The following is a 224,528-nucleotide window of genomic DNA, read 5'->3' as shown; positions in this document are numbered from 1 at the left end:
GTATAAATACCTCAGTATAAATGGATTTTTGTACATCTAGATCAGAGTTGGGGAGGGTTGGGCTTCGGAGATGTTCTCAAAAGGAATGGAAGAAAATCTACAGTTTTTAATCCTTTGCATATTCAGTCTCTTTCTTAGACCCTGAGTCAAGCTTAAGAGAAGACCTTTAGTCTCGAAGGGTTGAGGGCGGGGCTACTGTCCGGGGAGGCCCGGGTCGGACACGGGCCTGTGGAGTCCCAACGTTCCTGAGCTGCTGGGGACGTCGGGTAGAGAAGCTTGCCGCGGTGGCTGTTGGGGAGGCGGCTTTGCTGAGTCGCTGCCGTCGGCCGCGTGTCTCCGCTCGCCGTCGGAGTCGCTCTCCAGCAGCTCTACAAAGCTCCCGTCTGGAAGAGTCTGTGTGCGGAGGAGAACTGCAGAGGTTTCTTTGGATTTCGTAGGAGAGCTCTCCGAGTCAGGGCCCTGAGGAACGCACAGCAGAGGGATTTATACACTTTTTAATGCGGTTGGCATAGAAAACAAGACTTACCGAGAGTACCAGTGTGGAAGCATAACTTCCAATAAATCATTTCTTTTTTTCTTAACGTTACCCTCTCCTGTTTGGGCAAATAGCGATGTCTCGGCAATTCAATCCAAAAAGCAACAATCACAGGTCAAACGTTAAACACCTAAATAATGACCAGCCGCCTTGACCTTTTCCAGCCAGGTTTCCGTGCTCACCACAGTACAGAGACCGTCCTTGTCAAGGTGTTTAATGATATCCATATAAATGCAGACTGCAGAAGAACCACAGTGCAGCATTCGATATCGTTGATCACTTCATTCTGTTAGAGCAACTAGAAAACTGGGTCACCTGAAGAACATTTCCAGGATTAAAGAACTAATGTCTCAGCAGGATCTGGAAAAAATGAATCCATGCGTTTTATCTTCAATATAATCGATTACTGCAACGGTGTTTTCACAGGTCTGCCTAAAAAGTGGATCAGACAGCTGCAGCTGATCCAGAACGCTGCTGCCCGCGTCCTCACTAAGACTAAGAAAGTAGAGAACATCACCCCAGTTCTAAAGTCCTTACACTGGCTCCCTGTATCTCAGAGAATAGACTTTAAAATACTTCTAGTCAGTCTATATATATCCCTGTATGGCTTAGCACCTAAATACATCAGTGTATCAACCCTCCAGACCACTCAGGTCTTCTGGCTCAAATCTACTCTGCATAACCAGAACCAAACACAGAGAAGCAGCATTTAGTTCCTATGCTCCATTGATCTGGAACAAACTCCCAGAGGACTGTAAAGGTGCTGAAAGCCTGATTTCTGCTAAATCAAGATTAAAAACCTATTTGTTTAGAGTTTCCTTTAACTGTTATAGTTTTTCTTATACATCAGACCTGCTGCAACAATTCTAATACAATGTGCTTTCTTCTGCAATGTTCCTGTATCTGCAATGCTTTTCTTTCCCTTTTGTTCACGTACAGCACTTTGAATCGTCTTGTTACTGAAAAGTTTTATAAATAAATTTGCCTTGCCATAATTCCTGTTAATGTGGGCTAGGATTTTACAAATAACTGATGGTTATAGAAATTGTGTTTTTGCTATACAGTCATGGGAAAGACTACAGACTTGACTGTTGTCCAGCAGCCACTGGCACACAAATGATGCAGAAGAAGCCGATTGTTAATAGCAGGCTCCATCCAAGCAAATTAGTGGAAAGTTGAGTGGAGGGAAAAGCTGTGGTTGAAAATAAAAGGTGCATGAGCAAGAAGGAAAGCCACAGTGTTGAGATGTCAACCAGAACCCAGAACTCCTTTATCTCACGCTGCACTGAAGCCCTAATTCATGATAAAGGAGTTTGGTGCATATGCTGTAACCCTCCTCTTTATTTCTGGTGTTTTTACTGGGTCCTAGGCCAAGCTAAAAGCTAACACATCACAGCAACATTTAGGGATTTAAGGTTTTGAACACTTTATTTCCATTTAAACACTGATGGGGCGATTGCGTTTTTTATATAGTCATCGTTAGTTTTGTATGTTTTGTATAGGATTGTTCAAAAAGTACATGGTCATCCTTTTCAGTAGGCCCCCGTTCATGTGTTAAAGATCATTCTTATGTCTTATGGGATCAAATTGTCGGAGAAACTGAAAGCTGGGTTTTCAGCAGCTGTAAGCAACAATGGAAATAACTGCTTAAGATATGTCACTGTGTGAAATCAAGCTTTATGAGCTTCTCTGTTTAAATTACTGAAGTAAATGAACTTTCAGGATTTGAATTGATTGAGACGCATCTCTCTACCAGTTCAGCAGATCACCAAAGACCTGAATCCTCCACGCTTCTCCGCAAACACAAAATGTCAAGTTTAAATGTCTTGTAATTTAAGATGTGATCAATCAAGAAACCTGAGTTTAAGATTTAAGTTCTCAAAGCTCATTTCTTTCCTGTGGCTCCAGCGACGGCTACCCCACACCTGGAATTTCCTTCCCGATACACGTTTGATGGATTGAATGTCTGCTCATAAAACGTTCCCCCTAACTGCTTACGGGAGCTGATTCAGCAGCGGGAGATGTACCTGCGGCGGAGGTGGAGCCGGGTCAGGGCTGAGATCTGTCTGGATGGAGGCCGCCGGCTGGACCCTGATGGTTGGGCTGTGGTACTCGGGGCTGGAAGTGACGGTGCTGTAGGCGGGGGGACCCACCGCAGTTTGCCTTTGGAGGAGCTGCAGGATGGCGTGGATGTCTGCCGTCATCTGGGACTCCAATCTGAAAGACGGGTAGAAAACATTTCTAAAAACCCCTCAGGTTCAATCTGTTTTCTGGGAGAAAGTCCATAAGCCTTAGAGGGTCAACCTGGATGACAAAACCAATGAACACATCTGGCCCCCTAAAACCAGCCGTCTGGTTGCCATTACTCTCTGGTGCGGCAACAGTTTGCCGACAATTAAACTCCTAAATGAAGCCAAACATTACGGGAGACGATGGCAAGCGCTCCCATTAGGTCCGTGGGCTGTAGCTGTGATCTTATCAGAGCAGATTATTTATTTGCTTCTCTTTATTGCTCAGCTGCGCCTGTGCTGCTCCGGGAGTTTCCAGCTCATTGCCTGCAGCGGCGATCCTCGTTTATAGACCGTTTGCTCGCCGTAAGTATGCGAAAACAAAAGTTAAGAAATGATGCATGTATCTGACGTGCTGGAATACAACACGGCAGGGCGGTGATACGAGACGGGTGTCAATCCTGCCTTTAAACACTAGAGGGAGACTCTGAACTTCAAACTGTATACATCATCCTGCATCGGTACCTTTGGTCTCATTACAGCCTTAAACTTTATGGCATTTTATTACAATTCTATGTGAAAGACAAACGCAAAGTAGTTTTCACTTTGATGTAGAACCACCTTTTGCTGCAGTTAGACCCATAACAGCATCTCGACAGATGATGCAAAGCCCTCCCATTGCAGCTCTGGCTCTATGTCCAGGGCTGTTGTCTGCCTAAAAAAGACGGGCAGATGTGCTTACAGTCACCGTTTTCTTGTGTTGGCAACTGTGGTTCCATCATCACCTAAAGTCAAAAATAGCCTGCCGTGTGAGAAAGCCGCAGCTAAAAATATTCCAGCCGAAAGAACAGTTTCCAGGATCGCGAGAGGTTCAGCTGCAGCGAAGAAAGCCTTCCAACATCCACGCGGACCGTCTCCTGATGTCCGTCTCCAGTATCGTGCTGCTTTTAGACTGGCAGCACACAGATGTTGATGCATCTGGACACAAGAGGCTTTGGCTCTTTTGGCCGACTCTGAACCTTCCCTTCCTTAACACGAGTCATCATAAGCAGCCACTTTTGAAGTGCTTTAAGTATTCATTTTTTATAGAGGTTTTACAACCCAAAGTTTTTACACTCCCTTAGTTCTGACTCGCATCATCAGTTTGGCTGCTGACACTTTGACTCTTCAAAGGAGACGAGGGCTCTTTCCATTGGTACCTAGAAATGGACAGGTGGGTATCGGGTAATAGGAGGACATTCTGTTCCTAAGGCTGACGTGTTAAAGGCAGAAAGAAAAGATGATCAAGGCCTAAAGAGGCAGGAAAAAACTACGATGGCTAACAGCCTACAGCTGCAGCTCCTGTGGGATGTAGCTGGTCTGGACCAACTAAAACTGGCCCCTGATAGCCACTTGGAATGTAATGAGATGACCAGAAGGGGGAGTATCTGTTATCACTACACAGCATTAATATAGTCTGTTAACAAAACAAGGCTTTTTTTATTCAAACCCATGACTACTAACAATAACGATTGTTGTGACTTGATTGTGATCTGAGTGCAGCTCGTTCTGACCACAAACTTTAGACCTGTCCATGATTAAAGTTAAAACATGGTCTTCATGTCGAGTGACAAGACTTAATTAATTTAGCATTAATTTGTCTTATGGAGCAGCCGTACTAGATTACACTCTGATGGACTCTATCCACTGATTATGGAACCCTAACCCTTAGCTAACTGATTGCGCTGGATTATATTTCGGGGTACGATAGTAAAGGGGGTTGAACACAAATAGTTATGCGCTACTTTGTGCCAGTTTATCACATGAAGTAAATTGAAGTTTATGGTTATAATCGGGTGGAATTAGGAGTCTGAATACTTTTTCGAGGCTGGAACACTGAGCTTTTGGCTGAATAGACGACGTTGTGAAGATCATTTCCCAAACTCTGCTTCCTGAACAGCGTCACGGTGACGTAAAAGTCTGCGCCTTGTAGCAGCGTTCTATAAATAGAGAGCCACCGACCGGCTGCCTCCCCCCCCCCCTCATCTGGATGAGCGCAGCAGCCAGGAACCAGACGAGCCGCTCACGCGGTTCCCCCCCCCCCCTCTGCATTAGCACGGCTGCAGCGGGCGTCTGGTTCAGAGGAGTTTTTAGCCAATTATAGGCGGAATTATGGGCCTCGCTCTCTGAGCTGTGAAGGATAGTGATGAAAAATCAAAGGCCTATTACAGGAAATGGAGCCAAAACGCATAACTCAGCCGGCTTTACTCCAGTGCGGGTCGAGAGCCCGACGGCCAAAAGGAACGCGTTTTGTATGCATGGAGAGGAAAAACGCTGAAGGCTGGATACAAACTTCTCCATCCTCCAGGTCCCCACCTGTTAAGGTGCTGCTGCAGCAGGTCCAGCCGTTGCTCCACCTCTCCGTAGGTGAGGTCCGTGTCGCTGTCGTCCTCCACAGCGGGCATCTCACGGCTCTGAGCCAGCTCCTCGGCCGCCTCGCCAGGACGCTTGACACACCCAGTCTTCTGCATGGAGCTCTAGAAGCACAGATGTGGGAAACGTGTAAAAAAAAAACAAAAAAAAAAACACGAGGACAGCTTTGTGCTCTTAGCGCTTCATCTCACTGCGACTCAGCGTTTAGCGTTACCACAGTGCCTTGCTGAGCGGTTTAAATCCATGAAACCTTTTCACGGTTTGTCATGGTAGAACTGCAAACCTCAATGTGTTTTAGACCAACACAAAATGGAGCAGAAACGTCGGTGGAAAGAAAAGGATCCACGTCCCCCCCCCCCCCCTCCCAAAAAAAAAAAAAAAAATCATAAAAAGTTTAAAAACTGGCATGAAAGGATCATGAAACATGAAAGTTCTGGCGGTACGTTTAGGGTTCCCGTCCTGCAGAGAGGTGAAGGTCAAGTCTTTTGAAGCTTCCCGGTCCCTGCTGATACCCTCGGCATGACGTAGACAATTTCACACCACGCTTTTAAGACAAAAAAATAGAAATAAAAACATGATTTCTTTTTTCTCCTTTCACTTTATGTGTTGAGCGGTTACGTAAAAGCTCATGAAAAAGCTCAAGAAGCTGAAGGGGTAGAAATACTTTGCCCAGCACTGAAAAATCTAGATAAGCTAGCATCCTTCTGGATCTTGATGCCCCCGCAACAAACCACGCCTGATCCCGCCCGGCAACCTGGGTCTCCCTGGGATCTTTCTTCTCCTCGTTCCAGAAAGGAACGGCTGGAGATTAAATTGACATTCCTCATATATTCCCTCCTCGGGCTGTAATCAATATCACTGCTCTCTACTTTGCCGGTAATCCTCTTACAGCGGTAACAGCTGAATTATGGGATATTACTATCAAATCAACGCACCGACACCGCTTCCTTATCTCGCATGCCGCGGGTTACAGCGTGTGGGCAGGCAGCTTTACTCACAGAGAGCTTTCTGAGGGGGGGGGGGGGGTCAGGAGAGGAAGCTGCAGACACAATCTAGTGACTGCTTCACAGCAGTGGAAGCTGATCTGAGGTGCGACTACTGGCTCCCATAGGTTTATCTGTATAAGTTATCTGTATAAATTTTACAAACGCTTCAAAAACCAATCAGCTCTCTGCTGTGGAAAAAAAAACTCTTGCTGGATATCCATAGTGAGATGGAGGTAACAGAAAGATGCTGATGTGAAGTCACAGAGAAAGCTGAAAAACTGATGCAGCAGACTAGTCCAGTTTGCTGAAATGTTGGCGGTCAGTTTGTACTACTGACTACTCACAAATAACCAATTTGACTTTGGAATCCAACGCTTGCATTGTGTAAAAATAACCAGACCAGCAGTATGTGCAAGAGATTTTTATTTTTTTTTAAACTGCTCTCAACTGTGAAAATATTAGTTTGGTCACAGACTTTCTCACTGGAGGTCACTTTGTACGGCTCTGGCAGCACTCATCCTGTTCCTCCGTGACAAAGAAGCAGATACCGGTCCTGCCGATGGGTTAAGGACCGCCGACAGCGCTGTCGTGCGCCTGTTTGATTTTATTAACACCAGGACAGTCGGCACTATTTAACAACCCTCTCTACTACTGAACTGACCAGGTCAGGGTTCCAGAAATTTAGCTGACTTAATGTTATACTCTGATTAAAAAGTGTTTCTTTCATTCTCTGAGCAGTGTATTTTAGCTCGACTGATCAACGGTGTTCAGTGATGCAGTTTTTAGTACAATTGACCGGTTAATGTAGAAAACAAAAAAACTAAAAAGAAAGAGTGCAATGATTTCTTACCAGAATATCAACCGTTTTTGTAACCTTAAAGTGCTTTAGAGATAAATGGGGTAAAAAAAAAGCAGATCTCTGGTCACTGTATTTCCTGAAAAACCAGCATTGTTGTTGATGTTTTTCTACCGTATCTAATCTGGTCCTTTTCTTTTTCCGGCCCAGTGTGTTTTGCCACCCTCTGACTACTAAGCAATATTGCTCCTGTCTTCACACGCTGTCAGCGCAATCGCTGAAAACTAGACAGGAGGTGGACATCTGTGGAGAGTCCTAATGGACCCTGCTGAACGGTACAGATGGTGAAATTTGCGTCACACGGGGGGTTTGTGGCTGAGTGGACGCGGAATTTGACTGGGAGGTATAACTTGGGCATCAACAAAAAAGCAATTAAAACGCACGTCAGGCATGTCACTGGTGTTTTCTTCCTCCGTTGCTGCACTGCAACATCGGGAACAGATGTCACAGTGTATAAGGGGTAAATAAATGTATCATTACACCTATAGTATTCTTTGACGAGAGGCAATTAAAAGAGAGTTGTAGAGCTGCACAAATACCCTGCTGGTGAACAGAAACAGCTGATTTTTTTTTTGGCTCTGCTGAATACAAGAAAACCCTGCAAAGAGTTTTAAGGATCGCAGAAAATATCATTGGTCCTCCTCTTCCTGCCCAGGCTGACATTTAAAAAGCCTGATGTATCAGAAAGGCAGCAAACATAGTGCAGGACCCCTCCAACCACTTTTTTTGTAAGCAAAGTTCAAAAGAAGGTAGCTCACCTCCATATGCTGAAACTATGACACAGTAGAAGCGGAAATAAGCTCAATCTGAAGGCTGGGTTGCCAGATATTGCGAGACAAACAAGCGACCAGCTCTATGAAGCGACCCACCACAGGCGGTCGGGCGGTGGGGTGGGTGGGTTATACGTTATATATGTAGACGTTTAAAGGACTGGACGTTCCAAGTCGTTTGCTCAACTAAAAGAAATCTTAACTCTTCAAATTTTTTACACGGTTTGGATTGAAATGGTACGGCATTTTAATAAATGTGTAAATAAATGCATGTTTTCATGCTGAACTACTTTGTTTTAGGCTCTTAAAGATACATATGGTATTGCATACTAATGTATAAATGAACACGTTTTATATTTTTATAAAGAAGCTTGATTGCTTATTTAAATTAATTTCTCTCTCACACACATCCAATCCTGAGCCTTCTGTACACTCCAACAGCAATAATTTCTATATATTTTCTGCATACACAGTTTTTTAAGGCCTTTTTTAAAGTGTTCTTTAAAATTTCCAGGTCTTCCCAGTGTCTTACGGTGTGCTTGTAACTAGGGCTGGAGATTAAGACCCTTGAAAAATAACTGTTTTGAACAGCTTCTTGTATATGCTGGCAGTTGGTAACTCTAGGGTACTTAATTTGGCAACTTGATTTAACGTTAGTTTAATCAAGTTAAGTTAACAAGCATTAAATTATAGTCCATGGGTCGGGTTTCTGCAATATTCTTGCCACATTAAAACTAATTTTCAGAACCAATCTCAGCCCAAAATGGTGATTTGCACCGCGTGATCTACTTTCAGTAGTTATCCCCGGTTATTGCAACCGTAAGCAGCAGAAATTAACGGAAAAGTTGCTCTCTCTGCGATTACTCCCGTCGGCTACTATGCCAGCCTAGAGTAGGAGAGACATCAAATATGACGGCGACGCAGGATGTGCTCCAGCATGTAATGAGACATCTGCATATGTAATGTCTATGGGTAGGAGTATGAGGGTGTTCGGAGGGGTGGAGTGAGATTTCAGTTCACGCTGTCTGTAGGCTCTTTAGAACTATTTATCGTTGCTTATTTCAGAGCCAAAATAAGCGACTTGACTCTCAGAAACAATGTCAAAAACTACAAAATTACAGAATACAGAAAAAAATTACAGAATTTAAAAGCAACTTTAGAAAAAAACAAGCCCAAAGTTGCTTATAATAAGCAGACTTGGCAACAGTGTCTTAAGGGCCGGTTGGAAACTATAACATCCAGTCTTTGATCAGTGAATGTTGAAAGTTAGAGGAAGGACAACAGCTATTTAGAAGTTATTTAACAGAACACCCCTTTCTACCGAGGTATGAGACATGTAGGCAACAGAAAGCTAGATTTTGCTAAGTGCTGGTCATTTCGCTCCTTTGCCAGCTTCGTATCAACTATTTCAGGTATAAAAAGCAGCCATCAGCATTGGGGAATTTCCCTGAATTGGCAAAAAACATAAAAAATAAGGATTCTGCACAGAGCAGACATCTGGAAGGCTCAACACATTACCACAAATTTGAAGGGTAATCTTTAGGGATTATACATGGAGGCTGCTTTTTGCAGCTAGTAATGCTAACCATGCTAATTTTGCTGATTGCTAATATGGGACGCTAAAGATTGTTTATATTTTGACAGTGTTTAATAGGTGAAACCCTATTTTTACATTTACTGCTTTTTCCACACACTTTGACGTTGCTGCCGCTCATATAAATAAATAGTGCTCTCTGCAGGAAGCCTGGATTTTTTTTTTACATTGTTAATTATAGATCTTAAAGATAAGTGGAAATCAGAAATTGTCCACAAAGCTCTGAGCGGTGCATTTCTAAAAATAATTTCAACTCCTGCTGTCTGCACTGAAAGGAATTCAAGCAATCCGAGTCGAAATAATTTATTCAAGATGTCTTCTCGTCTATCTTTTAATCTGATGTTGTGAAGCTAACAGCTTGTCTTGACCTACGGTGCAAAGAGCTGACCACACACTCGTTGCAGGATGCATTCCTCTGACATTTTATTCCAGAGAGGATTCAAGGTGCAAGCATAACGACAAATGATCTGCATTTAGATGTGAAATTAGAAAAAAACAAGATTTTTTTGGGGGGACTATTTTGGGGGAAAGTATTGTGACTAGAACCAAAAGAGTCCTATGAAGCCCCGATTTCTTTAAACCTTAAAGTGACTTTTTATGATTTAGAATGAATCTCAATGAAAAAACAAAGACAAACTGATTGAATCACCTTTATATTCCTGGTTCTGTGTGTTGTCTCCAGCCTGTGCCTCAGGAGCACTGCTCAGCCCAAGAACCAGGGTGTGGTCCCTAACCACCGGGTAGCCTAGCACACCAGAACACAAGGGCCTCTGTTCCTCTTCCTCCTCCCTACCCTCCTCCTCTTCCTCCTCCTCATCCTCCTCGCCCTCCTCAGCAGACTCTCTCCTCTCCTCGGCTGGTGATGAGGCGTAGATGTTCCTGCCCTGCTTGGTGTCGCGGTGCGGGGTCGCCGGCTCCTTGTTGTTCGAGCCTGTGGGGAGAAATGGTAATCAGGAAATCTGCTGAGGGAACAGCGACTTCTCTGCTCAGACTTCCTTTGGGGATGTCAGGGTTGCCTTATTATCTCTGACAACAGGAAGCGACAGCTTTGCTTTGGGGGTTAAACTGAGGACAAACTGTTTTTCAGAGGAATGGACCCGTAAGACCTTTTAGATTGAAAAGTATATTAAATGAGTCTATAACCCAGGTACAGAATATGTGATGATAAAGCTTAACGTGCATAACAAAAATATTCATACATTGCACTTTTTTACATTAGAACCCCCAACTGTATTGATTATTGAGATTTTAAAGCAGGGTTAGGGTAATATCCTAGGTTTTGAACATCTCACAGAGCACTGTTCAGTCAATCTGGAACCCATAAAGAAAACAAAAACAAAACAAAAAACAATTGCAGACTTAACATGATGGTCCACCTAAACCGAAAAGCGAGGCCATTAGTTGAAGACGAAGCGCAGAATACCTCAGAAGGAGCTGCACAGATCCACAATTTGGACAGCATTTACTCCTGGACTACACCGATCTGGCTTTAGTAGAAGAGTGGCACAAAGAAATTCATAGCTATACAAAAAAAAGTACTCAGAAGTCCCGTTTAAAGCAGTCTAAGTTTTGACCAAAATACTAGCTAAATTTCAGCTGTATTAAATTATTTCTCAGGTCAATATACAGCATTTGGCATGTACAGATGCTCAGTGCAAGCTGCCCTTCTCGAAATCTTGCCTATGTAACTGGAGAGGTGTGGATCCATGTGACCGAGAACGTCGCTTTATGGCAGTCTCAGCTCCCATAACACGAGAGCTAACCTTACATGCTTTTACTTTTCTCATCCTTGATCAAAGTTTGTCATGGCCATGGTTATTAAAAATGTTTATATTGTTCACAATCCGGCATGTTAGCTTTTCTCCTCTGCTGAAGTTCCTACAGCCTTTCATAATCAAATGATTGAGCCTGTTGTCTACCCCGTCCTTCTCTTCCATGGCTCCTGGAGCTCCCCCTCCCTCTCCCTCTCCCTCTCCCCTTGGCTCTGCCACGTTCTCTCCTTCTCCATTTTAATGGGAAACTGAGAACAATCTAGAGGGGTGATTGTGGCCATGTCTTTACTTGTAACTCAATGACTTCTCAAGCAGCTGGTCCAAACTGGTCTGCTATCAGATTCCAAAACACAGAGGGAGACTGTTTAAAGCCACACTAACATTTTTACCTTAACATATCCTCTTCTAAGTCCCTGTGATGCTAATCTAAGTGTTTATGAGACGATTGAGGGGTCTGTCATCTCCCTGTAGTGTGTCTGGCCAAAAAAACACACATGCAACTTTCCGTGCGCAGACCCGGGGGCAATCTTGCAGCTCTGTTCTTGTGGTAAGACATACAGCTTTACGGCAGGCCAATGTAAGACCACTGGCATCAACAGTAGTGTTACCAAGTATGCTTATTGTAAGCGACATCTGACTTTTTTCCCCATCCCTTGCAAATCTTGTGAGTTGCATTTTGTGGTTTGTAGGGCTTGTTTTTGACCGTGAAGTCTCTTATTTGGGCAACAAACTAAGCGACTATTTCAAAAGCTATAAGTAGACCGGTTTGCCCTGCGCTACAGACAGCTAACCAATGACACCGGCTACTATCTGACCATATACAAACATCTCTCTCTCTAGCTGCTTTGAGAGTGACAGTGTGCTGTAGCTGTAGGGTGCAGGGCACGTAGAGGGGACCAAGTGTTTACAACAGTGCTATTTTCAAAAGGTCCTGTCGGGGGAGTGCCACTCGAAAATTACTTAATGAGGCTTTAATCTTGCGACAGTGCACTGTTGCCAGTGGCCTTCAGGAGTGTTAAATCTGAAAGTTATGGGTCTAGTGTCCCCTAGTGGCTAAAATATACATGGTGCTACTTTAAAGTTTGCCACAAGCCACACAGGGGGCATAGCAAACATGGAGAAGACGATGCCCTGGTTATATTGGACCTAAGTTGGACCTTTTGGCCAATATGTGCAAAACACTAAGCATGACATAAAACTATACACATCTCCTTCAACACTCCGTCGTCATCATTCAACATGGTTGTGGAAGCATAATTCCTTGGGGGGAAGGGGGGGTAGTGGGGGGGCTTTTCCTATACAGTTAGAAAGAAGCTGGTCCGAGTTGTTGGGAAGAAACCTGGAGCTACATACAAGCCAATCTTGGAAGAAAGCCAGTTAGAGGCTGCAGAAGTCTTAAGGGGGGTGGAGGGAAACTCTAGTAGGACAATGACTCTAGACATGTACCCAGTGCTACAATAAAATGGTTTAGCTCAAAGTACTTGTGTTAAAAAGGCCCACTCAAAGCCAAGGTCTTAATCTTATTGAGAATCTGTGGCAAGAATTAAAAAATCATGATCACAGATGCTCCCAATCCAATATGACTGAGCTTGAGCTAATTCGGAAAGAGGAATTGTTCTAAATTTAGAAAGGAACCGTTTTGTTAAACATTGCCAAAAACACATATTTTCATTCCACATTATAATTATGCACCACTGTGTTGGTCTATCAAAGAAAATCACCCCAGAAATTCATAGATGTTTGAGGTTTTAATGTTAAACAATGTGAACAATTTTGTAAGGCACTGTAAACCTCCCTGGGTATGCTGGTTATAAAACGATCAGTTTGATCATTCTGTACTCTCTGTGGTGGTAAATTCAGATAGCGACTGTACTCAGACAGCTTGTAGCCATGGTTACCAATTAAATTATTCTGAATCTAACCAAATGCTGAGTGCTGCTTTGTGGACGTGACTTTGTATACAAGTCAAATTACAGCAGCTTCTGTCTTGGGGCTTTCTCTCACCCAAATATACTTTATGCTGTACTGCAGTCTAAGGGCAGGGAGGTGGCTCCTATTCCTTGCACTGTAAGAGATAAGGAATGATTGGCTAAAGTGCACAGGTCCTGAGAGAGCTGGCAGAGAAGAAACAAGGTTGAAAAGTTGAGCACATCCAAGAAATCCCTTTGACTTTAATCCTGGGACTCTTTCCTGTCCTACGAGGGAAAGCAGAAGGGACTGATTTGATACAGTTAGTGGTGTGGACACATCAATGTCATTCAAGAATTCAGAATCTTTTTAAAGAGCAATTCGGTGCATAGGGAAAACTGCTGGGTTGTTTGAAGCCAAATCCTCCACTAAGACACTACAAGGAGCGTCCTCATTCTTCACAGGCAGCCAGTTTGAAATACAATAACTTGATGAAACTTTACTGAACCTCTTCCACAGGGTGAAATAAATAATGGGCAAAATGATCATGCATAATACAATTCATATCAATAGTTATATTAATGACTTTATGAAGAACTCTTTAGTTAAACTGTGAATGCTAAACATAGCTAGCACTAGCCTGCGCTAGCTTATCAGCTAAAAAGCTAATGTTATTTTAGGTGAACAAACTTGCTCTCTACTGTGAACTAAAGTGAAGAAGGATGGGAAATATTCCAAATACTTTAATATATTAAATTAGAATTTGTTATCCAAACAGAGTTTGATGTCAGCTAGACTTACTAAACGTTATACGCTTTATTTTGTTTTCATACTTTTTTGAGTGGTGTTGAATCACAATTTAAGAGACCTCTAGTTGCAAGTCGGAGAACTGGGGGATCTGCTATATTTTTGGTGTTTACAACAATGAGCAAAACATGCTGATAACAAATTTATCTCCATTTTATGCCAAAATAAAACAAAGTTCACAAGTAAATATTTTACAGCATTATAGGTGTCAATTGTAGCAAACTATCAGAAGTGCAAATATAAATAGTTGAGTCTGGCAACTACATTCAGTATGCACTGCGGCCATGTTGGATACTGAGCTCAGGGCTGCCCAGCATGCTCCAACTTTACTAGTCAGAATTTTTCAAATTAAGCGTAGAGAGACGGTACAAGTTGAGTTAGTCAACTGACCAATTCCGAAAAATGGACAATGTCTGCTTGCTGTGTACTTTTCAACTGAGCCTTATTTTTAAAAAAAAACTTCCAGGAAAGTAGGAGTTTTTTGCGGCTTTGCATGAACGTCATAAATCCCTACCACCCGATGTTTCTGTTTCTGGCCTGCAACGCTGCTGTGGGGTGCGCTCAACTCTATTACTGGCAATGTTAGCATTGTTTTTCTTTACTTTTTGTGACACATTAGACAAGGAACTGAGTTGTTTTTATGAGCGACAGAAAGAAGAGAGAGAGAGTTTAGCCATAACTTATGGCTGTATTTTTTTCACAACTGAATTATAGTGCACCGCGTAATTAAACCTGGAAAAATAAATAATTTTGGTATATTATAAAATACAACCTACTAATGTATGATATTTTGTATTGAATTAGAAAAACAGATGACAAAAGTAAGCCTTTTATTAATTGTTGAACTGACATGTAACAAAAAAGGGTTCCGTTTAGCTAAATAGAAAGAAAAACAGGAAATTTAAGTAAAGCATAGTAAAATGGTTACAATGTATTTCTAATACAGGAATGTTGAATTAGCTGGAATCCTTTTACAAAAGGAAATGATTCAATAAATAAATACACTGGCAGAGAAGAAAACCCCTCAGTGTAGACCCAAATTGCTCCTTGCCCATCACAGATAGAAGTCACAATGCAAATGGAGGGGCTGGCTGCCTGGTCAGACAGCAGCATGCCGATCACCCACTTAATTTAAAAAATCTTCCATTATGGCAGATTAAAATGAACTATTCTGATCTAGTGAGCCTTGTATGTATAATGACAAGGCTCAGGTAGTGCCCTTGCCCTCAGAGAGGGCAAGGGCACTACCAGCAGATGCAGTATTAAACCAAAGCATATAAATCAAGGTGTCTCTGACCGAACACAAGCCTGGTTACAGAAAACTAAACAGTGGTGATGAAGAGTCAAATTAGTAATTTTGGTCTTACCTTGCTCTCCTGTACTCCACTACACAGTTATGACACAATTATTAGCTGCAAAGCTTTACTTTCACCAAGGATTTCTCCTTTCTCCTAGAGTAAGAATAATACTTACCAGTGTGAAAATTATAACTGGAAAAATCCCCAGCTTGTTTTGTCTCTGTTTTAGTTCAGGAAAGTCTACAATAATAAAAAGTCTACATGATGCTTGTGTTCAGCCAGCCTTAGCTCATGTTGCAGCTCTGACCTGCTAACGGGGGAGGTGAGCAGTGTGCTTCAGGCCTTGGTGTACTGTACCATTTTTAGGCCCACAGAGGAAAGTCTTTTTTTAAATCTGCTCCACCTGTTCTCGATGCACAGGTGGAGGGAAATGTCCTTATTACAACAGATGTCTCAGTAATCAACACATGCATGCGGCCACAAAGACTTAGACTGATGTATATAACACTCGTGTGGACTCGATATGAATTATCTTTATGTTGGTTTCTCCAAAAGTAAAGTTTCACATAGCAAGTGCGGCTCAGATTTGATGAAAACGGCCGTTCAATAGAAGGTCACAAACAGTATGTATGAGATTTAAAAATATGAGTCTGACCTACTATCTATGTAGTCTTGATATTTCGAATGAGTTGAGTCAGCAGAGAAGTTGTTTAGACAGAGCCTGCAGGGAACCTACATCCAATTAGAGCTCAAGAGACGAGGGGAGTGAGGTGTTAAAGGGGAAAAACTAAGAAAATAACCCCAACAATCAGACCCTGTTTGAGTTCCAGAGGACGGTACAAATTACACTAACATCAATGCCAGAGCTATAGTGCCTTGAAAAAGTTTTCAACCCCCCCTGTGCCACAAAGTTCAATGTTCTTTTTGTGGGATTGTATTCTATTTTTGGATTCTAGAGCTCAACACAAAGTAGTGCATATTTTAAAAGCAGAGATAGTTTTTAAAACGTTGTGACTTGCATAAGTTTTCAGTACCCTTTACACAGATGCCCTTAAGCCAACACACATAAAGCGACATATTTTAGACTTGATCATCACTAAGGGTCTAAACATTTCCACGGTCAATGTAACTGATGCTGTCCTATCTGACCATTTTTATGTTATCTTTGAAAGCATTATTTCCAATGACTCAGTCAGCCAAAGGAACATAATAAGAAATCGCATCTTTAAGGACGATGCCATGATGTCTACTTCAACATTGTGCTGTAACTCAGTAGATGAACTAGTAGACAACTTTCAGTCAAAAGTTTCACATCATAGACTGATAGATAGAAAATAAATGTCCATTTGAAGTGAAAAAAGGAGTGTCTAAAAATTTAACACAGGTGGAGAAAGACTAGACTCCAGGTTCACTATGACATCTATACAGAGAGGTCTTACAGATATAACTTACATCTGAAAAATGCAAGGGAATCTTATCTGAGATCATCAGCAAGAACATTACTTTGGCCTTATTTGCCACGGTCAACAGGTTAACAAACCTTCCTGTGTCCATGGCTTCTGAACTCCACTCCACCAGGGCCTGTAATGTATTTGATAACTTCTTTACTGAGAAAATCTAAAAGATTAGAGGAGCAGGCTGTACATCCATATCAAGTTCAGTACCAAAGTTGTCTCCAACTAGAACTTATCTTGACAAAATGTTCCAATTCAGCCAAATAAACTACAAAAGCTTAGAAGAAATCGTTCACCAGCTAAGTTCCTCCTCCTGATGCCTCGATGTTCCACCCACAGTTTTTTTTCAAAGAAAGTTTTAACTGTCATAGCATCTGATTTGACTCAGATAACACGTCCCTTCTGTCAGGTGTTTACCCCCAGTCTCTAAAAACAGTAATTATCTAACCACTGTTTAAAAAGAACCGTTTGGATAAATTACTACTACAGAACTGTAGGCCCATCTCAAACCTCCCCTTTATCGGTAAGATTATTGAAAAAGCTGTGTTTCAACAACTAAACACCTTCTTAACAATGACCAGTCACTTTGATGTGTTCCAGTCAGGTTTCTGTGCTCACCACAGTACAAACACCACCCTTATCAAGGTGTTTAATGATATCCATATAAATGCAGACTGTGGAAGAACCACAGTGCTGGTATTACTGGACTTCAGTGCAGCATGCGATACTGTCAATCACTCCATTCTGTTAGAGCACCTGAAAAACTGGGTCAGCCTTTCTGGCACAGCACTCGTCTGGTTTAAATCCTACTTAAAGGACAGTGACATTTTTGTGTCAGTAGGTAACTTTACGGCAGAGGCGACAAAAATCACATGTGGGGTTCCCCAATGGTCCATCTTGGGTCCCCTCCTATTCAATATCTATATGCTCCCTCTAGCTCAGATCATAAAAAAACAACATCAGCTACCATGACTATGCAGACGACACACAGCTCTACATCACCATGTCACCAGGTGACTATGAACCAGTTCAAGCACTGAGTAAATGCCTAGAAGAAATCAATGCATGGATGTGCCAAAATTTTCTTCAGTTGATAAAAACAAATCTAAAGTGATAATTTCTTAAGCAATAGAGGAGTGATCAAGAGTTCATGCACAGCTTCAGATGCTTTAGCTAGTAACCACTGAACAGGCCCGAAATCTGGGTATAGTGATGAACTCAGACCTGAATCTTTAAAATCATCTAAACACAATTACAAGGTGTGTTTTCACAGTTCCGCCAAAAACGTTTCACAGACAACTGCAGCTGATCCAGAACGCTCCTGCCCGCGTCCTCCCCAATACTAAGAAAGTAGAGCACATCACCCCAGTTCTAAAGTCCTTACATTGGCTCCCTGTATCTCAGAGAATAGACTTTAAAATACTTTGGTTAGTCTATAAATCCCTGAATGGTTTAGCACCTAAACACATGACAGACTTGTTATCAGTGTATCAACCCTCCAGACCACTCAGGTCTTCTGGCTCAAATCTACTCTACATACCCAGAACCAAACATGGAGAAGCAGCATTCATTTTTTATGCTCCATTTATCTGGAACAAACTCCCAGAAGACTGTAAATGTGCTAAAACCCTGATTTCTGCTAAGTCAAGGTTAAAACCTATTTGTTTAGAGTTCCCTTTAAATATCAATGTTTTAACTTGTATTCCAACTTGTCATACATCTTGACCTACTGTTACTATTCCCCTGGAATGTACATTCCTCTGTACGTTTCCTTTTATTTACTTTGAATTGTCTTTTTTTACTAAAATGTGCTATACAAATAAACTTGCCTTGCCTTAACGTCCACTGCCATAAACTCCTTCCAGAATTCCCTTAATCAATAAACAGACACCTCCGAGCTATATAACAAAAGAGGTGTGAATACTTTTAGTTGAATGAGTACTGCTGCAAAAACATAATTTCCTTTAAAAAAACATCACTGTATAAATCTAATCAGATCAATGTTTAAATAACAGAATGAATCAGTGTTTTTGGATACAGTCTCTACAGGGTGAATTAGCATTTATTTTTTTACTAAGGATATTAATTAATATTCTATCAATCTATAGATTTAAACTCCTCTCCTGTGGAACCAACTCCCAGTTTTGGTCCGTGAGGCAGACACCCTGTCTACTTTTAAGACTAGGCTTAAAACTTTTCTTTTTGACAAAAATTATAACTAGTGACTCATGTTACTCTCAGCTACCTTTATAGTTTTACTGCTATAGGCTTAGGTTACTGGAGTATATCAGGATCTAATTTTCTCACTATATTGAGTTCTACTGTTCTTCAATTATGCATTATGTGTTGTCATTTCTGCTTTAACTTTCTGTTCTCTCTCTTTTCTCTTCATAGTAGGTACACCTGGTCTGGCGTTCTGTTAACTGTGACATCATCCAGAGAAGACGGCTCACCCGCTACTACCATCTAATGTAGAACAGATTACTGGATCAATGTGTGCTTCTGTGCTTTTTTGTCTCTCTTGTTGTGTCTCTGTTCTGTCTTCTGTAACCCCAGTCGGTCGAGGCAGATGACCGTTCATACTGAGCCCGGTTCTGCCGGAGGTTTTTTTTTTCCCCGTTAATGGGTGGTTTTTCTTCCCACTGTCGCTTTATGCTTGCTCAGTATGAGGGATTGCAGCAAAGCCATGTACAATGCAGATGACTCTTCCTGTGGCTCTACGGTTCCCCAGGAGTGAATGCTGCTTGTCGGGACTTTGATGCAATCAACTGGTTTCCTTATATAGGACATTTTTGACCAATCTGTATAATCTGACCCAATCTGTATAATATGATTGAACTTGACTTTGTAAAGTGCCTTGAGATGACATGTTTCATGATTTGGCGCTATATAAATAAAATTGAATTGAATTGAATTGAACACCCGTACTAGCAGTGCTGTGGAGTCTCAGGTTTACCTGTGGAGGATTTTCTCTTATACGAAATCCTTCTTCGACACTTCACATCAACCATGTTAGAGTCACTTTGGTAGGTTGTCTGCAAAGGGGGGAATATATGAGCAGATTAGAATACGCCTTGAACTTTTTCAAAATAATTCATCAAACAACCAAACAATCAACATACTGTACTGGGAATTTATGTGACTGATAGACCAAAGCAAAGTACTGCATGCAATTCACGTGGAAAGATAACATTTCCCGGTAGTATATAGATTTCTTTCCAGCAAAATCTCTGCTAATGATACCATGCCTTCTTGCTTTTTAGAACCACTTTTTGTTGCAGTAGGTGAGGGACGTGCACCTCCACATGCGGCGAGCAATTTTAGGTGGACAAATCTCCAAACAATGTCTCAATAGTCCGTAGACATCTAGACTTTACTAAAAGTTTTTTGAACATCTAAAATTAATTCCCATAGTTTTTTTGGAAACATAAACAAAACTATCGATTACTAAATTAGCGTCTTTATTAGATAATCTATATGTCGGCACACCTTATAAATAAGGGATAATGCCCAACGAGGTGTCCATAATCAGAAATTAATGGGCGACGCGGTTGCTTCTGTGAAGCTAACGTTTGAGCCCAGCACAATAATTTAGAACAATCAGACTATTTGACCTCAACTTTTTTATAGGTGTCCTGTAACATTTTTAATGGACACCCTGCAGCCAATCAAAATGGAGTATTCACCCAGACCACGGTGTAAAGCAAAAATAATAAATAGGTCTAAGAGTTTCCATGTGACGACTCACCTACTGTTTCATTGTTGTGAGATAACTATTACTTTATTTTGAAAAACACAAGTTAAATCTTGTTACCAACTCGTCTAAACGAGAAATCACACAGGTCTAACTCACCAGACCCATGTCTAAATTAGGTCAACAAGTAGCCCTAACGTTGAAATCAGGCTCATTGCCTGATCTCATGGTTATTGCAAGGCAAAGAGTTGGGCTAAATTTTATTCAGAAGTATTAGAGTAAAGTAGGCTGAACACGAAAGTACACTACATTTTTCAGAATTTCCATTGTTAAAGATTTTCAAAACAGTCAATAAAACACACTGAGTTTGTTGTTGTAACGTGACTAAATGTTCAAAGAATACTTTTGCAAAGCTCTTTCCAGTAATTAACAGAGAAAGGTTGCGACTGTCCCCTTTGTTTTTTAACTAACGCAAACTACTGCTGGTGTTGTTAGGGAACCGTGTCTCGTGTTTTCACCGTAATCTTACCATGTTTCTCACGTGTCTAATCTCCTCTGAGAGCTGCCCTATCTAAATAACTGAAGACTACCACAACCTGCATCCCAGCTCTCTCTTTTTAAAAAGATAAAACGACAGCATAAGGCTGAATTATGATCACATTACGCCACTGTTACACTCCATTTTTCATGCTTACTTGGTACATGCCCCCCTCCCCTCTAATGCCCGCCTCTATGCCTGACCAATGCTTATTTTGTCTTCCATTAAAGGACGGCTGAAAAGGAAATGTCTAACCGAGCAATAATGTCTTAGTCCTATAAAGCTGGATTAGTAGAGTGACTGACTTAAGTACATAAGGACAAAGCAGAATTAATTAAGAGATGCTTTAATTGAAGTTAATGATCTTTTAGGTAAAGCAGAATCAGTGGTTTTACTTGAAAGCCCTCAATCCACTTCAGGACCTCTTTGATCAGACAATCTCAGGGCCAAGTTGGTGGTTTCACCTTCATGCTCATTACCTTTGCGTTTTCATCCCGAAGATCAAAGGTCAACTCCAGGTTGGTGAAGAAGTGGTCAGCAAACTCGGGGTACATGTCAAGCACCTCCAGGATTTCCTCCCTCTGAATGGTGTGGAGGTCGCAGTAGCTCAGAGCTCGTACGTCTGCGCAGGATTTCCCAGGCTTGGCAAACAGGTGGATCATCTCACCAAAGATGTCGTTTTTACCTAGGAAAAAAAGTGAGTGACTGATATGTGAAATCTGACTTGGTGAAGATAAATAAAGCCAGATTTTTTCATGTTTATTTACAGACTAAAGGCTAAAATCTCTCTACAGAGATTTAGAGAGCAAAGTAACGTTCAAAGTAACGTTCTTGAATGCGTGTCTGCAATACACTTTGCATCCTTTTGCTGTCCACATCCGACAGATCAAACGTTATTTGGCCTTTTGGATGCAAATACGGACATACTTGTTTTTATTTTTAAATCAAGGTCACTCCTGCTGTTGATTAAGTGTGAAGGGTTGATGTGGTCAAAGCTCTGCACAGAAACACCCATACCTGCCCACATTCCATCATGCTGCTAACTGCGCTGATACTGATGGTGGAGGCCCAAAAAGTACAGGAACATTCTGCTGATCATGACACTTACATGTAAACAACTAACCTGACTTTCGCCAGACGTATGTTGCTCCGCCTGGTTTCACTCACATACATCTGGGACCTCTCCCATAGAGAGTGATTTCTCCAACCAATTTTATTGTCTGGCCAATCAGGACGCAGGGCGGGTGTTTCATGGATGTGACGTAGTGGAGAAGCCACCGTGAGATTCCAACAACAATGGCGGCTCGCATCAAGGAAGCAAGCATTAACATTGATGCTGATATTTCTTCCGTGTTGTCCAATCTACCTAATATTGTTTCATTAAAAGAACATTAGAGAACGGCTCTGAAGGCTTTTGTTGGTGGAAATGTTGATGTTTTCGCCCTTCTCCCGACCGGATTTGGCAAGTTTTGTTTTCCGGGGCGCGTCCACAGCGGACGCGGGCGCGCCCCGGAGCGGTTAGCGGTTAGCGCTAACCATGTTAGGAGGCCTTTAGTCCTCAATGCGGTCGGCCCGGGATCGACTCCGACCCGCGGCGCTTTGCCGCCTGTCTTCCCCCCTCTTCCTGTCAGCTCACTGTCAATAAAACGCGTGCCACTAGAGCCGCAAACACTAAGGTGACCAGATTTCTAAAATCAAATCTGGGGACATTTCTTGCTCGTGGATAAAAATCAATACATCTAATCAAGATGAAATTAGGAAACGGGGACAGTAATGGTTTCATTTATTTTTACATGTTTATTAATATTTAAACAATACAAATCAAGTGTAAAAGACAGGAATGTGCCTCTCCAGACCTTTAGTGCATCCTAAGATTAATAAAATCAATAAATAGTGTTATTAATAGAAACTAGAACTGTGTCTCTAGGTTCGGGCAAAGTGGTGGGGGTGGGAGTGGAGGGGTCCAGAGTGGTTAGCAGGGTTTTCCAATTTTGTGGGACTCTGCCACCCCCTAAGGGGAAAGTGACATGAGGAAAAGAAAAACCAGTAAATACAAACATTTAGCCTGTGGCTGTCTGTGGAGACAGAGTTCCCCCAAATTTCAAAAAACTGCAACAAATACTCATTCTGTTCACGTCTACATACCTATGAGAAATAGGTTTTACTGCGTTAACATCAAAAAGTAGTAGTCAAGCCCGCTGGTAAAGGATGATACATGTTTCTTACTGTCAACTGACCACATAAGGGTTCTGTGCATCACAAAGCAGATTCATTTCTCCCATAATGGGCTATAAGCACATAGAGCACATAGTGCATAGAGCCTGTTTGGGACAAGACATTGTCCAATGGATTGTGGTGATGTGAGGTGAAACAAAGGCACAGACTTGGAAAACCCCTTGACATGAATGCAAGTGATTTTGTGTGTAGTGCAGCATGAGCATGTATAAACTTACATAAAGTGTGTATAACTACATTATGTGTATGTGTATGGTAGTAGCTGATGTTTGAGTATATTGTTTGCTCCTTTAAGGTGAGTTAACTCCGGTCAGTGAGTCAGCTGACATGAGATCATCTCTGGTTTCTTCAAGGCGTTCTGTGTCTGAAGAGCCATCAGCCACGGTATCCAAAGGTCTGGATAAAATAAGAGGAGAAGAGGATATATTATGTGCAGAACTGAAATTTTTAGAACACAAGAAAAAAAACAAAACTAAACTGCCTCTTTATTGTGCCACAGCTAGGGAAGTGCAGTGAAACTCATGTTCAGTGCAGAGAGTCAGAAAGAGGTTATATCCTCAGACAATTGGGCTTCTCAGCTCAAACCTGAGTATATCATGTCAGAGCTTTATCACTTGAACTTTATTAATACTCTAAGTAAATATTTCTCCCTTCTCGTCAATCATTCTTTACATCAATATTCCTATTTTCCTCCACTCTCATTTAATCTCCTTTCTGTCTTCCTATCTTCTTCCTCTCTCCTCTTGTATCAATCTTACATTATTCTAAAACAGAGACATTATATATTTAAAATCACTTCCAAAAACATTAGATTGTACAACATGAAAACGTCCTCTTATTATTATTATTATTATTTCCTCTGATTAAATACAAAAAATGCTAATTACCACAATACTAGGAGCTACAGGCAAAAACAACATAATAAATGAACCTTAAACAGGCAGTTATCTCTTCCTCCATCATTCTCAGATCATGTAAATATTTTCTCATTGAGTTCTCCTGTTACTGACTCCCATTTTTTCATGAGGAACTTTCATAAATCCAAACAGTAGCAGTAGAAAAGCTAAACCTAAGCCTGGAAGTCTATGCTCATAAATCCCAACCATAAATCAGCAAAACAACTTGTAATAACTCTACTAATAACTAACTATCTGAAATATAAACTAAAGGCCACCAATCAGTTCTAAAACATCTTTAGACGAACCCTTGTTGATCCCTGGAGAACCAGCGTACCAGATTAGCGCTTTACAAAGAGTTTTCAATCATTCTGTTACATTTTATCTGAGTGTCTTTTACTGATGTAAGCAGCAACTCGTGGTCTTGTCTTACTTTTTATTGATTATTTTTTTTAACCTGGAAAAAAAACAAACATTTCTCACAGGATCAGCTTGATCCAAATAAGATGAATCGATTAACACGCTTACCATAATAACACAGCAGCTCCCCATCAGTTGGCACCAGTTGACGACTTTTCACTTCTTCTTCTTCTGTTTTAAAAGTGGTGCGCTCTTCTTCCTCCTCTTCGTGTTTTAATGGTATCTGACATCCAAAAGGATCATTACCGCCATCTAGTGGTGCGCTCTGTTCCTCGTCTTTATATTATCAGCAGCGCAACCAGCTACCGCAACACATTTTCCCCTTCGGTAAAATCGGGGACATTTCCGGGGACAGCTTTAGCCGGGGACAGGTGGTCCAAAACGGGGACAGTCCCCGGAAAACGGGGACGTCTGGTCACCCTAGCAAACACATTAAAACTATTTTTTTTTTCCTGCGTCGCTCTCATCAGCGTCACGGGTTAGCTTCGGTGTGAGTGGTTGAAATAGCACGTCGATAAAGATGACAGACAAGTGGCTTATCCAATCATATGCAAGGATTTTTGATAAGGCCCAGCCTTCAATAAAGGCAATTCCTATGGAGAGGTCCCAGATGTATGTGAGTGGAGCTAGGCGGAGCTAAAGTCCCTTAAATGATTTAAGGGACTTTAGGCGGAGCGACATACGTCTGGCGAGAGTCAGGTTAGTAAACAACAACCAGCACAGAAGATATTGTGCACCCTGATGTAGTCTGAGAATTTTGGCAGGGCGGGGCCAGGTTTGTGGTTTGAATATGGATGTACAAGATGAACAGGATCTTCATGGAAACGTGTTGCTGACATATAGCACTGTAAAAGGGTGATCTGGTCACATCGATTAAAATATGTCCTCTGGTTTCTACTGGATGTTTGAGTTCAGTTGAGCTGATCCTCATTGAATAGACAAAGAAAAGCCACTATTTCTCTGCTGTCTATAAAACAAGAGACACACCTTCAAATAGATGAAAATACCTCTAAATACTAAATAAAACTAAACAAATGTTAGGTTAGTCTAAAAAGAAAACAAAAACAAAGATGTCCAATTATATGCAGTTAAAACAGCGTTTTTAAGTATCAGATCATTCTTAAACTGCACTGAGCATAATGTAACATTTTCACACAAACCGTGGTGCTAATCAGACTATTCAGGTTATAGATCTGTGCTTTTTAAGCGCTAAATTAGAGGGACCAAAAGTGAAACTTTGAAATTTAAGCATAGTGTTGGTTTCTGAAAACACAGTCAAGAACTGGGGCCAGGACAGAACTGTTTTTCTTTTTCTTTCAATACTTCGGTGTGAAAGCAGAACCACTGTACACTGACTCCCGTTTGGGCACCGGCACCACACCGAAAATCCTCAGAGACATTTCATTAGAGCTTCAAAATAGGACAACATTTTGGAGAAAAAAAAAAAAAAAAGGATACAATGCAACTCCTTGAAAAGACAAAGTCGAAAACACCTGCTGGTTTTATGAGACGAGGGAAAAGGAGAGCAAGTGGAATATAACCTAATTATATCTGTAAGATGTCGATAAGCATTTATGCTTCAGCTGCGGCTGTGGTCATGCTTGGCATCACAACACAGAGACAACCACACAAAGAGTCTCTCCAACCCTTTCATCTTCAGTCATTTTACTTTCTCTCATCATTGTTTTCTCTTCATACCTTCTATTTTTACCTATCTGCAGCCCTGCTCTCCTTTTTTTCCCATTAGCAAACACATTGTATCCTCTGCTACTTTCAATCCATTATGTATCCGCCCCCCGTCTTCTCTATTCTTCACTGCATCTTTGGGAACGGCAGCGAACCCAGTCATATCAGCACAGTATAGCCATCTGTACTTAGTACTAAAGGATGGGAGTTCAAAGCTAATCAGGCTGCACTGATGGGACCATCAATTGTGCTGCTCCGTGCTTCTTTTGATGTGTCACAGTGACTCATTAACAGGGCTAATTAGAAATCATATACAGCTCTACTTTACTTTTTTGCATTATGAGTGTGTGGGTGACTCCTCCCTCTGCAGCAGAGCTCTCAACAAGGTCTCGTTCAGTGGCCAAGTGGGTGACAGAAGCTCCTAAACATGAATTAAAAGTCTTTTTTTTTTTTAGCAGTAATAATTCTGTCACAGCAACTGCGCTTTATAACTTTTTACAGAGTCACCACAGAGAAACAAAGGTGCGAAAAGGAGAGAGATAAAGAAATGGTAGGAATAAAACCCCCAGCATTACTGCCATGAACTTGTAATAAATTCACAGTTTCCACTGTGAAACTGTTATAACTGTGTTGTAACATTCACAGATTCTCAATAATAAAGCCAGAGAGATGTTTCCTAAAGCAACATAAACTACAGTCACAAGGCAGCAGCACCAGCTCATGAAAAAAATCTATAGATAGTGGTTCTTATTTGTGCATCAGACCATAAATCATTTAAAGCCTTTAAATAGTCCTTTCATTGAAGGATTTACTCCCTCTTCCCCACAGATGGTTGTAGACAGACATGGATTAAGACAAATTATGCTAAACTAGCCTGGTTTCTGTATTGGAAACTGACCTTAACATCTAAATGCTGCTACATTAAAATGTGAATAGTGTTTCAAAATTAGGCAACTTTTAAAAGGTAACTGGGTGCACAGGATTTCATTTATTGGTGCACAAGTATAGAGGACTAAATAATCATGCTTCAATTTTCAAAAATTAATGTAAATTATGTTAATTTTCCTTTCATGTCATAATTATGCACTACTGTTTGTTTGTTTGTCACATAAATCCCAAAAAAATTAAGTATTAACATGAAAAAATGAGTAGTTTGCTTAATTTAAGGCAGGAAAATCAATCATGAAAAGCAATGTTGGTAATTAAATTGAGCTACTAGGGTTTAGAAATAGGGCACCGACTCACCTAGGATGGCCACCACAATGTCATCTTTAAGGATCTCAATGGAACCCCGCGACACAAAGTATAGCGCCGTGAGCACGTCTCCGCTGTGCACCAATGTGTCTCCAGGGGGTGCATGGGTGGTCTTGAACCTCATGGCCAGGGCCCGGAGGCAGCCCTTAGTTGCTCCATGAAACGCCTTACACCCCTGGAGGAGGCTCTTGTTAAGGTGGAGGCAAATATCCGCCTGCAGGCACTCTGGGAAACCCTTCAGGACCTGAGAATGAATTAAAGGTCAAAAAGCACATGAGCTGGCGTGGAAGTATTTTCCAACTGGAACTGTCAGCATACTTTCACAGTTTTAGTTTAGGTTGCGTCTCAACCCGAAAGGTTTTTCCAGAGAAATGTACTACAATTGCCACTTGTGTTCTTCCCTTCTTCTCAAAACCTAAACCACAAAAAAAAAAAAAAAAAAACACGAGCTTTTTCACAGAGATACAACTTTGAGCTTTTTAGACAACCTTTGAGCAGCTTTTACGAAAAGACAAGACAGAACATTCACAGACCGAAAATCCTCAGCTGAATGACGGCAAAAATTAGGAGCACAGGTTGGATGTTCACCTTCTCTCTGTATATAGAAGTTCAATCTTCTTATACAGTGCCTTGAAAAGTAATATCGCCCTTGAACTTTTTCACTTTTGTCATGTTACTGCCACAAACATTAATGTATTTTATTGGGATTTCATAAGACAGATCAACACAAAGCAACACATACTTATTAGGAGGTTCAATTTCTTTTTCTAAAAGACCACACCAAACCTTTCTCAAAGGTTTAGTGTGGCTGGTCAGAGTTGATGGGAAAATACAGACCAATCCTTCCAGTTATTTTTTTAAAGAATGGGTTAAATATTTCAGTCTCTAGATGTGCGAAGCTGGCAGAGTCATGTTCCAGAGGACTTGCAGCTGTATTTGCAGCAAAAATTGCTTCTACAAAGTGCTTTAGGATAATGCCAGGCTCACATTGAATGCAGTGTAGGTTGCAGTTCTGGTTTTCCGCAAACCCCGATTCACACTGGCCCTGGGCCAGCTGCGACTCAGGTTGCGGAAACATCACTGGCGAGAACAGAAGTTCATGTGATCCTTTCTGTTGGTATCCCTCATATAAAACAGTCATGGTTTTTAACTTTTAGGGCAAAAGCCCCTCTGTCTCCTTGAGTTTCTGTGTCACTGTTTTGTTTACACTGGTCAAGCCAGTTAAGTTGGTGCGGTGATTTTATTCTGAAATTCACCCGAATTTTATCCTGTATAGCACCTGGCATTTCCTGTTTAACTCGTGAAATTCAAGAGCTTGATCCAGTAACCACTCCAGTGTCCGGTCAAACTTCCTTCTGCCACGGCCTCGGTAAACGGACCTGCAACCGTATGCAACTGATGTGAGTGGACATACTGATTATTTGGGTTCCTTGTAGTGCCGCAACCGTATCTGCACCGTATTCAATGTGAGACCGGAGTCACGTTGCCTGCACGCTGAATTCTCGTGGTATTTGTGCATTCACAAACACATGAGAATCCATCGTGTCCCACTCCCGCCTAAACAGTTTGAGACCAAACCCAAAAAGGTTTGGCCAGTCACACTGCAGTATTATAGTTTAGGTGGGACATACAGTTGTGACCAAACCAAAAGCTACTAAGCCCACAGCCGAACCAAAACAAACACGGCAGTGCAGGAGTACGCATACGTAGCTGCTGCTATCACATCTGTTTGGTCAGAATCCACAATTGTCATGAGTGTTACTTTCCAGGTAAGCACACCTTGATTAGCTTAGCCTTTGTCATGGCTCCTGCTGCTTACGACATTTTCATTTGATACCGTGATTGGCCAAAACCAACCTTTGGTAGGCTGGCACTAGGTGTCACTTTGCACAATCACTTCAAAAAGTTCTGCGGAATGTCCTTCCTTTTCCCCTAACGGGTTTGATGGAAGCAGACCCAGATTGACAATATGCAGAACGGAGAGTGCTACATAATCAATCTGGTTTACTAGGTTAGAATAAAGGATCTATTGTAGAGATGCTTACTTTGTGTTGATGTAGTACAAAAATCCAAGCAACATACAATAAAGTTGAGGTTGCAGTGTGATAAAATATGAAAAAGTTTAAGGAGTACGCAAAAAACTACAAGGCATTAAAAACTATTCTTGGAGATAGTCTGGAAATACAGCGGTTCTACTTGGAATGACAGGATTTGGACTATTTTATGGTGGCCGAGAGGTGCAAACTCACTGCAAGTACATAAATGCACTGCAAACACAAAAAGTACTCTAAACACATTACTGAGGCTAACACACATAACACACGCAAATGGAAAAATGTAGCAAAAGAGAAATGCTGCAATCACAGAAATTAGTCACATAAAGTGCAAACATGCTGCAAACACAAATGTTGCTGACACATGCAAAGGCAAAATGCAGCAAGTAGCAAAAACCGCTATTAGTTTGAAAAAAGCTGCAGACTAGCTCCACATGACGGAAGTGCTCCAGACCACTAGGGGGAGTCGACCACCAACGGATTCATATGGGACCAGACCCGGCAGCCTTAGTAAACATTAACAGGATGCCCAAAGGAAACTTGGATAAAAGAAAGAAAAAGTAATTTTTCCTTCATGTTTACAATATTATAGAACAGCAGTATATATACATCCTGTTTGAGACTTTAATTCATAGTAATTTGCATTTCTGATGTGTCGATCACTGCAGTCGGACAGATATAACAGATGCTTTTGCTCTGTGAGATCCACGGTTAATTGAGTTTGATTTATAGATTATTTTACAGACAATCCATCAGAGATGGCAGCATAAATGGGAATATTATTAGTAAAGAAAGTATTAACTATGAAGATGAGTTATTACTTAATATTTTTTAGTTAAGCACACAAGGCTGACTTCAATGAACTGGTGAAGCATGTTACACAGGATCGCCATCGCCAAGGTAACAAGATGCCATTTTCTGTCCCCCCAAATAAGAGCAAAATCAAGATGTTTGAACAACAGTTTAACTCTATAGCAGACACAAAGTTGGTATTTACTGCAGGACATTAAATGCATTTGTTTTATACTATTTTATAATTTTAATAAAGCTGGTTATTTTTCTTTGCACATCATGACATGAAAGGATGCTTTCTGACAGACTTGCTTCTTTCTCTAGTATCTGTGGCATTTGAGAGCTCGCTGATTGATGCACTGGATGTTGTTTGGAAAAGCTCCTCAGTTTTCTGAACCAGACTGAAGGCTTCATCTGATGCTCAACATTCTGTCAACATTTTTCCAGCCTTTTATTTGGTCCTGCTGGGTGTCTGATGTAACGATGAGCCAACGTGTACGTGACAGTTGGATATACAGTATATTTTGTTGTGGTCCACTGCAAAAGCCGGCGCATTGCTAGATTTGGACTTCCCATGTCAGTGTGGATGTTTACCACAAAAAGTCCTATGGAAGCTGCTCTCTCTATTATTTCTAGGATGATTAGCTTGACATTTGCCCAATTAATGGAATTGCCTATGAAATGGTTTGTTTTTGTACAACTGACATGCCTATTATCACCTAGTATGGTTTTAACCACAAACTGTTTAAATTAGCATTTTAATGAATTACTATTATAGAATATGAACAATCAACTGGATTATACTTACATGCAATAATTATGTCTTCCACAGAAAATTATCCTTGGTCAATTAAAACATCTACAGCCCCACATTGTCCTCCAAGTCATTTTTAACTTCTTTAAAATGTAGATCAACTCTACCATTCAGCTTATTCAACTCATCCCATGCAATACCGCATAAAACAAAATAACTAATCACATCTACTACACATTTTATTTTTGGAAAGTCCTGAAAACAGTGATATTCATGCTTTGTTGAAGGATGTAGATCTGAAGGTTAGCTGGAGCAGGGCAAAGCTGGAGGACAAGGTCTAGCATTACCACGTTAGCAAAATTACTCCTGTTTGGTTTGCTTTACGTGCAAAACTTTATAATAAACCATTGTAGACATTTTCTATTGATCAGTGTATTGAATAAAAAAATATTTTTATCAAATGCGCTCTGTAATTCCAACGTATTCTACAACGTGTGGGGGATAAAATTTTTCACTGTAATATTTAGAACAGATAAAAGTCCATGCTAGGCTAGCTGCAGTCTGAAGTCTGTAGGCAATATGAATTGGTTGGTGGTCGACTCCCCCTAGTGGTCTGGAGCACTTCCGTCATGCGGAGCTAGTTTGAAGCTTTTTGTAGCTCACAGCAGTTTTTGCTACTTGCAACATTTGCCTTTGCACGTGTTGTGTGTGTTTGTGTGTCAGCATCATTTGTGTTTGCAGCATGGTTGCACTTTGTGTGACAAATTTCTGTGATTGTAGCGTTTCTCTTTTGCTGCATTTTTCCATTGCGTGTGTTTTGTGTGTTAGCCACTGTTTTGTGTTTGGAGTACTTTTTGTGTTTGCGGCGCATTTATATACGTGCAATGCGTTTGAACCTCTTGGCCACTGTACTATTTGATGCTAAGAAGCAATAACTTATAATACACTTACCATTTAAAGACAAAACTTAAATTGAACACAAAAGCACTAATGTTCCTCTGACAGCTTGAACCGTAAATAAGCACCACATTATCAGACGGTGTTCTGGGGACACGTAAGTGACAGTTCAAATGACTTAACAACCCGTCTTTAAAATTCAATGTGGTAAGAGGAGCAGCGCGAGGGAAATGTTGCCTGAACTGATTTTCAGGCTCCGACAACCCTTTTGTTGCTTATTACCAAACAATAAATAAATAAATTAGCTTTAGATTTGAAAAAGAAAGACTGAACCACATTTGGCAAGCGCAGGTGCCACCGCAGTGTGCACAGCCAAGTCTCCCACAGTGGGAGGGAAACCTGGCAGTGGACGGCGAGGCAATGCCCACTCTAATGGGCATGACTCACTCTGTCTCTGGTACCCAATGAATATCATGGGCTTTTGTATGGATACACAGATTTCATGCAAAACGCACCTCCTTCAGGCCACATGCAAGCCTATAAGTGATAGACTTTTTAGCTGGCCTATTTAAAACAGTTGATGCTGTGCATTTTTTAACAGAAACATGCATTAACTGGATGCTGTATAGAGTAAATTTACAGTGAAAGCTGTGTTTCGACTGTTTTCTACCCAGAACCTTTCTACTTCCTGTAGAACATTCCTGAAAATCCTGCAGCTTTAATCAGCTGAAAAGACGGATCTCTCAACCAGCTCTAAAATAAGGCAAAACAGTCAAATAAGACTAGTACTGCAATAATCTCAAACATAATTAAAATGGTTCCACACGTTGTTGAACTATATAACAGAGTCTTTGGGGATGCTATCTATGTCAGACATTTGATGTTTTTTAACTGTTTTTTGTTTATATTTATTTACTTTTTCCAGGTCTCCCTTAAAAAAAGAGATAATTAATCTCAACGGTGACTTTCCCGGTTAATAAAGGTTTAGAATGACAATAAAAAGCTGTTTTACAGCAATTAACTAGAACTAATGGTTCTTTAATGGTGGCTACCCTCTAACATGTGTGAAATCATTTATGTAAATCAGACTTAATTCATTTTACAGACATTAACTTATGCCCTTCCACAAATTAATGTGTGTTTCTATGTAAAGACAAACACTTTCTTTTACAGAAACTGTTGTTAATAGTCATTCCTAAGTGGATTGAGAAGACTATCTGTTTCCTAAAGTATGTGAAACAAGCTGTTATTTATGGTTTAATACCTTAAAGCAGCACCATGTAAATTTTGACCCAATATTGTCCTAATTTGAGATTAAATGCCTATATTAAATGATTTCTCAGGTCAATACAACCCTTTCACATGGGTGCCCTCCTCAAAAAGTCATCTATGTAAGTTGGGAGAGTCAGATCCATTTCTTAATCTGTCATGTGACCTAGAGCACCACTTTACGGCAGTCTGAGCTCCCCTTAAACATGAGAGCTAACCTTGCAAGCTTCTACTTTTCTCATCCTCGAGACAAAGTTTGTCATGGCTGAGGCAAGCAAAAAGAGAAAGCGAGACACGTATCGCTTCAGAGGAAAAATAAGACTGGATCTTGCAAAAGATTTTGCACATTGGTGTTTGATGAAAGAGCAACCAGGATGATAGACCCATTCTCTTTTTTCATTGTTATTAGAATAGACAGACAGAATATGTCCGAATCTATATTTTTCATTTTTGTAGGCACCAAATGCTAAGCTACCAGGGTAAAAGTTGTTGTTAGGCAACAAAACAGATATGATGCCTACATGATTAGAGATATTTTTGGTTCTCTGATGTAGGATTTAACCTAGAGGGGTGACTGTGGCCTTGTCTTTACAAGTAAATCTGTGGCTTCTTAGTCTGCTGGTCCAAACTGGTCTGCTATCAGATTCCAAAACACGGAAGGAGACTGTTTAATTTTGTGACAGTGTAATGTTGCCTGTGGCCTTCAGGGGTGCTAAACCTGGAAATTACAGGTCTAGCACCCCTAGTGGCTAAAATTTACATGGTGCTGCTAAAATAAGATAAGATAAGATAAGCTTTATTGATCTCACAATGGATAAATTCACTTGTCCCATCGGCTCAATAGTCAAGTCAGAAGAGGGTGCCAAGTAGGTAAGTAGAATCAGTTAGATACAGTTATACAGCTATATACAATTCTATACACTTCTATGTATAAATAGGTTATTGCACATATGTTATTATACACTTTGTACAGGATTATTGCACAGGATTATTGCACCTTGTTTAAATACAGCTTGGGTCAATCTGAAACTGTATTTTCCTTCCTCCTTTAATTTGTAGTAGAAATGCATTATATATTTATTATCCGTATAAATTATTCTTACTACTTGTCAGAATGTAATCCCTGTAACTGTGTTCCAGGTTATGCCAACGACCCTAGTTGTTTCTGAATTGAACTCCACCCTAAAAGTTCAGGGTAGCATCAAAAGCCCTGCCTATCCACCACAAGGGCTATTTCATCAGGAAAATGTCTACCCTGGTCATCTATTTGGTTCCAGGAAAAATGGCAAGATTCCAGAAAAAGGTACTTGCAGTCGAAACGCACCTTAAGTTATGTGACACAAATACGACTTTCTGTAACATGCAAATCTGTGGCCATGATAAAAAATACACCAAATAAAGCACATGTTGGTTATTTTTTTATACACCAAAACATAAAAAAAAATACTCGAAGCATTCCACTATAACTGTGAGACACAGCTAGATGAAGTTCTACCACTCAGGGACATTGAGAAGAACATTAGGTGAGTTAGCACGTGTACCTCCTGCTCTTACCAGAGTGGCGGGGGTCATTCCATTTGACATGGCAGACATGGAAAAGACAAACTTATATAAGTACAGTGAGCATCATCATGATAAGCAAAGCCCAGTTACTGCCTTCATCCAAAGTAACTGTGGCTTTTGTTTCAACAGTGGCTATTGCTGAACAATGCGCTGTATAACGGATGAACAAATTATACTATGCCAAAGACATGGCAAGCAGCTTCACACTGATCTGTTGCGAGCATTGTTCATGACAGGATAGTTGACATTCAGCAAAAATGGTGTTCATAACATCCAACTCACAAATTAAACTGCAGGAGGGAGAGGAAAGGGACAGCAGGAGGCAAAAACAAACTCAGTTCTCTTTATGTATTAAACATACAACAACAAAAAAAAGCCCAAAAACACTCCAACTCCTACCATATTCATGTCGATGCCGTTGGTGTACGTCCACGCATGTTGGAAATACTCCTCCAGCCTCTGTCTGAGTGGGTTGGGGATCTGATGGAAGCGGATGAATTCTTTGACTCGCAGCATCTGGAGGTGATACCTGGCTGTGCTTGAGTACAACCTCTGGATGATGGCGGAGACATTTCCAAAGATGCTGGCGTACATTAGAGCTAGTGAAGGAACCAGAGTTCTACGTGAAATACAGGTCGGTGTGCACATTGAAGGCTGAATATCTAAATAAAGGAATTTTTTTTTTTTTTTTAGGAAGAAGCATCGTCACTTACATCCAATGAGCATGACACAGATGGAAAAGATCTTCTCAGAGTTGGTATTTGGGGAGACGTTCCCAAAGCCCACACTAGTCAGACTACTGAAGGTGAAGTAAAGGGCCGTGACGTACTTATCTTTGATGGAAGGGCCTGAGCTGGGGTCACTGTAGTTGTATTTCTTTCCTTGTGGGAAAAAATGAGAAGACACTTTATTGTGTGTTGTTACTATGTTACTATGTGTGGCGAAATTAGTATGATCAGGAAGTACCTATTGACACGCCGAGATTGTCCAGCCAGCCGATCTTATGCTCCAGATAAGGCTTCTCCACATTACCAATTGCATACCAGATGCAGGCTAACCAGTGGGCGATTAGGGCAAATATACACATGAGCAGCATGAGAACGGCAGCACCGTACTCTGAGTAGCGGTCCAGCTTACGAGCGACTCGCACCAGGCGTAGCAGGCGGGCCGTCTTCAGCAGGCCAATCAGGGTGGTGGTCTGGAAAAGTACACAGACAAGACTTAGATACCTTAAAGTTGATTCATGCCCTTTGGATTTTGAAATATGATTAGAATTCAATATTTTAGGAGGATTTAGCTCTTAGTTCTAACATGTTTTTCATTTAATTTTAAGCTTAAAAAAAGACTTCCTTAAAAAAGCCACATCCTGCAAACTGAGTTTGACTCCTCTCTGCCTTAATTTGAACCAGATAGTATGCCACTGGCCACTTATTGTCACAAACTATCGCACCTCTCAACAAACGACTTTCGTACAGAGATATTTCTGGTAGGACATTTGTTCCCCATTCTGGATGTTGAGCTGTAAGAACTTGCCACATCCTTCAAACTCAGCTTCCTTTGGGTCTTCTAGGATTTAATCTCGGGATCTCTTGAATCTCAGAGAGATTCAGGACACAGTCAGTCAGGCGGTTTAAAACTCAGTCACCAATAAGTTTTAAACCCACATCTTCTTAATCAAAACACAATCATGAGCTCTTCAAGCCAACAGTATAATGTCCTACATATTGAAGCTTTAGATCACTTGTGAAGGTTCACAGGAAGTAAAATTATCTTAATTATTGGCAGGAATTGAACTTGGAACCCTTTGCAGACACTTTAGCTTTTCATCTTTGCGCCTTAACGTTCTTTTAATAGTTGGCTGTAAGATATCAATCATCTTTGTCACTGCCTGGAATCAGACTCAGAGCGGCTTTCACACATTTAATTGATTTATTTTATCTTTGAGTTTGCACTCACAAATGTGTCTGAAGTACTAAAACTGACACCAGGTCTTTTCATTTATAGAACTCAAAATGATCTCAAAATTTGAATGCTGTAATACAGAAAACAGAACCCGACTAAAGCTGCCTGCTCCATCTTCTTCAAATCTAACAAAAATTGGTGCCAACATTTGTGGGTGGGAAGCTGGAGTCAAGGAATCAATGAGGGAGAGGCAGGGTAAGAGAAAGTCGGCCATTATGAAATTCTGTGTGTGCTCAGCTGCTTAGTCTCAATATTACAGATAAACACACCTAGGTGTTGAACTGTGATCATGAAGTCATAACATGGACTAACAAGTCCACCACTGAAATAAGATGGCTGCTTTATATTTGAAAAACACCTTTTTTTGCTATATAGACCCCACGAATGGATCAGAAACAGATACAATATGTAATAGAATTAAAATTTAATTAAGTTACAGATCTATAGATTTTTATTCAATCAAGAAACAGGAAGGAAGAAAGGCAGGTAGACTTCAAAATCTAACAAAGTATAAAGATATGTGATACAGAGAGAAACATATAAAGAGACAGAAAAATGGATAAATAAGAAAAAGATTGGAAGAGACAGAAGATGGCTGCTCATATAAAGCTGTATTCTGTTGATATTAATGGAAATCTAAGTGGAAAAAAATCTTTGTAACCGGCCCAAAAACAAGCAGCACTGTGTTGATTGTTAGTTTTACTCTGGAAGGCCCCAATCTGAGGCCGTTTTCTCTGAGTGAATTGCCATTCACTTCAAGAAGAGAAATTAATATCCCATATACACAGTCCGCCAGGCTTTACTCCACTCCTCAGAGCCACAATACCAAGAGGCAACCACGACACCTACCGCTAGAATTTTACTGCTAGTTAAATATAGCTAAATATAGGTATTCAGCATTATCTGGGAGCCTAAACACAAACTTTCTTAATAACGTTTGTCTTCTAAACCATGAATGACACCAAGAGTAATGTTTCGTACTTCCTTCGGTTTAAGCCCCCAGAAATACGACAATCTTAGTTGACATAAATTACAGCTCTGGGTGTAACAAAAATGACTGGTTGAGCGTAGTGTCCGTCAAATAGACTTTTTACAGTTGGCGAATATTCTATCTGCCTTTTCAGCAGATATCTGCCGAACTGTAAATTAGCTGAACGACTGTATGCGATGGACAACTAGTCTCTTTAGCTCCTAGCATACACGCAAAAACTATGGTTTCTAAAGCCAGCAAAATAAAACCTTTAGCAGCTCAAATGTAACATAATCGATCGACACAAATGTAGTTTGATGTGGCTAAATGGGGGTAGAAGGTCCTGCTCTTTAACCCTGCGAGTCAGAATTTCTGTTGCCTGGTGAAATGACAGATAACGTGAACAAAGTGGATTTGGTTTGGGGGACATACAGTACAGTTACGACACTCGTCCCAATCCATTAGTGTCATGCAGTTGCAAATACAAAAAGAAAGAGAGAGCTAATTGGTCCTACCACTCCTCATCACGCCTGACAATTACCCTAATATCCTGGGGGAAATCAGTAATCCAGAGTCTCCGGCAGTAGCAGTGCTTCTTCACATCTATGCGTGTTTAATTACTCCTCCTTTACCACGCAGAAGTAAATATAACAGATTATTGCAACTTTGATTTTATTTTAAGATGGCTAATAATTCAGATGGGTGAGTGAATTCCTGTTGGTTAGCAGGGAGCGGTGTTCTGGTGGATCCTTTTACAGAACCTGCATCCTCCCAATCTCCCCCTGAAATCACCTCCATTATTCACTGCATTGACTTCTGTCTGCAGAATCTGCCCTTGACGCTGACAACTCACCGAACAGTGAATGAGTCATATAGAAACAGATGAAGCCTAAACTATCTAGTGCACATTTTCTGTGAGCATGCACAGCCTTAGGACCAGCACAGCGGACTGAGGGACCTGGACAGAAGACACAACGCGCATTGACTACATAAAAAAACATTCTTCAGTTTAAGCGCATCAGTATTTCCTGGATCAGTTGTTCCCTTAGTGAGACAATTGACAGATTGTCATAGCATTGGCTGCCTGTGATCCAACTTCCTCCAATTACGGTACTTCTGTGCATTTCTGCTTTAAAATAATGAATGTGTGTATCATCCCGATGCTCCCACCGTTGTGCTTTAACATGAGAATGGTGTGACCAGGGTGATGTCAACCTCACTGGTCCGCTTCTGAAGAACTGGAGGTTATTTTGGGACATCAGAATAAAGGAAACTCAAAATTATGTTTTTTCTTTTTTCTTTTTGTAAAACACTTTTAAAACAAAGCATCCCTTTTCTTCTACTTGATGATTAACTACTTTGTGTAGGTCTATCAGATTACATCCCGACCAAATACATTCATAACTGATGCACCTTTTCCTACTTTTGACACCTTCTTCTGACTATTGATTGACTATTGAGCCGATGTGACAAGTGAATTTCTCCAACTTGAGATCAATAAAGTCTATCTTATCTTATCTTGTTTAAGATTGCGGTTGTTACATGACAACAGATGAAAAAAACCTTGCTTTTGCAAAGCATAGCTAATAAATTACACATCTCTGCATGGTTTGTTTTGCTAAATTCAGACGGAGCTGAAGTAAATGTTTCAGGTCTCTAAAACAACCTCAGAAAACCAGCGCTGGCATGTTAAACAGAATGGCGATACAGGCCAGAGGGTTCCACTCAACATCAGCTTAAATGTCTCAGTAACGAGGTAGAAGGTGCTTAAGGTTTTAAAATGTGCTGACAGGCCTTGAAGACCAACTTCTGGTCAAGCATGGTAGTGGCAGTATCTTGCTATGGGTTGGTTTCACTGCACATTGTAATAGTGCCTTGCTCAAAGCGGGTATAATATTGGAAGAACACTGTCCGTATGGGTCAACCTCAACAGCTAGATGGGTTTCTCAACGGAACAAGGATTGTGAACACACATTAACAGCAAACGTTAAGCTTCTGGAACCCCATTTCTGAGGCGCTGACCTCAACCCTATTGAAATATTCATTTAAAGGTCAGGTGTTTGCCAGGAAACAGTCATCTCGTATCAAACTCTACCAATATTGCTAAGGACAGTGGTCGCTCGTTTTTAAAAATCATTGAAGATATACGGTATGTTGTATGTCACATAATCATTCCAAAGTGCGGATGCCGAGTACACAGAACTCTACCCGGACATGCAGTTTTACTGGAAGGGACCTCAATTATTTTAACTTTTATATTACAGCTTCATGTAACAGCAGAAATGGAAATTAGGCTCCCTCTTCTTCCTCATTTAATGCTGTTAATGACCAGGCTCCATCTTATCTTGGAGACATCATAATACCATCATAGCCCAGCAGAGCACATCGCTCTCAGGGAGTGAGCCTAATTTAGTTTCCTCTCAATTTCTAAAGGTGGAGACGTAGCAACCTGATCTGCCAATAAAACTTGTAATAACTACTTTGGTCCACAGCCGGAAATGATGCACTTCCACATCGTCTATAATCATACCTCTACTCAGAGACTGCGTGTGTCTTGCTTTGTTATGACCTTTGATGTTTTGATGATAACGGTGCTTAGTTTTAGCTTGTCAGAGAGAGGCCAAGACAAAAGGGGACTTCTGCAAGACAAGAATAACTTGATCCATCTGAAAATTAAATTTCTATGCCAGTAACCAACTGGGTGCAATGGTTTTTAAACAGTGCTTTGGAATAGGATTTGGACATTTTGAGCTTGTTGAAGGAAAGAAAAAACATCTTATCTATTGGAATCACATGGTTGGCTGAAGGATGTTCTTAATCAAGCATACCATATTCAGAATTTTTGGTAACTCTGACATATGCGTACACTCATTTTGAAGATGGGGGAAATTAACGACGGAGACGCCTGATGATTCCTCTCAGATGTTCAATTTCACTCCATATCAGACTTTAATCATAAATCTACATTATCTTAAGCAAATGTCTTCACAACATTTCATCAGGGTTTCCTACCATCACTTTCTTCTCCCCCGACGATCACCAGGGTGACGTGTACCACAGAATAACAGATAAACTGTGATGAGATGTGAGCCAATTACTTTAATAGCTGTAAACAGTCAACTACACAGCATATGTGCTTTTACCTTTAATCCACACGTTTCATAAACTACACTGACATGTTTTCAGTTTCTTTGCATTTTCTCCATGATTGCCATTTCACCATGAAAACCCCCAACAATGATCAGCTGACTGATTTAAATAAACATTCATGGGGTGCTTAGCATTGACCATTTATGGTACAGCTGTGATCTATAAAGGTACTTTGTGTGCTGGTGTGTGTGTACAAGGTTTTATAAATATATATTTTTTTCTTTTAGCCATATGGCATTTTAATTTTTTTGTTATACGTACACATTTAGTACGGGTTCTACACAATGTTTATAAATGAGACTCCCGGTGCTTTCTGTGAACGTACAGATACATCTTAAATAACTGAAGCTTCCTGTGACAAAACAATAAATGGCATCAACTTATTAAAGTTGCTCAGCACCAGCAACAAGAAATTAAATGATCAAAGTCTAGGTATTGCTCTAACATTGAAGTACGCAAAACTATAATTGAGAAAAGCACAAAAATATTATTTTATTTCCCCCTTGCCAACTGGTCACTTCCTGTGACATCACCACAACGCAGGAAGTAAAACATAATAAACAGCACTCCTGTTTGCTCCATTATTATTTAATAAAATGCAAAAAAATAAATAAAAATAATTAAGCCTAAAAATACCTCTGTGTTAATTCAAACCAAGATGGTATTGTAAATCAACGGTAAAAATGGAATGTTAAAATCTCAAATATTTGCAGACTGCTGAATAAGTATGTGCTCTGGCTAAATCAATAAATCTGTAGACTGAAATTAACTAAACACTTTGGGGAAATGGTTTTAACCATTATGACCCAAAAGTTAAGATGTGCATATTTAAGGTTTACTCAGATTTCTTTTTCTAAGTATGAACAACTATTTCAAAAGGTCGTGATTCATTTCAAAACAAACCGCTTCTGTGGTGGAAAATTACAAGCACTGTATGTCCAAGTTCAAAAACACTTCAACCAGATTCACTGAGACTCAAAGGGATTAAAGGACACCGTTTAAACTATGGTTTGGGTTTAATTGTTCATCTCAAATATGTTTTTTTTTGTAACAGCACTCCTCAGGGTACCAATGATCATTTATTCAGCCTGGATTGTGGTGACTTGGTCATTTTTGTTCTGCTGGATCTTTGTTCAGCCTTTGACACTGTTGACAACGGCATTCTCCATGATCACTTGTAAATAAAAGGGGAATCCCATGTGTTGCTGTCCCGTCAGCAACACATGAAAGTTTTTATTTAACCTACTGACTCCTCCCCAGCACCCCAACCTCAGGGGTCAATGCTTGGACCTGTTCCCTTCTCCCTGTAAATGCTTCCTTTTGGGTCAACTCGTACAAATATTCATCTGTGTGTGTGATGACGCACAGATTTACACACCCTTAAATCCAGATGATCAAACCAGTCCCAACCTGCTAAATCAACGCTTCGCAGAGATTAGAGTAAATTGAAGACATCATTATCTCTCACTAAATCATGACAGATGTGCTTATTTCCCAACAATATGGTCCAATCTATTAGGGCCTTAGGTAGGAGACTATCAAATCAGCATGTACTCATCCTTGACCACTAAAATCTAAAAAAACAGATTACAGCTGTTGCTACTTTCATCTAAGAAGTAGCGTTAAATACCCCCTCTGTTCCATGTTCCCATTATGCCAGTTCTCATGGACTTTCACAGGCTGCCAGTTAAATTCACTAAATAATCTATCTCTAAACAACACTGACTCTGTTGGCCACTACGAATCCCTCTAGAGATCTACCTCTTCTCCAATTGTTTTTTTTCTTCTGTTTAACTGAACATATTGCAGTTTGTTTTTCTTTGTGTGTATTTTTGGATGCATCCTGTGATGCTCTTATCTCTGCTTCATTTTATCTTTGTTTTATTGTGCACTTTATGTAAAGTGCTTTGTAACACGCATTTTGAAAACTGCGTCATAAATAAAGCTTTTACTTACTTTCGGTTTTGCAGTTACTGCAACAGCGTGTGCAATTCAGTATGGAAATAAGCCCAACTGATCAGGAGGTAGCATTGGTAGGTAAATAAAGGATGGGTTCTGATGACTCCTGTAGGTAAATTCATCACCACAAAGATTTCTTTTCCATCAGGCAGTCTGTGATATTAAAAGCTTTTTTCTGACTGACAGGGTGATAATCTTACAAGATGTTATCAAACAATACTTTCATAGTTGAGTAATAAACCCATGAGTCACATGATGTCGGGCGCTGTTTCCAGGCAACAAAGGTGCTTGAAATAATGTCTAAATATATTCCAAGCCGCTGTATAAAAAGCTGAAAAATAACCCTAAAACTCTTCATGGATGTGCTATTTTTAGTTCCTGCGGATGATTGGAGGAGCTAAAAATACATCTCTCTTTGTCGCTCTCTTCATCTTGAGAGTGTGCTTGTAGCAGAAGTTGTAACGGGAACACGCATTCTGTCACTCCACAAGTCATCCAGCGGTATGATAAGGACATACATCACGGCCGTGGCTTCACACAACTGTCTCTTCTTTTTTCTGCACCTTTCACTCACTCCAGCCCCGTCATAGTGGACCACCACCAAGGAACACACAGCTAACCGTAAATTACCACTGAACAACAAAGTTGACATTTTCTCCTATATGCAGCAGTTGCAATGCGCGTGCCAAAATATGTATAATAGAATCTGGCCTAATAATTAAATGGCTTAACTGCATAGTTTTAGCCTTGATTTGAAAATATGCGAGGCTGGACAACATGTGTGTATCAAACGAGTTTGGAGGATGAAGCACATGCACTGTTTGAAAAGACAAAACTGCAGTTAGCCATGAACTTTCAAGGCTAATTAGCCAAGCGAATTAAAACGTGATCTTATGCAGTGAAGCCTGCCTTCCTCGGGTGTGAGCTTTAATCTACTTTGAATGCTTTTCTCCAGGTCACTTCAATATGTCCTCAGAGCACCACAGGTTTAATCAAAACAACAACTTATTCCTGCAGGTGGGGGTCTGGACCTTGCTGGGTTGTTATGCTCAAAGAGGTTTTGTCCAAAGTGCCTCTCAAATGACGACATTGATCTTTAAAAAAGTATTTTAAAACTATAGTAGAATCTATTTTTTTAATGAATATATAATAATGTGCCTACGTTACCCAAAGTATGACTCTTAGCTGAGACAACAGGTCCATCATACTGTGTTGGCTGAGTCTGGAGCGTTAACCAGAAGAAGCCAGTACCCTCTGCCATTCTCAGTTTGTCCAGTGTCCAAGCATGTCCTCTCAGCCAAGAGACTGGTGTGTAAAAACCTTACAACAAAAGGCCCAACCTGCTTATTTATGAGACGTGTCAGAATATCCCGTATCAAACCAAAGTAAGGCACTATTTCTTTGTCTCTGTTGAGCTAGTTCTGGTGCTGAAAGCTTATTGATCAAGGCTGCCATCATAATGCACATGCCTTCTAATTAAAACTCAGAATTAAATTTTATTTCTTAAACAATGACAAATAATACACAATTGTGATAAGTTAAAGGAGACATATTATGCCAAATCCACCTTTTTATCCCTTAAATACATCTTGTTGCGTACTTGGAGTCTCTAGTTATGCAGATATTTTTAATTTAGTCTCTCTTGGCAGAGAGTAGATATCTATATTATTTTGGGTCATATTTTCCAAGCTGTTCAGCTCTCTCTCTATTACATTTTCTTTTAATTACATTTACATTAATTATTTGCCGCAGAACTGCTTAACAAGGTCATGTACTCTCTGCTTATTGTCCAAGCTGAAGGATACCAAAACTACAAGTGGATAAAAGAAAAAGTGTGGTTGATCATTACACCGTCCCCCAGCATTCTACAAAAATGGCCGAACGGCATGAAGTGGAATGCTCTGCAACTTGGAGAGGGGGCAGGGTATGAAGTGCCTTTCTCTAGATTTAAAGAGACAGCGCCAAAACGGGTTGCTCTAAGACACACCTCGGAACATGGGTAAAAGAGGGGCTGTTGGGGCAACAATAATGAGGAATTCAGACCAAAGCACTGCAGTTCCACTTTGATATAGACAACTGAATGACTTCAATGTGAAGAGGAAGAGCTAAAAAGCAGGATTTGTTCCCTTTAAATAAAATGTTGACGTTATAATTTTCAGGTTAAGTGGCTCAAAACACAATGCATTCAGGCCTTTTCCAGTTATGTCAGAGCTGTAAAACTGCTCTCTCTGACAGTCAGATTACTTGCTAAACTAATCTCCATCAGACGTTCGTGAACAGAATAGTTTCTCTGCTGCAGAGTTGTCAGCAGAAGGTTGAAACATTTTAACTGATTTGCTTGAGGCGCTGCTGTCTGGCTCTTGAAAACATATCAGAAGGAAGCAGGTTTGACAGCTGAGTGTCAGATTGATTTAGGAGGGTAACTATTTAAGATTACAGCTCAGAACTATCAATGCCACAACTATCACATTACGAATCGGGATTTATGGACATGTAGTCATCAGTGGTCATCAGTTTAGGCCTGAGATGAATGTAGCCATAGCACAGTGTCCCAAAATATGGAGGGAAAAAAAAAAAACTTTGCCTGACATCTTTGGTGGATGGCTTCGTCTTTGCGGTTCATAATGCAGCTTTTTCATTCGATCCATTTTTTTTTAAGATCATTCTATCCATTTGTAAGTGTATACTAAGGTTAATTTACTTATATAGATCCCAGTAAAGTAAGTTAAGGTCATAAAGTGTCAGAATGTGAAAAATGTTCCAGGAGTTTAAGAATACTTTCACGGAAGATAAAGTTACTTGGTCAAGGAAACTATAGCAAAATTAAATAAAGGTCCACTAAAGTACTATATGCTGCTGAAATGATTTAATTACTACAAACCCTGGCCTGTAAAGATCATGCGTATTTATCTGGGCAGTGTTCTCCTAGGCTATGATGAACAATGGGCCAATAATTTATTTTGATGAGATTCTAAATTATGATGCAAGGCAGACCAATTAGAATTTAAGTTTATTTGCTGCTTCAAATACATGAATAAGAAACTGAATTTCTACTCAGGAGTTTTTATGGATGTGAACTTGTTACCGAAAGCGAACGAGGCGGTCTGAACGGGGGATTTACTTAGGATGGTGGTTGTTCTAAAGTGAGATAAAACTATGTTAAGAGACAGTGTAAAAGCATTATTGACTCAGGCAGGGGAAAACTACATACATTCTTGCCGCCTACACACGAGTAGAAAGGCAGGCATCAGGTGCTTACAACCACATTGGCTTCATTAATCCATCATTAGCAAATTTGAGCGTCATAGTGAAAGCAAGGGGTTAGCAGTTTGCTGTTGTGGATCTTACAGGTTTGTGTTACCACAATGTCAAAGTGGAAATAAATCAGCAATTACCTTTGAAGAAGCTACTGGTACTGCTCATTAATCTCAGAAAGGTTATGAGGACATTTCCAGAATGTTTGTACCACATTCTACAGAAAGGGCAATTATTCACTAAGAGCAAAACAACAACGCATAAATCAGAACAATTCATAATAAGCACAAGGGTGGAGAGATGATGGTTTTGGTTCCTGTTGGAGCCCCAGAACCATCTGTCCAACGGATGACCTTATTTGACATTGAGGCATCAACAAGATAAAGATACCTAGCAGAACAGCAAATCTAGAAGAAAATGGTTTTAATTTCACATAATTTTACTCTATGAAAAAAAAACTGGTGGCAATCTGCTTCAACAAATTGGCTTATCTGATGTGAGTTTAACCTTGAAGCCACATTTGTGAAACATTTTTGAGGCACCAACTTCCATTGCCAGAAAGAAAACCGTATGACAGTAGCTTTAGATAAGATTATGACAAGCTGCCTCTTAATAAGCATTAGTTGTGCGGCAGATGGCTACTCAAACTGGGCCAGGTTCTGGTTCTGCTGGAGCTTTTATTCTGTTAAAGGAGAAGTCCTCTCTGCTGTTAGTACCGGTACACACACCCTCAGTATGAGGGATTGCTGCACAGTTAATGGCACCATGCAATTTATTTTTTTCCAATTGTAATACACTGCACTTGACTGCACTGTTATATAACTAGGATTGAATTGGAACGAATATAATTCAATTAAATCTGAATTATTGGATTGTATGGACTATAATACATTTTTTGTATAGTCATCAGTTTGAAAAGATTCAGAAAATAAATAAAAATCGGTTGTTAAAATGAAGCGTATTTTGACTCTGGATGAATTTACTCAATTTCAGGTTAGATTTTCAAAAATGTTTAATCTATTAAAATATTTAATCCTTTTTGGCACCACTGGTACCAATACTTATCGGTATAATATGATTGAACTTGACTTTGTAAAGTGCCTTGAGATGACATGTTTCATGAATTGGCGCTATATAAATAAAATTGAATTGAATTGAACTTGTAGAGGCTGATAACAAGGTTTGACAGTCCAGTCGGACAGTTTTTACATGTCCATGTAAAAAACAACAACAAATCAGCAAAATCACTGGTTATTTGCTAACCTCCCTTTCTCTGTCCTCACCTCATCGGATCCTGAGCCAAAGATGAGCAGGTCGAATGGGATGGCCGCCACCATGTCTATGAGGAACCAGCCTTTAAAGTAATGGATGGCAATCTTGGCCGGATGGCTGACCACTTCCTCGTTGGAGTTGACGTAAGTGGTTCGGAAGTTTATTAGGATGTCCACGATGAACATAATGTCCACTATTAGATCTACCACATTTAGCGGGGAACACGAGTAGCCGCACACCCGTCTTTTCTGCTCCTCAAGGTCATTGAGGAGAAAGGCCGCAGAGTAGGGAGTGAAAATGGCGGTGTAGATGACCAGCAGCAGGATGAGCCAGTCCCACACTGCTTTGAAGGGGCTATAATGGAGGATGGTCCACTTGTCTATACGTGGAGTCTGCAGTTTATACTCGGGCAGCACATCTGCACCCAGGGAAAGAACCTGAGGAAAAAAATAAAGAAGAAATGTTATTTATCCATTTACTGTAATGATATTTTATTAAAATAAAATGATTTCATCGGAATTTCCGCAAATCTAACAAAATAAAACTTCATGACAAGTACCTGCAAGAGAAACTGACTGAAGATTAGTTTGGATAAAAAAACAAAAAACAAAAAAAACCCTAAAAGGTTAAGGCATATCTTGTGGATTATGTGGCATGAACATAGTATGCAGCTTTGATGCAAATTAACATATCTGGCAAGACAAAGATAATCTAATGTAGCACACTCTGAATGATTTCCCTTATACATCTCCTTCATCTGTTTAGTAAAGGTTTAAAAATGCTTTGAGTGTGACTGCAGCTGAAATTTGAATAGCATTTCAAACAGCCTATTTCTGAGTCAGCTACTTCAAAGTAAGTTACATAAGCATCTTGTCTTTGGATTTCCAGATGTGTAACATGCATTGCCTTGCAGAAGTATTTATACCACTTAAACTTTTTCACACGTCACAATACAACCACAAATACATATTTTATTGGACTTTTATGTGAAAGATCAACACAAAGTGGTATACAAATATGAAGTAGATTTTTTTTTTTATATATACAAGATTGAATTTTTTTTCCCACACCTAAAAACTGAACAGGGGATTGTGCAAAAGTATTCAGCCCCCCTGAGTCAATACTTTGTGGAACCACCTTTTGCTGCAATTCCAGCTGCAAGTCCTTTAGGGTGTGTCTCTACCAGCTCTTCACATCTAGTGACTGAAATTTAGTCCATTCCTCTTTTCAAAACAGCTCAAACTCAGTCAGACTAGATGGAGAGCGTTTGTGAACAGCAGTTTTCTTGCCACAGTGTCTCAATTGGGTTCAGGTCTGGACTTTGACTGGGCCGTTCTAACACATGAATATGTTTTGTTTTAAACCATCCCATTATAACCCTGGCTTTATGTTTAGGGTCGTTGTCGTTCCCTGTCTCTGCTGAAGAAAAGCACCCTCAGAGCATGATGCTGCCACCACCACCATATTTAACAGTGGGGATGGTGTGTTCAGAGTGATCTGCAGTGTTAGTTCTCCACCACACATAGCGGTTTGCATTTTGACCAAAAAGTTTAATTTTGGACTCGTCTGACCAAAGCACCTTCTTCCACATGTTTGCTGCGTCTGACAAACTGCAAACGAGACTTCTTGTGTTTTTTTTTTAACAATAGTTTTGTTGTTGGCACACTTCCATGAAGACCACATTGCTGCAGTGCACAAGCAATAGTTGTCCTGTGGACAGATTCCCCCATCTGCATCTCTGATCAGTGCTCTCCTTGTTCTGTAAGTTTATGTGGATGGCATCATCTTAGTGGGTTTACGGCTGTGCCATACTCTCTCCATTTCCAGATGATGGATTGAATTTTTTTTTTTAAATCATGTATAATTTACTTTTATACCACTTTGTGTTGGTCTTTCACATAATATTCCAATAAAATATATTTATGCTTGTGGTTGTAAAGTGACAAAACGTGGAAAGGTTCAAGGGATATGAATACTTTTGCAAGCCACTGTATACCGTTTCAACTTTTTCCACATTTACTCCAGTTTCAAAGGCAAACTTTAGTGTAATTAACTGGGTTTTATGAGAAACAACTGCATAGCTGTCAAGCGGAAGAGAGAGGACAGATGGTTTAAAGCAAGTTTACAAAGAAAAAAAAATCTTTGTTATGCTCCCTCTTACGCTGATGAAACTTTTGGAAGAATTTGCTCTGATCAGATGAGACCAACAGTGGACTTGTTGATGTTTGGCAGAAAACTAAAACTCATAATGACACTGAACACACCATCCCTACCGGGAGACATTGTGGTTTCAGCATCATGCTGTGGGAAGGCTTTTCTTCAGCAGGGATCAGGAAAGCTGGTCAGCCCATTGACCCTAAAGCTTGCTACATGCTCAATGAGAACCAAGACATTTGCTTTTGCACCCAGCATAGTACAGTGGATTTTGGTAGCTGGGCTTCTTGTGAAGTATGAATAGACAGAGCCAAAACAAACTTTATGTTGTTGCTATCCCGAAAATAACAACATTTTTGTGGAGTATATAGCAAGGTTAAATTGGAGCTACAATGGTATGATTAAAGTATAATACGTTAGAACGGCGTAGTCAAAGTGTAATTGGAAATCTGGGGCAATACCAAGATTGAATTACACACAGGTTGACTTTTTTTGGTATTTAGGTGACTTCTAAATTCAGTTGTTTACACTGTTTTTTTTTTTTTTTCCAGAAGTCTCAGACTAAAGGAAACTGAATGCAAAACTGTGATGCACCACTCCATCGTGGTGTAATGCATACAATCCCAATAAAATGTGTGAACTGACAAAATGCGAGAAAGTTCAATGGATATGAATACGGTTGCAAGGTTCTGTATGTGGACTGGTGTCCAGAATTCCGAGTCAGAGCAGAAATAAAACGAGAAAAAGAAAAAGATTATAAGAAAAGCAAACAAAGTTTTGCGTGAAAGATGAAGGTGTAATTATCACACAATATCATCATCACTGTAATTGCAGATACTATTTTTACCCTAGTAGCCTTTAACATTAATTCATTTCACACAAGATTAATTTTGTTGGAGGTAATAATTTGCACAGGTAGGGGATACAGCTGTGTTTTCCAAGGAATCCTCAGGCATCGACTCCTTCAGTGGTAGTAATGGAAGTCCAAAGAAGGACCACATAGAGAGAGGATGGGGACATATGCAGACTGGAAGGACAGAAACACAGTTACTATGAGTGATAAAGCCGGGAATTGAAACAGAGTATATTTGGCATTCATCATCTTTGGATGTTTCCTTATCTCATCCCTGGTCACCTTTATAATCTCAGTGATTATAAAGGCAGAAAGGTCGATGGAGAGGAGGGATGATGTATGGCACCAGGACGGTTGCAGTGTTATTAAATGAAATGGCCATTAGAAAGTTCTCCATCTTGAGCGCTGGACAGGGTCAAAAGCTATTACCCTCAGTCTGGAATAACCTTTGAAATCAATCAGAAACTAAAGGACAGACAAAGTGAATGTGTTCTATTATTTATCAAACTTCCACTTTATTAAAGATTGGAGTGTAAAATGCCTATTTTGATTTGGTCTAACCCAATGTTTAGCTGCAGGAAAATCTATGGTCAAAAGAAAGCACACCATTTTCCATGTGCACAATCCCACGAATGAGAACATCATTGAAATAATTTGGCCGGTCCCCAAGTACTAAAACTATTTAAATCCGCAATAAAGTGACTAATGAAAAACTGTGGAAGTTCACCCCACAATTGAAAAGCTTGTAGGGCAAATAAACTTGAAGCAGTTAGTTTTCTATCTGATTATATTCGTTTCTACAAATCTTTTTTTGTTTGTTTTCAATGAGTAGTGGCATAATTGGCTGGCCTGAATGTTTGAGGTTGCATCCTGATAGAACAATCTAAGATAAATGAAAAAGTCTTAGGCTGCTGGTCTTGATGCTCAATTCCGATTTCTTGCTTAAATCAGCTTTTTTTTTTTGCCTTAATCATTCATACTACCAATTAAATGCGTCCCCCATAAGATTTCTGTCTGAACGGTTCAAGACCCCAAAGTGGCCCGCATGCGCAAATAATAGAAGAAGACATCACACAGCAGGACGCTGTTTACGGAAGTAATGGCGGATGTGATTGTTACCAGAAGTACTCAATAAAACTTAATTTACAAAAAGGAAACAGTGGGTACTGGTGTCTGTGGTATTATGAAATTGTTGAGCAATGAAAGAAAACAATGCTAAGACCACATCATAAGACGAAGGTGAGGGGGAAAAAAAACAGAATAGCTAGTAATGATCTTTTGTGGAGCTGTGACCGCTACTGCTTTAGAGAAGTCTGAGTGGATGTTTAATAACAGCTAGGACATCCATCCATCCATTGTCTTTCGCTTATCCGAGACCAGATAAGCAGAAAGGTCTGGTGGGATGTCTGGGAGAGAAACCCAGATATCCCTCTACCCAGAAACATCCTCCACCTCCTTCTGGTGGACCCCAAGGCATTCCCAGGCCAGATGGGATATATATCCTCTCCAGCGAGTTCTGGGTTTTCCTCGGGGTCTCCTACTAGAGGGAAGTGCCCAGAAAACCACCAAAGGGAGGCACCCAGGGGGTATCCTGATCAGATGTCCGAAATACCTCAACTCCTTTCGATGTGGAGAAGCAGCGGGTCTGCCTTGAGCTCCCTACACCATCTCTAACGCTGAGCCCTGGCTACCCTCCAGGGGAAGCTACTTTCGGCTGTCAAGATCCATACCTCATGACCATAGGTGAGGATTTGGAACGTAGACAGGCCGGTACATCAAGAGCATTGCTTTTTGGCTCAGGTCTTTCTCCACCACAACAGACCAGAGCTGCTTGTATATGTAATTTATGTATAACTGACATATACATAATATGTCCGTTTTTGGCTATAGCAGAAATATTATTATGGGATATTGATATCGGCCCAAATTTGCATATCGGTGTATCCCAATTTATTGGGATAAATACAACAATTTCTTCTCCAAGAGAGTTGATAGCCTTTTTATTTTTGGCATTATAGAAAACACCCCTACCCTTGGGTCCAATGGGAAGCCAAAACTGCTTCTTTTAAAAAGTGGTCCCACTTGCTAATTAAATTTTAGAGTCTGGTAAAAATGTAGACAAGTTTTATGCTCTCCTATAATAAATCAAGGAATGAATGTCTTCAAACCACTAAGCAAACACTCATTCAAGTCAAATCATGTTAGTAATGAACAACATCGATGATACAGACAATAGTTGAGTGATACTCCATCATCCATCAGCATATATAGATACATTATCCCTTTGCCTGGTATAAACCCTGGGAGGAGTCAGTTGGTTGGCAGAAGGACAGCTCTAGATTAGTGTGTTGTAGCCAATCTGTGTCTAAATAAAGTATCTCATTAATTTTTTATTGTACCTAGTTTAGCTATGCGCAAACTATCCTGTGGGATAATGGAAAGCTTCTGTGTTTCCATTAAATTCAACTAAAAATGCAAATGAGTATGAGCTTTCCTCCTTTTTTTTGGTCATATTTGGGCTCCCCTGTGAGAAAGAAAGTAGGATTCTTAGGATTTGAATGTTTCATCTTGTGGTGTCTATCATTAATGATTCAGCTTCAGATAATTTAAACTTGGACATAAATGGAGAGTCGTGGGCATCTGAGACTCATGTGGGCATAAAACATGGGAACGGAAATGTAACAAGCACGGGGGCCACAAGAGGGCTTGCTGTCTTTGCTGACTAGCTTCCTGGGTTAACCCTCCATCTGCCTGTGATAAACAGCGAGGTGGCCAAGGCCAGCAGAGAGCATGTCGGTCCAGAACCTTAACAGCTTCAGATGAACACAGGAGTCCAGAGCTGGATTCAAGACATCTGGTATCTATTTGTATTCTGCACTGCAAGGACTCTTGAGAACTGATTACAGACTTAAACTCAAGAAGTTGGGAACACCGTACCATCTCCTAATTCCTAAACAGAGTCCACATGTGTAATGAATCTAATCTCCTAAGCATAGCTGTTCAGTTAGGATTTCATAGTTTGTTTTTAAAAAAAAAACATTAGCGGACAAACATCACCATCTGCACGGCTAACATGGTGGCCTGGTGATGCTGCCGCCACTACGGGATGCTTCTTTTTCAGCAGAGCTGGTGGTCAATGTTGAGGGGATGGTGGAGCAAACCAAATATAGGGCAATCCTAATAAAATATCGGTATATTGATACACAAAGGAGGAACAGACATACTACAAAGTACTTGAAACTGGAAAAAAAAGACAACCTCTTGATAATTTTCATTCACAACTTTGAAATAAAGGCTCCAGCGGCAGTGTCAGTGACGTGCTAAAACCCAAATTGATTTTCCCTGAAACAAATAAGTATTCCCACAGCAACATGCTTCTGGTCCTTTAGTTCACCACATACTCCATTAGTCCATTGCACACATTAGGGAGCCTCCCTGCTGGGTTTACTATGACAGAGTGTTAACTATAACACTCAGAGTGATCCGCTGTGGGCTGGTCTCTGTATGCTGCTGGCTGCTGGCTGAGGCCTCCAGCAGGGACAGTCTTTGAGTGCAGATAAGGGGCCACCATCTGTGTCCGCTTTCTGTTACACTGGTAATGGCTAAAATGCTAAACTGAGCCGGGATCTGTGGTTTTTACGGAAGCTCTGACCTAACCCTGGGACTACATTACTTTACAGTGCCCGACTTGGTGTTTGGTCTCAACCCCACCAGGAACGGAGGTGATGACCTCCATGCCTGACCGTAACTCTAGTAATCTGCCTGGCAGCTGTAAGAGTATCCCAACGTGTCCACCGCAAGTGAAAGATACCTCTGTGGTTTTTACATATTAGACCCCTTAAGTTTCAATTAAGTATCCTCAGACTCAAAGAGGACAGATGAGACTGTGGATTCAATCTGCCCACATCATGTTACTCACTTTGACTCCTTCAACGTGCTCCAACTTCTTCAATGTATCTATTGCTCCTTTTTATGCTTGTGGAGCTTTATGAGGTTTTAGGCGATAGTAATTTGTCAGAGTGAACAACCTTTCTTACCTTTTGTAAGAACTTCTGCCAGACAGGTATGAATGTTGTAAATATAATTTCATGCCACCACCGATAGTGCTAAAATTATATTTTAACAATGGTGGGGAATTTAGTTTACTGAAGTGACAAAACAGCCAGTGTGTTAGCAGAAATTGAAATAATGAACCACAGAACAACTGTTGAGTAGAAAGAAAAGATCCAAACTTTCAAAACTTTTTCATTGATTAACATTAGGAAGAACGGCATGTTTCTGTATTCAGCTCCTAAAGTTAATTGTTTTTTAGAACCACCATATTCTGGATTAACAGCTCATATGTCTCAGCATCTAAAGACTAAAAACATGCAGCCATTCTTTTTTCCCCTGAGATTTTACAGTACCAGTGGCCATTAGGGAGAGTAATCAGAGAAAATGGAAGAGAGAGAAAAGAGGAAGACATGCAAGACAGGTCTCAAGGTTAATATCTACATGCTCCCCCTAGCTCAGATAATAAAAAAACAACACCAGCTACCATAACTATGCAGACGACACACAGCTCTACATCACCATGTCACCATGTGACTATGAACCAGTTCAGGCACTGAGTAAATGCCTAGAAGAAATCAATACGTGGATGTGCCAAAATTTTCTTCAGTTGAATAAAAACAAAACAGAAGTAATAATTTTTGGACCAATAGAGGAGAGATCAAAAGTTAGCACACAGCTTAATTCACTTCAGCTAAAAACCACTAATCAGGCCCGAAACCTGGGAGTAGTGATGGACTCAGACCTGAACCTTCAAAAGCATCTAAAGACAATTACAAGGTCGGCTTTCTATCACCTGAGGAACATTTCCAGGATTAAAGGACTAATGTCTCAGCAGGATCTGGAAAAACTAATCCATGCGTTTATTTTTAGTCAAATTGATTACCGCAACGGTGTTTTCACAGGTCTGCCTAAAATGTGGATCAGACAGCTGCAGCTGATCCAGAACGCTGCTGGCGTCCTCACTAAGACTAAGAAAGTAGAGCACATCACCCCAGTTCTAAAGTCCTTACACTGGCTCCCTGTATCTCAGAGAATAGACTTTAAAATACTTCTGTTAGTCTATAAATCCCTGAATGGCTAAGCACCTAAATACATCACAGACTTGTTATCAGTGTATAAACCCTCCAGACCACTCAGGTCTTCTGGCTCCAGCCTGCTCTGCATACCTAGAACACGAACCAAACACGGAGAAGCAGCATTTAGTTCCTATGCTCCACTTATCTGGAACAAACTTCCAGAAAACTGTAAAAGTGCTGAAAGCCCGAGTTCCTTTAAATCGAGATTAAAAACACATTTGTTTAAAATTGCCTTTGAATGTTCAAGTTAAACTGTTTTACTGTTTTTAAATGTTCTTTTTTTGTTTCTACATTCTATCCCTACTTGCTTTTATTCCTATATTTTAATCATGTAAAGCACTTTGCATTGTCTCTGTACTGAATTGTGCTATATAAATAAACTTGCCTTGCCTTGCCTAATTGTAATTGACCCCAGATACCTCCATCAAGAACTAAAAGCCACCCTATTTGAGGTGTCCGTTCTACCACGACACCACATCTTTTTTCAAAATGGCTCTGGAGAGTATTTAAATCCTGACTTTGATTGGACTGTTCCCAACATGATTTCTAAAGGACATTAGCCAATGATACTCATCACTTCCATACTTGTTATATCATTATGTCATCATTATTGCTGGCCTAGCTCAGATAACTAATGAAGAGGAACCGTGACACACTTTTTTTAAGCTTACCTGTGTAACTTTGTCTGTGACGTTATGTGTGCGGTCTTTAACCTTCGGGGCAATGATGGTCTTCTCTGAAGAGGGAGGGGAGGGGCACTTCTTTTCATTGTTGGCTTCAGAGAAGTTGAGGGTGATGAGGGGGATCTTGTTAATTGTGCTGTACCTGTTGAGGTTGGAGTCGGAGGTGGAGCCGAGGAGGCTGGACTTGATGTGGCTGAGTGGCCCTGGAAGAGAAAGCGATAAGGCGAGGATGGCACCAACAAACAGGGACCCAGGCTTTTTTTATTAGGATTGTTAAACTGTGGACGTCGGAAACAGTCTGGAGGTCATTTGCGTCGTGACACAGGGAGTGAGAATGGAGAGGCCCCGTACTGTTGGTGTATGTTGAACCACAACACAACACTGATATTACAACAGACACTGAAATACAAACTCTACACCCTCTGACTGACCCATCTCAAATTAACAGGCTGTTCGACGGTCCTCATTAAAAGATAATGTAAACTCTCTGGCTGAAAGTAATGAATCAGGGCAAAAACAAAAATCAAAGAATGCAACTCAACACTGAAAATAATTTAAAGCTTGAGGATCCAGTTGCCGTCAGAAGTTTACACAGACACATCAAGGGCATAGATGCTTTCATAATTTAAATTTTTAATTGACTTATTTACAACAGATTCTGTTCTAGGAAGGAGTGAGATAAAACTACAACGATCTTCAGAATAAGATCTAGGTTTCTACAAGTTTGAAAGTCGGACTGGTGGAATGTCAAGGGTGTACAACAAAGTGTTAAAAACACTGAAAATCAGAGACTAATGGTCAATTTCAAATCTGTTTTATTTAAAGTTTTTAAAGAGCCAAAACGAGTTTTAGCTGTTTCCAATTTTTCTTTGATAATAAACACAAACCATTTATTTAGCCTCCATGCCAGGCACAGTCACTAATAATTCAAACTGGGAGAGCACTTGCTGTAAAAACAGTAATCCAACATGAAAACAAAATGGCCTGGATTTAGGATTTTAAACTTTTTAGCATGCTTTATCAGCATGATGAGCTCAGTTAACATTGCCATCCTTAAGCACCAGTCTGTGTTTTTCCCTCCCAAAACGGTTCTACATTTTCAGGGTTCCAACATGTTCCACAGCAGATAGAGGTTGGAAGTGTAAAAGGATAAAACACAGCAGCTTTGCTGTGATATGTTTAGGCTGAAAATATGCTTTTGCCAATTTGATTAAACTTCTCGGTACAAACTGATTCCTTGTGTTGGACTAATTTTTTTTTTACCTGAAAAGGTCAAACATACATCAACAAAAACTGGCTAAGTGCAAAATGACGAAGGAGCAGCATCTCCAGCAAATCATCTTTGGGGCTTGAATAAACAGCCAATGTGGCTCTATGGAAAACACAGATTCCATTCTAACCCTTTTGAGCTTCATTTTGAAACACCTCACTGAAACTAGCTTCTTTTGGGACTCCTCAGAAACAATTGACAATTCACACTGAGGAGTGTTGTTTGCTCCGCCTGTTAGGGCTTAGGTGGATTTTTTTAATTTACGACCGGCTAGTCATGGTCAGGGCCAGTGAAGCTGAAAATCAGCCAATCCTGATCCCGGGACAGTTTATCTATGCATCTTTGGGTGAAACGTCAGAATATTGTAAAGTTATGTACATTAATTAAAGTTTCTTGGAAATGTCTCTCCTTCAGCTGATTGAATTGGACTTTCCAATTCTTCTCTGCATCATTCAGTTCAAATACTTTTAATGTATTCAAAGAGAAAGTACCAGCTACAGAAAACAATATCACTTATTAAAAGATTTAGGTGCATGTATGTACATATTTGATCCTGTGAGGAGTAAAGAAGTCTAAAGATTCAAACTTGGTTGCTTTTAAAATTCATAAATAATTAAATATTGTATAATCTTCCTCCTGAAAGAAAAAAAAAAAAATCATTAAAGGTCAAAATGAATGACCATCCAAGCCAAAGATGTACGTATGTAAACTTCTGACCAGACACAACTACCCAAACCAGTGCTTTCTTATTGAAACTGGATTATGCTTTCCAGGGTCTCACAGCATTTAAAAAAAAAACTGACTTAGACATTAACTTCCTGGCTTCCCGCAAAAGCATACAACTCTTCAAGAACGTGACACCATCATACACGCACGTACACTGACATGTGGCCCAGTGAGAATGATCGAAAGTGATAAACAGAATTGCTGATTCAGTTGTGTGAGCCAGCAAAGGAAGGTTACGCTGCTTTACCTCCCTTTCACCAAGAACGTTACAGTGATTGAGAGTCAAGGACAGGGAAACAGACAGCTGAGGATGAGAGATTGCATGCGCAGCTTCAATACATGCCACAGTCGGGGTACATCACAGCAGTCATAAAGATTAACTTAAAAGAAAAAAAAAAGCTGAAGCCATACCCCCAGCCATCCAGGAGCGCGATACTAGCAGACCAGGGGAGAGAAGAAATAGGAGGTAGAGGGGGGGGGGAAAGTGGGATTATGGAGGGCTGCTTGGATTGTAGGGTCAGGGGTGTAAACAACATCAACATTGTGCCATTATCAGACAATCACTTTGGCAGCTAAGGGAACAAATTGTGAGAGAATTGAAAAAAAGGATTCTGCGATGGTGAGATTAGAGAGCTGATGCTGCCAGGTCCACTTTTCTGACTCAATCTTAAATGAAAATAATGCATTAAGGCCTCTGATTTTTTTTTCCCCCCTACATTTTGTCACGCCACAACCACAAGCTTTAATGTATTATAATGGGATTCTGATTGACAGACAGGAGCAGTGCATAAACCGTAAAACTCAAGTAGCAGGATGCATGGTTTTCAACCTAGATCCATCTGTTCCGTAAAAAGGCCTTGGAGGAGACATACGCTGACTTTTTCGACCAATAAACCAAATGCTGGTGGAAAACTGGCACTGCATGTCACCCTGCGCGCGACATCTAGAAGATTTGGGTCTGTGGATGTCCAAAGCTAAAAATTGCAACGAGATGCGGCTGCATAAAAGTATGGAGTGAGCGAGCATGTGGATGCCACACTTTTTAAATTTTGTTCATTTGGAATGAACAAAATTTCAGCCCTTTGTGCTGGTCTATCATATACAACACTAACGCATGCATTGAAGTTTGTAGCTGTGGCGTGACAACGTGAAACCATTCAGGGGGTGTCCAAAAACTTTTACTGCTCAATTAAAACCGCCATACAGGACTGTCTCAGAAAATTAGAATATTGTGATAAAGTTCTTTATTTTCTGTAATGCAATTAAAAAACATGAAATGTCATACATTCTGGATTCATTCCAAATCAACTGAAATATCGCAAGCCTTTTATTGTTTTAATATTGCTGATTATGGCTTACAGCTTAAGAAACCCAAATATCCTATCTCAAAATATTAGAATATCGTGAAAAAGTATACTAGTAGGCTATTCAACTAATCACTTGAATCGTCTAATTAACTCGAAACACTGCAGGGTTTCCTGAGCCTTGAAAAACACTCAGCTTGGTTCAGTAAACTAAATCACAAGTATGGTAGTGGTTAAGAGACGACATAAGATTCTCACAGTAACTGGTGTACTGACCATGGCATTACTGTCCTTGATTGGCCTGCCAATTCCCCTGACCTGAACCCCATAGAGAATTTGTGGGTTATTGTGAAGAAGAAGCTGAAAGACACCAGAGCCAACAATGCAAATGAGCTAAAGGCCGCTATTGAAGCATCCTGGGCATCCATAACACCTCAGCAATGCCACAGGCTGATTGCCTCCATGCCACGCCGCATTGATGCAGTAATCTGTGCAAAAGGATTCCCAACCAAGTACTGAGTGCATCAATGGACATTTTCAAATGTTTGATTTTGTTTTGCTGTTATATACTTTTTTTTTACTTGGTCTGAGGAAATATTCTAATATTTTGAGATAGCATTTTTGAGTTTTCTTCAGCTGTACGCCATAATCAGCGATATTAAAACAATAAAAGGCTTGCGATATTTCAGTTGATTTGTAATGAATCCAGAATGTATGACATTTCATGTTTTTTAATTGCATTACAGAAAATAAAGAACTTTATCACAATATTCTAATTTTCTGAGACAGTCCTGTATATATATAGGTGAGGAGGAAGTCACAGGTCATAGAATATAGAATAAGCACTGCATTTGTGAGGTCTTAATGGTTTGGTAATGAGGAGGGTGTATATAAACGTTTAATTGATACACATCCAGGTTTCTAATCATTTAGATGTTGCAGCATAGAGTTAAGGGTGCACATAAAAAAAACAAGAGGTTAGAGACAGCGGGAGGTATCACCGTGGAAAGCTTGATCGATTTTCGTCAGCAGACAGCGAGCAGGAGAGAGACAGAAAGTGTTGCTTCATACATGCGCGTGCACAGTTCTCTTTACCGAGCCCTCCCTGAGCCACCGGCGAGGGTCAGGCGGGTCGCGTACACTCACGCCGCGTCAATTAGCGCCGCGCCAGTCTTTTGAGCACTCACAAACACACCGTCAGTCATCCACAAAGGCATTCGCATCCAACACAAACCCTCTGTGTTGGAGAGATTCATGCAAAGAAGCAGGCTTTTTGCGCATTTATACACGTCTTATCCAACAGGCGTGCCAAAAGAAGCATAAGTCCAGGATGCAGCAAGCTGCTGTTGGTTACCTTTGATATTGCGACCATTGTCTGTGAGGAGGAAAAAGACAGGGGGAACTGCAGGTGAGTGAAGAAATTTGGTTTTCAGACATGATAAATGAGTCAAACCTACTACTGCACCCTATGGAGAGACATAATAGTGTTTCAGCCACTCTCAGACATTACAATGACAACCGTATTTAAAGGGTGAAGTAGTAGTAGATATCATCAGCTAGAGAGAAAACATCATAGTGACAGGAATATAAAAAACAGAGTCACGCAGTTTTTATTATATATGACCCAAATAAAATAATTGCTACACATTTCATTTAAAAACTTTCTATGTCTTTCAGACGCTTCCTTCAGGGGGTCGCCTCAGTCAATCATTGGCCTCCATCTCATTCCACCAACACCATCCTCCTCTATCCCACTAACCCTGTGCCTACCTTAAGGAGTAATTCTAATTCAGTACAAAGTTTAGTTTTAGCAATGAATCATCAATCCGTTGCTATTTTAATGCACTCCAGTCTTAAAATGTTCTATTCTAAACATTTGATGAGCATTTGCTGGAGTTGGCTTTCCTTGGTCTGCTGCTACCACAAGAGGAGACATATAGAAATCAAAGAGGAGAAATAATTTATTAGGCGGCAAAGTCCCAGAAATGAAAAGATTTATTGTTCTGCAACAATCAGAAGCTTTTGTTTTATTAAGGTACAGATGATTTTACTCTGAAACGTGAGAGCAAACATGACCTACCACTTTACATCACCATTCACTACATCCATTAACCTTTTCTCATCCTTCCTGGAATCCATATTCAACATCCTTCGACAGTATACGAACCATTTTTCCTCTTCACTTGTCAAAAACCATCTCGGCCCAGCCTATTTAAAAGGGATTTAAACCTGTTCAATCTGAATCCTTCCTTTGACATTCCCATTTCTAATCCAAGATCCCCACAATATGAATCTTCTCTTCAGCCCCTCCCCTTCTATATTTTTTAATTAATGCCACCCCAAAAACCAAAAATAGCAGATCAAACTAAATCTAAGACTATTTTTAAAAGCTATCCTTCTTTACGTGACACTATATTTCTTTATCTACCTCTTACACGTTTCTTTTTCCCACTCCATGCTGCTTGAACTTTCGTCTTTTCGTCTTAGGCACTCGTACATGTCTCCCACAAACATTAATTCCTTATACTCTCCAGTGAATTCAGGATTACTTTCAACCCGTCTTTTATGCTTACCTCACACTCCACCACTGCCCAACTGTCTTTGTACACGTCTTTCACCCACTCACAAACTTCTCTGATCAGACTTCTGAATACACACTGCAAAAACAGAACTTACAAACAGAACGTAAAATGTTCTTAAAATTAATGCATTTGTCCTTGATTTGAGCAGGTAAATAAGGTAATTTGCCAATGGAATAAGATTTTTGCACTTAAAATAGGAACAACTCGTCTCCATCATCTTATTTCAAGTGCAGGATGTCTAATTATCTTATATTAGGGGTCAAAATACTCATTCCATTGGCAAATAATCTTATTTACCTGCTCAAATCAAGGACAAATACTCTAACTTTAAGAACATTTTACTTATTTTTAGATCCGTTTTTGCAGTGCAAGACCTCCTCTCCTGGCACCGTTCTCCCAATCCACCAAGACAATTGCAGCTGCTTCTGGCCTTCTTTATACTTCTACAACACCCATAGAAGCAAACATGGTATCTTTTTTCCAGGGCTTAATCAACTACAACCACATCCATCCTGTTCCCAACAACCTTTGAGGAGATAAGAATGATGTCCATGAAGAATACTGCTCTTCATTAAAATATGTATTCATCCAACCAGAACAAAGCTATTGCAGACGACCTTGTTCTCACGGAGAAAACATCTCCCCTTTACTCTTTATCATTCTAAATCTCTTGGGGGTGACTTATACCAGCAGATAATTTGATCGTGACTGGGCTGGTTACTTATTCAGGCATACAAACCCAGCTCATACTAAGATTTAAGGTGATAAGTGAAAAAGAAAACAGCCTTCATACATACATCTCTCCGCAAACTACAGTAGCTTACTCAGTAGATAATATATAGTGTATATAGTTAGTGTAGGTAAACCTACCTTCACTTGCATGCCTGTCCCTGAATGTAGTCTTGGACTTGCAGCCAAAGCCTTCAATGTCATGTACAGAGGAAGCTCTGCGAATACTGCACACGCTCTCTCTGGAGGCAGTTGGAGTAAGGCCCGGGATTGACGGCGCTGCAGTAAGAGTGTCCTCTTGGCTCTGGTGTTGGGTCTGGGCAACGGCCTGGCCCTGGTACATCCGACCCCAGGGGCCCTTGGGGGACGAGTGGTCCAAGGGGCCCGACACTGGGGTTGAGCAGTGGCTGGGGCCGATGAGAGCTGCCGTGTCATTGGCGTAGGAGGGGCTGCAGCTTTCGCGCGTGGTGGGAAGCTGGTAGTCACGTGTGGCCACCGAGCAGTCGCTGTGTCGCGGGGAATCCACCATGACAGCGTCAGGGTCCTCTTGGGGAAGGGACTGCTTGCTGATGCCCAGGAGAGGTAAGGCTGGGAAACGGAAGCGGAAGAATCTCCCTCTACCTGATGGGGGGAAAAGTAGAAGAGCAATACTGTCAGGATCCTTCATGTTCTAGCACAGGGGTGTCAAACATACGGCCCGCGGGCTGGTTCCGGCCCACCAAACAATTTAGTCCGGCCTGCTGGCTAAATTGATTATCATTATTCAAAAAAAAAAATAAAAAATAAATATTTATTAATTTTTTTTTCTTCCAGTGTCCTGTCTGGCAATGTGGCAATACGAATTGTTGTCTTAATACCAAAAAGAATTCATCAGAGTTGACTTTCACAAGTGGAGCAGTACTGCTTTTGCCATGGTGCTCCGCTTGATTTATGAATGTGAATAGTTTTATTATGATTCATGCGGGGAATATCTCAAATGATATGGACACTACACTGGAAAAGTAGGAGAGGAAAGGAAGAACAAGAAGAAAAAAAGAAAAGGTGAAAGAGGAGATAAAACGAAAAAGAATGATAAAACAATTATTGAAAAAAAAACATGTGCTTTGTTTATTGAAAATCTGCAGTTCCTATATTGTCCAGGAGGGGCGCTGTGTTTTAATCAGCAGATGGTAGCACTGAGCTTCAGATGTGGAAAACTGATTTTAAATCATTTCTTAATTTTTATCTGTTTGATGTATTTTGTCATGCAGGACAGTGTTTTTAAGTTCCAAAAAATGTGAATAAATGTTTTTCAACATTGTACAATCACTGTGATCAGTTCTTATGCATAATGCACAAGTAAATGTTTAACTGAGTAAAAGTATTGTTGAAATTGCACATACTTTTCTTAAAAACACTGAGGTTATTCATAATATATTGTGTAAAAGTATAATTAATTTATTAGTTTGACACCCCTATTAGAGTAGGGGTGTCAAACTCATGTATTAAACCAAAATGAGTTTGACACCCCTGTTCTAGGATATAATCTCTTGCCAACACCGGATTTGTTCAGACTTTAGGACTAAGGATGAAAAGTCTCAGGGCTACTGCATATAAACATGAAATACCTTGCTAAAAATACCAAATTCTATAAACCTGGGAGATGAAACTTCAAGCAGCAGATCATTGTTGACATGAGGGTTTCTGGGAGAGAAGGGATAGAGTGTGTTATGCAGTGCTCCTGACAGTAGAAGTGCTATAATTTGGGCAATTGTGAATGTTTCAGTTTATATTCATTTGACAGAAATTATTATCTGTGAATAGTTATTTTTTTAAGTATTAATTATATAGAGTATTCAGACAAGCCTAGTATCTAGATGTGTAAAGCTGGTAGAGAAATACTCTAAGTAATCTCCAGATGGAACTACAGGAAAGTGTGGTTCAGAAAATGTTGACTGGGAATTGAATAAAAAGGATTTATAAAAGAATGTATAATTTTCCTTTTATTTCATCATTAATTACTTTGTGTTGGTCCATCACAAAAAAAATCTAAAATGTAATAATGTAGTAACGTGGGGTAAATATTTTGCAAGGCACTTGACGTTTGTAGACAATGTAGGGAAGAAGTAACAGTAATTCTGAGCACTATTTTACTGTTGAAGTAACAGGGTTGTGGGGTTATCAATTACCCCTTTGACCTTGCGCTGTGTTTTCCCAGTGGGCTTACAATGGAACATGAATAAACTTCCCAGATCTGATATTTCAGATATTCGCTAATGGCACCGAAAAGCCTAGTGACGCCGCAATCTGTAAAAAACTCCAGCAGATCAAAACAAATGCATATTGTGCCTCAGGCTCAAGTTCAATCTTCAATTTCCTTTTAATTATTCATAGGGGAGAATGTTTGCTGAAATGTTATAATGCAGTGGTACACTGAGATGGGGATCCTTTAAAGGATTATGTTCAGTGTTTTAATGAGTGACTGATAGCCTCTGGAGAGATAAAGCCCGATGTAACAAAGTCATAGAGGATAATTGTAAGAAAACACTGTAGTCAGGAACAGTTATGAAGCATGACACTGACTGTAGTATAAATACTGAGCTGCCTATACGCTGACCAGTATTCACAAATACTTTGTTTTGTTTTAGATTATGTTTAGAAGTGTTTACGACAGAAATGCTTAAGGATTCTAACATATGGACAAGAAATCGCGGCCTCAGTCTAGTGAATCATTTAGCCACATGAGCATATGGCAAACATATTTCATTTCTCTTTCAGCTCCCAAACAAGTCTTGCTGCCCTGAAGAAAAACAGAAAGAAAGAAAAAAGAGGATAAATGTAATATTCTGCCTTACACAATTCTTGTGAAGGAGAAAAAAACAAATGCACCGTTTGCATTCAAATGTGTACAGGCCTTTATCCTCAGTAGAAATGGCATAGAGCAGGGGTGTCAAACATACGGCCCGCGGGCCGGATCCGGCCCGCCGAACAATTTAGTCCGGCTCTGGGGCTAAATGCATTATCATTATTAAAACATTTTTTTTTTTTTTTTTTTTTTTCAGTGTCCTGTCTAGCAATGTGGCAATAAGATGCCACAAAAAGCTCATCAGATTTGACTTTCACAAGTGGACAAGATAAAAGGAAGAGAATGATAAAACAATTATTGAAAAAAACATGTACTTTGTTTAATTTAAAATATGCAGTTCCTATATTGTCCACGAGGGGCACTGTGTTTTAATTAGCAGATTAAGCTTCAGGTGTGGAAAAATTCAAATAATTTCTTAATTTTTATCTGTTTGATGTATTTTGTCATGCAGGACAGTGTTTTTAAGTTCCAAAAAATGTGAGTAAATGTTTTTCAACATTGTACAATCACTGTGATCAGTTCTTATGCATAATGCACTTAAGTAAATGTTTAACTGAATAAAAGTATTGTTGAAATTGCACATACTTTTCTTAAAAACCCTGAGGTTATTCATAATATATTGTGTAAAAGTGAAAATAACTTAATATAAAAATCAACAACAAGTCCACATTTATTAGTTCTATTTAATCTTGCAATGAGTTTACTCGTGTGGCCCTCTTGAGATCAGATTAAGCTGTATGCGGCCCCTCAACCAAAATGAGATTGACACCCCTGCCATAGAGTGAAGAGAGTGGTTTATTTAACAAATGATTTTATAGTAAAGATGATGACCTGCTCATCCTTTTTCTTTAGGTTGAGCTTTGTGGCGTTGTGCTTTGTTCTGTGGCCAGTCCTGAAGTGTGGCACTAAGACGAGCTGGCCATTGCCCATACACCTACTGACCAAACGTTGGTTCCCAACAACAGATACCTTGTGGAGGAACCTGGGAGACCCCCTGGGACGGGGCCTGTCTACCCTAAGCCATGTCAGTGGTGTGAGATGGAATTATCCGAATGTTTATCAGGAATATCAAATTTCCAGTCCGTGTTCCTAATGGAGGAAATCGAGTTAACGGTTGCACACACGTTGCTATAAAAGCATCAACACAGGATGAATGTTTATGTGAAAAGTGAGCATTTTCATTCAATATACAAATTATACACGATGGGCAATTATAAGCAGATAACCGACATTGTTTGCGAGGTAGCCTTGTTCAACCCACGCTACATTTCTCCTAATAAACAGCCTGGGAGGGAATGGAGTACAAGCTGCCGTCCTTAGTGGGTAGATGTGACTCCTTCTGAGTAAATTTCTTTAATTGTTCCAACAATGATCCTACTAATGCACATCAAACCTATGCATCCAACGTCCTGTCTTCACTGCGCCAGTCTTCCATTGCGAAACAAAAACAGCCAATTTGAACCTTGCAGGAACAGCTACCCTCTCAGTACATTTCCTGGGTTTTCAGTGAGTGTGTCTCTTCCCTCTTTTGCCCTCTCATCCTTTCCCTTCTCCACCAGGCAGCTTTTTACACAACCAGTGGACACGGAGTTGCCCTTGTTGCTATGATACCAGAGTAATATTTGCATTGAATATTAATTGAGCCCTGAGATCCCCCCGTTGGGGAGAGAAATGTCCTTCTGTAACGCGAGCATGATACAGACGACAGGGGAGAAGCCCAGAAAGGAAAGAAAAGCTCCCACTGATGGTAAAAAAAAGGGGCAAAAACAAGCTGATGTCCTTCTGTGTCTGCCTCTGGTTCCGAGTTCTGCTGACATTAGACACAACTAAAGCAGTTGTGCAGTCAATGTGCTTAAATGATTTGCATGACGCATTATTTTACCTAAAGGAGTGTTTACCTGAGCTCCCAGTCCTCCAATTACAGAGATTACTCTGCCGCATCCCTACTTTGCGGCGTACTCATTTAGAGAGAAAATAAGGGTGTTATTGCACTGAGCCTGAGGTAATGGAAGTTAATTTTAAGTTTTCTTCTTTGATTATACAGTTTTACAAGGCGGGAAAATGCAAATGGGGATAAAGATAGGGCACTAAGATGTGATAAAGCTATCTGATGTGAAATTAACATAAATATTAAAAAGTTGCTTATATATAGATTGTAGAAAAAGACCCTTTTCTCCTCGTTGTCGGGCTATCAAATCGCACCAGACGTTTCCTGTTTTTTTGATCATTAAGGATTTTCAAACCTTTTTTTCTTTGCTAAATGCTTGAATAATAGGTCAGATTTAAAACATTTTCTGTACGCTATCTTCAAATTCTGAAGTTGCCTTAGTATTTGGTAGAATTGCCTTTAAACTGACTTGGGTCAGACATGTGGGTGTCCTTCCACAAGTTCCTCATAATTGTTTGCTGAAATTTGGGTCCGCTGCTCCTGACAGAACTGGTATAACTAAACCAGGCCTGTAGACCGCTTTTGCCAGCACCCATCATTTCAGCCAGACCTCTCAACTTTTATCAAAAGTCAAGGGTGAGATTATGCTAATTTGGGGGCGGGGCTTGTTTGGGGGCGGGGCTAACCGGACCCTGGAAGAGCCGGTGGAGTCAACTCCATCTCATTTTTATCCCACCAGACAATGAAGTAGACATGTATTACTTGTGTTAAAAAGAGAAAGAGACGTATTAATACTTTATTGTTCAGTTAATGGATTAAGACATAAAAAAATACACAATTGTTCAAATAATACTGAATACAATTAAATAGTTTTAAGTTATTGACCGAATTATTACACTGTTACACATTAATCTATGGGTTGTTTATCATTGTAGATCTATAACCTGATTGGTGAATCAGGCTGAGTTTCATCAAGCCTTTATGGTCAACAATTTCCCCTCAGCAGCAACACTGAATCACACAGAGGTTCCCGCTGCGTCTTTACGCACGATCCAGCTGCTGATGTCTCCCTCCTTTCAGCTCAATGCACTTCTAGACTGTTACAGTTTATAACATTCTCATCACCTTTCACAGCGACAGGTTTCTCAGTCAGTCGCCGCGCTGATCAGGCGAATTTCTATTGCTCTCGTCAGTGCGCTCTGGGCGGTGAGGTGGGCGGATTTTACCTCCGTGCGCTGCGTGCGACGGATAAACAGTGGGGAAAATGCATAACTAAAGGCTGTAAAGGGCTTCTATAAAGGGAACAGGGGTACTGACAGGTCTAAGATGAAGCCCCTGATGTTACAAGTTCTTTAAAATGACCCTTAAAAGTGCGCACCTGAATTAAAGCGCGAGGCAGCACGCCCACCGAAGCGCCACTGATTCTATGTTGTTAAAAATAAAATAGCATGAAATACAGCTAATAACTCTCCTATTGACTTTAACTGGCACACGTTGCTACCGATGTGAGGACATTAAACGGATTGAACGGACTGGAGCAGTTTTGAATGGTGAACAGTGATAAAAGCACCTGCTCCGAGGGAAAGGAGGGGGGAGAGGAGCAAGCGCGGAGGCACAGAAATACGGTGCATGTAGTTAAAAAAATGCAGAATTAATAAAAACGAAACTTATAAACAGACCAAATGGCGTTTTGAACTGCATCTGGTTAGCAGAACTGTTTTATGATCCAGCGTGCAGCCATGACTGGTTCTGAATGAACCGGTCATCTGGCTGCAGCTCCACCCCCGCCCCCTCCCCTCCTGTGTACGCGGTACAGGACCTTACCGGCTCACTTTCACCACTGTTAAGACTAAAATTATTCATAACTCTGATCACTCTTCCTGCTGCTCTGTTAACACGCACTGCAGCAGGAATTACTGATGGCCACAAGCTGTGAAAGAAGCCGAAACAGCTCAGCAGAAGGCGGAGTTTTGTCGTCCGCTGCCCAGATGGGCTTTGTGATTTTTATGCGTGAGAAATTACATGTTTGCGTGTGAAATGTCATGTGTTGCGTGTGAGCGTGTGAAATCAGTGAAATGCGTGTGTCACACGGTCAATGCGTGAGAGTTGATAGCTATGATTTCAGCTAACAAGTTTTCTATGAACCCGAGATCAGGGCATTGTGATGGCCATTCTGAAACCTTAACGCTATTATCCTTAAGCCCCATTGTAACTAATTTGGTGGTATGTTTAGAGCCATTTATATGGTGGCTGCAAGGTACAACCGCACTGCAAGTACATAAATTCACTGTAACGACAAAAAGTACTCCAAACACAAAACTGAGGCTAACATACAAAACACACAAAATGGGAAAATCCAGCAAAAGAAAAATGCTGCAATCACAGAAATTAGTCACACAAAGTGCAAACATGCTGCAAACACAAATGATGCTGACACACAAACACATGCAAAGGCAAAATGCAGCAAGTAGCAAAAACCGCTATAAGCTAAAAAAAAAAGCTAACTAGCTCCACATGACGGAAGTGCTCCAGATCACTAGGGGCAGGCGACCAGACCCAGCAGGCCATAGTAAACATTAACGGGATGCCCGAAGGAAACTTGAATAGAAAAAAGAAAAAGTATGTTTTCCTTCATGTTTACAATATTATAGAACAGCTGTATAATAAACTGTTGAAGCATGTAACACAGGATAGCCAAGGTAACAAGATGCCCTCTTCTGTCCTCCAAAATAAGAGTAAAATCACGATGTTTGAACAACTGTTTAACTCTATAGCAGACACAAAGTTGGTATTTACTGCAGGACATTAAATGCATTTGTTTTATACTATTTTATAATTTTAATAAAGCTGGTTATTTTTCTTTGCACATTCTGTCATGAAGGGATGCTTTTTATATAAGTTCAGTCCATTTACCGTTTACCATTTTCTGACAGACTTGCTTCTTTCTCTAGTATCCGTGGCATTTGAGAGCTCACTGATTGATGCACTGGACCTTGTTTGGAAAAGCTTTTCAGCTTTCTGGACCAGACTGAAAGCTTCATGCTCAACATTTTATGAAAATTTTTTCCAGCCGTTTATTTGGTCCTGCTGGGTGTTGGATATACAGTATATTTTGTTGTGGCCCACTGCAAAAGCCGCCGCATAGCTAGACATGGACTTCCCATGTCAGTGGTGCTGTTGCCTTGAGATTTGCCCAATTAACGGATTTGCCACTGAAATGGTAAGGCACCACTTGCTTCCATCTTGTTGTTCTTCCTGCTGACATAAAAACACATGCATGTGTTGCTGCTCTTCTCTATTCCCAGGCAATGTCACATCCAAAAAGCTTCATCGTTCCTGGGTGCAGCTCCATGCTTGGTGTGATTGCCATTTCCTCCAGAGGTAAGATGCCTGGTTCCAACTTAATGTGCTGCAGTTCTTTGCTGGTTTCTGATGTCATGGAGGAGATGATAGTATGGTTTTAAACAGAAACTATTTTATTTAAATTAGCATTTTATTGAATTACTATTACACAATATGAACAATCAGCTTAGTTAAAAATACTTGTAGCACTCCGCTCACATGACAATCAAAAATGAAATATACAATAATTATGTTTTCCACAGAAAATTATCCTGGGCCATCAGTCAAAACATCTACAGCCCCGTAGTTTCCTAAAGTCATTTAAAACTTCTTTAAAATGTAGATGATTTCAACCATTTTGCTCATTTACCATCTGATACCAGATAAAACAAAAGGACTAAATCACATCTGCTACACGTTTTTTTTTTTAAATATAAGAATAAGCCCTGAAAACAGTGATATTCATGCTTTGTTGAAGGATGTAGATCTGAAGGTAAGCTGGAGCAGGACGAAACTGGAGGACAAGGTCTAGCATTTTCTCGTCAGCATGCAGAGAACAACCGAAATAAGTTTTAAACTGGTAATATTACTCCTGTTTGGTTTGCTTTATGTTCAAAACTTTATTGTTAACCACTGTAGACAGTTTATATTGATCAATGTATTGCATAAACACCTATTTTTATCAAATATGATCGGTAGCCCACATGTATTGTACAAAGTGTGGGGAATAATGTTTCCACTCTGATATTTATAAACACAAAAAAATGTCCCCATCACTCTTAAAAAAACACTTTAATAAAATGCAGTCAGTGAAGTAATCATGTCATGTCTGGACTATTGTAATTCTCTTTTAATTGGTGTCAGCGAGGCCACTCGTTCGCAGCTACAGCTGGTACAGAATGCTGCAGGAAGATTTTTAACAGGAAAAAATAAAATGTGAGCACATAACTCCAGTTTTAGTATCAATACACTGGCTCCCTGTTAAGTTTCCAATCCATTTAAAAATTATTTTATTTACTTTTAAGTGCCAAAATGGGCTGGCCCCGTCCAATTTATCTGAACTGCTCCACCCCCATATACCTGTGCGTGTTCTTAGATCTACACCCACTGAAGGTCGTGTTTGTGACAAACCATTGAAAATGTTCTGAGTGTCGATACTTTTCAAGACTGGAGAGAATTCTGCCAAGATCCTCTTTTACAAACTAGTGCAGACGGTAACCTTATTTTCTGAAAAAATGCTTTTTTTAAAAAAATATTAAGCTTCTATTGTTTTGTTGAAAGAGGTAGAGAGATCAGTGGAAAAGATGGGTCTAGGGGCAGCAGATGTTCCTTTCAAATCCTTACTTCACCTGTCAACCTTTGGTCGGGTCACTGAGGTTACAGTTCATAGGAGGAAAACAGAGACTCCTTTCTTCAACCACACCTTTCATCCTGGGGGATCCTGATTCATTCTCAGACCAGGAAAACCTCTGAGTTCTGATTAGATCCTAATTCTAATCAGTTTTAGCACATTTTAGTTCAAAGATTGTCTTTTAATGTAAGGAATATCTTTTATATGTGGATCGTCAAGTATCACCGTTAAATGTCTAAACTTTCCAAAACTGCTTTCAAACAGTTATAACATCACTCATTTTATATGGTTTCCTCTGTACTTGTGTAAGTGGATTATTTTCTAGCATTGAGGAAGTGGTCCTGCTATTCCACATTAAAGTATAAGGTCAGAATCTATGGAGGTTGCAGCATGGATACAAAAATCAATGAATGCACCTAATGCTCTGACAAAAATGAGATATTGTAGCACCTTGATCATTATTGAAGCTGTCCAATAAAATTGTCAGACTTATTAAAAAATAAATCACTTTACCTCTGAAGAAGCTTATTTGATATCTACCTAGTGAATTCCTTTTATCTGTGACTAACAAAAGAGATGACCATGAGAAACACCTACAGTTTTTTGTTGTTTGCAGAATAGCAGTCTGATCTCCATGCCACGCTGCACTGATGCAGTAATTCAAAAGGAGCCCAAACAAGTATTGAGGACATTGAAATTGAATTGAATACTTTTCAGAAGCCTAAAATCTCTGTTTAAAATGTCCTTTTTATGAATTTTAATGCTATTCTAATTTTCTAAGACATTCATTTTCTTGTTTCTCATTATCTGTCACCCATAATCATCAAAATGACAACAAATAAAGGCTTGCAATATTTCACAAGTTTTACTTTCTGAAATGAGAAAAATATTGACTTCCTTTTACCACATTACATTTTTGTAGATGCACCTGTAATTACAAGGACTTACATTCCTAATACCAAGGCTGCACATTGGTGTGTGCGTGTATATACATATATATACATATATATACACACACACACACACAACAGTGCACACTCGAATAACAGCAAAAACTACAACATCAAACAACACTGCCTGTTCTTCACACCAACCCCCCATGAGGCAGTGCAGCTTTTTAAGAGCCTTGTCCAATTACAGTCATTCCGAGGTGACCTACGTTGCTCCTCACTGCCGCTCTATATATCAAAGACGGAGAGTAGAAAAGGAGTTGGACTTTAGAGGAGACGGAGGAGGAGTGAACCTCTGGGGAAAGGCATTGTACACTTTTACACCACACCGACTCTCACAGCTCTCCTCAAGTAGTTCATCAGGCCTTCCTGGCAGGGTATGAGCTATAATTGGGCCAGACCTTTGCAATGATAGCAGGCAAACATCAGAATCTGCTAAAAGGGTGGCGTCAACATGCCAACGGAGCGGCCAAGCAATGATTACCAGCAGCTCCACATGAAATGTACAAGCTGCGCAGCACTAAGGCTCCGATTTATTAACAATCAAGATATGCAGAATCAGCTAAAAACAAAGATAAAAATAAACTTCATAATGCACCCTTAAATGACTGTCTAATGATCATCCTCTACAATGCTTTAAAATATTTGTTACCACCAAATATCACATGAGGTCCCTGTAGCTCAGAGAATAGACTGTTTGTTTATAAATCATTGAACAGCTTGGCACTTAAATACATTAAAGACCTGTTGTTGCTATATCAACCCTCCAGATCACTCAGGTCTTCTGGTTCTGGCCTACTCTGCATACCCAGAACCAGAACCAAAAACGGAGAAGCAGCATTTAGTTCCTATGCGCCACAAATCTGGAACAAACTTTCAGAAAACTGCAAAAGAGCGGAAACACTGAGTTCCTTTGAATCAAGGCTGAAAACCCACCTGTTAGCTTTCAACCCATAACAGGAACACTGACCAACACATTTTGATGTGTATTGATGTTTTCACCTGATACCATTCAATGTTTGTTACTGGTCTCACAACCAGTGCCTATGTGTGTGTTTGATGTTTTCATAATAAAAAGCACTTTGAACCACCTTGCTGCTGTACTGCAAAAATGAAACTAAAAATAAGTTGAATTTTCTTAAAATGAATGTATGTGTCCTTGATTTGAGCATGCAAATAAGATGATTTGCCAATGGAATAAGATTTTTGCACATAAAATAGGAACAACTCATCTCCATCATCTTACTTCAAGTGCAGTATATCTAATTATCTTATTTTAGGGGTCAAAATACTCATTCCATTGGCAGATAATCTTATTTACCTGCTCAAATCAAGGACAAATACACTAAATTCAAGAAAATCTGACTTATTTTTAGTTCCGTTTCTGCAGTGTGAAATCTGCTACACTAATAAACTTGAGTTATCTATCGCCAACTTGCTCCCCGCTGAGCCTTTTCTGCCTCTACTCACGTTGGTCAGCTTTGGAGGGAGACGTGTGGTTGAGTCTCTCCAGCGAGTCGCAGCTGACGTCGTCCTGGATGTAGTCGAAGTTCAGGATGAACATCATGACCACGCCCTCCTCGTTCTTTACCGGGATGATGTGAGTGGTGCAGGGGAATTTCGAACCTAACAGAAGGATTTAAAAAAAAAGACTTAATTAATGAATACAAGCGTAAATCATTTCACATTTACGCACTTCTCTCTGTTGGTGCAATAAATATAATAATGTTTGCGACTGCAGTGTGCAAAGAGGGTTTCCAGGGGTATGAATACTATTCTGAGGCTCTGTGTACACTGTAAAAACATACAACGTACGTAAGGCCAAGTTTGAAATTTAAAACCATTTCAAAAAAACAGCTGAGTTCAAACTGATTCAGCACTCCAAGTACAATCTGACCCTGGAGCTTTCCATTAACACTCTTTGACATTCAAATATGCTCCTCGTGAAAGCTGGTCGCTGAAAGGCCTGGCAGAAAAATCAGGGTCAAACAGTCACGAGGTCCGTGAATGAAATCCTCCTCGAGCTGAATATTTAATGAGCCAATTTGGCCTGAGTTCGCCTGTACAGCTGGGTGGAGTTATACACATGGAAACAAAGTTATGTCACGTGACATTAAAGAACAGGACAGAGACGACAGACCGGATGGGAACACGCATGGATCCCGACTCTGGTCCTAGTTATTCAGGTTTGTGATTGGTTTGTGGTTTTAGCAACAAAATGCCCCCGTTTGCTGCTAAATCTTTAAATCATATTGATCAGAGAGACGCTTGACGGGTTCTTACAGGTTTATCTTATAGCGACCCTGTCTACCATGTCACCAACCTGTTTCAAAGATGGAGTCCTGTCAGTTGTCCACCATAGTGTTTTGCATGTACAGGACTGTCTCAGAAAATTAGAATATTGTGATAAAGTTCTTTATTTTCTGTAATGCAATTAAAAAACATGAAATGTCATACATTCTGGATTCATTACAAATCAACTGAAATATCGCAAGCCTTTTATTGTTTTAATATCGCTGATTATGGCTTACAGCTGAAGAAACCCAAATATCCTATCTCAAAATAAAAAGTATACTAGTAGGCTGTTCAACTAATCACTTGAATCGTCTAATTAACTGGAAACACTGCAGGGTTTCCTGAGCCTTGAAAAACACTCAGCTTGGTTCAGTAAACTAAATCACAAGTATGGTAGTGGTTAAGAGACAGCATAAGATTCTCACAGTAACTGGTGTACTGACCATGGCATTACTGTCCTTGATTGGCCTGCCAATTCCCCTGACCTGAACCCCATAGAGAATTTGTGGGCTATTGTGAAGAAGAAGCTGAAAGACACCAGAGCCAACAATGCAAATGAGCTAAAGGCCGCTATTGAAGCATCCTGGGCATCCATAACACCTCAGCAATGCCACAGGCTGATTGCCTCCATGCCACGCCGCATTGATGCAGTAATCTGTGCAAAAGGATTCCCAACCAAGTACTGAGTGCATTAATGGACATTTTCAAATGTTTGATTTTGTTTTACTGTTATAATTGTTTTTTTTACTTGGTCTGAGGAAATATTCTAATATTTTGAGATAGGATATTTGGGTTTCTTAAGCTGTAAACCATAATCAGCAATATTAAAACAATAAAAGGCTTGCGATATTTCAGTTGATTTGTAATTAATCCAGAATGTATGACATTTCATGTTTTTTAATTGCATTACAGAAAATAAAGAACTTTATCACAATATTCTAATTTTCTGAGACAGTCCTGTATGCCAAACATTTAAAATTTTGTCTCAACTTCTTCCACATTTGTCATGTGCACCGATTTCTGGAGTCCCCAATTAATACTTCTTGTGTGAGGAAATGATCCCACACGAGCTACGGATATCTGCAGCTCCTCCTGAGTAACCAAGACCTCTTGGCTGCTAATCTGATAAATGCAACCCTGACTCGGCCGGACACTTCTCAAAAGTAAAAAGGAGTGTGAATGCAAATCCAGATTTTTGGTTGCAAAAAATGCAGGAAAGCAAGCCTCATTTTCCTCCAGCTTCATAATTGGGCATCATGTTATTCAAAATAAGCAGCAAAACATATTGAAGAATGTGGTTCCTGACAAATGGGGTGAATATAGAGGCTTGAAAAAGTATTTTTCCTGTTTAGTTTCATCACACCCTCGAATTACAGTGGACTGTTTGAGAGTTAAATTTTGGATTTAACTGACCAGAGCACCTTCATTCGTTAAATAAAGCCCAGTTATATGGAGTGTACAGCGTATTGTGGTCCTGTGGACACATCCTTCGGTCTCTGTGGAGCTCTGCAGCCATTTCGGAGTTAACTTTGATCTCTGTGCTGCTTCTCTGATTAACGCCCTCTCCTGGCATTATGTTGTGGTATCATGTGCTTTCCATTTAAAGATAAGGAATCTGATGGTGCTCCAGGGGATCTTCAAGGATTTGGATCTATTTCTTTATAAGCCCACCCTGACTTGTACTTCCCAACAACTTCGTCCCTGACTTGTTTGCAGAGCTCCTTGGTCTCCATGGCTTCCATGCCTCTTGCTTCAAGATTAAAAAAACTTTTAAATACAGTTTGGAATGTAACCAAAAATATGTAAAAAGCATGAGTGGTGTGTGTGTGTGTGTGTGTGTTTGTGAGGGGGCTGCCTGCGTACCTTTGAATAGCACTGTATTTTAACAATGGACTGTGAGTCATTAAGGGCTGCAAGAATCCATTCAACTTGTGAGAAAAGGAAAGAAGTAGTAGCCCTTTGTTGCTTGTGCAGGTGCTTCAGCCAGGTTTTTAGCCAACAGAAAAATATATGCCAGGTTAAAAAAAAAAACCTACATGGACATTTCTGGAAGATGCTCCTTCTTGCATTAGGCTCTCAGTCTTGCTGTCACCACAGTGCTATTTATAGCTCACCCAGCAGGCACCCAGCCCACTGCCATTCTTTACTTGGGGGGGGGGGGGACACAGACAAACCGCTGCATACACAACTACATCCCTACGATCTTCTGACACACTGTGTGTGTGTGTGTGTGTGTGAGTGCACAAAAGCAGACGTGACAAACACACAGACTAATTGTAGAAACCCAGTCTTATGTGATTTTCTTGTATTCCACTGGTCCAGAGTCTCGTTTTAGGATGCGCCCTAAAGCAACAGTTTCACCAGGCCGGGGTTTGATTTATGTTTCGGGGAGCTGCACTTCTGCTGGGCTAAGCAGCTTGTTGGCCCTAATAGTAAATCATTGCCGCCATGAATGGATCCAGCCATTATTTTCGGTCGAGAGTGGGAGGGGGGGGGGGGGGGGGGGGGGGGGGTAGGTGTTAACACAGCTCATCTCATTTGTGCAAAAAGGAGCCGAAAGCCAAAGGATCTTCTCTTTGCTGATATAGTTTGTCAGGAACAGTAAGAGTCCCCGATATGCTGAATGAAAACCTTCCAACCACAGTGCACACAGCTTTAGCTTAATAAACTGTTCACATTTTGACACATTGCATCCAAACATTTTCTTTTACTGCAATTTTAGAAAACAAAAAGCAGCATAAGTGGAAAGAACATGATTCACTGTTGGTATTCACCTTACTTTGCTATAATACTCCAAAATGAAAATAAGTAAAGCAAAATTTTCTTCAGACGCCACCAATAAGTAGACATTTAATCCCAGAATTGACAGCTCCAATGTGAAAGCCTCAGAGGTGTGTGGCGGTGGAAGCATCATGCTGTGGGGATGCTTTCCTTCAGCACCAACAGGGAAGCTGCTCTGAGTTGTTGGAAACATATGAAACCAAGAACACTGCTTGATCCACCCGTCTTGATATTATTTATCCCAATATCCGTCCAAGCAGATACCCTAATATCATAACCTAACCATTTTCAGAGCACGATGAATTGGCAGCAATTGGAAAGACTAATACAATGACCGTTTTAGAGATTTTACAATATGTTCATGGATTTAGTGGAAACCACTCAGCACAGCTGGAAGCCGCGGACTGAACTACGTGAACTCTGAAATTAAAAGCTCTATTTTCATTTGAAAGATCAAGAACTAAATAACACTCCAGAGTTTTAAACAAACTGGGGCAAAGTGTGAAAAAGTTTAAGGAGGGTTCAATACGGCAACTCCTTCAACATTTCATCATTTGAGTCACATTGTTTGCAAATTAAACTGATGACCATCTCCATGGAAACAAGAACGGGCTCAGGGGAGAAGCCAATGTTCTCATTTGTTGCATTCGGTACCACCTCCAAGAAAACAAAATAAGATCTCTATCCGGTATCAAATCACCAACAAGCATGACAACTGGTTCAGAGAACCCAGAAAAGCATCAAACCGAGAAAATTCACAAGAGTCAGCACTTTGTGTAAATACCAACCTGCAGAGGCTATCCCCACTGTCCAATATTATTGTTTGAGGGCACGTACAATCCCACATTTGCATTGACATGCCTGTCCAAACAAATACAAATCTTATTCTTTCAACCTGACATTTGCAAACACAGACGTCTTTGTAAAAGCATGCACTTCAGTTGCAGGCCTACGAACAACAAAGCACCGTCGGAAAAGTGGCTCCTTGAAGTGCATTCTGTTTTATGCTAAAAGGGCATCAGACAGTGAATATGTCACACACTACTGCAAAAATCTGGACCATATATGCAGGATACAGCGTCAATGGATCAGGTAATGGCAATCCCTCATACTGAGCAAGCATGAAGCGACAGTGGGAAGAAAAACTCCCCATTAACGGGAAGGAAAACTTCCAGCAGAACCGGGCTCAGTATGAACGGTCATCTGCCTCGACCGACTGGGGGTTACAGAAGACAGAGCATAGACACAACAATGTTATTGCTAAAAATCACGGTTCTATAGGTGAGTGAAGAAAACATTCTGGGGTGCTTTAAATGTGGTTAAAAAGATTTGTACAGCAACTACTGTCCATATGCTGCGGTACCTAAAACTTATAGGTTTTATGGGTTTCTTTCAATAACGTCTTCCTTCTTGCAACTCTTCTGTGAAGACCAGATTTGTGGCAGAGTGGCAGCCTGTGGGATTCAAACCAGGGAACTTGCACCCTGCTCTAATCACTAGGACAACACCCCCTTTCAAAACAAAGATGTAAACTTTTAAAAGTAATCTGAGTTTGTGGGCCCATGCATAGGAACACGCCATCTTTAAATAGAATGACTGGAATCAATCCACATTTATAATTCATAAGCGCTTGGCATTACATTCAATAAAACATAAGGGTTGATCTTCTGTAGACAATATAGGGATTAGAGACATTATAGGGATGAGAGGATCAGTGCTGTGTTTCCCTTCATATCATGTTCAGCTGTTTTATGCTATAAACAGTTGGTTTAGTGTCAGTTAAAACAGTCCCATGAGAAATTGTATTATTTGAGGTTTGTGTGATTATATCAGCAGAGCAGCTACGATAAAAATGTGAAGTATGAATCAAGTTTGACCGAATTCGTTTTGAATAAAGTTTCATGCTTTCTGGTTATTACTCCGAGAAGCAAATCTTTCATTTTGAGCTTCAAAGGGTTGATCTGCCTGAAAGGCCAGAAGAGAAGCAAATAGAAGCATTACAAAGATGGAAAATGTGGAAAGGCAGAGCTTGGCAATATTTTTACCTCTTGACCTGTTTCACATTTTGTTGCAAAAACCAGAGCCTATAATGTCGAAGACCAGATCTTGTCGAGAATCTGGGGCAAGACTATTGTGCACAAAAGCTATCCAAGCAGTCCGGCTGAGCTCAAGCTATTTTGCAAAACTGATGTTTCTGTTTTGCCAAATAGAAATGCAGGCCACACTTTTCAGATTTGCTGAAAAGTGGCTCTAATGTGAGAAACAAAAATGTTGTATTATGAATACTTTTTATAGGCACTGCAAAGGGGAGGGGAAATCAAATAGGTTGAATAAAGTTAACTCATTTATAAAACAGAAAAAAAAGAAACAAGTTGTTAAAACTTCCGCTCCAAACGACAACGAGCTCCTCACATCTGAACAGAGGAACTTTGGAGTAAAACTTAGATTGCTAATGTAAATTATTTTGATATATTTCCCCGTTTCCTTCTCGTTTTCCATCATTTCTCTGCATCCAAACTTCCTTCTGATTCAATCCTCAAGTTACAAGCTTTCTTCGTCTCCATATCGCAGGCTGTCTATTATATTCCCCTGTTAAGTTACCCTTGTCTGCACTTGTTTTATTTATCTGTTGTTATTCTACTCACTTCCCCCCGTTTCCCCCCCGGCGGCCCTAATCTGCCTCCCCTTCATCCTGTATCCGAGAAATAAAATAGCCGCTCAGGTTCTCTGCAGGAAGACGGCCTGACGCGTTAAAACCGCACAGATCAAACAGCTCCCCGGCGCTGCTGCTCCCCATGCAAATTTCTTCCTGCCTGCTCGTCTGCATATCCTGCCCCGGGAAAGGGTCGGGGCCACACACACACACGTGCGCGCGGAGATCCTCATGCAAACGCGTTTACGTCGCTCGCCCGCACGCGGCCTGCCAGCAGCCTTAATTAGCAGAATGTTCCCTGTCCAAGTGAATCTAATATGCAGGCGATGGAGCTGGTTTACATGCTGCGGTGTAATGAGAGAAAGCGCCTCTGAACGGCACTAAAACAACTTCGGGCCGGGGGCCGTCTCCGGCTGGAACGTTTCCAGGGAGATGCCGTGGTTTAATGACGTGTCGGGTGACAATGTACCTCTTTAATGACGTCAAAAATTAAGAGGAAGTGGTGGATGGGATGGGATGGGGGCATTCTTCTGCACACTCAATCCTGCAGTCATGGATGGAAGAACAATAACAACAATATTTTCTGCCGTCTAAGCCTCAGCGGATGGCAGGAAGTGCTGAGTGGAGGTTCCTTCATGGAGCGGAGAGAAGTCAAACTTTTAGCAAGGTGAAAGTCGGCTGATAAACACGGAGCTGCCAATCTTTACACCGTCCCGGGCGAGGAACAGAAAGGAATCCCACATAATGTTTCTGCATTGCTGCTACGTTGCTGTAGTCACCTGGCGCGTCAAGGTCAGGCTTTAAGCCCCGGGAAAGGAAACGCAGGACTTATCGATTGAAACCTTTTCCGCTCGGCTTCGCTTTCCTTGCTGATGCAGTGCTTCCTACCCGGATTAACAGGGCTACCTGGTAATCTGTCGCCACGCAGATGGCTCAGCAGGATGACGGCGCAGCGTGTTATCAAGTGCGAACACTAAATATGCCAAATCACAGCGGGTTAAGGAGCTCTTTGATGTTTTCGGAGCAAAGCAGAGCCGAGGGTCGCCTCTTTGGAATCCATTATTATCAGGCACTTAGGTGACTTAGTTGTTATCCTTCTAAACAAAAGATTATTGGCTTCACCCTCGCTAGATGCAACTTGTGTACAAAATGCCATCAACACACAGACCCCATGCTGAAATGTGGCGGGGGCAGCGTCCTGCGGAGGGGAGGAATTTCTTTAGCAGGGACAGGGAAGCTCGTCAGTGTTGATGGGAAGATAGACGGACCTATAAATTGAAAGAAAGCTGGTTGGAGAGTCAGCTGGAGTGAATGTCCACCTTCAAGCAGGACAACAACCCTAAACATACACCCTGAGCTGCAGTGGAAGAGTTTAAATCAGGGGTGTCAAACATACGGCCCGCGGGCCGGATCCGGCCCGCCGAACACTTTAGTCCGGCCCTGTGGCTATATGCATTATCATTATATATATATATATATAAAAAAAAAAACAGTGTCCTGTCTGGCAATGTGGCAATAATAATTGTTGTCTTAATGCCAAAAAGAGCTCATCAGATTTGACTTTCACAAGTGGAGCAGTATAGTGCTCCGCTTGATTTATGAATGTGAATAGTTTTATTATGATTCATGTGGGGAATATCTCAAATTATATGGACACTACAATGGGAAAGTAGGAGAGGAAAGGAAGAACAAGAAGAAAAAAAAACAAAAGGTAAAAGAAAGAGGAGATAAAAGGAAGAGAATGATAAAACAATTATTTAAAAAAACATGTACTTCGTTTAATTGAAAATATGCAGTTCCTGTATTGTCCACGAGGGGCGCTGTGTTTTAATTAGCAGATTAAGCTTCAGGTGTTTAAAAATGTAAATCATTTCTTAATTTTTATCTGTTTAATGTATTTTGTCATGCAGGACAGTGTTTTTAAGTTCCAAAAATGTGAATAAATGTTTTTCAACATTGTATAATCACTGTGATCAGTTCTTATGCATAATGCACAAGTAAATGTTTAACTGAGTAAAAGTATTGTTGAAATTGCACATACTTTTCTTAAAAACGCTGAGGTTATTTATAATATATTGTGTAAAAGTGAAATTAATTTAATATAAAAATCAACAAGTCCACATTTATTAGTTCTATTTAATCTTGCAATGAGTTTAGTCGTGTGGCCCTCTTGAGATCAGATAAAGCTGTATGCGGCCCCTCAACCAAAATGAGTTTGACACCCCTAGGCTTAAATCAAAGTATATTCAGGTGATAGAAGGTGCCCAGTCAAAGTTCAAAGCTAAATCCTGTAAGAATTGGTAGCAAGACTTAGTTTTAATGCTCACAGATGCCCTTCATGCAGTATAACTGAGTTTTACCAGTTTTGCAAATCAAAGTATATATCCACATCACTCTAGATGTAAAAAGATGAAAGATGGCTCTCCAAAGTACACCAAAGGCTTATGCATCCTAGGTGACGAGGCTTATTGAGCCCCCTGAAGTCGCACGTGTTCATTTAGACAGAACCAATGACAGTTGATGCAGAACTGACTTCTTGAGGGTGCATCTCGCTTTGTAACAGAATACGTCAACCTGTCACACGTCGATGTGCCCCTGGGCAAGGCACTTAACCCCCCGTTGCCTACTGAGCTGCGTATCGGTGTATGAATGTGTGCGCGTGTACAGCGCTTTATATGGTCAGTATGACCGGAAAACCACTATATAAGTTCAGTCCATTTACCATTTAACAAATACTGTTAAATGGTAAATGGTAGAAGGCGGTGACGGTAGGGAATAGGGCTTCAGCATTTTTTTTAAGGGTCTAATTGAACTGAGTTCTAAGAAGCAGCAATTGTTCTTGCAGCTTCCCATTACATGGCCCAGTATCACCTTGGAGTGAGGATTAGCAGGCGTACAACTGTTGGAGCAGGGGACAAAGTTCAGATGAGGACGCCGTTACCTCAGCAGCCAACTGTTCCCACTGAGCTGCTTCTTAATTACAGCTCAGGCAACACAAACAAAAAAAAAAGGAGCAAAACCCACGACCATAAACTCCCCTCCCCGATTACCTCAGCTCCATGGTACATTTTTCCCACTTTCTACGCAGAATCATCGATGCAAAGCTATTTACTATGTATTGCTGGTTAAAACCTAACAGTACTTTTTTAAAAACATCAATATATAAGAGCTAAACAGAATCTCTAATGATTTAGAAAATTGAAATTCTAAATAATTAGAACATACTACTCCAAAATGAATTTGTTAAATAAACTCAAACATGGAAAAATGAGTCAACATAATCTAGAAGAGATAATTCGAACTGTTTATTAGCAGTGGGTGTGTTAGACGTTCATTGTGTTTGCTCAGCTCGTAAATACGTGCTGTTGAGAACTGCCGGGTTTGTTTGAATCTCCGCTGCATCAGTGGAGCAAAATTAAATCTTGCCGTATGAACAAACAGGTTATCTCTGCCGCCTGTGTCGGGGGGGGTGATGAATTAGTGAAAGCCTTCGCTGGAGCAACAAAAGTGTTTCAGGGAAATGTGGCAGGCCCGGTTACTGCTCATTTAGCTAATAACGCTGGAGTGAGCTCAGCCAGCTCAGTTGTATTGACCAAGACCTAAATAATAGATTTAACCAAACTAAACAGTTTTAAAAAGCAAAAATATCTCAGATGGGCAATCCATTTGCTTTTTTTTCCCCTCAGTGTGTGATAACTGCAAAATAAACAAAAATATAACCAGAAACCTGATATCTTGGTTTCACTTTTTAAAGTTGCACGTAGTTCTAGACAAATTATGAATGTGTTCAAGTAGCAGTTTAATGCATTGGGTGATTTGATATATAGATTTATATGTGTCCATAATCAGATAAGCGGCGATCAGAATAGCTGCATAACAATTGTTTAGTGGTTCCAGCACACATCGAGTTTTTCCAATATATAAGCCACAGTTCTACACTGGATCATTTTGAACGCCGAGCAAACTTGAAATAACTGAGGCGATATGACTTATTGACTATTACAGTGCGTGCTCAGATAGCATGGCGAGTGGAGCTCGGCTTTCAAGATCCTGGAAATGTCACCGGATTTTTTTATTTGCACAATCAACGACCGCCACGGAGCCCGACTCGGGTTCGTTTATTGTAGCAGAGCAACTGCAACGCAACGATGACCCACCGTCACGTCCGTCGCGTTGGTTCCTTTTCTCTCACACCCTCGGTCACACGCGGAGACGAGTGCAACATTTGCCGACAGAACAAAGATGTAGCACTTTGGGGCGTTATAGTGACATCTCTCACCTTATTTCCCTATCCGTCACTCTCTCTCTCTCTCTCTCTCTTTGCCTGTGAAACATTCCGCATCCTCAGCTCGCTGAGGTTAATTGTCGTCAAATACGTTCTTGAGCTCGCTCTCTGACCCGGTGTCAGCATGTGGCTGAGTCAGTCACTTCTGCTGACAGAGGGTGAGAAGCTACTTCAGTTTATGAGTAATCGGACCTAGCAGCGCTCTGGAAATGGAAACTGCGAGAAGCTCATAGAAAATAGCTAACAGGTCACAGAGTCTCTGTGCAAACCTAAAAGAAATGATTCCTTCACAAATAATAGATAATTAGGCTGTGGTACCTAAGCTAAATCTGAGATATATATTTTTTAAAGTAAACTGACTAGTCTATATTTCTCAGTTTAGAAGAAGAGGATTAGAGATGAACCAAGAAATCGGCTAGGGACCAGAATCTGCCGGCTTCATCCCATCCCTAGTCATCCATCCTCTCCAATGCAATCTATTTTTTTTTTATCAATATATGCACTACACCATAGCGCCACAGAGTCATTACTTAGCCATTTTCAATACCAGTGAGATGTTTGACATGGAAGTCAGAAGCAGAACATGGGCGTAAGAAGTGATTTACAGGGAAGTGGTAGTTTTTTTAATGGAGGCGTGTTTGCTTTTTATGAGGTTTCTACAACAGGTAGCCTGACACTCACAGGTGCTCATTTCCCATTTTGTAATTTTGCAGTAGCGGTTGCTTTGTACATAACGTTCTGATGGCAAAAAGAAGTCACAGGACACTAATTTGTATCCACCTTTTGGGGACATCTGGCTGACAAAACTGAACACAACAAAGTTGCTTTGTTTTCTGTTTTTATTATTCAACTGCTGTCATAAAACCCACTGGATGTGGAAATGTTGGCAGACATTTTGAAATCTCAGAAAACAAAGTAAGTACTAGGGAATACACACAGTGATATTTGTAATTAGCATCAGTAACCATGATCTTAAAATGTCAAGTTCAACTAATTTTTGTTTTAAAAACAGTAAAACCCTGTTTTACAGACTTTTTTCCTATATGCACAGTTGTTTAGCGAAAAGGGAATTATGATGTAGACCCTTCTTGGGTATAGGAGAAAACGGTGGTCAGAACAGGAGAAGAAATGAAATCAGCTCAGGGGCGGTTCTAGACAGTGGCTAACAGGGGCCAGTGCCCCTGTACTAAACACACAATATTAAATAAATGTCTTACAATGATATATGCTGACAAAGCTACCGTAACTGATTGTAGTTTTTACCTTTACAGTTTTACGCCAACAATAATTTACAAATTAAGCTGTTTCACTTTTAGCTCCAGCCATATTGAGATAAAATCAGGGGTCTGCAACCTGCTGTTCCAGAGCCACAATTGGCTCTTTGGCTCACTTAATATATCAAACGATGAAATATTGACCTGTTTAGTTTATTCCCCCAATCTTTTCTTCTGTGTCCTCATGAAAAAAACATTGGCTCCACCCTGGTCCCCTCTGCTAAATTTGGTGTAGAAGTTTGTTAAACGTGGTCATTCAGCAATGTGGTGAATTTCAGATTTGTACACGACATTAGAAGGAATCTACCATAGGGTTGCCAACTGTCCTGAATTAGCTGGGATGTCCCGTACTTTCCTGTATGGGACACTCTTTAGGTACGTTCAAATATCGATATGAAAAGATGCGTTCAAGTACGAATTAACGCTCCATGATGTGAACGACACGTTTCGAGCAATTCGCACGGCACGAATCGGGCTAATAAAGCGGAGCAAAACTGTGAATAGAGCGAAGCAAAATGTGAACTTTTCTGTCAATTCACGTTGCGTTAAGGGTGCTCTTTGTCCATTGAAGCTCAAAAAATGTTTTATGTGGTGAATATTTAGACAGTGCAATTAGGCTATATTTCTGTTGAGCAACGATGCATTTAATGACCAAAGACACCTGTCCTTTGTGTCCAGGCGAGGGAATCTATTTTTGGAGGTCAACGTTTTTGAACAAGGTTCCATTTAAGGGCAATTTTCCCACCCTCTAGCTCAGATTATATAGCATTACAGCATATCCCATACTAATGACAACCTTGTATTATTATGGCATGAATAATAATTAATCATTGTTTCTATAATACCAATAAGAGAAATTGTTCAGAAATTCCTCGGATTTGATGAAGAAATTACTAGTCATGAATTTTGTTCTAAAATTCCATGTTTTAAACTCAAGCAGGCTAAAGACTACAGACCATGCAGGGAATCAGACTTGAATTTCAACAAACACTTAATGTACTTTACTAAACCTAGATACAACGCTCTTAACATTGCCACAGTAAAGAATTTCCTGCCAAAAGAAACAAATCGGCATAGGTTACACAATGGTGTGTTCACTGGTCTCTGTAAAAAAAAAAAAAAAAAAAAAAAAAGGCTTTCGATGTATGTCTTATTTATCATATCTTATTTAACAGTTTGAAATGTGGATTTGAAAGTTTTTGTTTTTGGTAATTGTTTTTTTTTTTAACCTTTTTTCCCCCCTGTAAAGCACTTTAGATTACCGATTGAAACTATTGAAACAATTTCCCTTAAAAAAATAAGGGGGAAACCTCCAAAATCTGCATATCAGTCTCATAAAAAGTCAACAAACTGAAGAATATTTTAACATTTCTACATAATAATTGTATAATCTAAAGATAAGCTTGGACCATCATGGTCCAGTGCCTTTACAATGTGACAATGTTCTTTTTTGCTGGTTGTAATCTCTTTTTATGACAGACCAGCGGCAGTCTTTTCTCACTCTGAGCGCTTGTTGATTCGGTCTCCATCAAAGTGTTGCCTCTGGCGCAACAGAGCGCTGATCTTGGCCTGGCATTTAGCAGACGGTAACTCTAGAGGGCCCAGTTTCTAAGCGTAGGATTTCCCATGATGTTTGATTCATTTGATTCAAACAGTCAAACAGACTAGTAGGCAGCAGCAATCCTGAAATAACATCAAAATATCCAGGGCTGTGAAAAAGTATTAGCCGCCATACAGCTTCCTTCTGTTATTGCTCTTTGTCACAGATTATCAAAAAAATGTTGCACACACAGAAACTGCATAAATACAAGAAGGTTTTTCACAGCACTGTGTGAGGTTGCAAAATCCAATATACAATTACTAATATAAAATGAAGGGAAACAATCAGAGCAGGGTTTAATCTGACCAATGAATGAGTCCGATGGGCCGAAGATGTTAAAACCTGTTCGTCCAGTTATGCTTTTTTTTCATATCTAAAATGAATGAGTACCACAGAAATTCACGGTAGTCACATCACACAAAGGGATGAATGTTAAACATGCACCAAAGGCATGGTGTCTGATTTGCATGGAGCCGCTGGTGTATTGCTCTGAATGGTGGGTGGGTTACTGAGCTCCTCCTTCAGTTTGGAAATTGAACCAGAGCAGGTTGGAGGAGGGGGCTGTCAGACTGTTTACCCTCTAGTTGGTGTAATATCATCAGATAATGGCAGCGTGTGAGAGTTTAATCCATAGACGCAACTTCAGAGTGGCCTACATTATTCACAGGCGCAGCTAAGCTGCAGCTGTCAAAGATCTTATCGCAACAAGCCGAGGTTAAAACAGTGAGCTGACGGGTGGCATAGTTCAGACGGGGAGGAAATACTTCACATTACACCGTTATAGCATGTAAACATAAAAGTCTCGTTTTGAACTTGTCTAGCCTTGTTTTTGTGAGTAAAAAGCTGAAGTACAAGAACCAACAAAACTCCTTCAAATTAATGTCAATATATTCAGCTGCTGGACAGCTACTTAAGAAACTACTTAACTTTTACCCGTTTTTGTCACGTTACAATCACAAACTTCTGAGTAAAATCCCAACAGAATACTCTGTTGGGATTTTAGTGCTAGACCAACACAAGGTTAAGCAGGGCTGTGAAGTGGAAGGAGAAGGATCCTTTTCAGAACGAGGACAACAATTGTTAGGGTGTAGAATGTGTTGTATTCAAGTCTGTTTACTCCAATACCCCTAAATAAACAATTGCCTCCAGGAGTTACCTCATTCCAAAGTAATCTTTCACATTAACTCTCCATAAATAACAAAGAAGTCTATCGTTCTGTGACTAATGTGAAAAAAGTACATTTGCAAGGCATTAATAAGTATATTGTCTGTCTTCATTGTTACGGCCCCTGGCCTATGGAGGCTGTGCAGGAGGCTTGTTTGTAAATGCAAATCCACTGTGACGTAACATCTACCTGATTGGCTGTAAGGAGGCTGCAGAGAAGCTGCAACCTCATTGGACCAGCAGAGGACTACCATGCCAATCTGACTGCTGATGAGACCCACCTGCAGCAGTATAAAAGACTCCAGCACTCATTCCTTCTTTGGGGACAGCTAGTAGGAAGTGGCTTTTGTTAAGCTGTTCCCCCACCTTTGGTGTTTGTGATTGTTTTGGGCTCATTTTGAATTAGTTGTGCTTCCTAGTTTGGTTAAACATGTAGTAATTTAATTTACCCTAAGCACTGTTAAGATTATGTGACCTTTATTTTGTGTTAAACTGGGTTGTATTGTTTTGTGTTTGTTAAAACCCATTCTTTTTGTAATAAATCACCATTTTTATTATACTACTTTTCTCTGGACACTTTTATGTTACCTCCCCTGAACCCCTAGACCTTTGGGGTCGTAACATAAGTGGGGGCTCGTCCGGGAGCAGCCTCGTTATGAGGATCCCTTTGTCCAGAGTTAAAGGAGGAACATTTTGGGTTGTCGGTATCCAACAACCATGTCAGTTTCTGGTTTTTGATTCTGGTGCACGACAAGTAGGAAGAATTACTCAATCCCTCGAATATTCAATATAGTAACTCATTAATACAATATTTGTAATAAATATCTGCAGAATGATCAATATCAATAGAAAATTGAACTTTTAGACAAAGGTTTATATAAATTAGGTGAAATGTATGCATGAGAATGATCACTCCACTATATTTAAATCTTCTAGCTGCAGCTTTAAGAGCATCTCAATGATCCAGTTGTTAAAATCTGGAAGTTTGTCTGTTTTCCACAGAAGAAAATTCAAGTTTTCTTTATTAAAACAGGACATTGTTCTGCTCTCCTTATTTAAGCCTGAATGGTAGCAAATTGAGGGGAGGGGGGGGGGGGGGGGGATGTTAGAGCTCCAAAGATGCACCAGAGCTCCTGCAACGGTTGCCAGGACAACACTATGCTGGACTGCACAGAAAGACTTTCTGCAAGGATTGAGAAGTGATGGTGTGACAGACAGGGAGGTGTTCCTTAGCAGCAAATGAAGCAAGCACAGTTTATGAGCTTACACATCCACATCCCCTGACTGCTTTCAGAACTGCTCTGGTTTGCCCAATGATACATCATTTTATAAAGATTCAAATATTTATAAAATCGGAAGCTTTTACGTTGTATTTCAGGCACAGGGAAAGCAACCGAACAGACTGATTGCACTCAAGAGACACAGAGAAAATCAAAGCAGTTTCGATAACGCGGATACATCTCTGAGCGAGGCCCTTTATGCCACCTTTTCTCCGGCTCATAAGAACTGGCGACAGTCACATTTGTCTTCCAAACATCTCCTTAAAAAGTAATAAATAACCTGCTTAATTTTCATCCTAAAGACACACAGTAATCATTCTTATCTGTGGGTTTAAAACAGGTGACAGCTCCCATAAACAAGCAGCTCTCTTTATAACACAGGGGGGGAAACAAATCAACAGCTGTACCTGGCTTCCATCTTTTTTCTCACCTCACATTAATCTGCACATTTTATTCCTCAAACACACATTTAAAAGGTTAATGCTCACTTTATTCCCACTTTCCTTCTGCTCACTCATGTACCCAGCTCTGCCCCTCCCCCACTGGATCTGCTCTTCAATCTTCCTTTATCTTCTTGTAGACATATTTCACAAGAGTAAATTCAATCAAACCTAAACAACTTTAACCAGACAGTCTACACTGGAGAGTTAAAAAGGAAAAAACATTAGATAAGATACAAATAATGACTTGTTTCGATGAGTGCAAAACACCAAAATTCAATTACAATGCAAAATGCAAGGGTGACTTCATTGTGTAAGTGTAATAGCAGCAGCTTTTGAACGGAAGGCATAATGTAATTGTATAGCACCGTCCATATCCTGGGAAATTCAGTTTATACAGGAAAAAATGCAGACTCAGAGGTTTACATTAAAACTAAAACTGAACTGTTAAAATGAATGCCCCCTTAAAAGTTTGTTTCTTTCTTCTTTGTCACTATAATGTTTCAGATCAAAACTAATTTTAATATCAGACAAAAATATCTTGAGTTGTTCCAATCAACCTGTCCCCATGTTAAAATATTATTACAGGCTTGTTAAATCATGAATTAACTGTAATTATCAGATATTTCAGTTTCACATGCTCCACTCAGCCCTGATTGCTGACTTGTAGAAAAAGGAATACCTGACGACATTAAGTGAGGTAGAACATTTCAAAAAGCATTACATTATGCTCTGGTCTGAAGAAATTCCATTCAGAGCCATCGTCCATATAGAGTAAACACAGAACAGTGGAGAATCTTTCTAGAAAATGTCAGCTTCCCAGAATAACTACAAGAGTATATCGGCAACTCATCCAGGAAGTCACACAAGAGTTCACGATTCAACAATTAGAAAGAGACAGACTGAGGGAAGACAACTAAAAGGTCGGTCTCACATTTCATCAAAACATCTTGATTCCAAGAATCTCCTGTTGACTGAGACAAAAACTGAACTTATTGCAAGGCATGACATCTGGGGTTTTCTACAAAAGTGCATTTGTAGAAAAAAAACGTGGTGGTGGTAGTGTGACAGTCTGGGGCTGCTTTGCATGTTCAGGACATGAAGGACTTGAATTGCTGGAACAATGAGTCCTCTCTGCGTTAGGGTGAGGCATATATTAGCACAGATCAAATCCTGTCTTGTCTATGAATCGTGTTTAGTGAGATAAAAGCTGTACACAGTCTTGTTTTAGGCTTATTTTTTTCATATTATAAAGGTTCAATTGCCCATCTGAAGATGGAAGTTAAGTTCTCTTGAGTTCCCCCAAGTTGGTCATAATAATGAATCAGAATGTATGTCAGGTTTTTCTCAGCTGAAACCACACCAAGGATTCACTATACCAAGGTTAATTTTGACTAGTGCAGACAGAGCTACTGCATAAGATAACATGAGATTAAGATAAGTTTTGATTGTGTCATTATTGAGACACCTGATTAGCATTAGCATTAGCAACAGCTGTATAGGCATATGTATACTATAAATAAATATTTGACATGTACAGTTTGGCTTAGCTTCATTTGAAAATTCTTATAGCATAGTATCAGATGTGCAGGAAGGTAATTGTTTACCTAAACAATCACAAAAAGATTTTTAATTGTGTGAGGAGGGTTATGCTGGTAACCAATGTGACACTGTATAAAAAAAAAGGACACTGCAAGTAAATCTAAAAAAACTGGTTTAAATGATCAAGTTTTCCATTTTGGAGCCATACAAACCCAAACTACTTCAGGCAAACAACCTGAGCTGCTTCATCACTCACCACTGGGTCTGGCTTCCTGTGTGGAACATTCTAGTAGTAACAAACTACTCTAGAGCAAGTCACCAAGTACATGAAATGATATCATACGAGCACAGCAATAAGCAGAACGGCTCTCCAAGTCTGAGATCGTGACATTATCAAAGTGCGTCAGAAAATGAGCCCAAACAAATGAGATCTTTTCTCTGCTGTCAAACAAATGTCGTGTCCTGTACTGAAGATTAACCGACAGAAAGTAATGGGTAACAGGTGATTCTATTTTAAAACCTGCTTCCTAGTTAGCACCTTGTTAACACGTCTACATGATGTCGCTGGTAGGAGGACAACGTGTGAAATACAATCAGTACCAGGGCGATGCATGTCCACTGTGAAACTTTAAAGAAGCAATGACCGCTCCGGGCTAAGGTTCAGTGCTGAAACTGACCTTGGAGAAGGTAAACGCACACACAAAAAAAAACCGGGGGTTTAGTGAGTCTGAATTTTGAGCAGAATAAACTTTAAAACACAAGGTCTGGTAATTTGTACAGAGAGAAACTTTTTTGAACACTTTGATCATGGCATCATGTGCAGTTTATTTTAGCTCAACATTAGATTATCAGTATGTAGCCCCACTTTGGAAAAGCAGCCCAATAAGTGAGCTTGTCTTGGCTAGTTTAGCTTCGATTTACCGACGAGTCCGCCCAAGTCAGACTGAACCAAAACTTTAACTTGAAAACTAACAGTGTATGCACCACTGTCATCGTGAAAGGTGGGGGAAGCATCATGATGTGGAGATGGTCAGAGATGATGGGAAGATACATGGAGATTTCCAGTGAAAACCTTTTAGACGCTGCCAAAGTCTTGTCTAGTTTGGATGGTTTACATCAAAACATGTTCATGTAATTAAAAGGCCCAATCAAAATCCAGATATAAATGCATGAATACTATGCAAGAAAGTGCAGTTGGTAATATTCAACTCTGAAAAACTGAGATAATTGTTCTATATGTTGGCCCTGTAGTATCTACTAAACAGGGAATAGGGTAATAGAAATTTGTAGGGCATGACTCATTAACCAAAATCATATTAAGGTCCACAAATAACGAAAATAATAAACCTCGTCTGTCAGACAGCAAAACTCGTATCATAGTCATTACACACAGTGAATTGTTTCAAGCCTTTTTATTTCTTGTAATTTTGATGATTATGGCTGACAGATAATGAAACTCCAAAATTCAGGGTCTCAGGATATTGTGAAAATTTTACTCATTGGAAAGTCATGGCGTTGCACCTCAATAAGCTTGTTAAACAGCAGCAAAGGTCTGCTGAGCCTCTACATGGTCTCAGTGTGGGTCAGTAGGCGACACAATCATGGAGAAGACCGCTGGCTGGACAGATGTTCAGAAGAGTCCCTTCACACCCTTCACAAGGAATGGAAGACACAAAAGCTCACTGCTGAAGAAGCTGGTTGTTCACAGAATGCTGTGTCCAAGCATATTCATAGACAGTTGAATAGAAGGAAAAGGTGCACCATCAACAGGGAGAACTGCAGCCTTAAGAGGATTATTAGGTGCAATCCATTCCAGAATCTGGGGGAGCTTCAGTCGGCACGGCAAGAGCCACGCACACAGAGGAATCCTACACATGGGATGGAAATGTTGCATTCCTCATGTCAAGCTACACCTGAACCAGGGACAGCATCAGGAGCGTTTTACCTGGGCAAAGGAGAAAAAGAACTGGACTGTTGCACAGTGGTCCAAAGTCCTGTTTTCAGGTTCCCAGAGTATGGAGGAACAGTGGAGAGGCACAGATGCACGTTGCTTTAAATCCAGTGTGAAGTTTTCGCAGTCAGTGTTGATTTGGGGGTGCCATGTCATCTGCTGGTTCTGGTCCACTGGGTTTTCTGAAGTCCACAATCAATGCCGCCATCTACCAGGAAGTCTCAGAGCACTTTATGCTTCCCTCTGCAAACAAGCTGTATAGAGATGCTGATTTCATTTTTCAGGCGGGCTTGGTACCGGCCCAGAATGTCAAAGGTACCAAAAACTGGTCCAATGACCAGGGTGTTACTGGGCTTGATTGCCCGTCAAATTGGCCAGACCTGAACTCTATAGAGAATCTATGGCGTATTGTCAAGAGGAGTATGAGAGACACCAGACCCAACAAGGCAGACCAAAGCAACGTGGGCCTGCTGAACACCTCTGAAGAACCACATGCTGGTTGTCTCCATGCCACGCCACATTGGTGCAGGAATTCATGCAAAAGGAGCCCAAACCATGTACTAAAGACATAGAAAGGACCATACATTTTTGTTTTTGGTTGAATTTATATAATATTCTAGTTTTCTGAGAGGCTGAATTTAGTTTTCCATGCATGCTTGAAACGTTAAGTCTGTGTGGCATGAACGTTTCTAACATGAGTTTCACTTTCTCAAATGACCTTTTTTTTTACTCTGTACCTGTAGAAATAAACTACTCATACCATTAGGTTTCGGCAAACTGAACGTTTTTGACATCATTTATGAGTAAACACGACGGCTCTGAGAGTGAAACCATCCTGTTTATCTTCTGAATAAAAGGATTGTTTCCTGCTTCCGAATACTCATCAGCGTCTGAGACGGAAACATTTTGTCCGACACGTTTCAAACGCGATGCAAAAACAAAGTCTCTAATCTCAGCGAGGATCAGCGAGTCTCAAGCAACTGTAATCTATTTATAGTGTGACATTTTCAGTAATATTTTCTATTTGCAGCTGAGAGCTTTTACCATGTGTCAGACCTATGGATCACTGTTAGACCAAAGACTGAAAGAGCACCTTTAGGTAGAAAAGAGCAAACAATGGAAATTTTACTCAGATAATTAAAATATATATAATGGAACAAGTGCTGGCAACTAAATATCTGGAGCTTTGTTTAAATAATCCCAATTAAACACACAATTTTAACATACGTTATGTAGTGTTGGGCTTATTTGCAACCTTTAAAGAAATAGAAGCTTATAAACAAATGGACAGTGACAACACATTTTGTAGGTAATTCCTAGAATCTGCTGCTGAATAATAATCAGGGATTTCCAAACATTTTAAAGCTTCTACAGTTAATTACCCTCAGATGAATCTTTTACTCAACTTAGGTCTCTGCTTTTTTCTCTCTCTCTCTCTTTCTAGCAAAACACCAAAACAACATTTTTCCCTAATTTATCAAATATAAATGGAAAAAAAATATATCCATTTACCCAACCATTAAGACCATTTGTTATGACAGTAACAGATGAGCTCCAATGCATTTATTAGTGCAGCACTTTACAAATTAGGCTTTTATGGTAGAGTGGCTGAAAAGAAGACACACTTTTTATATGAAAAACATAGCGGGCCGGTTTTATAAATGTAGCTATAATGTCCAGGAGATGGACAGATGCAGAAGAATGGAATTATTTCCATAGAAACAGAAAAAGCTAACCATCATCAATCTGGACATCAGCATGTGGAAAGTATGGTTGGGTTGCAAAACGGTGAAATTCCCCTTATCATTACCCCTAAAACTAGGGACGCACCAATATTAAAAATTTGGGCCGATATCGATATCCGATATTAATATTGCTGTTGTGTCTGATAACCGATATGTACCGATGTGTGTGTGCACACGTTTACGCTTCAGTGACAGTCAAATTGTGCACAGTTTTGTATTGATTAATAACTATGCTAGCTGAATTTTTAAATGTGAGTTATAATCTAGACTTACACGCTCCTTTTTGTATGTTTTCTTTCGACACCGTGAAAAATTACCACACTGCTGACATTGCATCTTAGTTTCATTTAAAAACTCCACAATCCTGGCTGCTATGCATCAGTGTCACATGACCAAACTAAAACCACATGACCAACCCCCTCCCTTCCCTCTCTTGAAAAATTGCCCAAAGGGCAACTAGATGGAAATAATCATAGGTTGTTAATATCGGCCCAGTTTTACTTATCGGACCGATAACAATATGTAAAAAAAACCACTAACATTGCCTGATGCCGATGTCAGTGCTGATATATCTTGCATCCCTACCCAAAACAATAACATATAACTTGGGATTTCCCTAAAACCACCATATGTGATTTGAAAAAAAAAAGCGATGAGGAAATTATTTAACCAAAATGATCCTAATCTTTACTGTGTTGCTCAACACAGCTGACAAAAAAAAAGGTCTGTAAAGAGTTATTTAGAGTAATTGAATTCCCCCAAATGTAATAAATTGTTGCAGGAATTACTAAATTAAACTGATTATGTTAAACATTTGGCAGAATAACATTTAAACTTTATTACGAGTGATTGTATTTTCGTTAAAGGTGGAGCTTTCGCAACCATATCAAACAGATGTTTTAATTAGTTCCTGACATTCATTAGACCACCAGGCTAATGTTTGGTGACTACTTGGGTTTCAGATTGCCTTATGGTTTAAAAGCAGAAGAACTGTACAGTACCTTGGAAAAATATTCACACCCCTTGAACTTTTGTCACATTTTGTCACATCACAACCACAACGTGGCAATCGTTTTCTTTAAAAAAAAACAAAAAAGGCCGATGTGTTGCGATGCGCTAGAGGACAGAAACACATTTAAGAAGCGCACACTGACGAAGATGATGTCGGATCGCCTAAACGTCAAATCTTCGGCTTTAACGACAGCTCCGTCTACTGCGGGGGTCATACGGACTGGAGCGTGCAAACACGAGGGCTTCGGCGAAGGTGCGAATCGTGAAGCGTTCAGAATGTGCCCGAGATTGTGCCGACGAGCAGGATCTCCTTGAGGGGCATCAAAGGACAGCGGGGAAAGGGCTCTGCGGAACTTGAGTCAGGGGATTAAGAAGAAAAGCACATTGCTTCACAGAGAGTCCCGCGGTTCACGGTGAGGAGAGGAGTCAGCATGCTGCACACAATCTCCTACTGTAAAAAAAAATGGAGCCGACAGACGCAGGGAGGGGGTGAGAGCGCTGTGCGTTAGAATCTGCAACACCTTTAAACAAATGCTGCTGTGCTGCGTTGATGTTTTCTACAGTTCTAATCCTGGGGAGACTACACTGATCATATCAAGACATTGTGCTTTGGTCTTGTCCTTTGACGTTCCAGTTTATCTGATTTTTAGTTTTCTCATTTGTTTTTTTTAAAGCATGAATGGATTGGAAGAGCTGTGTAGAGGAGCTGTGGATCAGGTACAAGGATAGCGATGAGGTAATTGGGGGCGCAGGAACAGGAATGACAAAGAAATGTTTTCCCCCGTGGCAAGGTCTGACAGTCGGAGGCGATCCAGCTCTTCATCCAAGTTCCCTGTAGACCAGCCACCCTGTCCAGTGCAACTGTGCTCAAGATTTATGCAACACCAGGGTATCTGTGTCCTCATTATTACCGTTTGTTCAGCAGATTGACTCGGGCTGAACTTTTTGCTCAAACACAGGATTGCCGTACAACAGGGGGCCAAAACCGGCTAAAGTTAGATCAAACGCACTAATCTGCTCTGATGGTCCTGTAATATCAAAAAGACGAAGAAAACTGGGGTAGAGGAAAAGTGCACAACCTTCACCCATCGCTGGATTTTGCTGATATTTTCAACCATCTTTAGCATTTCATGTTTGCATTTAGCACCGCTAACATTAGTGAATCCAAACAGGAGTTTTTTTTTGGGTGTATTCTGTGCGGAGAATGGAGACGCTTGACTGGAGCTGTAAATTTCACTATGAGGATCACCTGTGGGAGTACAAAGATTTGGGCCATGTGAGAAGATTTTTAAGCCTGCATCAACAAAACCCTAAAAGGCATAAAATGCACCATTACATGTTGCTCCTTTTTGTTGTTGTTGTAGTTTTGATAGAGATTTGGAGATGCGGCTAAATTTCTGGCAGAGGAATGCAAATTGTGCCCAAGATACTTGACGGTCAGAAGTTTATCAAAGACATTAAACAAGACCTCAGCTGTACCGTAACCCCTCGGAAAGGGTTCAGGCTAAAGCGCGTCATTCTGAAGTGAAAGCAAGCCTAGAGCTCACAGCCCCCCCCCCCCCCCCCCAAGCATTTCTGTGACTTTATCTGATTCTCTCAACCTTTGACCACTGGCTATGTCTCTGAGGATGCCATCATTCGGAGCAGTTCTGTAAAGCCATCTGGAACCTAACCTCGCTTTCACGCTCTGGGTTCTAATAAGCCAGCCGGAGAACTGCACTCGCTTACAGATAAAAACATATCCATCTTTCACCAAAGTAGGATTTGAGTCATTAAAACCGCTGTAATGCTAAATAAGCATGGATATCAACATATAGCAAGGTTGAATGACCTGATAGCAGCAGGTCATTCATTCCTGCTGCTATCAGACTATACAATGCTGCACTATAACTGTAACCATATTACCATAACTGTAAATAAGTAATGTGCAACAACTAATGTGCAATAATCTATTTAATACACTGTACTACAACCCGTGCAATAATCCTATATATATATATATATATATTATATATATATATATATATATATATATATATATATATATATATATATATATACACGTGTAGGTACGTATGTATGTAAGCGTATATATATATATATATATATATATATATATATATATATACGTGTAGGTACGTATGTATGTAAGCGTATATATATATATATATATATATATATATATATATATATATATATATATATATATATATATATATATATATATATATATATATATATATATATGTTTATATATAAATAGACACTATGAATGTAAATAAGACATCATATGCCCATTCCTATTTCTTTTTGTATTTTTTTGGTATTCTTTTGATCCATGTGACTAGTGAATTTCTTCATTGTGAGATCAATAAAGACTATCTTATCTTATCTTATCTTATCTATCTTATTAAATTAGAATTAAACCATTAATAAAGCCATTTGTTCTTGACGGATCATCTGAGGGGAACCTTTTGCTCTCATGGTGTTATTTATTTATTTATTTATTCGAACATGATACAAATATAAAAATAAAATAGTGCACAGTAACAAGAAGTGCATAAGAAAGAAGAGAAAATACAGATTTTTGTTTCAGTTAACATATCATGCTCAAAACGGGGTAGGAAGAAGTGAGAACTTATAAACTTATATGGTGTCTGAAAGCTACTGCAGTATTAGTCTGGTATTTAAAGGAGGGCATTGTTAACATGGAAAAGCAGAAATATTGTCAATCCCTCTTCTCCCAGGAGTTCAGCACTTGAGTGTTTCCATGAATTATGACATATCATTGTCAGAATAATGTTTTTCCTCTTACCACCGTGAGTAAACCCGGTTCTAACTTATTCCTGAGTGTGGACCCGTCTTCATTAAAGCAGAGCTTTTGAGGTTTTAGAGCTGCCGCTGTTTGTGAAAAGGATCAGAGACGCTAGATTGTAGTTTGCAGTGTACCCAAAGCTCTGTTTTTCATGAAATCCTTCAGCTTTGGGTCTGTATGGAATGACTGCAAAGCCGAAAGGCCCGTGATTACGCTGGAGAAGCAGCAGAGTTCTACAGGCCCGGTTAGATCATCTGTAAACAGGACAACATATTTTCTGTGTTGTCTACAAACCTGGTCTTTATGAAATTATGGAGGAATGGCCAAAAGAAACTCATTGTTGAAAGAAAGCAAAGAAGGCCTGTATAGTGGTTGCCATTAGCCAGGTAGGGGTGCAAACAGGGTGCCCTGGTTAGATGAGACCAAAATGATCCAAAACGCTGCATGTCAGACAAATGACACGTAAACATCCCCATAGTGATGTGGAGGTGGAAGCGTCATGCTGTGGGGATTCTCTTAGTGCAGGGGAGCGAGGCTGATTAAACATTTACACCACAGCTTATTAAGGTCAGGGGCGGTTCTAGACAGGGGCCAACAGGGGCCCATGCCCCAGTAGAAATGGTCCTGGCCCCTGTCATGGCCCCTGTACTAAAGACATAACATTAAATACACTTCTTCTAATTATTTGCAATGGCAAAGAAACCATAACTGATCGGTCACTTTGACCCATTTTATTTTTTACCTATACAGTTTTACTCCAAGAAGAATTTAAAAATTAAGATGTTTCACGTTTAGCTTTATACACTGCAAAAAGGGAACTTAAAGTAAACACAATTTTCTTGAAACGAGTGTGTTTTTCCTTGATTTGAATAGCTAAACAAGACTATTTGCCAATGGAATGAGTATTTTTACCCCTGAAATAAGATAATTAGATATGCTCCACTTAAAATAAGATGATGGAGATGAAGTATTTTAAGATTTTAAGTGCAAAAATCTTGTTCCATTGGCAAATAGTCTTATTTACCTGCTCAAATCAAGGAAAAATACACAAAATTTAATTTTTTTTTACTTACTTTGTGTTCCCTTTTTGCAGTGTAGCCGTATTGAGCTGGGGGCAAAGTTTTCATCTGCTTGATCAGGGGTCTAAAACCTGCAGTTCCAGAGCCACAAGTGGCTCACTTAATATTATTACACTGTTAAATATTGCCATTTTATTGTTTAATTTTTTTTGTCCTGTCCCCCTGTGAAAAAACACTGGCCCCACCTTGGCCCCCCTGGTAAATTTGGTCTAGAACCGCCCCTGATTAATGTGTTAGAATGGTCCAGTCAGACCCAGATCCTATTCAAAGAAAAGAGAAAGTGACGTTCATGAGTGAAAAATGCATGCCACAGAACTGTATTAGTTTAAAAAAATCATATTTCATGATCACGCACTACTTTTTTTTTTTTTTTTTTTGGAGATGTTATTGCGGCTCTAATGACTCGCTTTTTTAACACAGTTCATAGAAGATGAACACTTCTGCACGTTATTAAAAATGACCTGGTGACCGAAGATATCAGTATGTAATTTGGAGCAGTGGCCGGGAGCATGATGCAGCTACTGGACTGAGCCTTGGTAAGGGCAAATTCCAAAAATGTAACTGCCTTGGACAGCTTTCTGTCTCTAACCATGGCTGCCACTGAGGGAAATTCTTGAGGCTGATGATGTTGGACAAAAACATACTTCTGCAGCAGTAATAAACTTGCTAAATGGAACAAATCATTGCCCTAAGACAACGTTTCTAACTGCTTTCTAACTTTAATATATATATATATATATATATATATATATATATATAATAAATAGATCTACAATGTGTGATTCACAGTTAAACCCTGCTGACATCAAATCTCAAAGTACTAAAAAGATTCAGGCTCACTTTGAGTGTATTGTAGCCAGAACTCCAACACTCCCTGTATTGATGATCATCAGTAAAAACACCACAAAAACTAATTGCCTGTTTTACAACTTCCCCGCATGCAGCACTAAAGGAGTGACAACTTCAGCGTGGTACTCAAATCATCCCTTTAACCTGCGATAGGACTCTTATTAACTTCTTTGTTGCTGCCTTGGCTGAAACCTCCGCGCTGTAAAACAGTGACGCCACCAACGTCTTACACGAGGAGGGTCAATTATCAGAACACAGGTGCCATTGCTCCAGGTCACACGCCACCCCTGAACCAGCTCAGATGATGCCGCCGGTGTAAACTCTCGCTCTGGAACTTGCCCCGTCACACGCTGGAACAGCAAGTCATGGTCTGCCATATGCACGTCAGATGATCTAAAAGTGTGGCGACGACGACCTCCGGCTGCGCCCACGACCTCTGAGAACTTACTCCCGAGATGAAATGCTTTACAGCAGAGAACGATGGGCGGCACGGCGAGTTACACGATACATCTGTGCTGCTCAGAAAGCTGTGTGGAAATGTGGAGATTATTAGATCACAGGCGGAGACAAACCGCCTCAGCGCGCTGAGGCACCGGTCTGTGGGGAAGCGAGCAGCCTCCTTTCTGAAAGCGTCCCATCGTGACGGAGATAATGAGCGGCCTTCCCTGTCCGCGCGGCCACTGCATCAGAGCCGAGCTGGACTTCACGACGAAGAAGAACCTGCTCTCCCATCCTCGGGGGTTCGAAGTGGCCAGGCTTTGTTGGTTTCAGCGGCAAAGAAGTGCTTCTGATGAAGCTGACGAAAGGCGACCAGCTGCGAACTTCGGCGGTGACTGAGTGCTTCAAGGGGAAATTATGCTCATGTTTCCTGCGGTCTTGCTAAAGCGCCAAAATGCAGCAGGACTTCTAACGCGTTGAATCCTATCGCAGTAAATGCAGTGGATTGGCGTAAATTACATCAAGGTGGATTGTATGTATGGTGCCTTTTCCATAGTTTGTCACGTTACAACCACTAGCCCCAAACAGGCTGACATTTTATGGGACAAACCAACAGAAAGTAGTGAAATGATGCATATGGGTTCTATTGTTTTTTTTTTTTTTTTTTTTTTTTTACACAAATGAAAATCCACATTCAGCATCCCCGCGCCCATGATGATGTCAGCTCCATGTGTCGCCATGGAGATGGTGCATTTAAGTTTGGTTTCCATCACAGTGGAGTTTCTCATGGAGGCCAGACGGCATCGTTTTAGGCTCATCTCACCGGAGCGCCGCCTTCAATATAATAACGGCAGCAATTATACATAAATTAAATGACGTAAAAACACAATAATGTCTAAGTTTAGCTGATTTGGATCTTGACCATCTAGAATATCCCAAAACAAAACGAGAGGTTTATCACCCTCGGATAGCCTTTTTTGCACCACCTGCTTATTTTCATTTACACCTAAATCAACTCAAAGACTGCCTTTGCAACTTTTTTTTTTTTATTATTTTCTTAAATCTAATGATCAATCAACCAAAAGCACCCCTTGGATGCTTTTGGTTGAGGCAGATGACCGTTCATACTGAGCCCGGTTCTGCCGGAGGTTTTTTTTCCCGTTAATGGGTGGTTTTTCTTCCCACTGTCGCTTCATGCTTGCTCAGTATGAGGGATTGCAGCAAAGCCATGTACAATGCAGATGACTCTTCCTGTGGCTCTACGCTTCTCCAGGAGTGAATGCTGCTTGTCGGGACTTTGATGCAATCAACTGGTTTCCTTATATAGGACATTTTTGACCAATCTGTATAATCTGACCCAATCTGTATAATATGATTGAACTTGACTTTGTAAAGTGCCTTGAGATGACATGTTTCATGATTTGGCGCTATATAAATAAAATTGAATTGAAATTGAATTGAATTGGAACAGGAACACCAAAACCACCCCGGATATCTTTCAAAAACAAACTCCTGCCCCGGCACACTCACCATCCTTGCGGTGGTAGGTGATCTCCACCTTGCGCTCCTCGGAGCCCAGCAGGGCCTGGGCCACCTGGGCCACCGCGTGCCGGCTGGTGAACTGGCCGTGCAGGAAGTCGCACGTGCACGGCTTCTGCATGACGTCCGGCCTGGAGAAGCCCGTCATCTCGCAGAAGCCGTCGTTGCAGTAGATGATCGCGCAGTTCTGCACGCGGGCATTGGCTATGATGAATTTCTTATCTGGAAGAGAGAGCGTGGAGTCGGATTAATAGAGTCCTCGGCGTTCCGGTTATTAAGCAGCAAATACTAAAACAGCAGGAGTAAGCATTTGTGTAAAAGCGGAGACCATTTGCTGTACACCAGCGGTTCCCCCCCACGGGGGAAGCTGGGAGGACAATCGGCTTTTATTGGCTTGTTAGTTTGAAGCATCCTTAATATTTTCATGCAAATATTGAAAATTCTTTCTCAGAGTCTGCATCAGGTCTTGTTGCACAATGAAAATACCTAAAAAAATCCATTTTATTCCATTAATAAAAGTAGGGATAAAGCTACTTTAACTCCCACAACTAGATTTGCTATGTAATGTTCACACAATTATCCATTTATAACATTGGTTTAACTCTTTTTATGCATTACCTTTTGTCACTTTTAAGTTCCAATTCACGATATAGGGTTCAAAAACTCCTTACATTTGCTTCTTTCCCTCTTTTTTTTAATACATTTTGGTTTGGGAATCCATCCCCTGAGGATATTTGATGCCCCTCATCTAGCTGTCCCCGCTTTATGGCAAACGTTAAATTGCTTCCTCATTTATAGGAGTTCATTTGTTTAATGTATAAATGTATCCAGCAAAAACATGAAGAAAAGTTTTCCTTTACCCTAACTTCAAATTTATTTATGCCACATTTTTATCTTTTAAGGCTAAATTTAGGACAGAGCCACTGACTGCTAAGCAAGAAATCTGATGTGTGCAATAATAAAAAAAAAAGATTTGTCTTAAGAAGAAAAGCACAAGAAGCATTGTGGATTTACAGACACGTCTGGGTTGTTTTTCTTGTTGATAATGAAGATTCTTAGACATAACAGACAACTTGAAGAGATGGGAATCCAAATTGCTGAAATCAGTTATATTTTCATAAAGTATAACAATTTCACTGAATTTTAGACAAAATTCAACACTGAATCTGAGCACATTTATTCAGTGAGGGGAGAAAATGTCCTATGTTCGGCAAAAAGAAAAAGAAAACATTTCCAACATCATCACAGATGGCACACTTACTGGCACCCTGACAGCCCCTGCAAAATAAACGTAAGCGAAGCGGTTTTTGTTCATACTTTACTGTTTAAAGTGGATCTGTGTGTCTAATAAACTTCATCGGACATTCCACGACTCTGTTTTGCTATGGTGTAGATATAATTTGACCCAGCTGGGACACTTCCAAGCTACTGTTCAAAATGGGAAATGGAGGAGAACATGTGTGTTTACCCTGATTTATTTATGTCTAAACTTGGTCATGGCTACATTAAGAGCGATAATTACTAAGGTGAGTAAAACTGGCGTTGCAACAAAACAAGGCAAACAAATTCAGCCAAAAATCAAAATGCCATGATCATAGGTGTGGGTTGGAACATAGGTGCCATGACGGACTGAAGCAGAGCACAAATCACTTAAGATGTGGTTCTTTGTCACTGTATGACACTACTTGGGAACAGCTTTTTCTAACCACAGTTCTATACCTCTGACCAAAGAGATTATAGAGTCAAAGATAGCCAAAGTAAATCCAAAATGCAGTTTCTAGCTATTGGTTTAATTTATTACATAAACCAGAGACCGCCTATAATCTTTGGGGACATTTTTTTCCCTTAGATCTAGGTTTTAGGGGGACCTAAAGGTGGTCAGACAGAGCCCTTTATAATGTTTTGGATGGAGAGCAAAAATCAGAGCGCAAGCCATCTAGGTCCTGAAGCTGCATCCGGCCCCGGATGATCACGCCACCAGAATCCTGTTCGACTGTCTGGATGGTGTTTTCTCAAACACTTCTAATTTTAGACCCGATGTAGCTGGACACACATCTATCTAGAGTTTCAGTTTGGGCAAATAAGAAACTGACTTTTTTATTGTTGGTCAGCAGTGAAAGAAATCTCCTATAGATGGCATTTACCCCCCAGTCTCTTAGTTATTGTTGAATCATAAATGCTGTTCTTAGTGCAGCCAGCGGTGTTTAAGATGATGGTCCTGGTTCTTTTGTGATCTCCTGGTTAATCAGTTGATGCACTCAAGGAGTCATTTTGATAGTCGGCCTCCACGGCAAAGTTTTACAAATGTTTAATCATTTCTCTAGTCGTATGATTCTCCCTGTGGTTCTTTGGAGTCCCAAAACCTTAGAAATGTATTTTTAACCCTTTGCCGACTGATGTGTCATCTATTTTGGTAGCTCTTCAGACTGAAAGCATGAGTGTGCATTTTTGTTTTTAGCTCTTTTAGCCTACTTCATGCTGTCACACAGGGTCCATTGAAGTGATTTCCTTGTAAAGGTTTGGTAGTAATCAGGCTTGGGTGTGGCTGGTCATTTTTTTTTTTTCCTCTAAATTTTTTTTTAAATATCAACCGATTTGGAGAGTACTTTATTACTACACATGGGGCCCAGGTTGGCTTGGATCTACTTCATAAACACAATCTTCAAATATGCTTTTTGTCCCCTTATTTGCCTGATATTGACAGTTTTGGGCCCATCTGAAACATTTAAGTGTAACAAAAAACAAGCAAAAACATAGGAAATCTTGCATTGCATTGTAGTTAACGTAATAAAAGCTGTTCTATTGGGTAAAGGTGGTTGTACAAAGTAGCAATGTGCTAAAAACATTTTTTTTCTTTACATTGGATTTTCCTATTAGAGCTTTGCTTATTCCAAATGTTACCTGAGATAATACTACAAAACGATGGGAGGCTTATATACATTTTATCTAAATATACAGAATAAGCAGGGACTTTCATATAAAACATTATAAACAGGCTTTTAAACGGTTTCCTGTAAAGAATAGCTCTCACAGACACAAAAGGAAGCATCAGTACTCCATTGGACAGGTACTCACTTTGTCCTTCGAATTTCCGAATAATCACTCCTAGAAATGTGTTTTGTGGCGCAACATGACCTCTCCGAACAGGCATGGTTCTCTTTCCCCCCCCTCCACAAAAAAAATTGTTTATTTAAAAAAAAATAATTAATAAAATCTTTGGCCAAGCTTTATGCGCGTGCCTTGTTAAGTTCGCAGGTGTAAAAAACCGAAGCCAGAGGGGCTACCCCGGTTTTCTTTGTCAGCACTCAGTCATCCTCGCAAAGGAAAAAAATAAATAAATAAAAGAGATATCCACCCCCCGACCGAATTCCCCCTTCTTTTATTCCAGCTCCCCGGCTGAGCGCATAGCAGAGGCTTCCCTCCGTGCGCTCCTCTCCGAGGCGAAGCCCGAAAGCAAGGAAGAGCCGGCGGGTCGCGGCGGAACCAACATCTCACCGCTGCTCCTCGTTGCGAGAGCTGCGAGCGTTTGTGGCGGCGCGTGAGAACGGCTGGTGCGCGTGGGGCGGGGAGGGCGGAGAGGGAGAGGGAGAGGGAGGGGGGGAAGCTGTCGTGATGGGAAGACTGATGGTCTTTTAGCCCAATGGCTTGACGCTGGCACTGACACTGCAAGAGAGAAGAGGGAAGGAGGCAAACTACGGTGGCGCCGTGACGTTGCAGTCAATTTGCCCTTATTTCAGTATTAAACTACACAAACACTACATTATGACAAAGAGTACGGGGGAGCGAAATGCTAGCTAATTACTAATTAGTTTGGTTTTCGCGGTGAGATGCAAAAACAACGCGCACCTGTCACGAGCACATCACGTGCCAAACAATCGAACGGGGTGGGGGAGTGACGTCACTCAGGTGTGTGTCATTAACGTTAGACAGACGCTCCTGTGTAGCAAAAACAAAAAAAAAAAAAAAAAAAAAAAAAAAATGGCGACTCATGTTTTCTCTAGTCTACTCGCTGTGTGAGGATCCAGAACACCGAGGAGGCGCTGGCCATGGTGCTGCCGGCGCGGTTTACTTTTCCCGTCTGGTATCCGTGAATAAACAGCCACGCGTGTGTTTCTCTTTGTCTCTCTATACTCCTGAGATACTGCTGCAGCACTACGTTTAAGTTAAAGCTTTACCTTTTACAGAACACTTATTTACCTCGTGGATCTCAGTTGCTTTGGAGTCCTCTCCAGTGGTTTGCAAAAGTATTCAGAATACCCAAACCACAATTTTATATTTTATTGGGATTAGACCAATACAGATTAGAGCATATTTTTTTGAAGAGGAAGGAATTTATTTCCCCCCAAAAACAAAGACAAAACAAAAAATCTGCATTCACAAACTGGATTTCTGTCAAGATTAGCTTGTATTTGGCTCCTTTCTTCTCCCCCATCAACTCTAACCAGATGGAAGGCATCCCCCAATTGTGATACTACCGCTACCATGTTTAACTAGAGGGATGGTGAGTTCAGGGTCACCAGAGCATCCTTTTAAAAAAATTGCTTTCTTTTTCTTCCACTTCATATTTCTACACTATTTCCTGTTGGTCGATAACATTGAATCCCAATAAAATCTCTGAAGTTTGAGGTTTTAATGTGAGAAAATGAAAAGATAAGAATAAAAAAGTAAGTAGTAGGAACAAGACCTTTTTAAGGATCACATAGTGTTTTTAAAAAGATAATTACATAAATATTGCACAGCTCAATAGCGATAGTTTAGATGATGTTAATGGTGATTATCTTTCTATCCCTTAGTTTAACTGGCAATTAATTTCATTTATACTATTGTTTTTTTAACACCAATGGTTAAAAAAAGTACCCCCTCTTTAAGTTTAAGATTTCTCATATCAAATCATGTTTAATGACAACAACAATGATCTGATTTTGATTGCGGCTCATATAAAGCCACCTTTAGCAGCAATGAATTGAAGACTTTATCTGCATCACTTTACTACACTGCTTTAGTTCATTAAAGTATGCAGACATTTATTTCTGTATGTTCTCTGGACTTTGGCTAGGCCAAAGGCCTCATTTCACTCACAGCATCACCACTCCACCACCATGCTCTACTGCAAGACATAACAACTCAACACGTGCTACCATCGTATTTTTTATTTAATTTTATTTTTTTAGAGAAGAGGCTTTCACAAGGCAGCCCTCCCAAAGAAGCTAAGCTGGTTCAGTCTTTTTCCCTATTATCTAGTTTTTAACGTTAGGATCTAACCTGCTAATGAAGGCTGTAGGGTACGAGTCGGAGCTCCATGGTATTTCCAGTTTCTGGTGACCTGAATCCTCTCCATAAACTAGCAGGCTGAAGGAGGCTTTGAATTATTTTGCATGCACACGGTGGAAGTACCGTGCTAAAAACAGTAGCAGAAGGCTTTAATACACTCACATCTTTTGAGTTAATTTTCTTCACTCGCACCACTTTACTCGGGCATTCAATTCATTTCCTTCTCGGTCACATGGGCTCTCTCAGACACGCACGGGCAAATGAACTCTCCCAGGGTCTTGTGAAACATCTGTCCTGTGCTTACAGTGGCTCCCCTCCATCTGGTCCTCTGAGAAAACGGCTCACAACACACAGACGTGCTGGAAGGTCAGCTGACACGCTGGTTTTATGAGCTTTTTATTTGATCTATGCCAATCGTGGATTCTGCTTTGGGAACTTTGCTTCTTTTGATATTTACCACCTTTTATAAGAGTGAGACTGTTGCCAAAAGTAATGATGGAACAGTTGCTCAATAGTGTTTATCGATACTCGGCTGAAAAATCTAGATCATTCCAAATTGCTGTAATGTTGACAGATTTTATTAAAGAAAAGTTAAATCATTATTTTAAATTGTTTATTTTCCCTCCATACTGCAGAACAAGCACCACTCACAGCAGTAGAGCAGTAAAGGGTAGCCCTACCTATGTGTCATGTTTACATTGGAGATGGGGAGAGTGTTCCTTAATCGTAACTTTAACTCCTTACCTGCTCCCTGAACGGAGGGACATCTTTGAAACTTGTATAATAATAAAATTTCTGTTCTCAGACATAGAAACATATTAATTATTGCTTCATATATTGCAGAATATTACAAATCTAAAATCGTTTTACATAATTCTGAAAAGGGTGGCATGGGGTTGCAGTCAGACCACTTTTCACCGCGACTTTGGAGCTGTGCCATAGCCATTCCATTTTTCCATGAACGTCATCTTCCTGTGTTCCTTGGTCTTCATTATGCTGTTTGTTCACTAATGTTCTCTAATTAACCTCTGAGATATTTGCAGAACAGATTAAGTGACACACAGGTGGACTGTAATTACAAATTAGTTGACTTCTGATGGCTCTTGGATGCACTGGGTTATTAGAGCAAAGGGGACTGAATACAAATTTACAATTTATATTTTTGTATTCTTATTTTTTATTTTGGGGAAGGGGGGGGGAAAGCTAAAAGCCACATATCAGTTTACTCCCACCTTGTAATCATTCACTAAATGATTCCGCTGAATGTGTCCGTCACATAAGATAAGATGCTTTTATTTGTCATTATACATACAACGACATTTCATAGATCAGATGGAAGGATGGAGGGTTAGCCTGAGCCGGTGCAACTGAGTGCGGCACCACTAATGGCCGACCTGACCAGCATGTCTTTAGTGGGAGGGGTAACTGGAGTGCCCCTAGGAAACCTACACAGACACGGGGAGAACATCCAAACTCCACACAGAGAGGCACCTGCCAAGCCCAGGACTCAAACCCGGAACCTTCTTGCTGTGTGGCAAGAGTGCTGACCACTGTTCCACCATAACATTGTTTATTGTGCCACTAAAAAGGTGTTTTCCTCTCAAACAGATCCAGTGGCAGCCTGAAGACAAGATGAGCGAAGATATCCCATTTTGAAAGCCATCTAAACACTAAGTCCTCCATCCCGGACTGTGTTATTTCATCACACAACACAAAGGCTCTGGGAACCTGGGGGAAACATTCACGTTATTGCTATGGGACCCAGGCCTACAACCTTTATAAAAGGTACACAGCCTGCATTCAAGCCCAGCACACAACTCTGCGAAACGAATCAATTACCTGACTGGGCGTTTTAGCTGTTTTACTTCATTCCTTGAGTCAAATCAATAGAAGCAGGTATTACCCTTGAACCTCCTTGAGAAGTAGCCAGATCTTTCAGGTTCCACAAATAATGAAACAACACAATTCTAACACTGGATTTTGGGTGTGTGGTTTAGCACCAGTTCTCTTCTTTGTGGCATCCTGTCAAACTTAAAACAGCTCTATCCTGTCCACTGTCCCAACTGACATATAGAGATTGTTTAAAGCACAGGTTATGAACTGTAGTAGCCTAACATTGCAACATATGGTATATTTGTTATAAACCAAAGGTCCAATTCAATCTAAATTAAAGTAGTCTAAAAAACTACTTTGAATGAATATTCAGTCAGTAAATAAAAAACGAAAATACTGATGGATAAACTGATAAAATCAAGATGTGTTTTGACAAATCAAACTATTGTGTAAACCACTTTATAAATTCAGCTTAATTAGGTTTTTGACCTTGCCGATGCTCAATTTTCTTCTTCCCATACATGTCCAGATCTGGAAAATAAACACAAAAAGCATACTGACTGTGTAAAGAACCTGTATTTAGTATTTGTTTGCACTCCTAAATTAAAATCAAGGAACTCCACCACGAGTAAAAATGAACACAGGCAGATGAAGCTACGGTTAAATTTCTGCCACTGAACAAGGATCAGAATCATTATGCCATTGTGTTTTAAGAGAATTGATATTTAAGGTTTTGACTCTAGTGCAGGCAACAATTACGAACACAGTGAGACAGTTTAACAGATTCATTCAACACAAAAAGCTGGAAGGTAACTCTTCAGGGTTCTGGACAACATTCAGGAGAAACACTTGGGAAAACTATAGTCTAAACATTATAGCAATTATTGTGAGATGAAAGGAAGAGTGAGATGAGTCCTCACTGATTAAGGGAGGAAAAGGTCCAGGTGAGGAGATCCACAGAGACAGAGTTTGGCAGGTGGTGGAGAACAACAAAGGCATTGGAGGGTGGAAGGGCAAGCAAGCCCGGGGCAAGCAACAGCATTGTGTGAATGGCTGGTACCAGAAACACAGTCAGAGAAACAGCCGAGGTGAATTTTGAGAGGATTCCTCGAGTCGAAGGAGTGAGAAAAGAGGAAGGAGAGCACTGGAGCTTGAGAACTGGAAAAACTGGAATGCATAGTTTTCCTGAAAAAGGAACTTGAGAACAAGATTAACAGTGTTTATGTTTACGTGGGAACATTTGTCTTGATGGAGTTGAAATATATTCGGACTGAAAAAGAAATAAAAATGATCCGAGTACACCGTTTATGCGGACATAAAATCAATTAACTCGATCGTACATTTACATGTGCCAGACTTAATTCAGAATAAAAGCACTTTGACATAAGCAGTTGGCCAATTTCCCTAAAAACCCCACAGAAAAAGAAATTGTACTTCAGTCTGTGCTTAAAAAACGCAAGTGGGTTATAATTAAACTTTATTGAGTAATCACAAGAAAATAAACACGGAAAATGAACAACAAATCTATCTATCTATCTATCTATCTATCTATCTATCTATCTATCTATCTATCTATCTATCTATCTATCTATCTATCTATCTATCTATCTATGTACATATATATCTATATATCTATATATATATCTATATATATATATATATATATATATATATATATATATATATATATATATATATATATATATATATATATATATATATATATATATAAACAAACGTCGAAATGCGTTTCTGTGTACCCCAGGTTCCACGAATGACTGAGAATAACTTTGGATTAATGATCGGCATAAGCCAATTGTATCGTTCACAATTCAATTTAATTCCGATTGAGCTTGAATTGAACAATTTTCTTATTGACGTCTTTACATGACACATTTTTTATTCCGAATGGCCCTTTATTCCGAATCACTTATGTAAACGTAGCTAGTGAGAAGGTGGGCCTTATTGTGTCAACAAACAATCTGGTGGTGTCCGCTAAATACTGCATTTCCTCTAGCATTGCCCGGCATTTACCTCCATCCAGTTTCCCATAGACTAGTAAAGAACGCTGAAGACAAATATGGACACCACATTAAAAGTCTTAAACCACGGCTGATTTTAACATGTGGAAAAGTTTATCGGTTGGAGAACTTCTGCAAGGCGCAGTATACTTGCCTATTTACAGCTTCCCTGTTATGTACTCTCCAGTTTTCCACTCTCTCAAAGGTCAGCGCTGTCAAGGCGGTTCGCCATTGGTCAGCGTTGAAAATTAGTGTCAAAGTTCACAAGCATCAAACTTGGGAGTCACTCTCCCCGTGGCAATGCAGTCTGTTAAAATTAACTCACACTGGAGCAAAATCGTTTTAAGCTTCTTGAGGGTAGCCCAATGACGTGTTTCCCAAGCAAAGACTTAGATTAAAAGATGTTATTTTTGGGGTGTTTGTAGAATATGCTAAAATTAAAACCCATATGGCTGAAAATAAAGAGCGTAAACCATGCATGGATGGTATCCTTGCCTTGGGCCCTGCTCATTAATTAACAGCAAACGTCCAGATTGTTACAGGCTGTCTTTCCTGCAGTACAGAGGTCCAGATTTGGTCCTAAGAGAGTCCCTTGACAGCAAATATATACGTCCTCCTGAAATATAAGAGCAAGAACTAAATGACTTCTTCTGGGACTTTTAGCAATTGCAAACATTTACTGATGAACCAATAGAAAAACCTAAATTTCCCCATTGGATGTCAGCTTCAAATCCTTAGAAACAGCCTTTGACAAGCAGGGTTTAGAGAAGCTGCAAGGCAGGCTGTATCCGCATTATGTGACAACAGATTTACAGATTTAGGCCGACAAGGGCTTTATTTCTTCATTTTGTTATTGTAAGAAAGCTGACATGGTTAATTACATAGGCTAACAGCAAACCAGCATTTATTTCCCATGGTGGTTGTAAAGGATCTCTATTACTAGGATTCACTTTCCCCCCCCCCCTTCTCCTCAACTTATGCGAGAGGCTTAGCTTGTGCAGCAGTCATTAAATTAAGTCTGTCCATCCTAATCCACTCAACTTCAACTCATTCATGACTACAGAGAGAACAGAATATGCTCATTGAGTGTTTAAATGAGTCAGGTTAAACCTTATTCTATCAACTCATTCCCCAGTATGAATCCGGCCTAAGTCATACTATTCCAGGGGTCTCGACAAAGACATTTAAAACCAACCCATAACTCAATTCAAAGCCCTGATTGTCATTGTACATGTGCACAATGAAAGTCAATAACTCTATATAGACTATATAGACTAAACCACAATTATTTGCTTGATTTGCACATTTTGTACGAAAATATATTCATCTCTGGGACACAGAACCCATTTCCTTTCTAATCAGTGTGATGGCTGGAGATTCCCACGGTGTTTATATTTTCAAGCGCTTGATTTGAGAGATTAACAAAGCAGTTCCCAGCATCTGGAGGTCAACAGTTTTGCTTTCTGATGCCTTAGCTGCTTTCCCTATGTTGTCACACAAGGCTATAGTGGCGTTGAGTTGTTACCTTAAAATACATCCATAGCTGGGTGTCTGATTACTCTAGTGTTATGAATTAACCTATCTGAAGCTAATATTTACAGATGAAAACAGGTAAAAAACAAAGCTGGTCAAAGTTGACATGATAAATTGATGTAATTAAAAGCAAGACGCTGTTAGAGGCTGCAAAAGACTGGAGACTGATGTGGAGGTTTCCCCTCAAGCAGGACAAAAAAGGCTGGTATGTGCCTGACACATCTGCCAAGTCCGCACAGCCATATTACATCATCTTGGCCAAAAGTTTCTACGCCGCACACCTTGGAAAATTTCTGACTACATGGACAGTACCGTGCAGACAAACATGGCAGACGAGCAAGAACTTGTTATGGGAGAGGTTCATAAATATATATATATCATTATGATTCGACCCATAAAAATCACAATGATCAATAAATTGCTAATGATTCCTGGATGGAAATAGCCGTCACTCTAAGGAAAAAGTAAGAGGCTTTGCAATGTTTTCTACTTCTACAGTAGTACGCTTGGCGCAGTACGCCTGGCGTAGAAGCACAACGCTGCCCTCTAGAGTCTAGGAGAATGGTGCTACTGCGGAGGACAAGCCGCACGGAGCATAAATGCTGCAGACGTGTCTGCACTTCTCATTTCCGCGCGAAACGTACGTGCGTCAAGCATAAACCAGCCTTAACCCTAAACATACAGTCAGACATACAATGGAATGGATTAGGTCAGGGATCACCAACATGGTGCCCATGGGCACCAGGCCCACATGCGCTGCCCTCAAGCCTGTTCTAAAACTAGCACAATGTTATTTTAGTCAGTTGTTCTACTTTTGTAATCACACTAGCATTTATGTAAAGATTTAAAAATTACAATATCTAAAATGAAAAAAGAGCATTGCAAATATGTTTATTGGTGAACGCTGACTCTTCCAGTTGAAAGGTAGCCCTTTGTGTGACACAGTAATGATGAAGTAGCTCTCAGTTTCAAAAAGGTTACGACCCCTGGATTAGATCAATGCACAATTATGTGCATTGAGCCCAGACTTAAATTCAATTGGAAATCCGAGACAAGACATGAACATAGATGTTTCTAGATTCTCTGCATCCAAATTTGAATGTCAGTCTCTACATTTAAAAAGCTGTTAGAGACATACTGCAAAGGACCTGCAGCTTTAGTTGTGGCAGTTAAGGGGCGTTGGGTACATGTAAGCCCAAAACACTTTTCAGTTTTTCATTTGTAAACACGTCTTATGTGCTACTTTATGTCAGTTTATCTTGTGAAAGTCTAATAAAATACATTGAATGTGTGACTGTAACAGGGTGAAGACTTGCAGGGGTCTGTATGTTGATAGCGACAGGACGTGCAATAATGATGATGCTAAATATAGCTGTAATGAAGGCATGATGGATACAGTTATGGGTGTGTTCCTGTGTGAGAAAATACCGCCTTCTCTAAGGTATTCTATTTATCTCACCAGCCTTTAGTGCTCTTGCTACGGCTGCTGTGGAACTATTGGGTGGGAGAATATCTCCCCCCCATAAGCCTGACTATCAGCTCAGTTGGCCTCTTCATTTTTAGCTCAATCTGTTCAGTACGTGGAGCAATTTAGATTGGGCATCCAGGCCTTGGCCCATAATCCCCAGATCACTCCAGGGCAAATGGCTACCCACACTGAAGAATGGCGCTATCAGCCTCTCCATCCGCCGAGTTTATTTCTGCTCCTTGTTGCTTCTCTTCTACCTCGTTCCCGCAAAGATCCGAGCCGAATGCATTCAGACAGCGCTGAGAATGAGGGACGACTGATGAAGACTGACAAGACAGTGATCCAGTGTATCCAGATTTTTTTCCACAGCTGGGCCCATCCGAAGATAGCAGCCTCATGCATCCTCATCTGCCGTCTCGCTATCTTTTTTGGAACTCTGGAGCCTGAGCTCTGTGATTCATGGAAAATGCGTGCCAAGGACGCGGAGTTGGTGTGACAATGATAACCCCCCGTGCCACACCAAGATACCGTCGGCGGCTCTTCGTTTGACTGCAGCTTTGCCTTCTGTCAGCGTCGCCGTCACAGCTAAACGCCTGTGACTGCGCAACTCATCGCCAAAGAGAGGTGTCATCCAAGAGATGAATGACCCCGTATATGTCCCTGTCTCTTTGCTCGTCCACTTGAGGTGCCAAAGTGGAACGACTCTGACTCACAGTTGTGTGTGTACATTTCTTTGAGAGTCTATCTGTGTGGGGTTGTCCTTCAAATTAGTGAATTAAAGGATCAGCCCATTGGATGAAGACAGTTTCGAAAAAAAAAAAAAAAAAAAAGGAAGTTATTGCTACAGCCAGATTGCATTGCTTTGGCGCCTCAAAGCAGCCATTTTGGCATCAGGACCCGAGCTAGAGAAATACACAAAAAGATTAGAAACAACGTCATGGACATCTGTATCAATCTTGAGGTCTCGCAATAAATTCAATGTTAATGATTCAACCCCAAGAAAGAGGCAGGGTAAATGTGGAATCCATTGGGAGAGTTTCAAGACCAAAATCACTGCTGACCAAAAAGAACGTAAAGCCCTGTCTCAGAAAAAAAAGAACCATGGATAGGGAAACATGGCGGCTGTAGTGTGACGATCTGGAGCTGTTTTTGCTGCTTCAGCACCTGAACAACGAGCTGCAATTGACAAAATCATGTACTTTACTCTGTACCAAATAATCCTCAATAAGAATTTGGCCATCACTTTGCGAACTTAATATCAAAAATAGTTGAATTATCAATCAGGACAAAGATCTAAACCCCAACTGCAAGTCCACCTCGAAATGGCTCAAAATGGCAAACCAAAGCTTTTTGAGTGTCCTTCTCGTCTCGGGATTTAAATCCAATAGGGCAGGGGTGTCAAACATACGGCCCGAGGGCCGGTTCCGGCCCGCTGAACAATTTAGTCCGGCCCGGTGTCTAAATGCATTATCATTATTAAAATATATATATATATATATGGCAATAAGAATTGTTGTTTTAATGCCAAAAAGAGCTAATCAAATTTGAATTTCACAAGTGAAGCGGTACTGCATTTAGTGCTCCGCTTGATTTATGAATGTGAATAGTTTTATTATGATTCATGTGGGGAATATCTCAAATGATATGGACAATACAATGGGAAAGTAGGAAAGGAAAGGAAGAACAAGAAGAAAAAAGGTAAAAGAAAGAGAAGATAAAAGGAAGAGAATGATAAAACAATTTTTGAAAAAAGTATGTACTTCGCTTAACTGAAAATCTGCAGTTCCTATATTGTCCACGAGGGGCGCTGTGCTTTAATCAGCTGATGGTAGCACTGAAATTCATATGTGGAAAATTGATTTTAAATCATTTCTTAATTTTTATCTCTTTGATGTATTTTGTCATGCAGGACAGTGTTTTTGTGATCAGTTCTTATGCATAATGCACAAGTAAATGTAAAAGTAAAAGTACTGTTGAAATTGCACATACTTTTCTTAAAAACGCTGAGGTTATTCATAATATATTGTGTAAAAGTTAAATTCATTCAATATAAAAATCAACAACAAGTCCAATTTCATTAGTTCTATTTAATCTTGCAACGAGTTTACTCTTGTGGCCCTCTTGAGATTAGATTAAGCTGTATGCGGCCCCTAAACCAAAATGAGTTTGACACCCCTGCAATAGGGGATGCTCTGTAGTGACCTAAAATATGCTGTTATTTGAAATCTCTTTAATGCGGCTGAAGAGTGGGCCAAAATTCCTCCACAGTGATGTAAAAGACTCATTGGCTGATATGTTAAACACCTGATGGCAGTTGTTACCAACAAGGGCTGTACAACTGGTTAAAAAAAGAGCTAAACAAATCTGTATTTGGGCAAATATGTTCTCACTCTATGTGTACAGAAATAGGTGCAGATGCAGCTTGGTAAGATATACTCACGCATAGGAAATAGTTCTGAAAATATTCACCAAAAGCAATTTAACCTAGAGGCAAAATGTTTTACAACAAGCTTGGGTTTTGCAGTAATTAGTGTCTTAATGCTTTATAATTATTCCCTTCGGCAGAAGTATCTCACTGGATAGCCCTGCTCAGTGCCTGCTGAACAGATCAGGTTCATTCTGTAATGTTTACATTTTCTAAAACAGTTGACTGATTAGTAGGTGGTGTGTGTGTGTGTGTGTTGATTTCTTTCAAGAAAACCTAACACCATTCCCATCTGGTCAGGTTTTCAGACTAAGTCGCCGCTGTTGCAAAGTGACCTTCGCGACATTGTAATCTCAAAGTTTAGTATAACATTTATGGTCTTTGGTTGTGCCTTGCAGTGGAAATGGCTGGTCATACATACATCAGCATATTCTGCCAGTTCCTAGAACCAAGCCAATGTGCACAGCCCTCCGTCCTGTTTCCGCTTTTAGCGCTGGTGTGGCCTATAATGACTCCTGCTCAGGAACCCCAGGGACGGCCATTGTCAGTTGTGAAATGTCAGCTGTGGAGTGCAGCCTGTTGCAGCTTTCCTTACACACACGCACCCACCCTTGTTTTAAATACTTACTGAGGACTGTGGCTTTTTTTTTTCATTGACTTCCTTTACCGACCCTTTCTATGGCCTAACCCTCACCCTAACCTAAAGCTAATTGACACGTAAGTCCTAAACCTACGTAACTCATTGTCCAGAAAAAGTGAAGACCTAAAAAAAAGGTCCTAACTTATATCAAAGTCCTCACTTTACTAATAAACCGTGCTAAAGATGTTCTCGCTCAGATGTTAGCACAAGTACACACACGCACACACTAAACTCCTCTTTTTTTCGTTCTTTGCATTCGATCGTATCACATCAATAAACAGATCTTAGTATCATACTAAGATGATCTGAGTAATGCAGGTTTTAAAAGTAGGATTAACCACATTGTTTTGGTTCAGCTATAATAGCCACACTCTTGATCACTGCCAAATCTCAGCTGACAACGAAACCTTTCCCACAGCACAAAGTAGGCTAAAGAATCTCAAAGGCAAAGGCAAGGCAAATTTATTTATATAGCACAATTCAGTACAGAGACAATGCAAAGTGCTTTACATGGTTAAAATATAGGAATAAAAGCAAGTAGGGATAGAATGTAGAAACAAAAAAGAACATTAAAAACAGTAAAATAATTTAACTAGAACATTCAAAGGCAATTTAAAAAAAAAATGTGTTTTTAATCTTGATTTAAAGGAACTCAGGCGTTCCGCACTTTTACAGTTTTCTGGAAGTCAACACCTTAATAACGGATGAGATACAAAGGACTGCAGTGAACCAAGGAAAGAGCCAAGATTTACAAGTGGAGAAAACACGGGACAGTGAAGAACCTTTCGAGGATCAGTTGGCTTAAAAAAATTACTCCAAGAGGTCAGAAAAGACTTTAACGTCTAAAGCACTACAGGCCCCACTGCCTCGGTTAAGGTCAGTGTTCAATATTCAATAGTAAAAATGAGACAGCTAAAACAAATGCTGACGAGAAAGAACATAAAGACATGTCTCACGTTTTACAACAACAAAAACTTGTCATAATTGATGGAACCATGAAATTCCTAAGGAGAGCGCATGACCATCAGTTCGTGATTTTAAGCTCATCCGCCTTTGGGTTAAATAGAATTAAAAACAAATCAAATGAGTCACCGCATGGCAACAAATGAGAGTCGGCGTAATTATCTGAGGAATAGTATCAAGCTAAGAGTCTCCTGAAAATATAACTGACTTGAAAGCAGGCAACGTCCATTGGCATGTAGAATCAGAAAGATGATGTACCATAATCTGTGTTCAGAGCCATGCTCCTACTTTGTTGTCCCTTAGTCCTGGTATCTTTTCATCCTAAAAAAAAAAAACCCTTCTGAAAACAGTTTCAAAACAACTAGGCTTAGATGATAACACGGAAGGCAGCTAGGAGATACAGCAGTGTCCCATTCATGACGGATAGTCTTAGAGATCAAACAAGGATGATGTTGCCACTCAGTACAATGCATACAATGCAAACACACGATTAAACTAGAAGTATGAGGAACATTGATCTATGCTGACAGAGCAAAGACTGACGGAGATATTTTTGGATTTAGTTACCATTTGCAAGAGAACTTGATACCCATACTGGTTTGTAAAGCTATTCAGGTAAAGTGAAAGGAAAATGATGTCTTATTTTCTCTTAACTAACAGAAATCTGAATTTACCATGTTAGCTTAGGGTCATTGTCTTGCTGGAGGGTGAACCCTCGACCCAGTTTCAAGTCTTTTTCACTCTCTAAGGGGTTATTCTTTCTGAATTCAATCCTATGGCATGATGCTGCCACCATGGGTCACTGTGGGGATGGTGTGTTCACGATGATCTGCAATTTACGTTTTATATCATATCTGGAGGGCAGAAAGTTACATTTTAGTTTCATCTGAATAGAGAAACTTCCTGCAAAGGAAAAGGACAACTTCATTGTTTTTAATGAGTTTACTCTGCATTTTGTCATCTGTAGTTCAAACGGTGAAAAATACTGCGCAACGAGTCATTAATACTCAGTTTGAGATGAATGAAACTGTAGCATTTGTGAAAACACAAAAGAGAGCAATTTTGTGACCTTAGGAAAACCTCTGAATTAAACCTGCAAAGTATGGACTAGTCAAACATAGTTTTGTTACATCCCAACTAGAAACCAGAGCAAGTTTCTTATCTCAGCCTTGGAAACATGTTCATAGCATCTTCGATAGTTAAGGGTCTGTGAAGGTTACATCCTACACTAAGAAACTACACAAACTGAAACCAAGCCTTAGTGGTCCTGATCAAATGTGAAGACAAAACAACTCAAGCCACAAGGACTTAAAACAGCTGAGTTATTAGTTTAAAATAATCCAAGAGTCCACTTTCCTCTTCCACCCCTAAGTACCATTTGTAGCAAGGGAGCTTGCCTTACTCATTACAATCATTTATGAATAAACCCTAAATCATATTCATATATATATATATATAATGTATTCAAGAAAACATACTCACTACTTTGGGGGTCGTCGGACAAGCTATCTAACATTTACTTTATTAAGTACACCTGATCAATTGATTGTTCCCATTTATAAAAAAACAGCCAACTCCATAGTAGCATCTAGAGGTTGTAAAGAAGATTTCAAAGCGTGTATCAGCACTGGGCAGAGAAGGGATTTAACTTTGAATGCGGCATGATTGTTGCAAAACTGCTGATAAAACCAGGATTTTTAAGCAAAACCATTCCTCTAGTTGAGTAAATAATGGTCCAAAAAAGAAAAAGACAGCTATTCAGCTATTCAAATTCCATTTGGTTTCATCAGTCGTGACAAGCTGCATGTGAAGCTTACTGGATGAAAACGGGTTCAAGATAATAGAAAGGCAATGGTGTTCGACTAACCATTGACGATGGTACATGAGACGTTGAATCTTGATGATGGGCTACAGCAGCAGAACAGCTCACTGGGTGCCACTATTGTCAGCTAAGAACATGAAGCTGAGGCAACAATTCACAAAGCTTACTAAAAATTGAGCAATGTCATATAGAAAGCATTGCCTGGTTCAGTGGAGTATAACTTTAGCTTCAACATTTAGATGGTGGAGTCAGAATTTGGCATGATACAAGATAGAATCATGGATCAGTCTTGTTTTTAATCACCTATTCTGACTGTGGTGGTGTGTTGTAGTGTGAAGTTTATACTCTAGACACACATTGGGCCCCTTGGTACCCACTGAACATGATTTAAACAGCACAACGTACCTGAGTATTGTTGCTGACCATCTCTTTTTGACCACTGGGTACTTTCAGAGGGATAATGTTCCATGTCAGAAAGCTCAAATCATCTCAAATTGGCGGGCTATAACTATACATTACCTGTGTTCCAATTGCCTCCACGGTCACAAAATATGACTCGAAGCACCTTGATGATGGAACAGGAGATTGTCATCAACAAAACCTTAGCAGCTGCATGATGTTTTCACGTCAACATTGACCAACATCTCAGACAAATGTTTCAGTCTTTTTAGATTCAATGCCACACACCTTTGTCAAACAAACAAAGGGGGGCCAACCAGGTACTAGCAAGGTGTAACCACTTGTACCTGTGTGCAGAGCTGAATGACTGGTTATGTAACCTAATCCCAGTCTGTAGTTTTTCCTGCCTATTCAAATTCCGCTGAGCATTTTAGCAGAGTCACCACCACACGTTTTTTTTCACAGAGTACAATGGCAACTTGATCATTAATCTATAACACAGGCTGCTAATAGAGCTTAACGTCAAGACAATAGTTTTAATGTCTTTCAAAAGGTGTAAGAATGGTGTGGTATTGTATACTCTATGTGTGGGTATATTATTTTGCCTACAAGACTATATGTGTTTTAGATGTAGGCATGGGGGGTATATCTAATGTATAGTATGTTCTTTCTCACCGTCTCCTCTAGAAACGTCAGTGTTTTGTAAATATGTGTGTGTACCTTTGTGTGTGTGTGTTATCAGTCTTGTCAGTTCATGACAGGTTCCCGTCACCCGACTTCAGAATTGTTATTCCTCGAAAGATTTCCCGTGTAATGGCTCAATCCCTCCTGTTCATTACTGCGTTGCTGTCAGAACCCCTGGCAGCACTCCAGCCCATGCGAGCCATTTCACCTCCCCCATCCATCTCCTTCAGTCTGTCTCCTGCTTGCTCTTTTTCCCTGCCAGCTCCAGCCGGTCTGGGGGATCAAGAGCCAGCGTTGCCGTGGCAACTTGTCCTATCCCTATCGGTGAATAGATCATCGTTGTTCAGCAGCACGTCAAACGCCGTACAACGCACATCCAGCAACAACCAACGGCAGCTTGAAATGTGATTGTGTCACGATTTCCGACAGATTTTTCTAGCTGCTGATTGTTTTCTTAGGGTTCTCTCTGTATGTTCCTGTCTCATGATGCGCTTCCCTAAGTCAGGTACAATGTGTCACATTTGTCTGTCATGGTCTCATTGACTATTACTGGTGGCAGTAAAATGTTGATCCATAGGAGAAACAATGTTAAAAACCTATATTTTAGAATTACAATGCTGCTTAACACTGTAAAACCTACAATGTAAGGATGGAACACTTTGTAATAAGATATTAAACTTACAGTAATTACATACAATACTTTCAGATTCTTGAGAAAAATATCAATAATAGACAGGTTAAAAAAAGTGAAAAGAAAAAGTTATTCGGAAATTGCAAGTCGAAGAACACAAAAAAAGATAAAATTTAACAAATATAGATTATAAATAATACTTTATAATAATACTTTGTTAATACTGGTTTAAAAGAATATATTGAAATATATCAAGGAATAATAAAAAAACAACAACATTTAAACCTCCAGAAAATACAGCAGGTATAAACCCGTCAATGATTCCCTCTGTAAATATTTATAATAATTCTACTGTCTTGAAATCCACACCAGATGACAGTAAAGTAACTCCCACATATGAAGAAATTCAAAACATGTTAGTCCATATTAGTCCGGGAAGGTATGTGGAATTGGGTGGAATGGTACGGGGATTAATTATTGAGAAACGAATACAGAAACAATTAAATTAAAAATACTTTATTAATTGGGAAAAACTGGAATCTGTCAATATTTAGAAAGTATTCCTACTGCTGCTAGATCCAAATCAATATCAGCTGGTTTACCCTTAATAAAAAGGTTCCTCAGCACTAAGGTATTGTGCAGAGTGTTAGGATAAATAAACTCAAGGAGACCTTCACAAGAAATTCTTACTATTGCAAAACATACCAATGACAATGGTTACGGTTGTATTTCTGACTGTTACAGTCAACCTTAAGGAGATGAGTCAAAGGAATGATATCCAACAGATATCCAAGAGCCAAAAAGGACTCAGGGAGGTTCAGACAGACCTGGAAAAATCAGGGAACAGTTTTCCTCCACGAAAGCAATAAGAAATGCCCTCAATCACAATGGCCTCAATGCACATTCAGTGCACTAGACTCCACTGCTGAAAAAAAATGCATGCTGAAGCTTGCTGCAGAGGACTTGGATAAGCCAGTGAAATACTGGGAAAATAAAGTCTGGTCATATGAAGCCAAAGCTGAGGAAGAAAGGTTTTGCACATCACCCAAAAAAACATTATGCCAAAAGTAACATTGGAAAGTGATAAGAACATGGCTGTCTTATGATACATACATGGTACAGACAGATTAATATAACTGAAGGAAGGCTCAATGGAGAAATGTACTGGGATGTTTTGAATAAGAACCTGAAGATACCAGAAACAAGTTTGGGTTTCCAAGAAAGACAATAGTCCCAAACACACAGCCACAGAAACTCTTGATAAGCTTCAGAGATAAAAGGAAAAGAGATATGATAGCCTAGTCAAATGAAAATGTATGCAAAGAATTGAAGATCAGATTGCTTAGAAAAGACCCCAAAATCTTCAAGTTCTGAGAAGAGTTTTATGTCAAAAAAGGGTCAGACTAACGCCAATGCAAGGGATTAGTTTCTACATACAGAAGATATATTAAAGCTGTCATTTCCAAGAAATGCTTTCCCACAAAATATTTAATAATCTGCCAAAATGTTTTGTATTTCCCCTGGAGAATCTTGGGTAAATTCAAATAGCGCTAAACATATTTTGCTAGGCATTTATTAAATAGCAACTAATAACTCCATCCAGTATTAAAATGTCTCTTTGACCATTATTTGCTTTTGCTTGTAAGTTTCCCCTCCTGGCCAAGAAAGTAAGTCTCTTGACTCAACAACAACATATTACTGAGTGATGGCAATAATCTGATTACCATCCATGGCCATATTTCCCATGGTGTGTAGCTTTCAATGAAAATGGTCAGCAGATTATTTTAACTCTCGTAGAGCTCTCAACTGGTTTAAATCCTACTTAAAGGACAGGAAATGTTTTGTATCAGTAGGTAACTTTACATCAGAGATGACAAAAATCACATGTGGGGTCCCCCAAGGGTCCATCCTGGGTCCCCTCCTCTTTAATATCTACATGCTCCCTCTAGCTCAGATCATAAAAAAAACATCAGCTACCATAACTATGCAGACGGCACACAGCTCTACATCACCATGTCACCAGGTGACTATGAACCAGTTCAAGCACTGAGTAAATGCCTAGAAGAAATCAATGCCTGGATGTTTCTTCAATTGAATAAAAACAAAACTGAAGTAATAACATTTGGACCAATAGAGGAGAGATCAAAAGTTAGCACACAGCTTCAGCTGCTTCAGCTAAAAAACACTAATCAGGCTCGAAATCTGGGAGTAGTAAGGTCGGCTTTCTATCACCTGAAGAACATTTCCAGGATTAAAGGACTGATGTCTCAGCAGGATCTGGAAAAACTAATCCATGAGTTTATTTTTAGTCGAATAGATTACTGCAACGGTGTTTTCACAGGCCTGCCTAAAAAGTGGATCAGACAGCTGCAGCTGATCCAGAACGATGCTGCCCGCGTCCTCACTAAGACTAAGAAAGTAGAGCACATCACCCCAGTTCTAAAGTCCTTACACTGGCTCCTTGTATCTCAGAGAATAGACTTTAAAATACTTCTGTTAGTCTATAAATCCCTGAATGGCTTAGCACCTAAATACATCACAGACTTGTTACACGGAGAAGCAGCATTTAGTTCCTATGCTCCACTTATCTGGAACAAACTTCCAGAAAACTGTAAAAGTGCGGAAAGCCTGAGTTCCGTTAAATCAAGATTAAAAACACATTTGTTTAGGACTGCCTTCGACTGCTCTAGTTAAATAGTTCTACTGACTTTTTTAGTCCAACTGTTTTTAATGTTCTATTTTTGTTTCTACACTTTATTCCTACTTGCTTTTATTCTGTTTTATCTTCATATATTTAAATCATGTAAAGCCCTTGCATTGTCTCTGTACTGAATTGTGCTATACAAATAAATTTGCCTTTGATTCTACAGTACTGAGGTTTTACATGCAGTGAAACTCACTATATCAGTTTCGTGCTGCAGGCTCAGAAAATCAACACTCTGCTCTCCACAGTCCAAATAAAACCAGCGGTTAATTGCTAACAATTTGACTCCTCTGATAGATTTCCAACATTTCCACTGCTTTGATAAATATCCAGCAGATCTGCCAATAAACATTACAACACACACACATGCCAAGCAATTATCGACCCAACCTAACATCTTGACAGGCCAATCCATTTGACACATGTCATACAAGGTGAAGTTGCCCACTGATCAATCTCCTTTATTGACTTATGGCTAATAATGTTGAGAAATGACTGTTAAAAAAAGCTCCATTTAGCCTACTGATGCTCTGGATCAGATGACAGATGCTCAAATAAGAATCCTTTTTCCTGGATGGTAAAATTAACCGCCTATCGACAGTAAATATAGAATGTAGTTTCTAAAAAAAAAAGAAGAAAAAAACATGGATATTTTGGTGCTGACTGTGGCGTTAGGTGTTAGTTTGTCCTTTCCCATTTCCAATGTTTCTGAAAGGTTTAAAACATTTTATACTGCTTCAGATTGCATACAGCAACTCTAATGTTCCAGATTGTGAATTTTTTGGGAAATCTTTTCAAATCTATCCCTACAGAATTTTAGGTAATTTATTTCTATTACTCACCACAGATTCAGTTCAAAGTTTAAGAGCTTTCTATGTGACATCGACGAGAGAAAATAAAACAATTGCTGAAAATTAAACAATATTTACCCTTTAGCAATGGATAGGTAGTTTATGAGATTACAGGTGAAATTAAAAGTTCTCGCTAACAACGACCTTCAGTTTACTGAACAGAAAGATGATCGACAGATATTTCACTGAATCCAGGAGTGAAATTATTTATTTCTCTTTAGCTTCTAAATTAGTGATTTTTTTATGATTGCACTTGGTAAAAAACTGAGTAATGTTTTATCCTGTCCCCATATGTTTCATTTCTTAACTACGTCAACGTTTTCCTATGACCTAACATTCTTAAAACTTTGGCCTGCTACTTCTCTTGTTGGTAACTCTTTAAAATACTTTACACAAAATTGTATTAACTACCAGGGAACGCCTTGGGAACCTATCATGTACTACTTGGTAGTTAACCAGTACTTACTGGGGAACACACAGCCTGGCCTTATTAGGGGACTACTGGTTAGTTACATGGGAAACGAAGATGAACTAATGGATATTTAACTAGTACTTATTGGTAACCACACAGTCCATCCTTATTAGAGGACTGTTGGTTATTTATTAGAATGGGCAGTTCTAGATAGCCCATGCTAATAATTACAGGGGCCGGTGCCTCTGTAAAACTGGTCATGGCCAATTTTTTATTCTTTGCCCCCATAAAAAAAACACTGGCCCTACCCTAGCCCACCTGGTAAATTTGGTGTAGAACAGCAACTCAGGGAATCAAAGAGGAATGAATGAAGAACTAATAGGTAGTTAACCAGGACAGACTGGGGAACACACAACCAAGCCTTTTTAAACAGTACTTACTGGGGAACACACACCCAAGCCTTATTAGGGGACTACTGGTTTGTTACCAAAGAATACGGGTTCTGAATAAACCCTACACTAGTGAGGTCACAGCTCGTAATTGTGAAAAATCTGTTTCCTAGTGATTACTTCGTATCAAATCATTGCCTGGCTATTATTCAGTTAACTTCATATAGTAAAACATCATACCTAGTACCTACTGAGGAACCAATTTTTACTTAATTAGTTCCTGACTAGTCAAATATTAAAGCAATCCATCCATACATACATTTTCTAACACGTCTATCCCTTGTGGGGTCATGAGGGGTGCTGGTGCCTATCTCCAGCTGTCAATGGGCGTGAGGCGGGGTACACCCTGGACAGGTCGCCAGTCTATCGCAGGGCAACACAGAGACAAACAACCATTCACGACGCACACACTCACACCTAAGGACATTTTAAAGAGGCCAATTAACCTAACAGTCATGTTTTTGGACTGTGGGAGGACGCCGGACGACCCGGAGAGAACCCACACATGCACAAGGAGAACATGCAAACTCCATGTAGAAAGAACCAGGGTGGACTTGAACCCAGGACCAACTATTAAAGCTATAGTTGTTAATCCTGTTCAGAAACAATTTTTGTTATACTCTAGTTAATATATTATGTATTCAGAAAAAGGTGGTTAGAAAAATAGATCTCTGCGAAAGCTCCAGGCCTGTAAAAACTCAGACCAATCGCTGTCATTTGCAGGGATTGGTCAGAAGTTTGGTTCAACCCTCACCTTCCTCTTTCCCACAAGTTCTGGGGGTATCACCTACCTGTTGGTTGTCTCACATGCCAATCATTCTGATGCGTGCACACTTCCGGTGTTTATGTATCCAGTTAGCTTAGCGGTTAGCTTCAGTATTAGCCGTTCGTTGTAGCTCTGCTGCTCACACCGTATACTTTCCCAGGTAACTAACCAGTACCCAATTAAGGCTGGGCTGCGGGGTCACCAGTAAGTACTGTTTAACCACCCATTAGTACATGATTAATTCCCAGGGCTTTCCCTGGTAGTTAATCAAATTGTGCACCTTATTAGGCGCCTGCCATAGCATTTGCAATGAGGAGGCAGTGCTGTGCGAAGCACAGCACTGCCTCCCATGCAAATGCATGGAGGCACCTATTACTATTCACCTCTAAACGGATTATTTATTAGGCGCCTGCCATAGCATTTGCAATGAGGAGGCAGTGCTGTGCGAAGCACAGCACTGCCTCCAATGCAAATGCATGGAGGCACCTATTACTATTCACCTCTAAACGGCTTATTTTCTTATTCTTTATTTTTCTTACATCACGATAAATGCGGCCCGAACCGTAGCGAGCACCCCCAAGATATAGGTATCAAAACTTGTGGCTCGATTACGAGATGTGTGCTACTACTTTTATTGGGGTTTCGAGTTACCATGGCAACAAAATTAGCGAAAAACCACCCCCAAAAAACCCATAGGAATGAATGGAGTCGGGTAGAAAGAAAGCCTCAAAAAAGCCTCCAAATGACCAATTTCAACGCTGTACTGTGTCGTCATGCTGTCACCTACGAACACCGTTTAACTTCCAGTTTGTAGATATATCTGTGACCTACTCAGAAGTGAAAACGGGATGTGGATATCTTTTATTGTCTCTTCACAGTTACTCCTCAAAGCTCATGTCCAAAAATCAGCGAAATCATCGTTTACAATGAAAGTCAATGACGGAATTCTCCAACCGCTAGAGTGGCCCACTCTAGCTTTTTTAAAGATTTCAAAACTCCGAACAACTTGACCTTACTCGCTCAATTTTCACTCTACGTAGACATATTATACATCAAAACGTAGGTATTTTTGTCAGGATTCGGGAAATGTAACCCTCATTGGTGTGGCATTTATAGATTTTTTGCAAATCACCCCAGAGCGACACAAACCCGAAACCTCCCCCATTCATTTCCTATGGAGCGGTTTTGAAAAATGACGTCTGAAAATCCAAAACATCACATGTTTTCGCATCGTCGCTACTCCTAAACCGTTTTATGTACAGACATGAGACTTTCACACATGAATGTCCCAACCCTTCTGGCACTCATAAAAAAGGAATTTTGTGGATAACAGTTACGGTTTTTCCGCAGTAACAATTTGTTCGGGAGTAGCGAATGTGCAAAATCCTAAAAACGCTTTGGAGCTGCATTTTCCCACATCAACCACTTTTTTACATCGTCGCTGTGTCTACACCGATTTTTGTACAAACATAAAAATGAGCTTCATGGTCCTCAAAAGCCTGCTGATACTCATGGTGAAAGAATTATTTTGATATCTCTTATACTTTTTGAGCTAGAGCGATTTGTTCGGAAGCGTTTTAAGAGGATTTCTGAAAATCCATAAAAATCCCATTTAGATCATAATTTTTTACGCCTTTATTAAACTTTTTCCAGCAAAAAACGATAGGTTTTCGTCTTCCCCTATCCGTTACGAACTAAACGCAGAAAAAATTACGTCTCTACCATTTACGGATGAAGAGATATCGAGCGTTGTTCGGGGCAAAGTTCTCCATTATAATCCAATGGGACTTTTTGTGAGCAAAGTCTCTGCACTTTGGTGCAGAGACTTTGGCCGCTGCAGGTGTGTGAGTGAGTTTCCATGACAACGGAACTCTGAGGGCCAGAGGGAGAAGGTCCATTAGGATACAATGGCAACTTTCGACGCCCGCTGCAGCGGCTGTGATTAATGTAGGAATCTGAAATTCGCACAGTCACTTCCTCCTAACATTTTAAAATTTTCATGTGACTTTCAGCCATGTGTCAGTTTTCTGTCCCATTTTGATTTTACATGCTTTCCTATTGGGCTTTTGCTTCCAACAGGACCTGGCATCATGCCCAGACACGACCCAATTGGCCAATACAGCACCACCCACATGTGGGAAATGGCACTACTGACCATTTTGGTCAAATGTTGAGTTCTGGGCCCAGATGTGGTGAGGCTGAGTTGCTAAAGGAGGCCAATAGGACACATGAACTTTGGTCACGTTTGGTGACATTAAGTATTGGCACCCCTATTTGAGGCACTTCCCAGTACAGGATTTGGACCAAACTGACAAAGTACAATCACCTGGTGGTACTGAACACAACCATGTTAGCGGCTAATGGTTAGCATGTTGCTAACCGGAAGTAGCTCTAGGAAGGTCTCACCAACTTCTGCTTCACAGAGTCTGTTCTTCATTTAGAGAGAAAGCTCCACAAAAAATTTGGGCTACGTCGCATAAAGCATCTCAAAGCTATGAGGTGTCAAACATCCAATGCTTTTCAATGGAGGACCAAACCCGATATGATCCCAATACTGCATGCCCATATATGGCGCTACTGTATAGCTCAGATGGAAAGTGCAGGCTTTGCATGCAAGAGGTCGTGGGATCGAAACCCGGCGTGGGAGACTAAGAGTTTTGTATTATAATCCCCACAGTGTGTATATTAAAACATGTGTGCTGATCCAATGAAGTATTTTTTTGTACCACCCACCATTTTAAGTTACCATGGCAACGTTATAAACAACGTTTTTTCTCCCTATTTGAGGCTCATCCCAGTACAGGATTTGGATCAAACTAACAGAGTACACTCACCCAGTGATACCAAACACAACCATGTTAGCGGCTAACGGTTAGCATGTTGCTAACCGGAAGTAGCTCTAGGAAGCCTGTACAAACTTCTGCTTGACAGATTTGGTGAATTTTAGCATTTTCTCCCTTTTTAGGCACTTCTCAGTACAGGATTTCAACCAAACTAACAGAGTAACATCACCCGGTGATACTGAACACAACGGCTAACTGTTAGCATGTTGCTAACCGGAAGTAGCTTTAGGAAGGTCCTATCAACTGCTGCTTAGCCAGGTTCTTCTGCCTTTACAGACAGAGAGGGCTGTAGCTGTCAGTGAGTCTCCATGACAACGCTGCTAGCAAGAGGCTCCTAGGAGGTCCATTGACTTAACATGGCACCTTTCAACGGCCGCTGCGAGGGCTGTGAAGACCGTAGGAACCTGAAATTCGCAGTGTTACTTCCTGTTGCTATTTCTGACGGTACGGTACGCACCAAGTGGCAGGCGCCTTGCTAAATTTCTTCAGAAATTTTTCTAGTTATTCTTAATTTTTCTTCCGTCACGATTAATGCGGCCCGAACCGTAGCGAGCACCCCCACAATATAGGTATCAAAACGTGTGGCTCGATTACGAGATGTGTGCTGGTACTTTTATTGGGGTTTCGAGTTACCATGGCAACAAAATTAGCGAAAAACCACCCCCAAAAAACCCATACAAATGAATGGAGTCGGGTAGAAAGTAAGCCTCAAAAAAGCCTCCAAATGACCATTTTCAACGCTGTACTGTGTCGTCATGCTTTCACCTACGAACACCGTTTAACTTCCAGTTTGTAGATATATCTGTGAACTACTCAGAAGTGAAAACGGGATGCGGATATCTTTTATTGTCTCCTCACAGTTACTCCTCAAAGCTCATTTCCAAAAATCAGCGAAATCATCGTTTACAATGAAAGTCAATGACGGAATTCTCCAACCGCTAGAGTGGCCCACTCTAGCTTTTTTAAAGATTTCAAAACTCTGAACAACTTGACCTTACTCGCTCAATTTTCACTCTACGTAGACAAATTATACATCAAAACGTAGGTATTTTTGTCAGGATTTGGGAAATGTAACCCTCATTGGTGTGGCATTTATAGATTGTTCGCAAATCACCTCAGACCGACACAAACCCGAAACCTCCCCCATTCATTTCCTATGGAGCGGTTTTGAAAAATGACGTCTGAAAATCGAAAACATCACATGTTTTCGCATCGTCACTACTCCTAAACCGTTTTATGTACAGGCATGAGACTTTCACACATGAATGTCCCAACCCTTCTGGCACTCAAGAAAAAGGAATTTTGTGGATAACTGTTACGGTTTTTCCACAGGAACAATTTGTTCGGGAGTAGCGAATGTGCAAAATCCTGAAATCGCTTTGGAGCTGCATTTTCCAACATCATCCACTTTTTTACATCGTCGCTGTGCCTACACCGATTTTTGTAAAAATATGAAAATGAGCTACATGGTCATCAAAAGCCTGCTGATACTCACAGTGAAAGAATTATTTTGATATCTCTTATACTTTTTTAGCCAGAGCGATTTGTTCGGGATCATTTTCAGAGGATTTCTGAAATTTCATAAAAATGTCCTTTAGATCATAATTTTTTACGCCTTTATTAAACTTTTTCCAGCAAAAACCGATAGCAAGTCTTCTTCCCCTATCCTTTATGAAATAAACACAGAAAAAATTACGTCTCTACCATTTACGGTTCCGGAGAAATCGTGCGTTGTTCGAGGCAAAGTTCTCCATTATAATCCAATAGGCAGACTTGGACACCAAGTGTCTGCACTTTTTTAGACTGGCCCGCTGCAGCTGTGTCAGTGAGTTTCCATGACGACGGAACTCTGAGGGCCAGTGGGAGACGTTCCATTGAGATAGAATGGCAACTTTTGACGCCAGCTGCAGCGGCTGTGATTAATGTAGAAATCTGAAATTCGCACAGTCACTTCCTCTTAACATTTTAAAATTTTCATGTGACTTTCAGCCATGTGTCAGTTTACTGTCCCATTTTGGATTTTACATGCTTTCCTATTGGGTCTTTGCTTCCAACAGGACCTGGCATGATGCCTAGACACGACCCACTTGGCCTATACAGCACGACCCACATGTGGGAAATGGCACTACACACCATTTTGGTCAAATGTTGAGTTCTGGGCCCAGATGTGGTGAGGCTGAGTTGCTAAAGGAGGCCAATCTGACCAATGAACTTTGGTCACGTTTGGTGACATTAAGTATTGGCACCCCTATTTGAGGCACTTCCCAGTACAGGATTTGGACCAAACTGACAGAGTACAATCACCCAGTGATACTGAACACAACCATGTTAGCGGCTAACTGTTAGCATGTTGCTAACCGGAAGTAGCTCTAGAAAGGTCTCACCATCTTCTGCTTCACAGAGTCTGTTCTTACTTTAGAGAAAAAGCTCCACAAGAAATTTGGGCTACGTGGCATAAAGCATCTCCAAGCTATGAGGTGTCAAACATCCAATGCTTTTCAATGGGGGACCAAACCCCTTATGGTCCCAATACTGCATGCCCATATATGGCGCTACAGTATAGCTCAGATGGAAAGTGCAGGCTTTGCATGCAAGAGGTCGTGGGATCGAAACCCGGCGTGGCAGCCTAAGATTTTTGTATTATAATCCCCACAGTGTGTATATTAAAACATATGTGCTGATCCCATGAAGTATTTTTTTGTACCACCCGCCATTTTCAGTTACCATGGCAACGTTATAAACAACGTTTTTTCTCCCTATTTAAGGCTCATCCCAGTACAGGATTTGGACCAAACTAACAGAGTACACTCACCCAGTGATACCAAACACAACCATGTTAGCGGCTAACGTTTAGCATGTTGCTAACCGGAAGTAGCTCTAGGAAGCCTGTACAAACTTCTGCTTGACAGATTTGGTGAATTTAAGCATTTTCTCCCTTTTTAGGCACTTCTCAGTACAGGATTTCAACCAAACTAACAGAGTAACATCAGCTGCTGATACTGAACACAGCCATGCTAGCGGCTAACCGTTAGCATGTTGCTAACCGGAAATAGCTTTAGGAAGGTCCTACCAACTGCTGCTTAGCCAGAGTTCTTCTGCCTTTACAGACAGAGAGGGCTGAAGCTCTCACTGAGTCTCCATGACAACGCTGCTAGCAAGAGGCTCCTAGGAGGTCCATTGACTTAACATGGCACCTTTCAACGGCCGCTGCGGGGGCTGTGAAGACCGTAGGAACCTGAAATTTGCAGTGTTACTTCCTCTTGCTATTTCTGACGGTACGGTACGCACCAAGTGGCAGGCGCCTTACTAAATTTCTTCAGAAATTTTTCTAGTTGTAAAGTGTTACCCTTTTGTCTTTTGTTGACTATTCTCGTCATCAGATGGTTGTAAATTTAAACCCCCAGCTTGGTTACATCAATCATACCATAATTTGCCTCTACTAGGATGTCCAATGTTAAAGTTATTGCAACAACCCAGTGAACCTTTATCTTTTTGCTGAAGCGTCAATAGAACAATGTCCAAGTGGTTTGTGGACTTCTAGGGTAAATTTGGTGTTTCTTCGTTTATTAGAAATCTAAATGTAGCCTACATCAAGTGTACTGTACAGAGTTCAGAACTCTGAAGCCTTGAGCTTTCAGACCTGTGTTTTTCTAACCGAGCTGTCTAAAAGGACATCTAACAAACATACTGTCAGCCCTGAGTTTCTATTCGCCATAAAGTGTAAATATGTAAATGATTTGTCAAATTTTCCACTATTGTCTTTATTTTTGGCCCAACAATTTGGATGGTTTCTGTACAATAATGGTACTACTGCAGTGTATTGTTTTTAGTAATATTGTTTAGATCAAATATAACATAGATGACTAATAATTACTCTGATTTATCAAGTTAACAGGTAATTTCATACAACAAAGTAAATCTTAGGTATTTTTAAGCAAATACATTTCATCAGGTTTGTGGATCTGAGATTTAACATTTTCTGTAGCATGACCCATCTATTAAAATAGTTAATGTCAGTACTAAAGAAGTCAAATTTCAAATTGAAAAGTAATTGCCTTCCACCATAGGATGAATATAAATTGGGTATCAATACACGAAGAAATGTAATATCTGCCACAATCCCATAGCTGGTAAAAATGGGCTTTAGTGTTACTTTACTGGTAAGCAGAGATTTTTATGCATAATCTCCCAACTGCAGCACATTCTCTTATGAAAAAAATGAAATTGGTTACACAAGACCCCCCACCCTCCTAAAAATAAAACACCAAACAAAAACAGAACAACCCACTAATCCGCTACCAATTACAATCACACCAAGTCTCCGATTACCCAGGTTATATTGCTGTAATTAAACAAAGCTAATCAGAGTTGTCTGGATTCAATCATCGCGCCTTATGGGATTTCAGTGTAACAGGAGGCTTTGCTTCAGCTGATCAAGATCAAGGGGAGCAATAGTGGCCCTCCATAAACCTGGACAATGGCTTCTAAAGTGGCAGCAGAGCCTCCGAAATGCCAATTCCCTTACAGAATAGATAAGATTATGTTACACGGGTGTCTTAGAGTTGGAAACGGGTCTTGCTTGTTTTACCTAGAGTGTGCTTTAAGAGCTCATGGAGAAGAAAAGAAAGACTTCAAGGAGTATATTGCCCTCTATTGGTCATATTAGTGAAACACACTTTACTTTTTTAACATATGCATTTCAGAAAGCGAGCAAGCGTTGGGATTAATTTTTGTAGCTTGGATGTACAATGTAATTAAATCATGTGAAAAATTTCCCAGACATAATATCCTACATGGAATTTAGAGATGCATAAAATAATTAGATGTAGTGGACTGTGATTGGCTTTAGGAAAACAGAGCATGATGCACATTAACACGTGGAAAGACGAAGCTGTATTCAAACCCACAGCTTTCAGATTGAAAGATGACTCATTTAAGCACTGGGTCACAGGTTTGTTTCTGTTTTTTTGTTTTACATTTGTTCATGTTAGAATCAAAAACTTTAATTGTGATTGTATGTGATATGTCAAGACAAAGTCGTGACTAATTATAATTGTAAAGTAAATGGCTTGTGCTTGTATGACACTTTAACAAGTCAAACGCCCAAAGCACTTTACACTACAATCAGTCATTCACCCATTCACACCCTGACGGTGGTGAGCTATGTTAGTAGCCACAGCTGCAGGTTGACAGAAGCTAGGCTGCAGGGATCGAACCAGCAACCCGCCAGTTACAGGAAAAACACCGTCGATGAGTTTCCCTTTCCCTTGACAGAAAGCATTACCCACAGCATGATGCTGTCACCACCATGCTTGTCTTTCTTTCAACCATGTTTTTTTTTTCTTTGTTTTAGCAACTTATCTGTACATGCCAGTTTCTGACTAATGCTCTCTTTGCTTGGCCTGCCAGTTTAGGCGCAAAGTCTTGCTAGGTTTACAGATTTTTCATTTGACATAGTTCAGGATAGTTCAAGCAAAAATATTTGCAAGATCTCAAACAACATATAGAGAAGGTTCTTCAAGCAGACCCAGAACCATGAAAAGTCACCTCTGAGCACATGTTTGCACTAACCAAGATTCAATTCATTAACTGCAATCAGATCCTTTTCTTTCCACCTGTGGAACAATGTAAGGAGACCCAGAACTTTCTTATTGTCCGAAAGGGAGCACTCAGTCACAGGTGTAGCTTTATCACAGGTGTAGGGTCACGCCTGAGGCTGACTCCATGACACGGCTTTACTGCGCCTCACAGAACTATACCTGGCTGCCACTGTATCGGGATATCGCTCCATCATTAAATATACAACATGTCAGGTAAGAGCAGGTCGAGGATGAAACCGTAGTAGCAAGCTCTACCAACTCACTGATTTGTTTCACTGTATCCCCATCTATGCTTTCACTTCTCTGTTACTCAGCCTGAATCATCACGTGTGTGTGTGTGCGTGTGTGTGTGTCTGCGTTACAGACCCACATTGGACACCCTGTTCTGATAGAGGATTTGTCACGTCTGGAGAGATTCAAGCCATTTTAGAGGATGAGCGGTGCTCTGAGCCTCCTACAGACCTCCTAATGCAGCATTCTGCAGAGAGGAAGACTCTGTTTAGCCACAGATAGCAGCTGAGTGCCCTGTTAGTTCACTCTATCTCCAGCTCCTCAGGCTCAATTCCCAAGAGCCTGTTAACCAACACTGCACACTTCTTTTTCTCCTTCTCTACAAAGTGGCTGAGCGCTGAAAAACCCCCATTTGTCACAGCTAGGGGCTTTACAGGTATCAGTGCCTGTCCAGCTCATTGACCTCTTCATAAAACACACTGATGGTCGCGTTTTTTTTTTTTTTTTTAAAACCACGTGTGTCAGAATTTAGAATTTTGCATTAATCTCATTATTAAAAAATACTTTCATCGTGACTTAATATATTGATGTATGCTGATGACGCAGTGTTGTTCACCCATGGTGCTGAAGTTAGGAAAATGTCTGCTGATCTCACAAATGGCCTGAGCAAACTCATTAAAACAAGTTGTTTTTTCCTCAACTCAAAAATGACAGTCTGCATGATGTTTAGAAAAAAAGTGAAACAATAGTTGACACAGGGCAGACCCTTTGTGTTCTTAGATGGTGAGAAACTGGGGTAGGTGACAGAGTATAAATTATCTTCGGGTCATGTTGGATTCCAACCGAACATTCAAAAAACACGTCAAAAAATGTTACAAATACAATAAAATTTTACTTTCAAAATTAAAAACAAATTCAACCTTTTATTATTGTATTGTAAATTCTGTGTTATCTTTTTTTTTTACCCCATGGGACGGCTGATGGAAATTCGTCTTGGGTTAAATCTGGAACATTTACAGCACCAGTTGTCTGTTCATGGATGTACATTGTCCCATTTAAATAAAACAAATCAAATTAAAAGTAATATTTTGCTAATGTGTGAATTATGAAAAATCTATGAAAACTAGTCACTAGCTAATCTTCATAGCCATGCTTAAACCAACACGGACTGTGTGCAACACTATTATAATGATTGTTTTTTATTATTGATGAGAAGTGGACATAGTTAATGTGGTTGTTTTGACGAAAGTTCACAGTATCTTTATTTTGAAAAATACATAATTAGATAAAGCTAATGTATTTGTACCTTTCCAAAATTTGTATACTTTGTAGTTTTTTATTCAAATCCTGCCTAAACATCCTCATTACAATTTAGCTGAAAATAGTGTTAGCCATTAGCTTTTTGGTGTCCAGCTGAGAACGGTAGGCTGATAGTTACATTATGAATAAGTACACCAATTTAGTAAAAGCTAAGTCATATGCCTTGTGGTTGAGAAAGTTTCTGTATTGCAGCAAGAACTAAAGTTCGCGTCCAGTATCCGACAGCGTTAAAGTCACATCTGTTAGCGAGCTAAGCATCTTTACACTTTCTTTAGCACATCTTGGCTGTAGATGAAAGGAAGAAAAATGTACATACAACTACAGATTTAAAAAGTTTAATGTTTCAGTAATATTAACCTTGAGTTAAATTGAATTGATATCTTTATTTCGAACATGCAGGAGAAAGTATATACAAATTAAAAAAAACAAAAAAAAACAACAACAATAAAACAATGTTTAAAAACATTGGCGAGAAAACAATAAACCAGGTACCCTTCTTTCCTCAGTTAATATACCTCTATTACATGTGCGAAAAGGAGTAGGAAGAAGTAAAACTTATGTACTCCTACCCCTTTAAATCTTTACAATATTTATAATTATGTTGCTATATATATATATATATATATATATATATATATATATATATATATATATATATATATATATATATATATATATATATATATATATATACATACACACACCTACCTACACATATACATACACAATTATATATACACACATACCCTCATACATATATACAAATAACGAAACAAAAACACAAACAAAACTTCCCCTCATACTTTTCTACACCTTCTGAAAATAATTTCTTTGTACATTTTTTTGAAAATGAATATATTTGGGCATTGCTTTAGGTTCTCATTTATTTTGTTCCACAATTTAACTCCACAATTTAACTAACCTTAACTAGTTTAGCAACAATGCTAACACCAAACAGTTTACGTGCCACTTTGTTAGTATACATATAAAAAGTTTTTGCAATGTTTTATATCTTAATTACATGCTAACTCTTAATTTTTGTCTTTTTTTAAACATCAGAGACAAAATAATCTTAATTAGAAGTTTAATGGATTTAGTTGAGCAAATGCGTTTTAAAAATTGGGTGGACCTTAACACATTTACCAAAGCGCCTTTTAGCATTGAAAATTTAATAACTTTTGCCAAAAATATCAACCAAAATATACTCAAACAAAAAAAAGTATTAGAATTGTTTTAGAAATTTTGTTGAGTCCTCAGCACCGCCACTCCACTGACTGAAGAAAAGCTAGTACACTGTTCTTTGACTTCCAAAGAAAAAATAAGATCAAGATATTTGGAAAATATTCTGGTATCAGAAAGGACAGAGTCTTTGTGGGGAGACAGTGCCACCTCCCGCTCTTTTAAGGTATTGTTGTGAAACTACAGTTTTGTGTACAAATTGCAAACTAGTGGAATTAATTAGTGTAAACACCACTAAAATGGTATTTCACCAAAAATATTATATTGTGGGTATCATATACAGTAGCCTGTGGGTTCCACAAAGTCAACAGGTAAATGTGATTAGTTTAACATAATCACCCTAGCCCACTGTGAGGCTCAATTCAAAGAGACCGCTGGCTCACCCGGCGATAAGATTCTCACACATAGAAGATCTGTTTCAGCTGACAGGAGGTTACAGGAGTTGATTTTCCGACTAACAGAGAAGGATCTGTGCTTGTTGCCTACCAGCAGCTTCTCTGGCTTTCAGGCGGGCGACCTGTAAACGAGGGAAATATTTCAGGAGCTGCAGAGGAGGAGCTGTCATTTCACATCTGAAATGAACATTTGATTTGATGCCTTTAGAGGTATTCCAGGTAATGGCAAAAATGGGTGGGCAATAAAGCAGGGGTCAAAATTATCACACACTTTCTAAATGTCTGCTTTATTCAAAGTACTCATATTGTCTGCATTACTGGGTAAAGTCAATAAGGAGAGAATGGCCAGGTTTGCACCAAACCCATTCATCAGTACACACACAAAGTTTCATCAAATTACACCCCCACTTTAAACAGACACAGAGCTAACATCTGACTGTCACGTCACCAGCACGCTTAGATCCCTTGGCTTTACTGAAGCCCCTCCAAAAGCTCTAATCACAGTTTGACATGATCCAAACAGTCGTCAACGAGGGGGCTTGAGAAGTGATTAAATATGTTGATAAAAGCAAAAAGTAGAACAAGGCTGGTCCTTTCAGACAAGTGAGATTAAATACATAAGGGGCTAAATAAAGCAAGTCAGATGGAGAAAATAATGGAAAAAAACGTCTAATAATAGGCCTGACATCTCGCTCGTTTTAAATCAAATTGATCATGTGCAACATTTAGAAAGTAAAAAAAAAAAAAATCAAGACAAGCACAAACACACAGTCCCTGGAAAGTTGTATGGAATTATCGAACGTGGCGCATCTTGTTTTGCACACGTTTTGCCACCTACTTGAAAGTTCCCCATTTCCCCCAAAACGTTAATATTTGTTCTTGGAATTTGGGTGCAAGTAAAGCAGATTCAAAGACAATATTTTTCTTTTGTCAGTACTATACAGTTAACTAGAGTGAACAACAGAAAAAAATCGTTATACAAAATTTAAATTGTCGTAACAGTGCAACTCAGCTTACATGGACTTTGGAAAGCACACAACAGGATCAAGTAGACGTTAGGAAAAAGATGAAGGGGATGACTATAAACAGTAAGAACTGCGCTTGAGTGATTACTAGATGAAGAAGAGGGAGAACAAGGAGCAAGCTTAAGAAGATATGGAGGAAAAACTAGGAGTGAATGACTTTGAAAAATCATATAACTAGCAAATGTGCACATACCCAAAGACAAGAAGGAAAATAACAATTTTTATGAATGAACTCAGAAACAGGAGTGAAGAATTTACTCTAAAAAAATAATTAGCTAGGACCTGCACAAAATCATAGCCACTGCCATCACAATGGTGAAACATGGTGGTGGCCCCATCATGATGTGGGGAGGCTTTTCTTTAACAGGGTGGTCAGAGTTGATGGATGGAGCAAAAAAAAAAAAGAGCAATCATAAACTTGTTGGAGGCTTTTCCTTCCATTTCATAATCACTGGCCACTTTGTGTTGGTCTATCATACACAATTCTAATAAAGTCCATAGAATCGTAATATGGCAAAATGTGAAAAGGTTCAAGAGGTCTGACTATTCCTGCAAGGCACTGAAGCAAATAACGGACAATTTGTAATTGTTTCCCTGCTTACTTTTAAGTTGGATTGTGATTTGGAGAGTTTGTGTTTGATGATATTATGCTGATATGTGTTTAAACGTTGTATAACTTCAACACAATCATCAACAGTCTGTGACTGCTTCGCTTTACAGATTTCTATTTCTTCTCATTTGTTTCTTACCTTTCTTTGATTGGCATTTCCTATTTTTAACTCCTACTGCTTTTAGTTTAAAATGTGTGGAGTCAGTTATTAAGATCTGGATTCAGTTTAGAAATGAAAATTTCATCTTTTTCGTCATTGAGTGAAGCCATATGATATTTTCTAATGATCTGATTTCCTCTTACAATAGTGTGTCACATGTATGGGTTTAATATTTCTGTTTCTACAAAATAAGACATCTTATACTCCAGATTTTTAGGCTAAATGATGATGATTATTATTATTTTCCTCCTGTGTGTTATCATTATCATCATCACTTTCTCTAATTTGTTGTGTTTTCTGTTGAGCATTTAGTATGGTTGTTGCTTTTTAAATTGCGTCCCAATAAAGTAGAATGAGCTGGCTTATGCTGCACATGGCCAGCAGGGGGCAGTCGTTTCGCAAAAATAACGCTGAAGGCTCCGTGTTGAAGCACTCCTTATATCAGCAATAGTAGCAATTAGAACACTTCTTACTTTCTCAAAGCCACAATAACCAAAAAAGAAGAGAGTAAATAAATGGATAAATCTACGAAAATAAAATGCACAGAATTACCACTAAGGTTTAGACTCAATGAAGAAATCTAAACATGATAACGTGAGTTATTAGCTTCTTTAATAACTCCTCATGCATTTTTGAAAATCTATTTATGTACCAGCTAATTTAATACATTGCATAGCATTTAAAATGAACATTATTATAGTCTGCTTGTTTATAGCAAAATGCAGGACATTACATGTTAGCAGAAATCACAGTTTATTACGGGGGTTTTACATTTGTTGCGTTGTTTATATATAAACAAAAATAAATAATAAAACTAATAGAAGGCGAAGAACTTAAAAAAAGAAAAACAAGCTGCGAGAGAATAGCAGGCACAGGTCTGAGCGGCCTGACTCAGACGCATCACAATGGCTGCTTACATAGCCAGTGAGTCGGAGGCGTAACGTCACACTCTTAATTATGCTTCTTCTTTTCTTGCTCTCAAAATATCACCTGTACAAACACAGGCCCACAACAGCAAATATTTACATCACCATTACACTATAAATAGCCATTTTGGTGGGTGCTCAATATAAGCTTTTGAAATGATTAAAATCATAATCAAGCATATCATTTAGTACATTTTATGTCAAATAATGGTTCTGGATTTTAACATTAACTTAGTTACCTGAACATTTTGTTTTTACCTGGAGGGTGTTGGCTGTGTTAGCTATTAGCTGTTAGCTATTCTCATTGATCGTGTTTGGCATTCAGGAGCTAAAGCTGATATGCTTCTGTTGGCTGTATTGTGACTAATAAATATATTACTATTAAATAAGATAAAAAAAATAAAAATACATACACGAGCAGTGGACTAGGAGGTTTCTAAACAATTAAAGTCCATAAATAATTTGACAACTGCGCTAATGCTAAGTGCAAATTTGCTAGCAAGCTGAGGTCCTTCATGGCAAATTTTAGCGGTGGTTGTCGTGGAAACGCTTTACTGATCCTCTTGTTAGAAGAAATTTTAAATGTTCAATACTGGCGTGTTTCTATTAATGGTAAATAATGAGTTTCTGGTGTTTTATTTTATTTTTTTTATAAGGAAATATCCGATCAGGGTACAATCAAAACCAAACACCAGTCTTTTGCAACCAAAATAGGGTATAAATACACTGTTTTAGTTATAAACCTTAACCTTTATATATTTTTCCTGATTTAACTGACCAAACAATGCCATTGTCAGGGATCCCAGTAGATGGGATATATCTAGTCTAACAATCATTAATCAGTGCAAATCAGTGTTTCTACTGTAAGTAAAAGTGTAATAAAATCTGACCTTAATACAACACAGCAGTTTGAATTGCATATTACCTGTCTTCTGCAAGACAAAAGTTCTAAAATAGAGACAATGTCTTTATTAAAACTGGGGTAAATCTTCAAGCTCTGGCTTTTATTTGCCTAACAGCTCCTCCAACCATCATTACTGACTTTGATTAGATTCTGGCGTTAAATTTTGCTCAAATTTAACGCCAAGAGCTCATTCAGCATCTAATGTTTATTAGCTAAAGATTTTGTCGTCAAAATGAATGAAAAGAAAAATATTGCCCTATTAGTCTCCAAGTAACGGTAACTCAAACCCTTCATTTGCTCAATGTAGACAGGAGGTGCTGTGCAGACTTAATACGGCTTGAGGTTTTCCCCTTTTCAAAAATATTATAACACTAACTTGAATGTCTTTTATTGAGTTTATCGATGACATACATAAAGCAGTATATACTTCTAAAGTGGAAGAAAAACGTGCTGTATGCAACACTGTTTAAAAATATCTATTTGCACAAAAAATACTAAAAAAAGAATACAAATAAAAGTTTTTCATTTTCTTTATTTTTGTATTTGGCTGGAAATTATAGTGTGCATTTGTAGAAATCGCGTTTTACTCCGATTCCCAGAAATTAATTGGATAAGAAACAATACATTTTTTTTAAAATACAAATAAACATATAGTATTAAAAAATATGCCATATTTTGAATTTAACCCACTTTATGAAGTGAAAGTAAAATAACACAAATATCTAAATATATTTGGCAAACATTTGTATTCAACCCCTTTAACCCCTCATTCCAGTCGATAAAGATGAAAATGACACCTGGTTTCTGAAAAATGTGTTGTGTTTTTGTATCCAGCCCCACGTTACACTGATGGCTAGAAAAAGAAGTAAAAGGTAAAATGAGTCATGGTTTTCACACAATTTCACAAAATAGAAATCTGAAAATGCTGGGATTGTGTATCCGACTCCCTTTACTATGGTGCCCTTAAATTAAGTGAAAAAAGTATTTCCTGGTTATTAAAATAGCTGCATTCATACAGAAATGAAATCACACCCAGCTATTCACAAATAGGGGGACTTGTGAAGGTTGCAGTGGATATTTCAGGGTATTGGTTCAAATGAGTGCTGAATAACACATTTCTCCAGATTTTTACTTGGAAAAGAAAAAAGTCTATCATCCTTGTCCTTGCACTTCACAATTATACACTAACTTGATGTTAGTTTATCATATAAAAACCCTGATAGATTACATTGAGCTTTATGATTGCAAACTGATGCCCGTGGTTGATTTCAGAAAGTATTTACCTCAAATTCTCACTGGAGCAACGTGGGATGTTCTTTGTCCAACCAAGATGAAGCAAAATCAGAAAAGGTTACTTCTATATGTGTTTTCTTTACCCATCTATAACTGACTTTCTAAATATTTTTTTATTTTTTGCTGGATTTCTGGGAAAATTGCAATGTTCATTTTTCAATAGTTTTGAAGGTGTGAAGGCCTCTGTATCCCGGCCGGGGTTTTACCTTCAAAGGCCACAAGGTGGAGATAAAGTTTAGGGTACGCGTTTACAAGCCATGTTACTTTATTTCTGTTGTGTCCACGAAACAGATTTGAAAAATGGGCCTGACGCCTCTTCCCGTGTGATTAAAGAGCTTTTAATACATAAGGGGAATAAGACCTTTTCTATTCCTCCTCAAATTGTGGAAAGGTGGAAGACAATTCCAAGAAATTCATCGAAGATTGCATTTGAATGTATGCATACACATGAATATTTAACCAGTTGACTTCCAAGTTGAGATTTTGTTGCTGGTTTAGTCTGAAATAAATATTTAATTATATAAGGTTGTTTCTGTGGGTGGGATCCACTATTCCAAATTCAGTGAGAAGAAATTCAGGAATAATGGCCATGAACTACTAAATGATGACTATGAAGGTCCACATAATTATCATCAACCCTAATGATAGATTAGGACGCTGCAGTTATTTGATCGTTTCCCCATCATGTCCGTCTGGATGGTAAATCATACAGGCGCAGTTTGCAGGTCATCAAGCTGATTGCCGGCTCGTTTTCTGCATCTTTATTACGTGCCGGAGGAAGCAGGAACCTACAGGTGGGCTCGCTTCTGTCTGGGCGTGGGAGAGAGGTAGGAAGTACCCGAATCAATATCATGTGAATTATTAAGAGCTTTCCTCACTGTCACGCTCCGTGGATGCACTCCCTCCAGCCTCCCCCGCTCTTGTTTTTACTCTGACTTCCCTCATTTCCCCCTTTGTAGGGGAGCTTACATACGTTCGGCCACGCCGGCTGACACACGTGCGTTGCACATCCCGCTCTCACACACTGGTCTTTAGGCTCGCCCTTGTTCGAGTGCTCATTAGTCAGTGCACTGATGCAGAGTAGCCCTGTCATTAGCTGAGAGCTCTCTGTCCTCCGCTCCCTTCCCTCTGTTTTATTCTTCTTCCCTCTACTAAGGATTCATCTTCATTTTATCTCCGAGGCCAGGGGCATTCCAGAGATCTACATGACAAAGATCTCCCTAATCCCACTGAAGTCTAAACGCCTTCCGCGGGCCGCCTTTATTAGCCGAACCAAGATCAGGTGTCCTAATTGACTTTGCCATTTCAGTCACTTGTTAATGGACAAGGCGAAACTGTTGAGGAGACGGCTGGTTCCGGTTGGGTGTTTTTTTCCTGAAGGGAACCTTTCTCTGTGCAAATGTCCGGCCCACAACCCTGCTTCTGAAATATGTTCCCAAAATATCGAAGTAAGGTACAGATTTGAGGTCCGTTTAGCTTTTGTGGGTCTCTACAGCACCCTGAGGGTATAGTCAGTAACTGGCAGTGACTGGTATGGTTTGCTTTACAAGAAGCTAGCCTGTCTAGACTAGGCACTAGCAGGTATAAATGGTGGTAATGTGTGTAGACTGAAAGTGTCATCAGGCAGTTGGCACACTGTAAACATTCTGGTCCAGACAGACTATACCAAGGGAGGATCCTCATACTTTCATGTATTATGAAGTTATATCGCCGCCTACCAGACACAGACACTGGATTCTTTTCAGCAACGCATGTCATCCTAGACCATAATTTACCAGCTGTGTTTAGCCAGTCTTCTTCTTCTCCATTATTATGAATGGAAGCATGCCTTTAGATAGATACTGGCATTGTATCATGTTGGCACTACTACAGATGGCCATCTAGTGCGTGGATGGTGACAATAAGGGAAGATGGTCATCGTTTTCGTTTTAGCGGGACACACTGGCGGTATTCCTAGCATCATGGCGTGGGGAACCACAGGTAGTCAGGGCATAACCTAAGATCAGCTCTGGTAGCAATTTGGGGTACCCTTATAGCACAGTGCAACACCAGTGACCTCCTGCATCTACATGTTTTACCCATCCAGAGGGAGCACCATCAAGTCTTTCAACAACTCCAACGATGTGTGTCGACGGACTGTCTGCATGATGTTAAAGTCCTTTACTTGCCAGTCAACTCCTCTGATCTGGAGCGCCAGCTACAGCAGCTGTGGGAGAGGATGCAACAGCTGTATGACTTTGTTCCACGCTGAATCGACATGGACCATCAGTGTGTTCGTGCTGCCAACTCTGTCACCCATTTGATCCGATGGCGTAACTACCGTGATATGGTTGTTTAATCTTTCCCTCTGCGGCTTCATTTCAGTTCCACCACTTTGTCTGGTTTCTCAATTTATTGGGCCAGAAAAAATGAAATAAAACCAGAGCACCAATGGGACTAATAATCAATTACAATACTCTCAAAAATTATATAAAAAAATATTGATAATGCTGAGAAATTTGCTAGAAAAAAAAACCACATCCATCCATTTTTCCGTGGGAATGGATTTCAGGTTGATGTCTTGATTAGGTTGGAAATAAAAACTAAGGTTGGATTGATTTTACCTGAATATAAGAGAAAACCATTTCTTATTTTTTTATATAGAAGTTTCATAGTATAGTATATAAATCTAAACATGATAACTTGAATTTAACCAACGTTCAGCAAGAACATTAGCAAAAGTAATAATAAACACTAAACTAGTGGTAGTGTTAAAGTATGCTTCTGAAAATTAAAATTGCAATTAACATGGGAAAATATAGCATGGGTGGAGGGGGTGTTTTTTAATATGGTAATTATATTTTGTGAAAACATTTGGTATAACATATAACCCAATAAAACCTACATTACCCAGAATTCAACGAAAGATTAACAAGTACGTTAGTGAACGTAATACTTATCAAGGACAACACCTAAAGCAGTACATGTCTCAAAATATACTATCAGAAACAAATATTTACAGTAACATTGAAAAATATGGTGAAAAAAACACCCCATAACATAATGCTGCCATCACCAATTTTTAGGGTGAATTACAGTGTTTGGAAAACAACTGGAAAGCATATTTTACCCATTAGGCTTTCAAAATAAATATTGGTAAAATTGACCAGTTTGCTGCCACTATCATTTCCTATTTATGTATTTATTTTAGAAGTAGCAATAATGATTTTGTTTAAGCATAAATTATGAACCTTGAAGACTTGAAAAAACACATTAATCCAAATCAAACCAAAGATTTGCTTATTCATAATAATCCATGTCACAAGTTATACTTTGTAAGATAAAAAGAAATAATAATCTTGAAAATAAAAGTAAAACGCTGCACACTGTGTTTTATATGGCCAGCTGTGATAGTTTGGAGAAATTTGCAAAAATAACTGACACCATTCCCGAAGCTGCAACTCTGGAGAAACCTGGATGTATTTTGAAGTAATCACCCTACTCAAAGCAAACTAAGACAAAATACAGCGATAGCTTATAGGTTTATAGTTTGGTCCAAAAATTTGGTTTAAGTGCATTACCATAACTGTAGTTTGCTTAACATGGTGCAGATCCGCTGTCTAGTTCGTTAACTTGTAACTTTTTCTGGTGGTTTGGTTTCTTTTTAAAACAGCAAAAACTGCAAACAAACCAACCAAAAGCTGTCAATATAAATCACGCTAGTACCTTTAGTCTGTTTCTTAGTCGGATTCGTCCAGAGCGGGAGAACAAAATGTAAATACAGGAAGCAGATACTGTGTTCTCATCTAGTAATACATGGAGAATGTACTCCTCATATTAGTATTTTTCCGGGCAAAATAATCTGAGATGTTTACCAAATGGAATTTGAGAATACATCTTGGAAGTTGAATAGGGTTTTATGCCTTATAAAAAAAAAAAAAAACAGGTGTGGTGTTTGTTTTTAAGCTTGTTTACTCTACCGTATCCCACAATGCAACACAAACTTGACAATGGGACGACTTTTGGCTTAGGCTTGTGGCAAACTCCTGGCAGCTGTGTCAGATAGAAGCCGGATCACATTTACACCGTACACAAAATGCTCTATAGCTTATTAGGAACTGTACTAATACCACCTCCTTTAATCGATCTCAGTACTGTTATTTTGATCTGCACCCTAACCAAATTGCTGTTTACATCCACACAAATGAACCCTATAAAAGGAGAAAATCGACCCGGAGTTTCTTAAACACACATCTGGTTTGAAAACCGCTCCATTGAAAGTCCTATAAAGAGGCTCAAAGGCAGTAATCTTACATTCTAGTCACTCAAAAATATTAATGATGCTCCTATCCTTGGCAATTAAGGTAAAATGATTTTTATATGTTTTTGTAATAGAATGTAGTATTAGGTTGTCACATTGTCACATTACAATAAATCCTTATAAAACTAGCTATGGACTATTCTGACAAGGGTATGTGATGCTTACAGTATGTCACACTTATTTTATGACATACATACTGATATTGAGTTTTCACATGCTATGCTCACTGATTTGGAGAGGTAAAGAAATTTGATTGACCAAACAAGAATAAGTCGTCAAACTGGGAAATCGATGCTCGTCAAACCAAGCGGAATAACTGACATTTTTCATTTGACTCAAACAGGTGTTTTGATTTGTATCCCAGCATCCAAATACAAAGCGGCTCTTTTGTCATTTTGCCACAACGTTCAAGTGACGGCGAAGGAATAAATAGACCACAGAGGTGGCAGGTAAAAAACACACTCCGAAACCAGTTTGAGGAGCTTTAATCTCACTTTTTTTTAGGACAAGAGTTTTTATTATTATTTTTGACTGATTCTTTCACATTCTCCATCTGGGAACTGAATGTTCATTGTCAGTTTATTCCTTTTTTCAAGAATTTCCCTTATGGAATAAGTAGGGGATTAAGAACTACTGTTCTAATTATTACAGCTGATTTAAACAGAAAACGGTGTTTGTGTAACTGTAAAAATATACACAATTAAAGTTCTAAACTAAGCTGGTTAAGAAGTACATTAGGGGAAAAAAAATGGCATACTGGTTTCATGGTGTCCTCGCAAAGATAAGGTCTCTGTAGCCAACAAGTGTCACAGTCGTCTAAAATATGTTCAATATATGTTTTTCTGTCACCGTGAAATCATTTCAAGTGTCTTATCAATTTAAATTTCAATTCCTGGAGCTTAGGGCTTACTTACTGGAGGTTAGAGGTCGCTTTCCAAAATATATTGAGCACTTTTCTGGAACATACTGGGTACTGTTATAGATGGATTTTGTTAATGTTAGTCTCTACCATGTTCTTATGTAAAGAGACATGAATGTACACTCTGTTTTTTTCTTTAAGATGTAGGATGTTTGCCTTATTTGGGCAAAGCTTCCGGTTTGTGCTTTTCAATCGCAAGAAAAATGCAATTTAATAAATGTTTTTCTAGTTTGACCCACATTTTAAAAATCATTGCTAACAATACAACTAGCAGAAGCACTCGAAATATACTGAGACCAATCACAGCAGTAATTCTATGTTACACACCATAAAGTTGCTTACAAAATGTGATTTTTAAACATATATTTAAAATGCTTTGTTTAATGTCTGCAAAAAACTGCGACAGATTCCTTTTTCCCTGGAAGGCGACGCGAATCTATCAGAATATCTCAGTCTAACTCACATGAAAAATCTCCACACACACACAGGGTGCATGTGAAGATTATCCTCCATCATCTCCTCCCTTTCTCCCCTTTTCTTTCCAAGCGCTTCTGACACTAATGTTTGTTTGTCATGTTTAGCTCCATGGGTGATGAATCCATCCCAACGAGAAGATCTATTCATTATCTCGGGATGCACAACCCTGCGTTCCATATCCTAATTTATCTGAGTGGAGACAGAAAGAGTGCACACGCACAGTCGGGACACCCCTGCTGTATTCCTGCAGGGCTATCAGTCGTCTGCTGTTTCTTATCTCTAACTCGGCCTCTTGTTTACAGGCACCATCACTTAAGTACAACATCCTCTGATATATTGCCGGCTAATGACTGGGTTGTACGATCTATCAATCTGGGAACATCGCCGGCACCCTGGGAGATTTTGAGGGATGAAAAAAGCCCAGGCTAAATTTTCAAGTTTCTCCAAAAACACGGCAGGTAAATTTCCTACCAGACATTCTTAGCAAGCACAAGTTTTTATTCCTGGCAAAGTCAGATTCGTGGGCTTTCCTGTCACATAAACACTCGTCACGTCCAACCTGCTGTGCTGCCAGCTAGCCATCAACAATGCAATTAATGAACACAATGATGATAGCTCCAGGAGGACATTCCTCTTTGCTCATCGCGCATTCCGCGCCGCGTGCAATTACAAATGACCAAACACTCCATATAATAGCACATCATTTAGCACAACGTACTTCGCCGGCTTGGCTCCCCTGCATACTCCGCACTGGCCATCAAAATCTCTGTGATAGAGCACATTAATTACACCCATCCAGAGACAGCTATGATTACAATTTCACACGTTTGAATGGACTTCAGCCATTTGCCACAAAACTGCAGAGGCAGAGCAATGACTTTAGTGAAACTGAGGGAAAGGAGGAGGGAGAAGGGGGGGGGTCGTTCCTAATTCTCCGGAGGACTGCAGATGCAGGATACGCGGACGCATGGATGCTGACAGCTCTGGCGTTTATGCGGGTTGCTGTAATTGCATGCAAATGGGGCTGAATCTGTATCTTAACACGTCTTCATTAGCTGGCGCGCACGTGTCTGTGGCTCTGATGGAGGGACAATGGAGGGTTGAAGTTAATTCTTAGCAGACTGATTCTGTTTTCATACTGGACAACTTTAATTAAACGAAAGATTAAGTTTTGAGGGGATGGTTTAATGCGTTGAATCCCATGAGTGCTCTAATAAACAGCAGAATAGAATCAGTCAGTGGATATCTAATGAAGTTGAAAATAGAAATAGATGTCTATATCGTCAGCAGCAAGTGCCTTGTTTCCTACTTTAAACATATCTCATCAACATATAAAATGAGTTTCGGTTGCACTGCTGATGGCACTAAAGATGTGATTGCATTTGATTATTATGGGCCTTCACATATAAATGTTATGTTTATTGTGTTTTAAAATGGAATGCATTTTATCATGAGCAAGCAAAGGCCCCCACCCTCTTTGGTTTATTAATCAACTTAGTTTAAAATTCACTTAGAAAAAAAAAATCATGATTTGTTATACAAAACCCAGTGTTTTAATGACAACTTGGAGTTAAACATTTGGTTACAGAGCAAATTTTGATGCTGGAAAAGAAGACATTATTATACCAGAGTAATGCTAACATCAAAGGCCAGTGGCTAGTCAGACCAAGGCTTCTTGGAGAGCATATTTTAAACAGAAAACAACACTATATTAAATTATACATTAAAATTTTGCATTCACGATTTTTGCGGCTTTAAATAGGTCACAGTATTCCTTGTCTAAGTCGGCCTGGCACAGTGTCAATCTGATGAAGAATGCGTCACGTTGGATACCCTGAATCTATGTTTGAGACTCATGTTCTGAAGTAATTCTTAATGGAGTAGTGCTTCGATTAGAAATGGGATCTTCATGTTACGCTGCTGCATGCCACCATGTTGACAACCAAGCAACCTGTGACTGCAGTGCAAATACTGTAAGATTTATCGGCTGAGGTAAGGATCCCAGCGTGAACCAAAGGACCTCAGTAGTTGGATGCCAGAGATGTGAACGAAACGAGGCAGATTGCTCGCATTCAACTTTGCGTGGAGAGAGTTACGGCTTGTTTGATTTGTGTTATCTTTTTGCCAAAAGGTAAAGCTGGTCTAATCAGATATAGGCCGTGTGGAGTTCTTGATGGAACAGCTCTCCCTGTGATTTGGAGAAATGCGTTCATTTAGTCAGCTCAAAAATTCCCGCAAAGTAACACACCCTGGAAAACAGATACCATCTCCATTCCTTCTTCAGACATCATGAGGAGACAACCCCACCCACCCACTTGGAGGGGTGTTTCTAAACTTAGAAAAAGACCATGCGGTTTTGAGTCAGGACTCTTCACCTGCAGGACGTCGCCTGGGGTGGTTTTGTTGTATGATTCCAGCGCTGTAACTTGTGATTGTTTCCCTGCCGTATTAGAATAAATTGTTAAGATAAACTCTGAAGTTGAGTAATCCTTAGAGGGTTTACCGAACCGGAGGGGGATTGACCCCATTCAAGTGCCAAATGGATGTACTAAATATGAATAACAGTTTCTCAACAGCATTCACAAAAGTTAAAAAATTTAAAATAAAAATAAAAAAGTGCTTAACACTCTCTGTCACCACCATGCTTCAACATGATGCTGGGGAATTATATTCCATTGTCAAAATTGAGTTTTGGACACATATGTCCAGTAAGTGATCAGAAAAATCCATTTACAATGAAATAAACTATTGTAAGTTGTACAGACCGTGGCATCTCACATAGTAAATACAACCATGCTTCATGGAGTTTTTCTGTCACTACGTCTGTCTTTCCGACTTCTGCCTCAAGACTACTTAGCGGAGTTGATGGTAAGCCCATAACATGCCCAGAATGCAATGCTATGTTGACATAGTCAATCAAGACTGCTCATCAGGCTGGGTCCCACCACTTTTAAATTTAAGAAGGGTTTAAATCTTAATCTAAAATTGAACTTTAACTCAAAAATGAATGCCTGGTTCCCACTGCAAGGTTTTAAAATTATCGGATGGTCTTCAAAAACGTGAGAGACAATACACACGATGATGAAAAATCGTAGCTAGATCAGGTTGGCTCGTACAGTGCGCGGTGTCCGGTCAGACGGCAAGCACAACACACCACACACGAATGGGGTCAGACAGGAAATCTCGCAAAACCTCCTGAGATCAAACGGGAGTTCGGAGTAAATAAACACAGACGATGAGGAACAGCAATGGCGATAGTTTGTGGAGCAATTTTAACAGAAGAAAAACCATTACAAAACGAAAAGGCGCGGGTTAAAGGAGTGGAGACACCACGATCCGAGGCCTCTTCGTTTGCGGCAGTATGATATGCAGGCGAGCTCCTGTGTTTTTTTCTCGGGGTATCCGTCACCCCCATTTCTGATTGGCTGCACATCACATTCAATCAACAGGCTGCGTGCTCGTTTGTCCTCATGGGGGCACCGCTAAGATATCAGATATTTGAGGTCGGAATAGTCCTGACGTCCTTTCCGAGCGGACCAGATCACTCTAAACACACCACACATAGCAGGAATATCTCCTAAGATTGTCCTTAGAGCCATTCTGATAATCGGGGAATCCCGGAAGAGGATTGGAGCAAACACTGGGCTAATTATCCTGCCGTGTGAACTTGGCATAACTGTAACAGGGAAGTAGCTAAACTGCACTGAAAATCTTTAGGTTTAGAGCCCTGCTTTCTACCAAACAGTAAATGTCAGCATGAGGGATAAGCTCTAATACCGAATCGGTTGATGAAGTTTCTAGGTCAGGGATGGGCAACTGGCGGCCCGGGGACCACATACGGCCCTCGTCATCACTCAGCGCGGCCCGCGAATAGATCAATAATAGTTGAATAATAAAAAAAAACAAAAAACTTGTAATTATCCAAACCTAACCGTACCCAAACAATAGTGGCACGGGCCGCTTTGCAACAGCGAGGAAGAAAGTCAAGAGCCAGGGTCACTAGCAGTGGCATAAAGAGAAAACTTGACCGCATTATTCAGACAAAATGGGATGAAGAGTACCTCTTCACCGAATTCAAAGGAAAATCAATGTGCCTAGTTTGCTTGGAGACATTATCAGCCCTGAAAGATTACAACTTAAGTCGACATTACAACACCTTGCATAAGGTTAAATATGAGAAGTACAGTGGAGCTGCCAGAGCCGCTGTAGTAGCAGACCTTAAATCATGAATGTGAGCTATTTCAAATTCCTTTTTGCACTTTTTTAAGCAAATGTTTTGTCTTTGTTGCTTACGAAGGACATGTTAAAATGCATTTATTTTATACACAGAAACTATTTGCAATCAGTTTTTTAAGCAAACTTTTTGTTCTTTGATATGGAGGAGTTCAAATTCCTTTTTGCACTTTTTTTTTTTAAAGCAAACGGTTTGTTTTTTGCTTAAGGACATATTAAAATGCATTTATATGCAGAAAATAGTTGTATGTTGGTACAGTAAACATACAAATATAAATTAATATAAAATTTGTTCTTATTGAGAATCATTTGTAGCGTCTTTCATATCCAATCATTTGAAGTGTGTGGTCATGTGGCCCTCCAATGGTCGTGCTGAAAAAAATTTGGCCCTCTTTATCGTGGAAGTTGCACCATCCCTGTTCTAGATGAAAGCGAAGAGCATCTCATTGTTAAATCAATTGATTGAAAGTTCTTGAAGCATGGAAGTGAAAACTGATAGATCTTTAATCTCCAAAACAATCCACTTGCATCTTGTGTCTGAACAGCTACTCCACTGAATCTCATTTAAAAGTTTTAATCTCTCTCTCTCTCTGTGTCAACCAACCAGAAGAAAATGTTGCACAATATTCAAAATGAGGAGGTGAAATGCGACATAGAGTAAATTAAGCACACTCAAAACCAGATTTACAGACCCAAATCCTACCCCCTTCTAACCCTAACCCTAACGCCAGCCATTACCCTCTAATTCCAACTCTTAAGACGTTACTTTAAGACAGCTGTTGGCTGTCAGAAACCAGTAGCGTCAGTGAATGTCTATCCCCCTTATTTCTGTTTCTAAACTACCATTATCACTCCCCATTCCAGCGTGTTGAATCAGTGCCAGATCGGCCAGCGAGAGAGATGACTCTGACTGGCTGTTGAGTGCGCCTAATGAGTGGCAAACAAGAAGGGAGACGGTGACAGCGGAAAGCGAACCCTGAATCAACATGTCAGGCCATTTTTTTCTCATTTGTCATCACCAGCCCTCAAAAGCAGACAAATTTTTACTCCAGAACATGGCCTTGGAATGGATAGACATGTCAGAGTCTTTATGGCATTTTTAAAATGTAGATTTCTGTTTTCCTTTTATGAAAAAAAGATCCCTTATACTTATTTATCTTTATTAACTCTGCGTCCTTGCTAGCAGTCTAATGTTGTCTTTGGCATGGGCTTTTTTTTTTTCTTTTGCTGACAGAATGAGTTGACAGTACCGGGGGACCTTCATCACCATCATGTTTTATGGTGGTTTGTGTGGCAAGATGCCTTAGAGCACAACTTTGTATTTGTACATCCATCCATCCAAAAAAAAAAAAAAAAAAAAAACCCAGGTCCAACAACCTAAACCAAACTTGAACTGGTTTTTAAGTGCTTCTTAAAGCAAATTGGTATCACTCCAAAATGTTAATATTCCTTCAGTCACAAAACAGTTATTGGTAAAACTAAAAGTATGACTTGAACCTAAATCTGCCAGTGGAAGAATAACTTTGGGCCTTTTGGGCAAGGACAACGCAAAGTGCTTTACATGATTAAAACAGGTGAATTAAAACTGAATAAAAACAGGCAGTTGGAATAAAATGTAGGAAAATTGAAACAAAATAAAAACATAGGAAAACGGAAACTAAAAGCAAATATTTTAAAAACAGTTAGACTACAAACTTAAACTAATGATGTTTCAGTTAGCAGTTTAATAAAAAACAGCCAAAGGCAATCCTAAACAATTGTGTTTTTAATCTTGATTTAAAGGTTTCAGCACCTTTACAGATTTCTGGAAGTTTGTTCCAGATAAGCGGAGCATAGGAACTAAATGCTGCTTCTCCATGTCTGGTTCTGGTTCTGAGTATGCAGAGTAGGCTGGAGCCAGAAGACCTGAGTGGTCTGGAGGGTTGATACACTGATAACAAGTCTGTGATGTATTTAGGTGCTAAGTTATTTAGGGATTTATAGACTAACAGAAGTATTTTAAAGTCTATTCTCTGAGATACAGGGAGCCAATGTAAGGACTTTAGAACTGGCGTTTTTGTAGAGCATAACTGCAGCTTTTCTCATCAACCTTCACCGGATGCCTTCTCTTTGCTGAACAAAAGCATCCCCAAATAGTGATGCTTCCACAAACCCTCTTTAAGGTTTGAATCAAGTACATAGCACTTTGTATGTGAGCCAAAAATGTCAGTTTTTTCCCCTCATCTGAACAAAGGAACTCCTTCTCCTTCTGCTTCTCTGATCATCCTTGCCCAGCCTGTCAGTTCAGGTGGATGGTCAGGTTTTGGCAGGTTTTGAAGTTATGTCACTCTTTTCAATTTTAGACAATGGATTGAACACTGGTCTATACGATGTTCAAAGCTATCAGGTTAAACCCCAACAAAAGGCGTTAAAGTTTGTAGTTTTCATGTTACAAACTTCTAAGGGTGGGAATACCTTTGCAAGGCACTTTAAATGTCTGTAAAATGAAAAACAATTCATCAATACAGCATAAAATCACAAGTAAAGTGTCAGGTGTCTTTATTACGGTATTACTACGGTATTACTTATCATGACCACCACCATCCAGACCTGACATACACGACAGCTCAGCCAATATTCACTTTGTGCAGCAAAGGATGTTGACACAGAGGTTTTTTTTCTTGTGTCTGGAACTGTTTTGACCTGAAATCCCCAAGATTATAGTGGCTAAACTGCCCACTGTGTGTTTTGGTACTCCCGTTATGCTAGGCTGAGAGGAGCGGTGGCCTCTGGATGCCCTTAGCCTGACATTCAGGGATCACACTGGTAGCTCGCTGTGCGCAAGCATGTGGGAGTGTGCTTGCGCCATCACAGGTGTCTCGAATGCCCTTGGGGCGGGGACTGGCTCCTATGGGGTAACAGCAGGTCAGAGGGCGCAGCAATTACGGAGCAGTTGGAACCATTAATTAGCCAATATATCACTTACTCTATTGTTTGGGAGGCCTGTGTACACTAAACTCAGAATAACCTCTGGACAACGGTCCTTCCTCCTAATATTCCTGTTAGAGGTAAGTCTTTCACCTCATATAACCCTGGATGCGCCACGCTATGGTGCTGCACGGATACAAATAAGCATGGCGGAAAATAAATAAGTTCTGGAGCCTCAGAGATAATGTGTGGCATTAAAAAAAGAATCTTTCAACTCGTTGCCCTGTCTTCAGGCAACATGTCTCCTGGATGCTCTGTTATTTTCTTCTTCTTTTTTTTTTCCAAAGTATTTACCTGTGATCCTAGCCCGCCTTGAGCACTTTTATTTTCCTTTCTGTGCCTCCAAGCCAGGCTGTGAACTTTCAAAGGCCGCTAGAAAAAGACGCTGTCAAAAACTCAGTAAGGGAGGAGGAGGTGGGGGGGGGGGGGGTATCGAAACCTGCAAGCTCGAGAGCTCTGCAGCTGAAAGGAATGCCAGGTGGGTTGAAGTTGAGGTTCAATAGGAATCACATAAACGCAAGGAATAATGTGGATTGACACGGCCACCCACATGAGGGGAGGACAGTCGGCTCAGACAGAGGAAAGCAGCTTCACCGGAGGGGACCCGACTGTCAAGAGGGTGATTGTGCAAGTGGGACCCCTTCACAGGAATGTCGTCCAGCCCCCTGTGCGGCGCAAGCGGGGATGGGTGATATCCTGGCGATGAAAACACACAGCTAACACTTCAGCTCGACGATAAGGTTCCCTTTTGCCGTTGCTGCGCCTCTCTGGCCGACAACCGAAGGATAAGGGAGAACTCGGAAGAGTTCCTCCGGAGCCGACAGAGGCCATTCTGCCAGGACACCGAGTGATTGACAGGGGCTGACGATAAAGGCAGAAGGGGAGCGGCGTTGAAGGATAGCGGCCCCGTGATGGAGTGCTCATGGGGAAAAGTAGCTATTGAATCCTCTTTTTAATCTGTCTGTCAAGGTTATTGAAAGTGCTGTCTTCGTTATTGCGTGCCAGCCTTGGACTTGAAGGGGCCATAAGTATGAGAACACACCCCTTTTTTTCTGGTGAGGGGATAAACAAGCCGAAAGCAAGCAAACACACAGCGGAAGAATGTGTAATAAGCATGTACACATCAAAGGAAATCAAACGAGCATTGCAGTTGAAGTGGATGTGTCCCTGTCCCAAGACGGATAGAGCATTAATCCCCCAAAAGAGGTTTCGCTGGACTCATTTAGCTGATGGCTGTCCTTTCTACCCCCAGACAACCTGCACCCCCCCCCCCCCCCCCCCCCCCTCATGATGTTTGCTCCAGATCAGGTGAGACCAAAAGGGCTCCACTCCAAACCGGACCCAGTTTTCAATCAATGTTCATCAGTGGCTCTGGCAATAAATTGTCAATGGGATTCTCATTGGAATTCAAGTGTGCTTTTAAATAATATTGTAAAGCAGTGAATCACACTGACAGATGACTGGGTGAGTGGCAGTTGAGAGCTTGTCACGGAGTGAATTTTAATCAACAGAGGGGGTAGTGTCAGGCAGAAATTGATGTGCGCTGATACTGCCTGTTCCTGTTGTGCTGAATAATCTTTACAGGAGTGAGATATATGTAACTATCGCTTTTTGAAAAAACAAGCATGTTTTTGATGTTTATTTTTGACCAAGACATGTCATTTAAATCCCATATTAAACAGGTTTCCAGAGTTTCCTTTTTTCACCTCCGGAATATCACCATAATTAGAAACATTCTGTCCAGGAGTGATGCTGAAAAACTAGTCCATGCATTTGTTACTTCAAGGCTGGACTATTGTAATTCTTTACTATCAGGAAGTCCACAAAATGCAGTTCAAAGCCTTCAGCTGATCCAAAATGCTGCAGCAAGAGTTCTGATGAAAATCAACAAGCGGGATCATATTTCTCCAATTTTAGCTTCCCTTCATTGGCTTCCTGTTAAATCATAAATAGAATTTAAAATTCTTCTTCTAACGTATAAAGCCCTTAATAATCAAGCTCCATCATATATCAGAGCTCTGATTAACCCGTATGTTCCTAACAGAGCACTTCGCTCTCAGACTGCAGGTCTGCTGGTGGTTCCTAGAGTCTCTAAAAGTAGAATGGGAGGCAGATCCTTTAGCTATCAGGCTTCTCTCCTGTGGAACCAACTCCCAGTTTTGGTCCGTGAGGCAGACACCATGTCAACTATTAAGACTAGGCTTAACACTTTCCTTTTTGACAAAGCTTATAACTAGAGTGGCTCATGTTAGTCTGAGCTACCTTTATATTTTTACTGCTATAGGCATAGGCTACTGGAGGATATCAGGATCTAATTTTCTCACTCTATAGAGTTCTACTGTTCTTCAATTATGCATTGCGTGTTGTCATTTCTGCTTTAACTTTCTGTTCTCTCTCTTTCTCTTCATAGTAGGTACACCTGGTCTGGCGTTCTGTTAACTGTGACATCATCCAGAGAAGACGGCTCACCCGCTACTACCATCTAATGTAGAACAGATTACTGGATCAATGTGTGCTTCTGTGCTTTTTTGTCTCTCTTGTTGTGTCTCTGCTCTGTCTTCTGTAACCCCAGTCGGTCGAGGCAGATGACCGTTCATACTGAGCCCGGTTCTGCCGGAGGTTTTCCTTCCCGTTAATGGGGAGTTTTTCTTCCCACTGTCGCTTCATGCTTGCTCTGTATGAGGGATTGCAGCAAAGCCATGTACAATGCAGACGACTCTCCCTGTGGCTCTACGCTTCCCCAGGAGTGAATGCTGCTTGTTGGGACTTTGAGGCAATCAACTGGTTTCCTTATATAGGAACATTTTTGATCAATCTGTATAATCTGACCCAATCTGTATAATATGATTGAACTTGACTTTGTAAAGTGCCTTGAGATGACATGTTTCATGATTTGGCGCTATATAAATAAAATTTAATTGAATTGAATAGAAGCCATTGGGTGCAATGATATACCCCAGCTCATGAGACAAGATGATGAACAATATTTGGTTGACAACAATGAGATGAAGTGAGACTTTAACATTTTGGGTATATATATATATATATATATATATATATATATATATATATATATATATATATATAAATATTTTTTTTAAGAAATCGAATAAATGTTTCATTGATTACAAACTGTGATATAAATTAGTCTGGATTTTTTTAAAGTATGATTGATGAAGTTATCGTAACAGTTCTCTTATCTGTGATAGACTGATGCCACATCAATATGAGGTCATTGAAAATGCAAATAAGTTCTCCGATTGGTGGAAGCCAACAAATACGACAGACACAGCAATTTAAAACAATTCATAATGTTCATATAGCACGGATTTTACCCATATATTACTGGTTATTTAATTACTTACCTTTGTGGTAAAAGTTCTTCTCTGTGCAGAAACACATAGCTGAGGAGCGTACTTTGCAGCATATGTTGTACACTTCTGCTTTCAAAAACATGCACGTAAACTACGCCACTTACGATACGCGCCCACTGTATTTACTGCTTAAATGTTTAGTGATTTAGCATTTACAAAGCTAATATTTCAGTTAGTGGAACATGTGTTCATGAAGCTAACTTTTAGGTTAGCTTTGCCCACCACTGTTTACCACATAAACATTTTATTCAAACATAATTACATGAAACATGTGTAAAATTTAATGAGTTCATTGTAAAAAAAAACACAATTTAATGGCTTTAATGATATAGTGGACGATCTTTTTCGGCTTAAAGTTTCGGGGCGGGGATTACTTTGGCTATTGGTTGTCCCACATGCCAATCATTGTGCTCACGCTCCTTGCTAGTTACCCCTTGCCGGCTACGCATGGGCACTTCTAGTATTTATGTATCCATTTGGCTTCTGTTGATTGTAGCTGCTCTGCTATTGCTGTATGCTTTGAAAATAACGGAGAGTCGCCAGAAGTAAACTGTCTTACAAGTTTATGAGGAGAGGAGGAAGGCCTCAGAAGACCCTGATTTTTTTTTTCATGTGATCCCCCTGAGGAGTGGAAGAGAAGGTCTTGCACATGCACAGTTATTCAGAAAGGGACTTGAGCATTTCTTACCTACATTTCCAGAAAAATTGCCCATTTTACCTTTGATTTAAAAATGCTAAGTTTTTTTCAAAGCTCATCAAAATCTGTCAGTTATTAATTTTGTAACAAAAAAGTGGCTTTATCATCTTCAAAAAGTACAACTTGTTCCGAGCATAGGTTGGACCCTGCAAATTCAATTCAATTCAATTCAATTCAATTTTATTTATATAGCACCAATTCATGAAACATGTCATCTCGAGGCACTTTACAAAGTCAAAATCAATCATATTATACAGATTGGTCAAAAATTTCCTATGTAAGGAAACCAGTTGATTGCATCAAAGTCCCGACAAGCAGCATTCACTCCTGGAGAACCGTAGAGCCACAGGGAGAGTCGTCTGCATTGTACATGGCTTTGCAGCAATCCCTCATACTGAGCAAGCATGAAGCGACAGTGGGAAGAAAAACTCCCCATTAACGGGAAGGAAAACCTCCAGCAGAACCGGGCTCAGTATGAACGGTCAAATGCTGCCACTTTTCCTCAATCCTATCCATGGCATTCATGGACAGGATTTCAAGGCATAATTACAGAGAGGAGGGTGTTTGCTATAACCTGGCCAGCCAGATTGATAATGTGTAGCACTCTAATTCTACACATTATGAGTTTAGGTGAAGCCGTTTGGGGAAAGGAGGGAATTTCAGCAAAACTCTCTGAGCTGATTGGGTGAAGCGACACCTAGGCCCCACCTACCAAAGGTATCAAATCAAAACGTAAGCAGCAGCTGCACAGTGAGAAACTACAAGAAGGTAAGCTAGTCAATTCAATTCAATTTTATTTATATAGCGCCAAATCATGAAACATGTCATCTCAAGGCACTTTACAAAGTCAAGTTCAATCATATTATACAGATTGGGTCAGATTACACAGATTGGTCAAAAATGTCCTATATAAGGGAACCAGTTGATTGCTTCAAAGTCCCGACAAGCAGCATTCACTCCTGGAGAAGCGTAGAGCTACAGGTAGAGCCGTCTGCATTGTACATGGCTTTGCAGCAATCCCTTATACTGAGCAAGCATGAAGCAACAGTGGGAAGAAAAACTCCCCATTAACGAGAAAGAAAACCTCCAGCTAGTCAAGGCAATACTATTATCAAAGAAGAAATCGTGGATTCTTACAAAACAAATGCCATTTTTATTTTGGTTCAGCTATGGTCTCAACCGCTCTTGTTTTCATCGCACCGGTATGTCCCACCTTAATCCACAATCCTGCAACGTTATTGGCCCGAACACTTTTTTGTTTTGGAGACAAACGATTGAAGCTGGAGCGATACAAGATAGATTCTCACGTGTTTGTGAACGCACAAACACTGCAAGGATTCATTTTGCAGGCAAGATCACCTTTTACTTAGGGAACCTTTGCATTTAGTAAATTATGTGTTTTTCTTGCCATCTTAAAGCCATGTCTTCTAAAGTCAGTTGAGGAGGTTCTAGCATCTGACAGCATGCTTACTGGGCGCATCCATTTGGAGGTTTTCCAGTCACATCCCACTGGGATAAGACCCCGGTACTATATAGTACCCTCTCTGGTCTGGGAACGCCTTGGGATCCCCCAGGATAGGCTGAAGCAGGTCTCTGGGTAGAGAGACTTCTCTGTGTCCCCTGCTTGAACGGTCGCCCAAACAACCCAATCTCAGATAAGCAGAAGACACCAGCTGGATAAGGTCTCTCGCGGATAACAACTGGTCAGCACTTCACAAGACGAGCTTTTCTTTGAAGAGAAATATTGTGGCCTTTTAATATCATGAAATCTCGTCACACCCCAAGAAGCTGCCACTCAAAACTTTTCTCTTTGGAGCGTTGGTGATTTTTACTCTGGTTTCTATTTCTGTTGAGCCTGTCACATGTCCATTGCTATGCTAGAGCTTTCACACGACACAACATGCATGGCAACCCACTGCGTGCTCCACTCATGTAAAGACACGCACATGTTTTGGGAGACATAAAACAGATTTGAGGCTATATTCAAACATCTTGTAATATCTGCACATCATTACATATTTTTGCTGTCAGAAATGGACCAAAAACTGAATTAAAAATATATTTTACACTGACGCAGATAAAGATTTGATTTATTTTCTCATTACAAGAAATTGTGTTTGGTTTTCATTCAGGTGGTGCAAATCCCATTCTTGCCTCTGCAGTGAGAGCTAAGTGTCATTCCTTTTTTCTCTTAAACTAGTTTCACCTTGGACAGCATGGTTTCACTGCCTCAAAAGACCTCTGCTTTGTGTTTGAGGGAGGGTGACCTGTATCAGTTGGGCTATAGAGGTGCCCCACAGCATGCTGTTTTGGATCGGAATCTATAGGATTAGTCCTATAGATGCTTGTGAAACACTGAGATTGTACATTTCTGGGGATTTTCAAAATACATCTTATTGTGGTGAATGGAAAAAAAAACATTTCTACATTTTCCCCCAGTTTTTGATGGAATCACGTTAAAAGCCATGCAAAATGAAATAACTTCTTTTAAAATGAACAGCTCATGATTTCTAAATAGATGCCTGGTAAAGGGTGGGAGTTATTTATAATGAAGCTGCTGATGAATTCACAATGAAAATGGATATAGGGGGCAGTGTGCTACTAATGATCTTCCTGTCTGAAACATACTGACAACAGAACGTGTAAAGCGGGAAGCAGTGTAATAATCAATAAAATAGCATTCACTGGAAACGACGTAAACGGTTTTGCTCTTTACATCAGACAGTTCCTCGGACCAGAAACGCTTTACGTGTTCTTTCCTCGGGTTCACACAGGATCAGATCAGCTGTTACTTTTAGGAAGCAAAATCATGACGAAAGGACACAAGGAAGAACAGAATGTGCAAAAGAAGATAGGGACACAAGGAAATATTGAAGGAGATAAGACAGGAAGGACACTTATAAGTGAGGAATGAAGAACACAACGCAGGATAAAGGTTGGAATGAACAAGGAAAGGGAATGAAAGAAACAAGAAAGACTCAGGGAACAAACAAGGGAGAAAATAAGGACAAAAAGAGCAGAAGAAGGTAACTGATCAAATAAATGGACATAAGGAACAACTGACATTAGGAAGAACCGGAAGAGGGGAAAAAGAAACATGAAAAAGGGAAAGAGAGATGTAATGAAGGAGGGAAAGACATAAAGTGCTAGAACAGCCTTGCCTTTTTTAGTCCCGAAAATGCAATACAGATGTTATACTTAGTCCGTGGGGACCTCCTAAATCCAGCTAACTGTGACAACAGCACCATCTGCAGTTTGGTCTGGACCTGCAGTCAGTGGTATGAGTAGGAAGAGATTCTCTGTAATCCTCAGTGCAACAGCGTAACTGTATTGAGGTAATGTAGTCTTCTGTAGATGAATGATATTAATAAACTCCTGAAATAGTATAAAACTTAACGGAACTGTAGTTTGTCTTTGATATTAATAGCTTGATATCATTTTTGCCATATTTTCAACTTGTCTATTTTTGGAGAGAATGTGCTGTGTTTAGTTTGATCTCTTTTTTTTTGACTGTAGTGATGTGTCAGGTCACAAGCCATTTATTATTTATTTTTGTTGACATTATACAATTAAAGGGTAACTCACGCCCAAATTGTCTTTGTTTTTTTTTGCTAATAAACTGTATGCATGGGTGTCTTTTAGTGCCATCCACATGTCGCTTAAGCCTGGTTTATGCTTATTGCAGCCACACGGTCCACTTGGCCGTATTACGTCATTTTGGCTCCCACGCCTCTCCGCGCAGCCAAATGTTTCTGCTCCATGCGCCTAGGAGAATTCCTAACTACGCAGACAGTTCCACAGGGAAAAATATGGCCGACAAGCAAGCGCTCCTGCTGGTGGAGGTTCGTAAATATAGACATCTTTACGATATCAGCCCATAAAGACCCCAGTGATCAACGAGTTGTTAACAACTCCTGGACAGAAATCGCTGTCTCTCTTGAAAGAAAGGAAGAGGCTTAAGTGCTGGAAACAACTGTTTTCTACTTTTAAGAGTAGCGGGGTGTATTATGCTTGCGGTAGGATCATAACGCTGCCCTCTAGAGTCTAGGAGAATGTTGCTACTTCAAAAGAAAAGCCGAAGACCTATCCACACCTCTCATTTCTGCATGGAACATACGTGCATCAAGCATAAACTAACCTTTACTGCACATTTGGTGAAATCCTGTTTTTTTTGTCTAAAACTGTCCTACTGATGTTTCACCAGTGTACTACATTTGAAGTTTGACTCAGTATTGGTACTGGCCCAAAAAACATTGTGACATTGTGAAGAACTGAAGTCTGCAGCTCTGCAGCTGTAGGGTATAAAAGTGGCTCCATCTCGTGCATGTGATCTGGTAATTTATTAGCTTCAGTTAGTTTATTTAGTATTTATTTACCTTGTTGTAGTAGCACAGACCACGCCCAGCCCTCAGCCCTCGCACAAGCCAGGCACCATCTCCTTGTGGCACATTTTTCAAATGTCAGATGTGGGCGTAGGAAGGCAGGGGGGCGACAGGGGTGAGTTACAATTTACTAAAATGTGGTAATGTTGAAAAATTCTAGCTGTTAGAAAATGTTGTTATAAAATGTTTTTAACTGTTCTAAAATGCAAAAGAGATTCTGGGTAATCTTCAAAGCGATGGTTTCAATGTATTAGGAGAGAAAACAATGAAAAAAACAACAACTTTTGACCCATTTTGGTGGGATGGCAGGGTCCTGACATTTTTTTTTTCATTCTTCAAAGAGGGGCACAAGAGAAAACATCTGAGGACCACTGTTCCAGACCAACACATGGAGCAAGCTTATGGATCTTCCAGGCAGCATCCATATCTCACAACGACTGGTAAGGGTTGGAACAAAACAGACCAGTAAATCAGGAGCTTCCTCTTTGGCTCAGCTCTTTCTTGACCGCAACAAACTGCCGCAGCGCTCATATTATAGCAGACAAGGCCCCAAATTCCTGCTCAAGCCTACCATCACTCAAGAATAAGACCCCAAGATATTTGCCTGAGGCAAAGACCGGCCCCCAGCCTAGAGGGAAAAAAATCAATGGACTGAGACTCAGCAGTTTGAAAGCTTGGCTGTTTGTTGCCACTGTCAACGTTGAGAAAATATGGAATGGTAAGGAAACGTTTCTGCAAAAAGATTTACATGCAAAGGTGTGCAAACTGCACGTCCGACCAAAAGGAATGAAACATAATTAAGATCTACTCGAGGTTAATTTGGTCAGTAATGGCATTACTTATGGATGGAATAGCCTTTTTTCCAAATACCAGTCCATTAAATCTATGTTATTGAAACATGATCCTGAAATGAGCCTGGGCATATGCACATTAGGATTAATTAGTTGGCTCGATGTTTTTCTGAGAGAGTAATGACAGCACAACAAGGGTGGGATTTGAATGTTTATCAGTATTAATTATTTCTACATCCAAACATGTTTTTTTTTCCCCTCCCAATTTCCTTCCCTCCATCTCTGTGTTGAGCAAGTTTATTCAAGTCCTTTGGTTAAAATCGATTGACGTCCACTCATTTGTACTCCATTCAAATCCCAAATAAAAGACAGTCCTTTAGAATCGAGCTTTGCTGAACAAGGAGTGCTACTTAAAAACTGGCATCCATCCAAGAAAAAATAACCTTCCATTCTTTTATTCATTTCATTTCAAAACTTGGTCACAGCTTGCCCTTAAACATAACAACTTTCATATGGCAAAAACGCAGCTTTGTTAACCCTTGCAAGGCTAGCCTCTGTCAACAAAGTGGCCTGAAATTACCAAATAATCCATCAAGAGCCACTGCTTTTCAGAGGGCTCTGCCTTGTATCAAAAGCTTACCTTGCCTTTAATTCAAATTTTCCTGCATTATTTCACTATTCATGTCTGTAGAATAATACACCTCTGGAGGATATAAAATCTGTGAAAGATGTGTTCTTGCGCGGAGAAATTAGTTATTTACTCACGAGGAGCCAGCAATTTGTGCTGTCCCTGAACTATCGCGGCTATCGAGAAAAACACATCAAAAACAACTATATGTGAATGCATTCTTGGTTTATTCAGCTCCGCCGGTGTGTCCTTTAATAATAGATTTATTAATCTGAGGCTGAGTGTTTCTGCCATGTAAATCCTGCGTATACATGCATATATATGTGTGTGCGGCGTGCGTACACGAACGTCCATGGCAGTACAGCCGTACCAGCTATACAAGCAGCCGCAAAGAAAGTTTGCACACGGGCGTTTTTGCATGTAGGGCCTCGCCAAAGCCCTTTAACTCGTTAAAATGTTGTGATGTTACAATCCCTGCAATGTATTTTGTCGCGCCTCCATGTGATAACCAACACAAAGCCGTACATAGCGGTGAAGTGGAAGGAAGATAAAACAAGAGGGTAAAACATGCTGGAGGCGACATTACACTACGGGAGGGGGGAGGGGGGAGGGGGGGACTTTTCCTCATCATGGACTGGGAAGCTGGTGTGAGTTGTGCATACTCATGCGTTGGGACCATCTTATCAAAGTCCAGACCTAAAGCCAATAGAGACTTGAAAATTGATGTCCACAAAAGCAATCTATCCATCCAATCTCTGTGAACTTGAGTTTTGCAAGAAGATTGGACCAAAGTTTCAGTCTCCCGGTGTAAATGGCTTGTACTTGTATAGTGCTTTAACTAGTCTTGATGACCTCCAAAACGCTTCACACTACAATCAGTCATTCACCCATTCACACACACATTCACACCCTGACGGTGGTGAGCTATGTTAGTAGCCACAGCTGCCCTGGGGCAGACTGACAGAGGCGAGGCTGCCATGCACCGGCGCCACCGGGCCCTCTGACCACCGCCAGCAGGCAATCTAGGTGAAGTGTCTTGCCCAAGGACACAACAACAGAGACAGTCAGTAAAGGGGGATTGAACCGGCAACCCGCCAATTGCAAGACAAACTCCCTAACCTCTGTGCAAAGCTGGTTGGTAAATATTGCAATAGACCTGCAGTTGTAACTTGTAGAAGCTCTTTTCTTGCTTTTGTCAGCCACCGTACATTGGCTCATTCATAATTTGAATTTTAAAGTTTCCTATATTGGGTAATCTGGTTATGGACAGAAATAAAGTTTGATTATAAAGCTGACACTGCTGGGCTTCATTGTGGGGGCTACTATTGGTTTTCTCTTTGTAGCCAAACAGTTCAGTTTGTGTCTCAGCCAATCAAAGGAAAAATCATTAGTTTATTCTTTATCGAGACATCAACTCGTGTTACAGGCCACTGGAGTTTCTGGTTATGAGGTGACGACGTGTAAAACTCTGAGGGGAGCAATACTTTTGCAAAAGTTGCAAAATTGAAAAATCATCAGCATCAATCAGCAGGTGTGTGTGTGTGTGTGTGTGTGTGTGTGTGCACATATTAAGCATTGCATCCATGTACTGGTACGGGTACAGTATGTGTGTATGCAGTCACAACATATGCTGCAACCAGTTGGGGAATAGTTTTCCCCAGAGAGCAGTCCACACGGCCCTCCAGTGGCTCAAATTAAAGGGAGCACCAGCATAGCCATGCCTCATCCCCTTTAATAGCATTTTAACTGTTATTGGAGATATATATATATATATATATATATATATATATATATGAGCATTCAGTGAAGTTGGTCATGCCAGCATGCCTTTGCAAAGGACGGTGCCACAACAGCCTCCAACTGAACTGTGACAGGCCAATTAATGGGAACCCGTCGTTACATAGGTCACCTAAGAAGTATAATTAGAATGCATTGTAAATTCTTATTTTTATTGAGAATGTTTAATTAAATGAGGGAACGCAATCAACTGGAAGTCTTTATATCAATGCGGGCTGATAGATTTTTTTATTGGAAAATAAAAATAATTTGAAAAGCAAAAAAACAAAAAACAACACAGACTGGTTATGAGACGCTCTCATGCTACAGTGAGCATACACACACCCGCGCAAACACACATAAATGTCGCCCATGAGGCTTGATAGATGTGTCACAGCGGGGATGTGAATGGAAGCCAATTACATTTATAATGTCAAACGTGCCGCCGAAATTAGCTTCAGTATTATTATGCGAACGCTAATTGCAAGGAAATGCTAAAATGATTTAAATCACCGGGGCTATTTCCAGACATTAAGGCATTCTGAAGATAGCCACCGCACTAACAATTTGCACCACCCATTTTATAATTACATTTAATAGGTTGTCTTATCAGCGCTCTAAAAGTGGATTTGGATTATCGCCGGCCAGACCATCCCGTCAGAACAGATTTTTTTTTTTCTTCTTTTTCACTTCTTTTCTTTTTAGGTGATGAGTGCTGGCCACCTTGCTCATAGGAGAAGGAGGCGAGATAATGTTCTGTGGGGTTAAACTATTGGATTGCCTCTTCAGAAGGTAAAATGGGACAGAACACCACTGGCGAGGCCATGCTTTGTATTTTTCAAGAAGGTCTACCACTGGCATTCACCGCCACTTAGCTTCCCACCACAATAGATTTCCTACAGTATGCGAAGACACATACAGAGCGTGTTGCCAAGCCGTCCTCAGAGCTGACCCCATCCAGCGGCACTGACCCCGCCATTGTTGCCGCTCGCGGCATTCAGATTGTATGCAAATAAGGGCAGCGGATAGAGGGAAGGGAGCAGGAGACGTGCTTTGTTATTAAGTAAGACTTGAGTCTGCTTATTAATTTTCAGGGCCCTGCACTTGAGCGCTGCTATGAATTATGACAGTCCAACAAAGTGCTTCAATATGTCTACAATCAATGCACGATCGTTTAAAAAAAAGAGAGAAAGAGTTAAAGTGACTTTATAATGCCGACTTTTTCAAGCTTTGCCCGTTACCCAAGCTGTTTTGTTTATCTGCCGAATGGTTTGAAGGACTCTCAAAAGTTAGACTATAAGATAATTCTCCGTTTTTTCACAATTGTGGCTGCCGTACAGGTAATGCGGCTCGTAGACACTAAAGGAGATATAAGAGCTGCGATGACTCTGAAATGCAGGAGACACGATCGGGAATGTGTATGATTGTGTGACAGGAAAGCAGAAGGAAAGAGATCAGCATGCTACCGGTGTGGGCCTTCAGGGGCTTAGGGCTCTCTGTCCGCAGCACCTGAAAGCCTTATCCACAGGTGTACGATCAGCAACATAAGCAATAGGCCCCTTTACCTTAAATCCACATCATCCGTCGGCCCGGCCACACGGGCCCAGGGTGCCGCTCAGAGCTTAGAAGGAGATTAGGGTCTGGATCTCATGAAGAAGGACGATATGCATCATTCATAAAGCAACATTTCCTCTTGGTATGATAGCTACAGAATTTCTTAACGGACAAACTAAAACAAAAACAAAAAAACAATGAAAAACACAGTCAGGAGCTTCGGTATAAATTTACTGTGAATTTTCTCTAATCCGCAGGCTAGAAAGTATACATACAGGCTATGACGCACACTTTATTTCCATAGAGTGTTGGGTCTCTTGCCTTTATATTCACAAACTTGAATGACTTCCCATTCTCAATACAGATCCTTTAACAAGACATTGGCCCATAACCTGACAACAGCCAGATGCATGTCTCGCTCCGCCTAGCTCCACTCACATACATCTGGGACATCGCTCATTGAAAGTGATTTCCCCAACCAAATTTATGGTCTGGCCAATCAGGACGCAGGGCGGGTCTTTCCTGGATGTGACGTAGCGGAGAAGCCACCGTGAGATTCCAACAACAATGGCGGCTCGCATCGAGGAAGCAAGCGTTAGCATTGATGCTGCTATTTCTTCCGTGTTGTCCAATCTACCTGATATTGTTTCATTAAAAGAACATCAGAGAACGGCTCTGAAGGCTTTTGTTGGTGGAAACCATGTTTTCGCCCTTCTCCCGACCAGATTTGGCAAGCGGTTAGCCGCTAACCGTTAGCGGTTAGCCGCTAACCGTTAGCGGTTAGCGCGAACCATATTAGGATCCCTTTGGTCCTCAACGCGGTCCGCCCGGGATCGACTCCGCTTATCCAATCATATGCAAGAATTTTTGATAAGCCCCAGCCTTCAATAAAGGCAATTCCTATGGCGGTGTCCCAGATGTATGTGAGTGGAGCTAGGCGGAGCGAGACATGCATCTGGCTGTTGTCAGGTTAATTGGCCCACCCTTTGCAGCTGCAACAGCTTTAACTGATATTAGGATGCTTTCCACACAGCAGGAGGGAGTTTATTGGAATTTTGTACTAGTCTTCCAGGTGGGCATTCTTTTTTTTGTGTGTGTGTCCTGTCTGGCAATGTGGCATTAAGAATTGGTATCTTAATGCCAAAAATAGCCCAACAGATTTTACTTTCACAAGTGGAGCCTTACTGCTTTCGCCATAGCGCTCTGCTTGGTCGTATATATGGAAGAAGCTTTATTAGAATTTATGCTGGGACTATTACATGTTCAATGGACAATGAAACGGGAAGGTAGAAGAGGGGAAAAAAAGGAGAGAAACAGATGAGACAAAATGCTAAAAAGCGAGAAAAGGTGAACGAGAAAGAGGAGAGGAAAGGGAGAGAGCAATATAACATCCTCTGAGTCTGCTTCTTCACCTGCAAAGAGGTATATAAAAAGAACAGCAAAAAGGTATATAAAAAGGTGTCACAGGTACGAACGACCAACACCTTGTCTGGTGTTATATATATATATATATATATATATATATATATATATATATATATATATATATATATATATTATATTATATTATATATATATATATATATATATATATATATATATATATATATATATATATATATATATGTATATATATATGTATACATTTTGTTTATTTTGTATCTATTACCTCTTGGTCAGATTTTCCATAGGTTTAACGTTTCATTTCATTGCTTTGCAGATGATGTCCAAATTTATATGCCCCTCAAACTACAAAATGGCAAAAGTGAATCTCTTCAACTATTGAACAATTGTTTAACAGAAGTCAAATCTTGGATGGAACAAAACTTTCTTCACCTCAATCAAAGTAAAACGCAAGTTATACTATTTGGTCAGAGTCTTAACACAACAGATCCAGATCTGATTCTTGGTTCTTTAGCTCGGTTTTGTCAGACCTCTGCTAGGAATCTTGGTTTTACTTTTGATAGTTGTTTAAAGCTAGATAAACAAATTAGCTCTGTCGTCAGATCAAGTTTTTATCACCTGCGTATTTTAGCTAAAGTTAATTCTTATTTTTGTTTAAAAGACTTTGAAGGACTTATCCATGCCTTCATCACATCTCGTTTGGACTATTGTAATTCATTATATAGAGGCCTGGACAAATCACAGATGCAGCGACTTCAAATGATCCAGAACGCAGCGGCTCGGCTTCTTACAGGAACCAGGAAGCGTGACCATATAAGGCCCATACTGGCCTCTTTACATTGGCTGCCTGTTTTTTATCGAATAGATTTTAAGATTCTCTTATTAACTTATAAAGCTTTAAATGGATTAGCTCCCCCTTATCTTCTGGAACTTTTAAAATTTCAGCCCGTGTCCAGAACCCTACGTTCTAATAATCAGCTTTTACTAACAGTTCCTCGGACCAGACTTAAGAGGAAAGGAGATCGGGCTTTTTCTGCTGTTGCTCCTTCTCTATGGAACAATCTACCTTTTCAAATTAGATCTGCCCACAGCCTGGATCATTTTAAATTGCTTCTTAAAACTTATTTTTATTCTTTGGCATTTAATTAAAGTAGTGTTTGATACTTTGTTTTTATTCATTTCCGTTGTTGTCACTCTTGTACAGCACTTTGGTGCAGTTCTATGCCTGTTTTAAAGTGCTATATAAATAAATTTGACATTGACATTGACATATATATGCTTTTTTGTGTAATTCTCCATCCAATCATTTAATTCATGATACCTGTCGATTAAAGTCACAACTCAAACATAATGCAGATGGAAGACTCGGGCTACAACAACAACAACAGACAGGCGAGAATAAAGTAGCAACAGAGCATTCAGTCCTTTACCTGCAAGATAATAATTTCTCAAAGCTTTTGCTAGAAGAAAACTAGCTTATAAAGGAACTTTAACCAGACTAACCAGACCTAAAAATCTAGTAGCAGGCAAGGGACCATGGACGGATTTATGTTTAAGTAGCATTTATTGATTGATGGCAAACTTTGGCCTCTAGTGTGGCCCTTTTAAAAAGTTATCAGACAGCATTGTTTACTGCAACTATATATCACAATCTTGACGTATAATATGGAAAAATGTAATCCATGAAAATACAATGGAACACTCAAAATAACTGTTTTTAGAGCGGTAACTCAACACACACACGCACTTCATATGTAAATAACTTTTTAGGGTTTCTAAAAATGTCTATAATATCCTCCTGCTTTGATTAAGTAGAAGGTACACCTCTACCTAAAAAGACTTCTTAAGTATTTTTTTGCTGAGGCATTTTCAATAAAACATAAATATCAATAATAAAAAGCAAACATTTCTTCTTTTGAGAAGGTTTTCATAATACTTGCTCTACTATGGCTATATTTGTAACTTTAGCAAATTTCTATGATAGATACATGGTGGTGGGGAAAATGTTTAAAATAAAAACAAACAAACAAAAAAAATATTTTGAGGTTAAAAAATAATCCAACAATTTCTTACCTCTGGAGACATTTAAATGCACTGGATTCTATTTAGGAGTATCACAATACGGGGAGCTAAAATAGATTTTTAAGAATCCCAATAACACACATGAATGTTTGTGGTAGTAATGTGACAAATGCTAAAAGTTCAAAAGGTAAAGCTATCATTCAGATATTTTTATTTGGTTAATAGATCCACTGTTGTGAACCTGTTCTCTTTTAGTAGTTTAAACGCACTATTGGTTAGGTACTCTATCATTATAATAGGATTGCAGTAATTTATGTATCTCACAAAGCTGTGAATGTATAACTTGTGTATGACGAGCTTATTGATTTTACTGACATGTGTCTCCCAAGCAGATTTTGGTACACATAGCCTACAGCTATGTGTACCAAAAGAGATTTGAGACCGATGAACAAATCTTCAGATGAAAATGGCTTTACAGTGTAGAACTCAGAAGATCCGGCCTGTGTGCCATCTAAATTGGTCTTTCAAAGACAGACAGCCGCACTGAGCTTTGTAGAGAAAACCAGGGTTGATAATGTTGGCCTTGATTGGGGGAGAGGTGGTAATCAAGCTGTGTGCAGTTAATTCTCTGATCCATTATGTGCTTACATACATAGGCCCACAGTGAATGATTGTGCTTGAAAAAAACACACACACACACACACCTATAAAAAAAAAAACACATAAACAACAAAAACAGGTGAATACACACACACACACACACACACAACAAGCTGAAAGGGCTCTATATGTGAAGCATCTCTATTTCTCCACCTCACTGCGAGTCATTAGCCATTCCAGACGCAGGGTGATCAGCAGAGCCAGCCTGGCCTGAGACAATTAGAGACCCCAGAGGTGGCTGCACATCACAATGAGCCCTGCGGCCATGATTAAAACATCAGCCGCTCTCTATGCAACTCTGACAGGAAGAGGGGGGGGGGGGAAGAGAACATAAAAAATATGAAGGGACTGAGACTCCAGTTATGTTAGCTCTATTTCTGTTTTAGGAAGCAGAAAAAAGTCATCAAAAGTAAAGCTTTGCTACAGATAGATTTTTTTTCTCGTATGTAGTATACCTGGTTTTTCTTCCCATACAAGGATTGTAGCTTTAAGTACACACTCCTAATATTTGACCTGCTTTAATATTGACCAAAACCCACAGGAGCACAAATCCATATGAAATAGCTCCAAACTACAGCAGCCAAGTGGATTACCAGTGCTGCAACATTGCTATCTCATTTGACATTTGTGTCTTTGATATGCATCTCGGCCAAGGGAGATTTAGCAAATCCCCCAAGTGTGCCATTGAGCAAAAGTGCATCCCATTCAAAAAAGCTTAAAGGTGCTAAGGGGAAAAAAAAAAAAAAGAGAGACAGGAATCGGGGCAACACACAGTATGCATGGAAAAAAATATTTATGCCTCTTGAATCTTTCAACATTTCACGTCATGTTACACCCGCAAACTTAAATATAGGTTGTGTTAGTCTACCACAGAAAAATATCCCAATAAAGAAATAGTGATGTTTGGGATTGTAATGCTTATGGAACAGTTAGAACGTGTTTATTATGTCAAATCATTATTAGGTTATTAGACTGTGGCCAAAGCAACAACCACCGAATGCTTTCAAATGGCTGGACTGTGTAATTCTCACGGACTCAGCGAGTCAAAGGGGAATCCATTCTAATCACATCTACTCCGACTGTGATCCGCCCTCGAATTCCCAGACCTCTCTGCCTCGGGTTGACCCGCATCTCCCACAGCATCGTCTTACCTTCTCCCAAACACCCCGCCTGCTCAACCTTACCCTTAAAGAGCCTGACTGTCCTCTGATCTGAAGCGACATCACCGCTTACCCAAGGCAGTGGTCCTCTGGAGAAGGCTGCGCTATCCCCGAGTCCCTGCTGTGGGCAGCCCTCTGTCCCTCTGTTCTTATGGTTCAGTCACCATTGAGCAACGCCACATGGGAGCTCCGCACACACACGCCTGCCTCGCCACTGGTTTCACCAAACACCCTTTGCGCATCCAGACTTTTTAATTTAGAAGGTAGAAGTAGGTTTTTCAAACTCTTCAACGGTATAAAAAACTATTTGTTGTAAAAGTAATATTTAGTAGTGGATAAACTGAAGATGTTGGTTCTGTTGGGCATAAGTTATTCGCATTCGTTGGGCAGGGTGTCCAGCTGGCAATAGTAAGGCTAATACATATATATTGTGCATGAAAACATCTGTTTAATAAGAGTTAAGAAGGACTGTCACGAAGTTTGTGAAACATCTGGTCTTAGCTGAGTTTGTCAGGGAAACAGTTGTACATACTACCTTGTGAAAGTGTTTTTTTTAAAAAGTTCACTGGTATTTCAGTACTGCTTTATTTTAAAAAAGCAAACCAGTTCTCATTGTATGTTTCTTCTCGACTTAAATGTCAAACCATTTGATTGTTAGAGTTTGACTAACTCAGTCGATTACATTCAAGTTATGTAAGCAGTTAAACTTAGATAATTTTTTGCTCAAAAATGTTTATTGAAGGGCATATAGCACCATTTATTCAACTTTTCCATATCAGTTGTGTTCAGGCTTGTAGCTCACATTCTTCATCTTACATCCCTGTCCAAAATTCAAGAAACCTTTCAAGATGGCACAGTGAATGGCTTACCTCGGTCCTACGATCACTCGTACTCGATATTTTTTATGTGTACTTCCACTGTAATTGGCTGCTATATTACCGTCACTTTAACCAGAAAGCAACTCCTAAGCATAATTCAGTCCTCTCTGAGCACTTTTTCTCTGGTTTTCATCGATCCAAAGTTTTTCTGTGATCCTGGCTGGTGGTTTCTGTGGGTTTTTAGGAAACGCAGAAGGGGGCCTAGCTTTTTGCCTATCTGGACAAACCGAACACCACCTTTACCCCTTTGGTCGTTGGATTGACAAGAGAGGTCCTAGGATTTAAATCAGGTTGAAAGCGCACAACTAAGAGGAAAGAACAAGGAGATTCTTCCTCCTTTTCTGTCGACAGACGAGGCTGTTTTTCTGTTTTAGCCAAACAGTTAACAAAGACCGCTTGAAGACCAGGAAACAACCTCTTTATTTCTTATATAGAAATTGATCTTTGCCTGGGCGGAATTTTAACAATTTAAAAAAAGGTTTAATGCCGATTTTTTTCCTTTACTCCAGAAGGAGTTGTTGTACTGAATGTTTACATGCGACTTTGATTCAGGTGACAAGGCGTTTACTGTGTTTTTCTGTTATTTGGTTAGCGTGAAGCCACCGTGCCATTGGTTGACTATTATTCTGGATTTTATCATTATCATCAGTGGCAGGTTTATTCTGAATGTCAGTGTTAGAATCCTGATCGCCCCCTTTCCTTCCCTCTCTCTCTCTCTTCTGCTGCTTTGGATTTTCACGCTGATTTAGTTTGAAGCGTTCATTGGGTCAGCTAGTGGCCTTTGTGTAGAGATTAGCCGCTCCTCGGTGACACCACGTGCTTGTGGTATAATATTGCTGTTTTACTTTGTTGCTAATATTTCTTCTTTATGTTGTTATTGCTTTTATTTTCATCCTTATGCTAGGTGTCTGTATGCAGTACTATTATTGTGATCAAGTAGTATTAGTATTAAACAGAAAAAATGTTGTAACAGGGAATTAGTGGTTTAATAAATGTTAAATAATTTATCTGCAGTTGTCTGTCATCTTTATATCTGTCATCTAATTGTCTCTAAAAGTACGAATCATCCCATTTTTTTGGGTTACCAATACAAATACATGAGAGACATTATTTACCTTTGTTTGTGATTAATGATTGAAACTTAAAGATTCTTAACATTTACTGGTGGAAAGTCTACTTCAGTCTTACAATTGACTACCAGACATCCTTCTTTCATGGTAAATAAGTTTAATAATTGTTAAGTAATAAACCCAATTGCTAGTCATAATCATTAAAGGCTGGTAGCCCTAAATCAGAGCCATTTGAAAGAAATTGTAATTTTTGTAATCCTTTGATTAGAATAACATATCTTTTTTATAAATAAAAAAAACATATTATCAATTATAATTATTTACAATATTCATTATCAATAAGGTTGAATTGCACAACAAAATGAATGAGCTACTCCTTATCCACAAGAGAAACTCAGACTTCTGTGGCTATGCCATCCTCTGCTTCATCAAAACCAGGCTCGGAAAACACATCTCCGACAGTTCAGTTCTCTGGGATTCCAGATTGTATTTACTGTAATCTCCCTTATTTACCAAGGGAGCATCTTAGTTTGTTTTGAAGGGTGTTTACATCCCACCTGTGCATCAGGGGCCGAAAAACAGCTTGCTGAGCTGCTAACGCCATGTAGAAAAACACCCAGACTCGCTTGTCATTTTCTTGGGGATTTTAACGACACAAACCTCTCATATGAACTTCCAAAATACAAACAGCATATGGAAGCCTCTAAGCCTGTGGTAAGGAGTGTTAGGAAGTGGACTGATGAGTCAAAGCAGACGTGTTTGACTCATCAGTCGGAGTGTGTTTGACCTGAATGCATTAACTGATTAACTGTGACATCAAACCATCGTCAAGCCTCTGCCTGCCCAAAACCTTGGCACAGCTAGGTACGCTGGGGCAGCTTTACGACTCGTTTTTGTGAGGACATGTTTGCGAAGACCAAGATCTTTCACACATCTGAAGAAACGACGTCAGACCAAAGGGGAGCGTTACAGCAGTGAGGACCAGGATCTGTATAAGCAGGACAGGAACAAACTCACCACAGAGATCAGAACATCTAAGAGACAGCAAGAGGTTTAAAAAGTAGCTTATCAGCTAATGATTCTCTTACAGTTTGGAGGACCTTGAACAATGTTCTCCATGCTGTAATGAGCCCCCGACCGGCTGATAAGCTCAACAGCTTACATATTCAGGGCGGACTCTGCGCAGACAGCTACGCGCAGAGCTAAATTTTTACGTCACACTGTAAACCGCTTGCCGGCAAGAAGTCTTCACATCAAACTGTTTCATATGTGACACCGAGCTTGATACACTGAGCTGCTCCAAGCAGGCGATCGCAAGGACGCGCGGCATCGCAGTCCCTCTCTGTGCGCACTGGCAGGTGTGCCTGGTGGGAAAAAAAACTGTTCTAGGTGCTCAACTGGCTAATCAAACATTTTACCATCAGTTCTGCCACACCCTGCTGACAGAACGTGTGGGAATTTGCAACATGAAATGTAGGCAATAGGTACGCTTGACTATGAAGGGTAAAACGTGCGTGGAGAGTCAGCGCAGAGTCCGCTCAGCTCACAGTATACACACAGTAAGCCTAAGTATATAGGAGCCTTAAGTTTCCACCTAGCTCCAAATGCTCCATTATCCTGCTTCCTAAGTAAGGCACCATCACATGGGTAAATTACTACAGACCTGTTTCCCTGGCATCTGTGGTCATGAAACTCTTTGAGTGACTAGTGCTGAAGCATCTGAAGGACTTCACAGGGCCTCTGCTGGAACTCCTGCAGTTTGCTTGGTTGGCAAACAAGGTGGCAGATGTTGCTATCAAGTTGGGACATCACTTCATCCTATGTCATGTTGACCACCAAGGAACAATTCAATTCAATTTTATTTATATAGCGCCAATTCATGAAACATGTCATCTCCAGGCACTTTAAAAAGTCAAATCAATCATATTATACAGATTGGTCAAAGATTTCCTATATAAAGGGAACCAGTTGATTGCATCAAAGTCCCGACAAGCAGCATTCACTCCTGGGGAACCGTAGAGCCACAGGGAGAGTCGTCTGCATTGTCCATGGCTTTGCAGCAATCCCTCATACTGAGCAAGCATGAAGCGACAGTGGAAAGAAAAAACACCCATTAGCGGGAAGGAAAACCTCCGGCAGAACCAGACTCAGTATGAACGGTCATCTGCCTCGACCGACTGGAGGTTACAGAAGACAGAGCAGAGACACAACAAGAGAGACAAACAAGCACAGAAGCACACATTGATCCAGTAATCTGTTCTACCTTAGATGGTAATAGCCGGTGATCTGTCTTCTCTGGATGATGACACAGCTAACAGAACGCCAGACCAGGTGTACCTACTATGAAGAAAAAAGAGAACAAAAAGTTAAAAGCTGAAATGACAACAGTCATTTCAACAGTCATTTCAACAGTCATTTCAGTGTAATGCAATGGAAATCGGGAGAACAGTAGACTGAAGAACAGTAGAAATCAGTAGAGTGAGAAAAATAGGCCCTGATGTCCTCCAGTAGCCTAAGCCTATAGCAGCATAACTATAGAGGTAGCTCAGGGTAACATGAGCCACTCTAACTATAAGCTTTGTCAAAAAGGAAAGTTTTAAGATTAGTCTTAAAAGTAGACAGGGTGTCTGCCTCACGGACCAAAACTGGGAGTTGGTTCCACAGGAGAGAAGCCTGATAACTAAAGGATCTGCCTCCCATTCTACTTTTAGAGACTCTAGGAACCACCAGCAGACCTGCAGTCTGAGAGCGAAGTGCTCTGTTAGGAATATACGGAGTAATCAGAGCTCTGATATATGATGGAGCTTGATTATTAAGGGCTTTATACGTGAGAAGAAGAATTTTAAATTATATTCTTGATTTAACAGGAAGCCAATGAAGGGAAGCTAAAACTGGAGAAATATGATCCCGCTTGTTGATTTTCATCAGAACTCTTGCTGCAGCATTTTGGATCAGCTGAAGACTTTGAACTGCATTTTGTGGACTTCCTGATAGTAAATAATTACAATAGTCCAGCCTTGAAGTAACAAATGCATGGACTAGTTTTTCAGCGTCACCCCTAGACAGAATGTTTCTAATTTTGGCGATATTCCTGTGGTGAAGAAAGGAAACTCTGGAAACCTGTTTAATATGGGATTTAACTGACATGTCTTGGTCGAAAATAACACCAAGATTTTTGACTTTATTACCAGAGGCCAAGTTAATGCCATCCAGACTAAGTGACTCCAAGTTCCTGTTTGTGAACTTCAGTTCGGCCTTCAACAGCATCAACCCAGGCATCCTCCACCAGAAGCTCACCCAGCTCACTGTGCCAACATCCACAAACAAAAAAAATGGTCAGCAGGCATTGTGTTCTGACAGAGGACACGTAACTAAAAACTGTTGTGAAAGATTTTTTCTATGTTGAACTTTATGCCCACAAACTTTATGCCCACAAACAAAAGCTGTGGTCCTGTCAATGATCTGGGTGTTTTCTCCCTGCTCGAGCTATATGTTGTAGTCGTGGCATGAACTCTACTGGGTCCTTATCCCTCAATTCTGGGTTATTTATTTCTGAAATCCAGAATTCCAATTGTTTCTTAATCCTGAGGCAAAACAAATGTTTCCAACAGAAGCATATTCTTGGTAGCAAAAATGCTCACTGCACTCCATGTTCTATGCAGCCAATACGTGACCACACATCCATTGGATATATGAAATGGTCTTTTTTCAAGAAGAAAAACAGTCTGTGTCCAACGTGTAACCGTGGTCCACCAGGTACCATGGACAGCGTATCATCCATGTATGGTATTCAAGAGAGGTGTGGCTGCAAAAGTATTTGTTGTCCTTTAAAATTATGTGTCTCCTTTAAAAAAAAAAAAAAAAAAAACACATGGAATTGCCAATTATAAGCGATTTGTTGGGTTTTCAAAATCTATCCGGACAAAATGTATTTAATTGGTTAAGTCTATTTCTTGGTTAAATTGTATCACTTTATCAGCGCAACATTCTTGGACTTCCAGTTGGTTATTAAATTTTTTTTTTAACGAGTCCTTGGTTAAAGCTAAAAGGAGAAAGACTAACACATGTCTAATGCGATATTTTATCTAATGGGTCCAAGTTGTGCCTGCCAATGCTGTCTCGTTGCATTTGAGGTGTTGCAGCATCCCTTGTCCTGACACATGCTATAACAGCTAATTAAATGTGATGGCCGGTATTATTCAATTCGGAAACAGTGGTACCTCAAAGAGCAAAGAAAATTACAAAATTGATTTGATGACAGCTAAATTGCAAGAGAAGGCCTTGATTTAACCAGCCAATGTAAATGAGTCCAATTTAGAATCGTGTAATGCGGGGCCGGGAGAACGCGGCGGAAAATGATCAGGCCGGGCCAGTCACAGATATTAAAATGAATTATATCTAATCGGAATTTTAGTCACGCTACATTAACTAATAGAAAGTTATTAACATTTCAAGAGCGCATGGAAGCAGGGAGGGAAAAAAAAAAGCTTTTGCCCGCAAAATTAACAGTGGCTGGGCTGACCCACGGGCCTGTGGATGTGAACACTGTAATGACAGCATAATGACATATTTACATTTAAAACCTCACTGGCTAATATTCATATCCGGAATTAGACATTAAGTCAACGAATATTTGGTTTACCCCCTCTGCCTCACTGTCTTACTTCCATCATAAAATCAAACTTTTAATCCTCTGATAAGGCAAATGTTTAGATTTTAACCAATGAAATGAAACAGTCTGCATCCATTTTGAGTTGGATATGTTTAATTAGCATTTCTGAGTACAAATTATAGAAGCCCTTACACAAACAGGAGGCTCAAATTATTCAACAAAGCTTGTTAAATTCCAACCATTCGTGAACATGAAAATCCTTTTGTACATTTGGGCCGTCCTCCCACATTAAAGAGAATAAAAATGCTTTCTGATGAAGGAATAATTGTAAAATAATAGCAAGAAACTTGCAGCAGAGTTTAATTAGATTAAAACTCCTCAAAGGAAAGATTAATCTAAAGAATGAATTCAGCCTGTCCAGGGATGCAAATTTGGTATTGCAAGTAAAAGAAGAAAGTTGATTTTTATATGTTTCTTGACAATTTAGATTATCATTTCAATTAAAATGGTAAGATTGAGACGTATTTACAGACAGAATCACTAATAAAATGTATTAACCAACCAGTGTCTATTCCGTGCCAATCAGCTGAATAAAATAAGCAAAAATAATCAACAATGAGCCCCAACATTAACTGTTTCCTACACTTCTGCTAAAAAGGGACATATTTACAATGGCCAATGTGGCACTCAGCTCTTTTCTATTACTCCATCACGCTGACAGCAGTGTGACCAGGTACCTTAATAGCTTTTTCTGCACACAACTTTTTTTTCCCTAAATTATAAAACAATGAAATTGGGGACATCTCCAGGGACCAGTTTCCCAAAATGGGGACAGTCCCCGACTTCTTTGGAAATCGGGGTCATCTGTCACCCTAAACTAAGCTTGCTAGCAGGTTTGGCTTTAACTTTATGGTTGTCTCTAAACTCACAAAAATTAGATTCACTTCTTTAAAATGCATCTTGAGAGATTATCTGAACCTTTTCCCCGACAAGCAGCGTTTATATGTCGTTCACTGGCGTCGACTGGCTCAGGCTTAAGAACCACAGTTAACTGAGGAAACATCTCCAACTAATTTTAAATCAAAGTCTTTAGGTACAATTTGTTACAAAAAAAAAACTTAATTGATGTTGGAATGTAACTGTTATTGAATTTACAAAATAATATGCTTGTTGTAAACATGAATGATTTGAATGACTAATATTTAATGACTTCAAAAACTCATTTTTACAGTGCTTCCTTCACCGTCTCCACTTTGTCCCTTTGTGTTAGTGCTCTAGCACTTGTCACTGCCGTCTTAGGTTTAGTTATGCTATCTTTTATCTAACGTGTTACGTTAGAGTGCCAACTCTCTCTCTTGTTGTCTTTCATCCCCTCATAAAGTGTATCTATAGAAATATTCGGCATCTTTGTGTTATTCTCTCTTGTGACGAGCCCAGCCTGTCATTAGGCTACAGGGCCATCCCTGACAGCTATTTTACCTCTGGCAACCGAGTTTTGTATTTTAAGTGTTTTACTTTTATATTAATTTACTTTTCTCATCAATATCACTTAAGCGTCTTGTAAGTCCTCAGTCTGCAGGTTTTTTTTTTGTTTTGTTTTTATTTCATGTTCAAGGGCTAAAAAGAACACAGGCGAGTGCTTAAAGACACAGCTTTTGAGGCTGTTGATACCTGGCAGGTTTTTGCTAATTTTCAAAGCAAAGCGAATCTCCATAATGGAGCGGCACCCACCAGTCAGCCAAGGACAACGCAGGCATTCAAAGGCGTTTCATCACTTATCACACACACTGCCCACCGAGCCATTAGTATTCACAACACATAAGAAGTTTCATGGACATCACACGAGACGGCTCAGAAGAACTCAAAGAGTAGTCGGTCTTCAATAAAGGCATCAAAATCTCTGTGCACAGAAAGTTTGTTTTTTTATGACCGGTGGGAGAGGAGGGGGGGGGGGGGGGGGGGTTATTCAAATCCCAGTGTTTTTTCAATGAGTGAGTAGAAGAATTTACCGGCACACATATAGTATATGTTTGCCTGTGTGTGTGCGTGTGTTATTGTTTCTAGGTTCCGCCCGAGTTGGGCTGACCTCTGGCTCAACACGTTCAGCGCCAGACATCAGCGCTCCCCTGCTCTCCTCATTTCCACTCCTCCGCTCGTCTGCAGCCGCTCTGTTCATCCACAGCGAGAAATGAAAATTTTACAACGGACAGACTGCCTTTTTTTTTTTTTTTTTCATCATTTAAGCACAGCATGATGAGGAGCGGTAGAACGGACCAGCATCAGCACCAGCGGATGTCTGTTTAATGTTTGATTTATCAAAAACATATAACCAGAATCGTGAGAGGTTTTTTGTTGTTGCATTCTTCATTTTTGTTTAAAGTGAGGGTCTTGTCTGGCAGGAGAGACATACGAGGAGAGACAACGTCCGAGGTTTCCTGAGCTTCGGGGTCGGACCGTGAAATGTTCCTTTTGCAAAATGTACGATGGTATTTGAGGACGTAAAAAAAAACACGAAGCCATGCTTCCCTGTGTCCTTTTACGGCTGACACTTTTTAGCTTTTGACATTCATGTGGTCTTGCGCGCGTGTGTTTAGTTTGAGCAAGTGGTGGTCTGACGAATTAAAAAAGAAAGAGCAACAAAGAGCGTCTTGGCTCTGACGTCCAGCCAGCAGACCTTCTCCCCAGCCCACCATCTGCTCCCCGGGTCAACAGACTCCCCCCCTCCCCGCCCTGCACTGCCTGGTGAGAGCCTGGTAGCTGCTTTCAATATGCCTGAAGACAAACCGCGCTCGGGTTGTCTGACAGCAGCTGCCTCTAACCGTCGTTGCCTTCATCCTGGTGCAGAAAACCGCAAAGTGGAAGGAAGAAGATGCACGACTTTTATAAGAATTATGATAAATAAAGATCTGATGAGAGGTGTGCACTTGAAATCAGCCCCCTTTATTGTGATGCCTAAGAATAAAATACAATGCCGCAGTCTTGAGAAGTCACATGTGCATAATTAATCTCACTATAAATACATCTGTTTAGAGAATGTGTCATAAGTCTCTTAGTTCGCAATTGGCCACGTAGACAGTGGCGTTGCAGTACTGGAGACCCCTCTTGATCTTGGGTCTGTGACAAAGTGGTTGAAATGATAGTGTTATTTGGACCACTTGTTTCTTAAATACTTTTATAGTTCACTTTATGTTAATTGAGTTATTCAAAATGTTTGAGTTTAATGTAATTTTGATACTATCCCGGCTTAGTTTGTGGTAGCATTATGTTACAGTTTATTTCCAAGCATGTTTGAAGGTATCACTATCGATCTATTAGTTATTTTGAATGTTTCTTCTTTTAAAACGTACATTTGGTAAATTACTGTTTAATGTTTATTTGTATAAATTCACCACTGTTTGTTCCCTTGTTTAGGTCCTAGCCCCAGGACATGTGTTTGGGAGGGGTGGGCCCAGCACTTCCTGTTTGTTCGTGATGTCGTTGATTGCATCAATGGGCTTAAACCAGGTGATGCGTTATCTTTTTTTGTATGGTATTGTTCATTTTATTTAAAGTTATCTTTGAGTGACACTATATTGATAGTTGCAATTTGTCAACAATTTAGTTTTGTAGATGTGTTAATAAATTAGATTAATAATCTCATTATTGCGTCTTTGTTTAAATTGTATTGTTTGGTCCAACATTTTTTCCTAATGGTGCAGACTGATTAGATTCAGCTGTGTTTCGAGTTTTTCATAAAATTGAGAGACGGAAAACTGTTAATAAGTTCGAGCAAGAAGAACCAGCATGGACTGCTGTTGCTGTATATCCACCAACTACTTTGACACTTGTTCCACACTATGGCTGCATCCGAATACCCTTAATAGTTTCTAGCTTCTGCTCCTATATCTTGAACTTTCACGGGGTCAACAGTGAGAACTCTATCGTGGGGAGGAAAGGAACTTCGGACTGCAGTGCCGAATTCAGACAGCCTTTAACTCTGACGTCATTACAGGACGGAAATGCTCATGGATGATGTGAGTCAAATCTGGACCTACAGCCTTGCAAAAATGAACTACAAAGTTTGCGCTCTCTCCTCTCTGGATATTTTTGTTGTTTTCCGTGAGGAGGCTGTGCTGATATGTCATGCCACGCAAAGGATTGTGGGATACCTTAAGGGTTCTTAGCGCCGGTAAGGGAGTGCGTGGGGTTCCTTGGTAAAACTTGCCGTGAGAGGAAGCTTACAGGCTCCTTTTCCTACCTCCTTCCTTACTGAATGCACTATTCAGACAGCACTTATGGTGAATGCTGACGCACTTCCGCTTTGGCTAAAGAGTCCTTGCTCTATAAGGGTGTTCCGATTGACCGTCATCCGTCAAGTCTCGAGACTCAGAGTCTCAAAGTCTTAAAGTCTTGGTCATGTCCTGGGCATGCTAGATTCTGATTTTTTCTCAGGACCACAGCTGCAACACTGTGATTTAACTGCTGCTTAGTGTAAAACCACTGGCTGCATTTCATTGCAACCAAAAAAGCCTCTTAGAGAAATGCATTCTCTAACTTATTGAATATGACTATATATGGAGCTAAATACAGGACAATGAGACTCACCTTCCAGCAGGACAACAACCCTAAACATACAACCAGAGATGGCTTAGATCACAGCATAATAATGTGTTTGAAAGAACCAATCAAAGTCCATAGCTAAATCTGATTGAGAACCTGCGGTATGATTTGAAAATTGATGTATATAGATTCTTTACATTTAGTCTGAGCCTGTACTATTTTTTTGCAAACAGGCAAAACAGTTCAGTATCTCAGCAGAAAACTGGAAGAGACATACCCCCAAATGACTGCAGCAAACAATGGTTGTACTCATTGATATATATTACTGGATTGAGCATCCCTATTTGCCTCTATAGAGAATGACATGCTCACACAGGAGCCATTGTTATGCATTTAGTTGCATCAACAAAACTATGCTATTCTAATGCAGAATGAGCACACGTGTCAAAACATGTGTGCTCATAGCTCCCTTGATTCCTGCCCATTTTTTAAAATTATACCTGAAATTAAAGCTGAGAAATTTCCATATTATGATACATAGAAATATCCCTGAGAAGAAAACCAGGTATATCAGGTATACCTACTGTGCTATAAATATCACCATGATGTCATTTTATTTTTTAACAACTTAAATGCATTATTGTATCACCTTTTGTTGGTTTCTGGACTTGAAGCAGAAATTTCTAAACTGGTATAGGCTAAAAAGAGGGTTTAAGGGGCGGACTGGCCATTGGGACATTTCCCAATGTGTCATGATGCTCCGAATGACCTGGCAATCCAGGCTATAGCAGAGGAGTGAAAACCAAAGGCTCGGTTCAGAACCCGCTTGATTAAAAAAAAAAATTATCAATTCACGCACCGCGTTGTTCAGTCGGGTTGGGTATATCTGCCTTACTGAAGCCCCCAAAATACAGACACCACCTCGCCCCAGCTGGCTGGCAGAGAAGCGTAGGGACGCAGATATACAATGAAGGCAAAGTAAGAGCAGAGAGGGGGAGAGGATCAATAATAAAAAAAATCTCTGGCCAGCTGTAAATTTATATTTTTTCATAATGGAGTAAGTAAGATAAACACTAATGGTTAGTCAAAAAGCTAGCATAGTCTATCCTGCACAACTAGCTGGAAACATATTTGTTTAATGCTAAATTGTTCAGAGATCAGATTCTGTTAACTTTTCCTAAACTCCAAGAATAAATTACTATAAAAGAATATTGACATCCTTGTATAATATTGTTTTATTTAACCTTTATATAACAAGGTACAATGTTTCGTTTTAGTATTATAAACACTATTGTTTTTCATGACATACCTGTGTACAAAGCTTTTTTTCCAAGAATTTCTCTCAAAATTACATTTCATGTCATTTAGATTTCGATTACATTCCAGTGAAACAATCAAAGCAACATGTTTTTTTTTTGCTAATTTATTGCCTTTTAAGAATAACCATTTTTATGCATCTGACGCAGCAGCAGCCCCGACTCACATATGTATGTGTCATACTGCAGTCATGTGACATCCTATCCAGTAATATATATCAATGGTTGCACTAAGAGGCAGAATACAAATGAATGCCAAACTTTTCCTATTTGTAAAATTATGAAAAACCAGGCCTATGCAGAACATTGTATTCATATTTCACGTTGAATCCCAATAAAATACATTGGTTTGTATATTTGAGTTTAATGCCAGAACCCTAAGATTGTGTCTCTCGTACTACAACCAAAAAGAAATTAATTAAAATGAGCAAATTAATGTTGTGATAAAAGCCGCTATAGAGGGACTTCATTGGTGAGCAAAGGAGGCAAAAGCAGCACAAGGGGTGAGGTGGCTGTATTTATAGAGTGAGAAACAAAGCGCCCAGATGCTCAAAGTCACCCCAACTTGACAGTCCCACCCAGCAACTATGCAGCTATAAGAACACAAGGACAGAAAAACAGAGCTGTCTTCTATAGACCATCACCTACAGATATTTCAGCTAGAATGGAAGCAGTGTCGTACATTATGTTTAAGTTTAATATTTAGTAAAAATGTAGAAATAGAACTTGAAATTCAAGTTAATCTGTCATTGCGGTATTCTTTTAAAAAATGAGGTGTTTAATATTTTTTTACGAGATTTTCTACTATGAAATTGATGATTAAATGCAGTTTATACCTAGTGTCAGCGTGTAACGTTTGCATTCAATGTTCGTCCATCTTTTTAATGGTGTTTGCTTCTGAACTATTCTTTCCTAACATATACTGTATGTAAAAATGAACAAATTCTCTTGGGCACCTTTGCTCTGGGGGTCCCATTGGGCATCTGGGGTTTTGGTTTTCCCGTTGTCTGCCTCGGTGCTCTGGGGTGGCAGGTCTTTGGCTCCTCACAACCACTATTGAGCATTTTACTTATCGAAAAAACCTTACATATACAAGCGCACTCTCACAAACACCAACAGGTGCTTGGATTCAGGTGCTTTCAGATTCCATTTTATACAGACAACCCCTATTATTATCTTTGACCGTCACGTCATACATGTATTAATTAATGCTGTATATTCTATAGTGATGGTATCAAGGCCCTGGTTGTTTGTACCGGTAATACTTTATCGGTTGGTTTTGCTGTTCATTTTAGATCTCTCTTTGCAGGTGAAGAAGCAGATTCAGATGATGTTATATTGCTGCCACACTTTCCTCTCTTTCTCTTTCACCTTTTCTCCCTTTAAAATAAATAAAAATACAAAAGATAAGGATTCCTTTAAAGTCCCTCAATGGGGAAATTCGGGTGTAACAGTGGCAAACACACAATTATTAGTGATGAGAAAAAGGGGGGGGAAAGTAAATCTAAAGTTAGCTCTAAGTTAGCTCTAAAGAAAACACCAAGAGTAGAATATATATCATTGTAAATATTGACCAAAAGAAAAAAGTTGTTTGATAGTGGAAAAATAACTCTAGCCTATTTACCTAACACACAATTTGTATCAATAGAGAGAGGTATTTTTAGATATAAATATTGGAACTGATAGTTTGCCTGATAAATAATTTCACACTGCGCACCACAATCAATCAATCAATCGATCAATCAATCAATCAATCAGTCTCTCTCTACACACACACCTACCTACATACACATATGCACACTGTATACACATACATACATACATACATACATACATACATACATACATACATACATACATACATACACTTGAATTCATGTATTCACATGGGAAAAACAAGTTTACATTGTCCTTATGTGTTCCTACTGTCAATAATAGGATGTATTTTTTGGTGTATTAAGGTATCATTGATAGTTGGTCAAACAACTAATAGTAAATAGTCTATTCATCATAATTACAGACCCCAAACAGATTTTATTATCATGAAACCAGGTGCAATGTCCGAGCGGCAGTGCCGTACTCTGACATCATCGGCAAGTGCATGACCAGGAGCAGATCTGGTACCTGTCACTTCCCGATCTGTACCGGTAGCACGATCCGTACCATCAGCGCATGTGCACATACACAAACAGAATACAGAAACTTCCGCGTTGCCATTTAATGCAATTTCCTACAAAATGCTATGGTTCAATTTATAACAACTGACATTATTTTGAACGAAAAAAAACATATTGTATTAGAAAATTGTTTATTAAAGTCGTTGAGTGGGCTGTAACGCATTAAGGCTGTCAATGCGCCCTCTGGTGGACCCATCGCAGAAAGAGATGACTTTGTCGTTACAGCAGCCACATTGTTTATTTCTTGCAAAAAAGATAGATGCAGGTGGCGAAAGACTTCAAACGGATCCATTATGTGATCAACACTGTTGACATGCACAGTTAAGTACAGAGAAAAAAAATATTCAAATAAATTGAAAATTTTGCTCTGTGTAATGTGATCATTGCACATGCTCAGAGCAGTCAAAGCGTCCACTGAAATGCGATTTAAAAATTTTTTTTCTGTCCGTCCGTACGTCCGTTTTCTTCCGCTTTTCCGGGTCGGGTCGCGGGGGTAGCAGCTTCAGTAGGGAGGCCCAGATGTCCCTCTCCCCAGCAACGTGGGCCAGCTCCTCCTGGGGAAGCCTAAGGCTTTCCCAGGCCAGCCGAGAAACATAGTCCCTCCAGCGTGTCCTGGGTCTTCCCCTGGGCCTCCTCCCGGTGGGACGTGCCCGGAACACCTCACCAGGGAGGCGACCAGGAGGCATCCTGACCTTAACTGGCTCCTCTCGACGTGGAGGAGCAGCGGCTCTACTCTGAGTCCTCCCCGGATGACTGAGCTCCTCACCCTATCTCTAAGGGAGAGCCCAGACACACTACGGAGAAAACTCATTTTGGCTGCTTGTATCCGGGATCTCGTTCTTTCGGTCACGACCCAAAGCTCGTGACCATAGATGAGGGTAGGAACGTAGATCGACCGGTAAATCGAGAGCTTCGCCTTTTGGCTCAGCTCTCTCTTCACCACAACGGACCGCCTCACAGCAAACGCAGCACCAATCCACCTGTCAATCTCCCGCTCCATCTTCGCCTCATTCGTGAACAAGACTCCAAGATACTTAAACTCCTCCACTAGGGGCAGCACATCCTCCCCAACCCGGAGAAGGCACTCTACCCTTTTCCGGCTCAAGACCATAGTCTCGGATTTGGAGGCACTGATTCTCATCCTGGCCACTTCACACTCGGCTGTGAACTGCTCTAGTGAAAGCTGTAGATCACGCCCTGATGAAGCCAATAGGACCACGTCATCTGTGAATAGCAGAAACGCAATCCTAAGGTCATCAAAACGGATCCCCTCAACAGCTTGGCTGCACCTATAAATTCTGTCCATAAAAGTTATGAACAGAATCGGTGAAAAAAATGTCATAGTAATATCATCTTTATTGTCATTGAAACATACATAACAACGGAATGTCTTCTCTGCTTTTAACCCATCACCCTTGGGGAGCAGTAGGCTGCCATGTGCGGCGCCTGGGGGGCAATCTGGAGTTAAGGGTCTTGCTCAGGGACCCAGAGTGCAGGCGCTGGGGATCAAACCGGGTACTTGCATCCTTCTCTAAGTGCAAGAGCGCTGCCCTAACCACTAGGCCAACACTCCCCATACACTGAGACGCAGCTTGGTAGGCAATTTGGGGTTAAGTGCCTTGCCAAGGGGCACATCGACATGTGGCAGGGGGAAGGTGGAATCGAACCCACAACCTTCTGATTGCCAGACGACTACTCAACCCATCAAGGCACAGTCGTCCCGGCAACCTTGGTGGAGTCCAACTCTCACCGCAAACGAGTCCGAATTACTGCCGGCAATGCAGACCAGACTCTGATACCGGTCATACAGAGACCTGACAGCCCTTATTAAAGGGCCCGGTACTCCATACTCACTGGCAGTGTTCCACGGCCAGGACAAAAACCACACTGCTCTTCCTGAACCCGAGATTCGACTATCAGATGGACCCTCCTTTCCAGAACCCCTGAATAGACCTTACCAGGGAGGCTTAAAAGTGTGATTCCTCTGTAGTTGGAACACACCCTCCAGTCCCCCTTTTTAAATAGGGGGACCACCACCCCAGTCTGCCAATCCAGGGGAACTGCCCCCGATGTCCACGCAATGCTGCAGAGCCGCTTTAACCAACACAGCCCCACAACATCCAGAACCTTAAGGTATTCAGGGCAAATCTCATCCAACCCCGGGGCCTTGCCACCGAGGAGCTTTTTAACCACCTCGGCAACCTCAGCACCAGAGATGGGAGAAACCGAGCCAGAGTCCTCAGGCTCTGCTTCCTCAATTGGTAGGAACGTGTTGGTAGGATTAAGGAGGTCTTCGAAGTATTCCGCCCACCGACGCACAACGTCACGAGTCGTGGTCAGCAGCACACCACCCCGACTATAAACAGTGTTGGTAATGCACTGCTTCCCCCTCCTGAGATGCCGAATAGTGGACCAGAATCGCTTCAAAGCCGTACGGAAGTCATTCTCCATGGCCTCTCTGAACTCTTCCCATGCCCAGGTTTTTGTCTCAGCGACCATTTGAGCCGCCTGCCGTTTCGACTGCCGGTACATATCAGCTGCTTCCGGAGTTCCACAGGCCAGTAAAGCCCGATAGGACTCCTTCTTCAACTTGACAGCTTCCCTCACCGCTGGTGTCCACCAGCTTGTTTGAGGGTTGCCACCGCGACATACACCGACAACTTTGTGGCCACAGCACCTACCATGATGGCCAGATCCCTCATAGTTATACAACAAGACAAAGTGACAAGCACGCACTCAACACACAGCTGTACACACCTGCACCCCTCTCTGTTTTCACATAACGGTAAGATCCTGAATTCTCACATGATTTCCCCACGCCCCGTGCTGACCAATCAAAACAAACATCTGCCAATTGGTGGAGGCAGCAGTGAGCAGGACCACAGCAGCCCTGAGAGCTAAGCTGCCTTAGCAATAGATGCCCAGACAATAACAGCCGCCTCGCTGAGCTGTTTAAAGTTTAAAGTGTCCCTACATGTTTAAAACTTTAAGTCTCTTAGTTAAACATAATTTAACGAAGCCTCTGGGCAGATAATTAGCCTGAATGAATTTTGTAATCGAGGTCCTTAAATCATTCAATGACAGTTTACTTACAGATTATTGCAAGTTTGATTTGCTACTTGAAAAAATGCAAATCAAGGATAACATATGTGCTTTCAGTAAATCAATGTATTTCTCCTGCTCAAAGCCATCATCTCCTACAATGTATTTCCTCCAATATCTATTTCTCTTTGGAATAAAGCAAATGTTTTCAAATATTGTTATCTAAATAAATTGAACAGACTTTGGTTTACAATCCCCTGTAAGCTCCTGTTATCCTTATTTGTGCGACCTTTCCTAGCAGTTTCTCTTTCCACTCAACCTTCTATAAATATGTCTGGAAACAGCGTTCTGAACCACCAGCCTCTTTGCCAATGACCTTTTGTGGCTTACTCTCCTTGGTGAGGGTGTCAATGACCATCTGCCGAACAACTGTCAAGTCAGCAGTCTACTCTATAATTATGCAGGGCATAATAAACTGTAATCCTTTATTGGTGCTATTGTAGATTACAATTATTTTAAGAGGCTAAATTTTGGGTTGTTTCTTAGCTGTACTGCATAATCTTAAAAATGAACAGAACACTTGAAATATTTCACTATGTTAGTAATTATAATACATGACTGTTTTCAATGATTTTCTAAATGACTGAAATGCATCTGTGTATGGTGGGTGGAAAAAAGACAGGTGGTTGTTCCTCTGTATGCTGGGCAGAAAATTTATTTTTTTTCAGTAGACAGAAAAGAGCTTCTCTCCAGATCTCTCATAATTTGCTGCAACAGTGGAAAGCAAAATGTGAATATACCAACAAACAACCTTAGAGTTGCTTTAAGTAAATAAGCTTTGTACCAATAGCTTTTTAATGCTTTTTAATGCTTGTTTTCCTGATGCTCGTTCAGCCTGCAAAGTACACTCACATACCAATAATTTTCTTTTACTGACTTCCTGAGCTCGTTTGCCATACGCAACATGTCGGATTTGTGGGTACTCCATTTAATTAAACTCTTCGCAGGACAAAAAAAAGAACCCCTGTGCATTCTCAGCACCGCGGCGATCGTCACAGCATTTACACTACGTGTTTTAGCGCGGGAGCAAAGGTGTCTGCATCCAGGCCCGTTAGCACCCCGCAGAAAAAAAAAAAATAAATGAATAAAAACGTTTTTCTCTCCTTACCACTTTACAAATGAAATCAGCGCTGCGAGGCGGTGGATTAATATCATAAGGAAGGCCAGAGTGGGCCATTAGAGCGGTGTAATGTTGCTCCGGGGCCTTGTGATGGATGGCCATCGGCACTGCGGCCCTATTTGCACACAGTCACCTCTGTGGTGGCCACCATTAGCAGGACATGGGAGGTAAGGGCTGAGGGATGGCGGTGATGCGGCTGGACCAAGGTTTTATTACCACAGAGGTGTGTTTGTATCTCCCCCTATATATGTTGGCTTTAGTATTGTTGTGTTTTCACGAGCTTGTGTTTCTGTTATGAACGTGTCTTTGTGCGCGTGTCTCCTTAGCAGACAGATGTTACGCTCCCCGCCCTCCACTCTATCTAACGTGTCTGTCTGTCTCAATGGACAGCGGTAGCAGGCAGCAAACACACTCAGTGTAATTAAGACAAATTAGCCCGGATGGCAGCTTGCAATAACAGCAACATATGTTGGGAGGCTGGTGTACAGCAGCAAACAATCAAAATCATCATTAGCGGATCACTTATTGTAAACAGAAGCACATTTTCCACCTTGGAGTGCTTGTAGATTAAAGCGACAACCGGATTTGTTTTGAATGAATTTATTTCTCTGTACTCTTGCTTTTTAAGTGTATGTTTCTTTATTTGTTCCCATCTACTTTAAATCAACTTGCATTTTTCCACCTTTAACTTTTTCCTATAAACAGGCCTTTTCACTCGTTTTTGTTTATGAAAAAGAACATTTTAAGCATCAGCAGCAAAATTTGAGCTAAATCTTATGTATACTGATAAGTAGCGATGCAACGACATTTTTTTGCCACACAATCTCAGGATTTTATAACACCGCTCTATATGTCATCAGAGTGAAGAAATACTTTACCGCCACAGTTAGGATGTGACTGTCTGTTGAAGTAACTTTATGTAATTATTATGCTACTTTGAAGATATTAAGGTGACAGCTTTAAGATTATTGCTTTGGATATTATATATTTTAGTAAAAAAAATAAAATAAAAAAATCAGTCAATCGAGTGAAGCAATACGAAATTTAAGTTAAGAGCACAGTGAGAATTTTAAACCGGCCTGCGTCTGGAGGCTAACGAAGAAAACTTGTTGGGCTGGCTAACAACAATATTCAATAACAAAAGCCCAGAGGAAGTCTTTTTCAGGTTTAAATAGTTTGTTTGGGAACTCGGTGTGGAAACAAGAATAAATAGGTGACAGGGTGACAGACAGGATACAAATGGGTTTTGAGCCGTCACAATGCTGTGACTTGCTAACAGCTAGCGGCTAACGATGCTAACGTTAACGCATAGCTCTCAACTCTCACGCATTGACCGTGTGACACACGCATTTCATCAATTGCACACGCTCACACGCATTACTTTGAAAATCTCAATCTTACAATGAAAATCTCACTCTTGAAACGCACGCGTCCGGACGTTTCGCGTCATGGCGGAACCAATTTGCGGTACAATGGTTTCCGCAAGTCCGTTAGTCGAGGTAACACAGCTGCAAGGAGCGCCGCCGCAAACAAGTTTCCCTCATCAAAATTGAAACACCTGTACGGTCCGTGCTGCGTGCAAATTAAATGGTAAGTCGTCATGTTTTATTACAAACTGTAACATGATAGTTAAGTCCGTTTAAAAAAGTGACCGTCTTGAATCGAACATCAGCACCCCCCACCCCACCCCACCCCCCCGTTGGACCGTCTTGAATCGACCAACAGCACAACCTACTTTTCATCATGTTAAGCTCAAAATTCAACATGCGAAGACTGACAAAACATGAACCGAATTTACTGAACTGAGCTTCTTACATAATTTTATACATAAATTGAGATTATACCTCCCATGAGCTCGATGTATCTTTACACCTCTACAACATCTTTTAAATAGAGATGTTTTTAGGCTAAAAAGTAGCATGATGCACTGGATATTTTTTTTTATTTTGAAACTAGTTATTTGACAGTCTGAAACATTCAAGTATGAAAATTGAACTGTACATAAGTAATGGTTAATCGGAAGAATAAAACACGTGTGTGAAACATTGTGTCTTTTGCTCAGACTTTGTTGACCGATTCACTGAGCCATTTTGACACCATTTATCAAGGGCATCGTTTTGCTTTTGGATGAACAACATTCCTGGGTGAAATGATGTAAAGTGAAATCTCAATTGTGCAGAGAGGCCACGGAAAAATCGAGGCTTTACTTTGGAATTTAAGGATGCATTGATTGTTTTACATTCATCGATCCGCTTCTCCTTCTCCTTCTCCTCGCCTCCTCAGCGCCGTTTCTCACTTTGCGCCTGTTGTATCCTCTCCTTTCTTCTCCGCGTCTTTGTCTTGCTCTATCGCTCTCCGTGTCACTCCTCTTCTCCACACTTCACTCTCCACCTCCCTCAGCATTTCAAAAGAATGAATTACTTTTTGGGGCTGTCATTTGGCCCTGGCCAAGAATTCATTTCTGTGGGTCAAGTGTTTCAAACTGTCATTTTTGACAGGAACCATCTCATACAATAACTACATGGAGGGACCTTGACTTGGATTGCTTTAGGTTTTTTTTTTTTTTTTTTTTTTGCTTTCTACTCCAATTTTTTTTTCCCTCTCTCCTTTCCTCATATGCATGCTAAAACGATTTCAGCTATTGTAGGCATGGATGGAGGAAGGTGGAGGCAGAGATCAATACTCGATTAAAATAATAAACTTGACCACGCACAAAGTTATGTCACGGGTGGAAAAAAAGAAAGTCAAGATGTTTAACAAAGAAACTCTCCAGTTGGATTATAAAGGAAGTCACTTGACATCGCAGAAAAGCTGGAAGTTTTAGTAATTGAGAGCTTCTGCCAAAGAAAACCATGTGCGAAATAAAAGTGAAGCAGATATCAACCCTGGATGCGTTTGCCGGGGACAGCGGGCTTTTGGTGGCATCGGACTTGAGCAGACAATCTATTTACAGTGTGCTCAGGGGAGCCTATAAACAAATGTTGAGTAATTTCAGCCAGGAGTAATTACCCTTGCCGCTGACAAGGAGAGTGTGTTAGCACTCCCCTTCACCCTCGGCCCTGTCCAGAAGGCTCCGAGCCGCTGCGAGAACGCGAGAACACCCGCTCGGACATGCACAGATGTACATTCACACAGGAGGAACTCCTCGCATACACATGGCGTCGGTCCAGCTGTCGATAGAACCGACTCCATCCCGGGCCTCTGACGAAATGCACTCACCTGCTTGGAATCATGTTATCTTCTCCCGCCGGGAAAGCCTGGAACCCTTCAAGGCAGGGAACTTTTTTCTTTTCTTTTCGGAGCGAAACTTTATTAGGGTTAGGCTTGAATACAGGCACGGTCGGAGATCAACCCCCCCTTGAGTCATGCATTTACAGCTAAAATAAATGAAATGAATCGACTAAACCCAAGCAAATACAAGTAAATACCAGCTTGACTAAAGATAGCCCGATTTAGCACAGGAGTGACTTGAAATACAAGTCCAATGGTTATCCCAGGTGAAGCAAGGAAACAAATGGAAGATAGCACACAACAACTGTACAAGCCACACATAAAGAGCCACAAGTACAAACCCTAAGGGCTTATTCACACATATGTGCACTAGATATTATGGATTTGATTAGAAATTCTTTTACTTTAATTAGAGAATTGAGACTTGACCTTGACTTGCCCCTCAAAGACTTGAGACTTGACTTGGTGAAAATTGTGAAAATATCTGCTAAGCATTTAAAGCATTAACTGCATATAAACCTTGGACAGAACCTCATGTTAAATATTCGGAACTATCCCATTAAAACAAATTTGCTTGAATGGATAAAATAAGGAAACTCGGGTCGAAAATGTTTTAATTCTGCTGAATTAGGTCAAACAAGACTTACAATGAGCTTATATAGCCACTTTGTAAAGTGTCCTGAGGTTATGTTTCTAATGTAATGGCATAATAAGAAATAATAATAATTATAGTAATAATATTATCTGTAAGTTCCCCACAAAAGCTGCTGGTCCTTTGCATAAGCTCAGTAACAATAAACTTGAACCTTACCAGATACCTGAAGGAGCTGACTTAAAGAAGTTTCCTTTTAATTAACATTCTGGACGTACAGTCTTCAAGTTAACAGATTGTGTTATTGAGTAAAAAAAGAAAAAAAAAAAAGCATGCAATCAAAGTCACATTGAGTGTTCCATTGTTTTACATTTTAATCATTTGGAAGACTTAATTACAGGATTGAAATGTACGTAACAAACAAGCAAATTAATTTTCACCTTAACCTCTGCGAGCCGAGCGGGCAAGATACAGACTTTATCCCATCGGATCGATTATGATCTCCTCAGCTTGAATGGAATGGATTCCCATGCAAATGTGGCCAGCTCGATGGGCATCCCTGTGAAATCAATGGGGCAGCTTTTCTGGACCTTTTCAGATATAACTGGATGTGAAAATAACCACGGCTGGAACAACAGACCATTATTACATTGAATCAAACATAAAGGAAATATGATTTCTGTAAAAAAAAAAAAAAAGGTGTGACTCTATAATCAGTTTTGTGTAATGAATTGGAGAGTTAAAGGAAAACAGGGGAACGAGACATCTATATGTCAGCATTTTATATCACGAAGCAACAAAGGTAGCCTTTTCTTACCGCATCCCAATCTCTGTTCTCAGTAGCTTTGAATCCTGCTGAGCAGGGAAGCGATGTGAGAGAAGTGGCTGCTTAGCCTTACTCTTAACAACTGGAGACAGGGATATTATGGTATCGGGACTCCTAAAAAGCAGGCGAAGCTGTTGTGTACTATATTAATAACAGTAATAGTAATCCATTTAATTTGTAGGTGCTTTTCAGTATACTCAAGGTAACAGCACAAAAGCAAAGACATAAATTATGGAACTGAAAAGTGGAATGAAAAACGGAAAAAGTACATTAAAAAACAGGAAACTTCAAATAGATAAGACTTTAAAACAAGGTTAACACAGTGGCAAGAAATTTGTCACAAAGAGAAGGCCAGATTAAAAAAAAAAAAATGGGTCTTGAGGCGAGATTTAAACACGGCCAGTGATTCGGGGAAGGAGGGAGCTCCAGAGTCAGGGGTTCTGAGCGGCTGAAGGCTCTGTGCCCCATTGTGGACATATGAACTGGAGGAACAGAGAGGCTGATCCAAGAGTCCGGCTTGGTCTCTGAACGTGTAGGAGGTCAATAAGAAATTCAATTCAATTCAATTCAATTTTATTTATATAGCGCCAAATCATGAAACATGTCATCTCAAGGCACTTTACAAAATCAAGTTCAATCATATTATACAGATTGGGTCAATGAGGGAGTGCGATGGTGGACGGCCTTGAATATTGACAAGGCGCTTTTCGGAAGTCAATGCTATACTTGAAAGGGTGCCTGTCGAGTAGATGAAGAACAGGAGTGATGGAAAGATGGCATTCAGGTCATGAACCGGGCAGCAGGGTTCTGAATGAGTTGGAGTTTATGGATAGATTTCAGGGGAAGACAAGACAGGAGAGAGTTGCAATAATCCAGGCGGTAAGTGAGCCAGGATGGCAGCTTAGTCAGGAGTGTGGGAAAGGATGCGGTTGGTTAATGTTGTGGAGGTGAAGGTAGGCATAGCGAGGGCCCTTACTGACGTGGATCTTGAATGACAGGATTCCAACCAGAGTGACACACAGACGCTCAACTTGAAGGGGCGGGAAAAGGGAGGCAAGGGTGACTGGAATAGGGAAAAGTTCACTTCTGTGAGGGTGGATTTGGAACCGATGAGAAGAACTTCTGTTTTATCACTGCCGAGCTTGAGAAAGTTAGAAGAAAACCGAGTTTTAATTTTCATGTAGGCAGACACAAGGGAGGTGGGAGGGAGATCTGGAGGCGAGGTAGAGCAGGGTGTCATCCGCGTAACAGTGAAAGTGAATATCCAACTTATGAAAGATGTGGCGAAAGGGGGAGGATTTGTAAACCTGAAGCTGAAAAATGACAAATTAAGATATCCGTACAGAAAAGTTTGAGAGTGGTGATGAAACCGCGCCTAAAGCCGATCACGGCGTGATAGGCGTTGTAATACGTATGCCACGCCAGTGGGCGGCATGGGTACCGTTGGAACCGAAGCAAGGGAGACAAAAAAAATTATTCTGCACCTGTGTGGGGAAGTGCTGTAGGAAGAAGAAGGGAGCACCTGATCACAGGATTTTCCATGCCATCCATCCCTCTTCTGTCTAATCTTAGTTTATTTTTTTATACACACTGCTTTAGCATTTTAGCTTCATCTGTATTTCACAAACAAGAGTGTGGAGGTCTGTTATCTATTTCAGTAAATTTGAGGTCAAACTTGAATAGCTGACCTGGTAAATATTAGATGATGTATTTTGTCTTTTGTAATGTGGTTCTCTGTTGGGAGACCTAATCATTTTGGATCGGTTGAGTATTTTCAACACTTTACGTCCTCCTGGCTGTGAGGTGAAAGCAATGTAAAGAGTCAAAAGCACATGAATGATTTTGCAAGGGCACGGACCACAAAAAGAAAATCTGCGACAAAACTTTACCGACGTCATCTTTCAAATAAATGTAATGAATAAATATGTAAATCATTGGTGGATACAGAATCTCACATTCTGTTTTAAGAACGTTCCCCTTGCAATCTTTTTACCTTTTTAAAAGCTAATCTCCCATAAATCATTTTTCTTTTATTTGGAAGGGCAAAGCAAAACATGGCAGAATAAAGTCAAATTGATTTCAGAGTGTGTCCTAGCAGGATTTAAACATGGGAGGAAACGTGTGGTATCAACTGGGAATGAAAACTAAGCTAAAGTCACAGTCTCACATACGACTTTACAGTTTCAATGTCAGATCTCTGCTGTGGGTTCCACATTACCCTCAAAGGGAACGTACAGCAGGTCTAACATCTTTCACTGTCCACTTAGAAGACACAACATTAGCATTTTAGCCCAACTCACACACTAAAACAGGAGTCCATATTTGTTTGCTCCAGATTCACTAGGATGTACCCCATTCATCAGAATTGTTCTGATGAATGGGGTACAGTGCCTTGCAAAGGTATCCATAACATTATTAACCACAAACATTTGCTAACTGTATTGAGCTTTTAAGTGATACCATTCTGAGCACACCATTCCCAGTTTTAAACATGGTGGTGGCAACATCATGCTGTGGGAATGTTTTTCAGGCAAGGACACCCAGCTCAGTCCAGCAATCCAGAAATGTTAAACATGCAGGAACTGGACCCGATAATTCAGACAACAGCCAAGAAAGTTCTGAGGGTTTTATTAAAATAATTGACGCAGCCGGTTCAGGAAACTTCGGGAAATGGCACTGGCATAGGATCTGAAAAGGGCATTGAATCCAATGTGTGGGTTTGATGCAGCAGTTCACCCCAGAAATGGTTAGTTAGTGGAATAGCAGTCCTGAGACAGTCCAAGGTCGTACACAGGCTGACAGAGATAGGCTGAGGTTTAGGAGGGGCAATCCAACGGGCTGAGTCCAGAATCCAAAACAATCCAACAGGCAGAGGTACAGAAGGGCCAGGCAGGAAGGCTGAGTCAGGCAACAAACACAGGTCTTGTCCAGAAACCGAGAACCAACTGGAGAGTCCGACAAGGGCAAGAAATCCAAAATAAGAAGAAGGTAGTGATGTTACGTGATGTGCCGAGGCTTCGAGGCGTGTGTCGAGTAATGGAGGGGGCGTTTCCGTAAAGCGCGTATCGAAGCTTGCTTCATTTAGGGGAGGAGCCGAAAACGATGACGTCCGAAGCCTCGCTGCCCCGCTGTACCACGTGACTGCTTCGGGAAGTGGTAGCAACGTGTGCCAGTTAAAGTCAATAGGAGAGATACTAGCTGTGTTTTAATGCTCTTTTGTTTTTAACAACATAGAATCAGTGGTACTTCGGTGGGCTGCCTCGCGCTTTAATTCAGGTGTGCACTTTTAAGAGTCATTTTAAGAACTTGTAAGATCAGGGGCTTCATCTTAGACCTGTCAGTACCCCTGTTCCATTTATAGGAGCCCTATACAGTATTTAGTTATGCATTTTCCCCACAGCGCACCAACGGGGGCAAAATCCGCCCACCGCACCGCCGCACTGACGAGAGCAATAGAAATTTGTCTGGTCAGAGTCTAGAAGCACATTGAGCTGAAAAGAGGGAGACATCAGCAGCTGGATCGTGCATAAAGACGCAGCGTGAACCTCTGTGTGCTTCAGTGTTGCTGCTGAGGGGAAATTGTTGACCATAATCCCCCCCCCTCCCCCTAAATTAGCATAATCCCACTCTTAACTTTTGATCAAAGTTGAGAGGTCTGATTATTACACACCATGCCATATCACATGACACTACTATTTTGGGAATAATGACACACAGAGAATACATTCAAACAATATTTCATTAAACACATATGTGTATACAAAATTTATGTAGACAAATGATTTCGTCCTAACCCTTTTGTAAAGTCATTCCCAAGAGTCATAATAGACAAAAAATCAATGTATCACACGTGTTAAGATACAGCTGGCTGTGATTATACACCTCACCAGTAGGTGGTGTCGTGTGCACATGAAGCTCCAAGAAATGAACCCTTTCTCGAACCAGTCGGCTCAATGCCTCATGAGGCTTCATCTCGCAGAGGTGAAAAAGGAAAAACACGAACAGGGTCACTCACAGGTAGGTAGGCTAGGAATGCTGGAAGGTCAACTCACACAAAGGTTTTCCAGAATCTGGCACCAGAGCTCAGGAGGAGGCAGGCTCTGAAACCGCGCACAGGTGAAGCTGAATCAGTAATCAGGCGGAAACAGGTGCAGGCAATCAGGAGAAGTGACTGGGACCAATCAGAGTCCAGAGAGCGGTGGCAGCAGCCAACAGCAGGAACACAATCACAGCGATAGCTGTGAACACAGACAAGAGAAATATTTCTGCTCGTTAGCCGGCACCAGTAACCCCTCCATTTGTGCACAGACACGTGGGAGCACCTCTTTCATCTAAATAGATTTGAAAAGGCTTCGCTTTGCACAGACTCCCTAAATCTCCCTTAATTCTTTTGGGCTTCATATTCACTTTGCTGGTGGGATAACCAGTGAACGATGATAAAGAGTGAGGGGAAAGAGATACAATTAGACAGAGTGGGGAGGGAAAATGCAAGTAAACACCTCATCGCTTGGCTCCTTCTATCTATCCTTTGTGTTTGGAGCGGATATAAGGCTTTTTGCTGAGTCTTTTAGAGGAAAATGGCTCTAATCAGTACTAACTTCCACGCATAATGCGTTATTTTACTTGGAAATAAAGCATTGTTAATCCTTTTTACAGATATAGAAGCAATACATGGTATGTGATGCTGAGTTTGTTTGGTAGTCTTTTCATCTAAAAGCTGCAAATAGCCCAGAATTATTTCCCTGGACCACCAGTCTATTAATAAAAGCAACTATTTTATTGCATTTTATTGCAACTATTTGTTACATTTTCAGTAAAAAGTAAGACAGTAAAGCGTTTGTCAAATTACAAAGTCATCCTCATTTTATTTCTAAATGATTCATGTCGTTAGCCACTGAAGACACTCCAAAATTGTTTGCAGTCAGTTTGTTGCATTTCCCTGCATTTTTAAAAGCTTAGTTTAAAAAAGTACAGTTTTCTTTTTTTTTATTTTCCACATTCTATTGGTGACAGATCCAGTCTAGTATCATAGCCCACTTTTTCCTCAGTCTTGCTCAAAAATCATGAACTTCCTTAGGAATGAAGCAATCATTGAGTCAGCATGTGGTGCCTCTAAAATCTCTGCTGTTCTTCTATGAGGTAAGGCTGCCGTCTCAGCAGGCTAACAACACTGATACAACCTCATATATTTAGCGCAGCTTTCGGTCTTTGCGCCTGGATGGTTCTTTTTGTGTGTATTTTTGTCCAGAGTGAATAGTTTTTAAGATTTGCAATAGGAAATTATCTGATTTCCACATCAAGGTGACCTAAAATCCCATTTGGGGGCTGTATATGTTGCATCAAAACATGATCAGCGCTGTAGCAAAAAAAAAAAAAAAAAAATAGTGAAATATGTTTTAGGCTTGATGGCGCTAAAAGGAAACTACCATATCAGTGAAGTCAAAAGTATTTTTTTCCCTGGCGTGTCAAGACATTTTATCATTTCGACAAGAGAGTACATGATTTTCAGCGGATAACAGGAAGGCTGAATCACAAAATTTCTTCCTTTTGGGGAACATACTTGATTTAACGTTAGCTGCCTTTGGAATATCTCTAAGTGTGGTTTTACAAATCAACAAGCTCAACTATTGTTCAATATAAGATGCTAAAGACAGCTCAAAATGTAAATGCCAAAATCATTTAAGTGTTAAACAAGGTTATTTGTTTTCAAAACAGATTATTTTTCATCGTAAGGTAGGCCAAACTAAGACATCCTATGAGTATCCTACAACATCTCTCACATCCTGCGAGAGAGCAAGGCTTTTTGTAGCTAACAAGAAGGCTAAACATCAAGGTGGCTGAACCTCACTTGCTTGTGATGGAAGATGGACCGTCTGGAAATGTTGGATTCATAATGGAAATGCTTTCATCCTTTTGGAGTTAAGGTAAGGATCTATCTAAGGTTCTTATTGGGAAAAGCTGATGGTGTATTTGCTGCTGGTCAGGGCTGGTGTGAGTGACCAATACCCCCCTAGTAAGTACATATCAATGTAAGGGAAAGCCAAGTACAATTTGAAACCTGGATGGTACCTTGTCAGGTAGAAATTGATGCATGGGTGGTACAAGATGTTCCCACAGAAAGTACAAATTGACCTACATATCATACAAAACATCTCTAATAAGTGCAGGGGGTTTCTAATGCCCCCTTGGTGAGTAGAAATTTATGCATTCAATGGAAGGTATGAAATGTCCCCTTGGCGGTTAGGAATTATCACACTGATGGCACAAGATGTCCCCTTAGTAAATATTGATGCATGGACGGTATATCACGTTGAACAAAATGTTAACAGATCCTTAAAAGAGTTTTAAATTTACCCAAGTAAAAAAAAAAGAAAAAAATCCAAGTAATCCTTGATTTAGTCTCAAAATCCGACTGAAAGAACGGCACCAAAAGACAAATCTCAGGAGGACACGGGCCTCCCCACAGGAGAAGACGACAGAAGATGCTGTCACTAATTGAAATGATTTCAATTAACAGAGCCTAATCAGGGCCAACCGTAAAGCATCACGGCGGGTCATGCAGTCGCAGCGTTCCATGTTCTCCCAGTCTTCGGTTTCGACCCCCACACCTCAGAGTTTTGACAGTCTCGCTACACAAAGCAACAAATCATCTTGGGAAGAAGAACGAGCAGAAGCAGAGTTAAAAAAGAAAAAAAAAGAAAAGAAGAAGCTTAGAGCGGGGCCGATCGATAAACAGAGTCGGAGCTGTGATTTATTTACCGCTGTGTGTTATGTAGAGCGAGAGCAGGGAGAAGAAAAGCCTCGTGATATGGCCACAGGCAGCCGACATAATGGGGCCCTCTCAATCTTCTGTGAGTGGCTTGTTGGATTGTCAGGCAGGTTTCCGCCAGTGTTCAGAAGCGCTAGCCGATCAAGCCCCTGAGACACGAGCGACCAGACAGATGATTACTCACTGTAAACGATCCAGGAGGGGGGGCAAGAAAAAAAAAAAAAAAGAGAAATAACTACCGCGGATATTGATGACTCAATAGACTCTATGACAGAGGATTCCATTTGTGTCTAGATAAAGTGTTGACTGCCTTGGATCAATCATAATATAGACCTCTTATTGAGCATAAAAACCATGTTTAATCTCATTAAACCCAGATCAAGCCCCTATCTCTCTTCTTCTTCTTCCTTCTCTGTCTCTTCCATCCCCTCTTTTTCCCAGAAGCTTACACATACCTGGCAGTCTGTCTCTCACAGCGCAGCCGTGTGAGCATGAGGCAAGAAGACAGCGGGGGGATGGGCGGGGATATTAGTTGTGTTGTTGACGGTGGTGGTAAAGGGGGGTGGGGGGGTCGGGGGTGGTGGGGAGCAAGAGGAGGAAAAGCATGGGTGAACAAGAGAAGATGGGGAAGGATAAAGAAACCTGGGAGGCAATCATTTTCTGGCAGCGTGGTGGCAGTCATTTCAGCCATGTGTGTTTTCTCTCCCACCCCCACCCCCCCCCTTTTTTTTTTTTGTAATTTCAGAAGGTTTGGACGCGGACAAAGCTCAGCGAAGGCCAATAACAGTTTACGGACCGCTGATGTCATCACATTTTGACAAACTTCTCAATCTGCGGTGACCTTGGTGATGTGCAAACACCACTTGCCAATCTCTGTGCATCTACTCTGCACTCCTCGTGCCGGAGCAGGAGTCGGCGACAGCGGGAGCTGCTTATGTTTTACTGTGGGACTGCAGTGGCTGTAAAACAGAGTTACGCTAATAAAAAAAAAAATGCTTATGGAGTTGACATTATAAACAGCTTTTAGTGTCGTAAATTAACAATTAGCACAGTTAGCGTAATTAGCGTAGTTAGCGTGACCGCAACCAAAGTTGATGTGCGAATTTCCAAGAGAATTTAGACCTTTTATCTTGCCTACGAGATTTCAAAAAGGCTGCCGTTTTCTAATCCAGCTGTTTCAGTGACAGAGATTCCAGCATTTTCATGAATATACATCTCCATAATTTATTCAAATAGCCAACTACAAAAACTGTTGTACTAATAGGCCACGGTACATCGGTAAAAAATGGTTTGTTTACAGGTAAGTGTAAAAGTAAGAAGGGCCAAAATGGCCTTGAAGTGGTACAACATGGGGGTACCAACTGGTGAGGGGGCTTCTTGACCAGTAACCCCCACTATGTTTTGACCCAATCTGTTCTCTTACTGCTACTTAGATACCCTTGGCCTATAAAATATGACTTATAATAATGTTTTCAGAGCAGATATGTTCAAACTACTCTGCAAAGTTTTACAAACGTGTTTCTTCTGACTAAGCTTCGTTTATACGTCGTATTGGAACAGACCAGCCAGAGTCTCGACTAAACCTGTGGAGGGAGCTAACGATTAGGGTGATGGTGGTGAGGTCTTTAGACCACAAAGACTTGGAACTCATCACAAAAGATAAATCAAAATACATGTTAGCTACTCAGTTGGGCTTGATTGCTGTAATACCAATACAGGCCTTGATTACCGAGCAGAGGTATCCATAGCTTTTGACCTGTCAATTTTGGTGTTTCATATATAAAGAAAAAACAAGAAAGGATGTCGAACCCCCAGTCGGTCGAGGCAGATGACCGTTCATACTGAGCCCGGTTCTACTGGAGGTTTTTCCTTCCCGCTAATGGGTGGTTTTTCTTTCCACTGTCGCTTCATGCTTGCTCAGTATGAGGGATTGCTGCAAAGCCATGGACAATGCAGACGACTCTCCCTGTGGCTCTACGCTTCCCCAGGAGTGAATGCTGCTTGTCGGGACTTTGATGCAATCAACTGGTTCCCTTATATAGGACATTTTTGACCAATCTATATAATCTGACTGATTTTGACTTTGTAAAGTGCCTCGAGATGACATGTTTAATGAATTGGCGCTATATAAATAAAATTGAATTGAATGTTTCAAAATTGCTACTCCTTTTACATTGTTGTGTCATATTCTAAGGCACAAAGTTTCAATTCCTATTCAGATCAGTGGTTGATCTAAAAATAAATAAATCACAATGAATGGGTATGAACAATTTTGAGCTCTGCTGTACATCCCTGGTCCATGTCCCAGACAGGCTGGATCTTTGTAAAAAAAAAAGTTGACATATGCATGGAACCATTTGTTTTCTTTGCTTGGGGCACAACTATTCTTCTAATGCAGAGGTTTCAAAATGGCATCCCACAGTTCAGATTTGGGTCCAAATAGATATTTTGGATGAATATTTTCCTTTCAGCTCTGCATTTATTTCTCATGTTTGCAGCAAATCATTTTAATGTCAGACACTTACGTGCTGTACTCCCAGCCTAATGAGATTGAGCGCTCCCGCGTCTTTATGAGTCTAGAAAACTATAAAATTTGGTTTTATCAACAGCAAACAGGCTTAAATTGGAGCCTTTAATCAATTAACCTTTGTATCCTTTCCCAGGTCTAGATGAGAGGTAGTTATAGGAAGGTGAGTGTGAAAAAAAGATTTACTTCATAGATGTTATGCTTTAATTGTTTTGAAGACCGAAATCAGACTTTCTATAAAATACAGCACTTGACATTAAAATGAGATTCCTTGACTTACCACCATGTAACTCTTGTATTTCTCAAACTCACTGATCATTTATTGTCCTTGCATCCGAGTTTTAAACTGGACAAACTAGATTAAAGAATAAATTAAGGAGCTGTTCTTAACTAAATATGGTAACTTTATCTGTCCATTAATCAATTAATACACCCGTTTGTCCTTCCTGCCTTCCTCGTTTTTAGATCTTTGTCTGTGCAGAAATGTCAGAATTAAATTCATTGTACACTTCTGGATTTGTGTTTTCAAAATAAGATTTCAAAAAAATGGTGGACGTGCTTGAAGCTCGCAGGCGTTGAAAGATTTCACAGATTGTAAGAGGAGCAGGTGACAATCTGCTGGGTATTCTCTTGGCAATCAGCTTGACAAGTTGGGTGGAGCTAGCTAGAATAAGCTGCTGCTTTTAACTACCTTATAAACTTATTTATACCCCTTTAACTTGTATTATATTGCCACGTTACAACCACAAACTTCATTGTATTTCATTGGGATTTCATGAGATAAACCCACACAATAGAAGACAAAATCATAGTAATAAGAGTGCTGTGATGTGTTGAGACCAAAATTCCCATTGGCATGCATGCAAAATGTTTGGAGGCAAACAGATCATGTGAACCATGGCAGTGGCAGCATCATGATGTGGGGATTAAGCAAGGGACAGACACTAGGGTCTAGGTTCACCTTCCTGAAGGACAACATCCCTAAAGATACAGCCAGAGCTACAGGGGAATTCTTTAGATCTATGCATTTTGATGGGTTAGAATGGCCCAGTCAAAGTCCTGACCTATATTCTATTGAAAATATGTGACAAGACTTGAAAATTTCTGTTAACAGTCTGGCTGATTTTTAGTTATTTTACAAATACCGGTGAATAAAAGCTTTGGTGTCTAGAAATGCAAAGCTGATTGAATCATACAACCAAAGACTTGCAGCCGTAATTGTTGTAATACACTGCAAAAACAGATCTAAAAATAAGTAAAATGTTCTTAAAGTTAGTGTATTTGTCCTTGATTTGAGCAGGTAAATAAGATGATCTGCCAATGGAATGAGTATTTTGACCCCTAAAATAAGATAATTAGACATCCTACACTTGAAATAAGATGATGGAGATGTATTGTTCCCATTTTAAGTGCAAAAATCTTATTTCTTGGCAAATCATCTTATGTACCTGTTCAAATCAAGGACAAATACACTCATTTTAAGAAAATTTTACTTATTTTTAGTTCCGTTTTTGCAGTGTAGTTGGTTCTGCTGGGTAATTCACACAGGGGGACTGAAAACGGGCCAACTCTTTTTTTTAAAAGCAACCAGATCTGGTTCAGCATTAAAGTTCAGTGGAAACAAACCCAAAAGGAAGAAAGTAAAGAAGTTGAAATAATTTTAAACACCCAAATGCTCAATCTAAACTCCTCTAAAGACTTAAACCACTGTTTGAGCGAGGCAGATGGTCCATAACTTCATAGAAACGGTTTGAAACGCTTCTCCACAGCTACTGCTGTACTTGCCAAAACACAGGTGTAGTATCTGTTTTAAATCAGAGTTGGAATTTAAGAAAAATGAATGAGATAAATAGTAGATGTTTAAAGAATTCGGAGCTTGAAATGCAGACGAGCATCGGTGGCCTGAATGATCTGGGAGATAACGCGGCGGTGGGACTCAGGTGACGCTCACCTCATCAGTCAGGCCTCTCCTCCCCCATCCTCCCTCAGCGCTGGAGGCCTTGGCCCCGAAACCCAGCTGACTGACAGCTGTTGATTTGGATCTCTTCATCACATGCCAGATAAAAGAGGGATTCAGGACTCACTCCTCTTCTCTCCCTAAAGTCCCTCCCGCGTACGCAATTCCCAGGCACCCGACTTCGGCGGGCCCTCCTAATGAAGTCATTCCCAGTACACATGATCGAGGAAAATTGCCACAGCACTGCCAACACTGGTGCTCCAACATCCCCCCCCCCCCACCCATCACCTCTCAGCGTACTCATGTGGAAACTCATGTGGCTGTGCGCTTTTTTTTCTGCGTGCATCCCTTCCCTCCCCAAATGTGGGTGTAGGTGTGTGTTTTCTAACGCGGGCTGACTGCTACTAATTGGATGTCTCCATCAGCGGCTATACACGACGTGGCTTTACGCAGGAGAGAGAGAGATCACTTCAGCACCATGGAAAGAACTCGCCGTAGATGGGATCTCCTGGCAGTAAAGGAAACGACCAGATTGTGTGGTTGGATAAAAAAAAAAAAAAGAGTCAGTAGACAGAGACTGAGTGATTTCTGCCTCCGCCGCTTTCTGGGAGGTTTTGATGGGTGACGAAGCTAATGAATCCCTTATCCTGTCACCCTGTAAAACTGCACGTTCCTGGAAAAAACACACAAAAAAAACAACAAATCTCAATGTGGAGGTCCGATGCACAGCCTAATGTGCATCACAATCTCTGATAGTTCACTAAGCGACACCTCCTGTGGAGAAACCCTCCAGAGACAGCCTCGCAGGCTGTCAATCGGTCCGTCTGCCACTTACAGGTAACACGACAGCCCGTCCCCTAGTGCCTGCAAACACTCTGCAAGCTTCGCTGATCTGACAACGACAACAACAAAAAAAAAGAGGAGGAGGAGGGGGGGGGGCTCCTAAAAAGCCTCTTTTTCTGTTCTTTTCTGTCTCTATTTGAGTGAGGATAAGTCACGTCCGACTCTCTGTTAGCGGTAGGGTTGCGGGAATCTCTATGGCCCCTTGACATATATAGCAAGAACTTTAACGGAACGGTTCAGATCAAAGCAAATTCATGCGTAAGAGCGGCCTAATCAAAGTCCGGACCTGAATCCAAACAGGAATCTGTGGAAAGACGTCTAATCTCACTGAGCTCAAGTCCCTCTGGAGTAAAGAACGGAGATAAATGGCAATCTCTGACGTGCAGAAATGACATAACCCAAAAAACGCCGCGCCGCTTAGCGTCAGTCGGCCGCATCAAATCCCGGTGAAATACATGGGAGTGTTTCTGATACGAAAGATGAGAAGAGGTTCAAGGAGCAGGAATACTTTTATCAGGCACTGCGCCCCGAGAAGGCCTGAAAACGGAAAAGATTCTGCGATGTAGAATAGCTAACAGCGCCATTGGGTCAAGAGAGACAGGTGAAGGTGAAAGATTTGATGAACAGACGGATTCCATTTAGAAAATTCCCGCTCATTACCTTTGCTTCTGAATCAAAGTGCTTTTCTCTTTCAAAACATTGCTTATGACGCTTCCCATTTTTAAATCTACACACCAGTAAATGCAAAGTAATATCAACATGCCAACATCATGCATTATTAAAGATGAACGCCATTAACATAACAATAAATTAGCATAATCAAGAACACCATTTGCAAGGGAGATGTTGCGGTAAACCACACAGGACGCTCCAACTTCAGCAGAAGGTGAAGCCCTCTTAGTTTTTTTTTTTTCCTTCAGAGGGCTTTGGGGGATACCTCAATCTCATCAACGGTCTTCAAATGGAATGCTCCTCATCAGATGTGTGTGACCCCACTGGCCGTTTTATTGGGCTGTATACACAGCTGCAGAAGTCTTACCCACCTACCCCCCGCTGGGTTCAGCTGATTAAACGGGTCGGGGGGGGGGGGGGGGGGGGTATGTGAGTGATTGATATGAACTGGAGGGATTCAACCAGAACAATCGGCTCAACAGCATGGCCTTCATTCCTATACGGTACCTCTGAGTCAGAACTTAAGCAGGAAGCGACGTTTGCATTGCACGTCGAGACGCCGAGACGTTTGCTTGTTCTTCTTTGCAGAACGACTCAAATCCAGGCAGATTGTTCGGAGAATGTCTGTTAAAGTAAAGTTTTGTTGGACCTTCCCTTGGCCACTCAAACACAGGGATTTGCTTTGAACGAAACCATTCCATCATAGCTGTAGCCGCATGTTTGAGGTCGGTTGTCCTGCTGGAAGCTGAACCGGTCTAAAGGTTCTATGAGGTTTTCTCCCAGGACGCGGCTGCATTTGGCTCCCACTATCTTAAAATCCACTCTAATCAGCTTTCCTCGTCCCCATAGCATCATGCCGCCACCGCCGTTCTTCGCCATGGGGATGCGGAATTGGCCGGCAAGTTAGATCTGCGGTCTCATCTGACCACACTGGTGTTAAATAATTCACCTGTTGACTTAAGAAGGCAGCTGGATGGGCTTTAGTTTCTTTGGGTGTTTAAGAGCAAAATGGGGCTCAATAAAAATTCGAGTCACATTTTTTTTAGATTTATATGAGTAAATGAAACTCACGGTCCTACTTCCACTTCCGTAACGTGCTGGTTTGTGTTGATAGAAAGGCGGATGTCCCCTTCCTGTTATACACTCGAGTATGCCACATCACACCAGCAATCATTAAATTATACTACGAGTTCTGCAGTTATAGCCAAAGCGAAGCAGTGTGCCCCTGATAAAACAAAGCAAAGGCACTTAGCATGCTTTGTCCTAGTTAAGATTCCCTGTCTCCGGTAATACCGTGTTTCCAAGTGTCTGCCGGAAAACAAGCGGAAGGTCAAGAACACGAACAATGGATGTTGATTCCAATTATGTGTAAAGCATTGAACAAGATGCACTAATGATGGCGTCGTCGGGAGAAAAAGGTGTTTGTGTGCGAGTCTTCCAAAGCCCGCGAAAGCAGTTTATTAAGCAAAGGCTTTATTTCCATAAAGGCTGATAAGACTTCAAATGATTCTGTGAAAAACAGTCCTGGCGTTGGCACAGCAAAGCGGCGTGTGTATTTATCTCTCTCTCTCCCCGACGCTGCCAGACAATCAAGACAAAGATGATAGTGCGGTTTGAAATGCAAGCGCGCCGGCATAATGAGATTGCAGCTACTTCAGGAACAAAACCAGACAAAATGCTTTTTTTTTTTTTCTCCTAAATGGCTCCTTGTTTTGTTCACACACACCAAAAAAAAAAAAAAAAAAAAAAAAAAAAAAAAGGCCATCGTTTTCAATTAATGAAGCAGGGAATTGAGTCTGAGGTCCGGGCGGGATATGGATTAACCATGATGGCTCGAGGGCTCAATCTCACGCCGAGTCTCTGCTGCAGCCTACATGGAGGAATTTCTCATTCAAGGCCTTGGCTGCCTTCTACCCCCCTCCTCATCCTCCTCCTCCTCCAACTCCTTTCCACTACCTCCTACCTCCAGCTCATCCACCCATTCCTCATGCTAAGGTGAGATGCTTCAGTGCAGACTGCTATTAGCGGCGGGGGGAGATAAAACTGTAAGTGTTGCTCCCAATTAGTGCATCAGTGACCGCTCCGTGCCTCCTCCACGGCGAGGCCTGCGAGGTATGGGAAAAAGGATGGGAAATGAGGGGAGGATGGGCTGGGGGTGGAGGGGTGGGTGGGGGGGTGAGATGTGAGGAAGTGGCGGCGGGTAGAAGAGAGAAGAGATGGTGGCATGAAAGACAGGAGTGGGTGAGGGAGGCAGCAAGATAAAGAGGGGGCAGGAGATGAAGCAGAAGAAGGGGGGGGGGGTGTACATGGGTGGGGTGGGGGGGGCGCAGAAAAGTGACTAAAAAATGGCTTAAGCGTTCGTTTTGAGTGGCGAGGCAGGTCCTATTAACATTTAACAGCATTTGCACAACTTGGTGTGGAGGTTAGGATGCAAATGAGGAGGAATTAAAACTGGCCAGGGGTTTGTCATTGATGGATTGCAGTCTGGCGCTTCTCGCCACTTCCTAGTGTCCATCACGGACGATTACTGTATAATTAAACCTTATTTCTGGACTCTCCGTCCGCATAATTACTTGTGTGGGAATGTAACCATCATCTAAAAGCTCCGGCAAAACGCTTTAGCATTTAGTCTGGCGGGCTGCAGTCATTTCCAGCGAGCCGCTAGACAGATAGAGCCGTCTGATGGTTCGGGAAGAGAACAGTCACTTTTAATAAGAGGTAGGGGGAAAAAATATTAGGCGACAGTCTGCTGATTATAGGAAAATTAGGCTTTCAAGTGGTAAAGCCCTTTGTGTTATTTGCATAATTTATTCCAGCTTTACCCCCTGCTTTACCACCTCTGTATTTTTTTTCTTCTTCTTCTTCTTCTTCTTCTTCTCAAGCTGTGGGCAATTTCCTCTCATATTTGAATGGATTGCACATTTAAGACTACTTAAGGAAAACGATCACTTAGCATATTTTAATTGTTGTGCAAAAGAAGTGAGCAGAGGTGCATGGCAAAGCTTTAGGAGTGGGGACCCTCTAAGGCGAAGAGGACGCGGCGGTGCCTGGAAGATAACCTATAAACTGGGAGGGGGGGTAGGAGGAAAAGTGAAAGATTTCAGATGAAAGCAGGATTCTTGCGTGTCACCGTGGGTCTAAACTTCTAGAGATTGCTGATGTCATTTCCTCTGCTGAGGGAAGACGAGACTTCCATCCATCCATTGTCTTTGGCTTATCTGAAACCGGGTTGCAGAGATAACAGGTTGAGAAGAGAAACCTGGACATCTCTCTCCGGGGTGTATTCCAAAAGGGACATATTTCGTCCAACAGGTTTTTTTTTCCTGCTCTGGGTTCCCCTAACCCATAGGATCTCCAGAGGGAGGTGTCCAGCTGGTGTCCTGGCAGTATGGTCAAACCACTTTCATACTGTTTTTCATGTGATGAAGCAGCAACTCTACAGAAGAAGGAGTTCATTTCAGGATTCTCAACTGGGGATCTAGTTTTCTGGTTGGTGACCATCCCTCACCAGTGTGTGGATTGTGATGTAGACAGATCAAGCACAGAGGAAACTGATGTCTGCTTCTTGATCTTGTAATTTTGATCAAGGGAGGTGAGAATCAGGATAATGACAGATGGGTAAATCAAGAGCATTTGGGATACGTTCCTTCTTCCCTACGGCAGATGGTACTAACTACCTCAGTTGACTCGTTTCAATGCATAGGAGCACTAACTCTAGTCAGCTCCCCCTGGATGACAGCAATTTGCCTCATCTCCAAGCCAGAGCTCGGAAAAAAACCAATGGAGGAACCTCATTTTAACCACTTATTCCCAGGATCTCCAACTTCCTGTCATTGTTTGTATTGCCGAGATGCAGGCTGAGACTTTGATAGACCTTTAAATTAAGAAACATGCGGTTCGGTCGAGTTACTTTTTTACTGACAAACAGACTGGATCAACTTAAATTTAGATGAAGTGAAAACCATCTATCCTTCTTCTGATCACCTCTGCCATTAAAAGACCCCAAATACTTGGAACTCCTCTTTTTGAGAACAGGCATCCCTGCAAACAGAGAACTTCAAGGGGGGTTAAATCCAGACCAAAGTCCAAATCCATCTATCTCTTGCTGATCCTGGATTCACTCATCAACAAGACTCCAAGACACTTCCGCTCCTTCGCTTGATAACGTTGAGAAATCCAGTCGAGAACTTTGCTCTTTGGCTAATCTTTACTTTAACAGACTAAAGCAGCACCTTCGCAGCACCTTCTTTACTTCAGATGAAGTCCCATCTGGCTTCCTCCCCATCCTGCCTGAAGGCGGCAAGATATCAAGACTCGCCCCCAGCTTTAAAGGACCATTCCATCTTTCCCCCTGTTGAGAACCACTGCCTCAGACTTTGGCCTTGGTTACACTACCTTATTAGGCGTCGTTGTGGCTGTTTCCTCAAGTTATAAAAATATGTCTATTTTAATAACTCTCAAGCCATCAGAACACCCCTCTTGGGAGGCTTGCATGATAAGAAGTGTGCAAATTACCATTTGGGTGTTCCCAGTCTGGCTTATTTTCTCAGCAGAGAGTGATCTTTATTTTTTTCCACGACTATGGGCAACAAAGAGTTTTGATTTGTGATAGCTATAGCATATCTCTAAGTGGGGAAACTAAAGCAAACAGCAGCTCTTGGCGAACTTTAACCCCCCGGTGAAGCATTTGGAGTTTTCACAGATAATTACAGAGGCTATACAGCAGCTTCCCACACCTCACCGGCAGCTATATAATGATACGTTGGAAATGGAGCGGGCAAATGCGCATCATTTTCATTAAGAGCGCTTGCATAATCCAAATTCGTCGTGTGCGAGAAATATAATTAATGCTTTAATGTTTTGGTCTTGCCACTCTTAGCACGGCCAAGAGAAATGAATTGTTACATTTTAATGAGAGAAGCGACAGCGCCGGCTTCCTGCGCAACGCGGATGGGTTTCTAATTGCACACAAGGGTGACTAACTCAAGGCTCATTAAGGCGATTTATCAGCTTGGCTATTTTTTTGGCAGGACAATACATTTATTTATCCACTGTAGTGATAAATACATTCTGTTATTAATCTAACCCCCCCCCACCCACCCTGGTTCATCCCTCGGAGTATCATGGGTTGCCGAGGAAAAAGAAAACAAGATTCAATCTCCCAAGAAAACGTCTTTAATGAATCGTTTGTTGCTGTTTGTACCTCAGATTACATGAAAATACATTTAAGTTGACTGCAAGTATGGCAACATATTCACACATATAAACAAGTGGTGCATTTGTATTGTATGTATAGGTATGTACAACAGAAACACGTTACACTCTGGTTTAAAGTTGTGCAAGTGTGTTATATATACTAACAATTTATAAAATTCAACACACTAAATGAAAAAAAAAAAAATAATAATAGTGTGTCCACGTATATACACATTCGCACGCGCACAACCACAGTAGTTCACAAAGGATTAAAGCAAATGTATTGGATTATACATTTTCAGGTCACCTTTAAGCTTTTAAGTTGACCCCAACTCCTAACAAATTGCTTGCAAGGATATTTTTTTTCTCTTTTTTTTTTTTCTTCTTCACGTCCGCATCATGAGTCTGTGTGTGTGTGTGTGTGTGTGTGTGTGCTGCAAATAGCTCGGATCGGACAAACGGTGACACACACACACAAGCGTACAGTCTAGGCTATGCTGCAGCCTGCGGTTGCACCATCAGCTAAATGTTTTAAGTACAGTCATCTGAGGTAGACTGCGCAAACTTTATGGTGGCATCCTCTCCTGTTCTTTGTCTTTTTTTATTTATTTTTTTTAGGAGTTTTCTCAGAAACGTTGATATTTGGAAACACATAGATCAGAAAGCACAGGTGTTCTGTAGCTATGAGGTAGAAACGCTTAAAATAACACAATTTAAAAAGGGAGGGGAGAGAAAAAAAAAAAGACTTGGGCTGGAACGGCATGTAGGGAAAACAAGAAGAAAAAAAAAACAGAGGGTGGAGGATCACAGAGCACGTTAGAACCAAAGCGTAGCATTGACCGCAGCGTTTCAAGTCGTTTGTCGGTCCGCTGTGGAGAACAAGGGGAGAACAAGGGAACGCCTGCGCTGCTGTTGTGTGCTCTGAAGTACATTAGTGTTTTTTTTTTTTTTCCCTGTCCAAAGAGACTCTTTCTCCAGAGGATTTGCTGACAGAAGGAATTCTCGCACAGATTGTTTTGAGGGTGGTTTTCTGACGGACTACTTTGCTTTCCCCCCCTCTTGTGCCGCTGCCACGCTGCCTGCCTGTCTCTCTTCCTTGCCGTCGGTTTTGCTGATGCTCAGCAGAACTCTCCTCCTCTCCCAGCCTCTACGTCAGGTGCTGCACTGACGGTGCTCATGGAAGTGGGCCCGAGCAGACGCTACAGAAAACACTCAGTAACTGTTTAGCTGAAGTCCCGACGAACAAAAAAAAGTGCAGCTATTGAATGACATCAGGAGGAAATGCGCACAGAACCACGGTCTCCCAGTGGAGCTTCCTGCATAGAGGCAAGGAGAGGATGTGGTCCGTTTAATGTAAGACAGTGGGGAGCTGAGGACTCGCAGTGTTAAAGCGCCTCAAAGATTTGTGCTAGTTTCTCCTCTGGCATCACCGCAAAATGCTTGCTGGCATGTGAAAAATACTAATAAATCAAACTGACAACGGTTGCTAAAGTGTTCACAGCCCTAGAACTTCCTCACATTTCGTCAAACGATGGGATGTTATCTGCTGGACCAACACAAAGCGGTGCAGAATTGGGAAGCGGAAGGAAAAGCATAGATGCCTTTTTCATTTTTTTCTGTGTGACGCACATTTCTATTCAGCCCTTCTGAATCAATATTTTTAAAGACTGTAAATGCAGATGAAAGTCCTTTGAGGAATGGTCCTACCAGCTTTGCACATCAACATTTTTCAGGCGGTTTTTCTTTTTCCGATTCCAAAACAACCAAAGTTCACTCAAATTGAATCTAAGGACCCTAGTTTTCCTCCTTACCACTGATTCCAACACATATCCACAGCGTGATATTACCACCACTGTGTTTTACTACGGAGCCCCTAAAGGGACACCGAAGAGAAATAAAAAAATAATACTTTCTCGTGCGCACCACTTAGTTTCGTGTGCGCACCACTTAGTTTCTTGTGCGCACCACTTAGTTTCTCATGCGCACCAGATTCTTTCTCGTGCACATTAGAATGGATGTAGATGAACTAATTGCGCTATATTTTTAGTTTGGGCTACCATACAAAGACATTGCTGCATTGCTTGCAAGACGTCACAGTTATGTTGTGTCCGAACGTCACATAAAACGTATCCTGAAGTCCTGTGGTCTATTTCATTCCAAAAAAAGTAAAAAACAAAGTAACTGGACTTGTTTTCCGTAGTTGAAGACGTTTCGCTTCCTCTCCAGGAAGCTTTCTCAATTCAAAAAGTCTGGAGTAATGTGGAGTAACAAGCTTTATACTGCGTGGTGCGCACGAGAAACTATCTAGTGCGCACGAGAAACTATTATTTTTTTATTCCTCTTCGGTGTCCCTTTAGGGGCTCCGTATTTTACTGTGGGGATAGTGGTTTGATTTTTTCACCCCATTCAATGTTTTGCATGTAGATTCCTTTGGATCGCATCTGACACGTTTGCAGTGTCTCCTGTATGGCTTGTAAAGCATGTATGCTTTTCCTTTTGCTTTACAATCAGTAGTTTGAACCACTTTGTGTTACTCTACCACATGAAATCACAACAAAATACGTTAAAATATGTAGCGGTAACAAGGAAACTTCATCAAGATAGTAATTTGGGAAACATGGGTGGTTTATTTGTGGTCGTCAAACAATAAATAAATGTTTTTTTTATCGTGAATGCAACCTGACATTTACACTGCGGTCTATTATTATGCTCATCTAAAGAAGAGTTCATCAAAATGGGTTTAATGACGCGTGGTAATCTTTACACTCCCACATGGCAGCGGTTGTATCTAACGCTATAGACACTGCAGATCAAACGTTACCGATTAATGTAATTACTGTAATCAAGGCTGGAACCCATGATGTAAAGTTTGTCTAACTGAGATCACCGTTTTGTTTGTACTCCATTCTCTATATCGGTTTTGTGTAAAAATAAAAAAAATAAAACATTACATTGTCATTTGAAATGAATCCTATCCTACCAATGTATATTTCTCTACCAGCGCTGAATGCAAATAATCCAATTTTTTGTTTAAATAAGAACCCAAACACATATGGACAACCATTTCTTTCCCTCACTTTCCTCTTTTTCATACTGCTAGCATTGTTCAAATGTAATTTTAACGAAAGCGACCTAAATCAAATCAACCTAACCAGTTAGTATAACTCAGCTGACTTTTAATAAACATAAACAGGCAGGTGGATGAATGCATCTTGTTTTCCTTTTTATGCTTTAAACTTTAGTAGCATTTTTTTACAGAAAGATTAGAGACAGCAAAACAAGCCATGTATGTGGCATTTCACCTGGACTTTAGACTACAGACACCAAACATCAGCTTCCTGGAGGTTGACAGAAATCAAAGCAAAATGTGCAAAATCATGTCAAATAATATCAAGCATTAATTTTATACGTCTTATAAGTGATACAGGAAATCATCTTGGATGTTATGCTAATGGTAACTTTGTATTTTAGGACATGGCCTTGCCAAAGTATTCACACCCTAGAATTCTTTTACATTCTGCAACGCCTACAAGCTTGAATGTAATTTACTGAGATAAACCAGCAATAATTGTGAGGTGGGCGGAAACTGACATGGTCTTCAAAATGTTTTACAGGTAAATATCTGAGAAGTGTGGCGTGCATTTTTAATTCAACCTTTGGGTAAATGCTTTGTAGAACCAGTCTTCACTGTAATTAAAGCATTTGGGGTTCCCTCTACATCTGCTTTACACCTCTAGGTACTGCCACTTTTTCTAAAATAAATATTATACCTCCATTTTCTATCAACTCAGGCTAGCTTTCCTGTGCGTGCTCAAGGAAAGTATCCCCTCAGCATGATGCTGGCACCGCTGTGTTTCACTGGAGGGAGGGTTTCACAGAACAGCGGCGTTTATAATGAGAGAATCACACGCAGGTGGACTACTCACTGATTAGGTGCCTTCTGAAGGCAATTCAAGGGTATCACTTTAAAGAGGGTTCAATGCAAATGCATGCCACACTTTTCAGATTTAGCTCAGAACTATTTATTGTAATATGACAAATTGTGAAAAAGTTCAAATAATAATTATTTTGAAAGATAACGCGCTTTACTTCATTCCAAGAGTTGGAAGATTAGGTCCCACATGTGGCTACAATTAGCCATTAAACTCACATGTATATTTTCAAATTAGATTTTTTGGAATGCTTCTCTACATCCTAGAGCAATCCTACGAGTAGTATGACAAAAAAAAATATAAATAAATGCCCGATGAACTGATGCAGCTTCGAAGCAGCATTACCACACAGCCTAGATTGTGTTATATGAACAATGTTTATCTACAACACCTAACAGCCTCAGCACACCTGCCTGCTTCGAAAATCTCCAACAACACTGTGAAGCAGAATGGTATTAAGAGTTTTTGAAGAACGAAGGAGATACATTTCAGGATTGGTCCAGAGGACTCGGGTAACTAAGACATAATGCTTTACTCTCACTGCAGATCATGTTCCACCGATCAGAACACATCGAATACATTCATCGTCACCTCTTTGTGATTTTATCCCAGCCCCTGGAGGTCCACCTAAATGTGAAAGATTCTCTTCTCAAATCTTAGTGCTTTTTGTTGAGATTTCCCAAGGTACTGTACAATTTACAAATGCTTTCCTGAGTGTTATTTGCTTGTTAGTCATGTTTGTTTGTTTGCTTTGCAGACACGCGACGTGGGGCCCAGACTCCTGCCACCCCAATGGATTGCCGCAACAAAAGACAAAAAAAAGGATGAATAACGGCCCCCGCCGCTAACTGTCAATCTGTTTTTCAGACGCTTTGCTGAAGGTTTAAAGCTCTTAATAATCATCAGCTCATGCCATGAATTTAGATTATGAGGCAAATTAAGAGAACTCAGAAAGCACCACTTCAGGCACTTGGATAGCCAACTTAATCTCAAGAACGACGACATACAATATATGTACACGGACACTAGGGCGTCTAAGCTGACTTGCTTGAAATGTGTAAACGGTGCCTGGCTTGTCAAGCATTGGGATTAAATTTCTCTCATCAACTGCAAAATTGCTTGTTGTCACGTCCAACCAGGTCTCTGAGGACACAGCGGGCTCGTGTCGGCCTTCTGTGGGCCTTTCCCTCTAGCACAATGCTTATGCCCTGAGGGGAGGGATTGTGGAAGCCTCTTTTTCTCAAGGGCAGTGCCTATTTGTTCACTGGCTGCAGCCGAACATTTTGTTCCACTCAGTGTAAGTGTCAATCTCTTTCTGCGATATACTGGCTTGGAATTTACAACAGACACCTTCAATGTCCTGGTAGGTGAGGGGCCTGATCTGGCCCCGGGGCATCATGCCCGTCATGTCCATGCCCTGTGCTGAGACGTGTAACAGACCTACAAGGGCCTCCTGGCAGAGTCTGGCCAAATCCAGTCCAGAGAAGCCCTCGGTACGCTGCACCAGTAGTGCCAGCTCCTCCTCGCTTAAGCAGAATTTGTGCTGGGATTGCGCCAGGACCTGGTTCATGATCTGGTGCCGAGCTGCGCTGTCCGGTAGGGGCACTAGTACCCTCCGAGTAAAGTACCTTCGCAGGCCTTCGTCCATGTCTTGAGGTCTGCTTGTGGAGCAAATAACTAAGACTTGGTTGCTTCTGTCTTCACCTGAGCTCATAAGGATAGAGTCCAGCTGGGTTAGTAGTTCCCCCTTTAGTTGGGTGATTGGACTCTCTTCACTGATGTGGGCTGACAGGAGCATGTCCACCTCGCTAATGAAGAGTACCGAGGGCTGCCGGCAACGGGCCACTAGGAATGATGCACGGATAATTTCCTCTCCGTCAGCCAGCCACTTGGTGGCCAAAGTGGAGCCGCTGAGCTGGAGGAATGTTGCCCCCAACTGACTTGCAAGGCAGCGGCCCAGCAACGTCCTGCCACTGCCCCTCGGGCCAAACAGCAACAAGCAGCGAGGGGCCAGTCCTAAACTACTGAACATGTCTGGGCGCAGAATTGGCCACAGAACCTCCTCCTTCAAGGTAACTTTGGCCAGTTCTAGACCTGCAATGTCACTCCAGTCCACAGGAGGGCCCTGCTGAATGATTTCTGAGGTCACAAGGTCCAGGAGGTGAGGGTCACAGGTTTTTAATTGCTCCTCAGCAGGACGGGACGACGCAGAGGAGGAAGAGGAGGTAGGCCCTGGAGCAGAGTGGGAAAGATGGAGGCGGTGATCATCAGCACCTTGCTCACTAAGGGAGGGGGAAGTGAAGCTGGCAAGAGAGTCTGCTGAGCGTGAGCCCCCCAGGGTGGAGGAAACGTAGGTCGGGGGAGTCAGCGGCCCACCTGTTGCCTGGTTGCTGTACTTTCTCTGCTGCTGCTGATCTGATGGCATTGTGGACTGTTTCTGAGGATTAAAAGGGAGGGATGACTTCTCTGGATTCCTGTCGAAGCCACCCCCGCCTCCGCTGTTAGATCCTCCGTTTGAACTGCTGCTGTCTGCCACCCTGTACATGGGACTCTCTGTTGAGCTCCTTGCCTGGGGATAGCCAAAGTTACCATAAGATGAATCCATCTCTCCTTGGCCTGT

General features: G+C 40.5%; 2 protein-coding genes across 6 annotated transcripts in view; both read right to left on the bottom strand.

Moving 5' to 3' along the window:
* Positions 1-2,640: 2,640 nt before the first annotated feature.
* LOC105935462 (potassium voltage-gated channel subfamily H member 7) lies at positions 2,641-107,345 on the bottom strand. 5 transcript variants are annotated; one of them, XM_036127979.1, is made up of 17 exons: positions 106,863-107,345; positions 103,779-104,009; positions 74,517-74,672; positions 62,812-63,291; positions 60,714-60,734; positions 58,467-58,490; positions 56,048-56,262; positions 47,252-47,677; positions 35,639-35,870; positions 35,386-35,553; positions 35,071-35,271; positions 27,335-27,589; positions 21,332-21,537; positions 19,577-19,655; positions 10,031-10,312; positions 5,119-5,279; positions 2,641-2,752 (listed from the first exon to the last, which is right to left on the bottom strand). In XM_036127979.1, the coding sequence occupies exons 1-16, from the start codon at positions 106,936-106,938 to the stop codon at positions 5,209-5,211; spliced, it is 3,123 nt and encodes a 1,040-aa protein (XP_035983872.1). In that variant the 5' UTR covers positions 106,939-107,345; the 3' UTR covers positions 2,641-2,752; positions 5,119-5,208. The 5 variants fall into 5 exon arrangements, with proteins under 5 accessions (XP_035983872.1, XP_035983873.1, XP_035983875.1 ...); XM_036127980.1 differs by having other exon boundaries at positions 27,335-27,578; positions 35,072-35,271; XM_036127982.1 differs by lacking the exon at positions 58,467-58,490 and having other exon boundaries at positions 27,335-27,587; positions 35,072-35,271.
* A 110,594-nt stretch (positions 107,346-217,939) lies between these two features.
* LOC105935475 (fidgetin) overlaps positions 217,940-224,528 on the bottom strand; it is a 26,899-nt gene continuing 20,310 nt past the window's right edge. Inside the window, exon 2 of the mRNA XM_021323248.2 lies at positions 217,940-224,524. Coding sequence (XP_021178923.2) covers positions 223,170-224,524 — 1,355 coding nt within the window. The 3' untranslated portion in view covers positions 217,940-223,169. The remainder of the gene's footprint in view (positions 224,525-224,528) is intronic.

The sequence above is a fragment of the Fundulus heteroclitus genome, chromosome 24 (genome assembly GCF_011125445.2).
Source record: "Fundulus heteroclitus isolate FHET01 chromosome 24, MU-UCD_Fhet_4.1, whole genome shotgun sequence".
Taxonomy (NCBI): Eukaryota; Metazoa; Chordata; class Actinopteri; order Cyprinodontiformes; family Fundulidae; genus Fundulus; species Fundulus heteroclitus.
This window is presented reverse-complemented; position numbering and strand designations above follow the sequence as displayed.

Excerpts from the sequence above, each read along its gene's own strand:
- LOC105935462 (XM_036127979.1), bottom strand. The coding sequence starts at position 106,938 with ATGCCTGTTCGGAGAGGTCATGTTGCGCCACAAAACACATTTCTAGGA. Across the intron at positions 27,590-35,070 it reads CGGCATCGACATGAATATGG|AGGTCCTGAAGGGTTTCCCA; the intron begins TAGGAGTTGGAG and ends TAATTCATTCTC. Across the intron at positions 10,313-19,576 it reads TAAGAGAAAATCCTCCACAG|GCTCGAACAACAAGGAGCCG; the intron begins GTAAACCTGAGA and ends TTCTCCCCACAG.